Source organism: Pipistrellus hanaki, assembly GCF_964339955.1.
Source record: "Pipistrellus hanaki genome assembly, chromosome: 5".
NCBI classification, from domain to species: Eukaryota; Metazoa; Chordata; class Mammalia; order Chiroptera; family Vespertilionidae; genus Pipistrellus; species Pipistrellus hanaki.
Genome location: NC_140507.1, coordinates 89,281,116 through 89,569,473, shown reverse-complemented (window position 1 = coordinate 89,569,473; position 288,358 = coordinate 89,281,116). Strand labels below are relative to the sequence as shown.

The window sequence follows — 288,358 nt, the reverse complement described above, 5'->3', positions numbered from 1 at the left end:
CCTAAGTACCCAAGCAAGGAGATATTAATATTGAAGTGCTGGCTCTTCCCCTTCCCCTTATTACAGAGGCTGAGTGGGTAGACCAGGGTGTCCTCCTGGACACCCACTTCTATAACTGCTCACACCCAAACAGCCCCATGTCCTGTTCATATTACCTCTCAGATCTCAAATCCATCTTTGTCCTCCTCTTTACTGTGACCTTCTAGGTCAAGTCATCCTTCTCTCTCTTGGACTCTGCATTGGCCTCTGTCTCACCCTCTGTATCCTCTTGAGTCTGTTTTCCACTCAGCAGTGAGCACAGTTAGCATTTGTGTTGTGGAGGAATAGAGCTGTCTCCGTGTCCCAACAGGACCCAGTGGATGAGCTTTGCTTCTAAAGGCAGATTTCATGATGCTGGATGGTGGAGATTATTGCTGCTATTTTTGGCTTCCTGGTGTCAAAAATAATAATAAACAGAGCTATTTTAACATGAAGTCAGAGCTGCCATACCAGAGAGCTGCCTTTCACTTCTTATACCTCACATTTTTGGCAACAGAACCTTTGGATCTGTGTCCCAAAAACTGTTTGCAAGGATAACAAGAAAGCAGATATTATGACTATGACTGCATGACTGGAAATTAAAAATATTGTTTTGCCTGGCTGGTGTGGCTCAGCGGTTGAGCCTAGACCCAGGAACCAAAAGGTCACAAGTTCTATTCCCAGACAGGACACATGCCTGGGTTGCAGGCTCAATCCCCAGGAGGGAGTGTGCAGGAGGCAGTCAATCTATGATTGTTTATCGATGTTTCTATTTCTTTCTTTCTGAAAAAAATCAATAAAAATTTTATTAAAAAACAGAAAACATTGTTTAGAATTAACATCACTGTTATGTTATCTACATCAATAGAAACGCCTTCCTTCTGTTCCTGAAACTGCTCCCCTTTCGGTTCTCATAAATAGCTCTTGCCTTTGTCTCCTAATCAGAACACTATTTGGGCTTCTGACTGAGTCCCTGCATCCCAAGTAGTTATCCTTTGATCTCAAATAAATGCTTTTGCCTCTCACTTTAAAAGACCTTTTATTTCTAGGTTAACTCTGGGGGGATAAACAACATCTTCTTGTTATTTAAACCAGGTAGGAGTTACTGGCTCGTCAGAGAAGGGGGAATCCACACGAGAACACCAGTGTGTCACCCACAGGGAGGCCAAACGTGTAGTCCATGGTTAGAATTACCTCTGCATGTGTCTTGTCCTGTACCTTTCTTTTAACTTTTAATTTTTAAATAATCACAGGAGGTTGCAAAAATTATACATTAATATCAAAGAGTGCCTTGTAGGCTTGCCCAGCTTCCCCCAGTGCTGGCATCTTATGTAACTACAGTACAACATCAAGGCTAGGAACCTGACATTGGTATACACTGTTCAATAGACCTCAGACCTTATTCAGTTTCCACCATGTTTAAACTTGCAATCGTGTGTGTGTGTGTGTGTGTGTGTGTGTGTGTGAAGCTCTATACAATTTTGTGTTGTGTATAGATCCAGTAATCACTACCATAATCTAGACGTAGAACTGGACCTGGCTGAGTAGCTCAGTTGGTTAGAGCATGATCCCTATATACCAGATTATGAGTTCGATCTACAATCAGAGCACTTACAAGAATCAATCACTGAATGTATAAATAAATAGAACACAAATGTTTTTCTCTCTTTCTTTTTCTAAAATCAACAAATAACTTTTAAAAAGACAGAGCTGTGAGATGCCAGTGGCTGTATTCGTGGGCACACAAAAAATTCTTGGTATTAACAATGACTAGAAATAACCACAAGCTACACAATTTATGCAAAATGAGACTAGTTCCTGTGGAAGATGATCCATTATTAAAATAACTAGAGGTCTAGTACACGAGGTCCCCGGGGATCAGGCCTAAATCCCTCTCTCAGTTGGGTTCCCCTCTCTCCTTACTGTCTGCCTGCAGCAGAGGTGGGAAAGGCTCCCACCACCACCTCTGCACTCGTCAGCTGTGAGCCCAGCTTCTGGCTGAGCGGCACTCCCCCTATGGGAGCCCACTGACCACCAGGGAGCAGCTCCTGCATTGAGCGTCTGCCCCCTGGTGGTCAGTGCATGTCATAGTGACTGGTCATTCCACAGTTAGGTCCATTTGTATATTATGCTTTTGTTATATAGGATGGCCAGGTTTGCCTAAAAATGAAATATTCAATTTTCATGTTGTTTTTTTAGATTATATATTTAACTTAAGTCATTTAATGTATTATGTGTGTATGAAAAACAAAAATACATAAAAATAGCTTTGTTGTAATTATTGTGGGGGAGAATACTCTATAAGATAAATAATAATACCAAATACCTAGTAGTGTTTACCACGTGTTCAGGAATAGCAAAGCTTAAAATACAATCCATCCCCTCCCTGTGTCTGTCCCCTAGCAACTACTGATCTGTCTTCCAGCCCTGAAGTTCTGTCATTTTGAGACTGTTATATAAATGGAATCATATAATATGTACTCTTTGAGACTGGCTTTTTTCCCACTTGGCATAATTCTCGTGGATTGCATCAGATTGTTGACTGTATCAATAGCTTATTCCTTTTCATTGCTGAACATTGTTCACTGCATGGATATACCAGTTCGTTCAGCCATTACAAATAAATATTCTACAAATATTTTATGTACAGGTTTTCGTGAGGGAATCAGTTTTCATTTCCCTGGGATAAGTGTCCAAGTTTGAGGGCTGGGCTGTGTGCTAAGTGCATGTTTAATTTTCCAGAGTGGCTGTACCATTTTACATTTTCCCCAGCAATGGAGGAGAGATCCAATTTCTCTGCATTCTTGCTAGCATTTGGTGTTATCACTATTTTTTGTTATACTTGTTTTAATACATGTGTACCTTATTCTGGTTTTAATTTGTCCTTCCTAATGGTGCTGAACACTATTTCATGGGCTATCTTAGGTGAAATATCTGCTCGTGTCTTTTGCCTATTTTATAATTATTCTTTTTAATGTTCAGATTTTTTTTAATTGTAGTAGAATATACATAACAAGAGCCACTAACCTTTTCCTTTTCTTTGATGTATTTTGCAGTGGTAGAAGTTCATACATGTCCAGAAATCTGTGTAACATGCCACCATACCAGGTAAAAGGGTAAGTACTGAAAGCTACTATAACAATTCCAAATTCACAGTAAACATTTATTTTGGGCTCACACAAACCCAGAAGTGGGTTGGGTGGTTCTTTTCAGCAGCTTTTGCCAAGGAGTGGCTATGGAACCTGGAAACCTTCTGTCCAGAGGCATAGCCTCCAAAGTAGCTGTGGCTAGAAAGAGGCAGAGAGGAAAACACAGGAGCTTTTTTATTATAACCAGTTCTAGAAGTGGTGCACATTCTCTTTGCCCACATGTTATTGCCCAAAATTTAGTCACGTGGCCAAAACCCAATTCCAAGAGAGACGGGAGCGTGGTTTTCCTGTGTATCCGGGAAGAGGTAGTAGATTGGGTGAGCAGCGACCACATTTCTGTCCTTATGAGGAATGAGATGGAGCACACCTTACTTATTAAAGTGTTGCCTCGCTATAAGCCTAGGTGTCTGGGGCATCAACTTTGGGCAAAGGGGTTATTTTCATTGCATCTACTGCAGGCCACACTGGTCTCAAGGGGAGATGCTGGGCCCTGAGAAGGGCCTTTATTTAGACCAAGTAAAGAGTTGTGACAGATGGTAATTGATATGTGTTTCCTTCCTTCCTTCCTTTCCTTTCTCCTTCCTGCCTCTGCATCCAATAAGAGATGCTTAAAAATTGAGCTTGTTCCTAAGAACAAATCCTATCTAATAAAGAGGTAATATGCAAATTGACTGTCACTCCAACATAAAGATGGCCACCACCAGGTGGACACAAGATGGCCATCTCCATGTGGACACAGATGACTGCCACAAGATGGCCAGCAGAGGAGGGCAGTTAGGGGTGACCAGGTTAGCAGAGGAGGGTAGTTGTGGGCAATCAGGCCTGCAGGGGAGGAAAGTTAGGGGGGACCAGGCCTGCAGAGGGGGGCAGTTAGGGGCAACCAGGCCTGCAGGGGAGGGCAGTTAGTGGCAATCATGCTGGCCAGGGAGCAGTTAGGCATTGATCAGGCTGGCACGGGAGTGGTGAGGGGGTGATCAGACTGGCATGCAGAAACGGTTAGGGGCAATCAGGCAGGCAGGCAGGTGAGCAATTAGCAGCCAATAGTGCTGGATTGTGAGAGGGATCCCAGATTGGAGAGGGTGCAGGCTGGGCTGAGGGACACACACTCGCCCCCTGTGCACAAATTTTATGAACCAGGCCTCTAGTCCTATATAATAAAATCTTAATATGTTAAGTGTCCAGTCATCTGGTCATCCGTTCAACCAATCAAAGCATAATATACTAATTATATGTTAAGGTCGCTCAACTGTTCACTATAATGTGCACTGACCACTAGGGGCAGTGTCTCTGACTGGTAGGTTAGCTTGCTGCTGCGGTGCAGCAGATCAGGACTGAGCGAGACAGGCTGGACATTGCCTCCTGCAATCCCTCCTTGGCTGGCCAACCTCCATATCTCTCCCAACTCCAATCATGCACCAGTGGGGTCTCTCAGCCTGGCGTGTGCCCTCTTGAAATCTGGGACCCCTCAAGGGATGTTAGAGAGTCAGTTTTGGCCCAACCCCACAGGCCAGGTCGAGGGACCCCTCTGGAGCATGCATCTGTGCACCGGGCTTCTAGTAATGCAATAATGAGCCACATGTATGAAGTCAAAGGGTTGGGGAAGGCTGGTTCTTATACCATTTGATTCTCTAACTCAGTTTGCAAACTGGTAACACATGCATTATTTGGCCTGTATGGTATTTCTAAAAAATAAAATGTATTTAGGTATAATTATAATTGTACAGTTCAACAAATGTATGTATATATGTCAAAAACCAAGACATTGCAAAATTAAAACCACCAAAAAATAGTATTATACTTAAGAGTTTATTGTGCATATAAGAGCAGTTTGCAAACTGGGAGCTCTCAGAGCAAGAGTGGAATGAGGCTCAGAGGAGTATTGTGATTTCACAGCTTATACAGTGAAAACGCAGAGCTGTTTATTCTTCACAGTGACTGGTTAGAGCATTAGAATCTTCCCAGGGACAGGGGATTGTTTAAAGGTGGTTACCTCATGCCAATGGGGAGCAGCTTGCATTTTGTTTATCATTTTCAGAGAAATTTTCAAGAATTGGTATAAGTTAAGTTTTGCTTATTTTGCAAAATAAGCTAAATTGTTTCATTGATGTGGCTCAAATGGTTTTGTTTGCTTACGCAATTTTTAAGTTGGTCTCCATTTTGCATTTTACTTTAACAGTATATATAAATGTAAATACACACACGTAATCACTACCTCACTCAAGACAGAGCATTTTTAAAATATATATTTTCATTGATTTTTTTTACAGAAAAAGATAGTTAGAAACATCGATGAGAGAGAAACATCAATCAGCTGCCTCCTGCACACTCCCTACTGGGTATGTGCCCGCAATTAAGGTACATACCCTTGACCGGAATCGAACCTGGGACCCTTAAGTCCACTGACTGATGCTCTATCCACTGAGCCAAACCGGTTAGGACAAAACAGAACATTTCTATCATCCCAGGAAGTTTCCTGGCACCACTGCCCAGATAAATCCAGATAAACCCCCATGGTTCTGATCTCTACCACAAACTAGCTTTGCTGTCCCAGAGCTTCCCATCAGTGAATTGTGAAATACTCTTATGCACCTGCCTTCTCTCACTCAGCACCCATTTAGTGCATGTATAATGCCAGTGTGTTTCATATTGTATGACTACACTACAATTTATCTATTTACTTGATGGTGGACATTTGAATTGTTCTCGGTTTTTGGCTATTATGAATAAGGCTGGCATAAAAATTCTTATGCAAGACACACATTTTTGTTTTGTTTTGTGAAATACCTGGGATAAAATGCTGGGTGACAGGGAAAGTGCAAGTTCAATTTCCTGAGAAACTGTCAAACTGTTTCTCCAAGTGGTTGTACCAACTTTCCATTCTCATCAGAAATGTATGTCAGTCCCAATTATTTTATACATCCCTCCCAATATTTGAAATTGTCACTGTTTTTGGATTTAGCCATTCTAGTGAGTGTGTACTAACATTTCATTGTTATTTTATTTTGCATTTCATTGATGAGAATATTGAGCAATCTTGTAATGTGCTTATTGGCAATTCATGTATGTTCTTTCATGGAATGTCCATTCAAATATTTTTCCCTTTTAAAAACTGGCAACCCTTGCAGTTGTTTGTGTGTATGTGTGTGTCTCTCATTATTAAGTTGCAAGAGTTCTGTGTATATGCTGGATACAAGACCTTTGTCAAGTATATGTATTGCAAATACTTTCTCCTTATCTGTGGCTTTCCTTTATATTTTATTAATAGTCTTATTTGGAAAGGTTGTTTCTAATTTTTATAAATCAATTAAAATTTTTTATTTTTAGTGCTTATTGTTTTCTATCTAGGAAATCTTTATATTAAAGTCATGAAGATTCCTACCATTTTTTCAAGATGTTTTGTAGTTTCATTTTTCTTAATTGACAGGATTAAAAATTAATAATAGTTTAATTTAAAATTTTTTAAATATAGTACTACTAATAAAAAAATGAAATTTTATTTTTGGGGGGTAATATTTTCACTTAATTTGGGTTTAAAGTTATGTTCTTCATCATCAAAATCCTGAAAATGCTGAAGTAATGATATTTTATGTATTGTATTTTTTAACATGTCTTCTGACACACATAGGTATTGCCAAATACTGGTACAATTTACAAACACATGGTTTTTTCCCATTTAATTTTTATTGATATACTAAATTTAGCCATTGTAGTGAGTGTGTACTAACATTTCATTGTTATTTTATTTTGCATTTCATTGCAAAATAATTGATATAAAAATTCGTGCACTCAGGAGGGTCTCTTAGCCCAGCCTGCACCCTTCTTGCAGGGGTCTTGGATCTAAGCTGGCAGTCAGATATCCCTCTCTCAGTCCAGGAACCCTCAGGGGATGTCCACCTGCCAGCTTAGGCCCACTCTCCCAGGGGATTGGGCCGAAGCTGGAAGCTAGACATTCCTTTGGCAGTCTGGGAGCCTTCGGGGAATGTCCAGCTAAAGGCTCAGGCCCGCTCCCTGGGCCTAAGCCATTGGTCAGACATCCTTAGCACTGCTGCGAGGTAGGAGAGGCTCCCACCACCACCGCTGCTGCACTGGCAGCCGTGAGCCAGCTTCTGGCTGAGCAGCGCTCGCCCCCCCTGTGGAGGGGCAGCTCCCGCATTGAGCATTTACCCCTGGTGGTTAGTGTGCATCATAGGGATGGGTCAATTTGCATATTACCCTTTTATTATATAGGATAATTCACATAACATAAAGCTCACTATTTTAAAGTATACAAGACAGCAGTTTTTAGTACATTCACTATGCTATACCACTCTCCCCACCATTTAATTCTGGAATGCTTCCATCACCCCCAAAGAGAAACCCTATTCTCATTGCCAGTCCATTCCAATTTCCCCCTGTTCATCCCTTGGCAACCACTAATCCACTTTCTTTTTCTATGGATTTGCCCATTCTTAACATTTAATATGAATGAAATCATACAGTGTGTGGCTTCTTATGTCTGCCTTTTTTTCACTTAGGATAATGTTTTCAAAGTTCATCCCCTTGTAGCATATAAGAATACTTAATTCTGTTTTATGGATATACCATGTCCCATGCATCTGTTGCTGGATATTTGATTTGTTTTCATTTTTGTCTATTAATAATTGTGTTGTTATGAACATTCATATGCAGATGTTTGTGTAAACATGTTTTTAATTTCCATTAGTATACTCCTAAGAATGGAATGACTGAGTCAAGTGGCAACTCTGTGCTTAACTGAGGAACTATCATACTGTTTTTCCACAACAGCTGGATCATTTTATAACCTCACCAGCAATGTACATGGTTCCAATGTTTCTACATCCTCCCCAAACATTTGCTTTTTTTTTTTTCCTTCTTTTCTTCTTTCCTTTCTTCCTCCCTCTCTTTCTTCCTTTTAGTTTTTTTTTCATAGCCATGTTAGTGGCTGTGAGATTGTATCTTGGTGGTTTGATTTGCATTTTCCTAATCACTAATGACGTTAAGCAACTTTTCTTGGTTTTAATCAATCATTTATATCTCTTTTATAGTTTAATGTTTACATTTATTATCTATTTCATTAATCTTTTGTGTTTTATATGAAGTAAGAGTTCAGATTCTTTCCCCCCACTCATATGTCTATTTGATATAGTACCATTTACTGAAAAGACTTCTTAAGTTGTTTCCTGGGGTAAGCAGAATAAGGGCATCTTAATGCAAGGAACCTTGAATATCACATTATATGGTAAAGAGGAGTTGAGGTAGCAGATGGAATTATGGTTGCTGAAAACTCCAGGCCAGTTAACTTAGGAACAACAAAATGATTGTTATTTTGTTATTCTAAGTCAGTAAGTTTGGGGATTGGTTATAAAACAATAGGATACTGAAAAGAAGGGCTATTCACATTATTTTTTCTGTGTCACTTTTGGTAAATTGTGCATTTCAAAATTTGTCCATTTCATTTCAGCTGTTGAGTTTATTATCATAAAATTGTTTATAGTACTCCTTATTCTTTTTATTGATTTCAGAGAGGAAGAGAGAAGGAGTGAAAGATAGAAACATTAATGATGAAAGAGAATCATTGCTTGCCTCTTGCATGCCCTTCCTGGGGATCAAGCCCACAATCCAGGCATATGCCCTTGACCAGAATCAATCCTGGACCCTTCAGTCTGCAGGCCAATTCTCTATCTACTGAGCCAAACTGGCTGGGCACGCCTTATTCTTTTAATAGCTGTAGGATCTGCAGTAATAGCTTCCCTTTTAGTTCAGATATTTCATAATTTGTTCTTTATTTTCTGATCAGTCTTCTTTGATTTTTTGATTGATTAATCTTCAAACAGCTATCTTTTCGCTTTGTTATTTTTCTCTGTTTATATTTTTGTTTTTATATTTTATTGATTTGCCTCTTTGCTACTTCTTTTGTTCTACTTACTGTGGAATTAGTATTTTCTGTTTTAGATTGCTGAAATGTAAATTTGAGCCATTGAATTTTTAATCTGTTTTTTTTTTTCTGTTATAGACATTCACAATTATAAATTTTCTTCTAGACACTTCTTTAACTGTATTTCATAAAATTTGTTATTTTTTGTTTTTATTATCATCCAGTTACAATATTTTCTAAATTCCCTACTGATTTCTTCTTTGTCATGTGAATTATTTAAAGGACATTGATTTACAAATGTTTGGGGAGGATTTTCTAGTTATCTTATTGTTCGTGGTTTTTAACCCAATTCCATTGTGCTCAGGAAACATGCTCTATAATAATTTAGTTTTATGCAATTTATTGAGACTTACTATATGACCCTGGCATATGTTCTATTTTAAGCAAAATGTATGGTTTGAAGTTATTTAGTGAGATAGTGTTGTTCAGATCTTTATATCCTTACTAATTTGTTGTCTTTTTGTTCTGTAAGTTACTAAGATAGAGGTGTTAAAATCTGCAGATATGATCAAAGAATTGTCTGTTTTTTTCTTTCCTCTAGTCAGTTTTTGCTTTATGAATTTTAAAGCTCAGTTATTAGGTGCAAAGAAAGTTACAATTTTTATGAATACCTGTTGAGTTAACCCTTTTGTCCTTATGAAATATATTCTATTATCTGTAAAAACACTCTTGTTTGAAATCTACTTTGTCTTAACTACACCAGCTTTCTTTTTTTAAATTATTTTTATATTTTTTCATCCTTTTACTTCCAACTTATCTATGTCTTTATATTTCACTTCCACATAGTTAGGCATTGCTATTTTAAAAAATCTATTCTGACAATCATTTACTTTTAATAAGAGTATTTAACTCATTTATAATCAGTTATTAATATAGTAGGTTTTAGGTAAAATATCTAATTATTATTTTATATCTTTCCTATCTGCTTTGTGTTCCTGTTCTTCTTTTGTAGCCTTTTGCTTATTAATTGAATTTTTAAAATTTCCTTTATTGGCATCTAAGCTATTCCTTGTTTTATTTTTATGAGTTGTCTTAGTAACTATACACAGTATGTGTTCTTAATGTATCCCAATCTATTTATAATTAATATTCATGTTTAAAATTTAAAAAAAAAATCTGAGAGAAGGAAGCACATCAGATGAGTCCTATTTGCCCTCTGGCTCTTGACCTACTATGATTTCCTGACCGCACAAAAATGGTTCCAAAGTACACAGCAGAGAGAGCACAGATGCTAACTTGAGACATAGATTAGAGTTTGAGGTTGTTGAAGGACCTAAAATGTAAAGGGTTAGATAGCATAGAGGAGGGAATTTTATGAATCTGTTTCTAGTTCATTGGCTTTTTTGCTTGTATCTTAAATTTGCTTGTAAACCAATCTGGTAAAATTTTTATTACTGGTATTTTCTTTTCAGTTATATAATTTCCATTTGTTTCTTTATAATAATTTCTATTTCCTGATGACATTTCTACTCTGTTCATTCATTAGGACGCATTTTTCTTTAAATTCTTAAACCTATTTCTAACAGCTCTTTAAAAGTCTTTGTATGCTGATTCTAGCATCTGGGTCATCTCAGGGTCTGTTTTTGTCTACTTCTCTTTTTCTTGAATATGAGTCATATATATATATATATATATATATATATATATATTGCTTCTTTGCATGCCCAGTAATTTTTTACTGTACCCTAAATATTGTAAATTATAAATTTTAAGGAATCTGGCTTATTTTTTCTTCTAAAAAGTTTTGTCCTGATAGATCATAAATTTATTGGCAGCTCTCTTTAATTCTGTCAAGATTTGGGTTTAGGCTTTGCTAGGGCGGTATTGTAGTTATCAACTGCTGTGTAACAAGTTACTTCAAAACTTAGCACTTTAAAAGGACAAAATTTATTTTCATACCATTTTTGAGGATCAGGGTTCTGGGAATGACTTGGCTTGGTAGTCTGGACTAGGTTCTTTCATGAGGCTGCAGTCAAGCTGTCATTTGGAGATATATTTATCTAAGGCTACACTTGGCTGCAAAATATGCTTTCAGTTCCACTCATGTACTTGTTGGCAGACCTATGCTCAACACTGGCTATGACAGAGACCTCTATCTCTCTTCACTGGGGCTTCTCCTTGTGGGGACTGTACAGGGGTATGAACAGGTGAAGATCACTGAGGACTAGAAGGTTGGCTTCCAGCTGCTGCAGGGTGTCTAGAGTAGCATGTACTCCAGGGAGGGGTTTCTCAACTATGACACTATTAACATTTTGGGCTGGAAATTCTTTGTTATAGGAAACTTGTGTATTATATGATATTTAACAGCATCTCTAATCTCTACCCACTAGATGGCAGTAGTAGTTCCTGTCATGACAACAAAAAGGTCTTTAAATTTTGACAATTTGGGGGGTGGGTTTGGGGGAATGGGCAAAATTACCCTTCCCTTCCAATTAAGAACCACTTCTCTAGAATGCGGTTTTCACTCATGACATGTAGGATATATATATATATTGTGTCTCTGATGAATATATCTTAATGAGGTCTCCTTTATTCTGGTTGGGCCAGAATTCCAATGACTCCAGCACTGTGTGACCTTTAACATCTTTCAACTGTGTGTCATGTGCTTTCAGGTAGAGAAAGGCCTTGCAACCCAGCTCTTAGCCAGAAATCTGCAGTACTCCTCTACACAGTTCCCTCCTCTATGCTACCTAGCTCTACATTTCAGGTGCTTCAACAGCCCCAAACTCTAATGTATGTCTCAAGATAGCATTTGTGCTCTTTCTGCTGGGTATGCTGGGACCATTTTTTATTTTGATCAGAAAACCGTGCTAGGTCAAGAACTTGTGCTTCCTTCTCTCAGGAGTTGCAATCCTGTTCTGGCTGTTGTCCAGTGCCTGACATTTGCCTGATGTATTTTGTCTCATTATATCTGTTTAAGGCAGAAGAGCCAGTATGATGCCAATTACTCCATCATAGCTGCAAGTAGACATTTCTAACATAGTGAGGTGTGTTTTTCTTGTTGTTGTCGATTGCTTTGGTTTTTTTAAGGAACCGACATAAAAAAAAAAAATCAGATGATTTCACTTAAAAACTAATCTGTCCACTACTCTTGAAAATCATATCTGTCAACCTGGGTTGACAAACAGAAGTATTTGTCCAGACTAATAGATGCCACTCATCTTCACACTTAAACTGTTGTTTTTCTCATTCCTATGAATCCAAATCTTACAAAAATAGAAGATAAACTGAGTCGACAGTTTGGTCTTTATCACACATGTCCAACCTCACATGTTTTTGTCAATTTCAGTTGGTGACACTTTTCCAACTAAAATTTAGGGGCCTTGGGAGCAGAGGAGACTCAGAGAAAAGAAATGTCTCGGTGTCCTCTGTCTTGTCCATAAATAAAGGCTGTTTGATCTGAATCAGCACATCTCCTGAAAAAGCACTGAGCAGCATCAGCCACACAGCGATGACCAGGCAATTAAATGACCAGGCTCCCTGAGGGCTGTCTCTGAGGTGATTCCCTGAGCCCAATCAGATGCTGTTCACTTTTCCAAAGGCTCTGGTAGGAAGACCCTTCAGTAGCAAGTCACTGAAAGAAAACTCCAAGAGGAGCGGGACCCTTCTTCACACACATCAGAGACATCACCTGATTCAGCTCCCACATCACCCTGTCTAGGGGTTCTGAAAGAGAATGAATGTCCTCTATCCTAAATAGAGATCATGTGACTTATCCTCCAGGGGATCCCATGCACAAAATCAGACCAACCATTATTGGATCCATAAAGGCATAAAAAGTGGCATTTGCACACTCATATGCCCAGAGGGGCCAGATAATATAATAAATGAATCAGACCAGATATTGAGTAAAAGGGAGCAAAAGGGGGTAGCTACTAGCAACCACATTCCCTGGTTGGGAAAGTGGTTTCCAGGCATCTAAGACATTGAGCTGGTCAAACAAAGCCACATTTGGGTTGGCCTGTGGACAGCCGCATACATATTCTGCATATTCTGGCTGGAGGTCTTTATGAGTTCAGTGAAAGACATCATTGGCAGCTTTCCTGTGGGGTGCATCAGTTATCTTGTCACAATGTGCACAGTGTGAAGGGGCCTAGTCTCTGTCGCTTAGACATTCCTGGACAAAGAGCTCAGTGTAAGCTCTATGGTGTTGACTTGATGGCAGCTCTGAACTGCCTCCTGCTTCTGCCCCTGCTCTCATGGACTGCCTGTATCCCCCAACCTATAGACTGTGCTCTTCTGAGAGCTTTTCTCCTTTTATTGGGAGTTGTCTGGTGCTCAGTGAATGCAGGGACTGTGGTGGGGAATGAAGGAAGTCCCAGGGTCACCTCTCAGCACTGACCTGTCTCTTCCCACATCCCTGCAGGGGGTACACAGAGCTGCTGCAATCCTGGGTTTGAACAGGCAGAGATGGGGACAGGCAATGGTCCCGCTGAGCCCATGGTGCGAAGAAAAAAGATCACACTGAATCCCTACTTCAGTCGTTGACCACAATACACAGCCCTCCCCCACCCTGGCAGCTGTGTGCCTTCATTGTGCAGCCAGAGACACCCTCTCTTTCCTGCAGTCTTCATTTACTTCTTCACATTCAGACGCTTCTCACTTCACAATGGGTGCCCAATGGGGCTGGGGAGGAGCCAGCGGCCCAGGGGGTTCCTCTTCCTCCTCACCTGACTGTTGACCTTGCAGCGTCCTTTTGATTTCCTTAGGTTTTTCTAAGTGTTCACGAGAAAAATTTGGAGGCTTGGTTTTTAAACATTATATTTTTAAGAATGCTGATTTTAATTCTCTTACTAGATTCAGGAAAACGCAGTCCAGTGCTTACACAGGATTTTGTTTTAACTATAAAAAAACTAGGAATAGACAGAAACTTCCTTAGCTTTGTAACTACTATATTTGAATAACCTGCAGCAAGCAGGATACCAGGTGAAGATGTCTTGGACATCTCACTGCGAGCAGGACTGGGCAATCAGGCCCATGCCATCCCACTGTTAACATCATATTGGGGTTTCAGGCAATGCTCTAAGGCAGTAGTCGGCAAACTCATTAGTCAACAGAGCCAAATATCAACAGTACAACAATTGAAATTTCTTTTGAGAGCCAAATTTTTTAAACTTAAACTTCTTTTAATGCCACTTCTTCAAAATAGACTCGCCCAGGCTGTGGTATTTTGTGGAAGAGCCATACTCAAGGGGTCAAAGAGCTACATGTGGCTCTCGAGCCGCAGTTTGCCGACCACAGCTCTAAGAAATGCAAATAGCACCAGGCCTGTCAGGATTAGAAAGAAAAGGATTATATGCTCAGTATATGCCAATGTTAACACATTTGTTAAACTCAAACTACTCAACAGAGAAAGGAACAAAACTACCAAGGAGCTGAAGCAGGTTTCTGTATTCATGATACAGCTTAACCTCCCCCTAGATCAGCAACAGCCAACTGGAAAACCAGCCACGGAGCTCCGTGAAAGTGTTAGGCAGGGGTGCTCCACAGAGGAAGTTCTTCGTCCTTTCCCACACCTTGCCTCATGCATCCCCTTCATTCAGCTGCTCCTGAGTTGTCCTTTATAAGAAGCCAGTAAACAGAGTAAAGACCAAGCCTCTAAATACCTTTCTTTAAAAAAAAAAAATGGAGCTTTTTAAATTGATTCAATTGTAGAGTATAAAATACAGAAGACTCTTTGTCATACATGGTTTTGTAAGAGAAGTAATACTACTTGAAATTCAAAATGTTGAAGCAACAGCAGAATCATCCTTGGACTACAAATGTACAATGCTTTCTTTTAACAATTCAAATACAGCTGGCTAATATTCAAATCCTTTCTTGGTCTTATCAAATGATGAGGCATTGACCACCAAATAAATTAGCTTTCCTAGAAAATAAAATGAAGGACCATATATGTAGGAAATGTACTGTGAAAATGTTAAAATGTTGACATTCAAAAGTACCATAAAATGCTTTTTAAGAACAAATTATTTATGAAAAGTGACAAAGAAATTGAAGAAGAAAAAAAGGTCACCATTTACAATAGCAAAAAAGCACACTCAAGTCAATCGAACCAATAATGCAAAAAACCATCTGTAGAAAAATGAAACTTTAGTAAAAGACATAAAGGAAGACATTGCTAAGTGGGAAGATTACGTGTGCATGGATAGATATCTTAATGTTACAAATCCCCTAGTCTCCCAGATTCATATGGTATTAACATGGCAATCTGGATCAGTATTTCAGTAGGTGTTGGAAATCACCATGCTCATTGTGAAATTTCAGTGTGATGTGTCCTATTCCCAGTCCCTATGTACACTAGGTCTGTTTTGAGCTTTCCGTTACATGCTGTTGATATGTTAGTCTGCCCCTCCACCAAGACCACAGCCTCTACTATGCCCTGACATCTGGTCCAGACTCAGCTAGTTGGAGTGTGGATAAGGCCAGCCATTCTGAGATGAACTGCACAACTTTTGAGTGCATGCACCCCTTGCCCCAGGAATGCTGGAGAAACTTTCACAGGGATACCTGAGGGGATCTGCATTCTTCTGCTGGCGCTGCTCTGACTGCAGAATGCTGGAGACAGGCTTTGGGGTCACTGCCACAGGAACGTTACAGCTTCCACAGGGCAGCTGCACATGGCAGCACATATGATGTAGCAGGAAGACTACCTGAGTGAGTTGTGCCTGCAGACAGAGCTCAGACAGTGTAAAGAGAGGAACATGGGTACAGAAGAGTCTGTAGCCCAACACCACTTATGTGAGGCAACAATCATGCACAGCACAGCCCGCACGCCTCACAGGGAAACGTGCAAGTCTGAGGCTGGACTGGTCATGTTAGAGAATGTGCCCATTGAGGGAGGCCGTGAGGGTGAGGAGATGGAAAGAAGGGAACAGTTAGGCAGAGAAAATAAGCCATGCATCTGTGCTAACAAAGCTGTGATCTGAAGAGCATGGCTTTAGCACAAATCTCTACAGCTGAGGTCCAAGTAAACAAAGAAGTGGATAGCCAAGCAAAGTCCAGGCTCTAAAATAAATTCACAAAATCATTTGTTCCTATACAGAGGAACCATGAAATAAATGTAGATAGTAAAATTGGATTTTAATCTAAGGAAAGAAAATCTTACTCCAATTATATCTCACACATCATAATGAATTCCTCATAATTTAAAATACTGTCTAATTTTTAAAAGCAAAAATGAGTCCTGGACAGTGATGCTCATTGGGTAGAGTGTCAGCCTGTGCACTGACAAGTCACAGGTTTAATTCCTGGTCAGGTACCTGGGTTGAAGGTCCATCGGCCCCTGTCAGGATGTGTGTGGGATGCAACCAATCATGTGTCTCTCTCACATTGATGTCTCTCTCTCTCTCTCTCTCTCTCTCTCTCTCTCTCTCTCTCTCTCTCTCTCTCTCTCTCTCTCCCTCCCTCACTTCCACGCTCTCTAAAATGAATGAAAAAAATATACTTGGGAGAGGATTAGTAACAACAACAACAAAAAAAGCAAAGTGGGAAAGTTGTTGTTGTCTGAACTCTGGAAGAAAGTGACTGATAATAATATAGAAGTATAATTTTTATGTGTTAGGAGCTAGATACTGTGTAATAAAGTTTACGTAGGTGATTCTCCTTACTGCTCATGGCCATCAGCAACTCTCCATTTTACAGGTGATGCTCTTGACCAGGGAGGTCAGGACCTTGTCAGAAATAGTGGGAGCAAGATGGTGTGGAATTCAGGCTGTCTGCCTGCGAATGTGTGCCTTAACCCAGGGGTATGACAAAGGTCAAGAAGCAGCAAAACACGGTGTCTTCATAAAATGAAATGGGATGCAACCAAAGACAAAAAGTAGCCACAGATAGGAAATAATGGGCTTTATAAAGATGAATTTTTTAAAAGAGAGAGAGAAAGAACTCATTGACAAGGAACACGAAGTGGTGATTACAGAGGGGGAAAGGGAGGAGAGCAGGGGATGGGTGGAAGAGAATATAGGAGGATAAATGAAAATGGGGAAAAAATAAGAAAAACTATTATAGAGAAAATTAATATAAATATGAGGGCTTAAAACAACTCTAATTCCAGAACAAGGTGTCTAAAGCAAGTGAAAAGGGACTTTATTTAAAAGGGAACCACCTTTAACCAGTTTGGCTCAGTGGAAAGAGCCTCAGTCTGCAGACTGAAGGGTCCCAGGTTCAATTCCGGTCAAGGGCATGTACCTTGGTTGCGGGCATATCCCCATTGGAGGGGGGAGAGGGTGCAGGAGGCAGCTGATCAATATTTCTCTCTCATTAATGTTTCTAACTTTCTATCCCTCTCCTTTCCTCTCTGTAAAAAAAAAATCAATAAAATATACTTTTAAAATAAATAAATAAATAGGAACCAAAGCAATAAACCAATGTCTTAAGAAGTGTTTCACTTTGAAAGTCATTAAAGAAATGCCAACCAGTATTACATTTTCACCTGACATAGTTAAGTTATATTTTTAAAATGTGCGTAAAACTCCATGTGAATGAGAGTGTAGGGGAGAGAGACACTCATGCAAAGTGGGTGTTGTTGTTTCTCTCATGTAGGCTGTTTGATGGTTCTGGAGTCCTGGTAGGTTTCCTGTTAGCGTCTTGTCAGACTTTGTGACCTTGGGTTCCTGGAATAAGAAGTCGGTGCATGGATGCCTTAGTAAGAGGTAGTGCTCTTCTCCTAGGGGGGCTTGTGTGTATGTGTGTGTGTATGGTTGAGGGGGGGGGTGCGGTCAGTCCTGCTGCAGGTGTTCAGCAGGTGAACCACACCCTCTTCCTGGACACCCCCTCCTGGTGTCCTCAGCTTCTGGTTAACTGCAGGTTCATTGCATGAAGGCACCCCGCGAGCCCCTCATCCTCTAGGGATAGGGGTTCAAGGCTCACCACATGTGGTTCCCAATGGCATCCTTAGCTCTGGGGAACTTGGGGAGATAGGCCAATTACAGTGTAGCACCTTCCTCTCAATCACTTTCACAACCATGATTCGGCTGGCACTGGCTCCCAAAGGGAGATTAGACCTCATTCTCAGTGTCCAAAGCCTCCAAGTTGCCCCTGAAAATGCCATCACTAAACTAGAGGTGAAGGAGATAGCTCCTCACTCATAGCATAGCAATGGCTCTTTTCCAATAAGTTTACCCCAAGTCTCCCTTCTTCAAAGTCCTCTCTCAGCACCTTTATGTTCTCCTAGTTGGTAAGGGGCTCAGTAGGAACTGACATGCAGGATGATTTTTGAGGAGTTCACCTACTTTAGAATTCTGTCTGGGAGTGACAGGATTAATTTGGCATATACATTTGAGCACTAGAGTGTGCTGAACACACCACAGGAAGGTTCTGAGTATGCAAAGGTGCCCCTGATATGGCCTCTGTCTTGAGCATTCAAGGAAGCAGTCAGAATGGCAGGGTGGGGTGGAATAAGGTGGCAAAGAAGGCATCTGCCCAATGACTCCAGAATAAGAATCATGCAGTAGGTGCCCATGACATCATGGGTTTCAGGCCCATGCCCAGGGATGGGCTACAGGGCCCACTAGGAATCTGCATTCTTTCTTTAAAAAGATTTTTTATTGATTTTAGAGAGGAGAAGGAGAGAGAGATAGAAACATCAATGATGAAAGAGAATCATTGATAGGCTGCCTCCTGCACACCCCCAACAGGGGATCGAGCATGTAACCCAGACATGTGCCCTGACTGGGAATTGAACTGTCACCTCCTGGTTCATAGGTTGACACTCAACCACTGAGCCACCGCAGCAAGGGAGAATCTACAATCTAAGTGGCAGGAAATTCCACTTACACTGACTTGAACTCTAAAGGGAATTTATCAGCTCATGTCTAGAGATTTCAGGTTTCAGGTGAGACTTGAGCCAACCATTCCATGGTGTTACTGAAAAACAGCTTGTCTTCTGGGATTATCTTGACTCTGCTACTCCGCATGCCAATTCTTCCTTAGCTTAGCTCCCACCATTGAAGTAAAGAGCTGAAGAAGCTCCAAACCACCCACCTTATCACCTCATTCTCCTGGAGGAGAGCACTATTTCTTCCCGAGGTATCCATGGGATAGAGGGACTTTCCAACCTAGAAACCCTGAGGCACATTCTGATTTGACCCACTAACAACACTGGGCTAACAACACTGGGGCCAGAGGTACGCAATGTGTTGGCCATCTTAGGTCCCAGTTCCTGCTTTGTTCTGGTGGAGGGATATGGGGGAAGGTGACCAGCAATGTGAAGAGCAAAGAAAGCAGTGGGAATCTCACCCATGCTGCAGAAGTGTGATTTTATTCAGCATCACATCACCTCCCCATTCTACAGGCAGGGAGGTAACTGCTTTGCTTAAGTTCGTACCAGGAGTTCGTGGATAGAGATCCATGTCTGAAGAACCTGCCACTCTACTGTTCCCTAATGGTTACTCGATGGCCCAGTCACCTCCCAGGGACACAAAGGTCAGCAGACCATGGCACAACTGTTCTAAGCTTGTAAACAGGAGGGCATGTGGAGATGGGGTTGGTGGTGCTCATAGGAAGGATGGTCCAGGCTAGATAACAGGCCTTGAAGGTCAGGGTAAGTTGCTCTTTATCTCGTAGGACATGGGGAATGGTTAGCAGGTTTTCTTTCTTGTGTGTGTGCATTTTCTCTCTTTTTGAAAATTTCTTTATTGATTAAGAGGTATCATATTTGTCTCATCCCCCCATTCCCATCCCAAGCCCCTCCCCACCCATGCCTCCACCCCCCTGTTGTCTGTGACTATTAGGCTTATATGCATGCATGGTTGATCTCTCCCTCTTCCCCCAACCCTCCTCTACCTTCCCTCTGAGGATTGACAGTTTGATCAATGCTTCCCTGTCTCTGGATCTGTTTTTATTTATCAGTTTATGTTGTTCATTATTTTCCCTAGATGAGTGAAATCAGAACTGTTAGCCCAGAAAGAAATGGTTAGCAGGTTTTCAACAAGGAAGTGAAGGAATCAGTTCCAGGTTTTGGAGAGAACATCAGGGCTCTGGGGGTTGGGGAGGTGGGTGGATAAGAGAAGGTGGGTGCTAAAGGTGCCAAGTAGGAAGATGATGGTGGCACCTGGGTGTATATAGCCAGCTCTCTTATGACCAGTGTCTCCAGTTTGCCTGAACTTGTTATGGAGGAAGAGCCTTTGCCCAGCAGGACTCAACATTGAGCTCTGTGGGCACATTCACATTTAGTCCGACATTTCACATGCTATCATACTTGAAGCGATACATGTCCTCTGTTCCAGATTGGGAGGCATCCTGTGTCTGTTTCATGTCCTATGTCCTGGTCCTGCATCCTATATCCTGCGAACTGTTGTCAGTCTCTTCTATACACTGCTCACTAGCCTGATAAGTGGATGAGAATTTTTTCCCAAACAGTCATGTGGGGTCTAGTGTGTCCTTCCCTGGAACAATGGAGAACTTTGGTCAAATTCAGGACATTCAATCCTTCTCCTGAATTCCCGACAAAATCCTCCAGATTGGCATTCAAACATTTTAGATTGGCTGAGCCCTTCCCCACCAGCTTCACAGGCAAGTCTCTTGCTCTGTGTTGAAGGTCCCCCTCACTTATGTCAATGGGAGGGAGATGTTCTCAAGGTTCTGGTACAGGACAATGCACACAGAGTTTCTGAGTGACTTTAGAGCCACTGGCCCTTCGTGGTCACAGTTGATCTTTGGAGAGAAAAGGAGTGTTGTGTTAAATGGGTATGAAGAGGGACTCTTCCCTCTTCCATTGCGGCTGCTTCTAGAAGACCCTCTACAGCTTGAGAGGAGGCTCGTCTGGGAGCTCTGGTCTGGCCCCAGTTGGCTTTGCCTGAGTGAGCAGTTCCTCCTTCCCTGCAACCACAGGGAAGTGATGGTGAGTGCTGAACTCAAATCCTCTTGCTGGAGAGTGAGGCACAGGTGTTCCACCACCCACACCTCTGCTGAGCTTTTGGGTAGGACCTGATAGTGTGGCTGTGACTAGGATGGCTAGTAGCCATCCTCAAGCAGCAAAGGTGAAGGAGGGTTGTCTTTCTGCAAGGACTACCCTCACCCTCTCCTCAGCTTGCCCACCAACCCAGTCCCCAGGGCTGAGAGTCTCCCTTTTCTCCCCTGATCCAGCTGGGTTTCTCCTCTCCCTCCTTCCCTACCCAGCTGGACTCCTTCTCTTTTTCTTCCCCTGGACCTCACAGCACACTAAGAGGGGCTTATAGTCTCCGACGTGGGGCCGGGACTTCTGGACCTGACCTGCATGCTGAGTGTAAAGGGCCTCAGTGTGGAGGAACACCACGGACACTGTGTGAATGGGCCTTTTATATCCACAGATGCTCCCTCCTCAGTGAAGCCCTCCCAGAGCTCCAACCATCCTTTATAGCAGCCAGAAGCTTCTTTCAGATTCCAAAGAGCTGGGATAAAATACCAAAGTGGGACTGTGCTTGCTCTGGGAGCATGCCTATTGGTTGTGGGCCTGTGCCTGCCATTCCCAGGTTCTCCAGGCCAACCCAGTTGCTCTTCTCCCATCCTGGGCTGGATTAGGCTTACCTGGCCCATCTCCGTGGCCTCTCCACTGATTTTTCACGTCAGCTCCTGGCACTGTGTACTGCCCTATTCATATGGGAGCCAAAATGTCATTTTAAAAGTGTGAATCAGATTAGTTCACTGTCCTGCTGAAGACCCTCCAATGGTTTTGCAGGACCCCTCAGAATAAACCCCAAACACCTCACCATGTCCTACAGTGCCCTCTCCTGTGGCTCAATTCTCACCATTTTTTTTTTTTTTTTTTTTTTTTAGAAAAATCCTCACCCATGGATTCCCTACCCCTACCCCATTGATATTCAGAATAGAAAGGGGAAAGGTATGGAGGGGGGAGAGAGAGAAAGAGAGGGAGAGAAACTTTGATGTGAGAGAGAAGCATCCCTCCTGAAGCCAGGGATGAGCCTGCAATCCAGGTAAATGTCCTTGACCAGGAGTTAAACCCACGACCCTTCAGTGCATGGGCTTGACACTCTAACCCACATGTGTCAAACACAAGGCCCGCGGGCCAAATCCAGCCCGCCAGGCCTTGCAATGTGGCCCGCACCGCGCTGTCATCACTGCACTCCGCTGTCAGTTTATGACATTGTCAGTTTATGACTGTTCAGTAAACCATTCGGCCCGCGATTTAGGCTGGATTTTAGATTTTGGCCCCTTCTCTGATTGAGTTCGACACCCCTACTCTAACCACTTAGCCATGCCTGCCAGGGCTCCATCCTCCCCTTCTGACTCACTCCCTACACTCGCTTGTATGCAAACAGCCTTATCAGGAGGCCCCCTCTCAATATGCCTTTCAATCATTCACTGAACAAATGATTAGGAATCTCCTCTAGGTCCCAGATACTGTGCACACAGCAGTGAAAAGATGCAAGTCTGGCCTGCAGAAAATATGCATTCTGGTGGTGCAGATGGACAACAGGCAAACACACAAATAAGTACACTGTCAGGTGGTGCATGGGCTAAGAAGACATAGGCAGAGGGGAGTTGGTTCTGCACTTACAGTGAGACAGAAAGTGGTAATTTTTGTGTGGGATGGCCAGGCAAGGACTCACTTAAAAGGTCACAATTGAATTAATAACTGGAAAAGGGAGGAAGCGATCATCTGGGTTTCTAATCGGAGAAGGTTTCAGGCAGAGAAGATGAGATGGGCAAGGCCTATTCAAGAAAGAGCAGAAAAACCAGAGGAGCAGCAGTGTGGACTAGGAGGATGGCAGGGGTCAGAGAGGCTCCAAAGGCAGCTGCTGGTTAGGTAGGGTTGGACACTGCTGGAAAAACTTTGGCTTTTACTCAGAGTGAGACGGCGGGTCTTGAGCAGACGACTGAGGATATCAGGCCTACATTTTAGCAGTTTTATTCTGGCTGCTGGGCTGCACTAAGGCAATGCGGGTGGGGGGCGGGTATTGCTTCAACCCAGCAAGCGGTAGTGGTAACTACCTGCATCAGTGTAGAGCAGTGCACATGGGAGAGATGATCAGGGTCTAGATCTATTTTCAAGGTGGGGCTAACAAGCTTTGCTTAGTGGAATGGATGTCGGTGTGAGAGAGAGGGAGAGGGGATGACTTCAGGGCTACTCACTGCCACGTGGTGTCACAGCGGAGGGTCTGGGTCATGAGGACATCATGTGTGGAGGAAAAGCCCTGTGAAGAGGTGGCTGCCTTCTAAAGAATGCACATAGGTTGACTCCCCAGCTAATTCCAGCTCGAATAGCAAGCTGGCAACCTGTGGGGCAGGGGGACAGAACAGTGATAAGGCCCTGGGCTGGGATCAGAACCTACAGGGAGGGGCCACTGTGACACTTAGCTGTCCTCTGGGCAACTGGCCATGGGCTGCTCCTGAGGTGATGTGGCATGAGGAAGGCAAGGCTCTGGCACCCTAATCCAGGACAGAGTCCTGGAGCTGCTGCCTGGCCCTGCCACACTCCATTTCCCAGGATGCCTCCCTCTCCCTGCAGCTGAGGGCCCTGCCCATTACCCCTGATTCAGATCAAAGAGGAACATGACTCTCTCAGAGGGAATCTGCCGTTAGAAGCTGCCAAGCCTCCATCCTGGTAATCTGCTCAACTTGCCATGACTGTCCTCTGTGGTGATTTGAAGAGGATTCCAACAGCCTCTGTGACTTCTGCCCTGCTAATAAGGCTGCCTGCTTTGAGAGTGATTGGTCAGTTGAATGAGATGATGGCATTTCTGAACTGGGCAAAGAATCCCCTGATGGACTTGCTGCAGTCCTGGGCCTGCATTGTCTCCTTCCTCCTTACCTCATGCTGACCTCCAGCCATCTTCCTGACTGGGCTTCTTCCTCTACTTCCCAACCCTCTGCCTCTGCCCTCTCTCTTGGGGGTTGGTCAGGGCTTGCTGTGAGGAAGGCCCCTCCCCTAGTCATGAGGCTGATGATCTGATTGGGCACAGCTCTGGAAACCGCCCTCCCCTCCCCCAACCACACTCCTGCCATGTTCCTGGCTCTCATTTTCTGGGGCTGAGACTCAGATGCTGTCCCTACTCAGGCCTGTGGCCCCTCCTCCTGGGACCATCTGTCAGGTGTCCCCCTGTGCTCCAAAGGAGCCTGCCTGGTGAGGGGTGTGGAAACCACCCAGGGCTTCAGCCCATGAGCCAGTTCATAAAAGGTGCTCTGCTAGAGAAAGAAGCCACTGTACCTGGGGGGTAAGTTCACCAATGTGGCCCCTGGAGGGCCCCCAGAGTCTTCCTGAAGTGGGCAAGGGGCTTAGGTTATGGGGCTTCATCTTTGGGGACCAAAAGAGATGTAGGTTTTGAGTTAAGATTCTTAGTTGCAAGTGTCAGAAGGCAGATCAAACAAGTTCAAAGGCTTTTAGAACTAAACTGGACTTTGGTCCTAGGATCAGCATGTGGTACCCTTCCCTCTCTGCCTTTGGGGGCTCTCCCAGCTCAACTTCTTCCCCTGTAAGCTCCTGACACCTGCAGTTATGTTTTACCACATCTCCACGAGGGAGAAATAGCCTTGGCCTTGCATCCAGTTAAAAAGCACTGGGGAAGGATTCTGATTGGTCCATGCCTGCAGCGAGGGGTGTGGTGCTGTGTTTGACTAACATCTCCCCTCCCAACCAGAGCAGAGCAGTGTCCCAGAAGGCAAGAAGTGGGCTGTGCTGTCCCTAACACCTGTGTCCAAATTTCTCAGCTTGTGTCTGGGACCACCCTCACAGCTTCCACAGATCCTATAACTGAAGGACACAAAAGAATCCCAGACTCCTGATGTCAGTTTAACCTCCACTGGGAATGATTGGGTACCACAGCAGGCAGGCTCTGGGCCAGGTGATTTAAATTAGATAGTTGTCATTCTCATGATAACTCTTCACAGGTTTGAATCTTCCCATATGTATGACTATTGCCTTTTTTCACATGAAAAAAACAAAACAAACAAACAACAACAACAAAAAAAAACACAGAGGCTCCAAGACCTGAAGTGGCCCTAAGAGGCCAGGTAACCAGCCTCACCAGAGTTACACCTAAGTCAGGGTCCACCAGGCTCTTTCCCCACAGACACTGCTGGCCTCGGAAGAGGCCATATTGAAAAGATTCTTGGAATTCAAACACTAAATTATACTAAAAGAATAGGAAAGCAAATGAGCCTAATGAGAGTAGTTAACGGCTTCCAAAAGGCTGAGATAAAACAGGAAAAGAACAATTAGGATTTTTTAAAGTTAAAAGTACAAAAGTAAACAGCGTTAGCTAGTGGAACAAACAAGACAGAAAAAAATTGTATAACGGTAATTAAAAATATGTGACTCAGGATGGGCAGGACGGCAAGGTTTGGATGAACTCAGGATGAACAAGGAGCTCTGGCTGCACACCTCCTCCCGCAGGGGCTGGTAGCCCCACCTGGCAGAGTGCCAAAGGAAGGCCTCACTGCTGGCCAGGCTCCTTGTGTTCTGGAATAGGGTTGCCGACCACACAAGCTGATGCCTCGCAGTAGCTGTGATTAGACAGGGCAGGGACTATCCGGAATCTCCAGTGGGTCTGGGTGATCTCTCAGGTCTGTAGCTGATCTCTAGGCAGGAGGATAATAGCTTTCTGATTCAAGTAGCTGCATATTCATAAAGCATCCTGCTCATGCATCTATTTGCAGGCTCCTGTCAAATCTTAGCAGCTCATATTTCACACAGGCCTCCCTGCCATTTGCCCTGATCTTAGGAATTAACTGCCAAAAAACAGGGCCTTACCTGGTCAGGGCTCATGACCTGACTACCTTTCTCAGTCCCTCCCCTGGGTGAGGTGGGGTGGGTCTCCAGCTCAGGAGGTGAGTTCATAGAAGCCCCCACTGGAGGCAGTGAGCTCTGTAGCTTGAGCAAGGGATGGCTGGGCTCTGGGTCTGAGAGCAGCATCTTCTCAGGAGCCTGCAGTTGAGGGGATGCACGTGTTGTTGCTGGGATACGGTGGAGCCCTGTGAAACAAGGCCCAGCTGCTTGCCAGCCATCACATTGATTTTTACCAAAGGGCTTTGCAGGCCCGTGTGTCTGGGCAGGCCTGGGGCCAAGCGAGCTGAGGCTGGATGCCAGGGGGCTCAGCTCCAAGCCAAGCTTTGAAAGAAAAGCACCTTGGGGGCTGCAGTTCTTGAAGGGCAAGGGCCACATTACCGGAACATGCCCTCCTCTCTGGTCAGTACTTCCTCATCCAGCACCTTCTCTGTGCCAGGCATCAGGGAGGGAGCAATCCACTCCTGCTTTAGCGGGGTGACAGGCACACACATAGTGCAGGTGCTGAGAGGAGAAGCGGCTGCAGGGATGGGAGGCTGATAGCATGGTATGCTGGGTGACCTTGGAGAATTGTCCTAACCTCTCTGGGCCTCTGTTTTCTTATCTGTAACATGAAGATGATAAAACAAACAAACAAACAAACAAAAAACAAAAACAAAACAGTGTTCACCTCAGAGAGCAGTTGAGATAATTAAATGAGATAATGCAAGTGTTAACTATTGTTATCTCCACGCCCCCGACATACAGCCAAGGCCACACAGCAGACACAGGGAATTTGTGGTTGAAATCCTCAGAAGTAGATAACCCTATAAAGTGAGGCTTGAAGCAAGAGTGAACAGCACCCCAGCCAATGAGCCAAGGGCCTCTGTGTTGAGAGATTGGTGGGTTCCAAAGGGTGTGGCCATGGAGCTGGGCCATGGATGAGGAGGAGCAGAAAGAGGAGTTGGAGAAGAAGGAGGGAAATTAGTGAGAGGAGGAGAAGGAGGGGAACAGAAGAAAGAAGAGGAGCATGAGGAGGAGGAGGAACAGAAGAAGGAGAAGAAACTAGAAGAGGAGGAAAAACAGGAAGAGGAGAAACAGGAAAAGGTGGAGGAGCAGAAGGAGGGTCAGGAGGAAGATCAGGAGCAGGAAAAGGAGGCAGAGCAGTAGAAGGAGCAGGAGGTGGAGGAAGAAAAGAAAGAAAAGACAAAGAGGGAGGGGGAGCAGAAGCTATGAGATGAGGAGATAGGGAAGGAGGGGGGAGAGTAAGAGGAAGAGGAGGAGGAGGGAGAGGAGTGTGCTTTTGTTGTTATTGTCTATTAACGGCATCACATGTTTATAGCTCTGCCACTGGCATCCCTCACAGGGCAGCCCTCGCTGATTAATACAGCCATTAAAATGGACACTCTAAGTTATAAAAATTAACTTCTTTTGTGACTTAACAGGCATACTCTCAGTCAGAATTGTTAGAGTGGTCTATGGGACACTTACTGGTCTGTGGCCACTCATACCTCTCCACAGTGGGTCATGTAGTTGGGAGTGAAGCTGACCCAGCCCTGGATGGATCACATGGCTCCTCAGTGAATTTCATCATGGGTTGGGTTCAGGGGTGGGCCCATCAGATACCTAGGACTCAATCTAAGCTCTTGAGGACAGTAGTCTATTTCCCCCAGGGGCTTAAGGTTGTGAGAATGTGAAGTTGGAGCTGTAGCAGCCCCCTTTGCACCATGAAGAGACTTCTTGTCTAAGAAGGGAGTGAACCAAAGGAAGGCAGGAAAGAAAGTTGGAGGGAAAGAAACAGTTCTGGGGACATCATTGCAGATGTCCAAGGCCAATGTTTAATTTTGAGAAACAATAAATTCCTCTTTGCCTAATTTAGCCCAAATTGGTTTCTGCCACCTGCCATATAGTCATGATTGATCCACCCATTCTTTTCAACCTTTGAGCCTTCATGTGTTTGGGCAAGTCCTCTCCCCTGTCCTGGGACAGGGTCTGATACAGGTGGGCATGCCACTTGTCTAGAGAATAGTTCTGGTCCCCCACGTGTCTTCCTGACTTCCAGCCCCAGAGCTGAAATGGGCCTGCAGGCAACAATTGCATCCAATCTCCAAGATGCCTGTTTGGGGGGGGGGGGGGAGGTTAAGAACATTCCCCTCAAGAAAGGCAGCCTGAGCATTGAGTCTCCATGGCCCAACATTAATTTAACTGACAATTTAAAAATAAAAACATATACATTAGGGAAAAGTGGTGCCTAGGTTCAGAGAACAGAAAGGAAATGCTTGCACTCTTGAGGGATCCCTCCTGGTCCCTGAGGAGGCAATAGAGATGACGCCTGGAGTAGTTTATTGAACATACCATGCATGCTCATGCCTCTCACCTGTGTTCATGCTGCTGTCTGTGTCCCTACATGCCTTCCCTCTGCGTTTGGCAAGCAAGACCCCAATCTTACTGGCTTGTATCTAACCTATTCTGGATGTGGTCTTGGCTACTCCCATGTGTTTGCCAGGAATGGTTGGTGGGTTGGTTGGTTGGTTGCAAAAATGTAAATTCGACCTGATTTGCAAAAGGTATGAGTAAATTTTCCTGGTTTATCTGAGTGGACCTTAAATGCGACCACAGGGATCCTTATAAGAGGGAGACAGAAGGAGATCTGACACAAACAAACACAGAAGAAAAGGGGACAATGAGACCATGGAGGCAGAGACTGGAGGGATGTGACCACAAGCCAAGGGACACTGGCAGCTTCCAGGAGTGGGGAGAGGATGTAGCAATGGGGAATTGTAACCCACTCCCACCATTCTTTTGACATTGTTTCTGTAAATGATGACTCCAGCTGATGTGTGACTATAGATAGCCAGCATGTGTGTATAAGGTTTCTAGCAACTAACTTCAAAATATACAGACTCTGACCTTCAGTCATCCAAGCTCTGGGAGATTTGCTCACCTTCAACTCTAAAATCAGGATGACAAAAACCAGGACGATGCCCACTAGGCCATCACAACGAGTTTTTAGGTCCTTATTGGAATGGACTGTTCTGGTCTGCACAGGAAGGACTTTTCAACCACTTCCTGTTGATCTCTTTGTTCTGCTTTCCCTCTCCTTCCTTATAAAAACCTCTGCCTGTACTGAGATGTTGAGATGAGCTTTGGAATGAGAGTCTCCCATCTTCCCAGGTTGCCATAGCTTGAATAAAACACGTTTCTTCTCATCAGCACCTGTCTCATGAGTTTGCCTTTGTTGTTGCAGGCAGCCAAACCTGAGTTTTGCTTGTAAGAGTGGAAAAAACACTCTGTGTCCTACATGTGGAAAGCAGGATCAGCTGGGAGCTCCCCCTTCCCTGGACATTCTCTGCTCCATTCTCTCATTCCACAAAGACAAGTGGGAGGTTCTAAATGAAGGGATACTTGCTTTTTCTTGCCTTGCAGTGTCCAGGTAGAATTTGCAGGCTTGAGTGGGTTCCTGATGCCTGCATTTCATGAAGAATTATAAAGAAGAAGCCCAGCCTGCATGGCTCAGTGGTGGAGCATCAACCTATGAACCAGGAGGTCACAGTTTGATTCCCAGTCAGAGCACATGCCCTGGTTGAGGGTTTGGTCCCCAGTGTGAAGTTATGAAGGAGGCAGCCGATCAATGATTCTCTCTCATTATTGATGTTTCTATCTCTCTCTCCTTCTCCCTTCCTCTCTGAAATCAATAAAAACATATTTTAAAAAACAATTATAAAGAGGAGATAGCTCAGGGACAACATAGCCAGATATCAGAAAGAATTGAGAGAAAAGGGAGAAAGCACAGAAAATCTGGAGCTTGCTGGGTTGAAAAATAAAACAATTTCTAACCTCCAGACTTTCCATTCAATAAAAGATTCTCAAATTAAGATGTAGCCTGAGAGAAAAGTCAAATCATGGGCATGGCTATAAAGATGTAGCTTAGGAGCATAGAGCTAATCAGAGACATAGCTCTCACACCCCTCTGAAGGTCTCTGGAAGAATTAAATGGTGTGTAGTAGTTACCAGAAAGATCGATGATCCTGCAATAGCCTAAGCTGCCTACAGTACCTGTAATTAAGTTCAAGATAGGTATGTCTTAAAATGAATTGTAAATACAGATTTTGGCACAGGCAATCAAATATATAAGAAACCCACAATTTTTGAGAAAGCCGTATTGGAAAAGCCCACAATATTGACTAATAGAGACTGAGGCTATTCACGATGGAAAAAAGTCTCTGGACCACTAATTTTTTATGGGCAAAATGCAAGCTGAGAAAATCTTCAGCTGCTATAAAGGGCATAATTTCCAGTGCCCTTCTCTGAAGTGACCAAGGAGAATAGTGTGATGATGGGCAGGGTCTCCTAAAGATTAGACCCCAAAGCCACTGACAATGAAGGACCGAGAGTCCAGTCCCCAGTAGTGGACTAGAGCCTAATCATAGCATTCCTACCCCAGGGTAGCAGTTCGTGGCAATGTTTCTCCAGTGACTTAAGAATTGCTGTGGACCAGAGGCTAGTTGGGCCTTCTGTTCTCCTGAATGGCAGTGTTTCTTAAGTGATCCTGTTCCTGCTCTACATGTGGGGAAGGAGTGTGATGAGGGGAGATGTACAGACAGTTCCTGCTTTGTTCATAGGTCTCCAGAGCAAGAAGAGCTGCATCCAGATTTGCCATAGAGTACGAGATTTGTCGCTTGATGCCCTAATTGGGTGTCTAGACTTGTTGCTTGATGCCCTAATTGGGTGTCTAGAGCAGGGGCGAGTGTATTTTGCAAGTAGAAAAGTCTTCCATAATTGTGTCCAAGAAGGGCAATCTGTGATAGACTGTATCATTATGCCCAATTCCTTATCCATCGTATGATACCCTGTTTCTCTGAAAATAAGACAGTATCTTATATTAATTTTTTCTCCCAAAGTTGCGCTAGGTCTTATTTTCAGGGGATGTCTTATCTTTCCATGCACTAGGTCTTATTTTCAGAGGATGTCTTATTTTCAGGGAAACACGGGTAGTTTCCTAGGATTGTCAGTAGCAAATTACCACAAACTTGGATGACTTAAAACAACAGAAATTTCTTGTTTATGGTTCTGGAGACCACAAATACAAGATCAAGGTGTTGGCAAGATTAGTTTTCTCCCTGAGTGAGAGTCTGTTTTCTGCCTCTCTCCTAGCTTCTAGTAGTTGTCTGCAATCCTTGGCACTTCTTGACTTGTAAGTAAGTACACCCACTCTCTGCTTCCATTGTCGTGTGTTGCTCTCCCTGTGTGTCTCTGTTTCTGTGTCTCCACTTCTCTACCTGTAAGGACACCAGTCACATTGGATTTGAGGCCCACGCTAATTCCATATCACCTCATCTTAACTAACTACATCTGCAAAGACCCCATTTTCAAATAAGATCCCTTTCTGAGGTTCTAGGCATCCTTCATTTGGGGGAGAACACTATTCAATCCATGTCCCTGTATCTACACCTTGTGTGTCTGCCGTTTCTCTGCCCCTTCATGTGGGCTGGGATATATATCTCTTCTGACCAAGGGAAGTTGGCTGGAAGAGACAATGTGCCAGTTTGGAGCCCAGGTCTCAGAGGCATTCTGCTTTCATGCTCACCTTCTAGAAGTTTCTGACTTCTTCCATGAGATGAGCTTCCTTCTGGGAGCTGGTGCTCCTTCACCTGGGAGATGTGGGGAGAGAGGGCGGCGGGCAATGTCAGCCAATGTGGAGCAGAGCTGCTCCAGCCACCCCACACCTGCCCTGTCAGGAGAACTGCATAGACCAATCTGCAGAGCTGTGTGACTGGAGATAACTCTCATCTTACTCAACTAGGTTTTAGGGTGGTTCATGATGCAAAAAATTAACTATATGAGTGAGGAAGGGACAGAAATCATGGGGACAGCCTCTTATAAGTTCTGCTCCAGCTGCCATGCTGGATATGAATGGACCCAGTGTTGCCAAGGTATTTTATTTTACCAAAAGGAACCCAAAATCTAGATATATAATCCAAAATCTTCCAATTGTATATATATGATTCTGCCTGCAAGCCCCTAGCTTATGGCCTGAGGTAAAGACTGGCTGGTCTGGAAGGTCCCTCAGATGCTTCCAGTCACAGGTGCCATCCTGGGAAGATTCTGGTTCCACAAAGAGAGGGTCCTCCTTATGAGAAAAAAAAAAAAAGAAAAGAAAAGAAAAAAAAAGCCTTCTTTTTCTTTGCTGTGGCTTTCCATAATTTATGAGAAGTACCTGCTAATTAAGCCCCAATATTGTTGGCTCCTCCAATTCAAATTGTTGGTGCCTCTGTTCAAACTGCAAGACAAGATAAGCTACTCTCAAGGTTACATTCTTGCATCCCCCTTCTCCCATTTTTACAGCTCAGGGATAATTCGCACCAAGGAGTCTCTATTAATAGAAAGTTTCCTTTTCCTTTTCCCTTCAACAGGCCTCTTTTGAATGCTTCATAACTTTTGCTGTACTCATGTGTTATAGGCTTGGGGACAATACCAACAAGACACCTTTCTAATACATCTGCCTGGACTGTCTTCTGAAAAACAAACTACTTCAGCCCCAAATCTTCCTCCCTTCCATGTCACCTAGCAACAGCATCCATTACCCTTTAAAAGGGGAAGCCACCTTTTGTTTCTTGTGCCTGTATTGATTAGCAATGTACCTGCCCTTTACTCCCTTGGAAAGTAAAATAAACTCCCTCCTTCTCTGCACCCATCTCTTCTCTCAGCTCTGGATTCTTTCACAGCCCTGTCACCAGCAAAATCCAGAACACTCCTGTGAAACAAAGAACCCAGGCATGCTATCCAGGATTCCCATTGGGAGGAAGTGCAGATGGTCCACACACAGGAAGAAGCAATGTGGGGGATTTGCCATCTCCATGCCTTTCTGCCCCTTACAAGGGCATCTTGGTTTATGCTGTTAAATTACTTGGTAAGCCCTTGCTGGTTTGGCTCAGTGGATAGAACATTGGTCCGCGGACTGAAAGGTCTTGAGTTTGATTCCAGTCAAGGGCACATGCCTGGGTTGTGGGCTTGATGCCAGTAGGGGACGTGCAAGAGGCAGCTGATCAATAATTCTCTCATCATTGATGTTTCTATCTTTCTCTCCCTCTCCCTTCCTCTTTGAAATCAATAAATATATATTTAGAAATATTTGGCAAGAAAATGCCTATAGAATTTCTTCTTCTTCTTCTTCTTCTTCTTCTTCTTCTTCTTCTTCTTCTTCTTCTTCTTCTTCTTCTTCTTCCTCTTCTTCTTCTTTAGTGGTGGGGTTTTAGGGATTGTTCTTTAAGGAAAAAAAAATTGGAAAAAAGTCCAAACACCACAAGTTGAAATTGATTTTACAGGACAAACACCTCACTTTAAATTTAAATTGAGTCCAATTTCATTTCATTTCCCTGAGTTCTAGAAGTGTAAACATTCAGTATGTTTACACTTGTTTCATCTGGGGTTTTTTTTTTTTTCTAAGTTCTGGTCTCCCACCTCCTTTCCTTTACTTCTATTTGTCATTTCATACATATGCTCAATTTTGTATTTACATATGTCTAACATTTATAGATGGCCACTGAAATATGCCAGATGAAGGATGAAACAGTCCTGAAAACAGCTGGAAAATTATGCAACAGTGGAGAAGTTGGGCACATGTACATTCTGCACTGTGAGAATAGACCAAGTTTGTTATATGTGAGGCTGGAGGGTTGCCCCCACACCCTGAAGGATGACAGCTTATTGGGCATAGCTGGCATCCTGCAGAAGGCATGCCCTCAGGGACCCTCTGAGATAGGGAGGGCCAGGCTGGCACAGAGACTACAGCCAGGGGAGGAGGGCCCTGTTGAAGGGACAAGAGCCACACCCACAGTCCTGTGAGGCCATGGCTGGGGCTCCAGTGAGGCTGAAGTCCAGTGTCTAGCAAGGTGGAGGCCAGGGTCTGATAAAGCCAAGACCCAGTTTCTAGTGAAAGAAGGTCAATCATTTGGAGGCATCCATTTCCCTGCAATCCTGTGTTGGGAGGTCCTGGCAGATAGCTTCTGATAGACCTGAGCTATGTTGTCCCCATTACCTGCTTCTCTCAGAGATCAGGATCTTTGTGTATGTCCAGGACTACTCTAACTCTGAAATTCTTGTGTATCTCTTGTGCTCTTGGAAGATTTAGGAGAATAGTAACTGGACCTCCAGACCAGGCTGGGTCATCCATTGACCCTGCTCTCCCTCAGCTGTTCATCTCATTGTATAATAGATTAGAAACAATAAAAGAAAACTGTGAAACCTGTAATCACATTCGAAATCTCCATTTTCAATTTCAGGGATGGGGGAAGGCTTTATTATCTATACTAATAAAAGGGTAATATGCTAATTAGACCGGACATCTTCTAAGCATCCTTCCGGACAAAGCCGCGAGGCAGGGCCTACGCAGAGATGTTTAGGGGCAATCAGGGTGGCAAGGGAGAGCAGTTAGGGGGATCTGGCCAGCAGGGGAGAGCAGTTAGGGGTGATCAGGCAGGCAGGCAGAGTGGTTAGGGGCGATCAGGCAGGTTGGCAGGTATGTGGTTAGGAGCCAGCTGTCCTGGATTGTGAGAGGGATTCCAGATTGGAGAGGGTGAAGGCTGGGCTGAGGGACTCCCCTCACCCATGCACAAATTTCATGCACCATGCCTCTAGTATTGCTATTAAAAAAAAAAATCTGATGGTCTCAGTTGACCTCAGGTATAACGATATAACAGGGTGGCTGATAATGCAATTTGCCTGCTCAAAAAAAAAAAAAAAGAAAACATTCTAGAAAACTGTAATCTTCCATCAGAGCTCTGTCAAAGATGCCATGTGGAATAGAGAGCCTGGATCCACAACAGAGGGTCTGCAGTATGGGTCAGGGGGAAGATGGACACCATAGCACAGACCTATGGGGGAGAGATCCTATAGAAAGCTGCTGCCCAGCCTTTGGCATAGTATTCCAGGATGCTTGGAGGCATGGGGAAGGACCCCTGGGCTCAATAATGATGGCAAAAAGCTGGTATCCTGTGTGTTCCATGAAAACTTGTTGGAAGAGAGTTATCTCCACTGCTCCTACCTTTACTGTGACCCTCCTACCTTGACTGTAACCACCCCCTAACCCCCAACATGAGCCTGCTGCTCCTGTCCACAGCCTTCATGGCCAGGGAAGATGAGGACATGGCAGAGCCCACAGGTCAGCCAGACCAGGTCAAGCTCAGCTTGGACCTTGATGGGGATTGCTAAGGAGTCTGGAGCTCAGTCGAGAACTCAGGTTGCTCATTGCCTTGGCTGCTCACATGGGACATGGGAAATGGTCATGGGGAATAACCATCACCTAAGTGTCATTTGATTTCCTCATTCTCATTTTCAGAAATGCAATTAGAGAGGCATTGCATGGGCACTGGGGCGTTTCGGTGTGTCTGGGTCTGTGGGTGTTCGTGGGCTGGGTCAGCTGTGGGACCTGGTGTGTGTATGAGCATGCATGTGCAAATGAGTCCCCTTGCCTTCCACCTCCCAGCACAGCTTTTTGTCAGGTGCCCTGAATTGCTTCCTGCTTTCCACCCATGTGAACTTGGTGGCAAGCCCCCTGACCTTGACATGGCAGTTCTCTTGTGGCATCCCCTCTCCCGCACCTTACATCCCCTCCACAGGATTCCCAGTTGCCTGTGATTTCAGGCTCATGTTTGGAGGGCCCTGGAGCTGTGAGGGCCATGAAAGGGAGCATTTGGAAAGTTCAAACTATCTGAGGCCATGATAGAGGTCTTGTGTGAGAGAGCAGAGAAAACTGGGGTTGAGGACGAGAACAAAGGCAGGTTATGGCTGGAGAGTTGCCCCCTTTCCTGGATGCTGGTGCCTCACTCACTATGCAGGGGCCACCTGAGGGCAGAGGCCTGAGTCCCAGCCTCCCCATCTGAAGAAGGCACCTGGGAGAGGACAGTGAGGGTTGGGACAGCATCTGCAGGCCATGTTGCTCCTCTGTTGCAATTTGTGTCCTCCCCAGTGTGGCCAGGTGATGTGCTCTTCCATCCCTCCTCCCCTTGGCCAAGAGAAGCCTATTCCCCAAAGACATGCATATTTTCATGGGAAATCTTTATATTTTTAAAAATCTTAGCAAGTAATTTGCGTTCAAAAATAAAACCCTGTGGGCTATCAATTGGCAGCCCCTCATGTATCAGTTACCGTACTTGAGTTTATAAGCAATGACTCTGTAACTTTTGGCAAAGAGTAGGAATTCTTCTAGAAGGCCAGGGTCTTAGAGGAACATTTGTGGACAGTGAGTGCTTAGGTTCTAGAGAGGCAGCTGGTGGGGACTCACCTGGCCCCAGCCCTCTGGGGACCACCATCCCAATGCACAAGCTTCAGCTTTTTCCTCGGATGTCATGAGGACCAAGTGTTAGATACACAAGGCTCCCAAGGTCTGAGCAGTTCTAAATGGTATTACCAAATGGTATCCTTGCTAAATGTTAAAATGTATTTTGTAGACCAGTTGTAACAGGATGAGCTTGACAAACTCAAAGGATAAATGTAAGCAATGGCAAAGACAAAATCGAAGTGTAATTGACCATGAGATTTGAAGAGGGTGGCAGAGGTAAATGCCTGAACTGGCCACTTCCCACAACCACATCAAAATTATAACTAAAATACAGAACAACCATCATTCAGAACCACTGGAAATCTGGCTGAATGGAAGTCCCACAACTAGAGAAGTAAAGAAGAAAGCACACTGAGGCTGGTAAGAAGTAATAAGCATGGAACGGGCTAGTCCAGCACCCACTTGTGCCACTTTTTTAATTGGGAGGGAGATCTCCTCTGCGGAGGTTGCCCAGAGGAGCAAGGGGTCCCAGCCCCACACCAAATGCCCAGTCCAGGATCCCCAGAGCTGGGAAAAGTAGTCCCTATGGGCAGTGAGAACTATGGGCTGTAAAAACCAGTGCAGATTGGAGCTGAGTGACACAGAGGCTGCTCTTAAAAAGGCCTTCACCAGGAAGGTTCCACTTTCTCTGAGTTCCAGCACCAGGGCAAGGCACATATAAGGAGGAACTGGATTGTCTGGCACTGGGGCAGGAACTCTGGGGCGGCTTTCTCCTAGGCAGAGGTGCTCGCAGGGATCATTGTTCCTATGCTGGGACTTCTCCAGTTGCACAGCTGACTGGCAGCCATTTCTGTTTGTCCTGTTTCATCCAATTTACAACCCCACCCAAGCTGTGTGCAGTGGAATTTGCATTTGAATGGCCTGATCTTCCTCAGGTTAAAATCTCTCAAATAAGCTGACTCCTTTGGGTCAAGGAGTCCCAAACCTATCAATAAAGGGCAAAAGGCCCAAGACCTGGCACCAGCACCAGTCTGCTGTGCTTCATAGCTGGGCCTCATCTGGGCACTTCCAAACCTGATACAAAAAGGAGGAATCTGAAGATCTCTCTGTAGCTCCTTCTAGGTGGTCTCAGGCAATGGCTGACTTTGCACCTCCCTGGTGACTCAAGAGCCAATGTACCCAATGGTCTGTGTCAGACCATACCAGATTACAACTAGAAAAACATCCGTAAGAGACACACTCAAGGGTCCGACTCAATGAGCACCAAAGCCCCACTGAAGCAAGTTCTGCTACATAGGGGTATCTCCTGCACAACAACTCTTTCACTGTAGTCACAGCTGGTTTTCACAGCCAATTGGCCTGAAGGTTGCTATGTCTCCTTGAGTTGGTAGAGTGGCCTTGTGTAGTAGGTGTCCTATAGGGCCCAGTGGCTCAGCCTCCCCAGTCATCCAAGTTGGGCACTTTAGGTACACCCCTTTGTGGGCTGTGAGTACAGACTTGTTGTAATTGAGACTTGATTGCTGTTGGTGTCACTAGGAGGAATTAGCTCTACCAAATACATAGAAACAAACACAGGGAAGCAGCCAAAATAAAGAGATAAAGAAACATGTCACAAATGAAAGAAATTAAAGAGAGCAAACTACTGGATATAGAGTTTAAAACCATGGTTACAAGGTTACTCATGAGCCTTCTGGATACTTCAAAAAAAAAAAAAAAAAAAGAAATGGAAAAGGACCAGTCAGAAATTAAGCATACACTGACTGAAATAAAGAATAATATACAGGGATTAAACAATAAAATAGAAGATTCTGAGAATCAAATCAATGATTTGAAATATGAAAAAGCAAAAAACACCCAACCAGAAGAGCAAAAATAATCCAAAAATGTGTAGATAATGCAAGAAGCCTTTGGGACAACTTCAAGTATACCAATATTAACATTATGGTGGTACCAGAAGAAGAGAGAGATCAAAATATTAAAAACATAATTTAAGAAATAATTACAGAAAGTTTCCCCTACCTGGTGAAAGAAATAAACTACAATTCCAGGAAGCACAGAGAATTAAAAAAACAAAACAAAAAAACAAAACAAAAAAAACACAGAACCTAAAGAGGACCACACCAAGGTATATCATAATTAAAATGCCAATGGCTAAAGACAAATAGAGAATCTTAAAAACAGCAAGAGAAAAACAGTTAATTACCTACAAGGGAATGCCATTAGACTGTCACTGATTTCTCAACAGATATTACACAAGCAAGAAGGGAGTGGCAAGAAATAGTCCAAGTGATGAATAGCAAAGACCTACAACCAAGATTACTTTACCCAGCAAAGTTATCATTTAGAATTGAAGATCAGATAAAGACTTCACAGACAAGAAAAAGCTAAAGGAGTTCATCACCACCAAACCAATATTATAGGAAATATTGAAGGATATTCCTTAAGAAGATGAAGAAGAGAAATTAGAAATAAAAAAATAAAAAATACGAACAACAAAATAGCAACAAATACTTAGCTATCAACAATTAAATATAAAAATAAACTAATAAGAAATCTAATGAACAGAATAAATTGGTGAATAAAATAAAATCAGAGGCATGAAAATGGAACAGACTCATGATTCCCAGAGGGAAGACAGGGGGCAGGAATAAATTAAACAAAGATCTTATATGCATACATGCATTACTTATGGACACAAGCAATAGGGTGGTGAAGGCCTGGGGCATGTTGGGAAAGGGGTGGAGGGGAGTAATGGGGAAGAAAAAGAGGGACATCTGTAATAATCACAACAAAAATGGTTTTTTTTTTTAAAAGTATAATTGACCAAATGGTGTTGACAAGCAATGTCTAAGCCTCTCTTTGAGGAAAGAGCTTTGAATGTGAATCTTGTCTCCTTTACTTGCTTCAAATAAATAAACCTACTTTGTGCCAACCGAAAAATTGTGTCTCATTCTTGAATACAGCACCCCAAGAGGCAAACACCTTGAGTTTGCTAACACAAGGAAGATGATTTAACTAAGATCTTTGCTAATTCATGAGCAGAGCTGCCCCTGTGTCACAATGTGCCCAGTGTTTTACCATATCTTTCCACTCCAGGGCCTCAGCCAGGCCAGTCACCAGGGCACATGGGACTGTCATAGGACATAGATGTGTATGATATTTCTCCTGAGAAGGGATCTTGGAAATTCCTGATTAGTGTCCCAGTGGAGGCTCTCAGTTCCCAGAGCTGAACACAGTCTTTCTTCACTCTCTTATTTAAATTCTTCACTTGGAACAAAATGCAAGCACTGGGCCGAGGTCAGCAATGATCCCCTGCCTCATCTATGATCCCCTGTTGCCTCTCTACCGCATCTTCCTTCCCTTCCTGCTTTACCACCCTATGGCTTTGCTGCTCTTCTTTCCCTGGAGCAGAGAAAAGGCTCTCCTAACCCAAGGCCTCGGCACCTACTGGCCTTTTGCTTGAGATGCTCACCTTAAGTGGTGACTGCCCATTCCTGGTAAGTTCTTTCCTATCAACCATTAGCCTAAACCCTCTCTCATCTCCCCTCCTCATCCCATGCATTGTTAATCACTTGTTTCTTTTTATTTTCTTTTCTTTTTTAAATTATCATCTGAGTATATGTTAATTGACGTTAGAGAGAAAGGAAGTGGCAGAGAAAGAGAGAGAGAGAAATATCAACTTGAGAGAGAAACATCCATCCATTGCCTCTGAAAGTGCTCTGACCAGGGATCAAACCTTCAACCTAGGTATGTGCCCTGACCAGAACTTGAACTTGCAACCTTTTGGTGTACATGACAATGCTCCAACCAAACGTGCAACCTAGCCAGGGCTCCTTTTATTTTTTTATAGAATTTATTTTTGGTAGTTATATTGTTGATTCATTTGGCAAATTTTATAAAACACACACACACACACACACACACACACACATATATATATATATTTCAGAGAAGAAGGGTAAGGGAGAAAGAGATAGAAACATCAATGGTGAGAATTACTTATTGGCTGTCTCCTGCACTCCTCCTGCTGGGGATGGAGCCCACAACCCAGGCATGTGCTCTTGACTGGAATCAAACTCAGGACCTTTCAGTCTGCATGCTGATGCTCTATCCACTGAGCCAAACCAGCTAGGGCACAAATATTTTTTGAGCACCTACTATGTGCTAGGCTATGTTTTGTTAATCACAATATTTATTTATTTATTGTAACCTTTTAGCAAGTTTATCAGGCCAAAATCCACTCTGGTATGATACCACCAGTCCTGCAATACAGCTGGGTTTGATTCTAAAGTCAGTGAAAAAAAAGCATGTGGTCAGAATACTCTAGAAATTTTCCAGTGAACACAATTTTGTGTCTACAGCCCAATATTGTACAATGTGTAGCTGGGTAAAGGCGGTGATGGAGAACAGTACTAGCTAAGATGTCTAGTTTTGAGCTTTCCTATTTGTTAAATCATTTAATTCTCAAAACCACCCTATGAAGTAGGTGATGTTGTTATGCCCATTATACAGTTTAAAAAAATTGAGGCACGGGTGTTACTGGATGGGACTGGGCCCAGAGCAGGTCTGCCTTGGGCCAACCAGTAGTGTGTGGGTTCTTGACTTCATGCAGGAAAGATTTCACACACAAGTCCAGATTATTTTAAGAGTGTTTATTATTGAAACATACAGTGAAACAAGAAAGGGCCTAGGATGGAAGAAGCAACAGGAGAGAGCCTAGGCAGGGCTGCTTGGGCTCACTGAAAAATGAAAGTCACAGTAAAAGAAGTTGTAAGGATGGGAAAAAGGTTTTTCTTTTTCTTTGCTGTGGCCTTGCACAATTTATGAGAAGCACCTGATAACTAACCCCCAAGGTTGTTAGCTCCTCTGATTCAAACAGCCCCTCTGTTCAAACTACAAGACAAGATAAGTTACTCTCAAGGCTACATTCTTCCATTCTCCCTCCTTCCTGCTGTTTTTAGAACTCAGGGATAATTCACACCAAGGAGTCTAGTTAGTAGAAAATCCTTCCCCTCTCCCCTTCAAACAAGCTTCTTTTGAACTCTTCATAAATTTTTCTCTGCTCTAAGACATCTGCCAAACTGTCTCCTAGAAAGCAAACTGTAACTTTTCAAGATAGCGTTCCCCTCTCCCCCCCCCCCCCCATATCTGCTCAACTTGAACACAACACAAACTCTTCCCTTCCTTGTCACCTAGCAACACCAGCCATTACTCTTCAAAAGTGGAAGCCATATTTTGTTCCCTGCCCTGTATTGATTGGCACTAATTGGCCCTTTCCCTTCATGGAAAGTGGAATAAACTTCCTCTCCGCATCTCTTTTAATTGTGAATCCTTTCACAGTCCACACCACCAGCCAAAGAAGTGAGCCAAGGTGGGGCTGCTGTTTGCTCACTGGAAGGTCAGAGAAAAAGGAAGCCTTGGAGACAGGTTCATGGAGTAAACTCAGGACAAGCTGCGGCTGCCCACTGTTCCCCTGGTTTCAAGTCTTGAGGAGGCTTAGAGTTTAGGAGAAAGAGAGCAGAGATACAGGCCTAAGAGTTATAAGACATGGGCATGCTCTAGCAAGAGAAGATCCTCAGTCCCCTGTCTGGAGGCTTTTTATCTTTCTTTAGCCTGAGGGAATCCTAGGAGAGGTTTTAGGAGAGGGTCTCAGCAGAAGATTCATTAGCATTCCAGAGGTGTTCTTTCAATATGCTGGTTTACCAAAATGTACGTGTAGAGGTATTAGCATTATTTTCCGGTTAGTTTCATATTTAAAGAACGTCATTGAAGAGAGACCAAACAGAGGCCAGTCTGCTCCCAGACAGTCTGGAATGTGTAAACCATTTGCTCCTAAATGTCTTTGGTTAGGGGAGATAAAATTTTGTGATTCATTAGTTGGTTGGCTGTAAATTGCTCAAATTGTTTGGCCTTGTTTAATTATTTCATCTAGGTTTCTCTTATTCCACTTGTCAAGGCATTTCCCTAGCTTCTTACTGTCCTGCCTCACAGGAAGGTTATGTTTCCCAAAATCACAAGACTGGAAGTGGTTGACAGAGCCCAAGCAGCCTGTGTCAGAGTTGCCCCAGGGACTTCACCCCTATCCTTCCACCCACTGCCCAGTGTGGGAAAAGTAGTCAGGCATGCTGCCCAACAGCAGATGAGGACATGGGGTCCAGACAGGCTGAGCCCTGTATGCAAGTCACTGTGTACAGAGTGCTGGAGACATCTCATCACTCTAGCAAGTGAGTCAGTGGGCTCAATTTCAGGCATCCTGTGCCCAGTTGGGAATGCCATGTGGGAACGGTGACCAAGCCTGGGCTAGAGTGAATGGCATGGGAAGGGGGCAGATTCCAGAGCTAATGAGAAAGTAAATAAAGCTGGTGACCCCTTTGACGTGGGGGTAAGGAAAGGGAGGTGGCAAGTGCCCCAGGGTCCCTGGTAGGAAAGGAGATGCCAGGTAAGAAACCAGGAGGACTTGACTGGGCCTGGGGTGAGGTGGAGATTGGGCCATGAGTGGCTGGGGCTCTGAGACACCTTGATGGTGACACCTGGGCATTATTAAATTTTACACGGTGGAATGGACCTGGTTGAGGTTATGGGTTGGCAGATTCTTGAACCTGTGGTAAAGGATGAGGTTGCCAAGGAAAGGAGAGGCCAGGGACATAGCTGGGGGAGGGGGTCCCTCACGTAGGATGGCATCCATTGGATGGCACTGAGGAGCATATAGTGTAAAGGCCTTGAGCATATAGTGTGAAGAGAAAAGTCTTCTCTTGAGGGGCTTCCTGGAACCAGATCTGTTCCAGGAACAAAAACTTTAAAACATGGCACAAAAGATGCAGGTATATCTTGCTCTGGTTGGGTAGCTCAGATGGTTAGAGCATTGTCCCAATATGCCAAAGTTTCAGATTTGGTCCCCAGTTGGGGCAAGTACAGGATTCAACCTATGAATGCATCAATAAGTGGAACAACAAATCAACGTTTCTCTCTCATACACATTCCCTTCTTCTCTCTCTCAAATCAATTTTAAAAAGGTAAAGGTATATCGTTTTTCTTCTTTTTTTGCTGGAACGATGATAAGGGAACACTATTTTGCAGAGGTGACCAGATTCTCTATGAATTCCATATTACATGTCCTGGGGACTTCATATCAGATCTTGGTATTACTACACAGGAGGAGGTACCACATGGAGCTGCTGGATGGGAGCCAGCCAAAAAGCACCCTCCTACTGGTGATGAGGCCTGGGATGAAGGAGAGGCCTCCTGGCACCCCAGGAAGGAGCAGTGAGGTCCCAGGGAGTCCCCAGTGGCTGCAGTGATGGCCAAAGGTGTTCAACTCTGCATCCAGAGTTTCTTCCCATTCTGTCTCAGCCCTCATAATCCCATGGTTGGTGCCACTGCCAGACCCAGCCAGAAACACTGGCCATTTTAAGACCCACACTTAGATGCTGTGAACTGAATTTCCTGCCTGCACTGTGTTTCTGTCATCTGAGCCAGCCCTTATGAAGGACTTCCTAGAATCCTGTATCAACCTATAGGACTGAGGCTTTCCCCACCCAATTGAAACTGCACAGCTCTGACCAACCAGAGAGGCTCTATTCTGACTAATCAAGGCAAGTGCCTTTTGGACCAATCAAACTGTGAGGATTTGGAGTCCTTACTTGCATGAGGACAGACTAAACAGGGACCAGAGACAGCGACTTCTGTCCATATAAGCCAGATCCCCTCAGGTTCTGAGAGTGCACCTTCCCTCCCCACCAAAGGCATCTCACCTGAGAAGGCCAGCACAGGCTGGCACAGGACAGAGCTGGACAGGGGCCTGATCCCAGGCTGCATGGCCCCAGGGCTGCCTCATAACTATGCTCTTTTATGTGACAATTGAGATGTTTTGCACTGAATGAAGTTTCCTTCTTCACTGCACAGCCCCCAAACTGGGGGTTTCTGTCAGCCTTGAACTGGTGCTGAAAACCATTGACTGACAGCAAGAACATGACAGGAAGGGAGGGTGATCTAAAAAGAAGAAAGCCCTGGAGGCCAAGGATCCTGAGGTCTAGCAAGGCCTAGGCCAGGGTCAGCAATGGGTTATAAGTGACGAACTATCCAGTCAGGCTTACAAAGGATTTGAACACAAAACCCCACAATGCAATAGGATTGTGCCCGTCATAAACTATGTGCAGGATTTATATGTAAAGAAATCAATTCTCCATGCTCTATGGATGATATCGTCTGGGGATGGGAGGTAAACAGAAAATCATGTGAGGACCAGGCAGGGGTAATCTGGGACTGTGATACACTCTCATTTGGAAATAGAGGCAAATGAGGTGCTGGAGACTGGGGCCATGGGGCTGAACCCTAACATGCATTGTATCCCAGAGAGTTAATCCAGGTAACAGCCCGCCCCTAGTTAGCAGCTGGTTCAGCAATGGTCAAATGACCCAACCTTGGCCCACAGACCAGAGGGAGCCAGCCAGCTCTTCTAGCAGAAAGCCTGCATGTGGTCTGGCTATTCTTCTACCTCAAGTATGTCAAACTCTCGGTCAGTGGGCCTCATGCCTCGTTTATTTAAATGAGGCACACAGCCTACGGGCCGTGAGTTTGACATGCTGGTCTAGTCAGGGACACAGACCTAGGTGGCAGATTGAGCTCTGGAGTTGTCATACTTGCAGACCTGGTACATGACATCATGCATTTTCTTACATTTAAGCTGGCTGTGTTACTAGCAGCCAAGGTTATCTTGAGAGGCCCACAGGCCTTTCTCAGATGGGTGAGGCATACCAAATGGCCCTCCTGACTTCTGTGAGAGGTTAGGCACAGGTGGACCCAGGGCCTAGATCCAGATACAAGTGGGCCCAGGACAGTACTCCCTGCTGCCACACCCAGACAACCCCTTGAAAATCTGTGAGCCTCTGCCTCTCTGCTAAGCTGAGCTTAGGTGCAAATGGACAGGTACTTACAAACCGCACTGAGATTTCAGCCTCCCCCAGGTCATTAAGGGTATATTTAATGGGACCTATAGCTTGTGTTGAATGATCCTGGATCCCTAAGCCTCCACACTGTAAGTACTTTGTCTTCCACTTCCAGGCAGAACTGACTCCAATGGAGGTAGGACAACTCTGTGTGAAACTTGGCAATGAAAAAAAAAGGCCACCTAGAAACACCTACTTTTTTCCTGTTTTGCCTGACACAGCTCTTTGTCAGGGTGTGTGAGTGCGTAGAGGGATGCTCAAAAAACAGCAAGAACCCCCCGAAGACCATCTGGCTGCCATGTTCTGTTCAATCAGCATTCCCCTGATATATTGCTTACCAAGGCCACTCCTGGCCAGGATTCTGTCAGTGCATCTGAGGAGGCCACTGTGACAGCTGTTTGCCAACAGTGGAGGAGGACAGAGCTGCTGTCTTTATAGGTCCCTTGGCAAGGTCACTAAGACCTTACAGCTTCTTACGCTCTGAATCCAGGTCCCCAGTGGGGCTGGAAGAGTCTAGGTCCATCCCCCAACTGCTCCCAGCTTGCTTGTCTAGAGGGAGGACAGTGAAACCTCACCGCCTCCAGCTGGTCTGCTTCTAGCATGCAGGGAGGCGAGGACTGCCAAAGAGTGTGACCTCGTCAAAGGGCAGAAAGAGCTCTGGTTTCTGTGTGGCCACCAGGGGCAGGGATGGCTCTGGTGAAGTCTGTGGTGGCACATGTGGCCTGGAAGCCAGAGGTGGAGCAGAGAGCCCTTCCCCTCCCTCAGAATACGGCAGAGCATCATTCCCAGTGAGAGCTGGGGAGGACACAGAGGAAGACATTGTTTTTTCTTAATGTCCCTGCTCTTGGGCATGCATGGTGATTTTTGACACCCACGATGACCATGGTAGATCCCCATCTCTTTCTGTACCTCACATCCTTGGGAACCCTAACCCTAACCCTAACCCTAGGGGGAAGAGGGCTCAAGCTCATCCTGAATTGTCCTCATCCCTCCCCCTCAACATGCAGCTGTTCTAGATTCAAATTCGTAACTCCAGGCCTTCAGGGACCATGCTGGTAACAAACTTGAGCAATAGGCAGATGGAGGACAATATGAGTGGTGGGGACTCTATCAAGCAAGAGAGTAGAAGCCAGCCCTAAAGATATTCAAGTTCAACTCAAAGCAGACACACGTCAAACACACTAAGCAAGTGTTGGAGCTGAGTTGGCCTGTAGTCTTTGGTCTATGTCTTTGGGGTCTAGAATGAATAAACAGATGAGCAAGAAATGTGGGATTTCTGTGCCCCATTTCAACTGAAGGAAGAGGAGGGTGATCTGAGGGAGATGCAAATACCAGAGGCTGGAGCAGCATTTCCTAGAAAAGGAAGAGGAGAGACATGAGCCATGGAGGTATGAAGAAGTAGATATCTGTTTTTTTTGTTTGTGGGTTTTTCTGTTTTTTGTTTTTTGGTTTTTGGTTTTTGTTTTTGTAGTTGAGGATAAGCCCGTAAGGACCCCCTGCATGGAGGATTCAGCCATAGATTTTGATGGTTATTTGTCCAATTCATCCACTCTTCCACGCAGAGTGTCGTTTTGGGGCTAAAAGATGGGTTGGTCAAGAGCGGTGGTTTGCTTCCCACTCGTGGGGAATCTCTATCTGGGTGGAGTCCCAGAACCTGGGGGTGATGTGGACAGGACCAGGTGCCGGGTGAGGCAGGGGTGTCAGGGAGACAAAAATCACACTCTTTACAAAAAATGTCTTAGGACAGGCATTCCCAAGTATGTAGATAATAACATACATGGACCTATTGAACAACTCATGTATCACCAAGTGAGTGTCACTCCTCACCTTTCCTTTTGCCCCTCTCATTGCACCAAAGGGAAGGTCCCTGCTCTTGCTCATCTGTCTCATTACTTTCCAAACGCTTGCTAATCAGTTTCAGCATCAGTGCCTTTTGCAGCGAATAGTATCTAGAATTTGACATAAATTTTTTCCCCATTTTATTTACTTTTGACAGGTACTTTTGATTTATGGAGAAGTGTTGGCTTTTCATTCAGAGATTTAAAGTATCCTTTAAACATTTACGTTCAGGATGAAGTACTGAATAAAGAAATAATAATGGCAGTGGGAAGAGGATGAGGAAGTGCCATCAGCCTGGCCAGGAAGTGTGTGAGGTTATAGAACATGACCCTTGAAGATGGTGAGGCTGCTATTGGGTGTCATTCATTCTTCGAGGAGCACGAAAGCACAACCACCACAACAGGGATGAGTGGAAGAATGCCATAGGTTCTAAAACATCGCAGGACTCAACGCTGGGCTGCCCGACTCCCTCAGCCTTCAGGATTCAACCCATGCTGCTTCTTACAGGAAGTCCTCCAGGATGGCTGGCTCTGGAGTGATCTCTTTTTCCATGCACTGATCACCATCCACCTTTCTCTGAAACCAGCTGTGTTTGCAGAGGTATCAATAGTAGATGCTTCCTGGGGATAAGGGAAGGGACCTACACAAGCTGCAGGGCATGTGTCCCATTGAAGGGTTAATAGCAGAAATGTGGGCCCAGTGTGACCCCACGTTCCAATTTCTCAAGAAAAGTCAGCTATCTCAGTTCTTATGTGAAATTTCACCATTGTTAATGTTCACCATAAATGCTCACCGTGCCTGCCTCAGCACCCGCAGGTGACACAGAGGGAAGCTTGCAGGTGAAGATGGCCACCAAGGTGCAGTGCCCTCAAGTGCAGGTCCTAAAAATGATGGAACTGAGGAGACGAAATCACAGCTAAAGCAGGTTGTAAAAGTCACGTGTTTCCCTATAAGACCCGGCCCTCCTGGCTGGCAAGGGGGCCCTGCCAGACCAGAGCCAGCCCCAAAGTCCTGGGTACACGGGCCTGGAGCACTGTGAAAGAGAAGATCCAGAGAGACAGGAATGGGGCAAAAATATGGGATCACATAGCAGAGATGTTCCAATAGGCACAGCCTGAGAGGACTGGGGAAGAAAGGTCCCTGTGTTGTGGGCAGCAGGCCTGGTAGGAGGGTGACTCCAGGCTCCAAATCTTGCTGGAGAAGAGATTCCAACTGGCAAAGGGCTCTGACGGCAAACCTGGTCCAGGATGGAGAGGTATGCCTGGTATTCTGAATTGGAAAAGGTGAGTAGAGTAGAAAGGCTATTTTAAGTGGGGGAGGGGGAAACTGGAGAAGAGGAGAGTCCAGGAGGCTAGATACCCACGTGGGGTTCCGGACAGGTGAGGGCTGGTCCGCTGCCAGTGCTCTAGGAAGGAGTGCCAGATCTGGCTGGAGGAGGCTGTGTTCCCAGCTCGCAAAGGAGGGTTGGGAGACAGATGGAGGGGGACAGGGACTTCAGGCAGAAAGAAGGTGGGGATGGCGGGTATCTTGCCTCTCTCTGGAAGGGTAAGAGTTGATCTTAGGATACCCCCTTGTGCAGTGAGTGCTCCCTTCTGTAAAAGCATCTTCTGGCCTGAGGTCTCCATCTCAGGCCTTCCCCACCCTCTTCCTGAGCCCTGTCCTGCCCCAGGGCGCAAACGTAGGGCCAGTCTGTCTCTTAAGCTCCAGGGCTGACTGGTGGGCCCCAAGGAGGATTCTCTGAATGGGGATGCTGGGGCGGGTCTCCTTCCAGGCGGTGTGCCACGGGGGCGCGGGGCAAGCCCAGGGTGGCCAGCGGCGGGGATCCCACGCGCTACTCCGCCGCCGCCTCAGGGTGTCTCTGCTTCGCTGTGAGCGGGCGGTGGCGGCCCCGCCGCGAAGCGCCGGGTCACCGCAGGCTGAGCGCCCGCCGTCCCCGCCCTCCCTGCGCCCTCCTTCTCCCGCCCGCCCGCCTCCCTCCACGCTCCTTCCCTCTCCCCGCCTCTCCTCGAGCTCCCCGCCCTCCCTCCCCGGCGCGCCTCGCTCCTCCGCCCCGCGCCCTGCGGTGCTGCAGCTGCGGCGGCTCCAGCGGCCCCAGATGTGGGCTGGGCGGCGCGCGGGGAACTTTCGCGCCGGCTGCGAGTGCGGGGCCCGGCTGCGGTCCGGCTGCCATGGATCCGTCAGCTGGCGCCGTGCGCCGCCTGCTCTGCCTCTCTCCGATCCCGCTGCTGCTGCTGCTGCTGCCGCCGCCGCCGCCCGCCGCCGCCCGGCTCGCCGCGGCCGCCGACCCCCCAGGTGGGTGCAGCCCGCCCCCACCCCCGCGACCCCCATTGGCCCGCCCCGCCCCGCGCGCATCCCCCTCCCCCTCCCCGTCCCGGTGCACCCGGAGCGTCCTGCCGGACTTGGGCAAACTCCGAGCGCCCCGTCAGGGGCCAAGTTGGCCAACTTCGGGCCAGATCGGTGGCGCAGGGGGCGCCCCTCGCGGCGCACCCGGACTCCTCGGGCCGCGGGAAGCCTGGAGCCCCGCGGCTCTCGGGGCGCGGAGCCGAGCGCGGCGGCGGAGGGCCGGGGATGCCCCGCGGCGGAGCTCCCAGCGCCTGCCCCAGCGGGTCCCGGGGAGCCAGGGCCCGGCTGCTCCTGGGCTGGCGTCTGGGGATGCTCCCCAGGAGCCCGGTGCCTACCTCGCCTGGGGCCCTGGGGATCCAGGGAGCCTCAGAGGGGATCCCCGAAGATCCGAGGGACCCTGCTCCACCCCTCCGGGGACGGGATGCTGTGGTCAGCGGCCGCCTGTGCCGGGGGGAGCCGAACCCTCACCGCCCCAGGGGCCACTGGAGTGTGGAGGCTCCCGGGGGGGTGAGAGGGGCACCGGGACTGGCTTCGGAGGGGTCCACGTCCTGCAAAGGACGATAGGTCCCCGGTGGCGGGGCTGCTCCCCTGGGGACCTGTGAGGAGCCCGCGGAGCCCCAACCCCGATGGGGCAGGAGGTCCCAGAGCGGGACCCCGGGCGGCAGTGTAACTGCTCTTCCCGCTGGCAGATCCAGGGAGGTGCCCGGAGGAGTGTCCTTCCCTTCGCTTTGGGAGCTTGGGGGCGGGACTGGGGTGCTGCGGGCTCAACCGGGCTGGGGAGCTCCTGCCGGCGGCTCCACGCTCCTTCCCGTTGCAGGCGGACCCCCGGGGCGCGGAGCCCAGCGCATCCTGGCGGTGCCTGTGCGCACTGACGCCCAGGGCCGCCTGGTGTCCCACGTGGTGTCGGTGACGACCGCCCAGGCCGGGGTTCGGGCCCGCAGGGCTGCCCCCGCCCGGACCCCGGGCTCCTCTGGAGGTGGTGAGGACCCCGACCGCCGCCTCTTCTACAACATCACCGTCTTCAGCCGAGACCTGCACCTGCGGCTGCGGCCCAACGCCCGCCTCGTGGCGCCTGGGGCCACGATGGAGTGGCAGGGCGAGGCGGGCACCACCCGCGTGGAGCCCCTGCTCGGGACCTGCCTCTACACTGGAGACGTGGCTGGCGTGAGTGAGGCCTCCTCCGTGGCGCTCAGCACCTGCGATGGGCTGGTGAGCAGGCGCTTCGCCACCCCTTTCTGTCCATGGCTCTTGCCTGAGCTTCGGGAGCCTGGTACCTGGGTGTCCCCTGGGAGGGCCAGGCCTGCACTGAGGACCTTCTCTGCTGAGGGACCACAGGGCATACACTGAGGGGGTGGCTGGAAGGCAAGGTATTGTGATTGACAGGAGAGGGGTCCGGGGTCTCCAAAGGGCTGGGCAAGTAGCTATGTGTCTCTGCTAGGCTTGCAGGCAGAGGTCTTGGCTTGGCATCAAGATGTGCGTATATGTCTGTGAGTATGTGCACATGTGTTTGGAATGTTAATGTGTACACGTGTCTGGGCACCTGCGTGAACACATGAATGTGCCCTTATGTGTCTTGTGCACATGTGTATCTGTAGGTTTCTGCTCATTTGTGTGCCAGTTGAGTGTGTACCCTGTGCATTAGAGTATGTGTCATATGTGTGGACAGCACATGTACTGGCAGTCAGTCTCCTTGTCTCTGTGTGTGCGGGTGGTCCCAGTCCCAGGGGCAGCAGTGATACTGAAATGCCCAGTTATCTGTCCCCTGGCTGACTGTGATCCACTGATTTTGACTGTGGGTTCCTGTGAAGTTCAGCTGGCTATTTGAAAAGTCGGTTTCTCTCTGTTTTGAACCCAGGGGGACGTTGGGAAATGCAGGCTCTGGGGCCCTTGGGCAGCCCCTGGAGGACAGGAGAGAGGCTGGGGGAGGCCCCCTCCTGGGCTGCCTGGGGGTTCCTGGAGCCTGCGAAGTTCTCCTATTCCGGGGGCCCAGAGGGACCGTGGCTTGACATAAGAGCCGGGAGGAAGCCTGGATCAATGCTCGAGGAGGAGGCTGACATTGGCGGTGTTCTGTCCCGCCGCCCAGGGCCCTGGCACACAGCAGAAGCCACTGCAGCTTTCTATTTTGGAGAGGATGTGTGGTGGTCAGGCCGGCTGTGCGAGCAAGTCATCTAGACCGCCCACCAAGGGTTCCGTTCTAATTGCAGCTCGGAAGACTCCTGCTCCGAGGGCGTGGCCGCTCTCCCAGCCCTGCAGCCCTGTCCTCAGGCTCACCCTGTGAGCTACAGAGCCAGCAATTACCCCAGAGCCCCACAACCGCTGCTATTCTTTTTATGGAGACACAGGAAAAGTCACTTGTTGCTTCAGAAAATCACTGCCTTTGGTTAGAAGCTGGGCGTATTGCAGACAACTGTCCGTGCCCTTGGAGGAGTTGGGCTAACATGGTGTGGCCCTCTATGCCCAGTTGTCTCTGAGGGTGTCTGGGGGCTCACTGGTGTACCTCATTTTATTCTGGAGGTGAATCACCTTAATTAGAGGAAATAGGTCCTGGGGACTTCAGGACGGGGTGGGTGGGTTAGGGAGAGGTGACATGGATGCATCTGTTGGTGGACCAACTTCTGTGTACTGGTTAATTCCCAATGGAACGCACTTTACAGATACTTTTTCATTGTATCATTCATTCATTCTGGGCAGTGATTCATCTGTTCAACCAGCACCTCTTGTGTGTTTGTTCGCTGCGCTGGTCAGAAATAGGGCAGGCCTGGTGCCCCTCTGCGTCTCACACGCTCAGGGCAGTTGATAGGCTGAGGAGCACTCTTGCTGGGACCTGAAAACGTACTCCTGGGGGCTACCTGAATGCTTTGTCAGTGGGCAGCCGCACAGGTTGGCAGTCCCAGCAGAGGGAAGAGGTACCAGTGTGCCTTGGCCCAGTCAGGATAGGCAGAGGTCCCGGACATGCTTCCAGGGCTGAGAAGAAGGCTGGAGTCGGAAGAGGGGCTGGCGCCTCCCAGAATGGCCTTGAGCCGTCGGTGAAATGGCCCGGAGATAGTGGGGCAGCATCATGACTTCTTTTTCTCTCTTTGCTGTGTGCATCTGTTCTGACTTGATACCAATTAATTTCCTAACCTTTAAGGTCCCTCTGTGCATCAGTGATGGGGTCATATGCTAAGGGCTTCATGCATCATCGTCAGGTCCTCAACAGTGACCCTGCAGGAAAGGGTCTTCACGCCTGCTTTGCTGGCAGGTTAGGCTCAGCCCTTGATGGCAGGAGTCTGGTTGGTTCTCTCCAGCTCTTCTTCCATGGTGCTCCCAAGTCTGATGGGTGAAAGGCACTGATATATGACCCGAGGTGTACTTCCTGTGTACGCCCCTCATTGGGTCTTCCACAGCCAAGCGCACAGCATCCTCTCAGCAGCTCTGGCTCTAAACCAACATGCCTCATGTGGCCCCTTCCTGGCAGCTCTTGCTCTTACTTCATTGGTAGTGAAACACTCCCAAGCAAGTGTGGTGCAGGTCCCCGAGGCTCTTGTTAAAATACAGATTCTGATTCAGCACCTATGCACCCTCCCTACCTTCCCTCTTTCCCCCCACCTCCCAGGTTCTGAGTTTCTCATGAGCTCCCTGGCTGATGCTCCTGGGCCTCAGACTATACTTTCAGAAGCAAAGCTCTACAGCCCTAATTCTGCAAGGGAGCTCTGTGGGTTTATACCTTAAGTTGCTCTGAGCAAATAGGGTTCCGTGGACTACCAGCATGGGAAATGCTGGGCCTTGGTTCAGCCTGGGAGATTCAAGGGGCCCATCGGGGCTCTTGGAGAATTTCTGTAATAAAGCAATATTTTGAACTCTGTGAATCCAGCACTTCTCACACAGATGGGACTAGGGAACCCTGCTCTGCAGAACGTGTGGAACTAGCTTTCCTAGAAGACATGGGAAAACCATGGAGCAAGGCTCAGCAAGCAGCTGTGGTCTCACAGTTTAAGTTTAGATACTCAGAGGAGCCACAGAAATTAATATATATATATATATATATATATATATATATATATATATATATATAATTGATTTTTTTTTTTACAGAGAGGAAGAGAGAGGGATAGAGAGTTAGAAACATCAATGAGAGAGAAACATCCATCAACTGCCTTCTGCACACCTCCTACTGGGGATGTGTCCGCAACCAAGGTTGACTGGAATTGAACCCGGGACCTTTCAGTCCGCAGGCCGATGCTCTATCCCCTGAGCCAAACCGGTTAGAGCTCACAGAAATTTTTAGGCCTTTTGTCCTGCCCCTGGATTGGGACACACATCTACTTGCCTGTCCCCCTGAGTTTGTTTCTCTCATTTAAAAGAAGGCAGTATTTGCTTTGCTTATCACAGGCAGCAGTCTCCTAGTTTATTTCGTACAAAGGGATTCTTATGTCACTGTATAGGTCAGGATCCTCTTAGTTACAAGTGACAGAAAACTCAAGTCAGATTTGTTTAAACAGAAATGGGACGTTATTAGCTCACAGAATGGTAAGGCTTCAGGCATGGCTGGATCCAGGTGCTCCCATCAGGTCATGAAGACCCTTGCTGTCTCTTGCCTCCACATTCCTATGTGTTTGTTAGCTTTGTTCTCAGGTGGAATCCTTCTGTGGCAAGTCAAGGGGCTTCAGCAGTCCAGGCTGACATCTTTCTCTGATTATTTCAGCTGAGTCCTGAATGTCACTCTGGCCAACCTGGCATCAGATGCTCCCGTGAGAATCAGGACATGGCGTTTGCAGAACCCCATAGATGGAGAGTGTAAGAGGTGTTGCTCTCCCAAATGATATGAAGTTGGGACCCTGGGCCTACCAATATGTAAATTCAATTGGAGTCAGGTAGAGATGGAGACTCAAGAAATGCCAGATGGCCCAGCCGGTGTGGCTCAGTGCTTGTTCATCGACCCAGAACCAGAGGTCACGGTTTGATTCATGGTCAGGACACATGCCTTGGTTGCAGGCTTGATCCCCCGGTAGTGGGTGTGCAGGAGGCAACCTATCAGTAATTCACTTTCATCACTGATGTTTCTATCTCTTTCTGAAATCAATAAAAACATTGTTTTTAAAGAGAAATGCCAGATGAAGATCGCTTCATAAGACATCGTGCCCTTTATTTTCAGAGAGGCTGAGAAATGGAAAGTGCCCAGGCTCTTTCATAGCCACTGGTCAGACGTTCATAATATTTACAGGAAAAGGTTAAAGTTTGCCTTCTCATGATGCCTGAGGAAATACTGCTTAACACAGGGCTCCTGCACATCGTGCTGCTAGGGAAGACTTTTCTGGCACTTCTTGGGCCACAGGACAGGTGTGCTGATCTCACATCATCCTAATATGCTCATGAAACACCCCATGAAAAGGCTGTTGGCATAAAAAGTAATAATAGCGTATCACAGGTCACATGCCCCAACTCTGCGCCATGCTCCCTGCTGAGCACCGTATGCAGTCTAATCCTCAGCGCCCTGCTGCTAGTGTCTGATATTATGTCCATTCTACAGATGAATAAGCTGAGACCCCAAAGCCAACACAGCTTGCTTCAAGCTTCGCAGCCACTGTTTGGATGCTTGTCTGTCTGACTCCCAGACCATGTTCCCCACGTTTTATTACCTTTGTTTGCATGCCAACAAAAAGGATACAAATGAGAGATGCATTTCTTTGGAACATTCCTACCCTCTTTTTTGACTCCTGGAGGCCTTCTGAGTCAGGGGTGTTGACCGTTGTCAGTGAGTGAGTGGGAGCTGGGAGCAGGCCTCGTGGTCAAGTGGCCTACTGAGGAGCTACGGACCTGCTCTGCACTCCCTTCAGGCAGCCTGAGTCCTCATGGCTCAGTAACGGCAGTGGGGACACCAGTAGAATAGAAGCACCCTGTCCTCCCTCTGTCCCCTGTCAGTGCAGCTCTGGGGACCACTCCAGCCTGGCATCTCTCACCAGTCAGGCCCAGTGACGGAAGCCTCCAAGGGTTGGGCAGTGGGAAGGGTATAACCTTTGAATCCTTTTCCCATTCTGGAGCCTGAGGAGGGCGGTGTACACCCCGGTGATTCAGTGATGCACTGTCCCCTTGTATAGCTGAGATTCAGAGAGGCTGCTGCCTTGTGGGCTGGGACTACCCTGCTGGGCTGCCATCCTTGCCAGGCACCCTCTCTGTTTAGTCTTGCTGGACATTAAGAGGCACTAAAGGCTACAGGGAGAAGTCATTCGCTGGCCTAAGAGACCAAGGTGAGTTTTATTTTTCATAACAAGGCTGCTGCCTTTGTGACCACATACTCCAGCTGGTTCAGATGCTGGAGTGGGGCTGACAGGTGTGGCAGGCTTAGGCTGTGGGTCTGGGTTTGCAAAGTGTCTGGGACTTGCAGGGCTTTCCTTCTCCATCCTCCCTTGGCACTAGTGGGAGGGCAGTGAGAGGGCCGCAGGCACACCAAAGAAGGGCTGTGGGAACTTCCTGGTTCCCTGGGTGTTGGAATTCCTCAGGTCAGAGGAGCAGAGGCACCTGCTTAGTCCCTTGCTCTTGGCAATCCACACAGTTGCCCAGGGTAGTCACAGTTTCCTCCATGGCTTATTACATTCCTTTTTAAATGTAATGAGTTTTTAAACTTAAACTCATTCTATTTAAGTGACAGAAAATCAGCTTACAATGGATGAAACAAGCAAGGGACATTATAGGCCCAGCTGTTCTTGGGATCCTAAGGAGGGCCAGCTTCAGGCATGGTTGGATCCAGGGACTCAAAGATGGTTTCAGAACATGCTCTCCCTGCCTTTCAGGTCTGGCCCTCTTTATGTAGGGGCACCAGCAGTCCTGGCTTAATTTGTTTTCTGTGGTAGCAATCTCTCAGAAATGGAGAGCTCTCCTTTGTGGATGGTTCCTGCTAGAGGCCTGGCAAGTGCTCTGATGGATTTTGTTTAGGGTACAGGCCCAACTTTGAACCAATCACTGTGATGTGGGCCTGATCCAAGTCTCTTGCTCACCTTTGGGGTTGAGAATTTTGGAATTGGTTGGGGTTTTATCATAAAAGCAAGAAGAAGGACAGTATGCCAGGCAGATGAAAATGGTTGTTGCCACACTTCACCTGGGCTCCAGTCCCCATGTCTGGCCCAGATCTCCTCCAGACTTGTCTACCCAGCTGTCTCTAAGGCTTCTTCCCTCGGTGACCCTATGCTTCTGCAACGGAATGTGGGTCCCTCCCCTTTCCTCCAGATCTTACCATTTACTTGGACTGGAGTCCTAGGATCCTAGATGTCTCTGGACTTTATCCTAGACCCCACCTCTCTCCCATGCCGGACCCCAAGTCCTGTCTTTAGCTTCTGTATTCCTCAGCTTTTCAAAACTGGCCTTTCCCCAGCTACTCTTTTGCCACACGACAGCCAGACGGATTTTTATAAACCACACATTAAATCATGTCACTCCTTTGCTTAATACTTTTCAATGTTTTTTATTGCCCTTAAACACACACACACACACACACACACACACACACACACACACACACACACATACACACACACACACGGTCTCCAGCCATATTTGTCACTATGCACCCCTCATGCCTGTGCTACAGTCACACTGTACACTCCAGCTCAGGACCGGTGCAGGGGCTGTGCCCTCACCTGGATCACTCTCATCCTTCTCTCTTGGCCTGGCTCACTGTAGGTTTCAGCTAAATGGCACTTCATCCAGGAAGCCTCCCGGACATTCACATGCCATGTTGCACTCTGTGGTTCTTGGAAATGTGTGTGCTATGGAAACTTGTACCTGGCTAAGTCCACAAGACCCAGCTCCAGCGTGGCCAAAGCTCAGCTGGGAGCCATGAATGTGAGTGCCTGGGAGGCAGGGCCAGAAGCCAGTGCAAGGACTGGTAGGAGAATCACCAGGAGACTCTGTGTCCCCAGTGCCTAGGGCTGGCCCACTTCTCCCTGTCTGCTCTGCAGCGGACCCCAGAATGTCCATATTCAGTGGGCAGGCCCCCTTGGAAAATGGCCAAAAGTCCTGTCCCCTTTTCCATAGGAAAGCACTTGTGTACACATGTGGTCTTACATGTTTTTTTGTCTTCCTCATCCCTTTGGGGTCTCTGAAACTCAAGCTGAAAACACCTGTTTTAAATCAAACTAAATAAGGGAGGGAAGCACCCCTGGGCCTGAATGGAGAAGTGTTGGGTTGGGGTGAGGAGACCTTGGACTCAGCTCTGGCAAGTTACCATGTAACCCTGGGCAAATACTACCATCAACCTCAGTTTGTCCAGGTGGAAAGTGGAGACTGGAGCCAACCATTTCTAGGACCTTCCCAGGCAATTCCAGGTGTCTTAGGGGATAGATGGGGAGCAGACACAAGTGAAGGGACACCATTGGCAGAGGGAACTCTGGTGAGTCCATGTCCTGAGTTTCTTTTTTTCTTCTTCTTTTCTTAATCATCATCCAAGGACATGTTTATACTGATTTTAGAGAAGGAAGGGGAGGAGAGAGAGAAGAGAGAAAAGAGAGAGAGAGAAAGAGAGAGAGAGAGAGAGAGAGAGAGAGAAACATTGATCAGTTACATACATAACCCAACTGGGGACCTAATTGCCCTGAGTGGGAATTGAACCTGCAAGCTTTTCGTGCAAGGGACAATGCTCCAACTGGCTGAGCTACCCAGTCAGGGCTGCCCTGCCTTTCTTGGTAGATTGTTGTCCCTAAGGAGTGTGGGCTCCTTGCTGTCTCCAATGTTTCTTCAGAGAAGCTGCATTTCTGAGTCTGTTGACATGTGAAGACCCTGAATGTGCTTTGAGGTCTCCTGAAGGGGCCTCTGCAGGTCGATGTGGAATTATTGGGAGCTGTGCTGATAGCAGGATGGTTAGGTGGGCCATGCAGTCAGGGACTGTACTGGTGGAATGTCAACTGAAGGCTGTGGTCACCAATTCAATGCCAACGGGGTCCCTGATTTGGGGTGCAGCAAGGTGGGGGAGACTGTTTGGTGAAAACAGCTCAGTTGTGAAACATCAGTTGTGATGTTTCAGTTAAAGCGACCCAGGTGAAGCGACTCAGGCAAAGTGGTTCCCATATCACAGGTAAACATAGTCTTTAATGGCAACTGAAAGTGTACTCTGTTGAGGCAGAGGTGAAACTGGCTTATAGAGAAGAATGCCCACCTCCATTCCCAGATTGGCCTATTTCTATGCAAATAAAGAAATCCACATCAGCACAGTTTGATTGGCTCAAATGGCACTGTCCTGATTGACCAGAATGAAGCTGCTTTGATTGAGCAATAAAGATGCAAATGAGGCTATAGCTGTGAAGCCCTGATTGGCCAAGGTAGGTCTTTAGCCCAGTGGTTGATTTAGGACCCTAGGAGCTCCTTTGTAAAGGTGGGCTCAGATGGTAGGAACACAGGGCAGGAGGCAGACTGCTCAGTGCAGCTTTTCACTGAAGCACAGGGAGCAATGATTGTTAGACTCTGTTTATAAATTTGAGCCCAATTAACCATCAGGAGTCCTTAACAGGCACATTCATTCTTAGGGGTGACAGGAACTTGCTGAGAATCCAGCCTTCATCATGGCCACCCCATGCACCTGGCCCAGGGTGTTCACATCCTCCTGGCTGGCCTCACCATCCCTCCTTCTAATCTAGGGGGTGACTTGGTGGAAGGGAAGGGGCTTTCCAGGCACTCTTCCCTGTGGGGCAGGAAAAGGACGCGCACTGGCCAGTGGTTGCCATGACGGAGGTTGACTTGTTAGAGGTTTGTGCTCCAGGTGGCAGAGCAGCAGCCTGTAGCCCCTACCTGTCTCATGGCAGCCATTCAGAATGGTGTAAGTGCATTCGTGGTCTAAAACCCAGACTCATCTCTTCAGTGAGAAAAGTCAAAAATCATAGAGATAAGCAGTAGAGTAGTGAGTGCAGGGGTCTGGGAATGGGGAATTAGTGTTTAATGGGCATAGTTTCAATTTTCCAAGGAGAAAAGAGTTCTAGAGATGGATGTGGCAATGATTACACTATATTATAAATATCTTATCTAATAAATAGAAATATGCTAATTGACCAAAATACCCTCACAAAGATGGTGACACCCACAGCCAATAAAGAGGGAATATGCTAATTTCTGCCACGCCCTCACAAGATGGCAGCATCCTGTCCCCTCAGCCCTGCCTCATCCAGCTGGAGTCTCCTAGTTTCCTTAGCCCTGCAGGGGAGGGCAGTTAGGCATCAATCAGGTTGACAGGGGAGCAGTTAGGGGGCTATCAGGCTGGCAGGCAGAGTGGTTAAGGACAATCAGGAAGGTAGGCAGGCGAGTGGTTAGGAGATAGCAGTCCCAGATTGTGAGAGGGATGTCCCAGATTGGAAAGGGTACAGGCTGGGCTGAGGGACAACCCTCCCCCTTAAAAAGGCATCTGAGGATTCCTGGGATTGAGTAAGTGATTAAGGGATGGGATGGTGTCCCTTGAACCTTGCTGGCCAGGATAACCTTCTCCTTTGAGTGATCAGTGCCTGTGGTGACTTCATACCACTCTTGCCATTAGCCTGGTGGCAATTGGAAGCAGTCTATAATTTGGAGGTGCCTGCCATATTTCTGAGCTTCACTCTGATTGGACAGGCATAAGTCACGGAACTTTTCCATAGCCACTCACTGTGCTGTGATGTCCTGGTTGGTTATGACTTGAGTCACATGCTCCATCTCTACCCAGGAAAGAGACGTTTTGGCTCTTCACCTCCAGGCTGCTCTGCCAGTGAGGGTCCACTAGAGAGGTGCGTGAGGACTCATGGAAGCCACTGCTGATCCTCCAGAGGAGGCCATCAAAGGGTCATTGTGTGCACTTTCTACCTTTGCTCTCAACGTGTGTCCTGTTATCTCCCTACCCCCCCCCCCCCATTTTACAGATGAGGGAACACAGGGCTCCCAGTTACTCAAATCTATAAGACTTTCACTGTGTGGGGTCATCTTCCCCTTGGAATCCTCTAGGGGAGAGCATAGTGGAGTATGACTTGGCTTCCCTCTCAGGAAGGCTGTCATTGTTGGTTGCTGGTGTCCAAGACTGACCCCAGGGCAGCCACCTCTCCAGAGGCCATCCCCTGTCACCTGTTGCCCTCTACTCTGATTCCATTATGGCGCCCTATGTTTCTGGCACTGACTGCTGAGTGTAATGAAGCTGCTCATTCAGATGTTGGCAGGTTCCAAGTTCCTCCTGCCCGATGGCCAGCCTTTGCTGCCCACATCCCAGTGTCCCTGGCACTGAGCAGGTGAAGACCCTCACCCACAGTTATCTGGGAGGTGGGGAAGGCCGGGTCCCACCCAGTCGTGCTGTGAGGACTGAAGTACATCAGGTAAACATTACAGCAAAGGAGTCATTGAGGGGCTCATTTGACCTGAGCAACTGGGACACTCAGCATGGAGGCCGTGTGCATAATGGTCTTAGCTGTGGCTGGGGTCTCCTACTCTGGTCTTGAGATCTACAGGGGCAGTTACATGTGTGGGACCTCTCCTAGGTTGCTGGGTCTGTACTGGCAGACAGACTGTCATTATCTCCACTGCCCTCCTCTGCTCAGTCAGCTGGGGATGGGGAGGTTTCTGTGCTGCTGTCAGAGCATACGAGGCTGCAGGACACATGCAAACACATGTCCATGTTTGTGCATCTATACATGGGAGCGCATATGTGTATGTGAAAATGTGTGCACGCAGGTGAATGCGTACACATAAATGTGAATGTACTTGCATATCTATATGTGGAACATGTGAGCCTGTGCACATGTGTATGTCTTGTGTAGGTGTTTATATATGTGCATTTGAGTGAGCCTGTACATTCTTGTGTGAGTGTGCATGTGTGTGTTCTTGGCAGGGTTTTCCTGCAGGGGTGGGGATGGAGGTGGAGTGGAGGTGCTGAGAGAAGAGGAAGACCTCAGTCCTCTGAATTTTGGTACCACCTTAGACTACTCATGGCAGGCGCTCTGGAATGAGGGCTCAGTTAGGAGCCCCTGGCTTTGCCGTATATGCTTCATATTAAATGCCAGCTGTCCATGGGTCTGTGGTGCTGTCATTAATATGGAAAAGTTATTACTGAGCCTGGAGCCAGCTCCTTGGGCTCATCCATGAATTTCAATTATGCTGCACGTCTACTGCAGGGCCTGTGGACTGAGGAACTTTTGCTTGGAGGCAGAGAAAACTCTGGCATCCAGGACTCCAGCCCCCGGCAGTGCCAACAGACCAGGAAGGCTTGGTGCTGCCCACCTGGCCCTGCACACTTCAGTGATTAGCAGTGGACTTAATGTGGGCTGGAGGCTGGAATGTCACACTGTCAGCTCTGCCCCTGCAGCTGGGTGACCTGGGCAAGGGCAGCATCTCCCACTGAACAGAAAGCAAAGAGGCGTCCACCCACACCCACCTCTTGGGGTGTTTGCAAGGATGAGTGTGTGACAAGCCCTTAGCCAAGGCCAGGGTTTGGGAAATGTTGGCCGTTTCTGTATTTTGGGGGTCTAAGGTGCCATCGGGGATTGAATATACCAAGAGAGAGGGGATACACCCAGTGCCTTAGCCACAGTCCCACCAGGTGTTGGCACTAGCCATGCTGTGCAGGTCAATTGAAAAAATTCCATAGACCCACTTCATATGTTGCCAGGTTAAAAAAAAAATCTATGTTGTTCAAGAATCAACTGCATATATAAAATGTATTATGCCACATATCATCTCTAGTCGGTTACAAAGGAAACCTCTGGTTAAGTGGTATCACACATAACTGCTTTGAAGTTGCTAGAAGCTGTGGTTTGTTTCTCCCACCTCATTCTCTTTGCTTACTGAGTGTGTGCCTGGCTTCATCCATTTCTGGGCGTCTTCCGCTCTCTAGTAAAGTAGGGGGTCACCAGGGACAGTCCTCGCCAAAACCACACACGCTGCTATCCCTGTGCCTTCCTACGCATGCCTTTTTCTATCCAGTGTGGCCTTTTAAAGACATCTGAGTGGTAAGGGTCTCAACACAAGAAGTGCTGACCCCATATATGACTCAGGTGCGGGATGGCAGTACGAAATGCCATGGCCAATTTAATTGCCTGCCAGCCAGTGCCAGCCAGCATATGTGGCTGCTGGCAGAGATAAGACTCACTGCTTTTATTCCAAGTTCAGATGATAAATATGGCATGTGTGTGTCCTAGGATCCTGAACATTCAGTTTGATGATGATGAGGATGATGATGATGATGATGATACCAATGACTTTGGGGCTGAGAGTTGACATAAAACTCCCCAGGCTGGGGAAACAGGGCAGTGGCAGAAGCCAGCCATTCACACCGAAGGAGTGAGCCCTTGCCCACTGTGGGAGCAGCACATTCAAGCATTCATTTCGAACCAGGGCATTTCTCCTTTGATAGCAGGGGTTGAGACCACATGGCAAATAAGATGTATTTCTGTTTCATGCAAGGTTGGTCTAAGGCTCAGTAGTGGCCAGTCCGACTGGGACAGAGCTTCTGAAGGTCTGAGAAAAAGTGGTTCAAAGCTGTGAACAATAGGAATATACAGTTGTCTCTTTTTTAAAAAATTTATTGATTTTTAGGAAGAGAGGAAGGAAGAGACAGAGCATCGATTTGTTGTTCCACTTATTTATGTATTAATTGGTTGATGGAACCACAGCCTGCGTGTATCGGGACAATGCTCTAACCAACTGAATTGCCCAGCCAGGACCTACAGTTGACTCTTGAACACCTGGTGATTGGGATGCCCACTGCCCAGGCACTGGAAAATCTTTGTATGCCTTAAGTTGGCTCTCCACATGCACAGATTTCCAGCCACCGGTTCACTTTGAATTGTGCAGGTCTGAACTGTGCAGGTCAATTGAAAAAATTCCATGGGCCCACTTCATATGTTGCCAGGTTAAAAAAAAAATCCATGTTGTACAAGAATCAATTGTATATATAAAATGTATTATGCCACATATCATCTCTAGTCAGTTGCAAAGGAAACCTCAGGTTAAGTGATATCACATATAAGCTTTATTTTTCTATCTGCCTGTTCTTGTACCCGCTTTGAAGCTCTCATATGTTCATCATGAGTGGCTCATCTAAGCTGAGAGGTACTCTGAGTATAAAATACACAACAGATTTCAAGGAGTCAGTACAAAAAAAAGGATATCAAATATTTCATTGGTCATTTTACAGTGTTGATTACAGGCTAAAATCATAATACTTTGGACATATTGGGTTAAATAAGATATATTGCTGAAATAATTTCACCTGTTTTTTTTTTTTTTGTGTGTGTGTGTGTGTGTGTTTTTTAACCTGACAACATATGAAATTCACATTCCATTTCTGTGGGGCAGAGCTGCTTTGAAACATCTGGCTGACTACGCCCCTTTTGCTCTTATTTTTATTTTTTGCAAAATTCTGTTGGATGGTCACATCTGTTTATTCTTCCATTTGAATTTTAGAATTGTCCTGTCAGCTTAAAAAGATCCCTAGTGAATTTGATTGGCACTGAATTAAACTTAGAAACCAATTAAAGTGGGTATTGACATAATTTACAATATTTGCCAGGAACATGGTGTTTTTCAATTTTGTTCTGAAGCTGCTCAGTGAAGTACTGTGCACTTTTCATACAGGTTACCCGTTGTTTTTAATCAGGGTCATTTCAAGGATATTTTTTTTTTCTTTTTGCCATTGTGAATTGAATCGTTTCCATCTATTGCTGGTATGCAGGAAGGCTATTGATTTTTATATAATTATTTTTTATCAAGCGGCTTGATTGAACTCATTAATTCCAATATGTCTTTGTGGATTCCGCTGGGGTTTCTAGGTACACAGTGGCACTGTCTGAGACAACGGTAATTTTGGAGCCTTGTTTCCAATCCACTGGAACCTGCAGGGTAATGTTAAGTAACGGTAGTGGCTTTGCATGTCTGCATCTGCACCTGACTCTGGTAGGAACACCCTGGCGTTTCTCTGTTCAATAAAATGCTTGCTTGTGGACTAAAATGCGTTTCGAGTTGGTAATATCCTTTGAACGCTAGTTTCCTAAGATCTCATTTTTATTTGCAAAGGAGGTGAAATCTAATAGGCCTAACACCCCACACCAACATCACTGTCCCCCAAAAGCCAAAGACCTTGTAATTCCCAGGGGCTGTCTCCTGCTGACCTGAGCCTCAGAATCCCTCACTTGACTGCTTGCTGGCCCCCAAATGCAAGCCAGCCCCCCCGTGTGCAGCTGTTGGACCCCCCTAACAGGAAGCATTTGTGGGGGGTGGGGGTGGGCGTGGGGAGCTTTGTTTAGGAAAGTGGAGGAGGCTGCCCTGGCAGCTGTTTAGCTGGCTTCCGTAGAACGGGGTCTGACCTGAGAGGACACTGGCATTTTGATGAGCCAAGTTCAGGAGGCACATGAATCCCCTCCTGAATCTCTCAAAGACTGTGTCCCCTCCTTGAGGCCTAGGACATGTCCACACAGTATTCCACTGCTACCTTTACTTCCACAGGCTTCCAGAAGGTCTTTCCCCAAACAAAGACCATGGCTGCCTTAAAGGAAATCTGTGGCCCGTCCTGCAGCAGCTCTGTCTGCCAATAGACGGGCATGGGATTGGGCAGTTTTGAATAATGCCTGTGCCTAGGCCTTGCCACATGAGAATCTGATTTCTCAGACCTAGTGGGACATGGTGGTGGACTGTATTTTTCAAGAGCCACATAGGAGACTATTACACATGGCAGATGGACACGCACTGACCTAGAGAAAGGTCATGAGGCATGAGGTCAGACAGAACCAGGTTCAGGGCCTGGCTCCCCTCTTGCTGGCCTGTGACCCTCGGTTTCCCTCACTGTAATACTGCCTGCCTCAAAGGGTGTGTCCTTGAGGGAGTGGAGAAGAATAAAGCTGGCTGGTCTCGATCCAAAAGAATATCATGGGAGGATGAGAGTGGAATTAGATGCTGGCCCAGAGGAATGGTCAGGCCTCCAGGCTACCTGGGACCAGGGAAACTACCACTGACCCTCTCTGCCCTCTAATTCCTCACCTGCCTGCAAATTCAGACCTGGCCGAGGGAGGGCAACCCCCTTGTATTGTCATCCCTGAGGCTGGCTATTCACAAAGCAGGTGCTGGAACTCAGTGGGCATGTGCATTGATTCTGTAGACCCTGTCCGGCAGGGTAGGGGCAGGGGCCACATCCTCCTGGGTGCTCCTTGGTGCCCCCAGCCAGATTCCAGGCATTGTTTTGGGCTTACCAGTACTAGCCCTGAGCAGAGGCCCATGCTCCTGGGTGTATGGACCCATACACATCAAACACTCAGGGTGAGAGGTTCCCAGCCAGGGCTCAGCTCAGCTGAGTAGCCCCCAAATGCAGGGGAGGTTCTGAGCAGCCCCCAAATGCAGCTCCAGGGACAACTGTCACAGGGAGAGCTGGGAGGTTGTTGGGGGTAGAGCTGGATCCTGGCTTAGAGCCCTCCCTTTGTTTCCCTCTGATGGCCTTCCTTCTTTTTCTCTCTCTTCCTTCCTCCCTGCCTCCCTTCTTCTCTCTCTCCCTTGCACTCTCCTTTTCTTTTCTTTCCTCTCCTCTCCCTCTCCTCCTCTTTCCTCTTTTCTTCTCTCTCTTCTCCCTCCTCCTTTTTCTTTTTCTTTTTCTTTTTCTCCTTCCTTCCCCCTGTCGGTCCTCCCTTCTTTCCTAGTATAAGTGGATCCCCACCTCTTTGTCCAGCAAGACTCTTCAGCGATCCTTCCTAGGCAGTTGGCTCTTCATTGCTGGCCACACACTCTGCCGTTGTGCCTGCATGTCCCTATTGACACACCACTTCCTGTGACACATACAAGCCCCCACTGCACTCTGGGAATAAGTGGCATCATCCCGCAGTATGGGAGGAAATCTGGGCTGGGAGAGGGGGTTCGACCTACCCCGGTCGCACAGAGCTCAGATCCTTCCACTGCAGCTTGAGCTCCCCACGAAACCTTTGCTGTCCCCAGTGGTGCACATCAGCCCCCACTCACATTGGCAGGGTTAGTTACTACAGGGGAAGGGGGGTTTCTCCTCTCCTCCGGGACTGAGTTCTTGCTGCACTTCCCAGCCATCAAGGCCAAGGCTTGCACCACTGTCTTACCAGAGTAGTCTCCACCTCAGATAGGTAGCCCGGCCTTTGGGTGCCGTTTTTGATGTTGGGGTGTCTAGGTCCTCTTGGCTATCCTTACTGGGAAGGCAGGTAGGACCAGGATGTGCGGTGCCATGGGGGGTTATACAGGTGGTATCCTGCACAAGGGCACCTGGGCAGCGGGTGAATGAGGCCAGCCTCTGTTCCATGTCTGGGAGTGGATGGAGTAGAGGGCAGAGTGGGGCCAAAGTTGGGTGGATGGATACAGGAGGGCGTGAAGGGTGTGCCAGGCATTTGCTCCACCATCAAGATCACGTTGCTGCATTCATTCCTTTGAGGAACCTCCTGGGTCCTCAGGACTTGCAGCACAAGAACAAAAGTCAAGGGCAGCTACAGGGAAGCTGCTGGTTGTGGAGGGCGGCTCTGGTGGCCTGTGTGAATATATTGGGACCGGGCATGATCAGGGAGGGCAGACAGTAGTCTGGCTCTGTCCTAGTGTTGGCCTGTCCTGATTGACCCCTGGGGCCCAGGGCCCTTGTAGCCCTCTCCTAGGGGCCTGCAAGGTCCCCTGGTTCCTGTGGACCTGGCTCCCAAAAGTGCAGAAGGCTGCTTCAGCTGGTCTGGCACGAAGTCCTCATCATGACATTCACTTTGGGCTGATGATACGGGGAGGGTACAATCCTATTGCTGCTGAAGCTCAATCCCACCAAGTTTCTGTGATAACTGGTGGTTGCTACCTCCATCCCTTACCCCAGATGACAGGTCCTCCATGGGCCTAGACCTTAACCCTTTGTTAGCTGGGGTGGGTTTATATTCTGAGTTCCCATTGCAGTTGCCTTGCTGCCAGGCCTCTCATGTGGGTTCCTTCTGTCTGCTTAGGCTCTACGAAATGACGAGCCTTTCAAAGTACTTCATTAGATGTTTTAATTTTTTTTCATATTTGACTTTTTAAAATATTTAACTCCTTTAATTCAAGTGAAGTGTGTTACCTGTACTGTGTAAGATGTTGGTGTTAAGTATTTACCTTTTTCTAAATTGCTACTCTGTTGTGTCAGCACCATTCATTTACTAATTCACCCTTTCCTTGAGACTTTGGGACAAGTAATTCCCTCATCTATGGAGTTCGTGGAGGTGATCTGGTTTCTTTTTACCCTTTCTGTAGTTGTTTCGTGTTTTGTTTTTTACACCAACAGTAGGGTTTTTAATTTTTGTTGCTTAATGATATGGCAACTATCACATTGGGACTTAAATGTTTTGGCTATTTTTGCCCATTTTTCAAATGGATTTGGGGTTTGTTTTCTTATTATCTTAAACAAAACCATAAAAGGAATGATATGAATGTTTTGAATGATATGAATGGCCCACTGGTGTCCAGGATGCAGCAGACCTCAGCAAATCTTTGCTGAACAAGAGAATGACAGCTTCCTGATATTCAATTTTCTCAGGGAAATAAGAACATTGGTTTAAATGTTTCAAAATAGATTCCAGTAGGCTTATTACTAAGAACTTTAGAATTTCATTGCCATTACAAATAGGACCTTTTCCATTATGCTATTAGAAATATGTAGGACCACTTAATCTAAATAGTTTTCTAAATTGATTTTAGAGAGAGGAAGGAGGAGGGATATAGAGATAGAAACATCAATGATGAGAGAGAATCATTGATCAGTTGCCTCCTGCACACCCTCTACTGGGAACTGAGGCTGCAACCTGGGCATGTTCCCTGATGGGAAATTGAACCTCGACCTCCTGGTTCATGGACGGATGCTCAACCCACCTAGCCACACCAGCCAGGCAATACTTAATTTAGATACAGTAGGTGACCATTTACTCAGAATGCCTTCAACCCACTTAGTCCAGATTTACAATCTACTCAGAGTTTAGGTTCTTTCATTCCCAAAGGGCCAGAGGGCAAAAAACAGCATGTTAGTACCATTTATATATGCACCCGTACAACTCCAGGCAAACATTGACAACCAGCATTGACCCAGCGAGCCGAGCCCCACCCAGGCTCCACCTATTTCTCATTCTTTGCTCTCAGTGATACCCATCCTCCTCTTTGCTTCAGCAGAATCTGTTATCACAGTGGCATGCATGCAAACCATGGATGATTGCAAAAAATCCTTCTAAAATAAATCTCTCACTTGGATGTTTCCCATGTTTGCATTCCCAGATATGCCAGTTTCTATATTTATTTGCATCTAGGCATTTCATGAACTTCCTTATTATTTTTCCTTTTATTATGGATTTTTTTTTTGGGGGGGGGGGCGATTTTTGGAATATGCAATTGTCCTTTGCAATTCCTAATATTTGTGTATCTTCCTTTTCAGTGTTTGTTTATTTTGTGTCATTACATTGGTGACAGTGTAAAATCGAATTTTAGTGACTTTGTGTGGGAGCCGTATTCCAAGCATCTGGACCACATCCATGGAAGGGAAATGAGAACCAGGTCCTGCTTCTCTCTCTGCGAATGGTGCTGGCAGACAAGTCTTGGCAACGGTGGCTCTCTGGACTTCACTCACCCACGTGTGGCAGCTTTTTTCCCCCTTCTCTGTTGCATCAGGTGGAGCTGACACCGGGCAGCTGTGGTGTTTTGTAGGGAGTGGGTAGCAGTGACGGGCAGGCATCCATTGGGTCAGGGACCTTATTCATCCCTGTGGCCTGCTAGGCATTCCCTGTCTCAGGAGAGCAGTGTACCTGGCCACCAGGTCCTCTGAAGACCACCCTGAGTTTCAGCAGGAAGGTAGTCCAATGAGACACTTGCAGGAGGAGGCGGGCGGGCAGCCGGATCCATTGTATAACATGAAGCCCTGACTGAAGCTGTATTGGAGAGACCCACTGGAGCTACCCAGCCCTGCCCCTTACCAGTGAAATCATTTCTGGATGTGTGTTCTCCTTGTGCAGGGTGGAGTCTGCAAACTGGTGGGCTGGGTGCCACATCCACCCACACATGAGTTTTGTTTGGCCATCCAGTGTTTGACAAATTTCTCACGAAGGTCCAGAGGTTTCCCTTGAGAACCTGGGAGAGCCGCGAAGCCTGTCCCCTCGGCAGGGACAGAACACCCCAGACATCTCCCACTCTTCCTGTGATCACCCTGGCCTGCCTCATGAGCTCTCATTTTCTGTGTGGCCCCTGTGTCCCTCCCTCAGACTTGCTCTCACGCTGAGGTGGGTGCCTCTTGTGTATCATCTGTGAAAGGTGAAAGTGGATGGCTAGTGACTACACTGGCGGGTTGGTGGGTTTTGGTTAGGATTACATGAAGGCTCGTGGCTGGTACTTGGTAGCAAATAGCCCTTCTTAAGAGGTAATATTTCCCTCATGTTTCTGCTAGGAGGAGACAAAGTGTGTGAGTCACTGGAGACATATGAAGTGCTTTACAGATATGAATTACTGTGGGCTGCTCCCCAGGCTGGGCTGGGGATAGGGCTGGGGTTGGAACGGGAGTAGGGAGGCAGGACTGGGGGCAGCCGGCCCTGAGGAGCCTGTAACCGACCTGGGATGGATTGCCAGAGGAGGCTGTGACTGTTCTGAAATGGAATGCCTGGGTCAGAATAAGGAGAACAGATGTTGACGAGATGAAGCCAAGAGTTGCTGACATCACTGGGAGCTGGTCAGGACACAGGGGGCTGAGGCCGAGGGTCCTCTGTCCTTTCCTCTGAGGCAGCATTCCTGGGGCAGACTCAATGGCTGGGAATGTGCACACACACACACACAGAGCACACACATGCACATGTATATGCAGATGCTGTTTCTGCCACCAGGTTCCCCCACCTGAACATAATTAGCCAGGATGTAGAAAAGATTTGCAGCCTGGAAGGAGGGAAGAGAGTTTTGTTGCCAGGCAGGCCAGGGAAGAGAGATGCAGACCTGGATGGCGAGTGGACTCTGCAAGGCAGAGGAGCAGCTTTGATGGAGAGCTGTCCGGAGCTGCTGGCCAGGGAAGGGGAAGCACAGCGCCCTTCCTCCATCATCTGTGGGTGGGGAGCCTGTACCCTAATTTCTCCCTTGACTGTGAATCTGGAAGGTACAACCAAGAGGCTGTGTATTCGGTGCCTGCTGCCCTGTCCCTCCTGGGATTCTGTCCCTATGTCCAGATTCCCGCCACTGTGAAGGATCGGAAACCCAGTGCAAACTGGCTTGAGTCAAAAGGGGATTCTCAGGCCTCCCGCACTGTTCCATCACTGCCCCTCTCCCCCGGGCCTGGCGTCCGAAGGTTCTTCCCTGAGAGGACACAGGCTCACCTGCACAAACTACCGGCCCAGCTTCAAGACCTTCCTTTTTTCTTGGGGTTCAGCCAAGTCTCAGAGCTGGTTCTCATTGGCTCAGGCTGGGTCACTGTCAATCTTTGAGTGAATCACTGAAGCCCGGGCAGCAAGCAGGACTTCTATGAACCAGGCCTGGTCACATGACCTCTAGCACCAGGGGGAGAGTCTGTGGTCTGAAATGAGGGGACCCAGAGGAGGATGGATGGGGGCCCAGTGGAAAGCCAGGCTTCTGTGTCAGGGGAGCAGTGGGCACCGCTGCCTTCTAGACCGCTGCTGCCTTCTTCCTCCCCCCTGGCCCGCCTGTCCTGCCCCCTTCCCAAGTGCTTCCACTTCCTGATAAGCTCAGACCTTGAGACCAGCATTCAAGGCCCCTCATGACCAGTCAGCCTTTCTGGCTTCTTCTTCACACCTTATTCTCCCTGCCCCTTTATCCTGTGGGCCCGGGGAAGGAGCTCTGAAAGACCTCAAGTTCCTGTCCAGTGTCAGCTCTGCCTACGTTGAAGGACTAGGAGGGGCCTGGTTGTTTTAGCTGCAGCTGAACCTAAAACCTCTCTGGGGATGTGAGTGCACCAGGGCCTAAAACAGTGACAGGTGTGACAAGGGAGCTTGTAGGAGCAGCACAGATGACTGGGGCTTGCTTGGGGCCTCTGGGGCTTTGTCTGAAGTGCTGGGAACCCCTGGCTACCTACCGTCACCATCCTCTTCTAGGAAACCCTTTCTGTCCTCCTCAAGGCACATAACACAGCTGCACTGCAGCACCCACCTGCTGGTCCGCCTCCTCCTCACCCCTTCTGGGGCATGAACCCTCTGGGCAGTCTGGTGAGGCCCATGGACCCCTTATCACAATAATGTGTCTGATGATTAATATAAAATATATAAAGGACACAAATGCTGTTTACATGAAGCTATCCACACTGAAAAAAAATTATAGTACAACAATACATGTGGTTTTTAATTTTTTATACTCATCTATGCCTTTTTGTTTGGTGACAGCTTAATTGAGATATAATTGACATACCATATATTTTACCCATTTAAAATGCAAAATTCAGTGGCTTTAGTATATTTACAGAGTTGTACAACCATCACCCAGTCAGTTTGAGAATAGGTTCACCCTCAAAAGGTACCCCATACCCATTGGCTGTCATTACCCATTGCCCAGCCTTTGACAACAACTAATCTGCTATTCTCTGTCTCTAAAGATGAACCCATTTGGGACATTTTATGTAAATGGAATCACACAATATTTTCCCTTGTGTGTCTATTTTTCAGTTAATGTGATGATTTTGAGGTTTCTCTAGGTTGCCAGTATGTGTCAGAACATTACATGTTGTGGGCAAATAATATTCCATTACATGGATATACCACAATTTTAAAAATCCATTTCTCGGGCGATGAATATTTGGGTGTTTTTCACATTTTGGCTCTTATAAATAATGCCACTAGGAACACTTGTGTACCAGTTTTTTGTGTGTTTTTCCATTAATGTGTGAAATAGCAGGACCTAGCAGCACATGTCACAACCTCTGGCATTTCAGTCATGCTGAGTGTCAATGCCACTTGGTCTCATCTGGGCCAGAGACAGTGAAAGATGCCAGTCCCTGTCATGTCTGTGTGACGGGCACGGGAGCTGATCATCTGCCAGGCTGGATGTTTCCATCTAGCTTGGAAAAAAATGCCAGGTGATTTCTCTCCTAAGTCATAGAGGCCCCTGTGAGGTGTCGTGAGGGCGGTGGCAGGCTCTTTGCTCTGGGTGCCCAAGAGATCCTAGGGAGAGCTGTGGTGGGATGATGTGGTCGGCAAACTCATTAGTCAACAGAGCCAAGTAGCAACAGTACAATGACTCAAATTTCTTTTGAGAGCCAAATTTTTTTAACTTAAACTTCTTCTAATGCCACTTCTTCAAAATAGCCTTGCCCAGGCCGTGGTATTTTGTGGAAGAGCCACACTCCAGGGACCAAAGAGCCGCATGCAACTTGAGAGCCGTGGTGTGCCTACCACTGGTCTAGAGTAAAGTGGTGGCTGGCCTGCTCTGTTCTCAGCCACATGTGCTGCCCATTTGGAGGGTGGTATTCTCCCTTTTGCTCTCCCAGCCATCTGTGCTGTAGTTTGAGGGTGTGGGCCCCCCACTGGACTGCTAGGGCCCCCTCTCCACAGTGTTTCCCTCTTGCCAGGCCATTTCCCTTCACAGCTACTTAGAAGGGAATACGGCCAAAGGCCTGTATGCAGGGACCACCATGGACTACACTTCAGACACAGACCTGGCCCCCTGCCACCAGCTGGCTCCGTGCTGGCCTGGGGTGGCACCGGGTCCCTGTCACTTACCGTGCAGCCCCTGCCAGCTCAGGGCTGAGGAGGGGCTCCCTGGTTGTGTAGAGGCTGGGTTTCTGGCTCCATTATGGTCTTGCCCGGGGAGGCTTGGTCTTCCTGCCTGCTGCCCATCTCTGTTTAGGGGCAGGATCCAATCCTCCTGGCCCCCTGTGGGCACTTGGGAGAGAGAGAGAGCACCCACAGCCGGCTCATGCCTTGACAGGTACCCTTCTGTGAGGATACCTGCAGTTAAGGGCTGAGCTTCAACCTGTGAGTGAGAGACCCAGTCTCCCTGGAGTTCCCTCCGAGGCCCCCACTGGGAGTGGCCGCAGCCTTTCCAGCTCTTTTACTGGCTGCACTTGGGTTATTGTTGTATGGCCTGGGCCCTATTGCCTGTGAAGCTGCCAGAGTCCTTGTAGGGTGCCCTCCCCGAGGGGCCTCTTGTCTTGCTTCTTGTATTTCAGAGGCAGCCAGAGGCTGTCCTGACTTTGTGGCTGGCAGTGGCTTTGCCAAGCCATCTATAATTGGCTACTGGCCTGCTACTGGCCTCCTCCTGCCTCTGGGGAGTCTTATATGACAATGCAGCTCATTTCAGGGCCTGCCGGAGCACTCAGGGTTGTTCCAGGGTTGCCCTGAGTCGAGGGGAGGATCACAGCCTGTGGTGGGGACCTGGGCGATGGAGGGGGAATGGACTTGGTGTTCCTCCTCAGTGACCTTGGGCAATTACTGCACTGCTCAGAGCCTCCAGGGCCTCAGCGTGAGGTTTCCAGTAGGGACCAACCTGAGGAAGGAATGGGGCGCGGGCACAGTTGCGGGTCATCTCTCCAGTTCTGGATCCTGTCAGATCCTGGGTTGCCTGGCACCAACAGTCCTGGAGTAGTTTACCTGCTTTACAGTGTTTTTGTTTGTTTGTTTGTTTGTTTGTTTGTTTGTTTTTTATGGTTTTCTAAATCCAAGACTGCCCATGTAGCCAAATGCAGAAATAAACCAAAGGAAGGAGATTGCAATCCCCTATAGTCTCACCAACATTCTAGTGCATGTCTTCCACATATGTGCATATGTACATAAACACACTTCAAAAGACGAACCATACCATACTTTCTCTTTGTTTGCTGTGTATATAACACATATTTCTGGATCATTTAATGTTCTACCTAATGTCTTTGACCAGGGGCAGCAGGAGCAACTTAGGAAATGTGAAGAGACCAGGATGACTGGCCACTAGGTGTCCATGGGCCTGGGAACAAGGGTGCCAGCACCGACTCTTCCCAAACACCCAAGTCAGAGGCCTAGGGTGTTCTTCCTTGGCCTCACTCTTACAGGCCCATGGAGATAGGTGTGTCACTGGGAAGTCTCTAGGAGGGGTCCCAAGGCAGGTTGTGTGTGCAGGAACAGGGTCTAGGTGGAGCTCAAATTGGGGGATTGTGTGTGCCTTCACCTGGAGAGGAGGACTAGTGAGGTGAGTGGCCAAGGGAAGAGATAGGCAGAGGGAAACATGCTCACTGGTCCCCTACCACGTAGAAGACCGGTGAAGACCTGACCGGAGCTGCTCCTGTGCTAATGGATAAGAGACTGAGGGGGTGACAGTGTGTGGGGGGCCATGTCAGAGAGGGAGCTCTGCCACTGTCAGGCCCAGGGCTCTGGGGAGTGGGTGTGCACTGGATTAATGAGGTGAGTGGCCAGTGAGAAACAAGGACATGGAGGAAAGAAGGTGCATCATGGAACAGACCCTGGAGCAGGGTCAGATCCCTGGTTAAAGAGGACTTTTCATCCTGGGGAGATTTGAGTGAACACACATGCGTGTAGTATTTATGTGTGCAGATATGTAGATGTGTGTTTGAGCTCTGCTTCTTTGCACAGAGTGTTTTCGGTGACTCAAGTATGTTCACAGACTGAAGACAAGGATCTAGGGGAGAGGCAAAGTTGGAGATATGTAAGAGACAATGTATTAATCAGGAGCTATTCTGCAAGTATCAGAAACCAAAATGAAACTAGTTTAACCCAAAATGAATTTATCTATTATAAAAGTGTAATATGCTAATTAGACTGGACAGTCGAACAACCTTCCAGATGACCTTCTGGATGGAGCTGGAGCTGTATCCACTGAAGCAAGCCACCACAGCTACAAGGACTGAGGCAAGCCACAGCGGCTGCAAGGGCCAAGCCCTTTGCACAATTTTTGTGCATCAAGCCTCTAGTTGTTTATAAACCTAAAAACAAACAAACCATGCTATCAAGAATTCCCATGGCTGCCTTGGGAATCCTCAGGCTGTAGGAGTGGCCTGAAAGCAGACACGCAAATGTGGGCAGGCAGGGCAGTCCTCCTACCTCTGGAGCCAACCAGAGGTGCAGCACATGGGGCAGTACCATTCTGGCCAGCAGAGAGCCAGGTGAGAGCGCCAGGGAGCCACTCTGCCCAGGAGATGCTTATGGTAGCTGAATCCAGCTTCAGGTATGGCTCCATGCAGATGCAAATATATTTTCAGTCTCTGTTTTACTTTCTCTGTCTCTTGGCTCCACTCTCCTATGTGTTGATTTTACTCATGCTCTTCCCACAAGAAGGAAAATGGCAGCCCATGGATGCCACCTCACATCCTCAGTTTAGAAGCCACAAGAGAAACAGCATTTCTTTCCTAGTGGTTCCAGCTATAATTTCTGGATTTAACCTGATGAACTAAGTTGTAGGAAATCCTTGTCCATGAATTGTATTCACTGTGATCAAGTTGGTCTGGTCTCTGTCATGTACCCCTTCCCCCAATGTGATCCAAGGTAGATGGGTGTGTGCTGAGGAACACAGAGGGTGTCTTGGACCAGGCAGGCCCCATGTCCTGGGGAAGAGGGCAGGCAAGTATTAGGAGCTCTGGATGGCAGGAGGAGGCAATGCTGTCCTGTAAGACAGAAGTAATCGGGATAAATGTAGAGGCAGATAGGAGGCAGGGCAGGATGGAGTTCCCTCTGTGGTGTCTCCAGCTCACTAGTAGGTCAGAGATCCTGAGATTGCTGAGCAGCCTCTGTAGTTCTCCTGGGAGTTGGCTTCCCCTGAAAGGAAAGCATCAGCCTGATGGAGGTTGACTGACCACTGGCTGCCTTGGGAATCCTCAGGCTGTAGGAGTGGCCTGAAAGCAGACACACAAATGTGGGCCAGGCAGGGCAGTCCTTCTACCTCCGGAGCCAACCAGAGGTGCAGCGCATAGGACAGGACCATGCTGGCCAGCAGAGAGCCAGGTGAGAGCGCCAGGGAGCCACTCTGCCCAGAAGACAGTTATGGTAGCTGAATCCAGCCAGTGGACATGCTTTGCGTAGTCTGCAAATATGTGTGGCCTCTGTTGAAAAGAAGGTCAACCCTGCTTAGCAGAAGGTGGGAGTTCTGTTCTACAGGATGCAGGTGGGTAGGGTGGGATGGGGAGGTGGAACAAAACATTTCAGACAGTTGTAAGAATCGTGAAAGTAAGTAAACAGACAACAAGGCCAAAAACAGCTCACAGGTGAGTATGCCTGACACATGTATGAACAGCATGCACATGTGTGGGTACACTGGCGCATGCTGGTGTGTGCACACGTGTAAATGTGCATGTGGGTGCACAAGATGGATCTGCACAAGTGATGCATTGCATACAATGTATGTGTGTAAGTGTATGCCTGGTGCATGTGGGTGCATTTATGGTGCATATGGAGTACACATGAGTGTGCACGTGTGTGCAAGTGCTTGTGTGAGTGCATGCCTGTGGTGAACATGGCACATGTGTATGACAAGGGCAAAGCTGCTAGAAACAACCCGTCATTTTTCACAAGCCCTCACATCTAGAGGAAAACAGAAGAAATAATATGCATGAGAAAAGCAAAGTCAATATGGTAATCGGTGCCCCTGTCCTTCAATGCCTAGTTGAAGAGCAGCTGGCCCTGTCTGTGACCTGAGATTTCAGTTGGGGGTCTGACCCCCTGGATGGGCCCTTCAGACTTTACTCCTAAGAGGCCAGGCTTCCCCATCTCAGGGCCAAAGAGAGTCACCTCAGCAATCTCACCTTGGGCCACGGTGGGTTTTGGTTCTGCCCCACCTGGGCCCAGGGCTGGAGCTGTCCTGTGCCACACAGGGATTAACGGCAGCTGCTGGCCTGTGCCCTTGTCTTTCACCATCAAGATTTCAAAAAGAGGAGGCCCAGCATCAGTGGAGCCCTAACTGTGGGGGTTTGGTCTGCTCCCACTTTCCACCCTTGTTGACAAAAGGCTTGAAGCAGCTGGAGCATGCAGTCTCCAAATGCCGTTTGCAGCAAGGCTGGTCACCCCGACAGGACCACCTTGGCCCTCCCTCCTGCTCCTTTGTCTCACCCACCTGCTCATCCCCTTCTCTCCCCATCTCATGTCTGGCTCCCACTCCGCCTCTCCTCCTGCTTGCTTCAGTCTCATCTGATTTAATGAGGGCTTGGCCTCCTGTGAGCACTGCTCAGCAGCACTGCATTTAATTAATAATCTCACACCGTGGTTCCTCAGAGTCGATGCTGCCATTCTATTCCTTACTAATTGGAAGAGGCTAGTTAAGTTCTGAGATGAATGGCCCTTTCTGCTGGTGACGTCTTGGCCCCAGGTCTCTGTTAGGATCTTTGTGTTGGGCCGGGTGCTGGGCTGGAAAGGCAGAAGGGCCGGCCTGCCTTCACCTCGGCTGGGGAGGGCCCATTTGTTGGTAGCAGGGCAGCTGTCTGTCCCAGGCTCATTCTGTCCTGACTGGGAGAGTTTGAAGTGAGGAACCAGCTGAGGGGAGGGCCTTGGACTCACCATTGCCTATTGCTCAAATCTCAGCTCTGTGCCAGTGCTGGGTTGGGCCCCCAGGGAGTCTAGAACCTTCCCTCAGCCCAGACCACATCTGCCTCCTCGACTCAGGTAGCCCAGCCTCATCTCCACCCTGATGCCTGCACCACTCTCCTCACCTGCCAGGTGCTCTGACAAATCCTAACCACACAGTGGGTTTTTCCTGCCTGTATTCCGGTTTCCTGATGACCAGAGTCACCGCCTCCCTGGACCCCCACATGTTTGTGTCTCTTTAGCTCTATGAGAAGCTGTGCTGAAGGCTCTGGGCTCTTCATGCTCCTTCCCTATTGTGCTGGTGACAGAATTGGGGTCTGAAGTGCTCCAGCCAAGCGAGCTGGCCTCCCAGCTGCTCTGTCAGCTGAGCCAGTCTTCCGGGACAAGGGCTACTCTAGGCAGGGTTCAAGCACAGATTCCTGAGGCATTACCAGGAAGCCATCAGGATAAAGATACCAACGTGCTGGGAGAAAGGGATGCCCTGAGGAGTTGGCCCTGCTGCGGGCTTTGGACTGACTCCAGGGTCCACAAGTGCCCTGGGCAGAGCTGGCTGAGGCCATGGGGTCACAGCCGCCACAGGGCTGGGGCTGTGCCTGTGTCCCAGAATTCCAGCACTGCATGTGCCTAGAATTAGCTGAAATGTCTTTCTTCTCTTCCTTTCTTGGTTTCTTCCTTCCATCTTTCCTTCTCGCTTTTCTTCCCTCCCTTATTCTTTCTCCCTTCTTTTTCTTTCCTTTCTTTGTCCTCAGTCCTTCATTTAATGACATTTTTCTATCCTTCCTCTGCCTAGGCCAGTGGTCGGCAAACTCATTAGTCAACAGAGCCAAATATCAACAGTACAACGATTGAAATTTCTTTTGAGGGCCAATTTATTTAAACTTAAACTATATAGGTAGGTACATTGTTATTAACTTAATTAGGGTACTCCTAAGCTGGCATTTGCTAAAAACTCAAGGAGCCAAAGAGCCACATGTAGCTCGCAAACCACAGTTTGCCGACCACTGACACAGGGCATGTAGAGATACAGACAAGCACATGGCTTCCTGGAGAGATACACCAGGAGAGTTTCAGATGCCATCCAGAGAGAAAGGGGTACCATCTGGGGTGGGGAGCCCCTGAAGGACTAGGCAGGAGCCTGATATTCCCACAATGGTATGACCTCACAGGCCCTCTACCCCAGCTGTGTAAGGGCCCCCCAAGGTGCTGCCCAGCCGAGTTGCTGAGTTCCTCCTGTTCTGGTGTGGCCCCCACTGCTGACAACCTTCTTTGGGTGGTCAGATGTCCTCTGCTGTCAGCTACTGTCACTCTGCCTTAGGAAAAGGGCAGTCTTCTCATCCCCTCCCACCCCCTTTTCTAGAATTCTTTGCAATTATGACTTCCCGGTGCTGTTGTCTTTTGTCTGTTGTTCTGGCGCTGTTTCCTGACCCTGGAGTTAGATGGCCATTTGAGTTTTCTTTGTAGTGATCTGCTCACTCTCTCTGTCTGGGATCTGTCAGAGCTTTCTCTTCATTTTTTATTGCTCTTAGGTTTCATGATATGTGTCTAGGGGAGGGGCTTTTTCTTAAATATATTTTGATCAGCTCTCTATGAATCAATTTTTTTGTTAGTCCTCACCTGAGAACATTTTCCCATTGATTTTTAGAGAGAGTGGAAGGGTGGGGGAGAAACAGAGAGGGAGAAACATTGCTGTGAGAGAGACACATTGATTGGTTGCCTTCCAACTGGGGCTGATGATTGAGCCTGCAACTGAGGTATGTGTCCTTGACCCGAATCAAACCACAACCCCTCAGTCCAAGGACCAAGGCTGTATCCACTGAGCCAATTGATTCATAGGGCTGTATGAATCAAATTTTAAATTAATTTTAGAGGAAGAAAGAGAAGAGAAGAGAAGAGAAGAGAAGAGAAGAGAAGAGAAGAGAAGAGAAGAGAAGAGAAGAGAAGAGAAGAGAAGAGAGACAGGTTGCCTCCCTTATGCACCGTGACCAGGGTTCGAACCCACAACTAGGGTATGTGCCCTGACCGGGAATTGAACCCAGCACCTCTTAGTGCATGGAATGATACTCCAACCAACTGAGCCACAAGGCGAGGGTTCTCTGAATCAATTTAAGCTGAAATCTTCCATCTAATTTTGGGAAATTCTTGGCCATTATTTCCTTTCTCCCCACCCTCTTTTCTATTTCTGGGCTTTGCTTTTCACTCATGCCTTCTCTGCATCCCTGGGCAGCCGGAGTGAGAGCTCCACCCAAATCTCTCAGCATCTGTGTTGGTTGTTTGTCTGTTCTGTTCTGCTCTTCAGTTCAGCAGCTGCGTCCTTTCCCCAGTGACAAGTGCTCGTCCTAAGCAGTTCTGGTTTGTGGCTGTTCATTCCTGCTCCCAGTCCCAATGCTTTCTTTACCTCTCTGAGAATATATATTATGGTTACTTCAGCTCTCCCTCCTCTGCAATCGGCTGTTCTGGGTGTGCTCTTTTTTTATAGCACAAGTGCCGCTCAGATGTGAGCTCTTATTCCCCAGGGAGTGTAAGTGGCTGTGGCCAGTTATGTGGGGTGAGTGGCTCAGGACAAGGAGGATGGGGAGGAAAGTCTTGGAGCTGGCTTTCCTCTGACCCCTCTATGCATCTATTAACCCATCTCCCATTTCCTGACCCAGGATTCTGCCTCCCTGAGTTAATGATGGTGGGAAACACATGTGCATTGGAGATACCCCGACTTCTCCAATAGGGGTGCAGGTGACTGGCCCCAGGACTTTGACACGACCCTCAGACAGTGATCTCCTCTCAGTGCATCCCAGAAGGCAGGGTATTTAGTCTTGTTCCTGGTCTTCTTGGGGTGCATGTCTTAGGAAAAGCTCCCTGGGTTGGGGTAAGGCTGTGCTAGGGGGGAGGGTCTGCGTTGGGGCCCCGGGAAGAATAGAAGAGAGAGATGTGAAGCCTGTGCCAAGTCAGGGATAGGGGAGGGGGTGAGATATAATTAGGAAGTGGGAGGCCAAGGTTTGGGGAGGTTGATGGAAGGAGGAGAAAGCCAGGATGACTTCCAGGCTCCTGGCCTGCATGACCAGGAAGAGGTGTGTGGCTGCCTCTGATTAGGCTCCTGGAAGAGAAGGCCAGGGAGGAGCAGAAGGAGTTCTGCATGGAGCTGCTGGGCTCGAGACTCCCAGGGCAGTGCTGAAGGGGCATTTCTGTGTCCCTGCAGCTCTTGACAGTGATTCAGAAAGATGTGGTGACCCCTGGCCATGGCATTGAGGGTGAGGGAAATTCTTGGCCATTATTTCAGGACACATCTGGGTGCATGGAGACCATGAGGGCTGGAGGAAAAGGGCTACCCCCCAAACCAAGAGGTTTGTGTTCTGGCTGGGACCACCCCTGATGGGACTTGTCACTGGGGAAAGGACACAATAGCAGATGCATTGGTCTCTGCTAGCCTCGTTTCCCTCCTATGTGAAATAGGAGCACAGTCCAGTGGGGATGTGGCAGTGTACATGCCCAGTGGAGGAAGAACATGGCCCAAGGCTGCAGAAGGGTGAACAGGCAGGAGTGGGGGGCAGTGGGCTCTGAACAAAGCATCATGCATGTATTATTCTTGTATCAAAAGCTGTGGGCTATTTACACAGTGGAATACAATGGAGCTATAAAAAAAAGAGGGATCTCTTACCCTATGGGACAGCATGGATGGACCTGGAGAATATTATGCTAAGTGAAATAAGCCAAACTGAGAAAGACAAATATCACATGACCTCACTTATTTCTGGAATTTAATGAACAAAATGAATTCACCAACAAAATAAGACCCAAAGCAGGGAGGCATGGATAGATGACATACCTCGATGTGGGGTTGGGGGACTGAGAGGAGATAAACCAAAGAACTTATGTAGTAATACGCATACTCCATAGACCTGGGCAAGTGTGGTGGTGAAGAATTGGGGTGGAAGGGTGGCGGGTAGCTAGAGACTGGGGAACAGGGACAAAGAGGGGTAAACAGGAGACATCTGTAATACTATCAACAGTAAAATATACTGTATATATGTTTAAAAAAAAAAAAGAAGAAGAAGGAAAGGGGAAAACAGCATCTGTTCTGGCCATGCACGGTGTGGGTGGGGAAGAGCCCTGTCCCTATTCGACTCCTTGTACCCTCTTCCACTCCCTCCCTGCACTCACTTAGCTCAGAGCTGGCATCTGCCCTACTCTTAAGGTGATGTGGCAGCAGGAGGGGGAGCCCAGCCAAGCCCCAAAGGGCTGGTGGAGGTGCTTCCCCCGGGGAGGAGAGCAAGACAAGGACAGGGGCCAACCTGGTGAGGAGGGTACAGGAAGTGCACTCTCTCTGCCCAGTCTCTGCTTTAAGACTTCATCTCATCAGAGGCCTCTGAGTGGGTGAAGGAACATGAGGCTTGAATTGTGGGCCACAGGGTCGGTGTATGTGTGGAGTGTGGGAACCCCCCATCAGGTTCTGGCTGGGAATCCCTGGTCCCGAAGCTGACACTGAATTTGGCCAGATGCCCCCTGCTCTCTCCCTCTGATTACATGTGAGTGTGTACATGTGCATGAGTGTTGGGGGCGGTGTGTGAATATGGATGTGAGGATACATGTAAGTGTGAGAATGCATTTTGAATGTATGACTATGATAGTATGCATGTATGTGAATTTGAAAGTGCTCAGTAAACTCATATGAGTGCTTGAGAGTGTATTTGTATATGTCTGAGTGTATGTGAGAGTGTGTGCATGTGTGTGAGTGTGTATGAGAGTATGTGCATGTTTGTGAATGCAAATGTGGGTGTGAGTGTGCATAAATATGTGGATGTACACCAGTATAAGCATGTGAGTAAGTGTGAACATGTATGTAAATTTCTTTGTGAGAAGTTCATGCGTGAGTGTGTGAATGTGGTGATGCACATAAATGTGTGTATGAGTGTGTGAGAGTGTGCACACACGTGACTGTGCATGTATGTGGGAATGTTTGTGCATGTGCGAGTGAGAGCATGTGTGTGTATGAATATGTGTGTGAGTGTGCACATACATCCATCTTGGCCATTGGTTTCTGGCAGTTTCCATTTCATCCTCAAATACTGTCTGTCCTAGCTCCGCTTCTTGATGTGCCAGGTTTTGACATTATCTTTTCACTTCCTGCGAGGGAAGGTGAGGATGTAGCTCCCTAATGCCCTCCCTGCCCCAGTCTCCTGGAATAGCTCTGTCACTGCTCTAGTCCATATTGTGGTTCCTATCTTATCAATCTCCTGTGGCTGTCATAAAAACTTACCACAAACTTACTGGCTTCAATGACAGAAACATTCGCTCCTGGTTGGTTCTGGAGGCAGAAGTCAAGGTGTCACAGGGCCACACTCCCTCAGAGGTTCCAGGGGAGAATAATGTCCTCGCCTCTGCCAGCTTGTGGCTGCTGCTGGTGTGCCTGGGCTTGTGGCTGCATCTCTCTGGTCTTCAAAGCTCCATCTTCACTCTGCCTGCCGTCTCTGTCTGCTTTTCTCTGTCTGTCTAACGTCTCTGCCTCTCTCTTACAAGGACATGGACATGTGATTGTGTTAAGGCCCAGCCTGATAATTCAGGACCACCTGCCATCTCTGGACCCTTCATCTCTTCTACAAGCTTCCTTTTCTTTCTTTTTTTAAACAATAAAAATCACATTTGCAGATTCCAGTGATTAGAACCAGGACATATCTCTGAAGGCCACATTTTAGCTGACTACACCCCATGGACCTTTAAATATCATATTTTCACATTGTCTGCTCCTGCCATGGGCCCAGAATTGGGTATGTAGACCTGCCTATTTGTGGTGAGGTCCCAGTGTCCCTACTCCCCGCTCCCCATTTTCATCACCTCTACTCTCCCTTCTGCATGGCGGAGTGTCTGCTGTTCACATTCTTAGCTGTGGCTGACCTGGGCCATCAGATTTCCTTTACTCTGGTTCTTTGGGTGTTGCTCACAGCTAGCAGACGGTGGCCAATCCCTGCGTCTCTGAGCTTCATTGTCCTGCACAAAGACATCAGAGAGCACACAGGAGGTGCTGGCAGCTCTGCACAGCTCGGAAAGCCAGGCTTTCCTCTTAGACGGCTGGGAAGGACCTGTATCCGAGCAAACATCTGTTGAACATGTGCATCTTTCTGTCTTATAATCTAGTTTGGAAAGTGGTTTGGAAAAAGTATTTCATGTTGTCGCTGAGATGTTGTAGATGGCAAGCCTTGGTCCTTCCCTCAGGAGTCCTCGGCCTATCCTGAGGTGGCAGAGAAGGGCTGAGGACTCGGAGGAATGAGCCTGTAAGTGGGAGGCTGCACCATCCTGTGCTGTGCAGTGGAGTGGGCAGTCTGACTGGTCAGGGTCTCCCTGACTTTACAGTGAGACTACAGTGTTGTGTGATGGCCTTCTCACTGTCACTGGGGGGCGAGGAGGAGGGGCAGGGGGGCTACCAAGGCCCTGGAGGCTCTGTTCCCCAAAGGCTTCCAGCCTTCTGGTCTTGTTCCTCCCAATGCCTTTGACAAACTGAGGTATTTCTCCTGTTTTATAGCTCAGAGAGTGAGGAGGCTTGGCTAGCAGGAAGAGCTTACCCAAGCCACACAGTGTGGGTAGCAGCTGACCTCTCAGTCCCTTTCCCCAGCTGTCAGGCACTGATCACCTGATGGCAAACAAGGAACTGGGGGTGGGTAGCAGCAGGGGGCTGGGCCGGCTGCAGAAGCTGGGGAGATGGCTCTGATCACAGGCCAGGCCTAGGGATCGTACCCATACATGGATTTCATGTGCTGGGCCTCTAGTATATCTACACTAATAAAAGAGTAATATGCAAATTGACTCTCACTTCACAATGCCCACCAGCCAATCAGGTGTGGGTATGCAAATTAACCCGATAAATAGGATGGGTTAATTTGCATATTCAGATGCCGAGCAGCCAGGCTTGGGGCAGGAATGTCGCTGTGGTCACTTGCACGCACACTGGCAGCAAGCGGCCTGCATCCCAGCAACAGGCATACTCAGGAGCCAGGCTGCCACTCCAGCCCTATGCCTGCAGGCACCAAGCAGCCAGGTGCAGGGCGAAAACATTTCCAGGACCCAGGCACACCGAGCCATCACGCATGCAAGGGTGGCCAATAACTTCCCCTGCAGTGAGCGAGCAGACAGCAGGGCCCTGCTTGCCCCTAGTCATGGCAGCAAGGGGCAAGCAGGTCCCCACAGAGAGCAGACACCAGGGCCTGCAGTGGAATCAAGCAGGCAGGTCCGCAGAGAGCAGAGAACCACAGGGAGAAGGCCTAAGCTATCAGTAGGACATCCCCTCAGGGCTCCCAAATTGGAGAGGGTGCAGGTTGCACTGAGGGGACCCCCCATGAACACAAATTTCATACACTGGGTCCTTAGTGTGTGTGTGTGTGTGTGTGTGTGTGTGTGTGTGTGTGTGTGTATTTTATCCTCACTCGAGGATATTTTTCCCATTGATTTTTAGAGAGAGGGAAAGACAGAGAAAAACATTGATGTGAGAGAAACAATTGATTGGTTGTCTCCTGCTCATTGCCCTGACCAGAGACTGGGCCAGGGAGGAGCCTGCAACCAAGGTACATGTCCTTGACTGAAATTGAACCTGGGACCCTTTGGTCAGCAGGCCAAAACTATTGTATATCCACTAGGCCAAACCAGGTTTGGCTCAGTGGATACAGCTTTGGCCTGCTTTCACTCTATTTTAGCCACTGAAGTCAGTTGAATATGTTCTTGTAAAATCTGAAGCCCTGTGGAATCGGCAAGAGGCCTGTTTGTCCCTGCCCTGGCTCTCTTTGCTGCTACCCCTCTGAAGTAATGGAATCTTGGGAAAAATACTCTTCTAGATCTTTCTCTATGTGTTTGAATGTACCTAGATGTACTACGAGAAAATATATAGAAATGTTTATGTATTTTTTCTTCCTTTAAAAAATATCACATATATATTTAAAACACATTATATAATTGCCATTCTATAATTTGCATTTTTTACTCAAAAATACATAATGGGGACCCAGCCATATTGATGTGCTCAGATTGCGCTCTTTTTATAACCCCTTGACCAGCATTATATCACATGGATATCTCACAGAATATTTAATGGCTGCTTTGATTGGCTACTTGGCTTACTGGGTACTTCTCAGGCTTATTCCAAATCAGTTAGCACCACCCTCCTGGTGCCACACCTTTCACTATCAGCTGCACCACTTTGGGGGTTGTGCTTCATTCAGGCTGAGGTACCCGGTTGGAGTTTTCTGGGGATACAAATCTAAGCCCTGGCCATATTTGCTGTCTGCAGAGCCCTCACCACCTTAGTTACGTTGGTCTATGTGTTTATCCTTTAGCCAGCACCTCACTGTCTTGATTGCTATAGCTTATATTGGGCTTCGATATTGGGCAGAGTGATGGCATCCACTTTATGCTTCTTTTTCAAAAATTTCACAGCTAATTCTAGTTTCTTTGCCTTTTTATATAAATGTTAGAATAACCTTGTCTATATCTATGAAAATTCCTGCACAAAATTTGAATGGGATTTCCTTAAAGCTATGGATCCATTGATGGAGGATTGACATATTTACTGTGTTTAGTTTTTCAATCCATGGACATAATATATCTCTTCATTTATTTGGGCCTTTAAAAATTACTTTGTCTCAGCATTTCTTAGTTTTCAGGATACAAATCTTGCATATGTTTTCAAGATTTAAAAGGTATATCTAAGTATTTGCTTTTGTTTAAGTGTTGTAAATTATTTGCTTTTAAATTTTTTTGTTTGTTTCTAAGAGTTTATTGCCAGAATATGATTGGCTTATTGTGTTTTGACCTTGTATCTTGTGACCTTACTAAACTCATTTATTATTTTGGGAAGTTTATTTTATAGATTCCTGGGAAATTTTCACATAGACCATCATGTTGTCTGGACAGTGTATTTCTTCCTTCCAATCTGTATGCCTTGCATTTATGTTTCTTGCCTATTGCACTGTCTCAGACATTCACTATATATTGAATAGGAGTAGTAAGAATGTGCCCTTAGGTGGGGGAACATTCAGTCTTTCATAATTATCGAGTTATTTTTAGGTTTCTTGTAGATGATCTATATTGAGTTAAGAAAGTTCCTTCCAATATTAGTTAGCTTAGAGTTTTTATTTTTTTACTCATAAATATGTCTTGAATTTTATTGAATGCTTATTCTGCATCATTTGATATGATCATATTTTTTTTTCTTTAGTCTGTTAATATGGTAAGTTACATTGGCTTTTAAATATTGTGCCAGTCTTCATTCCAGAATAAGTTCCATTTGTTTGTAGTGTATTAAACTTTTTATGCATTGCTGGATCACGTTCACCAATATTTGGTTGAGGATTTGTGTATCTGTGTTCTATTATATTATTATATAATATTTTTCCTTTGAAATATCTTTGTCTAGTTTTAGTACCAGGGTAATGTCAGTTTTATAAATGAGTTAAAAATGTGTTACTTCCTCTTATATTTTCTAAAACAGAGTGCTTGGAATTGGTGTCATTTCTTCTATAAATATTTGGTAGAATTTTCCAGTAAAACAATATGGGTCTGGAAATTTCTTTTTTAAACAGTGAATTAAATGTCTTCCATAGTTACAGGACTTTTCAGGCTATCTCCCTCATCTTGGGGTGAGTTTGTGGTTTTCGAGGAAAGCATGCATTTCTTCAAAGTTGAACTTATGTTCATAGAGTTGTTTGTAGTATTCTTTAGTTGTTTGTAAATTCCTTAGTGATATTTTTTTAAATTTCTAATATTATTAATTATTATTTTCTTTTTTAAATGTCAGTCTTGACAGAGATTTAGCAATTTTATTGATCTTTGTAAAGAACCAGCTTTTGGGTTAAGTTATTTCTCGATTATGTTTTTGTATTCAGGTTCATTGATTTTTATTCTGTTTCTTTCTTTTTTTTTAATTTATTCCTTCTGCTTCCTATGGGTTTATTTTGCTCTTGTATTTTAAACTTTTGAATATTTTTTAGTATCTAATTTTCTTTTTTAGTTAATCCTCACGGAAGGATTTTTTTTTTCATTGATTTTTAGAGAGAGTGGGAGGGAGGGAGAGAGAGAGAAACATCAATATGAGAGAGACACATGATTGGTTGCCTTCTGTATGCACCCCATGGAGTGGGGCTGGGAGCTGGGGCTTGGAATTGAACCTGTGACCCTTTTGTCAAGGCCAACATTCTAATTACTGAGCCAAACTGGCCAGGGCTAGTATCTAATTTTTTTAAATAAACCTTTATTGTTCATATTATTACAAAAGTTCCTCATTTTTTCCCCCTCCACCAGGTTCCTACCCCACCCTCTGCCCTTCCCCCCCCCCACATTGTCCTCATCCATAGGTGCAGAGTTTATGTTCAGTCTCTTCCCGCACCTTCCACTCCTCTTTTCCCTGAGAATTATTAGTTCACTCCCCTTCTATTATATTATATTATATTATATTATGATTCTATTATATTCAACAGTTAATATTGTTCATCAGGTTTTTTAATTCCCTTGTTGTTGTTTTTTTGTTTGTTTTTTGTTTTTTTATTGGCTTCCAAAGGGGAGTTTAAGGTCAAAAGGAATTTCGGGTGTGCCCAGATCCTATTCATCAAAATCTGGGTATGCTCCTTATTTTTTGGTACAAGATTTAGCATATGGAGACCTGGGTGAGTCAAGGTCCTATTTGTTCCTCATTCCAAGCACATGGATTAAGAAATCAATACTGATAAGAGGATTCTGCCAATGTCCTTGGGCTCAGCTGGTAAGAATTAAAAGAATGTCCATGTGCCTTCTCAGGTGGCTCTCTACATCTCACCCTTTTTTACTAATTAAAATAAAATTTAAACATCAATAATAGGGCTCTAAAATTAAAAACAATTGCAAACAATGCCAATGCAAAAACTAAACCACATACATGTTATTTTCAAAACTTGAATTCAAGAGCAAAACTCTGGCTATTAAATAATAACAACAATGCCAATGCAAAACAACAAAATGAGAAATCAGAATTATGGACATATTAATATTTTTAGCTACGAAATGAGTCTCTTTTGTTGCTGGTGTAGATTTACTCAGAGTCCTTGGATTTGCTGCACAAGACTTTGCAGAAGACTGGAAGCTAACAGATGCTAGCATGAGCAGGAACATGATTAAAGAAGTAGCTTCCACTTCAGTCTTTAATTTCTTCAGATGATTCCATGTTGGCACCTCAGTCCCTTGCGTAGCCTTCTGTTTTCTTCTCCCACTTTGCTGTCGTCTGTGCAACTCTCAGTCCTTTTGGGTGAAGGGACACGGGAGCTTCTCTGAGTCCATTGTGATGACGGACATAACACTCTGGTACCCGAATTGGCTGCATTGCTCCTTCTTTCCTTTCATTTTGAACCCAGGGTTCGACCCCACAACACTACGAGCCTGGTTGCTCCGGGCCTGGATGCTGCTCTGGGCCTGGCTGCTCCGGGCCTGGCTGCTTTGGGCCTGGCTGCTCTGGGCCTGGCTGCTGCTGCTCCGGGCCTGGCTCATATCTAATTTTAATTTATCTGGGTGTTCCTCCAGGGATTACAATAATCATATCTTGCTTTTCACTGTATACTTAGAATTAACATTTTTACAACCCAATTTGAATCATTTAAGTTTCTTTATAATTTACAAAGTGATCCCGGATAAGTCTGTACCCACCTGGCACCATAAATAGTAATTACAGTACTATTGACAATATTCCCATGCTTTACTTTACATCCCCCTAACTATTTTGAAACTGCTGATTTGTACTTCTTAATCCCTTTACTGTTTTTTACCCAGCCCTCCAACTCCCTTCCCATCTGGTAACTATTAGTTTGTTCTCTGTATCAATAAGCTTGTTTCTGCTTTGTTTGTTCTTTATTTTGTTTTCAGATGAGTGAAATCATATTGTATCTGTCTTTCTCTGTCTGACTTATTTGATTAAGCATAATACCTTCTAGATTCATCCAAGTTGTCACAATTGGTAAGATTTTATTCTTTTTTAAAAATATATATTTTATTGATTTTTTACAGAGAGGAGGAGAGAGGGATAGAGAGCTAGAAATGTCGATGAGAGAGAAACATCGACCAGCTGCCTCCTGCACACCCCCTACCAGGGATGTGCCCACAACCAATGTACATTCCCTTGACCGGAATCGAACCCGGGACCTTTCAGTCCGCAGATGGATGCTCTATCCACTGAGCCAAACCGGTTTCGGCAGATTTTATTCTTTTTATGACCAAGCAATATTCCATTATATATATGTATCATATATTCTTTATCCAGTTGTCTGTTAATGTGCACTTAGGTTGTCTTAGCTATTGTAAATAATGCTGCAATGAACATAATGATGCATATATCTTTTTTTAATTAGTGTTTTGGATATCTTTGGATAAATGTCTGAAAATGGGATTAGTAGGTCATATGGGAATTCTATTTACAGATTTTATGTTTTGAGAAACATCCTTACTGTTTTCCATAGTGGTTGTACCAATTTGCAATCCTACCAACAATACAGAAGAGTTACCTTTTCTTTACATCCTAGCCAAGATTTGTTGTTTGTTGATTTGATGATAACCACTCTGGCATGTGTAAAGTGATATCTCATTGTGGTTTTGATTTGTCTCTGATGACTAGTGACATTGAGCATCTTCTCATATGTCTATTAGTCATCTGTATGTCCTATTTGGAGAAATATCTATTCAGGTCCTCTGCTCATTTTTTTTAATTGGATTGTTTGTCTTTTTGGTGTGAAGTTCTATGAGTTCCTATGTATTTTAGATAATAACCACTCAACGGATATTGTCATTTGCAAAATATGTTCACCCATTCGGTAGGCTGTCATTTTGTTTTGTTAATGGTTTCCTTTGCTATGCAAAAACTTCTTAGTTTGGTGTAGTCCCATTTGTTTATTTTTTCTAATTTCCCTTGCCTAAACATCCCAAAAAAAACATTACTAAGACCAATGTCAGAGAGTTAGTGCCCATGTTTTTTTCTAAGAGTTTTATAGTTCCAGGTCTTATATTTTAGTCTTTAATCTATTTTACATTTATTCTTGTATAGGATGTGAGAAGGTGATCTAGTTTCAATTTTTCCCACATATCTATCCAGTTTTCCCAACACTATTTATTGAAGAGACTATCTATATGTCTTTTTTATGCTACTAACATGCTGCTTTGATTACTAAAGTCTTGTCATATAGTTTGATATCAGAACTTTGTTCTTCTTCCTCAAGATTGTTGCAATTATGTGGAGTTGTTGTGGTTTTATATAAATGTTAGTATTATTTGTCCAAGTTCTGTGAAAACTGGCAATTGGTAATTTAAATTCCTTAATGTTAAAAGTATTACATATGTCTCCTTTCCCCCCACCCCCATTGACCTCTCCCCAGCCACTCCCACTCCCTAGTACATGCCCTCACCCCCTACTGTCTGTGTTCATTGGTTATGCTGATATGCATGCATACAGGTCCTTTGGTTGATCTCTTCCTTCCTTCCCTCTGAGGTTGGACAGTCTGTCTGTCCAATCTTCTATGTCTCTGGATCTATTTTTGTCCATCAGTTTATGTTGTTCATTATATTCCACAAATGAGTGAGATCATATGATATTTATCTTTCTCCAACTGGCTTATTTTGCTTAGCATAATACTCTCCAGATCCATCCATGCTGTTGCGAATGGTAAAAGTCCCTTCTTTTTTACAGCAGCATAGTATTCCCATTGTGTAGATGGACATATTTTATTTATCCACTCAGTTGCTGATAGGCACTTAGGCTGTTTCCAAATCTTAGCTATTGTAAATTGTGCTGCTATGAACCTAGAGGTGCATACATCCTTTCTGATTGTTATTTCTGGTTTCTTGAGATATATTCCCAGAAGTGGGATTACTGGGTCAAATGGGAGTTCCATTTTTAGTTTTTTGAGGAAACTCCATACTGTCTTCCAAAGTGGTTCACTAGTCTGCATTGGAGGAGGGTTCCTTTTTCTTCACATCATCACCAACACTTGTCAATTTATTGATTTGTTAATGAAAGCCATTCTAACAGGTGTGAGATGGTACCACATTGTCATTGATTTTGATTATTTGGGTCCTCTCTCTTTGTTTCTTGGTGAATCTGGCTAGAGGTTCTTCAATCTTGTTTATCCTTTCAAAGAACCAGCTCTTGGTTTAAGTAATCTTTTATATTGTTTTTGTTTGTTTGTTGTTGTTGTTGTTGTTGTTTTTGGTCTCTGTGTCATTCATTTCCACTCTGATCTTTATTATTTCCTTCCTTCTGCTTACCCTGGGCTTTTCTTGTTGATCTCTTTCTAATTATTTAAGTTGTTGATCTCTTTCTAATTATTTAAGTTGACAATTTACTACAGCTTTTCTTATTTGTTTTGTTTTGAGGTAGGCCTGTAATGCTATGAACTCTCAGGACTGCTTTTACTGTGTCCCATAGATTTTGGATTATTGCCTTTTCATTTTCATTTGTTTCCAGGATGCTTTTTATTTCTTCTTTGATCTCTTTGGTAACCTAATTATTGTTTAATAACATGCTATTTAGCCTCCAAGTATTTGTTTTTAATTGTTTTTATTGTTGTTGATTTCTAATTTTATGCCATTGTGATCTGAGAAGATGCTTGATTATTTGCATAATTATTTTTACCTGCAATATTATTTTTATCTTCTTGAATTTGAAGAGACAGCCTGTGTCCTAATATGTGGTCTGTCTTTGAAAATGTCCCATGTGCACTCAAGAAGAATGTATATTCTGTTGTGTTTGGGTGAAATGTTCTCAAGATGTCAATTAGTTCCATCTGATCTAGTGAGTCATTTAGGATTGCTGTTTCTGTTGATTGTTTGTCTAGAAGATTTATCCAGTGATGTCATGGGGTATTAAAGTCCCCTACTATTATTGTATTGCTGTTGATCTCTCCCTTTATATCTTACAGAAGTTCTTCTATATATTTGTGTGCTCCTGGATTGGGTGCATATATTTTTACCAGAATTATAACCTCTTGTTGTATTGATACCTTTAGTGTTATGAAGTATCCTTCTTTATCTCTTATTCTGGTCTTTACACTGAGGTTTATTTTGTCAGATAAAGTAATACCACCCCAGCATTTTTTTTTTTTTTCATTTCTGTTTACCTGCATTTTTTTTTTTCATCCCTACACTTCCAGTCTGTGTGAGTCCTTTGTTCTGAGGTGGATCTCTTGTAGAGAATATATATATGGATCGTATTTTCTTATTCATTCAGCCACCTTATGTCTTTTGATTGGGGCATTTAATACAATTTACATTTAAGATTATTATTGATAGGTACTTGTTTGTTGCTATTTTTATTTTTTATGCTTGTGTTCCTTATTCTCTTTCTATTCCTTCTTTTTTACAACAGTCTCTTTAGCATTTCTTGCATTGCTGACTTGGTTGTAATAAACTTCCCTAGCCATTTTTTTGCCTGCAAAACTACTGCCTCTTCTAGTCTACTCTTTAAACTTTCATTGTGGGTTGTTGTTTTTTCTGCAGCTATATAATTCTTCATTTCCTCTTGATTCTCACATATGTTGTTGATTTTCTCATCAAGCTGGTTTAGGAACTTTATGATCCTTACTATCAATCAAATTTGATTGATAGCCTTGCTGGATAGAGTATTCTTGGGTTTAGTCCCTTGATTTGCATCTCTTTGTTTACTTCATTCCATTTCTTTCTGGCCTAATGTGTTTCTGTTGAGAAATCATTTGATAGTCTAATGGGAAATCCCTTGAAGATAACTCTCTGCCTTTCTTGCAGCCCTTAAGATTCTCTTTTTGTCTTTAGTTTTTGCCATTATAATTATGACATGCCTTGGTGTAGGTCTTTTTTGGTTCATCTTGTTTGGGACTCTTTCTGCTTGTGTGATGTTTTTCTTCCCCAAGGTGGAAAGTTTTCTGTAATTATTTCTTCAAATAAGTTTTCTATTCCTTGCTCCTCTTCTTGACCCTCTGGTACCCCTATTATGTGAATGTTGAAACAAAGCTCCTTTAAACTCTTGTTGAAACAAAGCTCCTTTAAACTCTTCTCCTGCTTTTTAATTTTTATTTTTCAATTACTGTTTAGATTGGTTGTTTATTTCTACCCTATCTTCTAACTTGTTGATCAGTCCTATGCTTCTTTGAGTCTACTTTAAACCTTTCATTGTGTGTTGTTGTTTTTTCTGCAGCTAAATCATTCTTCATTTCCTTTTGATTCTCACATATGTTGTTGATTTTCTCATCTAGCTGGTTTAGGAACTTTATGACCCTTACTCTGAATTCTTTCTCTGATTTATTGCTTGCCTCCATTTCATTTGGTTCCTTTTCTGGCAATCCCTCCTTTTCTTTCCTTTGGTGGTGGTTTCTTTGTCTCCCCATTTTTCTGTCTCTTTCTGGCCTTGGGCACCCTGCTTAAGTTTTTAAGAGGTGATCAGTCCAGTGATCTGGAAGTCATTAGCCCAGAGGCTGTGTCTGCCTTGAGTCCCACACCTTTACTGTATGTGCTCTGAGTTGTGCCCCCTGCTTCTAAAGATCTGGTCCCTCAGTTGTGTGCTTCAGATGCCTGGGGTGGCAGGAGCACGTGCTCAGTTCCTCTGGTGTGTGACTCCCTGTGAGGACTCAGAGCCCTCCTGCACACAAATTGCTGAGCAGCCCCGGCACCCTTTGCAGGGTGGAACCCTAGATCCCTCTGGCAGCACACTTATAGCATGGTCCTGTGACCCCTGGCTGGGCATACCAGATTGCTCCAATTTGCCCCAGCAATGCTATCCTGTGGCTCAGAGTGGGGAGCACACTGGGTTGCTACAGGTTGCCCTGGCAGCAAGTCTCTGGGCTTGGGGTGGAGTGGGCATGGGCTGTTCTGGATTGTACAGTCCTTGCTTTCCTGTGGCCCAAAGTGGGGTGCACACTGAGTTTCTTTGGGTCATCCCAGCAATAGGTCCGAGCGCTCAGAGTGGAGCAGGCACCAAGTGGCTCTGAGTCAGGCTGGTTGCATGGTTCTAGAGCCTGGGGTGGGGGTAGAGCACAGGGGCCTCCCTGGCTTGCAATCACTTCAGGGTCCTAGGGCCAGATCCTATGGGCTGGTGAGGAGGCCTGGTCAGGGATGCCATTCTGAGAAGCACCCACTGTAGCCATCTGGGAGCCTTCCAGGAGGTACTGTACCACTCACTGCCAGAGTACATTGGTGGTTCCATGCAGGTTATTGCTAGAAGGTGGTGTTCTCTAGGTGTACTCTGTCCTTACTTATTGAAAATTGTCTCCTCAGCTGTGTCTAAGTTGTTAATTCTGGTGGATGTTCTCTGAGTTAGTTGTTTTTCTGGCCTGGCCCCAAGAGGAGGTACATGACACTTCTGCCTATTCAGCTACCTTTTTCTTCCCCCTTGGCATTGATATTTTTATAGGATTTGCATTGAATCTACTTTGGGTAGTATGGACATTTAACTATGTTAATTTTCCTAATCTATGAGCATGGTATATGCTTCCATTTATTTGTATTTTCTTCAATTTCTTATTTTTCACTTTCCTTTTTTAATGTATTTTTTAATTGATTAAGGTATTACAAATGTGTCCTTATTTTCCCAATGTTCCCTCATCCCCCCAGTCCTGCCCTCACCCTCACCCTCACCCCCTGTTGTCTGGTACAGGTCTTTTACCTCCTGGTTAAATTTATTCCTAGGCATCTTATTTTTTGATGCAATTGTAAATTGAATTGTTAATTATTTCTCATAGTTTGTTATTGGTATATAAAAATGCAACTGATATTGATTATTAATTTTGCATCCTGCTACTCTTCTGAATTTAGAGTAGAGTTTCAAGCAGCTCTCTATCTCATCTGGACAACATCTGTGTTGACTTTCACAGCCAGATGTTGTAGGGAGTTTTCTTTCTGGCACTGGTACGGCAGGCTGGGAAGCCCGATGTGTGCCTGAGATCCTTCACTCTTCTTGGGGGACTTCTGAAACCGAGCTATTCCTCCCAATTCTCAACTGCCATATGGATGTGGAGCCAGCTTATTTCCCATCTCCTTTCCTTCTATCAGTCTTGATGTTTCTTCTTCTTTATATCCTTAATTGTAGAATTTATATTTAGCTAGATATCAAGTGGTTCTCAAGGATGATTGCTCTATAATTTAGTTGTAATTTTGATGTGGTCATGGGAGAAGGCAAGCACAGTATTTATCTTTTTTAATAATTATTAAAGAATATTTTTGCTGAAAATAAAATTCTAGATTGGGCCCTGGCAAGTAGCTCATTTGATTGGAGCATTGTTTCTATACACCAAGGTTGCAAGTTCAAGACCCAGTCAGTGCAAATACAGGAAGCAACAAATTAATGCATAAATAAGTGGAACAACAATGGAACAGCAAGTTGATGTTTCTCTTCCTCTTTCTTCCTCTTGTTCTCTAAAAAAAGCCAATCATTTAAAAATAAATCTTGGTTGGTATTTCTTTTCTTTGAGCATATTAAAAATATGCTCACTTCTTTTGAAAGCCATAATTTTGGTGAGAAATCTGTAGTCATTCGATTCATTTTTCCCCTTAGAAGTAATGCACCATTCTTTTCTTGCTGCTTTAATTATTTTACTTTTGTCTGAAGATTTCAGCAGTTTGATTACAACAAGTGTGGGAATAGATTTTTTTAAATTTAATTTGTTTGAGATTTCCTTTGCTTTTAATTTATAGGTTTGTATCTTTCACCAAATTTGGCAAATTTTTAGCCATTATTTCTTCGTTATTTTTTCATTATTGCACTCTTTTCCTCTCCTGGAACAGCGATGACATCAATGTTACATCTTTTGGTATTTTCCCATTGGTCTCTAAGGCTCTTATTATTATTAATTTTTTTCTCTCTGCTTTTCAAATTGAATAATTTTTATGGATCTATCTTCACATTCACTGACTAACTCCTCCGTTATCTTAATTCTGTCATTGGGCGTATTTAATAATTGTATTTTGTTTTTTGTTTTTTAGTTATCATATTTTTCAGTTCTAAAGTTTCGGTTTGGTACTTTTTTAATATTTTTCTATTTATTGCTACCACTATCATTCCATTAATTGCAAGAGTTTTTGCCCTTTGTGGAGCATTTTTATAATAATTGCTTTAAAATCCTGTCAAATAATTCCAACATATGTTTCATCTTACTTTTTGTATTTGTTGATTGTATTTTCCCACGGGAGTTGAGATTTTTATGGTTTTTCCCCATAGGCCAAGTAATTTTGAATTGCATCCTGGACATTTTGATACTACGCTATGAGACTTTGGGTCTTCTTTAAATGCTTATTTAAATAGTATGGACAAGATTGACATTTTTATTTTTTTTAGATAATCGCCCCAGTTGAGTTCAAGTTACAAGTTGCAACCTGCCTTCTACAGATTTTGGTTTTAATGTCAGGTTCACTTTCAAAGCCTTTGCATTGCTTTACAGATCAGTCCTTTTTATGCACCCCCAATGGCACCAGGGCATTAGTCTGTCTCATCATTTCATTCTCACAGTTTATGCATGCACAGCACGGGGCTGAGCCCAGGAGATTATAAACAAATGTATGACATCAGTTTCCCAAGCTTCACTGTGTCCATTATCTCTCAAGTATTTTCCAGTTCTGCGTCTCCATAATACTCTCTGGCCAGAAAGTTGGAGCTCTGTTTATCGTGCTCTGTTGCATCCTTCCTGCAACTGCATGAAAGGGCACCGAGAAAAAAGCAACAGGGTTTTGCTCCAGCTTCCCAGGATCACTGCTCTTCCAATCGTAGAGTAAGGCTCTCTTCCCTCAAAGTTTGAGGTGCCTGTGAGCTGCCATAGACTGGAGTGTGAGAGGATGGAGAAAAGAAAAGAGAAAATAAATAGAAATGGGGTTTCCCCCTATTCTCTCTGTGTTAGAACATTCTTTCTTTGTCTGCAATCTAGTGCCTCCTTCTGGGGTTTGAATTGCCTGGTGTCCAGGCTGAGGGATACTGGAAGATAAAAATTAGTAAACCTACTGCTGGTTTGGTGGTACTTCAAATTCAGGTCTCCTTCCCTCCGAGGGTATTCAGGGATGGTGTGGCCAGGTTGGGTCCCTGTGCTCTCTGAGGTTTCTTCGTAGTGTGCAGGGGTAGGTGCATGTGAGGCTCCTCAGAGCCACAGCCCAGCTCACAGGGGGGCGTTCTTGCAGTGGGACCAGCTTGTGCTTTTTGGCCAGGGTGAGCACCCAAAGCAGGTCTCAACCAGTGTTCAGGGCTTGTGCTTTGTGGGGCCTCCCTGGCTTTTAGCATCTCTCTCTGGCTTTGTACAGAGGAAGGCTTTTTTCTTTTTTTCTTTTTCTAGAGTTGGAGCATTAATGCTGTATCTTTCTGCTGGCTGGCCTTTCCCAGATCATTCTTGAGTTAAGTTTTATGTATGAGGACTTTTCAGTCATATCTTGTGTTTATTTGGATTTTGGCTTGAAAGTACATTTTTGAGTGTTCACATCATTCCCCCAGACCAAGGAAGTTTGAGAAACATTAGTTTCAGCCTGCTGTGCTAACAGGCATGTGCTCAGTGCTAGGGACACAGAAAGGAAAGGGTCCTGTCCTGTGGGCACAGTCAGGGGAGGAAGACAAAAGACTGGTTAAAAATGGTATTACAACATCAGTGGGGCCTGCTACTCTTTTTAATTCTTTTTTGGTTTTCTGTTACGTTTACAATTAAAATTTATTTTTTTAGCATATAAAACATGTGTAAACCACAACATCCAATGGTGCCGAAAAGTATAAGGAAGAAAACGAAAACTGTGAAAATCTACCACCCTCACCCAGCCACTGCGAGAGACAAAAACCTGGCCTCCAAAGAGTCCTCGTTCAAATTCCCAGGGTCTGTGGACACACTCTGTTGCTTGGCAAGGGGGAATTAAAGTTGCAGGTAGAAGTAAGGTTCTAGTCAGCTGAGTTTACCACACGGAGACTACCCTGGATTATCCAGTGCCCCAGATAGAAGAGGAGATCAGAGGGAAGTTTGAAGGTGTTACCCTGCAGGCTTTAGGGATGGAGGAAGGGGCCCAGGCCAGTGTTGCTCAGTAGTTAGAGCCTTGGCCTGTACACCAGAGTTGTGGGGTTGATTTCTAGTCCAGGGCATGTACCTAGGTTGCATATCTGATCCCTGTGCCAAAGTCGGGGCATTTGTGGGAGGGAAGCAGTCGATATGCCTCTGTACCATTGATGTTTCTCTCTTCTCCTCCTCCCTTCTTTCACATTATCTAAAAAATCAATAGAAAAAATACCCTCAGTTCTTGCGTGATAAATAAATAAATAAATAAATAAATAAAGATGGAAGAAGGGGTTACAAGTCAGGAAATGCAGTGCCTCTAGAAGCAGGAGGAGACGAGGAAACACATGCTCCCCTAAAGCTTCTGGAAGGATCTTAGCCCTGCTAACACTCAGAATTTAGCCCAGTGAGAGCAATATTGGACCTCTGGAACAGTAAAACACTGTGCCTGCAGTAACTGGTTACACTAGTCATAAAATCAAAGCGGTCACCCCTGACACATTGGGGACTATTTTTCATTTTTGTAACTACAGTACATGTATTGTTTCATTAATGGGACCATACTGTACACACTATTTTTATTATTTAATTTAGGTTCACTTTTGGGGGGCTTTCTCCTGCCATCTTCAGTGCTCATTTTATTTTCATTCTGTTGTGTAATTATGGAGCATGTGAGGCTGTGAATTTGCTTCTGCTGGCGGCTTTGGTCTCAACATACAAAAGTCTTAATGCATGAATTCTCATTGTCATTTAAAAAGTGTTTATGCTTTTTACTCCAATAACCTGGCTTATTTAGAGGAAAATTTAAAATGTTTTAGAGTGGTTGGGTGTTAGGTTGTTCCTTTGGTGTTAATTCCTAGAACAACCCAAAGATTTTCAGCAGGGTTAAATCACCCACACCTCTAATCACCCCAGACTTAGTTTTCTGCAAGACCTGCTTTGCCCTCCTTCACTCCCACCCCCTCAAACATTTCCTGGCATCTCCAGTTCTCTCAGTGACAGAGAGCCCATCTGTACCCTCTTGTCAGGTATGTCTTCTGGGCATCCATCAACTCCCGCCCAGTCCCCTGGGGCTCTACAGAGCTTCAGACGCTTTCCACAGTTGTCAGGTGGAAGGAGAAAAGCAGTCTCCATGGAGACTTGGTAGAGATGTCAGGTCCAGGCCAGACATTGAGTTGTAAATATGACAGACGACCTGGATGCTCTGAGCCTTTGGGAATTTTTGAAATTGCTTTTGCCTTCAGATGTTTGCTCAGCTTTGTAATTGTTAAGGAGACTTTTTGAAGGGAATGAGTGTTCTGTGTCAATAAGGCCAATGAAATATGAGCCTCTGGTGCCATGGAAACCAGAGTCGGCCAGAGTGAAGCTGAAAGGGGATGGTGTGAAGGTCCCTGGTGGCTCAGAGGAAGTGGGGTTGGGGCCTTGGTGCTGGGTGCCAAGGACAGGAAACATAGGTAGAGGGCCAGTGCAAGCCAACCTGATGGAAGAGGTAGGTGTAAAGGGGAACAGAGGTTTTTGTGGTAAATGGAAGGTCTTCTTGCTTAGAATTGTAAAGAGACCCAGGTGTGATGCTAGGCCGAGAAAAAGAAGCCCTGGAAAGGAAGTAACTGAAGATGTAGATGGGGGAAAGGACAAGGGACACAAAGAGATTCTAGAGTAAATGTTGGGGTGGGGGAGTGGAGAAATGTGAATTGGAGCTTTTCTTCATCTTAAATTGTAGGAAAGGGGATGAGGGAGTCACATCACCAGCAGTATCAGTTAAAATATGGAGGGTTGGCATGATGTCCCCTTGATGCTGGAGCCTAGTTGAAGCCAAGGGTCTTGAGGTGCGGGGGGGGGGGGGGGCGCGAGAGTTTCTAGCAGACCATCCATGCTCTAAATGTTGGAGTCTGGGTGTGAGGAGAGCATAGTCAAGAGACAGACATGGAAGGCCAGAGAATGTGGGCAGGGCAGGGTCTGGTGGGGACTCTCCCTCCCCCACATACCTCTTAAGAAGCAGTATCTGGTAGGGGTCTGGAGTGTGGTTCTGCTGGTAAGGGGCAGAAGGCTGAGAGTGAGGGGCTTAAGGGACCAGGGAGACAGATCGGGCATTCAGGCTGGGCTGGCAGGAGAGGCCAAGATTAATGTTCCGTTGTGTTTTCAGTTATCAGCTGTCACGTCCACCCATAAATCAGCCCTGCTTGTTTCATTATGAAAACAACCTCCGCCCTAGTGCTCAAATCAGGAGACCTGCTGTCAGCTGCAAGAGGCCTGGAAAGTCTCCCTCCAACGCTGCCTTTTTGTCACTCTCTCCCCTTGTTTCTGTAACAGTGGCAGATGCTGTGTTACTGGGTTTGCAAACTCTGTGACTACATATTTCCACAATGACTTGTCAGTAAACAGGGTCTCTTATAGTCCTTTTATGCTTTTGATCTTAATTTCCTTCTTATGATATTAAAGACCTTCTGTTTTTTGCAAGTGCATTTTGGGGGGCACTTTAGCTAATCTTTAAAACAGCATGACATTTATTCTTTTAAACTCAAACTGGATTTCATTACAAGAAAAAAACCTGTTTTTGTATCAATATGAGGTGATGGGTGTTAAGTTATTATGGGAATAGTTTTGTAATATGTCAGTCAAGTCAGGATACTTTACTCCTTAAACTTCTTGATGCTGCACTTCAATTATCCTATCTAATAGAAGAGTAATATGCAAATTGACCATCACTCCAACACACAAGATGGCTGCCCCATGTGGGCACAAGGTGGCTGCCACAAGATGGCAGTCAGGGGAGGGCAGTTGTGGGTGAACAGGCTGGATTCTTATCGCTTGTTATTATTACTATCTTTTTTAAAATGTGTGTGTGTTTGTTTTTTTTCAGGAGCTGACTTTGATTTTTCTATTAAGTTTCATAACCATGTTCAGGATGACTTAGACCTAACTGGTCCAGGGCAGCTGTTTGCTGTCCTAAGTAAGACTTTGCTCTGGCCTGAGACTTCCTTGTCTATATACTTCTCATTCTCTTTCCTCCCCCAGCTGGTAGGGGACTTCTAGGGGTGAGGTATCAACTTGCATAGCAAGGCCAGCAACCTTCTCTGCCTGGTATGATACCCTAGGCAGGAGGGGGCCTTGCTAGGCCTGTGGTACACATGCATATGGTAATCCCTAAACTGGCCCAGAGGGCATCCCTCTCAGATGGGATTTCCTGAATTGGAGGGTCTTACCCCCTTCATGGCAGCCTGTTTCCAAGGCCTGTGGCCTACATATCCCCTCATTCCCATCATAGACCAATAGACTTGTTTCAGTTGGAAGGGAAGTTAGGGTGTATCTCAATTAGCTATTTCTAAATGCCTACTGTCTACATTGACTCTTTCCTCCTGTCCAGGGTGGCCCACAACATCAGCAAGAGGAGCTTGTGTACCTGGCTCAGAATGTTCTAGGCAGGTCTTGGATTTTGTCTGCGAGAGTGGTGGTTGCAGAGAGCAAGCTAACCCTGTGGGCTAAGAGCAAGAATTAGGCTTGAGTGTGGAGGTCTCGTCCTCCAGGACCTAACAGATGGGATCATCATCCGGGACCATGAAATTGGGCACTGACAACCCCCCATCAGTCAGGGACCTGGAGAACCCAGGGTTCATTTGGATATTCCATGGGAAGGGAATGGAATGAAGGCATGTCTTATTAATATGCAAGCAGGATAAGGGAACCCACAGGGGTGGGTGGGACTTGGGGACAATCCCTAGAAAAGCCTCTCTCTCTGCAGCCTCTGACTTCCTGTTGGCACCTCCCTTTACTGAGAGCCAGGGAGCGGCTGCCAGTCCATCCAGCCTCTGGTGCAGGGCAGGTCAGAGGTGAAGGGGACTGGAAAGCAACCAGCACTGAGTATCATTCGGAAGGGAGAGAGCAGAGGCTACAATCTTCTCTGTGTCTTTTCAAAGCCAGTGTTCCTTCCCAATGCTGAGCCTATTTATTCAGCTCTTGTACATGCCAGGCCTTGTGCTGGGTCCTGTCAAATTGTGATGGTGACTCAACCAGCAACCTCCAGGAAGGTGCTAGGGGCCTGGTTATAGAGCAGAAACCAATGGGCTGTGTAGCAGGAGTCTTCCAGGCTGCCCACTCCTGCCCCACTTGCTCAGGAGGCAACAGTGATAGGAAGATAGAAAGTTTCTCAGCATTGATGTTTGCATGCGGACATATTGTTTTTCCTTCTTTAGACCACCTAGCTGGGCCTCCACATTTGGTGTGGAAAAGAGTTATTGTATTAGATGTCCACAAAACCCACAGCTACTCGACTTGATAGAGAAATGAGGGATTTTCAGGCATAATCTTGACATTTCCTGCAGACTCTAGAAGCTTTCCCACTTGGCCCTGGAGCTGGAATTTTGTGCAGAGGCCATGCTGAGGGTTTGGTGGAATCCTGCAGCAATGCTTTGTGTGTGGATGGGGCCAGGGTCTGGGGAAGCCTGCCACTTCCCAGAGCATGTGGTACTGAAGGTGGGGATCTCAAGGTCATCACTCTTGGCTCCACAGCTGCACACCCAAGATCATGCTGAGACTGTGCCTGATAAATTAAACTACCTGGGGCTGCTTGGCACCAGGGGCTCAGCACCAGGCATGGGCCTGCTGAGGCAGCACTCAGGACCCAGACGGAGCATCTAACCACAGGCTCATGTCAGCTCTGTTTATGGGATCGAATTGCTAAGGAAAGGTCATCACTTCAAATTAATTGGCTGTTAGCTCTGGCTGCAGGCTACCAGGTCCCAGGCATTAACCTGAGAGCTCAGGATGCACCAAAAACAATAAGACAAAACAAAGACCATTTTGGAAGGCCAATTCCAGAGCATGTCCTGGCCTGGGTCCTATCAGGTCACGAGTGCCTTCTGGTTTACAGCCATGGAACATGGATGTCCCTTGTGTCCTGAGCTGTGGTCCTGCCAGACACCGGTGGTGAAGGAAAGCAGTTGTCCACGTATATCTTAGTCCAGGGACCTGAATCGTTGTAGTTAAAGGGGAAACCACTCTTCACATTGAGATGTTAGTTTTAGCTTCAAGTCTAATTTCTGACATGTAAACAAAACCTGAGTTAGCACACTGGTAAGCCACAAGAATTTTTAAAACATGAAATACCTTACTATTTAGTCAGGGTCACTGACTTCTTTCCCTGTAGATTGTAAAAAATGACAACAGCCAGCATAACACTAGCCGACTGCTATGAATGAATCAAAATTATACATTTTTTTTTTATCAGATCAGCAATACACAGAGAGAGAGAGAGAGAGAGAGAGAGAGAGAGAGAGAGAGGGGGGGGGGAGAGAGATATTGGTGTGCTGCAGAATTTTAAGAATTAGTTTATTTGTGCTTTAAGATGAAAAAGGTTGAAAATCACTGACTTAGGGGAAGGAATACATAGCATCCAGCCTCTTTTGTAAAGATTGGAACTTTTTGAAAAAGCATGAGTCTTACGGGACAAAGCAACACAATGTGTGCCCCTTATTCTGGGAGAGCAGAGGGATGAAGGTTCAGACTGCCTCTCTGCATCCAATCCCTGTAAACAAGGAGGGAGGCTGTGATGAACACATAACTCTGAGTGTGAGTCAGAAGGCCCCTCACCTGTAAGGATGAGGTCCTAGTGCCTGGAACTTCAGGAAGGACAGCCCCGGAGACCCTATAGATGGAGCTCCTATCAACCTCTAGGAAGACAGGGACAGAGGTCAGTGTGGGGGCCGATGTGACTCATTTAGACAGGGGAATTAAAGGCAAGCTGTGGGGGACTGGGGATGGAGACTTGGAAGTGGGCACCTTGGAGGACCTGGCCGGAGCCTTAGGAGGCTGAGTGGGCAGGGGTCTGGGCTCTGGGTCAGGATGGGGGCCCAGGTCAGCCATGTTGTTGTTCTGTCCCAGATGGGCATTCCAGGAAGAGAATGTCACAGTGGGTGGCTGATCCCCCTCTTCCCAACATGGGCTCCTTAATAACAATCCTAGACTATTCCCAGAGGCAGGGCTGTCCCTGGGTGTGCAGAGCTCCTGTTTGTATAAACAATCTGATTAATAAAGTATTACAAGATCCGTGAGCCCATGTGGGATATCATGGCACCGGCTTACAAGAATGGGGAAATAAACCCATTTGTTTACCATCCATCGGATCAGCACATGCAAAGATTCTTCTTAGCGTGCCTGCCCTGTCTTTTCCTGTTCAGATCCAGGATCAGCTCTTCATGTTCTTTATTGTGACGTGTGCTAATTCTGGCTAATTTTATATTTATATCCCCCCCAATAGGGAAAAGATAGCAATGCAGTTATGGCTCTCTGGAACCCATTTATGTAGAGATGCTGTAGAGCAGGGGTCTTCAAACTTTTTAAAGTGAGGGCCAGATCACGGTCCCTCAGAGAGCTGGAGGGCCGGACTATATGAACTACTAATCCCTACTGTAACACCTTGGCTGCGCTCACTGCCCAAAAAACCTGGCGGGCCGGATCAGACTCCCCTGGGGGCTGCATGTGGCCCGAGGGCCGTAGTTTGAAGACGCCTGCTGTAGACCTCCTGCCCTGCATTGCTGAATCTTACGTATTTAGTGCTGGTTATGGTGTATCTCCTGCCTCAGCTTTATCCATCTGTCAGGAATGCTTGTTCCATGATTCTCTCAAAAGCTGTGCCCGCGCTTTCTTGATGATGACCATGAGATTATGCAGATCTGTATGCAGAAAACTGTGAGCCACAGTTCATCTCTAGTCATGTTAGGTTGACTGTTTAGAACTATTTGGTGTTAGTGAAGAATCACACACCTTCCAGCTATATTTCTTTGCATTTCTTAGACTGTACTCCCAGGACACAATCTCGACCTGCCTTCACGCTACCATGGGCAAGAAGATGAGAGGAGTGGCTGCATTTGTGCCATCTCTCAGCAGATCAGCTGGAGAAATATGACATTTAGCATTGCTTGGAGGCAAAGAGAACAGAGCAATATTTCTGAGAGAACCTTCAGAGCTGAAGGGTACCCTTTGGTGGCCAGGAGTCTTGAGGGTATGGGTGGGGCCACTGCCCTGGGTGCATAGGACAAAGGAGTCCTGCTCTCGTCCGCCCAGCACCAAGTGCTCTAGTCAGGGTGGCACTGCACTTGGAGCATGGGAGAACACGAGCTAACTCACAGGCATACATATGCCCATCAAGCTCAAGACCCAACTATGGGCATCAGAGCCCAGGGCTCTGTGTTGGATGTGAGTGAGTCTCCAAAACCAAGGTGTCACCATAGCTTTGGTGGCTTAGTTCCATGCACGACCACAGAAAAAATCCCTTCAGCCAGCGGGAGCGGCTTGCTTGCCCAGGTCCATGGAACAACCTCATAGCATGAGTCCTGGAGCCCTAGGGCATCTATTGGGCAGCAGTGCAGTGTGGAGGGTTGGAGAATGTCCAGAAGGCAGCAAAAGGGCCCACATGGTCTGGTCAGGCCTGGCCTCTACCTGAGTGGGCTGCCTTGGACACACTGCTTTCTTTGGTGTTTCTGGAATTTTCTGGGCTCCCTTCCTCCTCTGGCCTTCGTACTTGTTGTGTCCCCTAGAACTCCTGTTCATTCAGGGCTGACCCTAGACGTGGGCATGCCCTCGAGAAACCCTGTTATTGTGCTTGTTTTGGGAGGAGACACCCAACACGTGCCCAGCAGGGAACTAGTGCACAGTGAAGAATAAACCGGCCAGAGGGTGCCAAGAGCAGCCTCAGGTGCAGTTTTAATCTTACATGTTTAAACTTTTTAACTTGAAAAAACTTTAGGCCTAGAGAAAAGTTGTAAGAACAGCATAGAGATTTCCTGTAAGCCCCTCACTCAGCTTCTGACGGTGTAAACATCCTGTGTGACTTGGAGCAAGGATTGACACCAGGAGAGTCACCTTAGACTCCAGACTGCATCTAAATTTTGCCCATTTTCCAACTCATGTCTTTTCTGATTCAGGATCCCATGCCAGCTCCGACATGGCATTTAATTGTTGTGTCTATTCGGTGTCTTCCAGTCAGAGAGAGATTCTCAGTCTGTCTTTCCAGGCATATTTTTTGTAGAATGGCTTCCATGTATTTGCTCAGGCCAGGTGGGGGCTGTGTTGTGGGGCAGGCGTATCACAGAAGTGGTGTGCGCCCCACAGCAGGCCATGGTGAGGCTTTTGATGTGGAATTATCCTGCTCTTGGCCATGATCCTCATCACTTTGAGAGCCTCCCCTCATCTTTCGGGGTTCTTCCGTGTAAACCTTCTGTTTTTTCCCTTTCATAAATATGTCTTGGGAAGACACTTTCAGATTATGCAATTCTGTTTAAGCAAATTCAGATTAAGCATTCTGTTTCTTGTCATACTTTTGCCCACTGATTTTACATTCCAGGGATGAGCCTTAACTGCAACAATTCTTACTGTGATATTTATCTTGGCTGTTTTCCCTCTGCATCATTTCTTCTACACTTATCAACTGAAACCCACCTTGAGCTGTTCCTACTGCCCCATTTATTATTCTACTAGAGGCCCAATGCACGAAATTCATGCAAAAATAGGCCTTCCTTCCCCTGGCTCCTGGCACCGGCTTCCTCAGGCACCCAAGACCCCGGCTTCCCAGGCTTCCCTCACAGCCCTGTGACTTTGTCCACAAGGTCATCTGGATGAGCATATTGCATATTATTAGCATATTATGCTTTTATTATTATAGTTTATGTATTTATACCAGTGAACATTCTATATATTTATTTAATCTATGGGTTATAATCCTTTATTGTCATTATTTATTATTTTGTTCAAATTATCCCAGATTTGGCAAGCAAGGTTACGTTCAAGTTAAATGCCTTGCTTGAATGTTTATTAAAAGTTTATCTTTTATTGTGGTAAATATATTTTACATAAAATTTACCATCTTAACCATTTCTGAGCAAACAGTTCAGTGGTATTAAATACATTCACACTGTTGTTCAACCATCACCAGCATCCATCTCCAGAACTCCTTTCATCTTGTGAAGCGGACACTCTGTACCCATTAAACACCAACTTCCCCTCCAACTCCCCCAGTCTCTGGGAACCTCCATTATACTTTCTGTCTTTATGAATTTGACTACTCTAGTGACCTCATGTAAGTGGAATTATATAGTATTTCTCCTTTTGTGACTGACTTATTACCCTTAGCATAATGTCCTCAAGGCTCATCCATGTTGTAGCATAGTGCAGAATTTTCCTTCTTTTTAAAGCTGAGTGATATTCCATTACGTGATAGACCACATTTTGCTCATCCATTTATTTACTGATAGACACTTGGGTTACTTCCATGCTATTGTGAATAATGCTACTGTGAACATGAGTGTACAAATATCTCTCTGAGACCCTGCTTTCAGTTCCTTTGGGTATATACCCAGAAATGGAATTGCTGGGTCATATAGGAGTTCTATTTTTAATTTTTGAGAAACCTCCACAGTGTTTTTCCAGAATGGCAGCTCCATTTCACATGGGGTGGTAAGGTAAGCTGCCTCGGGGGAGGAGTCCTAGAGGAGAGAGGCAGCCCATGGTGGTGAGAGCCAGCGTAGAAACAGCCACTCTCAGGGGTAGTCTGGGTGCATGGGGCTGGCAGCTGCCTGGCTTCCAGCCTCGGCACTCTTGGTGAGTGAACTGGGTTGCCATGCACGGATGCCATGCTGTGCCTTGGATGTCTGTGGGGGCATTTGGTGTATGGAAGTGTGATGGACATCTGTCTGATGTCACTTTTCTCACCCTGGGACTCTGGCACTGTCTCCCAGTGTGATGCCTGGTGACCCAGTCTCTTGTAGGAAGCCAGATTTGAAGATCCCCAGCAGGGGGGGGAGGGGAGACACCAGAATTCCCTGCAGTGTCCAGGGACTATGGACCCACTGAGCCTACATTTATTCTGTGCTTTCAGTTATTGCTGCCTTGCTGCTTGGGCTCCCTGTCTGGGCTCTGTGGGTTGCCATCCCAGCTCTGGAATTAATAACCATTCCAAGGTCATCGGCCCTGGGCCCAGCCCCTCACCCTGGATCAATGCTAGACAAGTGAGGACACAGCAGGGACAGTGTCTGAAGGCTTGTGGAGCAGCCTGGCCAAGGCCCAGAGAACCTGGCCCTTAGTGCTCTCTCTTCCCAAAAATAAACTAGACGAGATCCTTTGTCAGATGGTGTGGCCTGATTTTTGTTTAGGAAATCTGGATAAGAAGGGGCAGCAGAAGGCCTCAGGCCCTGGCACGGCTGCCTGCTGGGCAGAGGACAATCGGCGGTCAGCCTGCCCCGGATACTACAGAGGGCCCCAGAGATCCGAGCAAGAAAAGAAGCCAGTTTTGAAAGAAACCAAAGTAAGGCAGGGCCGCTTAAGCCTGAGCTGCCGAGAGTGGGAACCCAGCGCGGTGAAGCCCATGGTAAGAGGTGAAAGCCAGGATCCTTTGCCTGGAAACTTCCAGACCTGAGCCCAGTACATGCTGACATGAAGCACCCTCCCCACTCCCCACCCCCGCCCATACTCCCCAAGTCTTAACCTCCCAATAAGTCATTCTGCCTTTGGTGAAAAAGGCTTAGGGAGAGGAAGGCTGAGCCAGTGCCGCATGGAGAATCACAGGATTTGCACGGGCATGGCCTGCACTTACCCCATCAGGATGTTTGCTTCTGCCATGCTTCCGAGGGACACATCCACTGGACAGCACACCTTCCCTTCACAGCTGTCAGCGTGGCCTGGCATCCCCATTTTTAAAAATATATTTTTATTTATTTCAGAGACGGGAGAGGAAGAGAGAGATGGAAACATCAATGATGAGAGAGAACATCAATTGACTGCCTCCTGCACACCCCCTGCAACCCAGGCATGTGCCCTTGACTGGAATCAAATCAGGGACCCTTCTGTCCACAGACCAATGCTCTATCTACTGAGCCAAACCATCCAGGGCTCCAATGTCACTTTTCTCACCAGGGGCCCGATGTCACTTCCTGCTGTTGCCTTGTTTGCCCTTGCCCTGATCCTATATTAACAGGCCTGGGTTAAGGGTGTTCCAGGTCAAGTTGCTCCTCAGCTCCCTGGGTAGCAATCCTGCCCACCTGCCAGGCAACTGGGCCCTGTTGAGCTGGTGTCTCCCTTCTGGCCTTCCGTTCTTTCCTGGAGGAACATCCCACTTGGGGAGCAGGACATGGCCTCCTGGGCATCCGGACCAGGCTTTGTTTCTGGACAGGGCACAGTACCCTGTTTCAGATGTGCTGCCTCATGTAGAATTGCAACTCCTGTTTTCCAGCAGCTGCAGAGGCTCAGCCTTAGGATCCCCAGATAATTCTAGGATGCTGTGGGCACGTGGGGATCCTTTGGCAAGGGCCCTAGCTGATCTCGATTATGTATCCAGTCTCTCCCCAGGAGGGAAGAAATAACATGAGCCTGGAGCAGCCACTCATGGGGCTCTGGAGCGGGGCCCCATTGGTCCCCAGACAGGGGTTTTGGTTGGAAGGCAGGTCCTCATGCCTGCTCCTCATTGGCTGGCTGTGCAGCATTCTTACCTCCTGCACTCACTACTGTCATGGGAGTGGGGATGCCCACTGCAGAAGGAGGGAGCATGGACAGTCCCACCTGCCAGCCCTGATATGATCCACTATTGGAGTCTCAACCTTCCTCCTGCCTAATTCCTGCCTGCTAAGGTACCCCTCCTTCCTCTTGCCCAGAGATGCTCTCTCCACAGTAGCCGTACCCAGTTCTACCATCCTGGGCCCAGGGATCACCTGGCACTCTGGTGTAGGCAGCTCCAAATCCAGGTGATGTGGACGCACAGTGGCTGTTCTGGCCTGATCTATGCCTTCTCCATTTATATGTCCAAATCCTGTCTCTTAGTAGCTCCAAATAGGACTGTATTTGGAGGTGGATCTTCCCAGATGTTAGCTTAAAATGAGGTCATATGAGTGAGACTCTGGTCCAATGTGACTAGTGTCCTTATAAGAAGAGATTAAAACTTGAACATGTAAGAGGGGTGGACCATGTGAGGACACAGAAGGTGACCATTCGGAGCCAAGGAGAGAGGCTTCAGCAGGGACCGACTCTATCAATGGATCTCGAACCTCCGGCCTCCAGGACTGCAAGGAAATAACTGTGTATTGCTGAAGTCCCCAGTCTGTGGCACATTGTTATGATGACTGAGTGCACTAGGACAGGCCTGGAGAAGGCGCTGGCCCAGCATCGTGTGGGTGGATGTGTTGGCAGCTTCCTCTCGAAGCATCAGAGTCAGCAGAAGAGGGGTAAAGCTGTGTGGATGCTGAGGGAAGGCGTGGAGTCTCCAGGCCTGTGGGCCTCGCAGCAGGACTAGGGACTTTGTCACTAGTTTGAGTCTCCTGGGGCTCTGGGGTGGCTAGGTGGCAGTGTCTATGAGACCTGGAGCTTTGTGGGTGCAGGTGACTAAAGAGACCTTGAACCAAGGGCCCTGACACAATGACATTGGTTATGAGGGAATTAGCCCCTTCATAATTGTCCTCAGCACTCCAAATAACACACCTCTAGGGGAAAAGAATACACTGGCATGCCTAGATTAGTGCCCCTGCCACACCAGCCTCCTGACCACATTATACAGGTTCTGTCTGGACAGGCTAGTGTGTGGAGCTCAGACACGCTGGCCTAGCCACATCAGATGATGGGAGGAAGGGCGGGGTGTGCATGGCCTCTGGCAGGCAGGGTGGCCTGCTGGGAATAGAGCACAGAGGTTTTGGGTTCCAGCTGGTGTGTGTGCTCTGCCGGCTGGGCTGCCCCAGGGCTGAGTGCCAGCCCAGGGAAGGGGCTGTCAGTAAGACCTTGAATGAGGAACCTGGACTTTATCCTCTGAGCTCCCCTCTACCTCACACCTCAAGGCCACGGTGTGCTGGCGCCCAGGTAGGGAGATACAGGAGCTCAGAAAGAAAAATTCCATTTTTTGCTATTTTGGCAAATGTGCCTGCAATCAGAGTCATTTTTCTTCTTTAGTGGAGAGCGCCCTGTTATTTATGTGAATGTTAATTTGTGACTGGGGACATGCACCAGCGCAGTCTTTGTGCTGAGCAAGCCCTGGAAAATGTCAGCAGGCACATGTGATAGGAGTGAGTGTGAGTTTTGGTGACAGATGAGCAGGCTCGTGATGCCCCCAGGGTCTGGGCCTGACCTGCTGACCCCTGTGTCCTGGCTGAGAGGCTAGCTGTATTTCCTGGAGGGCCTCCCAGGGCTCCGGTGCTCAGGGCTGAGCATAGGACAGTCTGGCCTCAGGCTGAAGAGGCTGACTCCTGCAAGAGCCACCCGGGTGCTGCCTGACTTAGCCCAGCCCGTACATAACCCGCAAGGCACACTTGTGGGAATCTGGTTGATTACATTTTCCTCTCTTTATTCTTCTTTCTTCCCCTAATCCCTTTTCTCCAAATTGTCTGTTTTGATATATTGCCCTTTGCAAAAATCTCAAACATACAGAACACACTAATAGCGCAAAACTCGCCTAAACGTTACCTCTATTACCTCTTTCTTATTGAAGTTATTGGGGTGGCATAGTTTAATAAGATTATACAGGTTTCAGGTGTACAATTCTACAGCACACCATCTGTATATTGTATTGTGTGTTTACCACCCCAAGTCAAGTCTCCTTCCGTCACTATTTATCCCCCTTTACCATCTTCCACCTCCTTCCCTGCAACCTCCCTCTGGCAATTTGTCCAGGAGTCTTTCTTTTTTTAATTTGCTTAATCCCTTCACCCTTCTTACCCAGCTCCCAAACCTCCCCACCACTCTGCCCCAATAGCCATCAGTCTATTCTCTGTGTTTATGAGTCTGGCTCCACTTTGATTATTAGTTTATTTTGTTCATTACATTATACATATGAGTGAAATTATATGGTCTTTGTCTTTCTCTGACTGGTTCATTTAACATAATACTCTCCAGGTGGATAGCCATACTGTCACAAAAGGTAAGATTTCCTTATTTTTTACGACCATATAGTATTCCATTGTGTAAATGTACCACCACTTTTTTATCTACTCATCTACTGATGGGCACTAGGGTTGCTTCCAGATCTTGCTTATTATAAATAACACTGCAATGAACATAGGGGTGCATATATTCTTTAGAATTAGTGTTTCAGGTTTCTTTAGATATATTCCTAGAAGTGGGTTTGCTGGGTCAAATGGCAGTTCCATTTGTAATTTTTTGAGGTAACTCCATACTGCTTTCCACAGTGGCTGCACCAGTCTGCATTCCCACCAGCAGTGTACTAGGGTTCCCTTTTTCCCACATTCTCGCCAGCACTTGTTTGTTGATTTATTGGTGGTAGCCATTCTGAAAGGTGTGAGGTAATATCTCACTTTGGTTTTAACTTGCTTTGCTCTGATCATTAGTGAGGATGAGTATCTTTTCGTATGTCTATTGGCCATCTGTATGTCCTCTTTGGAGAAGTATCTATTCAGGTCCTTTATCCATTTCTTAATTGGATTGTTTGTTTTTTTATATTGAGTTTTATAAGTTACTTATATATTTTAGATATTCACCCCTTATCAGATGTATCATTGGCGAATATGTTCCCCCATTCAGTGAATTGTCTTTTCACTTTGTTGATTGTTTCCTTTGCTCTGCAAAAACTTTTTAGTTTGATGAAGTCCCATTTTGTTTATTTTTTCTTTGTTTTTCTTGCTCGAGTAGATATATCAGAGAAAAAAAAATATTGCTATAAGAGTCTGGCTAGCATGGCTCAGTGGTTAAGCATCGATCTATGAACCAGGAGGTTATGGTTCCATTCCCAATGAGAGCATATGCCAGGATTGTGGGCTTGATCCCCAATGTGGGCCATGCAGGAGGCAGCCAATCAATTATTCTCTCATCATTGATGCTTCTATCTCTCTCTCCCTCTCCCTTCCTCTCTGAAATCAATAAAAAAAAATAAAAAAAAAGGAATGTCCGAGCTTTTACTGCTTATGTTTTCTTCTAGGATTTTTATGGTTTCAAGTTTAACATTTAAGTCTTTAATCCATTTTTAGTCTTTCTATATGGTGTAAGAAGGTGCTATAGTTTATGCCGAAACCGTTTTGGCTCAGCAGTAGAGCGTCGGTCTGCGGAATGAAAGGTCCCAGGTTCGATTCAGGTCAAGGGCATGTACATTGGTTGCGGGCACATCCCCTTGGGGGGTGGGGGGGTGCAAGAGACAGCTGGTCAATGTTTCTCTCTCATCGGCATTTCTAACTCTCTATCTCTCTCCCTTCCTCTCTGTAAAAATTAATAAAATATATTTTTTTAAAGAAAGAAAGCATCTAAACCAGAAAAACTTGAAAATATATATATATATTTTAAAAGTAACTAGTTAGTGATAATTTTAAAAAAAAAGTGCTATAGTTTAATTATTTTACACATAGCTGTCCAATATTCTCAACACCATTTATTGAAGAGACTGTCTTTTTCTCATTATATATTTTTGTCTCCTTTGTCAATATTAATTAACTGTAAAGACATTGGTTTGTTTCTGGGCTCTCTACTCTGTTCTGTTGATCTATAAGTCTGTTTTTATGCCATTGCCATGCTGTTTTGATTACTGTGGCCTTGTAGTGTAGTTTGATATCAGGTAGCTTGATTCCTCCAACTTTGTTCTTCTTTCTCAAGATCACTGTTGCTATTCCAGATCTTTTGTGATTTCATAGAAATATTTGGAACATTTGTTCTAATTCTGTGAAATACTCCATTAGTATTTTAATAGGAATTACATCGAATCTATAGATTTCTGTGGGTAGTATTGAAATTTTAACAATATCCATTCTTCCCATTCATGAGCATGGTCTATGCTTCCATTTATTTGTATCTTCAATTTCTTATAATTTTCCAAGTACAGGTGTTTTACATCCTTGGTTAATTTACTCCCAGGTATTTTATTCTTTTTGAAACAATTGTGAATAGGAATGTTTTCTTATTTTCCCTTTGTGGTAGTTTATTATTGGCATATAAAAATGCAACTGATTTCTGGATATTTATTTTGTATCCTGCTACTTTACTGAATTCATTTATCAGTTCTAGTAGTAGCTTTTTGGTGGAATCTTTAGGGTTCTCTCTATATAGTATCATATGATCTGAAAATAAAAACAGTTTTACATATTTAATTCCAACTTGGATGCCTTTTATTTCTTCTTGTCTGATTGCTGTGACTAGAACTTCCAGTACAATGTTGAATAAGAGTGGTGAAAGTGGATATCCCTGTATTGTTTCTGATCTTATAGATGGGCTTATAGATTTTGCCCATTGAGTATGATGTTGGCTGTTGGCTTCTCTATTGTCTTTATTACATTAAGGTGTGTCCTCTCTATTCCCACATTGTTGACAGTTTTTATCATAAATGGGTATTGGATTTTATCAAATGTTTTTTCTGCTTTATTGATATGAACATGTGGTTTTGATCCTCCACTTTGTTTATGTTGTGTATCATGTTTACCTGTGAATATTGCACCAACCTTGAATGCCCAGAATAAAAATCACTTGATCCTGGTGTGTGATATTTGTAATATATTGCTGGATCTGGTTTGTAAATATTGTGTTGAGAATTTTAGCATTAATGTTCATCAGGGATATAGGCTACAATTTTCTTTCCTTATAGTGTCTTTATCTGGTTTTGGATTTATGATAATGCTGGTCTTATAAAATGAGCTTGGGATTCTTCTGTCCTCTTGAATTTTTTGTAATAGTTTGAGAAGGATAGGTGCTTGTTCTTTTTGAATGCTTGGTATAATTTACTTGTGAAGCCATCTGGCCCGGGATTTTTGTTTGTGGGAGTTTTTTAATTATTATTATTATTGTTTCAATTTTATTACATAATAAATCTATTCAAGTTTTCTGATTCTTCCTGATTCAGTTTCCTAACATCCTAAGTTTCTAGGAATTTATTTATTTATTTTGTCCAATTTGTTAGCATATTGTTTTTTGTAGTATTTTCTTGCAATCCTTTGTATTTCTTTAATGTCAGTTGTTACTTCTCTTTCATTTATGATTTCATTTATTTGTATCTTCTCTCTCTTTTTTCTTGACAAATCTGGTTAAAGGTGTTTGTCATCTTTATCGTTTCAAAGAACCAGCTCTTGGTTTTATTGATCTTTTGAGTGTGTTTTTAGACTCTTTTTCATTTATTTCTGCTCTGGTCTTTATTATATTGTTTCTCATTCTTTTTCCAGTTTCTTTTTTTTTTTTTTTAATATATTTTATTGATTTTGTACAGAGAGGAAGGGAGAGAGATAGAGAGTCAGAAACATCGATGAGAGAGAGTCATCAATCAGCTGCCTCTTGCACACCCCCTACTGGGGATATGCCCGCAACCAAGGTACATGCCCTTGACCGGAATCGAACCTGGGACCTTTCAGTCCCCAAGCTGACGCTCTATCCATTGAGCCAAACCAGTCCCGGCTTTTTCCAGTTTCTTTAAGTGTAAAGTTATATTGTTTTTTTTATATTTTTCTTGTTTCATGAGATAGGCCTGTAATACTATGAAATTCCCTTTTAGGACTGCTTTCACTGTATCCCATACGTTTTAGTTTGTTTTTTTCTAATTTTCATTTGTTTCAAAGTATCTTGTGATTTCTTTCTAATATCAGTGTTAATCCATTCATTGTTTAGTAACATGTTATTTACCCTCCATATCTTTGTGATTTTTTTTCTGTTTTGCTCTTGTTACTGAGTTCTAGTTTCATATCATTAGAGTCAGAAAAGATGCTTGTTATAATTTCAATCTTCTAAAATTTATTGAGACTTGATTGTGGTCAAACCTAGAAAATGTTTTATATGCAATTGAAAGGAATGTATATTTGGTTGCTTTGGGGTAAAATGCTCTGAAGATATCAATTAAATCCATTTGATCTAGTGTGTCATTTAAAGCCACCATTTCCTTATAAACTTTCTGTCTGGAAGATATATTTACTGATGTCAGTGGGGTGTTAATATCCTCTACTGTAACTGTATTACTATCAATCTCTCCCTTTATGTGCCCACAAGGGTTATATTTTCTTGTTGGCTCTCTTCCTTTATCATTATGTAGTGTCCTTTGTCTCCTACAATAGCCTTTGTTTTAAAGTTACTTTTACCTGATATAAACATTGCTTCCACCTTTTCTTAAAATTTCCATTTGTATGAAATATTTTTTTGCAGCCCAATCTGAGGTAGATCACTTGTAGACAGCATATCTTTGCATATTGTTTTCTTATCCATTCAGCTACCCTATGTCTTTTGATTGGAATATTTAAGCCATTCACATTTAAAATGATTGTTGATAGGTACACATTTACTGCCATTTTATAATTTTAGTGATGTTCCTACTTTTTCCCCCCTTATACTTCTTAAAGCAGGCCTTTAATAGTTCTTGTCTGGGAAGCTGCTTATTTCTCCTTCAATTTTTTGAATGATAGCTTTGCTGGGTAAAGTTGTCTTGTTTGTAGGTCCCTGCTTTTCATCACTTTGAATATTTCATGCCATTCCCTTCTGCCTGAAATGTTTCTGTTGAGAAATGAGCTGACAGTTTTATGGAAGCTCCCACATAGGTAATTAACTGCTCTTCCCTTACTGCTTTTAAGAGTCTCTCTTTGTCTTTAAACTTCTCCATTTTAATTATGTTGTGTCTTTGTGTTAGCCTTTTTGGGTTCATCTTGTTTTGGGATTCTCTGCACTTTTTGGATTTGCGTGTATATTTCCTTTAGCAGGTTAGGGAAGTTTTCGGCCACTATTTCTTCAAATAGTTTCTTGAATCCTTGCCCTCTCTCTCTCTTCTCCTTCTGGTACCCCTATAATGCAGTTATTGTTATACTTCAGGTTATCCCAAAGTTCCCTTAAAGTATCCTCATTCTTTATAGTTCTTTTTTCTTTCTGCTGTTCTCTCTCTGTGTGTGTGTGTGTGTGTGTGTTTTTTACCTTGTCTTCAAAATCACTGATTCCATCCCCTGCTTCATGCAATGTACTTTAAATTCCTTCCAGTGTATTCTCCTTTTTTGGTTAATCCTCACCTGAGGATATTTTTCACATTGATTTTTCTGAGACTGTGGAAGGAAATAAATGAGGGATGGAAAGAAAGAGAGAGAAGAAAGAAATGTGAGAGACACACATTGATTGGATTGATTGGTTGCCTCCCACATGCACCCCAATCAGGAGCAGGAAGGGAACCTGCAACTCAGATATGTGCCCTTGACCAGGAATCAAACCCTTTGGTGCATGGGCTGACACTCTAACCATGGAACAAAACCAGCCAGGGCCCTTCCAGTGTATTCTTGGTGTCTAATATGGTATTCTTATTTATGACTAGTTTATTGTTATGGTTTTTGTCTCCTTTTTCATTTTATTTCACTAAGTTCCTTGAACACCATTATAATCATTACTTTTAATTCTATATCTGATAAATTGATTATCTTCATTTCCTTTAGCTATTTTCTGGAAATTTCTCCTATCTTCATTTGGGCCTGTTTCTTTGTCTCCTCATTTTGGCTGCTTCTTTGTGTTTGTTTCTATGTATTAAATAGATTGGCTCTGACTCCTACTCTTTGTGAGATGGCCTTATGTAGTAGGTGTCCTATGGTACCCATTGGCACAGTCTCCTTGATCACCTGAGCTGAGTGCTCTGGGAATGCCCTTTGTGTGGGTTATGTGGGCCCTCCTGTTGTGAGTCTCGATTTCTATTGGCCTGTTCATGCATGGGATCAACCTTCAGGCTGACTGTGAGGCTCAACTCTGACCACAGAATGCTAGCTACTATGCAGATGCTGACACATGAAGCAGAATTCCCTTCAGCAGGCTTTAGTGCCTGCTGAGATTTCCCTTTGTGTATGCTGTTTGTGAAACTTATTGCACCCTGCTCTGATGTTATCTGAACCTGGCCAGTGGGTGCATTGGCTCTCAGTCTCTTGGGAGGGATTCTAGTGCAGCCCAATGTCAGATACTCTCTGTGTCTGGCCCTTGGCAACTTGTGTGGAGCTACAAATGATCCACTGTTTGTGGCTGCCTCTGCTATGCTTGGGGTGTACCTGGGCAGACCCAAGCTGCACACAAAGGCCAGCTTTAATTATCCCTGGGCCTGGATACAGGTCAGCAAAAGCCCAAGGCACCTTGGAATCTGTCTCTGCCTGCAAGCTATCGGTGAGGCTCAGTCCCTAAAAGAGCCTCTAACAAAGTTGGGGTGATGGGGCTAGTGGATCTTCTGTGAGGGAGAGGTGCTGTTTAGGCCAGGTGTGTCCCTGCCACAGAACCACACAACTCAGACTGTCATGGTCTTTCCCCTGTTTGGCAGGGCCTCCGGGGCCTGGAGGTTGGGTCTTTTGGAAGCCTGGGGGCATTGTTCTATCAGATCTCCTTTGAGGGGGAAGTGCCAGTCAGGTTCACTAGAAAGTGGGGTAAATGGTCCCTGCCCCAAAGCCAAACATCTTAGTCATTGGCACATCTTGAGTTTTTCTAGATCTATATGCCCTGTCCTAGTCATCTGATGCCTCAGCATGACATAAGCTCCCCAAGGTGATGCAAGAATGTGGGGCAATTGCTTCCCTCGTGCAGCTGCCATATGGAGTGGAGTGTTCCACCCAATAAAAATGGCAACTGCAATATCAGAGAATGACTCAGCACAGGGATCCTCGTGGCTGTCCTACCATCTTCCTCCCCAGATCCACAACCCCAGTCTCTCCTCACGCAATCCTAGTTCACTCCATCCTTCTTTCATCAGAGCCCAGGGTGAGTGACTGTGAATGAAATTTTGTGTGTTGGTCCTTTAAGAGGGTGCCCTTGACCCCAGCGGACTCCATCTCTCCATGGAGGATAGAATGCTTTTCACAAATGAATGTTCTGTGGGCATCTCTTCCCAGCTCTGGACTGGGGATCCTGGCTTGGGGTTTAGGCCCCACGCTTCTCAGGGGAAACCTCCCACAGCTGAGATATCTGTCCAGAATCTCAGCCACCACTTGTGGGAGCAGGGCCAGCCCTTTGCATCCCCTCACTTTTTCCAGTCTTAATGTGGCTTCTGTAAATCCTTGGTTATAAGACTCCTCTTCAACTAGTCTTCAGTTGTTTATTCAGCATGATTGTTCCTTAATTTGGTTGTAATTCCAGGTGAGGGTAGCTTTCTCCTACTCTGCCTCCGTCCTGAAACCCTCTGTTAAAACTGTGTATTACAGATGTTTCTAGATAAGCCACATTTTATGTTACTAATAATGTTACTGATAATAACGACTTAGTTTATTAGGCATGATTCCAAGTGCTTGAACATGTTTAAACCTCACAATAACTATACACTTGCTGTTCTCATCCTCACTCAACTGTGAATCTCATAGTGAGAAAATGATTTTCCTTTTGATTCTATTTTAAACTTTCTGACTGAGTCAAGACTGAAAGGAGTCTCAATTTGGTGCTAATAGGTCTTTAATACCTATGTAATTTCTTGTAACAGAGAGGTTAGGAATCAGGCGCAGGGTCTTAGCAGTCAGAGTATCCAGCTAGAATTTACCAAAACTGCATAAGGCAAAATTGTGATGGAGAAGTGCTGGATCTCCTGGGGGCCGGTGTCGGGAGTTACGGGGGTTGGGCAAGACTACATTCCTAAGCCTTCTCCCGTCTGCTGAAAAATCTGAGCTGTCAGCTTAACTTCTTTGTGCCTTAGAGTCTGGAGATGGAGAATTCTGCCATGTGGAATTTTGAGGGAATTTGAAGTCCCCACACCTAGCTAACAACAGGGACTCAAACCTGGGGCTTCCTCAGGTGCCACCAAGTTCTTATGAATGAAGTCCAGAGGCTATAGGATGGTGTGCAAAGGGAGCTGGATGCGGAGAGTGGGCTGCTGTGGCCCCCAGGAGACCTTGACCTTTATTTTGCAGGCAGAAGTGATGGTCTAAGACAGTGGTCGGCAAACTCATTAGTCAACAGAGCCAAATATCAACAGTACAGTGACTGAAATTTCTTTTGAGAGCCAAATTTTTAAAACTTAAACTTCTTCTAACGCCACTTCTTCAAAATAGACTCACTCAGGTCGTGGTATTTTGTGGAAGAGCCACATTCAAGGAGCCAAAGAGCTACATGTGGCTCGCGAGCTGCGGTTTGCCGACCACTGGTCTAGGAAAGTAGCAGGTTTTATGCCTGTAGTTTGCTCTTGTTGATCCTATTGGAATTATAGAAGGCTTACTGATACCTAATTCACAAGTCACCTGCCTAACTCCTCACTTTGGAGGCGAGGGAATTGGGGGCTGCAACGGGAACAGGACTGGCCCAAGACCAGAATTTGAAACCAGACCTTTTGGCTCTTCATCAAAGCTTGTTCCCTCTGAGGTCTCTTTCTCCACCTTGCTCATCAAAGTGGGGTCCAGCTTTCTTTACCACATGGCTGGGCATGGAACTCAGCACTAGGGGCACATGTCCATTGGGGCATCGTGGTTTCAAGCCTCAGAAACTGACTAGACAGCTTAGGGCAAAAGGGGGACTTTTTGAAGCAAAAGACCTGGAAAGCCTGAAACCAGGCCCAAGTAGGGGCAGGGCCTGAGAGGTGGACTCATGGGGGCCCTATGGTGCTCAGGGGAAACCCTGTCTGTGGTCCCTCAGTTCTGGCCACAGCCTCCTCTCTGGTCTGGAAGGACAAGCTTTGCATACCAGTGGGAGAGGCAGCTCCCCAAGAAAAAGGACGGGTGTGGATGGCACATAGAAATAACCTGTGTCCACCTGAATGAGGCAGAGATCGGAGACAGGAACTCTGCCATAAGGTGTCCACAGAGAGACCCTCCAGAAGAGAGTGTTCTGGAGAGCAAGGAGCAGAAACGGATAGAGATGCAGGGGAGAGAATAGATGCTTCCTAACCCACAAGATTGTTCATTTGCTGGCGGCCAGTTTCCTCACTGAAGGTTGATGTTCCTTTTAGAAAAGTGGGAAAAGCAACATGCCAAACATCCTCTGTGCTGTGAAGGAGCCCTGCTGGTTAGGACAGAAGGCTTCAATCTGGAGACACTTCAGTTCCTACACCTGTGACTTAAGTAGTTGGGTCAGGACCCTCCTTATAAAACTTCCAGGGTTGCCTTGGTCTCCGCAGGCAGTTGGGAGATGCTTTTAAGTGGCAGACCTGGTTTTGGCAATGCACCCACTAAACTAGCAGTCACCAACCTCTCAGACCTCACAGACCACCAGTGGTCTGCGGACCACCAATTGGCGACCACTGTACTAGACCATCATTAGACCAGGCCAGGGCAGGCTGATGCCTTTGCCCTGTAGTCCAAAGGAATCTTGTGGATCCTTTTCTAAAAGAAAGAAGGGATGGCTTTCTCTTCTGATCCCAGGCACTTCAGAAGCTTTGGTGCAGACATGGCCAAGTCCAAGAACCTCACCACACACAACTAGTCCCAAAAATGGCACAGAAATGACACCAAAAAAAAAAAAAAAAATCCAGATCACAAAGATACAAATTTCTTAAGGGGGTAGACCCCAAGTTCCTGAGAAACACAACAAGAAAGGCCTAAAGAAGGTGCTGGCCAACAACGCCAAGGCCCTGAGAGCATGTGCTAAGGCTATTCAAGGCCCATGCAGAGCCCAAAGAGGTCAAGCCCAATATCCCAAGGGTGGCAGCCACAAGCTTGACCAACTTCCCTACAACACTCACTTCAAGCTTGGGAAATGTGCTAATGCCCACGTTGCCAAAAATGTGCAGGACCAAGTCTAAGGCCCAGGCTGCACTGCAGCTCCAGGTCTCGGGCTACACCTCAGGCTCAGGCTCCCAAAGGTGCCCAGGCATCCATGAAGGCTCTAGAGTAGAGGCCTTTATCTGCTGATGTGAGGACGGAAGGACTGGTGTGACCCTGGGCTGCTGTCTGCATGGGGCTGGTGTCCTCCTGTGCTATTTGTACAAATAAACCTGAGGCAGGATCTGTAAAAGAAAAAAGGAAGGGATAGATTGCTCTCAGAGCGAAATAGCTTGAGGAACTGGAATTTTATCAGATGCCAGCATGTTTGGGGGTTCCTGTGGCAAGTGCATGTGTGTGTTTCCGAGCAAGGTCAAGTTTGGAGACAGTGAGCTAATGCAGATGCATGCTGCTGTCTTCTGTCAAAGTCTGGATCCTTCTGTTTTTGGATCTGCTTCCTGTTTTTCTTTTTATTCTGATTGTTATCACCGCTACCTTGACAGGCACCTCACAGTCTCAGTGCCAGAGGTTGCAGAAATGACAGCTCTGAGTGACAGATCTGGTGCGGGTTATGAACCAGTGGGAGGCTGCCACATGCTGCAGCCTGTGGCTTCCATGGAAGGAACCCGTGAGCTCAGCAAACTGGCACCCACAGATGGGGACAGAACGCTCACTTGCTTTCCTGTGACACCCCAATTCTGAGTTATACTTTGGAATTCAAAGTAACAGAGAATAGCTGTTAAGCCTTTGGGTTTTTAAATACATTTTTTAACGTTTTATTTCCACTTCTAGTGACTATTTCGTCCTAAACCAAACAGCAAAAGGACAGGGCACCACAGAAGAGAGGTAGATGGGTATCTTATAATTCACCAAGGTCTGAACCTGGTGATTTGGTCTGATGACCAGAGAACTAACTAGCAGGTTCTGAGCTCTTGCAGTGGTATCTGAAGATCAGGAACAACCTCTCTGTCCTCCCTGAGCCTCTCTGCTTGTGGGGCTGAGCAGACAGTCAGAGTCCTCCTCCACCGAGCACCAGGCTGTTCAACATGCTTGACTGAATCCCTTTAGAACAGTGTACTTCAGGGATTTCTTTAATATTTATAGAGTTGGGAGAGGAAACTGGTTCTCATTAATAAAAATTATATGCACAACCAGATACACATGCCCCCGGCAGCAGGAAAATAAGATTTCTAGGGGGGAAAAAAATCAGCAAAACATAGCCCACAATCTATGCCTTGTTTTCTTGTCAAAAATTTTTTTTCAGATTTTTTAGACAGATTATTCCTGGGATGCTTACTAAAATAATTGAAAAGCAGGAAACAAAATGAACCCCACTTTCCTTGTAGAGAGCTCCTCACCACGCACAGCTCTGGTCCTTTTAAAGCTCCTGAGTGAGGTTACCAAGTTTGCAGAGTAGAAGAACCTGTCCCTCAGCAAGGACCAACAATTAGGCAGCTACCCATGAACAAGAAGAGCTCTGGAGAGCTCAGGAGTCCAGCAATGCAGCGGAACAGAATACCTGAGAACAACCTCACAAACAGGGAGGAAGAGCAACTCCATTTGGCCAGCATCATCCCAACCCCAGACGGATGCTGCTTATCATCAAGAGGGAGCTCCTGTCCAAACCAGTTTAGCTCAGTGGACAGAGCATCGTCCTGTGGACTGAAAGGTCCCAGGTTCGATTCCGGTCAAGGGCATGTACCTTGGTTGTGGGCACATCCCAGTGGGAGGTGTGCAGGAGGCAGCTGATCAATGTTTCTCTCTCATCGATGTTTCTGACTCTCTATCCCTCTCCCTTCCTCGCTGTAAAAAATCAATAAAATAATATTTTTTTTTAAAGAAAGAAAGAAAAAGAGGGAGTTCCCTGTCCAGAAAGAGTTCTCCTCACTGAGTAAGGAGGAGAGTGGGGTGAGTTACCAGCTTTCCCAGACTTTCGGGGCACCACACAAAAGACCTACTTCAGTTTCACTCCACTCAGGAATAGGCAAAGCTGAGATGTATAGAGATGGTTGGGAACAAGGGAATGGGCCACCAGTATCAGACACACAGAGAGTACAACTGTGGTTTCCCATGATCTGCTCTACAGAGGAGCCCAGCAGCTTTCACTGCTAACGACCCCAATGACCATCACAGCCACCACAATCCTAAAGATTTCATTGCTGAGGTTTTCTCCTCATAGATTTTCATATTCACGGACACCAGGTGCCTGAATTCCTCTCCCTCCATCCCTTGTCCTCACTTCCTGGCCTCTGTGATTGTGTGAGTACATAATACTAGCTTAGACCCCTGCAGCTGAACCCTACCACTCTGCACGTGCTATGAGCTAGCTTCTCCAGCTGTGCACAGGTGCCACCATCCTGACTCCTGTCATCAGCCTCCATTGCCATGTGCATGCCTGTTGTGAGACCTTGCCCTCCTGGGAGTAAGTACACACTGACAGCCACAGCCCTATGACCACTTGTGTACCCACAGTTGGTCCGAGATCTGACTGCTGACCCTGTTCCTCCTCACTACATCAATATCAGCAACCAGTCCCTGCCACTACAAAGCCACCTGCAGCAAGTGTGGTACACCACTAGGTCTGGCCACCACTACTGCTTGCCTAGGAACCTAGCCATTGGATCTGGAGAAACCACTAAAGGCCCAAACAGCCCTTGTAGCCACTGTGGAACTCCTATAGCAACCTACAAGGACCATGGAGTTATTAATAGCATAGGCCCTACCAGCCTGAGACAATGAACCATTATGTTTCTCCTCAACCCAGACCCAGAGTGCCACCCCACACACACACTTGGTAGATCCAGGTCACAGCATGCACTCCATCGGCAGGTGAGGGTCTTTTCTTACTGAGGGTAGGAAATGTGCAGACATCTACACAAGTCTACCAGGATCATGAAGAATCAGGGGAACATGACACCACTAAAGGAACACAGTAAACTTCCAGAACAACTCCAAAGAAGTGGAAATACATTAATTGCCTGACAATAAATTCAAAATAATTATTCCAATGATGCCAAGAGAGCTACAATTTAACAAAATCAGGAAAAGTATAAAATGCTCAACAGAGATAGAAAATAAAAAAGAACCAAACAAAATTTGGAGCTAAGTATATGGTCAAATTCAGAATATTCGAATATTATAACATACTGTGTTAACCACTTAACTCTAGTATACAAGTTAAAGACAAAAATATAAAAATAGGTATTGCTGCAATAATATGTTAATGGCTACACAAAATAAAATGATGTGATTGTGCCCGGCCAGTGTGGCTCAGTGGTTGAGTATCAACCTAGGAACCAAGAGGTCACTGTTTGATTCCTGGTCAGGGTACATGCCCAGGTTGTGGGCTCAATCCCCAGTGGGGGATATGCAGAAGGTATCTGATCGATGATGTTTTTTTCTCATTGATGTTTCTCTCTATCCCTCTCTCTTCCTCTCTCTCTAAGTCAACAAAAACATATTTTTAAAAAAGATATGATTGTGACATCAAAAACATAAAATGTGTGAGAATAAAAGGAAAGAGTATTTGTATGAGATCATAGTTAAGTTGTTATCAACATAAAACAAGTTGTTGTATCCATAATATATTTCAAGTTAGTCTCAAGTTACCACAAAACAAAAGTCTATAGTAGATACGTACAAGATAAAGAGAAGGGGATTTTATTATGCCACTGTAGAAAATCATCAAGAGAAAAATAAAGCAACAAAGGAACTATCAAGTAGTCATAGAACAACACAAGTAAGTCCATACCAATGCAATTGCTTTAAATGTAAATAGGTTAAGTTTTCAGTTGAAGGTGTAGAATGACTGAATGAATAAAAACACAAGCTCTAACTATATGCTGCATATAAGAGATTCGCTGCATATAAGGATACAAATTGACTCAAAGTGAAGAGATGGAAAAAGTATTCCACCTGAATGGGAATCAAAAGAGAATAAGGGTAGCTAAACTTATGTCAGACAAAATTAACTTCAAAATCTGTAGCAAGAAACCATCAAGTCATTATGCAATCATAAAGAGGTCAATTAATAAAGAGAATAATAATAATTGTAAATATATATGCACCCAACATCAGAGCACCTAAATACATTAATCAAATACTTACAGATCTGAAGAGAGAAACAAATAAGAACACAATAACAGTGAGAGACTTCAGTGTCCCACTTTTAACAATAGATAGATCATTCAGACAGATAATCAATAAGGAAACATTGGATTTGAACTGAGCGTTAGTCCAAATTACCCTAAAAGAGTATTCCATCCAATAGCAGCAGAATACACATTCTCCTCAAGTATATATGGAAAGTAAAAAAAAAAAAAAAATAGTAGCAAATGTAAGAATAAAATCACACCAGTTATCATCTTTTACTACAATGGTATGAAATTAGAAATCAATAGCAGAAGGAAAACCAAAAAATTCACAAATCTGTGGAAATTAACATACTCCTGAACAACCTATGAGTCAAAAAAGAAATCAAAAGGTAAATAAAAAATATCTTAAAACAAACTAAAATTGAAACAGTACACCAAAACTTATGTGATACTGAAAAAGCAATTCTAACAAGGAAATTTATAGCAATAAATGTCTACAATAAAAAAGAGACGTTTCAAATAAGCAATATATATATATATATATATATATATATATATATATATATATATATATGTCTAGTAATAATTAATGTCGTTTTCTAATACCTTTTTTTTAAATCGAATTTATTTAAACAATACAACAAAATTTAATCAACAATATAGTTGCCGTTGTTTTCTACTACTTGTGCCCAACGCTCAGGAAGCATTTTAATCCCTCTGTTGTAAAATTCTTGTGATTTTGATGCAAAAAATTCGGTCAATGCATTTTTGAGGCATTCTTCATTATTAAATTTTTTTCCAAGAAGAAAGTTTTGCAAAGAACGAAACAAATGGTAATCGGAAGGGGCAATATCAGGAGAATATGCAGGTTGAGGGAGAACTTCCCATTCCAACTGGCGCAGTTTTTCAGCAGTGATTCTTGCAGTATGCGGTCGTGCGTTATCGTGGTGAAGAATTACGCCCTTCCGATTAATCAGCGCGGGTTCTTTTTCTCTTAAAGCTTGGGCTAACCTTTCCAATTGGGCACTATACACTGCACTTGTAATGGTTTGGTTAGATGGTAAAAGTTCATAATGAAGAATTCCTTTAAAATTCCACCAAACACACAACATCACTTTTTTCCCATGCAAGTCAGGTTTTGGTGTGGGCTGCGGAGCCTCATTTTTGTCCAACCATTGAGGCCACCTTTTCAAATTAAGATACAGCACCCATTCTTCATCTCCGGTAACAATTTGCTCTAAAAACGGCAAACGGTTTTGACGAGAGAGGAGCGAACTGCAAAGTGTGACTCTTTGATTACGGTTGTTGTCGGTCAACTCATGAGGAACGCATTTTTCAAACTTTTGGACTTTGCCAAGTGCACGCAATTGATTGGAAATTGTTTTTTGTGAACAATTTAAAGTTGTCGCAAGCTCTTGTTGGGTAATTTGAGGATTTTGCACCAAAAGAGCTTGAAGAGCTTCTTGATCAAAATTGGACACACGGCCTCGACCACTCTTGTCATCTAACGAAAAATTTCCCTCGCGAAATTTCTCAAACCAACGCTGGCATTTTCTGGCGCTAACTGCATCTTGACCAAGAGCACTACAGATGGTTTTTGCAGCCTCACTTGCTTTTCTTCCTAATTGAAACTCGTAAAGCATGCAGTGCCGAATATGCTCTTCATCCGCCATCTTCTTAGCCCTAGTTTTGCAACAAAAACCAAACCAAACACAAACTTTTTCAAGCAAAACTTGTTAATTGCATTTCACACGTTCTGAGATACCATGTGTTTGAAGGTTATGTCAATACAAGTCAACGCCAAGCAAGATTTTAAACGAATGTTTAAAAACGACATTAATTATTACTAGATATAAAGAAGCTAGAAAAAGAATAGATTATGTGCAGAATTAGAAGATAGAGGGAGTTAACAAAGATCAGAGCAGAAATAAATGAAATAGAAACCAAAAATACAAAAGATCAATGAAATTAAGAGCTGGTTATTCTTTTTTAATTTTATAAATCTTTATTGTTCAGATTATTACAATTGTCCCTCTTTTTCCCCCCATAGCTCCCTTCCACCAAGTTCCTATCCCACTCTGCTCCCCCACCCCCACTGTCCTCATCCATAGGTGTACTCTTTTTGTTCAGTCTCTTTCCGCACCCCCACTTCCCTTTTCCCTCTAGAATTGTCAGTCCACTCCCTTTCTATGCCCCTGATTCTATTATATTCACAAGTTAATACTGTTCATCAGATTTTTTATTTCCTTGGTTTTTAGATTCGCTTGTTGATAGTTATGTATTTGTTGTTCATATTTTTTATCTTTATCTTTTTCTTCTTCCTTTTCTTAAAGAATACCTTTCAGCATTTCATATAATTCTGTTTTGGCAGTGCTGAACTCCTTTTGCTTTTTCTTATCTGTGAAGCTCTTTATCTGACCTTCAATTCTGAATGATAGCTTTTCTGGGTAGAGTAATCTTGGTTATAGTTTCTTGCTATTCATCATTTTGAATATTTCTTACCATTCCCATCAGGCCTGCATAGTTTCTGTTGAGAAATCACCTGACAATTGTATGGGTGCTCCCTTATAGGTAACTAACTGTTTTTCTCTTGCTGCTTTTAATATTTTCTCTTTGTCTTTGCTCTTGGAATTTTAATTATGATGTGTCTTGGTGTGGTCCTCTTAGGATTCCTTTTGTTTGGAGTTCTGTGTGCTTCCTGGACTTGTAAGTCTATTTCTTTCACCAGGTGGGGGAAGTTTTCTGTCACTATTTCTTCAAATAGGTTTTCAGTATCTTGCTCTCTCTCTTCTTCTGGGACCCCCATAATTCTGATGTTGGTATGCTTGAAGTTGTCCCAGAGGTTTCTTACACTATCTTCAACATTTTGGATTCTTTTTGATTTTTTGGAGGAGTGTTTTTTGATTTTTGGTATTCCAAATCTTTGACTTGATTCTTGCAATCCTCTAGTCTACCTTTAGGTCTCTGTATAATTTTTTTTTTCAGTCAGTATATGCTTAATTTCTAGTTGATCCTTTTTTATATCCTCAAGGGTCTCATTAAATTTATCAGCCTTTTCTAGGAAATTCTTGAAAAACCTTATAACCGTGGTTTTGAACTCTATATCCAGTCTTTTGATTTCCTACATTTCCTTAGATTGTGGCATGCCTCTTTGTCTCCACATTTTAGCTGCTTCCCTGAGTTGATGGAGTTGCTTTAGTGCTAGGTGTCTTAGCAGGGCCCAGTAGCTCAGCTTCCCCAGTTACCTGAGGTGGACACTCTTGGTGAAGCCCTTTGTGGGCTGTATGTGCAGTCTTGTTGTAGTTAAGCCTTGATTGTTGTTGGTATCACAGTGGGGAGTTGACCTCCAAGCTAATTGGCTGTGATGAGCAGCAGTGTTTCTGCTGGGAGGGCTTCTGTGCTCAGCTTGGATGGGGAGGAGTCTCAGGGTGGAGCAGACAAGCCTTGTTTTCCCATCAGCCCCACTCCAAGAGGACCCTGTTCTCAGGGCCCTGTGACAATAGCTGCATGCACCTCTGAGAGAAGGCTGCTCTTGAGTTTCGCCCACTTCCAGACATTCCAGTTTCTCCCCGAGTGAGTCTGGTACCGAAAGTCTCACCTGGAGCTGGATTTCAGTGTAGTCGAGAGGTTTTGTTTTTCTCCCAAACAAGAAAGTTAGCCACTGGGAGGGCTTCTGTGCTCAGCTTAGGTGGGGCGGAGTCTCAGGTTGGAACAGACAAGTCTTGGTTTCCTGTTAGCCCCACCCTAAGAGGGTCCTGTGGCAATGGCTGCATGCACCTCTGAGAGAAGGCTGTTCTCAAGTTTCACTTACTGCCAGACAGTCCAATTTCTCCCTGAATTAGTCTGGTACTGAAAGTCTCACCTGGAGCTGGATTTCAGTGCAGTGGAGGTTTCACTTTCCTCCCAAACGAGAAAGCCCACGCCTTTGCTGCCAGCCCTCTCATGCAGTGACACCAACAACTGCATGCTGCAAGTAAGCCTGGCCTGCACCCTCTTGCAATCCAGGACCCCTCAGGATGTCAGAGAACAGGTTTCGGCCTGATTCCGCAGGCCAGGCCGAGGGACCCCACTGGTGCACAAATTCATGCACTGGGCCTCTAGTATATATATATAATATAAAACAGTCAAACTCATAGAAGCAGAGTAGAATGGTGATTGCCAGAGGCTGGGGGAGGGGGACATGGGAAGTAATGGTCAAAGTGTATAAAATTTCAGTTATGCAAGATAGATAAGTTCTGGAAATCCACTGCACAGCATAATGCCCATAGCTAACAACACTCTGTCGTATGCTTAAAATCAACTGCAAGAATTAATTTTATGTTCTGTTAGTAACATAAAAAAATGGCCCTGGTCAGTATTGCTCAGTGGTTAGAATGTTGGCCCTCACAGCAAAAGGTCGAAGGTTTGATTCCTGCTTAAGGGCTTGCAGGTTTGATCCCCCAATCCTGCTTAGGGTGTGTGCATGAGGCAACCAATCTCTCTCTTTCTCTCTCTCTCTCTCTTTCTCTCTCTCTCTCTTTCTCGTTCTCGCTTTCGCTCTTGCTCTCGCTGTCTTTCTCCCTGCCTTCCTTCCACTCTCTAAAAACCAATGGAAAAAATATCCCTGAGTGAAGAATTTTTTTATGGTAATAATAAAGGGGATGGGAGGAAACTTTGAGAGGTAATGGATATGCTTATGGTCTTGATTGTGGTGATGGTTTCACAAGTGTATACTGATTCCCAAACTCATGGAGTTACATACATTAAACATGCGCAGCTTTTCACATGTTGATAATACCTCAGTAAAGTAGTTTTTAAACAGCAAAGCACACCCCAGAATGAGTATTAATTATGTGATCTAAAGGAAATATACTTGCAGGTTGACACAGTGGGGGACCCCATGTGAAACCACTGGTTTATAGATACTGGACCAAAAATATCAAAGTGTGGAAGCTGGACGATGGGGCTGTGACCAAGCATGGTCAAGGGGAGGGCAGGGCCATATGGAGGTGGTGGTTGGGGGGGTTCTGAGTCAGTTATTAGGGGGAGAATCAGAGTTTACCTGATGGCCAAGCTGAGGGCTAGATCCATTCAGGGGCAGGAAGGCATGTCTATGTAGGAAGGCCAAGCTGTCCCCAAGTCTGGTGTGGCATGTGAGAGCTGGGGCAGGGAAGGCAGGCAGAGAGCCTTGGATGTTGGATTGCAGTGCAGCCTGAATCCTGATGGAGACGGGTCCAGAAAGAAGCACCAGCAGTTCGGTTGCTGTAGAGTCTGGGCTGGTGACCGATGTGGATAAAGGGATATACAGTGAGGTGCAGGGATACATGGTACCCCCAGCCAGGCAAGGGGAAGCCCACTGTGGTTTGAGCCTGCATTTTCCAAGGAAAGCTGGAATTCCAATTTTGAAACATGAAATCTGATCATTTCGAGTATTGGGTTCACAACTTTGAAAACACTGTTTGGGGTAAACTGTGGGCAGAGTCAGCCCTGGCTGACAGTTTTTATCTTTACCTTGGACTTGGGGCTCCTGAGGGTGAGGTGGCACTGGTCCATATTTGGTGCATCTTGGTGTTCCCCTAGGGCTACACAGAGGCTCATGGTGTACTTCAGTTCCTTCAGGCTATTTTCAACAGTTTAGGCTAACAAGCCCCAGGTTGGAAGATGGGGATGGGAATGACATAGGTGGAGTCCCTTCCCCAGCCAGGGCTCAGCATGGTCCAGCAGCTCTGGCCTTAGTGACTAGAAGTGAAGACTCTGGTTAATGGTGCCCTGAAGGCCCATCCATGACCTTCCCAGCCCAGCCCAGCACCTCGCTCTGTCAGGTGGGAGATTCTGCACTCTGGGACCCTCCTCGCTGCTCCCCAACCTTGTCTGTCTTGCTCTGGGAATCTGAACCATCTCGTCTTTGCCCTGCAGGCTGGCCTGATCCGAATGGAGGAGGAGGAGTTCTTTATCGAGCCCCTGGAGAAGGGGCTGGCAGCGAAGGAGGCTGAGCAGGGTCGTGTGCATGTGATATATCGCCGGCCATCCAACCCCAGGCTCCCTTCTCTCGGGGTACCTCAGGCCCTGGACACAGGTAAGGCTGCTGCAGGTGGGCAGGCTGTGTGGTAAGCCCTGGATGTCCACTCAGGCTGAGCCCTGCGAGGGGGAAGAGGGGGAACAGGAACAGAGCCCTCTGTTCTGGGTGTATGTGGGCCACCACCTTCAGGTCTGAGCCTCCATAGAGGACAGCAAAAGCTGCCTCAGGTCCTCCTTTTTCTGCCCAAGGGCTTGCCTGGGTCAGGAAGCAAAGGAGGCCCACATCCTGAGCCCATGTCTGTGACCCTGTGTCTGCTGCCCCAAACATCCTCTGTCCCCCCTCCTGTTTGCTGTCCACTTTCCCTGCCAGGGTGGCTGCTCCTCCTGGCTGGTTTCAGAGAAATGTGGGATTGCAAGGAGAGGGAAGTGCACCATGAAGGCCCGGGATTTCTCCCAGCAGCCTCAGTGCAGATTTACATGGTTTTGTCTTTTTCAACTTAGAACCTTCTGGGCCCAGGAGTGTGGAAGGAGCTGTGGGGCAGGCATAATGACAGCCCCTCCGAGCCCTTCAGGAGGCCAGACTCACTGACCAGCCCAAACCTTTCCAGCATTTTCAGGATCTCAGGTCATGGATTACAGTGAGGCCAGGCCTGAGCCAGAGGTCCTAGATCCCTGGCCAGTGGCAGGTGGCAGGTGGCAGCAGGCACAGAGGCCTGGGTCTTGGGTCAGGCACATCGCATGTTAAAGTGAGCCCCAGAGGCCCCGCCGGGCTAGCCCGCCTGGGCTGCGATTTGCAGAGACTCTCCTCACCCCCTAGCAGTCCTGGCTCATTTATCTTAGGTCTGTGACTTCCCAGCTTGACAGATAAATTGGGTGCAGCCCAGCAGAGCACCGTTCTAATTCCAAGAAGTGGTGTCAACATATCTTTGCAAAGGAATTGCTCCCTCGGGAAGCCTAGCACTGTCTGGAGCCGATCAATACTCCGGTGGTCCCCGGGTCCCGGTGATAAATCGCTCTCTGCTGGGCTGTGAACAGCAGTGCCCGACTGTCCCACTTCCCCCAGCCTCAGCCCCTCCTGCCTCCTTCCCGCCCTTGAGCTTCTCTGCAGGGAGAGGAATGAAGAAGGACCCCGTAGAGTGTGGCTGGGAGGGATAATGGGGCCCAGGAGGTACCTCAGACCAGGGACCACCAAGACCCTGGCCTTGCTCCTTGACGGCCTTCTGCTCCCGGGCAAGTTTGGGCCTCTGTCTTCCCATCTGTCCCATGGGGCTAGAAGAGCCTGGATCTCAAAGAGCTGAGGGCCTGGAGCTTTGTGCTTTGAACCTGGGCTTCTGGGCACTGGTGCTGGGTGAGGGGCTGCCAGGTGCCTTGGGTGAGTTTCCAATCCCACATTCCATGTGGTGCTTGTCGTCCTGAACATGACAGCCCTCCCCCGTGGCCTGGCTGGCCTTGCATTATAGGCTGTGCTTCTGTTGGTCTTTGGGCATCTTCTGTTGTGTCTTCCCCTTTCCCTCCCCCCTATCCACCTACTTTGGTGAGAGCTTGGAATGCAGAACTTAAGAAACTTCAAACTCAAAATAAGCCCAGAAACCACTGGCTTTGAAGATGCTGGCCGGGAAAGGCCAATTGCCCCATTTGAAGGGTGAGGCTGTGCTGGAAGGGGACAGGGGGAGCCTGTCTCAGGCTGAGCTCTGGGCCTCAGCCCTGGGTTATGGGTGTGTAGGCTGTAGGCCACAGGTCTAGGGCAACTCCCCTTTCCTTTATGTCCCTGCCCAATGTCAGCATGACCTTGTGTGGGTGACTTGGTGGACAGAAAGCATATTTCTCCCTGAATGTGCTTAATCGTTCACACTTGGCCTAGAGCTGAGGCTTATTCACTGGCTGGAGGGTGTCAGATGCACGTTATGTTGGGCTGGGCTAAGGGTAACATCAGATGGTTTGGACCCGCTCCCCATCAGCCTGGGCCCAGTTAGGGCCCACAAGGTACAGCTGGGACAAATGGAAACCAGTGTCTTTGGCTAGGTACATTTGCTCCTTCCCCTATCCTGCAAGAGAACATGGAGCCCAGAACCTCTGTGTACGTGCCCGGTAGGGGATCCTTTCTCCTGGTGAATTGTGGTGGGGACCCTGACACCAGTGTAGCTCTGCCTAAAGCAGGCAGGAAGCTTCCAACCCCCGCGCCCCATTCCCCTCAGCTACTCCTGGAAGCACATTTGAACCCTAACCCCAGCCATTTATCTATGGGCAGGGGGTGTGATGAGTCCCTGGGCCTGCTGGTCTGGCTGGAGGTGGGGCGGGGTGGGTATGTTTCCCATGGCTTCTCCAGCATGCCAAGATGCATTGCCCTGATTTCCCTGAAGAGCCAGCAGGCTTCCTGGGGTGTCTCAAGGCCTTAGTAATAATCTCCATCCCCTGAGGTTGGTTGCCCACAGAAACAGGTGGGAAATGAAGGTCTTAACATGTCTTCAAGGACCCGGCCAACGCGGAGTGTGCATGTCACAGCTTAGTGCCACCAGGGTCATTCTTGGGTCCTGAAAGGGAGGGGCTAGGCGAACAGGGGGCTGAGGAAAGGGGAGAGGACTCCTCCCTCCTCACTGGCCTTGCAGGTGTGGCAAAAGCTGCTCTGCTGCACTCCACTGAGTCCCAGCGCCTAGCCAGGGCAGGAGGGCAGAACTATAGGCCAGGGAGCCTTTAGGGGAGGGGCCTTTCTCAGCACCAGAAGTCCCATTCTCTGTCTCCCCCAGAGCCAGCCCTGTGCCCCAGGGCAGTATGTTGGGGTTAGGGGGTGCTGTATAACATTGGCATCTCTGGTGTGTGTGTGTGTGTGTGTGTGCCTGCCCATATACTTGCTCAGGGGTCCACTCCGAGTTCTGCGCTCCTGCCTGAGCCCTGCCCCAGTTGCCACCTGTCAACCCCTTGTTTGGGGTTATTGAGGGGAAGCCATGGGCTGGGAGGTGGGGAGAGAAGCCCTCGCCTGTTGATCTAGCATATCACTGCCCTCCTAGGCTCAGGCTACTTCAACATGCCACCACCAACCGGGTGGTTTCAAACAGCAGCAGTTTATTCTCTCGCAGCTCTGAAGGGCAGAAGTTTGAAATGAATGTTACTGGGCTGAAATCAAGATGTTGGCAGAGCCTCACTCCTTCCAGGGGCCCTGTGGAGGAATCCATGCCTCATCATTCCCAGCTTCTGGTGGTTGCTGGCATCCGTGGGCTTGTGGCCACATCTCTGTCTCTGTGGCCACATTGTCTCCTCCTCTTCTGTGTGTGTGTGTGAGAGTCTCCCTGCTGTCAGAATGCATGTGATTGCATCCACCCAGACCATACAGGGCGATATCCATAATCTAACTATATCTACAAAGTCCTTTTTTGTCATATATGGTAGCATTCATAGGTCCCAAGAATAGGGGCCTTATATCTTGGAGGGCCACCATTCAGCTTACACAGGGAGTGAATCAGTACTCCCCTGTAGGGTGGCCATGCAGTGAAGGGGTGCACATCTGTCAGGAGTGATGCTTGAGGCCTCGCTCACTTCTCAGGATAATGCTCAGGCATAGCCCAGGCAGGCTGCTTGGCCTTCCGCCTCTGCTGGACCCTCATCCAGGCTGTGGGGCCCAGAGAGGCTGGGCTGGGCTGTGCTGTGATTGGGTTGTGCTGTGGTTAGGCTGATCCCAAGGCCATGTGCACAGAGTAGACTGTTGCCTCCAAATGCCTGGCTGTCATGCGGGAGGGACTTTGAACTTGGGGAGGGAAAGATCCCTGGGTTCTGTGTTGGGCACGGGGTCTCTCTGTCAGGCACACAGTGACTTTTCAGAAAGCCCTGCCATCCCAAGACATGGACTTTAGGTTCAGAAGCCTGCAGGGCCCACAGGCAGTGCCAATGAGGATGGCCCAGGGGCCAAAAAAAAATTTCACCACCCTTGGCCTGGCTTTTGTTTCCCTGCTTTTGACATAGATGTGCACAGAGTCTGTCTTTGCTAAAAGAAGAGCAGCAAGGAGAATGCAGCAGCACATGGCCTCTGCCTGGCCTCACCAGGGGGCAGGGCAGAGCAGAGACCTTTACCTGGCTTCTCATGGTGACCTGGTGGGAGTGTGGGCTTGGGGCAGTGATCCTCTTACTGCCGAGAGAATCTAGACATTAAATTTTTTTTGTGAACTCTGCAGATTTCCAAATGTTGATTCAAATTTCTGAAAGGCACCCTATGGGCCCGCTAAAAACAGCCCCCATTGGCCACCTGTGCTTGTGAGGTTCAGCAGCAAAGTGTCCTCTGGGTCCCTATAACTGCCTCTGGGCCACTGTGCCCTCCCACTCCACCTTACCCTGAGCCCTGGCTGAAGGAAGAGCAGTCAGGCAGCTCAGTGCCCGTGGCCTTGGCTGAGTCCTCCTGGAAGCAGCCAGTGCCAAGCCTCTGCCCACTGTGGCATCCTCCCCGGTAGGCAGAGTGGAATGTCACCTGCCCTGCGGAGTGCCTTCCCTGCCACTGCCAAGGAGAGCCTGAGAGAGAGAGAGAGAGAGAGAGAGAGAGAGAGAGGGAGAGAGAGAGAGAGAGAGAGGGAGAGAGGGAGAGAGAGAGAGAGAGAGAGAGAGAGAGAGAGAGAGAGAGAGAGAGGAGAGAGGGAGAGAGGGAGAGAGGGAGAGAGAGAGAGAGAGAGAGAGAGAGAGAGAGAGAGAGAGAGAGAGGGAGAGAGGGAGAGAGAGAGAGAGAGAGAGAGAGAGAGAGAGAGAGAGAGAGAGAGAGAGAGAGAGAGAGGGAGAGGGAGAGAGGGAGAGAGAGAGAGAGAGAGAGAGAGAGAGAGAGAGAGGGAGAGAGAGAGAGAGAGAGAGAGAGAGAGAGAGAGAGAGGGAGAGAGAGAGAGGGAGAGAGAGAGAGAGAGATAACAGCGTTAGTGCTGCAGTCTTCATCCAGTGGCCCCCAGTTCTTCCTCTCCAGCTCACCTGCTGCAGGTTTTCCAGGTTTCTGAGATGCTGTCTTGGGAGTGAAGCTTGTGGTAGGTGAGCAAGGCCAGGAACCAGATGACTGGAGCTACTGCTGGTGACTCCCAGGGGCTTCCTCCTCGAATGTTAGAGCCAAGGCAGGACGGCCTCCTGCAGGCAGTGGGCAGCCTCCAAGAGAAAGGGGCCTGGCGGCTAGTGCTGCATGACAGCCAGCTGCTCTGGTCTGGCCTGGAGGTAGGGAGGCAGGGAGGCAGAGGCCAGAGCAGGGGGGAAGAGGGGGAGAATGGAGCCCTGTAAGGACAGACAGATCATCAGGCTTCCGAGATGCAGTGATGTAATGGGTGACGGAGAGGGCCCTGCCAAGGCCTGGTAGGGGTGAGGGGTCAATCATGAGGTAGGTGGGGAGCAGGCCAGGTCAGAGAGGCTCTTGGCCATGAAGCAGTTAATGTCAGTTTGTTGGCCCCTGTAACAAGTTGCCACAAACTTAGTGGCTTTACACAACTCAGGTTTGTTCCTTTAGAATTCTGGAGGTTGGAAATCCATGGATCTTAAGGGGCTAAGCTTAAGGTATCAGCAGGGCTGGGTTTCTCCTGGAGGTTCAAGGGAGGAATCCCTTCCTCACCTCTCTCAGCTTCTGGTGGCTGCCCGAGTCCCTTGGCTCATGGCCACGTCACTCTGACCTCTGCTTTGTGTTCACATGACTCCTCTTCCTTCCCAGTCCAGCCTCCTTTTGGCTCCTTCTTATGAGGATCCTTATGATTACATTTTCCCTTCTGGGATAATCAGCGTAATTTTCCATCCCAGCATTCTTAACTTACTCACTTTTGCCTTTTAAGATAACACAGGTCCTGGGGATGAGGCTGTGGACATTCTGGGGCCATGAATCAGCCTGCCCCTTATCTAATAGTTGAAGCCTGAGGTCCTGGAGGAGGGGAGAGAGAAGCCTTTGGCTGCCTTTGCATGCAGAGCCCCAGGCCTGGCCAGCGTCTCAGAGCAGGGACGTCTCTCTGTGTCCTTAACCCAGGCATTTCCGAGCCTCGCTGTGGAGCCCTGGGGCCTGGCCTGGCCCATCAGGTGGTGGCTGGGGCTCTTGCACCAGATTTGGCCAGTGTCCTGCCCTGCTCAGCCCAGCTGGCAACTGCCAGCTTACTGAGTTTCAGCTAAAGGCCTGGGTGCCTCAGGGTTTGATTCCCTGGGCCCTCTCAGCTCCTCCTCCTCCTCATTTTGCCTGGTGCCTGCAGCCTGGGACCAGAGGAATCCCACGGAGAAGCACTGGTGAAACCCGAGGCTGCTGGCTGGCTCCGGAGGCGTGTTTCACACTGTGCGCACCCTTGGCAGGGGCCCCGGTGCTCCATCGCTCTTTGGCGGGCCACCTAGCCAGTGGTTGGAGATGCCAGTGCGGTGACGTGGGCTCATTTGGGAGGCCATTCTCTGAGGCCCAGCGTTATCGAGTCAGACTTGGCGTGGCTCTCTCTTCTACAGACAGTTAACTAATGCTCTGTCTTCTCTTCCCTTGGACTTGTGCTGGGAATGTCCCCCAAGGAGCAGTACCCACACTTGTCTTCAGGTTACATGTGGTACTTTGGTGCTTCCAGTGTTTAATGAGCAGGAGCAGTGTGCCTGGTTGCCTTGTTGGCCATGGGCTCCAAGTACTGCGCCTTGGGGGTCCCCAGCACAACAGACTGAGATGTTTCTGGGTGAGATATGTAACTTACCACATCTGTGGCATTTGTGCTTCACATGTGTCAGCTAGCCTGTCAGGACAGGAGCAGCTGGGCCTGCATTATTCATGGGGATCCCATGAACCCTGCCTCCACACCCCAGGCACTCTCCTGCATGCTGTGTCTACATGATAGACCAGAAGGACAGGTGTCCCACAGCCGGTCCCCACACAGAGGCCTCCTGGGGATGCAGAGGGTCCTGATGGTAGGTGAGAAATGCAGGGTCCCAGCCTCTGAGGGATGGATCTGCAGAGACAGCTCAGAGGACGTCTGAAAGGGACAAAGGGCTCTTCTTCAGAAGCAGAAACTGGATTCAGGCCTGAGGCTCAGACACTGCCAATTTGCACTAGGTAGAGGCCCCATCTCTTCTCCGAATCTTCTGCAGGTCAGCAAACACTTCAGCTAGATCCAAGCCTGGAGCGTTTTCTATGAAAATTTCCAATTTTCCTTGACCCATTTTTCTTTGAAATTAATACCAAGCAGCTCTGTGCACTTGGCCCTGCAGGAACGCTCAGCTGGGTAAAGGTGCCACATTAAGTGGAAATGTTGGTGTCTGCTCCCTTTTTCTCTGGCTCTCAGGCTTTTTCTCTCCCTCTGTTTCTCTCTCTCTCCTCTCTCTCTCTCTCTCTCTCTCTCTCTCTCTCTCTCTCTCTCTCTCTCTCAAACACACACACACACACACACACACACACACACACACACACACGAGCATTCGCACATTCTGAGTTGGTGTCTCTCTCAGAGCTCTGGACGTGTCCACATTGGCCTGGGCTCAATCCTGGACTGCAGGTTGGCCCTGGGCAAAGCCTCAGGGAATGTGCCTGGATTTGATGAGAGAACCTGGCATTGGGGTCCAGATAGAATGCCTCTCAATAGATGTCCCAGCAGGGAGACGGTGCACTTGAGACCAGATCGGGGCTCAGGGGAGAGCTTGCAGGACAGCAGGGATCTGTGGAGTCTGGAGCTGGGGCTTGGCGAAGGAGGTGGCCTGGGAGCTGGTCCTGTGTAGGGTGGGGGATGGCGTTGATCTGGGCTGGAAGGGACCAGGTGCCTGGTGATGCGCCCCAATAATGGGGGAGTAATACAAATAACAACCTTATGCTGAGATGGGACACAGGCTCAGACTGAGAACCTTTCTTCTCTCATTCATTCAGTCCATCATTCATTTATTCAATACATTCCTACTACATGTCCACCTTTGCCTTCGGCTGGATTGGGTTGGGGATACAACAGGGAATGAGCCAGATGGAGTCTTTCAGAGCTCACTGGCACCTGGGGGAGACGCATGAGCAGATGCTACAGAGCGGGCTAAATACATGAACAAAGCAAAGCCTGGGAAAAGGGTGAAGAGAGAAATCAGGTAAAGGGGGAGCTGCTTCCTGTTGGAAATGGCACGAATCTAGCTGGTGGGAAGGCCCAGCCCTGGGAAATGTGCTCCAGATCGAGGGGACAGCCGCTGGGCCAGAGAGGTGGGAGACTCCAGTTCACATGGAGTTGTTGTGTGAGGCAGGGTCTTCTCCCAGCAGTGGGAGGACTCTCGGTGGAAGGAGAAGAAGCAGGGAGGCCATGAAGGACCCTATGGATTCATATGTATTAAGAGATGGAGCTCACAGGACATGGGTATGAGGGAAGGAATCAAGGATGGCTCCTGGCTTTTGAAAGGCCTGAGCAGCTGGGAAGATGGTGGATGGCTGTGACGAAGACTGAGGGGAGGATGCAGGTGGAGGCCTGAGCAAGTACAGAAGCCAGAATTGGGGTCTTTCTTCTGGCTTCAGAGCTCAGCCCCTCCCCTGCTCCTTGCTGCCCTGGCTCAGAGAACCGGGTTTCCCAGGAGAGATTGTGTCGGCCACAGCAAGCCCATGTGTCTTCCAGACTCTTGGGATGGAGGGCACAGACTTCAGGCATGGCCTCCCAGGTGAGCAGGCTCTGGGGTGCACTGCAGTTCCTCTCGCCCTGAGAGACAGAGGCCCTGCTCTGTGAGTCAGAGTCTCCGGGGACAGAAAGAAGTGCAATGTGATACCCAGGGTCCCTGCAGACGTGCATGTGTCCCAGCCTCTCTGACAGGCCAGGTCCTCCTTCCCCAATCCACACTGTGGGAAGGGGCCCAAACCTGGTAGAGTGGATGAAAACTTGTGATAGCGTGCAGGGTGTGGGTTGTCCACCTCGAGTGCAGCCTTTCTTGGAATTTGGGTTTGGGGACCCCCTGGCAGGAGGCCTTGGGTTCTTCTTCTGGTGTTGAGCCGGCCCAGCTGGAGCCTCATGTTTGAGCAGGGCAAGGGAGCACTTCCTGAGAGAATAGGAGAGTGGTGGGATCCTGAGAGAATAGGAGTGGTGGGATCCCAGCGCAGGACAAACAGTTCCAGGCCAGAGCCAGACCAGCTTTGCACTGGAGCTCCCAGAGTCTTCAAATCCCCACCCAGTAAGGGTGTTTGCTGGCTGATATTTGGCTGTTCCTGCAGTCTAGCATTGCTGCTTTTTGCTTTAATTTGTGCTTCTTTGATTGCTGAGGAGAATAGATGATCTGCCAGCATTTGATTATTTTATATATCTTCTCTCCCCATTTAAGTCCTTTGCCCATTCATCTCCTGGTGTCTCATATATTGAGATAAGCCCTTTATCTGCTTTAGATATTGGCTTTCTGTCACGTTTCATACCTGCCTTTCCCCAGGCTATCGTTCCCCTTTCCTTTTCAGTTTTGTTCATTTTTGTTGCATAAAAGCCAGCCTTTCTGTAGCCCAGTCTGTGGATGATTCTTTTCCTGCCTCCGGAGCTGCGCAGGGACAGCATGTTTACTGAGGGTCTACACAAGGATGGTACTCTGTCTCCATGCATCCTTTAATCAGCCTGCAGGGAATGTTGGCTGGACTGACGAGGCTAGCAGTCTTGGACCCTCCTATAGGGTACTGGTCCTTAGAACACATGGGGCCTCCTTAGCATCAAGGTTCTGCTTAGTAGATTCAGAAACTGAGGCCCAGCAAGGGTGTGAGGAAGATTTTAAGTCACTCAGCACATCAGCTGTGGAGAAAATCTTTTGCTATGGAATTGCCAGCATTGGTGCAGTGCCTGGCCACAGCTAGTAGTTACTAGTAAGTATCCATGAAAAGAAAAAATGAATGCTGCTTACCCAGGAAGCATAGCCAGATGGACCTCCTTCCTGGAGAAGCAATTGTTTCTGGTAGGTGTTGGAGGGCTTACCATCGAAGCCCACTTCTATTGTTGCAACAGCTCCTACACTGCTGGCTGCAATTCTTGGGTTTCATGCAGGAGGGACACATGATGTTGCTGGGGCCTTTACAGCTGAAGTAGGGGAATAGTCTTGTCCTCTTAGCTCTTATTTTACCAGATCCTTCACCAGATGTTCACCGATTGCCTACACAGGTTCCTGCACGGGGCCAAGCTCTGTGATCCTGGAAACAATACAGAGATAGCACCCAACCTTGTATAGCTCATGGTAACTGTAGGCCCACAAGCACCTGCAGTTAGAATGGTGAAAAATGCTACTAAATAAGCACAGTAACTGGAGGTCGAAGTTAAGATCTGAACTATGGATTGCAGTTCATTTGGAGAGAGGACGAGCTGGGAGCAGCAGGAGGGAGAATCCTAAGGGGAATAGGCTTGGTCTGTTTTGGGGTCGAGCAGGAGGGGTCCAAGGGGCAGATCGAAATGGGTGCAGTGGGCTCGTCTTAGGACTGGGCCAGCACCCTGCTGTAAGAGGAGAAGCAGCAGTGTGGCCTGGTTTTCGTGGAGGAGGTGGAGAGACCAGGTGGCCATCTGCAGATTCTTAGCAGAGAAAAATGCTACCTGTTCTTGGAGCCTTTGAACAACTTCGGGGGCTCTGGGGTGTGTCACAGAGGCTGGTATTCTCAGTACTTAGACAGTTAATGAGCCAGGGCTGGGCTGGGATGGCCAAACTTGTGGGACAAGTGGGCTAAGCAGGTGATTGAGTCATCTTAGCCGAACAGAGTTGGGGCACCAGGCCAGTCTGATCAGGTGATGTCCAACAAGGTGAAGCACCAAGGGCCACCTAAGATCCCAAGACCACAGGCTCGAGCACACAGTGGGCTGTAGGGGGTGGGACCCAGGGGGCTGAGTGACCAAAGTTCAGGACAGGTAGTTTGATTTGAGAATTCCAGGGGACAAAGGCAATGATGGCCTGATTGACCTTGCCCACCCAACCCAGACCCACAGTTGTGGTGGCCCCAGGCTGGAGGGTGTGCATAAGCAGGCCTGTGCCCAGTGTCCAGGCTCAGGAGGGGCTCCCGATGGGTTAGAGCCCCCAAAGATGGGAGTTTGTATCCGTGTAACCCTGGCCAGAGCCTGATGGTCAGGTATCCATGGAGGGCAGTGAGGGGCACATCTCTGCAAGGTGTCTGATGCCAACATCTGTGGGATGCAGGCCAACATGGGGTCAGTGGCAGGAAGGCTTCTGATTTCTCAAGAGAAACTGGAAATTGTTATTTTTAAGTAAAACCTCTTTATTTTCAAATGTTGGTAGCTAATTTCAATTTTTTTCAAAAACCACACATGGGCCACGCAGACCCTGGGTGGCAATGGAGTGAGAGGGTCACAGGTGGCTCCATGGCCCAGGAGGAACACAATGGCCAGACAGGCCTCTGGATGTGGCCAGCACTGCCCAGAGTGGAAATGTACTTCAGAGGAATTTTTATTTTCATTTCGGGAATATCACAGAGAGCTTCCCAGCAGCTTCGTTTTTGTGAGGAGAGATCTGTGGTCATCGTGTTTTTCTTGGAAGCCGGTGGGGAAGCGCATCTGCAGAGCATTAGCAGGACGGGGTGAGAGGAGGCTCTTTCCAGAGCTCCACACACAGCCTGGGTGGGGTGGCTTTTTGGGTGGGATTAGCCCCTAGGCCCCTGGAAATGGCCCCCTGCCCACAAACCACTGGGATGGCCCCACCTCATTGGCCAGGCCGGACAGGCTGAGTTGCGCAGAGCCTGTGGCTGTTGCGTCTGGCACCAGGAGCCAGGGCCTTGAGGCTCTGCTTCCCTGGCATGCTCTGCCATGTTCAGAGTCCCTGCGGCTTAGGAAGCAAGTGATCAAACTGTAGGGGCAAGAGGAGCTGGTCAGATGGCTGAGCTCCTTTTTCTCAGTGATCCCTCAGGAGCTACTTACATTCTTGGCCTTCATCGTGAGTAGGACAGGATGGGGCACGTCTTGTTCTGAGACATGGGCTGAGAGGGGTACAGGGACTCCACATGCTGAGAAGAGGCCAGCCCTGCAGGACCCCTCTGGATCCACTTCAGAGAACTCCGTTTGGGCATTTAGTGATAGACTCCAGGGCTCCCATCTCCCTCTCTTGGGGTCCTTGGTGCCTGGAAAGTGTGGGTGCTTCCTAAGGACTAGGTGGCCCAGGAAAGGGCAAGGGAGCTGGGTTCTCTGCATGAGCCTGGCTTTGCTGGTCCCTGCTCTGGTCTCAGTTTCCCCATTTGTAAAAGGGAGAGTGTTGCACTAAAGCCAGGCCTCACCTGGTGGCTCCCAGGCTGTGTCCCCACAACCACGCCACACATGTTTTCTTTGAATTGCACCATGTATTCCAAAACTGTGAATTTACAATTAAGAATCCCAAGGTTTCACATTAAAATTTCCATTTTCAGTTTCTCAGAAATATCAGAAGGCCCAGCAGCTCTGGGCCTGTTCCTGCAAGCTGTATTTGGTGGGAGATACCACGCCTCTTCGAGATGGGCATCCACAGGCCCTCTCCTCCCTGTTTCTCTGCGGCCACTCACTCACTCTGCTCCTGCTGGCCCCGCTTGGCCATGGAAGGAGACTCTGGGCCAAAAAAGACCTCCAGGAGATAGTTACTAACATTCTCTGCCTCTGTTTCTGTCACACGTGTTCACACATGTACACATGCATATGTGTGTACAGAGCAGGCATATTAACATCTTTCTGGAATGAGCTGTGGGATCCTGAGGCATTTCCCCTAGCTGAGCAAAGCTCTGAACAGGCCTTTGATAAGTCCTGCCTCTGGGCCTTGGTTCACAGACCTTCTGACACTGGTCTTTATCAGTAGGTCCCAGGACCCTTCCCCTTTGGGAACCTGTTGTCCAAATGAGGGGCCACAAGACCAGACACTTGGGACCTGGGTGAGAATCACTTGGGCTCCCACCTGCAGGGGTCTCAGGGCCACAGTGCTCTGGGGAAGAAGACAGTTTCAGAGAGCACTCACCATGATGGGTACAGACCACACTGCAGAGGAGGCTGGGGGACAGTGGGGAGAAAAACTGGTGGACACCTTGCCAAAGCCCAGGTGCAGGGTAGAGGCAGCATCCAGAACCCAGACTGACTGATGGAATAGGAACCAGTTCCCAGACGTGCTGCATCCGTGCAAAGGGGCTCAGGGGGCTGGTGCCTGGCAGGTGGGAAATGAGTGTGCTCGTTCATTCCACGGCTGCACTCTGCACCCAGGCCCTGGCAGCCTGGCCCCACATCTACTCCCACAGAACCCTACAGCTGCCGATGACAGGACCAATGGGGCCTGGCCTCTAATGTAATCAGCGTTTGTATCAAGTGTGTCTCCAGCAGTGGCTGAGGACCAATCCTGGGGGAACATGGTGGTTTCCTACCTGCTGCCCCTCAAAAGGGGTAAGCTCCAGTGCCAAAGTCTTGGGAGTTGGCCGTCCTTTGGGCCTTGCTGATTCATCTTTGAGCCAGGCATTAAGTGGCTCTCATGAAATAAAACAGACATTGTGGGGATCCAGAGGCTGAATGGTGGGAAGGGTCTGACCTCACTGGTGAAGGGACAGATGGAAGATGTGGCTAAGATTGCCATAAATCCAGTCCATTGCCCTGCCCTGTTCCCTCGTTCCCTCCCCACCCCCCAGCTTCAGTCCCACTCCTTGACACCCTCTTGGAGGCTTTCGCAGGTATCAGGAGTACTCTAACCTTGGGTCAGACACCCCAAGCTCAATCCAAGCCCTGATTCTGAGCCATTGAGTCTCCTGCTCCCTCCTCGGGCTGTGGTAGTGGCCTGCTTTGCTGCTCTGAGTTGCTGTGGATTCCAAATTCAGGGAGAGAGGGGTCTGCAGGGTTGGTATAGAGTGGGTACCAACCAGCTGAATTCAAGCTTTAATCCCCTTACAGATAAGCTTCTGTCCTGCTTCAGTGATGGCCTTAGTTTTATGATCCCTGAAGGGAAGTGTCTGGCACAGAGACCTGGGGTGTTACGTTCAGCTCCTCCTTCACTCTCTCAAGCTGGTCTGTGGACAAGTCTGGCCCATCTACCCCTAAGTTACCTAGAGAAGGCATTATCACCATCCTCGTCCCTGACTTTGTTGCCTGGCTCAGTTGCCATCTACATTCACTGTCCAGTGTCAAGGTCCATTCATTAATTCATTCATTGTTTCATTCATTCATCCATCCATCCATCCATCCATCCATCCATCCATCCATCCATCCAAGTGTTTGCAAGGCTTGTGCTGGGTGTTGAGCATGCACATTGTGGTCTCTGCCACTGAGGAATCATGGCTGCAGGGAGGTACAGATAAGGGGATGGATAGTGACACATGCTGTTTAACATCCTAGAGAGGACTGAGGCAGCTGACACTGCCCTGGTCAGGATGAGCTCCAGAAGGCTCATCAGAGTGGGGCTGCCAGATGCCAAGGCTGAGTGGCCGTGGGGGGGACTCCAGGGACAAGGCCAGAGTGTCCTGGCTCCAAGCACACATTCTGAAGTCCTGGCTTCTCCCTCATTCTTTGTGCTTCTGTTTCGTCATCAGAAAAATTTGAGGTAAGGAATTTTCACCTGGTAGGGTTGTGGGGAGGATTAGGCCTCATCAGACTTATGAAGAGCCCACTGTGGGCCGGCGTGTGCTAAGTAACACAGTGGTGTCCTGAGCACAAGTGTGGAAAGCCCACCTTTAGCCACTGCTACTAGGCAGTCAGGCTCCTTCCCACAGGTTGCTGCCCACACCACTCTTCTTCAACAGATGTTCGTGGGGCTACTGTTGGTGCCCAGCTCAGATGGTCTCAGGGTTGGGCAGTTGTGGACCAGACTAGTGTGCCCTCCTGCCTTGTCAGGTCCAGTGTGGGGAACAAGTACAGCATGGGTGATAGGGCCTGAGGTAGCGGGGTAGTAAGGACCTGGGGGAACCTTGGGGATCACCAAGACAGACATCCTGGAAAGAGTGGTACTGGGTGGTCCTGAGAGACAGGGGTGCAGAGCCACCTCTCAGAGCCTACCATGTACTGGGACTTGCATGAGCAGAGTGGAAGATCCGAACTGCTAGCCAGAGGCTTTGTCAGACACCATGATAGGTTGCTTTTCCACACACTATTGCAGAACAAACTGAGCTAATACCTAAGAGGACTTATAGCTCTGTGAGAAATCAGAACCACTGGTAGCTCTCCCTTAGGGCCTCCTTGGGTAGATGCCAAGGGCCCTTGGGTAGGGGCCATGCATTCCTTCCCAGTCCCACCATCTCCACTGACCCCCCCAGCCTGAGATCCTTCATTGTTATGCTCTGCTGTCTTTCTTTCAGCTGGAATATATTTTTCTGTGTTCTTGACGCTATCATCAGCTGATACAGGACAGGCAGGCAGAGAGGGCCTTTGAGAGGGAGAATGTGCATGACCTGGTGGCATAGAGTATTCTTAGTGTTTAATTTGCAACCCCTCACTGGCATCACTCATTTGTCTCCCATAAGCATTTAAGTTGCTACCTTTGGCCTTTTTTTTTTTTTTTCATATAGTTCATTTAAAATAAGATTTGCCATTTTGACCATTTAAAAATGTATTCACAATGCTGTTGCAACCAACAGTACATTTTAGTCCTGGAACACTTTCATCCTTTCAAACAGAAATTTTGTACCTTTAGCAGTCACTCCCATCCTCCCGCCCCAGCCTCTGGCAGCCACTAATCTACTTCCTGTCTTCATGGATCTGCCTGTTCTGGATATTTAAAAGAAATGGAAACTTACAGTATGTGGTCTTCTGGATCTGGCTTTACCCCTGATCTTGTAAAGTAATCTTTCTTGCTAGTTGTGCAGGCTCATGGTTCCCCATACAGTTCCCCCATGCCCATGCCACCCCATCTTGTCTACTGAGACTCTCTCCTATGCTCTCACTCTTGGGGCTCTGGCCATTCTTCAGACTCATGGCAGGGGCCACGGGCTGGCCTTCTGGCCTCCTCTTCTGACTTGTCTATGACGATGGCCACTTCTCTACTGGCTTTAGGTCCCCCCCCCCCCAGAAACAGGGATGAAGGGGCTTTCATTCATGTCTTCATCTCACATGCTTAAATGAGGCAGCAACGTGCTTTTGTAAGCCCAGGGTATAACACAATAGGGAGCAGTGGGGACTGTGCTACAAAACATCCGGCACATTCTCCCACCAAAGGGTCACTCTTCACTCCTGAAATGAGCTCAGTGTTGACTGAGGTGGCACCCAGGTGACATGCTAGCCTGGGTGTTGACCAACTCTGGAGGAGCTCTGAACTCAAAATGTGGAATAATGAGAAGTAACACATGTCTCCACCTTACCCCCACTCCAAAGAGGAAAAAGCAAAACCATGAGAACCACCTACAGAAACTGACCTAGTGCTTATGTGCAGATCTGGAACTGGTGTGGCCATGCATGTCTGTGTGAGCACATGGGTGCATGTGTCCAATGGCAATGGCTGGCCAGCAAAGCCATGAGAAGATGTGTTAGGGAAAAGCAGATGCCATTGTTTATAAGAAAAGTCAGAAAGAGAACAGTGAACCCAACATTGAGATAATGGAGTAAGATGGGAGAGACAAATCCAGCTCTGTGCTATCTCCTGATATACAACCAAAGTGTAAAGACAAGAGAAGGTTGAAAGGAAAAGTGTGGAAACGGAAATACCAGGCAGCCAAAGGCAGCCGCTGTTTGTATCAGTCTCAAACTCAATAGACTCCAGGTCTTGCCAGGGAAAGATGGATCACCATCTAATGAGAGCAGGTCATTTTCCCAGATGACAGAGCAGTTCCAAAGAGTTCCATTCACTCAATAAAGCAGCCTCCATGTGTTTGATGTAAACTTTGTTAGAAATAGAGAAACTGGCAAATCTATCATCATTTTGGGAAGATTTCAGCTATTCTTTTTCAATTACCGTAGGATTGAGGAGACAAAAAAATTCAGCAACAAAGGGAAATTCAGAATAACATAAATAACAGGCTTGATGTAATAGATGTAGAAAAATTTTGTGTTTTACAGTTAGAGTTCCCTCATTCTTCTCAAGCACGTATGTGACGCTCATGAAAAAAAAAAATGTATCAATTTTGTGCAAGCTTCACAAAAATTAAAAGAATAGTTGTGATGCAGATCCTATTCCTGCACCATCATGTCTTTAAGTTAGAAATTAATAATACCCAAAATAAATATCCCCATTTTTTGGAAATTAAAAAAAAAACACAGTTTTAAGTAATTTATAAAATGAAACTTTAAAAATATTTAAAAGTGAAGGATAATAAAATCACTTAATACCAAAAATTGGGTGGAAATTTATATTAGAAAAGAAAAAGACTGCGTCGTAAAGAAATAAATTTCTAGTTTAAGAAGTCAGAGAAAGCAAAATTCCCCAAAGGCTGTAAAAGAAAAAAGATAATAAAAATAAGATCAGAAATCAATGAAACTAAAAACCTCTCAGTTCTGATCACTGTTACTCTTAAGATTTTCAAGAGAAGTCAGAAATTTGTAATTCCACAAAGAATTTTTGCATGAAAAAACAAATTATGTGGTAAACAATGTGTGTCGGCTGAATCTGGCCTGTGCTTGTCTTTAACGAGCTATGCCTTCTCCTAACAGCCGAGGAGTGCTCACCTCCCACGTAACTGGGGTGACAGGAGGGAAATGGCTGCTTTGCTCCCCTGCCGCCTCAGCGAGGCGACTTCTCTCTGAGCACCCGCATGTGTTTCTGTGTGGACATGTGTTTTCATTACTCTGGCGTATGCAGCTAGAATTGCTGGGTCACATGTAACTCTATGTTTACCCTTTTGAAGAAGTAACACACTGTCCTGAGCCTGGTGTCCACTACCCCTGGCTGGTTACCATCACAGAACAGTCCCAGGTCTGTGACTGTCTGTGTGCAGCGCGCTGTGAGTTCTCACACTCCATCCTCAGAAGCCTGCTGCTTGTCGTCATGAGCAAGAGCCAGCCTCTTGCTGTGTGTGTGGCGGGGTGGGGGAGAGTCCTGATGGTTTCTGTCTCTCAGCTGAGGACTCCCATGTTCTTAGGCCCCTGCCTTTGGTGTTATCCAGAAAGTGAAGAGGTAGTGAAAGGGAGGTTGAGCTCTGCTTCTTCTGACTAGAGAATCATCTCCACATGAGCTCTTTGCTGGAGTGCATCCCTCCTTGACAGAAATACAATTTCTGTGGCTTTTCCGAGGTCTTTGCTCCTGCCCCTGGGGGAACAGTCATCCAGGACCTGGCTGGCAGAGGCTACCTCGGAGGGCAGAATGGAAGGCGCTCAGGGGCGATTTTTGTGGCTGTTGGCCACAATAGAGTTAGTGGGGCAAGGATGAGTACACTTGTCGCTCAGCAGGGGATCCACTCCCCTTCTTTGTGAGAACACCGCTAACCCAGGGGCCTCCCAGGGCCCAGCACTCTGCAACACAGGCAGCCACAAAGCAGGACCAAGAGGCCCTGTTAACTGGTGCTTAAAGTGTGGCGTTCCTGTGGGTTACTGCCCAGAGTCACCTGGGAACTGGCCTGACTTGGAATGGCTCTGAGAAGTCTGAGGTCAAGGTCAGGTCATTCTTTTTTATTTTTCCTTTATAATAGATTGGCTAAGATGTCAGTCATATGCTCTAATTTACCCATACAAGTGCACAATTCTAGTTTTAAAATATAGTCACAAAGTTGGGCAACCATCATCTGAACATTTTCATTGGCCCAAAGAGAAACCTCGTGCTTATGAGCACTCACTTCTCATTCCCCTCAAGAGATTTACTGCTTCCTTTCCAGTTTGATGCCTTTTATTTCCTTCCCATGCCTAATTGCTCTGGCTAGAAATTCCAGTGTTATGTTGAACAGCACTGGCAAAAGCAGGCTTCTTTGTCTTATGCTGATCTTGGAGGAAAAGCTTTCTGTATGAAAAGCTTTTGAGTATGACATGATTGGGGGTTTTCAGAAAAACCTTTTATCATGTTGAGGAAGTTTCCTTCTATTCCTAGTCTATTGAGAGTTTTTATCATGAGGGTGTTGGATTTTGCCAACTGCTTTTTCTCTATCAGTTGAGATGATCACGTGGTTTATTTTCCTTCATTCTGTTAATGTAGTGTATTGTATTGATTGATTTTCAAAGGTTGGCCCATCTGGAATACATCTTACTGTTCATTGTGTATAGGCTTTTAATCTGCATTTGAATTTGGCTTGCTAGTATATTGTTGAGAATTTTTGTGTTTACATTCATAAGCAGTATTGATCTATAGTTTTCTTAATGTGCCTGTGTCTAGCTTTGGTATCAGGGTAATGTTAGCCTCATAGAATGAGCTGAGAAGTGTCCTCTCTTCTTTACATTTTTGGAAGAGTTTGAGAAGAATAGATACGGTTGGTAGAATTTACTAGTGAAGGCATCTAGTCCTTGGTTTTTCTTTATTTGGAGATTTTGATTACTGATTTAGTCTCTTTACTTGTTATAGGTCTGTTCAAATGTACTATTAATCCTTGACTAAATATTGGAAGTTTATCTGTTTCCATTTTTTTTCTTTTCATCCAAATGATCTAATTTGTTAGCATCCAACTGTTCATAGTATTATCTTATAGTCCTTTTTTATTTCTGTAAACTCAATCCTAATTTCTCCATTTTTGTTTCTGATTTTAGTAATTTGAGCCTTCTTTCTTTTTATCTTGGTCAGTCCAGCTCAGTGTTTGTCCATTTTAATGATCTTATAAAGAACCAACTTTTGGTTTTGTTGACTCTCTCTGTTTTCTTTTCTCTATTTTGTTTATCTGCTCTGAACTCTATTATATCCTTTCTTCTGCTAGCTTTGGGTATTATTTCGCTTCTTCTATATTACAAATATATAAGTTGGGTTGTTGATTTGAGAGCTTTCTTCTTTTAATGTAGGGGTTAATAGCTATAATTTTTTCTTTGAGTCCTGCTTTTGCTACATCCCATAGCTTTGGGTGTGCTGTGTTTTAGCTTTCATTTCTTTCAAGAAATTTTCTTATTTTCTTTGTAATTTCTTCTTTGACCTATTGATTATTTAAGGCTATATTGTTTAGTGTTCACAAATTCACATATGAATTTCCTACATTCCACCAAAAACTACTAGAACTGATCAAATAGCAAGATACCAAATAAATATCCAGAAATCAGTTGCATTTATATACACCAATAATGAACCACCAGAAAGTATAAGACAACAATTTAATTTACAATGCATCAAAAATAAATAAATAAAATACTAATCTGGCTAGTGTTGCTCAATGGCTAGAGTGTTGGCCCATGCACTGAAGGGTCACAGGTCCAATTCCTGGTAAAGGGCACCTACCTGGGTTGCAAGTTTGATCCCAGGCCCCAGTCAGATTGCAAGCTGAAGGCAGCCAGTTGATGTGTCTCTCTCATATTGATGTCTCTCTTCTCTCCCCGCCCACCCCCCGCCCAACCCAATCCCCTGCCCTCTCTCCCACTGCCTCTAAAAATCATTGGGGAAAAATATCCTCAGGTCAGGATTAACGAAAAAATAAATATATGGATAAATTTAACCAAAGAGATAAAAGACCTGCACTCAGAAAATGATAGAATATTAAAGAAAGAAATGATAGAAAATACAAATAAATGAAATTATATATCGTGCTCATAGGTATGAAGAATTAACATTGTTAAAAATGTCCAACTTACCCAAAGCAATCTATAGATTCAATGCAATTTCTATCAAAATAGCAATGGCATACTTCACAGAACTAAAACAAATAATCCAAAAATTTATATGGAATCACAAAAGACCCCAAATAGCCACAGAAATCTTTAGAAAGAATAACAAAATTGGAAATATGACACTACCTAATATCAAACTATACTATTATACAAGGCTCTAGCAATAAAAATAAATAAAAAAGCATGGTATTGGCATAAAAGTGGACATATAGGTCAGTGGAACAGAATAGAAAGCCCAGAATAAATCCACAGGACATAATCAATTAATATTTGATAAAGGAAGCAAAAATATACAATTGGGTAAAAACAGTCTATAAATGGTGTTACAATAATTGGACAGACACCTATAATAAAATAAAACTAGACCACATTTTTACACCATATACCAGAATAAACTCAAAATGGTTTAAAGACTTAAATGTAAGACTCAAAACCAGCCGAGACTGGTTTGGCTCAATGGATAGAGCGTCGGCTTGGGGACTGAAGAGTCCCGGGTTCGATTCCGGTCAAGGGCATGTACCTTGGTTGCGGGCATATCCCCAGTAGGAGGTGTGCAAGAGGCAGCGCAGCTGATCGATGACTCTCTCTCATCGATGTTTCTAACTCTCTATCTCTCTCCTTTCCTTTCTGTACAAAATCAATAAAATATATTTTTTTTAAAAAGACTCAAAACCATAAAAATCATAGAAGAAATAATAGGCAGTAAAATCTCAGACATTTCTCTTAGTAATATATTTTTCTGACTTATCTTCTTGGGCAAGGGAAACAAAGGAAAAATTAAACAAACGAGACTGCATCAAACTAAAAATGTTTTTGCAAAGCAAAGGAAACCACCAACAAGACAAAAAGATAATCTAAATGGGAGAACATATTCACTAATGATATATTTGATAAGGGATTAATATCCAAAATTTATAAAGAACTCATAAAACTCAACACCAAAAAACACAAAAATCAAAATTAAAAATGGACAAAGGACCTGAATAAACACTTCTTCAAAGAAAACATACAGATGGCCAATAGATATGTGAGAAGTTGCTCAACATCACTGAATATCAGAGAAATGGAAAGCAAACCACAATGAGATATCAACTCATACCCATCAGAATGGCTATCATCAATAAATCAACAAACAACCAGTGTTGGCGAGGATGTGGAGAAAAGGGAACCATCATGTACTCTTGGTATGAATGCATATTGGTGCAGCCACTGTGGAAAACATTATGAGGTACCTCAAAAAAATTAAAAAATGGCCTTGGCTGGAGTGGTTAAGTGGTTAGAGCATCAGCCAGCACACTGAAGGGTCCCGGGTTCAATTTCTGGTCAAGGGCACGTACCTATCATAGATTGCAGGTTCAATCCGAGGCCCCAGATGGGGTTCATGCAGGAGGCAACCAATTGATGTCTCATATTGATGTTTCTCTCTTTCTCTTCCCCTCCCTTTCTCCCTCCACTCTCTCTTTTAAAAAAAAGAAAAGAAAATCAATGAGAAAAAATATCCTTCAGTGAGGATTAACAAACAAAACAAAGTAAAAATGCAACTACCTTATTACCCAGTGATTTCACTTCAATGTATATAACTGAAGGAACCATTAACACTAACTCAAAAGAATATATGCACCTCTGTTTTCATCGTAGCATTACTTACAATAGCCAAGATACAGAAGCAATCCAAGTGCCCATCAACAGAAGAATGGATAAAGTTGTAGTGCACATATGCAGTGGAATATTACTTGGTCATGAAAATGAAAGTAATCTCACCATTGTGTCAGGGTGGATGAACCTAGAGGGTATTATGCCAAGTGAAAGAAGTCCATCAGAGAAAGACAACTACCATATGATTTCACTTATTTGTGGAATCTAAAGAATAATATAAGTGAACAAAAGAAACAGAAACAACTTCATAGATAGAGAACAGACTGATGGTTGCCATAGGAGAGGGGGGTTAGTGGATTGGGTGAAAAAGGTGAAAGTATTAAGAAGTACAGATTGATAGTTACAAAATCGCCATGGTGATGTAAAAGTGTAGCCAATAAATATTGTAATAACTATGTATGGTTCCAGGTGGCTACAGGAAATGGGTGGGGGTGAGTGTTGATCACTTTGTAAAGCATGTGATTGTCTAACCACTATGCTATACTCCTGAAACTGATACAAAATAATATTGAATGGAAAACTGTAATTGAAAAAAAAAAAATTTAAGACTGTCATTTAGTTTCCACATATTTATAAATATTCCAGTTTTTTTCTGATATTGATTTCTAGTTTTAGTCTATTGTGATTAGAGAAGATACTTCTTTTAATTTCAGTCTTTTGGACTTTATTGAGACTTGTTTCTAGCCTAATATATGGTCTATCTTGGAGAGTGTTCCATTGCACAGGAGCGAAATGTACATTCTGTTGTTTTGGGGTGGCATGTCCTATATATATCTGTTAAATCTAGTTACTTTAGAGTGGAATTCAAGTTCTCTGTTTCCTTATTGATTTCTTGGCTGGTTAATCTATCTGTTATTGAAAGTGGAATATTGAAGTTTTCCACTATTATTTTAGAACTCTATTTCTCCCTTCAATTCTGTATTTGCTTTATATATTTTGGGACTCTCTCATAGGTGCATATATGTTTATAATTGTTATATCTTCTTAATGACCCTTCAATGTATAATGTTCCTCTTTGTTATACTTTTTTTTAGTTAAATTCTCTTTTGTCTTATATTAGTATAACTATTACAGATCTCTTTTTGCTTACTCTTTGCACAGAATTTTTTTTTACATCCTTTTAGCTTTCAACCCAGTTGTGTTTGGGGATCTAAATTGGATCTCTTATAGACCGTATAGAGTTGGATCATGTGTTTTTGAAAAATCCATTCTGTCAATCTCTGCTTTTCAATTTAATCCATTTACATTTAAAGTAATTATTGATAAGAAAGAACTTATTTCTGCCACTTGCTATTTGTTTTCTATGTCATATCTTTTTTTCCTCAATTCCTCCAATACTGCCTTCTTTTGTGTTTGGTTTTTTCCTAATGTATTGTTTTGATTATTTTCTTATCTCTTTATCTGTACATTTTAACTCATTAAGTCTTACCTCTTCTGGTGGTCTTGTCAGGAAAGGGGCACAGGACTAGGAGTTGGACTCTCCTGGCAAAGCTGGATGAACCTCCCAGAGGACAACCTTGATGAGCTCAGCCCATCAGGAGAGGTTCTCGGGGTCGGTAAGAGAGGAGGGAACCCAACTCTCGGGAAAATTCAATAGAAGGCATTGGCTTGAGTCTTGATTTCACTGATGGGTTTAGCCTCATGGATGAGGTAAACCCAGGCCCTTTGTGGAAGCTGGTGGAGAACAGTGGGTCCGTTGGCTGAGAAAAACTGCAGTGTGAGAAGAGAGGAGTGAACTTTCCAGAGCCGAGGCCAGGCCCCTGCAGGCAAGGCTGAGCAATGAAGTCACGTCTCTGGGTCAGCCAAGACAGTGTGCAAACACCTGGAAACCAGCAGGACAGGTGGACACTGCCCTGTCCTTTCTATGCGACCCTGATCTGAGGTGGGTAGGGATGTCTGTGCAGCCCCCATGCATAGGGCAGAGGCTGTACCCAGGTGCAGCCAAGTCAGATAGGGAAGGAGAGATAGCTGCATCTGTACCAAATATTTCCTTTTAAAAATATATATATATATATTTTATTGATTTTTTACAGAGAGGAAGAGAGAGGGATAGAGAGTTAGAAACATCGATGAGAGAGAATCATCGATCAGCTGCCTCTTGCACACCCCCTACTGAAGATGTGCCCGCAACCAAGGTACATGCCCTTGACCAGAATTGAACCTGGGACCTTTCAGTCCACAGGCCGACACCCTATCCACTGAGCAAAGCCTGTTTCGGCCAAATATTTCCCTTTTTTGGCTTAAATAGATTTGTGTCTCCATCTCTTATAATTTGAAGTAACCTAACAGATACAGGGTCCTCTACCTTTGTCACTGCTATGGCCCTACAGTAAGTTTTAAAATTTCCTGCTCCTGCCTGGCCAGAGTAGCTTGGTTGTTTGATCATCATCCTATGTACCAAAAGGTTGCCAGTTTGATTCTGGATCAAGGGCACATGCCATGGGTTGTGGGTTCAATCCCCAGTCAGGAAGCATATGTAAGGCAACTGATTGCTGTTTCTCTAAGTTCTCTCTCTCTCTCTCTCTCTCTCTCTCTCTCTCTCTCTCTCTCTCTCTCTCCCTCCCTCCCTCCCTCCCTCCCTCCCTCCCTCCCTCCCTCTCTAAGCATGTAAGCATGTCCTCAGATGAGGATTAAAAAATTAAAAAATAAATAAAATGACCTGCCCCAAGAGTTTCACTTCTAGAATGGTGGCATGAGGAACCCCATGGGCCCATTCTCCAGCAAAACAGCCATAACTAGCGAGAGTAATTAAGAGAAAACCAACAATAATAATTCAGTCTCCGGAATTTGTCCTAAGGGCATACAGCAAATTAAGAAGCATGATTTATTAAAAAATAAAATCTACTAAATCTTGGCTTTAAAAAAAGTAAGATCAACAACAGTTTGAGGCACTTAAACCATAACTTGCTCCCCCACCCCCACCCCACTCCTAGCAGTTCAAAGAGAGGTGGGTGTGGCCAAGAAAATTGGGCCTCCCTCTCCAATCCAGGACACAGGATTCTCTGGGAAAGGCTTATTGCCAGCACAGATCCTCTCCAAGGTGCAGAGGGGAAACTCCTGATGGCTGAGAAGTCCGTGGCCCCTTCCTCCACCCAGCCCCAACGCATAGGGCAGAGGCTCCACCCCCAGTGCAACCCGTGCAGCAAGGTGAAACTATGGGGGTCCCCATATCACGCTCACTCCAGCCTATTTACAGAAAAGGGCTTCCATGCTAGGAAAGGCAAGCCAAAAAAATCAAAGGCTCCTGTCCCTGCCCAGGCCTTACCGCAGTGGCTCAGAGATTTTTCCTATGGAGAGAAGCAATCCCTAAGAACAGAGAATGATGAAACATTTCCCAAAAGACTGATTTTTTTGTCAGGATGTGGACAAGTTCAAGCCTGAGCATGCTCTCAAAACCAATAAAGGTTTCGATGGTAAGCATTTACCAAGAGGCTGGTGGCTCTGTGAGAACAAGCTAAAGCTAGGCCAGCTGGTTTATTAGACAGAGCCAGGAAAATAGAGTTAGGAAGTGTCCTCCTCTGGGCAAACAGATCTCAGACTGGCCTCAAAAATTATCGTTGCAGGAATTCAGTTGGATCAGACTACATAGCAAGGTATGCTCCATGGCATTGTTAAAAATAACAGAGCTATCAGTTGTGAATTAGTAGAGTTTTAATGGCTGGGTGTGATACCAAAGAAGCAGACAGCTAACAGAGCAGGGTGACTGTGCACATGGCCAAGGCTGTGCCCTCTGAAGATGAGTATCAGAGGCTTCATACTGCTGGGGAAATCAGCCTCACAGTAGTGGTTTAGCCAAGATGGCAGTGGCTCAGGCTCTTCCATGTGCATAGCCAAGGGCTTGAGTTACCACTGTCTCCTCTCTTTCTCTCAGACTGCATGCAGACTGTCAGAGTATTTGCCGGCTTCACATTCAAAACCCACCAGAACCTGACCAACGTTCACCACTTGCATTGGTTCTGCCTTGGGCCAAGCTCCCTCCTCTGCTTGGATGGCTGCAGTAGCCTTTCAGGATCTCCCTGCACTTCAATCTAGCCTCGGTGCAGCAGCAGGGACAGCTTACTTGAAACTGAATTCACACGTCATACAATTCACCCTTTAAGTGTGCAATTCAGTGGCTTTTGGAATATTTTAAGTGGCTTTGAAATATCCACCGAGTTGCAACTATGAGCGCCATCAATTTAGAATACTCCATCATACCCAGAAGACCCCACACTCCTTAAGTGTCAACCTCATTCCTCCTTCTCCCATGCCTAGGCAACAGCCAGTTTTCTCCTGTCTGTGCGTTTGCCCATTCTGAGCATGTTGTGTCAATGGAATCTGGCACTGTGTGGTCCTCATTCATGATTCTTTAATATCTTTGGTGAAATCATGTCTATCCTCTGCTCAGAACCCCACAGTGGACACCACTGCACTCAGCCTAAGAGGCAGCATCCCCACAGCCTGAAGACCCTGCCTGGCCCCTTACCTGCTGCTTGCTGTTTCTTCCTAATCACTCAGGCCTCCTGGCTCTGCCTGGGCCCCTTCTGCTACCTGATGCTCTCTCCTCCTCTGCTCTCTCCAGGACCCCCTTCCCCATCTCATTCACATCTTTGCTCGAATGTTTCCTTTCAGCAAGATCTTCAGGGGGCGGGGGGAGGATGGCCCCATGCATAGGAGCAGGTAAAAGCCAGGACTTGGCTCCCAAAAGAAGTGCCAGCTGTTGACCTGCTGCTTGTTTAGAGAACAGCGGCACTCCCCTCTGCTGCAGAAGGTGCCTCCCTGCCCCAGAGACGATGAAACTGCTTGTGTCTTCCAAGCCACTGAGCAGCTTGGTTGTTTCCAGAACCCACAGCTTCGCCAAGGACTGTCTGTCTGTTGTAGGATGTTCAAGGCTTTCATTGGGAAGCAGTTCCAAGTTTTGGTTAAGTAACCATCTTTGGTCATGACAGCAGCCACCTGTGTCAACCCCTTGCAGGATGAGGTGCACTGGGCTCTTGTGTCCCAGTGCATTCAGGTATGAGGCCAAACCAGGGGGCACTCCTGCTCTGAGATGCCTCCTTTCCTTGACATTTTGCAGATCAAACCAGACCCACAGGACAGAGGGAGAGGCCCAGAAGCCCCTTATCAGGTTCCATCTTCTTCGAGTCCATCAGCAGGACATGCATGCAACTCAGATGCTCTAATGGAGTGGCTTGTGATCGTCCATCGCTGGGCCTCACACAGCAGCACCCACACTGCCCTACTCTTGTGAGGCAACACTTCACTGACATAACTGGGTACAGATGTAGAAAGACTTTCTCCAAGGTAACTGATGGATCTCAAGAAGGGAAAGCCTTTTTTGCAAAGCCTTTTGTCAGAGGTCTTTGAAGTCCCTTCTATTGTTCCCACTGACACCTCATGCTTTGTCTCTGTATTTCTTGTTGGGGTCACAGGGCCTAGAAGTTGGTTTTGGTTAGACCCTCTTTTTGTCCCTGAGGGCCAGCTGGACCCATCAGGCATGGCGTCCCTCTTCTCTGAGTCCAATGAAATAATGTTTGCTCTTCCTGTGCTCAGAGGGGCAGCATGTGTGGTTCCTGTGTGTGGAGTCCAGGGTGTGGAGGGAGGGATGACTGATGAGTGTCAGAGGCTCTGGACCCACACAAAGAGGCAGCCCCTCCCTACCAGGGGCTCCACAACAGTGGGCAGAAGGCTGGGTAGGATGCAGTCACCTATCAGGTCAACATCTTTCAGCAAGCAGGGCTGTGGCAGGGGACTGTGTAGCCGAGCCCTGTTTCAGGGCTAGGACAGCTCAAACAGAAGGACATCTGTGGCCAAGACTAAGCCGAGTGAACACAGGGGTGCCAGATAGGGGCAACCTATGCCCTGGAGTTAGGGCAGGGCTGTTGGAGCAACCCTGGTCAAAGGTTGCCCCTGAGACCCACTAAGAGCTCTGTGTTGTGCTCATGTGGAGGCCTCCCAACAGAGAGGACCAAATTGGGGGTGTCTATGTAGGATACTATCTTTGGTCTGGAAAGAGGCTCTCTCCTTCCCACCTGCCACCTCACTCCCTTTCCTCTCCCATGAATCCTTTCTCTGGCCCCATCCAGATGCCTGGGGCCAGAGTGGGAACAAGGCCCTCTCCCCATTATCTAGAACTTTTCTGTAGCACCATTTGTCTCCTAGAACCTGAGACAAATGGAACATGTGAGGTTTTTTTTGTTTTTATCTGTGCCTGAAAATATATTTTACTGGTTTTAGAGAAAGGGGAAGGGAAAGTGAGAGAGAAACGGCGATGTATGGGAGAAAAATTGATCAGTTGCCTCCCTTACATGCCCCCACTGGGGATAGAACCCACAACCGAGGTATGTGCCCTGACAGAATGGTACCAGCAACCTATTTGTGCATAGAATGATGCTCCAACCAACTGAGCCATACCGGCCAGGCCTTTAAACCTCCCCAGCTTACTCTCTTTGGGGGTCCACCTGATTTCTGCTTCATCTGGCCTGTTGAAGTTAGCAGAACTCAGACTCACATGGATAAATGGGCATGTGGTTCCAAAGGTGCAAAGGACGCCATCTGAGCATTTTATGGTATCCCTGGACAGAGAGTTGGCTTGCTCTTTGGTTATTCCTTCCTCCCATCATCGTAAGCCGTCACTGAAATCCTCCTCTCTGCAAGGTCTATAGATGAATCCAAAACATGATTTTCCTTTGGAAACTTGTGTATTTACAATCCTATAAAATGTATTTTAACAGAAGAAGGTACAAGGTGCTATGAAAGTCACACCTAACGATCTAACAGGGCATCCAGAATTTCTGCAGAATAAGGGTCAAGCCCTGCAGTGCCTGGGCCTGGGATGGTGATGTCCCTGAGTGCCTGGGATGGTGGGGGGACAGGGGGATTACCCTGTGTCAGGGAGGTCCTCTGCTAGTCGATAGCATGAGTGGAGTCTGGCTACCCTACACCAGGGCTAGGAGAGTAGGACTTCCACAGAACTTGGGGGAAGTCAGTGGCCAGTCTGGGGAAGGACCTGGAAGCCAGATCTCTGAAGGTTCTGGCAACAGGAAGGGCTAGACAGTTGTGAATGGGTATTGGTGATCCCACAGCCTTTCCCTCTCCTGACTGCCTGGCTCAAGACTGGAGTTTGGTGAGGGAGGGGCTGATTGGCTAGAGGAGGGAGGGCTGTGTGGACATCTATCTTTGGGGTCCCTACAGGAGCCTTAGGCCCAACTTGCCTCAACATGCCCCACTGCCCTCCTCTCCCCCTGGGGATCACAACCAAGGTCCCCTTATAGCAAGGAGCTTCCTGAGTACAGGGTGGCCCAGCTCAGCTTCCGCTCCCTGCATCACATCACAACTATGACGCTGCTTGTCAGCCCTCTGTGCTTGGCACTTGCTGCATTGGGCCCACCTTTCACCCCATCCCACCTCCTCAAAGAAACTGGGGCTGCTGGAGGGACACACTAGGCCAGGCTGTTGTCACATCCTCAGGCTGAGACCCGGCCTCTTCACAGAGTCTGGTATCTAATGGCTCTTTCCTTCCGCCCTCTTCAGAGCTCCTCATCACACCCTGCTTATATCACTCACCACACCCAGAGAGACTTCTACCCACACGTGCCCTGACCAGTACATTTTCATGTTTATCACCTAATTCAGGTATTTCTTTTACTAAGGGGGGAAACGAGCATCTTTTCATATATTAGTTGTTTGATTTTTCTTTTCTGAGAACTGTCCATTATACCAGGTGCCCACTTTTCTTCCTGATTCCTGGGTTGTTTCTTGTGATTTGAAGGAGGATTTGCATATTGACGGCGTCAACCAGCTGTGTAACTGCACAGATGTTGGGAGAGAGAGCCCTTGGCAGCGTGTGGGGCTGAGCAGAGACTCCTGAGAGAGAGAAGCCTGGAGCACACTGAATGGTGGAGTGGATAACCAGCAGCCATTCACTGAGGTCTCATGGGAGTCGGTACACAGTGGTCATGAGCCACAGCCAGGAAAGGTTCAGCCATTGTGGGGCTGCAGGCTACGAGGCAGCTCCCCCTTATTCCTGAGAACCTGCCGTTCCACAGGCTCCCCCACAGGTCGGAGGAGGGTGTTGGGACACTGGGCAGACAGGGTGTGGCACTGAGGCAGACTGACCCAGGAGCTCACCTTTGGCTCATTCCCTAGGGAAGCACTGTGCTTACATTATTTAAAAGTTGCTTTCTGATCTCTAACGATCAGAGACCTCACATACAATCCAGATTTCAGACTTCCTTCCAAAGATAAGGCCCTGCCACATGGGCCTGTCCACCCTCCATGTCACTGCTGCCCACATTAGGCTCCAGCTCTCCCTCGTGGCTACTAGGACCCAACACACTTCAATACGACTTCTCTTATGGAGCAAACTAAAAAATAAAAGATAAGCCAAGAGGAGCCCGTGTTTCAAGGGAAAATGAGAGAGCATATTTCTTTTTGAAAATGCAGACCATTTTTCTGTGTTCAAGAGTAAACAAGGTGTGTTTGGATCAAAGAAAGAAAGGGGGTCATCATGAGACAGAGCCTGTCTAACCACACACCATCCCTGCAGGCACTGAATCCTGTGGTTGGCAATGCAGGGAACCCAAGGATCAGGGATACCCCCATGCGGGTCACTTTAGCATAATGCATAGCCTGTGGCTTGGGCCAGCAGCAGCACGTTGTCAGGCGGTATCTGCAGATTGCCAGGATGTGCTGGGAGCCATGGCAACGGCTCTCCCAGGAGGAGGGAGAAGGTCAGTAGCAGAAAGAAGCACCTATCACATGCCAGGCTGGCACGAATGTGCAATATGCACCTCACAGCCACCTGGGCTTGTCTGCCCCCTCCTCCACCCTCGAGACAATGGTCTGGAAGGAAGCGCATGGACCTTCACACGCTGCCCAGGACTGTTTGTGCCCAGCAAGTGTTCACTGTGGCTGCTTCCACACCTGCAGCCGCTCCCGCCCAGCCTCGGTTTGCTCATAAGCACCATGTGGGTAACAGCGGTGTCCATACATCCCGGGGGCGGTGTAGGCCCCAGTTTACTGATTTATTTCACCCAGGCCCACAAAGGTGTCTCAGGCACCTGAAGAGGCTTAAAAGGGGGCTCTGTCTTTCATTAATTCACTGCAGAGTGTGTGTGTGAATAAGCATGCATGCGTGTATATGAGCATGTGTTTGAGTGGGGGAACTTGTGTGTGTGTGAGTGTAAGCACGTGTGTGCTTGTACATGTATGTTTGTGCATGCACGTGGGAGTGTGTGGGGGTGGGGGGTAACAAATGAGAGCAAATCAGCAAATGTGACGGTGCTATACTGGAGATTGTGCATTATGGGCTGTGGCAGAGAGTAGGTGCTGGACAATTTGACTAAGGGAAGAACAAAGGAAGTGATGGTTTTGGGAGCCCAGGAAGGAGTCAAACCCTGGCCTGGTGAAGGTCTGGGGGAGGCAGGTGGTCAGGAGGAAGGTTGGACTAAACCTTAAAGGAGGAGCAGAGTTTGCCAGGCAGACAGCAGTGGCCAGGCCGGGCACCCCGAGTAGGGTGTTCCTGCCTCGGGGAGCTGCCTGTGTGAGCGTCAGGGGTGGGACGTGTCAGCGGGCAAGGTGGGCAGTGAGCGAGGCCGGGGTGTGCAGGCCTTCCCGCCCCGCTTGGCGCTGCGGGAGCTGGAGCAGCAGTCCCCGCAGTCCTCGAGGTGCCTCTGAGTGAGTTCTGCCGTCTGATCCACAATGCTCATCGCGCTGCGGGCCCGGCACCCTTTCAGGGCCAGGCAGGAGCACTGTAGTCCAGGAGCTGATGAGCAGAGACCTGCCCAGGGTGTATCTGCTTCTAACCAGGAATGAAACCCAGGCCTTTGCCGGGAGAGTATGATGTGAAGCTTCTAGTCTCTGCCCACTCAGCTATCCATCCTGTCCCCTGGAGCCCTCGCAGTGTCCAGGGCAGCCAGAGGCCTGGGGACCTGGCCCTGCACCATCCTTTCTGCAAGGGCTGCCCTTGGTGGCCAAGGGATCCAGGTGTGGGGTGCATTTCTCACCCCAACCACCCCATCCTGATAGGAAAAGCCCAGTGTGATGTGGCCTCATGGATTAAATTTATAAGAATTCAACATTTGCTCTGATTTTTCATTTCCTCCCTTCTCAAAATGGAGCTGATCCAATTAAACCCCAGCAGCACCAAGGTCTGACAGGAGGAAGTCTCTCGGGAGCAGGGGGTTCCCTCACTTCCTCCTCAGTGACTGCAGGCGTGGTCTTCCTAAGGCAGAAAACATCACGGGAAGGGATTGTGAGGCTAATCAGTGCTCCCCGCCCTCCCTCCTCCCTCTCCCCCCAGCTTCTGAAGCCTCTGAGCTCACACCAGAAGATAAGCCGTGCCTTCAGGACTGGAGGCTATAGCCATGGCCTCCCAGCTCTGCCCCCATCTGCACCGTGGCTTTACCCCTGGGAGAGGTGGGTCTGAGAGGAGAGGCTCAGCACACACTCCTGTGCCTGACAGGAAGGACGCGGGAGGGTCAGCGTGTTTCTGACACTTGCCAGGTTCCTGGGCCGGCAGGACTCGGGTGAGAGGCCCTGGGAAGGGATAAGCATGTGGAGCTGTTCTCTGGGCTCATCTAAGGTTCCTGTCCCTCCAGATGTCTCCCCAGAGGCAGTGGGGCATAGGAGAGTCCCATGGGTGTCCCCAGCTGTCAGTCAAAAGACTCCAGTGCCCCAGGGTCACCCCTCTGCCCTTCTGACCCCGGGTATGGAGGATAGGAACAGTCCTGGTCACTTCTGCTCCTTGGTCTGGCTCTGGACAGGGATAGACACAAAGAACAGTAGGCAATGGGCCATCTGTCCTGTCAGAGCTCTCTGCCCCTCAGACCTTTGTGACCTTCCTATCCTCCTGCAAGGTGCACAGCACGGTTTGAGGTAAAAGGGCCCATGCATGTGTACCCCCAGAGCGCACATGTACTTGCAGAGGCCATGTGAAGTCACCCCATCCCTGGAGCTATGCAGGGCACCGTGGTGCACAGTGGCCCTGAAAATGGACCCCGGGGGACCCCTCCTATAGTGCAGCACACACGCCATTTAGAGCATCTGAAAAGTCCACTTCATAGCAAGCCACCAACAATATAGGTCAAGAGGCCCTTCAGGTGCCAAGCAGCTCAGGCTTCTTAATGCTGCCACGACCTCTCCCTGCTTCTCCTCTCCGCCCTTGCCCTGGCTTGTCGGAGACTCAGGGGCTCAGGTGCATTAGGCAGAGCTGGGTTCCAGAGACAGCACCTTACTGTTGCTGGGAGGTCCTGGGCAGAGCATGACCTTCTGGGGAGCGGCTTTCCATCTGCATAAGAGGGTCCATACTCCCTACGCCCCACGTTGCCAAGGTCATCTTTACTGTCAACAGAGGGTGTGTTTTCCTCTCTTGCTGATAATGAGGAGGTCTAGAATTCTCCCTCCAGGGGAGGTGGGTTGGTGGGACAGTGTGGCCCATGCTACAGTGCCACTCTGAGTCCCAGCATCAGCCCAGAGGAGCCATGTGTCCTGGCTCCTGCACCTCTGTGTGTCCAGGCTCTGGGAGGGGTCAGGAAGGATGTAGAGTTTGGGAAGAACTGTGGACAGTCCAGCTCTAGGCTGGGGTTGGGAGCACAGGCAGGCTGCTGAGCACTGTGCATCTCTGTATGGCCTGGCAGGGAGGGCCTGGTGCAGGCCTGGGCAGCATCCCATACCTCCTGCACTTGTTAGCATCGGGTTCCCCCAAAAGCACAGGACCCATATCCTGCAGCGCCCTTGCCCACGTGGTATCCTGCACTGATCAACATCTGAGAACATGAAGGGCCAATAGGGGAAACTGAGGCTGGCAACTAGAGAGAAATACCTTGGACTGTGGATTCATAGGATCTGGTTCCGGTGGAGCTTGATCTAGGGCAAAGGCAGAGAGGTTGGGGGCCAGGTTCAGAGACCCTTATGGTGAGAGCCACAGACTTTGTGGCTGGGGGAAAAGCAGGCCCTGCTCCTGGGGTGGGCCTGCATGGACAGATGCAGGGCCCAAAGATGGATGGTACCGCTGTAGGTTTAGGCTTGAGCAGAGGAGACATTCAGTCCTTAATTCTGCCTGAGGGCCTTCCACATCAACTCAGTGGGGATCAATGCCCAGGCGGCTGCTGGGTGCCCAAATCTAGGGCTCCAGTGTGTGTTCAGGGTTGGTGATGGGGATCCCGGCCTAGCATGCAGGTACCCGCTGTGCATGAATGTTGGCTTTCATCACCCAGCGGCAGCTTCCCACGTCTCCCACCTCCAAAATGAAATCCTAGGGAGTCCTGCCTTCTGTTGGGACCGTTAGGTGTCTGTGTTTTGTTCTGAAGTTCACCGTAAATATTTGCATCAAACAATCTGCCAGTCTCACATTGTATCCAGCCATCTGGCTGCTGCAAGCTGGGGAGCAGCAGTGAGGAGGTAACTGGGGACCAGCACTCCTTCCCTGCCGATGGCCACAGAGGTGCCTTGGAGGCTGCCTGGCCTCGGTGACCTGCCCTGCATTAGCTAGGAGTTTGGCTGGGCCAGACTCACCTGTGCACTCTGCTCTGCCCTCCCCAACCCCAAGGGACCTGGTTGCTGAAGGCGCTCTTCCTGGGGGAAGGTGGTCTTCAGAAGCCAGTGGAGGGGGGTATAGAGGGTCGAGGAGAGTGGACAGGTGGGGAGGAGACTAGGCCATGTGGCTACTGTCAGAGGGCAGGGCAGCAGGGGACGGTGTTGGGATGCTGTGTAAGGGCTGCAGACTACGGACTCCAAGCCCTGTTGCATTGAGCCCAGGAGGGGCCATGAGACCTCTGGTGCGTAGGGCCCAATGTCAGTGGCCTCAACACCTGCTGGGCCACAGCGGCACCACATAGTTCCCAGAACTTCCCAGGGATGTGTCTGGGGTGGGGAGGACATCAGAGCCTGAAGTGCTGGCAAGATAAGCTGGCTTGGGAATCAAGGTAATAATGGCCTTCCAGCTCTTGTCTGAGGTTCAGTACAACCGTTACACACTGGAGCCCTCTCCCCCCCGCCCCTCACTCCACCCCCGCACTGGATGAGCTATGTCTGCCTGCGCTGAAAAAAAAGTAATTCAAATTCTATAATAAAGTTATAAAGGGCTAAATGAAATAAACCTAATGAGCTTCTTTTAATAAAGCTCACCAAAGGGGCCTGTGGTGATGGCCCCCGCGGGGCCGAGTCTGCTTTCTGTTTCCCAGAGCCTAAGAGCCTGCCTGCCTCCAAAAAGGGTGTCTGCCGTGTCCTGATTATGCTTTTACATAAACATATTTTATCTTAATGATCATCTTTAGGGGAATTTGCAGTCACAGAGGGATTGTCTCCTGGTCGTTAACAAATGGAGGGATGGCGTTCCTCCAGATCACCTCCCCAGGCTGGGGGTTCAGCATGCTCCACGAGGCTTCTGGCGCCCACGACTTAAGTCTCCCTGGAGCGTCTGTTAAACGGACGATACCCCTCAGGCTTGGCCTGCTGCTTTGCAGGGGCCTGCAGAGGTTGTGGGAGAGCTTGGCTGGTACTCTATCCTCATGGCCTCAGCCTAGTTCCCTAAGCCTCACACTCCCTTCTGCACAGGGAGGTTGTAGGGATTAAGCTGTTGGGTCTGAGCAGGGGGGAAGGGAGAGCTATGTGTGGTCATCCACATGATTGATGGCAGGGCCACAGCAGATCACAGGTCTTGCAGAATGACACACTGGCAGGGAGTAGTTACCGGGGCTTGTAGGGGCAGAAGGTGCACTGACCTTGGAGTCCAAAGAGTGCCCAATACAAAGATCCTAAAAAAGCACTTATGTGATTTCATTTTCATCATCCCAGGCCTCCAGTGCACTAGAATTTGTTTTTGCTTAAGATGTGAGACAGGATTTGATCATTCCCTTCTCCATCTAAGCAGTTGACCAACACCATTAAAAGAAGAAACCACTTGCCATGGCCAGGGTGGCTCAGTTGGTTGGATAATCACCCTGTGCATCAAAGAGTCATGAGTTCGATTCCCACTCAGGGCACATACCCAGGTTGGGGGTTCCAATCCCAGTAGATCCCTAATTGGGGCATTTATGAAAGGAAACTGATTGATGTTTCTCTCTTAAATGGATGTTTCTCTCTCCCTCTCCCTTCCCCCCCCCCTCTCTCCCTCTAAAATCAATAAAAACATAACCTTGGGTGAATATTAAAAATAATAAGAAAAAGCCACTTAATCTCTACCACCCACTTTCTCTCCTCCCCTTTCTCCTGCAGTGAATAACCATTTTGAGGTCCAAGTATATCCTTTTGTCAGTGTGCATTTTTGCAAAACCAGTGTTGCTTCTTGAGTGTGTACGTTTTTAATTCACATAACCTGTCCCCCATTTTATATCTCATTATGTTTCTTACTTTTTGCACTCCACATTTTGTTTTTAAAGATCCATTCATCTATGTGTGGGTCACCCTTCTAACCTCTTCCTTGCACTGGGTGGCATGCACCCACCGAATTTAGCCTCTCTGCTCCCCTACTGATGACACAAAGGTTACCTCCAGCTCCCTCAATCTATCCAAGCCATGCTACACCAGCAGCCACTGCTTAGAGGCCTGTGAGAGCATGCCCATCTGCACACCCCATCCAGAGGAGAGGAAATGGCTCACAAAGCAAGGTCGGTTTGAGGAGGGGACTAGGAGAGCATATAGACACCCTGTGTCTTTAGGACCTCGATCCAAACGTGGAAATGCTGGGCTATCATGTGCTCTTGCACATAATTAAATACTGTCAGCTCACCCCACTGTCCATACCCGCTCCACTTCTACTATTTGCCAAATCACCCGGTTTTAAATTGCTACCTTATCATTTACCAACTTTATTTATTATTTTATTATTTGATCAGCTATTTAAAATTTACATATAAATTAACATCAGAGGATGTTCATATTAAAACAGAGGGCAAGCATACACCAGCAGTGCAAGGAGAGGGCAGCGCTGTCCCCACTGAACAGAGGGTACAGGAGGAGGTGAGCGGAGTTGTGGTCTGCTTCCACTTCTCTGGGAGGAGACAAGCTTCTGGGGGAGTCATGAACAAGGTCATGAGTGAGTTTTGGGGAACACGTTTCTCCACCATCGGGCACGTCACCTCATGGACCAGGCACTTGACATGCAGCAGGAGGGTGGTCAGAGGGAGTGGGCTGTTCTGTACTCCCTGCTCCTGCACCTACCCTGGCCCATCTCCAGCTCCCAGGGAGAACTGAGAGCTTTTGTGAGTGACATGTGTGTCCTCAGCACAGCACAAGGAGAGAGACTCTCATCAGTACGTGGTCACAAGCCAAGTACTGCTGGGAATCTGGGCCAGGTTCTCCTGGGCATCTGTCCGCAGGCTCAGAAGCTGACCCGATGGACGTGGGGGTGGTGGCTGTGATAGTCTGTCTCTGGGGTGACCCTGCTGCAGTGCAGTCAGTTGCCCTCCAATCTGGTGCAGGGCTGAAATCCTGGGTTCACCTTTTATCCTCTGCCAAGGGATCCTCCTCCACTCCTGTTGGTCTCTTGCTTTCTGCCTCTCTGCTCTTCTACTTTCTTGGTTGCCTCTTTTGTTTTGAAGGAGCACATCCTTTAGTAGCTTCTTCAGAAGCAGTGCTAGACAGGTAAAACTTTTGAGAACTTACATGTCTGGCAATGTCTTTATTCCACTTTCATACTTGACTGAGACTTTGTTTGGATATAGCATTCCAGTTGAGAAGTTTTCCTTGAGAATGTTGAGGTCTTGGCTCTATTGTTTCGCTGCTTTGGGGAGTCTGAAGCATGCTGACTCTAATCCAGGGGTCCTCAAACTTTTTAAAGTGGGGGCCAGATCACAGTCCCTCAGAGAGCTGGAGGGCCGGACTATATGAACTACTAATCCCTGCTGTAACACCTTGGCTGCGCTCACTGCCCAAAAAACCTGGCGGGCAGGATCAGACTCCCCTGGGGGCTGCATGTGGCCCGCGGGCCGTAGTTTGAAGACCCCTGCTCCTTTGTGACCTGGTCAGTAACTGCCTCCCTCCGCCCCATCTTATTCTCTGTGAAAGTATAGAATCGTCTCTGTGTTTTGCAATTTCAAGACGATATGCCAGGTGTGAGTCTGTTTTTATTGACTGTGTAAGGTACTAGCTGGGCTCTTTCAGTCTAGGAACACTTTCCAATTGTGTGAAACTTTTCTGAATTATTTTATTAACTCCTTTCTATTTTTTTCTTCCTGTCTTTATGGAGCTTCTATTAAATGGATGATACACCTCGATCTGATCTTCTAATTTTCTTACCTTCTTTCCTGATTGTTCAGGTCTTTGTCTTACTTTTTACTTTCTGGTGTTTTTGTTTGTTTATTTTTTCAGTTTTATCATTCCAGTCCTTCCACTGAGTTTACCATTTTTGCTGAAGCCCTTTTAGTTTCCAAGAAGCCTTTTAATTGTCCTCATCCTATTCTTGCTTAATGGATGTAATACTTTCAGAGCTTACTAATGACAGGTTTCCCCACCTTCCTGTGCACTCTATTTCTTCCGTTTTCCTCTTTTTGGCTATTTTGCTTTAACTTGCTCTCCATCTGCCAAGCCTGGGGCTCCCCCCTGAAAGTGGCTAATGCTTGATGGGCTGCTCGTGCGTAATGTTGGGCAGCAGAAGAGGTGCCTCTTGTAGGATGGGGGAACCGTGGACACTGATACTGCCTTTCGGTCTTTGCTTAGTAAGATTCACTAGACAAGACCCTTCCCACTGTCCTGTCTGAGGGGGAAAGGCCTGAGGACCAGCATTGCGGGGGTCGAATGGTGGAAGCAGGCTGGTGACTCGGCCTTCTTTCAGTCCTCCTGTTTGTAGCATTGTACCTATGCTCTCAACTACACCTGGTGCCTGCAGCCCAGAGACTCCCCCCTCCCACCTTTTCAAGAGAAAAATGAGCTTCCAGAACAATGCAGTGTTATTATTGTGGCTGTCATAGGGGGTTGACAGGGGAGGCGGGAAGAGAACGGGGGGGGGGGGGGGGGGTGTTGTGGAGAGATAGCTATCAATTAGTCCTACTAATGCCAATCTGCCCTTCACTCCTACTTGCAGAACTTTGTGCTTTTTTGAGGATTCTACTGTGTAGAGTCCTGGCTCTCTTCATGGCCAGGTTGGGGTCCAACTCTCTCAGATATATGAAGTCTATGACCACACGGTCATGTGCTGTCCAACCTCTAACAGTTCTGTCATTTTCTTCTCTTGCTTTCTGTGTCCCTGTAGGCTTGTGATTTTTTTTTTTTAATCTCTTTACTAAAGGTGTCCTGGGGTGCCAAGAGGGAGCTGAATTGGATGTCTGTGTTCAATCTGCCATTTGTACTCAGAAGCGTCTCTTATGCTTACACGTTGTTTTTGGACTTTGCGTTCAGTTCCATTGCCCTGTCTTCCATGGCATGGTGCCACTAGTTTCTAATCAATGTTATTTTGTAATATGTTCTGTTTGCAAGGTAAGTACCCCTTCATCACTGTCCTTTTTTTTTTTTTTTTCAATAAATCTCTGGCTATTGTATTAAATGTCGCCCTCCTGTTGAATTTTGGAATGATTTTGTTAGATTTCAGCAAGTCTTTGATGAAGATTATGTTAAATGTATAGATTAATTTGAAGGAGAATCCATTTGTGATCCAGCAGAGTGTGTGTGTGTCTCCATGTGTGTGTTTTGGAGTTTTAGCCTGTGCTATGTTATGCTTTGTGTGGTCTTTGTACTTTCATTCTTTTTGTTTCTTTCTAGATATTTTGTGGGCTTTGTTGCTATAATTGATAAGCCCTGTTTTCCATTCTGTTTCCTAGATGGTTATTGCTATATATGTGGAAGGTATTGTACCAGGAAATGTTGGGCGTACGATGAGAAATGTCGATTCCTTGTGGCTTTAATAAAACTCTCTCATAAAACCTGGGTTTGGTTTTTGTTGGGGTTTTTTTTTTTTACCACTTTTGCAATTTCTTCTGAGATTTATTCAGGTTTTGTACTTGAGCCAATGATTAGAATTTGTATTTTCTATTTATTTAGTCTAGGCTTGTTAGAAGTCTGTTTTTAATTTTTGTTGTTTAGGGTTTGAGGGCCTTCCTCTTTTTCTCTGATTTTGTCCTGATGGTGACTGAAGTCACAATTCTTACGTTTTCTTTTCGTCCTAATGTGCAAAAGAACTTGGGGCTTTTTTCCATGTGCACTTGAAAAGGGCACGTTTTCTGGTTGTTGGGTTTAGACATTAATTCATTTTAGTAATTCAAATCCTCTCAAGCCCCACCTCGCCTTTCATCTAATTGATCCGTTGTTTACTGGAATAGATGCATTAAAATGCACATAAAACTCTGGCATGTCTATTTCTCCTTGTATCAGACTGACGCTTTACCAGGTGCATTGTTTGGTACCGTTTACATCTTCTCAATGAATTATTTATCAGCTGGTCTCTTTAATACCTTGGATTATATTTTATCTCATAAATGTTGTTACACCTGGTTTCTTTTTATTGGCAGTTACATATTACCTCTCATTACACCATTTGTGTTAACTCCTCCTTCATTTTCTTTTAGTTATGTCTGTGAGTGACTTTTTAAAAATCTATATTTATTGATTTCAGAGAGGAAAGGAGAGGGAGAGAGAGATAGAAACACTAATGATGAGAGAGCATGTGGATAGGCTGTCTCCTGCATACCCCCCAATGGGGATCAAGCCCACAATGGGGCATGTGCCCCTGACTTGAATCAAACCCAGGACTCTTCAGTTCATAAGCCTACACTCTATCCACTGAGCCAAGCCAGCCAGGGCTTTAATTATGTCTGTGAGAGACTTACAGCTGGCTTTTGTGCCAGCTTCTGCTCCTCTGCCAGTCACCTCAGGTTAGCTTCTGCTCCCCTACCCAGTGGCTCTGCTCACCTACCTCTCCTTCCAGCCCAGCTCTCAGCTCCCAAGGAGACAGCCTGACTCTCCCTGCTGGATCCTGTGTTTCCTTCTATTGCTTCTTTGCCTGGCTCCTCACAGCCCTGCAGTTAATTACCTGTGGGGCACTGGGGAAATTGAGGCACATAAGACCCCATCCAAAGGGGGAAAGACAGCCTGGGGAGTGTTGCTCAGTGGTTAAGCATCAACCTATGAACCAGGAAGTCATAGTTCAATTCCTGGTCATGGCACATGTCCGGGTTGCAGGCTCAATCCCTAGTGGGGTATGTGCAGGAGGCAAATGATCAATAATTCTCTCTCATCACTCATGTTTCTATCCTTCTCTCCCTCTCCCTTCCTGTCTGAAATCAATTTAAAAATATAGTTTTTAAAAAGAAACAGGGACTGCCTCCTGAGACATGAGGAAAGTAGTCCCAGCTGCCTTCCAGGAAGGTCTCTCAAAACAGGGAATGCCAGGAAATTAAATCCCTACGGATGCCCACTGGCAAGGTAGGGGAGCCTCTGCTCAGGGCAAGTCTTCTCCATCTGCCACGAATGGCTGGAAGGAGGACTGGTGGCTTCTCCCCGTGGCTGGGGGCTATGCACAGGGACAGCAGGAGACGGGTCAGCTTGTTGTCGGCCTGGGCCTGGGCCTGGGCCTGGGCCAGTAATGAGGGCTGGAGCCAAAGGGCTGGGTGAGCGCATGCTACCTGTTTAGCAGGCTGCCTGTGAGCTGCAGGGGCTCCGGGGAGGAGGGGAGAGTGGGTGAGGGCCCTCCCCGGGCCTCCAGGGACCAGGAGGAGCAGAGGCCTTTAGGCCAGGTAGGCTATCAGTACAGGAAGGCAGCTTCGAAGGACGAAGCTGGTGTCAGGGAATCCCGTGGTCTTCCACCCAGGGCTGGAACTCAGCTTGAGGGACAGGCCTCCTAGGATTGGGCTGTGGTTGGGTCTCTGCATGGCTTAGTCTTCAGGATCAATCCCACTATAAGGAAACTGAAGAGGCATCCAAGATTGACAGCTGACGGCTTCCATCAGTGCTCACGTGGCCAGACGCTTGGCAGACACTAATCACCTTGGGGCTGCTCCCTATACCCTTCCAGGCCTGCACACCACAGGGCTGGGTGGCAGCGGCGGGGGTGGGGAGTAGGTGGGGGGAGTTGTCACTTGCCAGGAGGCCTGAGGGGCCCAGTCTTTCTCTCCTGGTCTGTGCCTTGACCTCCACTTTGGGGCATCTCTACAGGGGCTGGGCCTTTGGGGATTGGGGTGTTCTAGAACATTCGGTTCAATTTTACCCCCAAAATAATCATGACTAAAATAATAATTATAACATCTAATGAATATTTAGAAAGCATTGTTTTTGATGGACCTGTAACATAATTAAAAACTGTGCTTGTTTGGCAAAAGCAGCTATAAGGTCTGGCCCAGAGAGCTCTGCCCCAATGGCAGCCCCATTGCACTCCACCCCCTGCTCCCACCCCAGCAGTCACTGGCCTGTATGTGACTCCTTGGGTTCGGGGGCCAGGAGGCAGCAGGCCAGGTGTCCTGGAGACATGGTCCTGTGTGTCCTGTCTCCAGGTGTGATCATCGCCCACAGCCTAGTGTTGCCATGATAACCACCCACCTGTCTCATGATCCCATTTTGTAATTCCCCAGAGAAACTGGTTATTCTAGATTTTGTTTAACAATAAATTTCCCAATTTTCAAATACTGTCAACCAAGTAAGGTATTTTTAAAATACCGCGAGGCCCTAACGAGTGCCTTCCTGGGCTGGTTCTGCCCAGGGACCACCCGTCAGTGACCCCTGGCTCCACAGGGGCAGACAACACCCAGCCTCTTCCTCAAGGGAGCACTGCATGGATTACTACTATTTCTGTGCTTCCCAAGGTGGTTCTGAAGGTGAGCTGTCCCTGCTTGTTAGAAATGCAAAGAAATAAATGTGTAAAAATAGAATAGCAATTCCTCAAAGCCCCGTCAGATTTAAGTCACCGATCTGTCCTCTGGGAGCAGCAAGGATGTTCCTGAATCGTCTCCAAGAAGCCCAGCGGGGCCCTGGCTCTGCAGGGGATGCTGCACGCCTGCCTCCCCAGCGCTGCCCCGGCCACGTGCATGTGTGTGTGCATGGACCAGTGCGCAGGGGACTGCAGAGCGGGGAGGGGACACAAGAACCCCAGGACAAACAGGAATGCAAGATGCTACTCAGTTCTGACCCGACTGACTCCTCTTCTCTGTTGCTCCACACGCTGCTGCTCCTGTACCTCCTGTCCTGCATCCCACTTTTTCTCAGAGCGCCATGGAGTCCACTCTCTCTACTTGGTTTCTGTGCTGTGACCTAGTTGCAGGTTTGTGCCTCAAAGCTAACAGACAGCAGGTGTAAAGGAGAAAGCTCCTGGCTGAGAGTCAGCCATGCAGGGGGTTCCATCAGCCCTCCTGTCTATAAAATGGGGACAGTTATGCACCCCAAAAATGCCTGTTGCCTGTACTGAGTGAGTGATGTCTGTGCAGGGCTGAGTGCTGGAGCAGGACCCTCCCAGCAGCAGGACACCCGACCTGTCCATGAGCGGCCATACTCAGAAGGCCTGTCACACAGCACTCTGACGTGCGGGGAGTCCTGCCCCACATGGAGGAGGCAGCAGACAAAAGGCTTTGGGGCCAAGTGAGAAGACTTTTCTGGAAGACTCTTAAGAGGGGTGCTATTCAGGGGTACTGAAAGCTGAGCTGGGCTCTCAGCACCACCTTCACTTCAGGGGCTACAGGACCTGGACACCACCCCCTTGGTTGGTGCTGTCATGATGACCTGAGGTCCAAGGTCCCTCCAAAGGCAGGAGTCTCTGAAAACCCTTCCCTCACACTCAGGGAATGCCAAGGAGAAGCAGGACCTGGGGTCAGGGAACAGTCCAGGAAGGACCCGAGCCCAGTGGGAAAGGCGAAGAGAACTGAGCTGGCAGCTATTGCTATTCAGATGCTGTAATAGGCCCTACTCCCCCAGCCCGGGCCAGGTGTCACACCTGCGGGGGCTGGAGGCAAGACCCTGGCCCAGAAGACTGTGATGGAGCTGTCATGAGAAAGTCTTGTCCTGGTTCCTGCACAGTTCATTCAGGCAACCACCCATCTCCTTGGCTTGGGACCAGCCATAACACTGTCCGCCTGGGGAAGGGTGCTTATGGGAGGTGGTGACCATGGAGTGGGATGGGTGGACCTGGCCCAGAGTGAGGGGCCTTGCTTCAGTGAGGACTGAGCAGGCAGTTCTGAAAGGGAGGCCTGAGAAGACACTGTGGGACAAACACCACCTGGGCTGGACCTCAGTTTCTCCAGGGGTGGCCTTGCCCAGCCAGTGTGGCTCAGTGGTTGAGGTTTAGCCCATGAACCAGGTGGTCAGTAGTTCAATTCTCGGTTGGGCACATGCCCGGTTGTGGGCTCAATCCCTAGTAGGAATTGGTAAAGTTGTTTACACACTAAGACCATACACAGGAGGCAGCTCATCAATGAATCTCTCATCATTGATGTTCCTAGCTCTCTCGTTCTCATCTTCCTCTCTCTGAAATCAATAAAAACTTATTAAAAAAAAATAACAAGTGTGGCCACACTTGGGAGACCAGTCCTTTGGCACCTGGGCAACCCTTCTCAAGTGTTGAGTGTGTGAAGGGTGAAAGAATCTGCTCTGCCACCCTGAACCTACTCCCGGCTGGGCAGCCCAGCTTCCTGGCCTCTCTGTGTGTCACCCAGGGCTCTGCAATGGCCGAGGAGTTGATCTGTGTGTTGCTGGGTTTGAGCTGACTTGGCACATCATATTGCCATCTCTGAGACTCAGTTTGTAGTTTTGTAAGATGGGACAAGAATGTAAGTTTGCAACAAGGTGATGGCCATGCTGGTGCTGGGCAGATGCCGAGTTTGTTCTGCTGCTGCTGTGTTCCCGGTGAGCCCGGCCGCAGCTGCGCACTGTGCCCTCTGTCTTTCCAGGGGCCTCTCTTGGCAGCCTGGACAGCCTCAGCCGTACCCTGGGCGTCCTGGAGGAACGGATCAACAGCTCGAGGCGCAGGGCACGCAGACACACCGCCGATGACGACTACAACATCGAGGTCCTGCTGGGTGTGGATGACTCTGTGGTCCAGTTCCACGGGAAGGAGCACGTGCAGAAGTACCTGCTCACACTCATGAACATTGTAAGTGGGGCGGGGGGAGGGAGGTGCAGGTGGGCACCTGTGCTTTCTGTGCTTTCCTAGTGGATCTAGGGATGGGTGATGTGGCTTCAGGGAAGCGCTCTGGGTCTGCAGGTGAGAAAGTGTAACCTTCCCATCAGCCATGCTGAACCTGAGTTTTCTCATCTGCCATTGCGGCATATTCTGACGTGGCTAGGCTGTTTACACACTGAGGCCATTTCCCCAAACGCCAGACATTTGTCTCCGTTTTCTTTATTTTTACCACACTGCCCTGGACTGTGTATTTTCCTATAAATGAACTGACTTTTTAAAACTTAAAATTATTTACAAAGGAAACAACCTCACTTTACATAAAGGTAACTAAAAGTAAAACATAAAGCAATAAAGAAGGGATATCGGTGTGTGCCCCCCAAGGGGACAGACAGACTAGCACCCATCCAGGCTTCTCCGGGAGTAGGCAGAGGAATGGAAGCTTGAAGAGGGATCCATTTCTCCCTGCGAAGCTGTGCTGTGTAATAGGGTGTTTGTGTGCCACTTGTGCCTTCTGGGCATGATGAGGCACTTGCCCCTTGTCTGCCCAATATAGAGAGATTAAGGTGTCGCCCCCTTGTTTACCCAACAGGAGAGATTAAGGAGTTGCCCCCACATGACAGTCCCCACCCCCCACCCCAGGAGGCACGGGGTTGCTGCCTAACTGGCCAGCAGAGGGCACAGCCCTGCCTCTTCCCTGTCTGGTATGGGAGAGCCTTCCCCTCATTGCTTGATGCTTGGTCAGGGTCACCATGAGGATGTGAGGCTTCCCTTCTCCAAGTGCAAGCCCTAGGGGCAGCGTTCAGCTCAGCTGAGCCAAGTCGGGAGAGCTAGGGTGGGAGGGAGGAGCAGGGTTCATCCTGTGTGTGGGATCTTGGTGGGAAAGACAGATCTGTGGAAGGAGCAGGCGCTTGCAAGGGGCCGGAGGTGGGCAGGGAAGCCCAAAGCTGGGGAATTGGAAAGTAGTGGGGCTGTGTATTATGAGCCTTGGTTTTCTCATCTTTAAAATGGATTAATAATTTGCATTTCGGGATAAAGATTAAATAAGATAATGGGAGGTGAACAGTCCAGATACTAAATAAAATGTGGTTTTGCTATCATGATGGTAACAGTACTTAATTCATCAACAGCACATCTAGAATTATCCTTGAGGAGTATGCCACGGGGTCCCAGATTGCAAGAAGGCACAGGCTAGGCCAAGGGACCCCACCAGTGCAAGATCAGGGCCAGGGAGGGACCACGGCATGTCTGGCACATCTAGCCCAAGGCATGTCTGGCACATCTAGCCCAATCCCCTTTGGCTGAACCCCAGCAGCAAACTAACCTACCGGTCAGAGCATCTGCCCTCTGGTGGTCAGTGCAAGTCATAGTGACTGGTCGAATGGTCAGACCCTTAGCATATTAAGCTTTTACTAGTATTGTATAGGATAGGTTAACTTTTTGTCTGTTGCCTGGGTGGGAAATAGTCTTCCCAGTTTTGTGGTTTGCCATTGTTTTGTTTTGTGTGGGATTGTTTTTTGATAGCTCACATGTTTGTGTGTAGTCGTGTTCTGAGGCCTTGGGCTCCCCAGTTTTACATTGGGTGCCGTGTTTGGCACTCCATGCCTCCCTGGAAGTCAATCTTCTGGGACTTCACTCTGGTCGCCTCAGCAGTGACTTCTCTGGCCTATTGTCAGCAGCATCATTCCCCAAACCTCACCCTCACAGACCACCTGGCCATTCCTGTCACACTGGCCAGCCCCAGCAGACTCACACCCAGAAGGTCTCCTGGCACAAAACTTTGGGGCCAAAATGAGAATGTGGTTCTCTTGTTCAAAAAGCAGGGAAAAGTACCATAAAAGGACCTATTAAATCATTTTTTCTTTCTCCTATAGTCTCTCTCTCAACTTGTCAGGATTTTAAGGTTTTCTCTTTATTGACTGTAACTAAAGAACAGTTAGAATGTTTTATTATTAGCGTGAATTTTACCACTTATATTTACATTGTACAAAGTCTGTTTTAAATGCACATATTCGAGTATTTAACTTGTATGGAGAATCATCAGAGTATTTTGTGGTTAATGGCAGAGGGTGCCTCAAGGTTCCCAGAAGTTCAGGCAAAGCACAAGCCAGACTCGGGAAGTAGAAGAAAGAAGATAGGAGCCCCAGAGACAAAGCTCATGGAGAAAGTGCCCCCCTAGGCACAGATTTCCGCATGGGCCATGGGCAGTTCTGGGCCCCTGGGACCTGACAGCTGTTCTGTCCAGGCTGACAGGCACCACTGGAGAAACCCATGGCTCTGTGCCCTGCCCAGACAGTCTGGGGAGAGTGAACCTGGCAGCTCCCCTTCCCATGGGCCCAGTGCTTCAACCCAGGGCTGATGGCCAAGTCTCTTCACACCTCAGCACCTGGATCGCACCTCCTCTGAGATTAGTGTGGGGTTGCCTGCCCAGGGTGGGATGGCCACAGCCATACCCCCACTTGAGATGCTATTTGGCACATGCACCCACCTTGACCCTTTAGGCAACTGCATCCAGGCCCCTGCCAGGGGCAGAGGTCAGCAGTGGTTACAGGGTAGAGAACGGGTAGCCAAGAACCTGTTCTAGGCACATGAGCCAAGGCTTTCCTGTCCCATCCAACTTGACTTACCTCAAAGTGTAAAAAGAAGAATTTCAAGACTGGCAAGTGCCCAGCATTAAGCCCTGAGGGTAGGGTCCTTCAGAGCACAGACTGGCTGATTGCCCATAAACCCAGGACCATCGGTCCTGCATTAGACCATGCCAGCCAACTTCGGCACCCCATTCCCTACACTACCTGCCTAGGGCCCATCCTCCAGGGCTCTTTCCCATCCTTGCCCATCCAGACACTCATCTCAAAGCTGCCTCCACTCTCAGCTTCTGCCAAAATGAAGAAAGTTGTGCCTGAGAGTGCTGAGCCTCAGCCTCGCCCTCCGACACCCTTGCACTAATTTTTAGCATATACTTGCTGAAGATAAGGTTGCTGGCAAACTCAGGCTGAGGCCTGGTCCCCTTGGTCCAGGGTCCCTTAGCCTGCTGAAGAGGCTAGGATGCCAGGGAAAGGCTGCAGAGAGCCTCAGATACCTGTTTGATGTGTAGTCCATCCAGCCCTGCTGACTCTCCAGGCCTGGCCCCCCACACTTGTGCTGGGCTTCTCGTAGGCTCCCTGCTCCCGCATGGCTCTGCACAGCCAGCCTCCGTCTGCTGTCACCCTGCTCCTCTCCTCCAACCTTCCACATTCTCTTCTGGTCTCCACCAGGCCCAGCCCTAAGGACCAGGAGCTCACCTCTGCCTGGCTCCTCTGTGTGCTGGGAGCACTGTCCCATTTCACCTTTCCTCCTTGGAAAAATTTCACCGTTCCTCCTTGGAAGAATGCTCCTGCTGTGTATGGTCTTCCTAGGCTGGGATGCAGCCAACACTCCTGAACACGCCTACTGCTGACCCATGCTTAGGGAATTACCATTTTTCATACTTGCTCTGCCAGGACCTGAGCTGCCTTCTGCTCGCAAGCTCTCTGCAGTGGTAGCTTCCAAGAAGCCTGGCTGAGATGCAGCCCCTGTGCTCGTGGCATCTCTGGTTACCTTGGATGATAAGGCACAGACAGTGGCTCTTCTCCCCCGGCTCAGATGCCTCTGAAGCCAGGGATGGATACATGCTCTGGAGGAAACCAGAGCAATTTTTTAAATTTTTAATTGTTTAAAGTATTACATATGCCTCCTTTTTCCCCCCCATTGCCCTCTCTTCAGCCACTCCAACCTTCCACTATATGCCCTCCCCTCTCCTCGCTACACACTGTCTGTGTCCATTGGTTATGCTGATGTGCAGGCATACAAATCCATTGGTTGATCTCTTACCCTCACTCCTACCCTCTCATGCCTTCCCTCTGAGGTTGGATGGTCTGTTCAATGATTCTCTGTCTCTGGATCTATTTTTATTCATCAGTTTATCTTGTTCATTATATTGTACAAATAAGTGAGATCGTGTGCTATTTATCTTTCTCCGACTGGCTTATTTCTCTTAGCATAATATTCTCCAGATCCATCAATGCTGTTGTGAATGGTAAGAGTTCCTTCTTTTTTATAGCAGTATAGTATTCTATTGTGTAGATGTACCACAGGTTTTTAATTCATTCATCTGTTGATGGGCACTTAGGCTGTTTCCAAATCTTAGCTATGGTGCATTGTGCTGCTATGAACATAGGGGTACATATATCCTTTCTGATTAGTGTTTCTGATTTCTTGGGATCTATTTCTAGAAGTGGGATTACTGGGTAAAATGGGAGTTTCATTTTTAATTTTTTGAGTAAACTCCTTACTGTTTTCCACAGTGGCATTCCCACCAGCAGTGCAAGAGGGTTCCTTTTCTCTACATCCTCACCAGCACTTGTCGTTTGTTGAATTGTTGATGATAGACATTCTGACAGGTGTGAGATGGTACCGAATTGTTGTTTTGATTTGCATCTCGCAGATGATTAGTGACTTTTAGCATGTTTTCATGTCTCTTGGCCTTCTGTATGTCTACTTTTGAAAAGTACCTATAAAGGATCTTTACACATTTTTTATTGGATTGTTTAACTTCCTTTTGTTAAGTTGTATGAGATCCCTGTAAATTTTTTATATTAAACCCTTATCAGAGATAACATTGGCAAATATGTTCTCCCATGCAGTGGGCTCCCTTATTGTTTTGCTGATGGTTTATTTTGCTTTGAAAAAGCTTTTCATTTTGATGTAGTTCCATTTGTTTGTTGTCTCCTTGGTTTCTATTGTCCTAGGAACTATATTGGTAAAGATACTGCTATGACATAGGTCTGATATTTTGCTGCCTAAGGATTCTTCTAAGATTTTTATGGTTTCCCATCTTACATTTAAGTCCTTTATCCATTTTGAGTTTATTTTTGGGATGGTCTAGTTTTAATTTTTTTTGCAGGTATCCATCCAATTTTCTCAACACCATTATTAAAGAGACTTGTCTTGACTGCATTGTATGCTCTTGCCTCCTTTGTCAAATATTAATTGAACATAATGGCTTGGGTTGATTTCTGGGATCTCTGTTCTGTTCCATTTGTCTATATGCCTGTTCTTGTGCCAGTACCAGGCAGTTTTGAGAAAAGCGGTTTTGTAATATAGCTTGATATCTGGTATCATGATCTCCTGCAATTTTGTTCTCCCTCAGGATTGCTGCAGCTATTCAGGGTCTTTTTTTTATTCCATACTAGAGGCCCACTGCATGAATTTGTGCACCTTAGAAGGAACTCTGGGCTGCGAGGCTACAGTGGGTACAGAGGCAGATCTCAGTTTATCCTCTGTGCTCTCACCTGGACCCTCCTGCCATGGCCTCTGGCCCCCTGTCTGCTGGCAGACCCACTTCCACCACTGTTGCTCCCATACGCTGACCCCGCTCACATCTTCTGATGGCATGGAGCAATTGGGGATGGTGCCAGCAGCAGGTGGGAGCGGGCTGGCACTGTCTGCGGGTATGAGTGGCAGCTGCTTCCCCAGTCTTCCCTCAGGAGCAGGCAGAGGTAGAGAAGCCCTCAAGAGCAATCGGGGCCAGCAGCCGCTGCTCTCGATGGTGATGGTGCCGAGCAATCGGGACTGATGCTGAGTGCCAGCAGCAGGTGCGAGTGAGGGCTCTGGTGCCAGCTGCGGCTGCAAGCGGGCAGCAGGTGTAAGAGGTGGCTGCCAACCCTGATTGCCCCTCAGGAGCAGGGGGAGGTGGAAAAGCTCTCAGGGGCAAACAGAGCCAGTGCCGGTAGCAAGTGCGAGCGCTGGGCAAGTCTGCGGCACACGGGAGCAAAGAATTTTCAGTAACTACCAGAGGCTTAACCCGATGACAGCAACTGGCTCCCTGCTCACCTGCTCCACCATTCCACCTGTCATGTTTTGCGCTCTGTCGCCTGCTGTTGACATCCGCTATGACCCCTGCATGTCCCCTGGTGGTGAACACACACTATAGCATCCAGTTGTTCAGTTGTTTGGTTGTTCTGCCATTTGGTCTATTTGCATATTAACCTTTTATTATATAGGATGAATTTTTTTAAAGAGTTTGTTCTAGGTCTGTGAAATATGCCACTGGTATTTCAATGGGATTGCATTGAATATATAAATTGCTTTGGGGAGTATTGACATTTTAATGAAGTTGATTCTACCAATCCATGAGCACATTATATTCTTCCATTTGTTTATGTCTTCCTCTATCTCTTTTTTCAACATCCTGTAGTTTTCCAAGTATAGGTCTTTACCTCCTTAGTTAAGTTTATTCCTAGGTATCTTAATTTTTTGTTGCAATGGTAAATGGGATTTTTTTTTTCTTTTTTAGTTTCTCTTTCTGTGAGTTTATTATTGATGAATAAAAAAGCCATAGATTTCTGAGTGTTAATTTTATATCCTGCTACATTGCCAAATTCATTTATTAAGTCTAGTAGTTTTTTTATGGAATCTTTAGGGTTTTCTATGCATCTTGAAAGGAACTCTGGGCTGCAATGACTCATGTCATCTGTGAATAATAACAGTTTTACTTTTTTGTTTCTAATTTGGATGCCTTTTACTTCTTTTTCTTGTCTGATCACTATGGCTAGCTTTTCCAGTACTATGTCAAACAGGAGTGGTGGAAGTGAGCATCCCTCTCTTGTTTCTGTTCTTAGGGAAAATGGTTTTAGTTTTTGCCCATTGAGTATGATGTTGGCTATAAATGTGCTATATATGGCTTTTACCATGTTGAGGTATAATCCCTCTGTTCCCACTTTGCTGAGAGTTGTTATTAAGAAAGGGTGTTGGATTTTGTCAAATGCTTTTTCTGCATCAATTTATAGTGTTTGATTTTTTTTATTGTTTTTATTGTAGTTGATTTCTAATTTTATGCCATTGTGATCTGAGAAGATGCTTCATATGATTTCTATCTTCCTGAATTTATATGATTGTGTGATGTTTTTCTCTCAATTAGTTTATGTGATGTATCTTATTTATTAATTTGCAAACATTATACTAGCCTTGCATCCCTGGAATAAATTCCACTTGGTCATGGTGTAAGATCTTTCTAATGTAATGCTGGATCCTATTTGTTAATATTTTGTTGAGGATTTTAGCATCTATGTTCATCAGGGATATTGGCCTGTAATTCTCTTTCTTTGAAGTGCCTTTATCTGGTTTGGGGATTAAGGTAATGCTGGCTTCATAGAAAGAGCTTTGAAGTGTTCCTTCCTTTTGTATTTTTTGGAATAGTCTGAGGAGAGTAGGTTTTAATTCTTTTTTGAATGTTTGATAAAACTCTCCTGTGAAGCCATCCAGTGCAGAGCTCTGTTTACTAGAAATTTTTTATTACTGCATCAATTTGCTCCATAGTTATTGACCTATTCAGATTTTTTTATTCTTCCTGATTGAGTTTTGGAAGATTGTATTTTTCTAGGAATATGTCCTGTTTGTTTGAATGGAGTTGTTCATAGTAAATTTTTTACAATCTTTTGTATGTTCATGGTGTCAGTTGTTACTTCACCTCTTTCATTTCTAATTTTGTTTATTTGGGTCCTCTCTCTTTGATTCTTGGTGAGTCTGGCTAGAGGTTCATCAATCTGTTTAACTTTTCAAAGTACCAGCTCTTGATTTTATTGATCTTTTGTACTGTTTTCTTTTTTGGTTTCTATGTTATTTATTTCTGCTCTAATCTTTACTATTTCCTTCTTTCTGCTTTCTCTGGGCTTTTCTTATTGCTTTCCTTCTAATTTTTAAGTTGTAAGGTTAGATAATTTATTACCAGTTTTTCTTGGGGTTTGTTTTTTTAGGTATGGCTATAATGCTATGAACTTCCCTCTCAGGACGGCTTTCACTGTGTCCCATAGATTTGGGATTGTTGTGTTTTTATTGTCATTCGTTTCCAGGATGTTTTTTATTTCTTCTTTGATCTCTTTGGTAACACAATCATTGTTTAATAAGCATGCTATTTAGCCTCCAAGTGTTTGATTTTTTTTATTGTAGTTGATTTCTAATTTTATGCCATTGTGATCTGAGAAGATGCTTCATATGATTTCTATCTTCCTGAATTTGAAGAGACTTTGCCTGTGTCCTAATATGTGGTCTATCTTTGAAAATATCCCATGTGCACTTGAGAAGAATGTACATTCCGTAACTTTGGGGTGAAATGTTCTGAAGATGTCAATTAATTCCATCTGATCTAGTGAGTCATTTAGGAATGCTATTTCTTTGTTGATTTTTTTGTCTAGAGGGTTTATCCAATGATGTCAATGGGGTAATAAAGTCCCCTACTATAATTTATTGCTGTTGATCTCTCCCTTGATATCTTCCAGAAGGTTTTTATGTATTTGGGTGCTCTTGCACTTGATACATATATGTTTACCAGAGTTATATCCTCTTGTTGTATTGACCCCTTTATAATTATGAAGTGGCCTTCCTTATCTCTTGTTATAGCCTTCACTTTGAGGTCTATTTTGTCAGAAATAAATATTGCAACCCCAGCTTTTTTTTTCATTTTCATTTACCAAAAAAAATACATTTTTTTTATCCTTTCACTTTCAATCTCTTTGAGTTCCTTGTTCTGAGGTGGGTCTCTTGAAGACAGCATATATATGAGTCATGTTTTCTTATCCATTCAGCCACCCTATGTCTTTTGATTGGACCATTTAATCCATTTATGATTAAGGTTTTATTGTTTGTATCTATTTTTATTCTTTAAGCCTGTGTTCCTTCTTCCCTTTATATTTCTTCTTTTTATTACAGTCCCTTTAGCATTTCTTGCATTACTGGCTTGGTAGCAGTAAACCCCTTAGCCTTTTTTTGTCTGTGAAATTCCTGATTTCCCTTCAATTTTGAATGATAGTCTTGCTGGACAGAGTATTCTTGGACTCAGTCCCTTGCTTTGCATACCTTTGTATACTTCATTTCATTGCATTCTCTTCTGGCTTGATGTGTTTCTGTTGAGAAATCATTTGATAATCTAATGGGAGATCCTTGTAGGTAACTCTCTGTCTCTCTCTTGCAGCCTTTAACATTCTCTCTTTGTCGTTAATGTTTGCCATTGTTATTACAACATGTCTTGTTGTGTATCTTTTGGGTTCATCTTGTTAGGGACTCTATGCTTGTGTGACTTTTTTCTTCCCCAAGGCAGGGAAGTTTTCTGTCATTATTTCTTCTATTAGGTTTTCTAATCTTTGCTCCTCTTCTTGTCCTTCTGGCACCCCTATTATACAGATATTGCTTTGTTTCATGTCCCAAAGCTCCCTTGAGCTCTCCTACTGCTTTCTAATTTTTCTCAATTGCTGTTCAGATTAGGTGTGTTTTTCTACCCTGTCTTCTAACTTGCTGATTCAGTCCTCTGCTTCTTCTAGTCTATTGTTGAAACCTTCCATTGTGTTTTTTTTATTGTAGCTATATCATTCTTCAATTACTCTTGCTTCTTATATATGTTGGTAAATTTCTCATCCAGATGGTTTAAGAACTGTATGACCTTTACTCTGAATTCTTTGTTATATATTGCTTGTCTCTATTTCATTTAGTCCCTTTTCTGGAGATTCTTCATTTTCTTTCTTTTGGGGTTTGTTTCTTTGTCTCCCTATTTTTATTGTCTCTTTCTGACCCTGGGCTCCCTGCTTGGGATCCAAGGAGTTGAAGCCCCTAGCAGTTCAATGATCCAGGATTCACTAAACAGAATGCTGGCTCTGCCTTGAGTTCCACTTTTATTGTCTTTTATATGAGTTTTACCCCTTCTCTCATGGTTCTGGTCCTTCAGTTGTCCACTTCAGTTTCTGAGAGTTGGCATAGGAGACTCTCTGTGAGGGCCTAGAGCCCTCAAGCATTCAATTCACTGTGTATTTCTGGCACCCAAAGCAGGATGGTGCCCTAGTACTCTCTGGCAGCACACAAGCAGCATAATCCTGTGACCTTGGCTGGGCACACCAAGTTGCACCAGTAGCTCTGGCCAGTGCCAGGGGTTAGGGTGCATGCTGGGTGATAGCTCTGTCTGTGCTGGAAGCAGATCCTGTGCCAGCCCAAAGGCCCTCTTGGTGCTGGGGGTGGGAGCCCTCATCAGCTAGAAGTCTATGCTGAGGGGCAGAGTACACACTGGTCTGTGGCTCTGTACTGGGATGGTCAAGAGTGAGTGAGATACCCCTGGCTTGCACTCACAGTGCAGCGGCTTGTAATGTGGTATCTTGGGTTGCTGGGTTTTGTCTCTGGCAAGGAGGTGCAGTTTGGGATGTCTCTCTGGGTGCACTCACTGCAGCTGTCTGGGAACCATGGTTTGGTACCATTCTGCTCACCGCTGGGGCATGGTGGTGGTTCCATACGGGTTATGGCTACAAGCAGCTCCCTGCAAAGGTCTGGGGATGATGTCTGAGGTCAATCTGGGTGTTGCTGTAGCTGCACTTCTGACCTCTGTTACTGCCCTCTACAAGATGGCTTGGGTTCCACGCTAATACTGTGCCATCCTTGGAGTGCCTACAGTGGTAGCAGGGGCTCCCTGTCTAGAAGAGTCCAATCTGCCAGTCCCCAGAACTACTGTGATGTTGTCTACCTGTCCCTCACTCCCTCCCACACACACTACACATGTCCACACATACCTCTCTCTCCTTTGCTCATTCATACTCTCCCTCTCTGCTATCCTGTCAGCCGCCATGTTTGAATCTTTCTCTGGAGCAATTATTAAAGTAACATTTGCATGTATATATTTTTTAAAGTAAATTTTCTTTGCACTAAGATTTCAAGAAGTATAAACTTTGGGCCCAAATCAGTGACTTATACGTGGCTTTATAGCATTTAACTTGAAGCACTAATTTCAATCCTACTCTTCCCTGAGAAACTAGAGGGTTGGGTGTGTTGCTTGGGATCTCACTGTCCATTGAGACCCCCCAAGCTGCCAGGATGAGCTGATGGCAAGCAGTGCTTGTAGAAAGAAGCCCACCCCTGAAGGTGGCCTGTGATTGTCCTTTGATCCTTGGATCTCATACTCTCAGGAGGCCTGCTGCAGGCTACTGAGGTCAGAGAACAGAGGTGATGTGTCTTCCTCAAAGTGCCACTTCTTTTGGAAAGCAAGCATTTTAAAACATCAATGTTATATTAAAGTAAACTTGGACATGTCACTATTCACATGTATTTTTCAAGACACACTAGAGATTCTAAACAGGGCTGCCAAAACTACAGCCCAAGGGCCAATTTTGGGCCACCACCCATTTGCATAAATAAACTTTTATTGGCACGTAGCCACACCCACTCATTCATGTCTTAGCTCATTCATGTGGTGGTAAAATGGAATAGCTGGGACAGAAACAATGTGGCCAATAAAGCTAAAAGTAGTCACTACCTGATGTTAAAGAAATATTTGCTATCAGGCTCTGGAGACATCTACTTGTTTAGTGTCCTCCTTGAGCCGTGTCCCCAGCCCTCCAGAAATTGCATTTTCATCCCATTGCATCAGTGCCCTTGGGTGTCCATGTTAAGAGAGTACTTGGCATAGCTTGAGGATCAGCTTTGAAGTCAGAACCAGCTGAATTCTAATCCTGGCTTTTACCCACCTGGCAAAGTTCCTGCCTTGCCCTAAACTTGGCTTCCTCAATTTTAAACCTCCCAAACACTTTAAGGGTCCATAAAGGCTGGCAAGAGGTGATCCCAGGAGATCAGCTTCCTTTTTGCCCTCTGCAGCTCCTCCAAGTCCCTGCAGCTGGAGCAGCCCTTTCCTCAAGGCCATTGCAGAGACCTTGCACTTAAGCCAAACTCCACATTCTCCCTGCTCAGACCCCAGCCCAACCCACTTCCACCTTAGCCTTGCCAACTTAGTGCACCTGTGAGGTCACTTTGAAGATTCTTTACAAAGCCATTGAATGAGCTGATCTTAATATCCATTTTTAAACAATGAAACAGGAGAAGCAGATTTCTGGGCAGGAGAGCTCTCTCTCCCAGCTGTGTTAACCCACGATTCCCCAAGGCATTTCTCCTGCCTAGGGTAGATGCTCCTTAGGCTCACAAAGAACATGGGATCCCAAGAGCCTGAGCTTTCAGAGCTGAGGCTATACCCTCAGACTCCTCTGAGCATGGAAACAGTCCTCTGTACAGTATGTTCTTAAACAATGTTTGTTGAATGAATGGTTTCTCTCTTTGCCAGGATTCAGATTTTTCCCCCCCTCTTTTCTTTTCTAATTTAATCCAGTAGTTGGCCTGGGTTTACCAAAGCTTTGCCAGGGTTTGCAAACAATCAGAGGCATATGGGTTTCATTTCTCACCAGCTTCCAGGAATGTTGGGGCCATGTGGTGATGGTGGAGAGCAGCCCGGGCAGGGATGAGGGGCAGGAATGTTTTCTGCTCGTCCTGGGGAGGGGCGTAACTTGGAAACTGGCCACAGAGCTCCAACCCAGCCAGAGGGAGGCACAATCCCAAGTCCTATTCACGTGTCTCTGGCTCTGGTTCCTGGTAAACAGAAAAACATCTCTGAATCTGGACACTCACCCTTGGTTCCCTTAAGTTGAAGAGAATCAGACAGAGCTCCTGGACAAGGGGACACACTTGAGTTTGGGCCTGGCCATGGCACAGGAGGAGAGGACAGGGAGCAGAAGTTCCATTGCCACACACAGCACCACAGGTCCTGTATCATGGGCCCCAACAAGTTGTGCCAGCACGGTCCCTGCTCCTTCTGCCTGTCCCTGTGTGCCACTATGAGATAGGGCTGGCAGGGCCAGCGTGTGTGGTTGCTGCAATGTTTATAAAAGGACAGCACTCTCAGGTGTTGGTGGGAGCCAGGCAGGAGGCATAGTTAGGGGCCAGGGTGGCATTGAGCAATACGGAGTGGTGGGAATTGGGGTGACTGACTGAAGACACTATGTCTGGAGATCCCTTCCTGTGTCACACTGACTTATGTAGGAATAAGCAGGCCCCATGTTGCTAGCTCCTTTTTCCAGGAGAGGCTGGAAATCCAACTTTTATAGAAAATCTAATTATTTGTTAATGTCAGCAAATTGAAATCAAGACCTCACACAAGTGAATCAGAACACAACTGTGGGCAAGTCTGGCCAGTCAGTGAGTGGATTGTTCCTTCTGGCTTAGAAGAAATGAGGCCATTGCCTGCCTAGCTGTGTCCTGTGATGGGGCAGTTATGTACCTTCCAGGGCTGTTGTGAGCATGACTCAAGTTAAACACCAGAAAAAATGCTTACCAGAATGCTGGGCGTATGGAGAGTGTCCCACAAATGTGGGCCATCCCTGCTCACATATTAGTTCATGAACGCACTCTGAATGCCTGATCTAAATTGGCCCTGTTCGGGACTCTGGGTACAGGATTGAACAGTCATGTCCTTGTGCTCAGAGCTTGGAGCATGGGAGGATTGGGGAGCAGGGAAAGGAATGAGTAATTATACCCTAGTTGACACATATACTAATCACAAAAATTATAAGGCACTACGGGGTGTCAGGGAAGAATGCTCCTAACACAGAGGCAGGGGCTAGCTGGGGAAAGAGTTTGGAGTGTGTTGGTGTTGCTGCAGGTGGAAGAACGTCACGTGCTAACGCCCAGTGGCATCACTACATCACTGGGCATGTTTGACCCCCTTTTGAGTGTAGGGTGCTGGAAGAAAGGCAGGACATGAGGTCGCAAAGCCTTCTATGCCTGGCTAAGGGGCCTGGGATCCACGGCAATATTACTACAAGGGAGTGATAAGGTTGGTTTTGCGACTTAGAAGAGAAACATCTGCCTTCATGAGTTTGGGTTTATGCCTTCTATTATTAGAAATGCCTCTGCCCAGGGCCTGAGGAGCCTGGGTTCGCAAATGCTGGCCATGCGCAAGGAGGCACTTGTGTGATGTCTCTATGTTGTCACAGTGGCCCTGCAAAATTCCCTTCCCTGGACAAGATCATGGGGGCCCAGAGAGGGTGGTGGCATGACTCAGGCATGGATTTCTGTCCCTGTGGAGAGGCAGGTCCTCCTCAGGACCTGGCCCAGGTGACATCCTCCCCACACTGGTCCAGCCTGAAGAACAAGCAGCCCTGAATCCCTGCGGAAGCCTCCTCTAAAGTGTGTCTTCACCTTCGCCTCTCTGACCTCCCAACAGCATTTGATGACACTGGCCCACATGCCAGTTTCCTTTCTACCTGGTTCTGTCACTCTCCTGGTTTTCTCCTTGGCTTATCCACCCATGCTATCTTCCTGGTCTGAGTTTCAGTCATCCGCTCTGTCCCTTGTTCATTCAGCATATGTCTATAGAGCACCTACTACGTGCCAGACTGTCTATAGGTGCTGGAAATGTGCTGAGCGAGCACAGGGTCCTGCCTGCATGGAGTCCATTCCAGTGGTGATAGGGTCAACCATCTCCCCCCATTGATGACAACAAAGATGGAGAAGGTCCTGAGGGGGGTGCCAGGGCTGTGCTTGCCTCTGCCTCTACCTCCCTCCACGCTCCCCACCTCCTTGCCCCCTGGGGGAGGCCTCCTGATAAGGAAGCCTCAGAGCAGCCTGTCCTTGGCTTCCCTGGGAGAGCTGTTGGTTGTCAAAGTGGGTGTTAGAGTCCCCGTAGATCAGGAGGGCAAGATGTCCACACTCTTCAGTGACAGCTTGAGGTACCTCTGAAGCTTGTCTCATGCAGACTCCAGCAAGGCGGTGACAGCTGGTCCAGAAAAGCTGGGTCTGTGTCACAGCCTTGGGCTGTAGTCTGGGCTGGTATGGGCTGTCACTCCTCCTGCACTCAGTGCTGAGGTGCAACCCAGCGATCCTGGGGTCCTGCTCCCCTGCTGGGAGGGGGAGAGGGGTTTGCCAGTGTGTATCTTGGAAAGGATAGGGGTTCACACAAGGAGCCCCAAGTTTAATGTAAGGTTCTAGGAGTCCACTTAGCTGATTTGCATGTTCACTACCTGGCCAAAGGCCCAGCACATAGTAGGTGCTGATTGAACATCTTTTGAATGAATAAGTGAGTACATGAATTCCCGTAAAATGATTATGGCCCCAGAGACTGCCGTGAAAAAATAGACTCCACCTGCCCATGGGAAAGCAGACCCAATAGCCTGAGTGTCCTTTTCCTTTCTTTCTTATGCCCAAGGCTTCTCTGCATCACAGAAGCTGGACGTTTGAAAAGCTGAGTCACCGGGGCAAATGACTAATCGCAGTTGGTTTCCCAAGTTGCCTTCCAAAGCCTTTGTCCTGATTTCCACTCACATTCATATGAGCAAGTTTCTCAGTTTTTCTAAGTCATGTTTCCTCACTGGTGAAACAGGTGTCATAATGCTCCCCGGCAGCGTGTCAGAGGCGACAGTTAACGACACGGGGAGGTGCCTGGCACAGGTCTGGCAAGGTCAGAGCTGACTAGTGATGTGCTACAGTCATTCCTTTGTGTCTGTGACATTTGCCCAGATAGCCAGCTCTTGGACCGAGACTCATGGCTCTCATGGGGACACACTTGCCTGCCTTAGGACAGCAATGAGGATAAGGGCTGTGGTAGCCCCGTGGCCAGTGCCTATGCCGGGCAGGGGAGCAGGTGACAGTGGAGGCGAGTCCAAGCTGGTTTTGACAACAGACTTGGTGCCATTCCATGCAGAGCTGTCACACCCTCAGCGGGTCCCTGGAGTGGGAGGCCTGGAGTGTGGCAGGCTCAGGGATTTGGGACAGGGAGACCTCTGAGGCACCGGGCTGACCAGATGGGGTGAGTGGATGGGGAGCTTTGGGGACCAGCCAGAACCTCGGCACTGAGGGTGCAGAAAGGCCCCCGTTCACAGGAGCACAGATGTAGTGGAAGGAGGGGCAGGTAACAATCTAACAAATGAGAAGACTTGAGACTGGCTGGCATGGCAGAGGGATGGCCAGGAGGGAGCAGCATCTGTGTTAGCATAGTGAGTCCCCGACAATGTCCCTACACGCAGCACACAGCAGCCTGGTTCTGACAAGGCCCATGGGCTCCCCATGGCCTTCCATACCCAGAAATGACCTGCGGGAGTCTTTGCCTCCATGAGCTCAGCCCCTCTCCCTTTGGTCTGGGCGCCCTTTGCAGCTGTGTGCTCACCCATCTCCTCTTCCTTGGTCCCTTTGCTCCACACTTCAGATGCCTGTTCCAAGCTGGCCTTGTGGCTGGTCTGGAAGGACCAATCCATGATCTGCTGTGCCCACTACACGCTTTCACCCCCGAAGGGATGTGCTCACAGCAGAGTTTGGGGCAGTGAGCTGGACAGCTGCAAGGAGGGCTGCACAGAGGCTTCTGAATTATGCTGGGAGCCCCGAATTGAGCCTCCTGCCTGTGTGAGGGCACCGGTGACCATCTGAACTGTCATGGTTTCCTCATTCTTTTCTAGACATGCACCTGCTGGGCAGGGTCTCCTCATCACTTCGGGACCCCTGGGGGCCTGGTGGCAGTGGGTGGCTGGCCTGAATCCTCGCCATTTTTGCTAGGGGTGGAGGTGAGCAGGTCTAGCTTCCGCTCTTTGCCTGGGCTGCTCAGGTGTGCTGGCTGGTCCCAGTTCAGGTCTACTGCCATGGCTATCTGTCCACAGCCTCTCCCCGTGCCAGGCCAGCATCCTCCACCCCCACCCAGAACCACTGGTAGCTTCCGGGCCTGGAAGCCAGGCTGCTACTGGGTCTGTTCACTGACAGCCCATCCCTTTCTCACCTGCATGAAGTGTGCCACATGGGGAGTGGACTCTGCTCTTGCTGTGTGGTCTTATCTAGGTCCAAGTGGGAAGCAGGGCCCACAGCCCTTGGGGTCTGTTTGACTCTAAAGGTGCGTGGGGAGCAGGCCATAACTCGGGTCTAACTTCCTGCCTCTGCTCTGCACCTCCTCAGACCTCCTTGGTCAACCAGGATGCTTTCTCTATCCCTATTCCCGTCCCAGAGAACTTCCCATGAGCCATGGCTCCTGCCCTCATGAGGTCATTGCCTGTCTCTCTCTCCTTGGGTGGAAATGGTGGTAGGACAGCAGAAAAATAAGAATTCCAGGAGGAATGAAAAATCATTGCTTTCAATGACATTGTTGTGTCCTGTTGGGCACAGGTGACAGAGATCATCTCTCAGGGCTGGAGATCATGCCCATGGGCTCTGAGACTGGGGGGGAGAAGGCGGAGGGAGCGGGGAGAGGGAGAATGTCTGTGGTCTCCCTGTGAGGGGCCCTCCCTCCACGCTGGGTCCAGAGCTCTGGTCAGGGAGCCAGGGCAGACAGCTGCCCAGGGTAGAACTCTTCCACAAAGTGGGCAAACTTTCACATTGTCATGCAGAGCCAGTGTTGCCTTATTGCTTATTCCAGAACAGAAACTTGGCTGTGTCTTTCAATAAGCAAAAGGTGCATTACAATGTATTTTCCCCAACAAGGGAGTCTTTGGGCTCTCTCCATGCAGAGAAAGGCTGCTGCTTTGAGCGTTTCCCCCAAGGTTTAAAGATTCCTGGATCAATTCTTCAGGCAGGCCTCAAGGACGCGTTCCAGCCTCCCTGCCCCTGCGCTCTGGGCTGAGGAGAACCTAGCACAGAGGCCTCAGGGAAGGCAGGTGGGGGTGGGCTCGTGGGCATCCTGGGCTCACTGCTGTCACACATCTTACCCATCTCCTATCAGTCTACATTCTCTGACGTTATCTACTCATCCATTCACTTAACACTCTTCGCTGCCCACCCACTATGTGCTTGACACTGCTGGTGATACAGCAGTGAGCAGGGAAGAAAGGTGCCTCCTGTCTCAAATAACAGTCAAGACTGGGAGCATTAGCGGGTGCTTTAGGGGCTTGCTGTGAGCAGGGACGGTTAATGCTGGGGAAGGAACGTGAACAGCCAGAGGGCTCAGCAAGAGCCAGGGCTCTGATGTGGGGAAGAGCTTCCCATTGCCAGACGGAGCCAATCTGGGAAGAGGCAGCAGCCTTTGACTTCATTCCAGTGGCAATGGGAGGGCCTTGGGGTGGGGGTATGAGGTTAAACAGGGAAGTAACTGCCCCGCTCCTTGGGAATGCATTTATTACTTTGACTTTGTTTCTTTAAATGCTCTTCAGGTATTTCAAGAATTCGGGGGCTGGAGGAGAGGGGAAGGAATTCCAGGACCAAGCCTTTGCGCAAGCAGCAGGAGAGGCAGCCAGGCTTCAAGAAGGCAGAGCTATTGGGACTGAGAGTTGTTGGAACAAGGTAGCTGACATGGATCAGGAAGAAGCCAGCCAGGCCAGCCTAGCAGGGTCCCTCAAGAGCCTGTTCCTAGAGGCACTGGAGAGCCCTTGAGGGTTTCAGGCAGAGGAAGGAGGTAAAATCTGCTCTAAATGGTGACTGAGTGGTGAAGAATGGCCGTGTGAGCAGGACAGGAGGTGAGAAGGCACTCCAGAGCCCTGCCACCTGCCAACCTACTTGGAGGTTAGATGGGGGTACAGGGAGGAGGAAGATGTGAGGAGCTGTTTGAAGACCAACCCATCTGCAGTCTCTCCTTTTGCCATCTCTATCAGCTCTTTGCTCAGCAGAAATGTTGTGGCTGTGCCCTTGTTAAGGATGTGAGTGTTTTACTGAGGATTTTACACGTTATTCCCAGTGGTTTACATGCCCACGTGGGCACCACAAGCTTCCTGCTTCACAACAGCATCTGAGCAGCATCCTGCGGGGAGAGGGAGGCAGCTGGCCATCTCACAGCCCCCTAGAAAGTTGGCATGGCTCTGGGGGTCAGGGCAGAGCCACGCCTCAGGCCACTGGAGGACAAGGGTGGTGGGCCCTCTACTTAGCACAGCGTGGGGACTGGGAGTCAGCACTAAAGGGGAACCTCTTTGCCAGTTTGGGGTGTCTGTCACATCACACCAATGAGCAAGAACTCTGCCCAGGTCACCATGGGGGTCCCACCCTCTGGGAGGGGGCTGCTGGGGCCTGACCTCAGGGGCCACATGGATATCAGGTTGGGGGTCAGCAGCCACTGGGGGTGTCACAGAGTGAGGACAAGGCACAGCCGGCTGGGTCCCCGTGTGGAAGAGGCAGGCTTCCTATGGCAGAAATCAATGAAAGGAGCCCTGCCATGCAGGGCTGAGGGGGTCTTGAGAGCAGATGTGGCTGCCAGCCTGACCTGGGTCTGGCCTCCCAGGCTTTCTGCTGGACACTCTGGATGTGCCCTGTCTAGCTCCTCAGCAGCCCAGGAGGCCCAATTCATCTCCAAGGTCAGAGTCAGGGCACCCTGCTCAGCTGATGGGAACTGGCAACTGATGGGCAGCCCTAATGACAGAGCCTCCCAGGACGGACCCTCACTAAGCAGCCTGACTGCTTGGGCTCTGGTGACCTTGCCCCCACCCCCAGCTGGATGTGGGTCTCTGCCCTAGGAGCTTTAAACTGAACAAGGGGGTTCCTGGGGTTCTGGTTACCTCCAGCTCTGAGTCAGGAGTCAGGGTCAGGCATGCCCAGTGTCCAAGAAGGACAAGAGATGAGACTGGCCACCCTAAGGCTCGGTGTCAGGGCCAGGAGAATGGGAGGATCCTAGGCCTTGACGGGCAGGGTCTGTCTGGAAACTATAAGGTCCAGCCCTGCGTCTCCTCCCTCCCTGTGGGGACCAGCCTCAGCTTCTCCGTCGCTCAAGTGGGCTGACCACCTCTGCCTCTGGCCTCGAAGGGCTGTTGAGAGCATCTTATCTAATAAAGAGGGAATATGCTAATTGACCATCACTCCATCACAAAGATGGCTGCACTCAGCTGAGGCCAAATTCCCATAAGGAGCCTTAACCAGCAATCAGCAGGGACCTGAGGCTACACCCTCCCCTGCCCCCATGGGGCTTGTCAGGGGACCTTAGGCTGCATCCCTCATCCTGCAGGGCTTGACAGGGGACCTCAAGGTGTGCTTCCCATCCTGGTGCTGGGCTAGGGGACCTTAGGCTGCTCCCCCGACCCCAGTGCCAGGCCAGGGGACCTCAGGCCACACTCCCCTGCTGGTGGGGCTTGATGGGGAACCTGAGGCTGTGCCCCCCTCCTGATGCTGGATGGGGGGACCTGAGACTGCACCCCCTCCCCCTGTCTGGAGGGGCTTGACGGGGGACCTCAGGCTGTGTCCCCCACCTGAAAGGACTTTATGGCAGACCTCAAGGCATGCCCCCCACCATGGTCTGGGCTGGGGGACCTCTGGCCATGCCCCCTGCCTAGCAGGGCTTGACAAGGGTGGGACTGACCAGGTCTGGATCTAGCCCAATGGGGGGTTAAGGAGGCGGAACCAGCAGGGTCTGGGTCTTACACGATTTTGAGGTGCATGTGGGTGGGCAGGGACTTGATTCTGGGTCCCATGGTGTGCCCCAGACTCTGACAGGAGGAATATTTTCATATACATTTTACTAATTTTCTTTCATCTCTGACACTTCTATTATACAGAAAGGGCAAATAGCAATATTAAATTATTTCCTCTAATTAATCTCCTTTTAATGTGCATGAATTTCGTGCACCAGGTCACTAATAAAATGAGATAGTTTCAGACACTCAGCCCTGGATTCCTTCCAGATAACAAAGCAGGCTTTCTGTCTTCCAGAGGGATTGTGAACATGGGCTCAGACCCTCATCCTGCACACCAGGGGCAGGAGCCCTCAAGGTTCACCTCAGATTAATTCTGATAAGTGCAGCCAAAGCATGGGCCTCAGAGAGCTGTCAGGGGGTTGGGGAGCCCCAAGGCCCTCATTTCCTGGGAGGCTCTGAGCAATAACACCAGGACCTTTCTCCCTCCCCCACTCCATGCAAAACAAAGGCGGACTACCTCGCTTTTTCAGTGAGATGGCAGGGCTGAGTGCACCCTGAGTATCACAGGGCTAGGGGGGAGGTGCCCCCCCAATTCCAATCCACGTTACTCCTATGTCTGTCCCTTCTCTCCACTCATCCCAAATCCAACCCCCACTCCTACATCTCAAGTGTGGCAATGGGCACTTCAAACTGCTTTCCATAAAGGAGCCAGAGTAATCTTTGTAAAATGCATTGTCCAGGCCCTGGTATTGTCCATTGCTCCTTGGGTAGAGTTGGAAACCTTCTGAATGGCCTCAGGAGCCTTCTCCCACCTTCTCTCCTGGGTCTCTCCCCCTACTAGTCCCCTCTGTTAGCAACACTTTCACTGCTTCTGACCCCAGGACATTTGCACATACTGCTCCCTCTGGCAGGAGCACCATCCCTGCTTTGCTTACTCTTTTATTTCTCAGCTCTGAGATAAAATGCCACATACTCAGAAGGCCCACAAATCTCACGCACAGGGCAGATTCCCCATTAATATGCCTTCTTGTTCCCCACCTTTTCCTTGTAGCCCTCATTAATGTCATCATGCTCCTGGAGCTGGTTTTGTTACTTTCACGTCTTCCTTTCCACCTCCTGACAGAGGGCCATGCTGGCTCACTGCTGAATCCTCCGTGGTCACACTGTGCCAGGCACGCAGTAGGGCAAACAGCTCTCTGCCTGCCAAGGACTGTGGAGAAGGGGAGGCCAGGCCATGCATTCTGGACCCCAGTGCATAGGCTCTGAGAGAGACACCAGGCTTATGTCTGAGACTTCCACTAAGAACCTAGGACAGGCCTGTCATTGGGCTGGAGGGGGTTATGTACATGGTAGGGATGGACATTTACCCACTAAAGCTCAGACATGGGGGGAAAGCAACTTTCTTTAGTTCCTATGACTGATGCTGCCCTCATCATAGGAGAGAAAGAAAAGTGTAACCTGGCCCATGGGAGATGGCTTAGGCTTTTCCCATTTAAAAGCTGTTCGGGGTATGACTCAGATCAGAAATTAAGGTTCCACTCTGTGCTTGTCATAGTCAGCTCTGACCACTGTAACAAAATACCAGGGACTGAATGGCTTAACCAGCCCCAGTTACATCATACAGTTTGGAGGCTGGAAGCCAGCTAATTCAGTTCCTGGTGAGAACTCTCCTCCTGGCTTGCAAACATTGCAGAAAGAGAGGGAAAAAAAGGAAGAGAGACAGCTTTCTAGCATCTCTTCTTATCATGGCACTAATCCTGTTAGCGTAGGTAATTAAATATTAATAAAGGAAGGAAGCAAAGGGAATCCGACATTGTTAAGCCTAATAAACTGGAGAGCTAAGTGGGATACTGACCCTGCTTGCTCCACCAGGAAACTACAGCTTCACAGACTTCTCAGGGGACCTCTATGTCCCAGATTACCAAGGAAGGAAGGAAAAACAGCAGGAGAAATTCCTCTGCTGGACACATGCCCAGTAGAAGTCAAGATGGCACAGAGGGAGGTGCTTCTACTATGAGGCATGTGTGTGGTACCGTAGAAACCAAGATGACGACCATAACGGCCTATCAGTCTAGCCTGGGAAAGGGATCAAATTGGACAAGGGACGCAGAACCTTGGAAGGTCTGGGAAATGGATTTGTTAGAGGGAAGGCCCAGCGCAAGCCTGCAAAAGCTTGGCAAGCTGATTGGATATTTTTAAGAAGGGATTGGTCCTACCCAGGTCTGAGATGATATAATCAGCCTAATGAAGAATGATATTCTCTCTCTCTCTCTCTCTCTCTCTCTCTCTCTCTCTCTCTCTCTCTCTCTCTCTCTCTCTCTTTTCTCCCTCTCTCTCTCTCTCTCTCTCTCAATACATGTGTGCCCCATTCATTAGCATCTTCTTTCTGCATAGCACCATGAGGCCCTAGCAGCCGCCTGAGGCCTGTGGCCCCATTGGGGGGCTCACAACCGAAAGCAGACTATCCTAGCCCAATGGGGACAGACATGCACTGAACAAATGGCACAAAAGTCTCTGGGCACTGGCCCTATTTAAGGGGCTGACGAAGACAAGATTGGACTTTTTCCCTGGCGGGCAGACGGGGATGGGACATTGGGAACCCAGGGGCAGTCCTTTGATTTTGCTTCTACAATAAGTCTCCCCACGAAGCCTCAACCTCCTAGACGTGGTTCTCCCGGAGTGCTTTCCCTGAAAACCCGTGAAAGAGCCCCATTTCCACTGCCAAAGTCCCATCATAGGCATCCCCCCTCATGGCCTCATTTAATCCTAGTCACCTCCCAAAGGCCCCACTTCCTCACGCCATTACATTGGGGGTTGGGGTTTCAACCTATGAGTTCGTCACTTGTCTCTCCTCCCTCTGGGCAGGTGTGTGTGCATGGCACAGCTGCCCTGCATCTGCACACATCTGTCCCAGCATGCTCTGCTCTGGGCAGTGGCCTTCCAGGCCTCACACCTCAAGGTTTATTTCTTTCTGCAAGGAGGTCTATCCTCCACTCCTGCAGGCCAGCAGCCTGGGCTCTCTCTGAGGCCTACCTGTGTCCCCCAGCTGTCCTGCTCACTGTCCCTGAATCCTCAAACATATCTGGGAGCTTGGCTGCCCTTGCAGGCTTCTTGCCGCTGAAGTGGCTCATGACTCCATTTCTGCTCTCTGAAGCCACCCCAAAATTTGAACCCGTCCCCCAGATTCCAGCCAGCAGGCAGGGACGGGGTTTAAGCTCTTCCTCCTATCATTTCCTCAAGTATCAAGGCTGTTTTTATGCCATCCTGGCCTCTCCCCACCCCTGCCCCTTCCTATCCCTCCAGCTGCAGAGGGACCTCCCTGTGTCACTGCCTTCTATATTTTTACACCACGCCTCTCAGTCTAACTCCAGGAGCCAAATTGGCCAATTTTGCTGGTGATGGATAAAGCAACTGCTTTAAAGAAGAAAAACCACTTCCTCTCTTAAAAAAAAAAAAAAAAAAAAAAAAAAAGACTTGGTTAGAGCTCTTGTCTTTCTGTGAACTGAAATTCATATCTAGTTTGGCCCTCGAAGCTGGGCAAGGATGTCTGTGTTTCAGGGCTGTGCACTCTGCCCCTGAACGGCGGGAGTCCTGCCGCGCAATATGAGCTACCGGCAGTGACAAATACAGCCGTTTTCCATTTTCACCATCATTTCTTCTCTCGAGTGTGGGAATGTAGTCCTCAGAAGCTCTGGGAGGAAGGGACTTTTACCCCAGTTTTACAGAGGTGATGGCAAAGTGTGGATGAGTTGGCAGAGCCTCCGGGGCTCCACCTACCAAGCCACCCTCTCCAGACTCATGTGCTGGTGACATATAGTCTCCTGCAGGTCTATCGGCTGCCCTTTCCCTAAAGGAAAGTATTTGATCCACTAGTATTTGATTTTCCTTGTTAACTCTCAGATTTCCCAAAGGGTTTTTCTACTCTTACAGGTAGCAATTGTCATTGTTCAGATAGAGACTGTAAAAGTTGGAGTTCGGAGCCTGTACAGTGCTGGCCTCAGATGGGGAGCGGCTCTGCCCTCACAGAGCGCCATCAGCAGCCCCTGGGCTTGGCGTCACACAGGGAGGGGTGTTCGGCCAGGACATGCTCTTCCACTAAGTGACGGCCTGAGGGGATCGACTCCTTCAGGGTTCTGAGCACCTGCTGCATGCTGCTGGGGACGTGCAGGAGGAATAAAGGTTCCTTGCCGCTCACAGCTGCGGGGGACACAGAGTTCGAGAAGTCATGGACACGGGGGCTTGCTGAAGGGCAGATCAGACCTGGGGAGGCCCTTCCGGGAGCAAGTGACCAGAGGTTGGGCTGCCAGGAGGAGAGGGTTTGCTCGGCCAGCAAGAGGTGGCAGTGAGGGGCTAATTCAGGCAGAATATAGAGAGGGTGGGGTGGGACCAAAGGAAGGAAGGCTCTGTCAGCTCTGAACCTGGGGTAACCTGACCAGCATTTTCAGAAGGCCGTACTCGCTGTGCAGTGGGGAGTGAGGTCCCCTCACCTTTCTTGCGCCATCTGGTGAAGCCCATGGGTGCCTGTTTGGAATAATGTTTTTGAATGCAAAAGATAAAACACGTATTTAAACCAGTGATAAAATACAAAGGAAGCCAATGATATGAGCCATTGGTATCAAAACAGAGCAGGAAAGTGGTGGTGGGAATCAGGCTCTCCCCCGGATCGCGAGAAAAGCATTGCAAGGATCCATGCACAGGCGATTGCGGTGTGGCTGGGTTTATTGGTGATGCAAACCAAAGGAGTCCCCTTCCTGGTGTTAACAGAAGAAACATTCAAACCTGTGAAGAATTTTTGTAAGTTTATTTGAGCCATACTGCCCACCAATTGCTGGGAAACAGACCCTTGACGGATTGAAATAATGCTCCTGAGAATGGCAGTTTTGCACCTTGGTTTATACATACAATCAAAAGAGAAGACATAAGTGGGTTAAATGAAATTCCTTGGCGAAAACAAAGTGGGAAAACCCCTAGACTTGGATAAAAAGTAAAATTATAGACACATGTTTTTTCACTTAGGTGGGTGCAGAATAGTTAACAGTCAGCGGTTCCCTCAGTGACAATGAGGGAATGGGTGGTCTCTGCAGAGCGGTGCTTGTGCTTTGAAGGTTCTAGAAAGAGGAAAATGACTTTGACATTCCAAGGATAAGTTATCATAGATGCAAAAAGGCAATAGACAGGCTCAGTAAAGGTAAAGACTGACCTTTGTCAGGGAAGATGCCAGCCTAGGATGTGACTACACACCATAAACTACTTTTAGTTAATGTTTTAATTTCAGACCATCCTTTGTGGTGACTTTAGGTCTCTGAGTTTGCAAGGCTGCCACGCAGGCCTTCCCTGAGCTAGTCAGGCTAGCATGTGGCCCCATTTCGTCCACTGGATTTTCAATATCCCATCCCCCTCTGCTCCAATCTCATCTTCAGCAAGGCAAAGGCCAGTGTTTCTGCTTCATGCTCCTCCGGAGCCTGCGCAGTCTTCTATGGGTCCCAAGTGGCCACTAGAACTGCATGGTTGCATGTTCCTGGAGGGAGAGAATGAATGAAAGGGGCAAAGTGTGAGTCGTAAAGAGTGAGAGGAAGGAAGGGAGGGAGAGAGAGATTCTTCACCGGAGAGTATATATTCACAGAAGCAGGAGCTTTTTCAAAATAACCAATCAACTTCCCAAGCTTTCTCAGACTTCTGATGGGTCTACCCCCAAGTCAATGAGCCCTTTCCCAGGTTAGACTGACAATCCTCTGGGTTAGGTTCCTCCCCCTGCGCCTTCTGACTTCTCTTGCAAATGTCCTTATCTCCTTTTGCTTCCCAGACAATCCAGTACTAATACCAGGAGAGGGAAAGGGGGGTGATAATCCTTGGGGGGCAATGCTGGGATCCCCTGCTTCCTGGTGAAGCAGACAGGCTCCGTGTCCCCTGCTGACTGTTCTTAACAGTGGCTGACTTCCCTTGCTCTCTTTAGCTAACTGTGGCCATAAAGCTCCTTTGTTCTTTAGCAACACCTTAACTAAGATCAGGGGGTGGTCTACACTGACCCCCTTCCAAATAGTGATGAACACGGAGAACTTCATAACTGGCACCAGCCACTGTGGAGCGATTTCTACTGGTGACAGTCCTGGCACTGTCCACGCCCCTGGAGTTTGTAGCCTGTGGTCACCCTTGAAGGAAAGGCCACATGCAGTTAGAGGCTAGTGCGAATAGAGGGGCCCGTGCCCAAGTTCAGGCTCCAGGTGGAGAATGCCCGTGCTGGCAGGAGGGAGCACTGAGGAGGGGGTGGCCACAATCCAGGTAGGGACAGTGGCTGCAAGGCAGGTGGCACAGAAGGAAGGAAGGTTTGGATTTAAGGTTGAGGTGATGCTGGGGTATAAACTGGGGGGTTCACATGTTCTGGCCTGGGGGCTGATGGGTGGTGATGTCATTTGCAATGCCAGGACTTGTCCTTGGGCCTAAGATTCCTGCTGTCGACATCTCCCTGGTTGTCTTTCAGGTCAATGAAATCTACCATGACGAGTCCTTGGGGGCCCACATCAACGTGGTCCTGGTGCGGATCATCCTGCTCAGCTACGGGAAGGTGAGTGAGCACCCAGGCCAGCGCCCCGTGAGCTGGGGGATGGTGGGCCCCCCAGTGAGACACGGGCTTCTCTAAAAGTGTCTATGTCTGCCCAACAAGTCTGCCTCTCCTGGCTGCCCTGGACTTTCTGTAAGACACAAGGAGTTTGTGAGCCATCCCATTGTCCTGCTCCCCTTTCCCCCTCACCCCTCATTTTCAAATGTAGGTTTAGTTATTATTCTGGTGTGGTGACTGCCATGGAAAAGATGGTTTATTGTCCACAGACCCCGCCACACAGGGCCACACAGGGAAGCACCTGGGTCGGTCCAGAGGTAGATGAGAGAGGGGAAAATGATAGCCTTCACTGGTTTCTGCAGGAAGGAATGGGTGAGGCACAGTAAGTAGGGGCGGGATTGACATGTGGATCATTTCAGCAGGTTTAGGGCTGTTTCTAATTGTGTGGTGTCTGGGATAGTGGCCCAGAGTGAGACTCTGAGGAGGAGGTGCTTGGGCTGTACTCTGGATTGCTTGCTTGGTTTGCATTTGAGAAGCATGCTCCATAGTGAGTCCTTGACTATCTCTAGGACCGTTCCTCCAGGGTCAGCAAGGCTCCAGATATCAGGGCATCAGGAACACAGTTAACACGCCGTTCATGTTGACACCTGCCCACATCTTCAACGTGTGCCCTCCTCTTCTCATACTGCTCACCCTCTGCCCAACAGGGCTGTCCTGCCCTCCCTACCTCCTCTCACGTAAAACTTGGATCTACCTTTTTCAGCAACATGCATTGGTCTATGCATGTTTTGTGCATTGGAAGAGAGAGCCCGCCCCAGATAGCTGAGATGGAAGATAAAAAGAGATGTGAGGAAAGAATGCCAGTAGAGCCTGCCAGCTGGAACTGAGCAAGAGCCTGCACCAGGCAGCTTAGAAGCACTTTCTATACATTAACCCAATGCCAGGACAGATGGGAGGGGGAGCTGTGGTGGTCCCCATTTCACAGAGAAGCACACTGAGGCTCAATGCAGTACAGTGATGTGACGGCAAGTGGCCAAAGGCATTGGACTCCTGGGAAGTTGGGCTTCCGACTCTGGCAACTGAATTCTGGAGTCCCTAGCCAACCTTACTCAGTGTGCTAAAAATCAAACTGTGGTAAGATCAAACCCCTCAGGCGTAGTCATTGGGTAAAGGGTTGTTAACTCCTCCACTTGAAAACAGTCTCTGCCTTAAAAATAAAATTCCACTGCACACAACTTACAAGGTGTGCAGTATCAAAATGACAATGAAGGGCTCATTTGGCACAGTGAAATCTAGAAATAAGGCACTGGAACCCACCCTCCTTACCCTGGGAAGCATGTTTCTCTAAAATGAGGGAAGTAGCCACAGTAAGGGCACCAGCCACAGACACACAGAGAGCATAGAATCTGCCAGAGCATCCATCGAAACAAGGAGATTGGTGAAAACCTACCTGCAGTCATCTCTCATGCCTTATCAGGACCTTTAATGCATTACATTTTAATAAGCATAAAAATTTCAAGTGATATAATGAATTAAGTTAAATTCGTAGTTATATAATTTTCCCTTGCCCTACACTTTCAAGACCCACAGGTTGAGAACGGCTGCTGTAGAGTAGGGGTGTCGAATTCAATCAGAGAAGGGGCCAAAATCTAAAATCCAGCCTAAATCGCGGGCCGAATGGTTTACTGAACAGTCATAAACTGACAATGTCATAAACTGACAGCGGAGTGCAGTGATGACAGCGCGGTGCGGGCCACATTGCAAGGCCTGGCGGGCTGGATTTGGCCCGCGGGCCTTGTGTTTGACACATGTGCTGTAGAGCCTAAGACCATCGGAAAACACAGATGTTTACATTATGATTCATAACAGTAGCAAAATTACAGTTATGAAGTAGCAACGAAAATAATTTTATGGTTGAGGGTCACCACAACATGAGGAACTATATTAAAGGGTCAAGGCATTAGAAAGGTTGAGAACCATTGCCGTACAGAAAGAAGCTGTGCTTTCTTTTTGAGGGATGATAGAACACTTAAAAATTACAATAGCATTTATGTCATAAAAAAAAATTCAGCAACTTTTATACAGCAAAAAACTGCCCAGCCTCTGACTCAGTGCCCCAAAATGAGGAAGAAGAAGGGTGCATAAATGGAAGATCCAACTACTTTGAAAACCAAAACCAGGTCTTAGGAAGAAGAATGAGAGCATTTGGAGAAAGAAGGCGAACAGTGCACTGCAGATCGCAGGCCGCTGCGTAGGTGCTTTCCAAGGTGAACAGGAGAGAAGGAATGCGAGGTTAGTTTGAACACATGTGAACAATCCAAACCACATCCTAAAGAAAGCAAAACCAAAGACATCATTCAGAAAAAGCAGATATCAATAAATTAGAAACAGAAAGAAGTGATAGAATCAATCAGAAACAAGCCTTGTAAAAGGCAAACCTAGAAACAAAAGAGAGGAAGCCAAGCTAAGCGGGTGTGTTACCATGTAACCTGCACCTGGGTGCTTCTGTGGGCAGAAGAGGAAGCACAGGAGCTGTGGGGACGGGCAGCTCTGGGAGAGCTCCACCTGGCCCTTCTCCCACCTGGTCACTATGAAGCCCAGAGGGACTAGTTGGGGGCGTTGTACACACCTTCCTTCACCAACTGACTGGCCAGGGGAGCTGTGAGAGGTACTCGGCCTGGTATGCAGGCTGATGGCCGTGCATCCTAGACACACTCTGGTCTCAGGGAAGGGAAGCCTGGGGAGGCCCATGCCTGGCAGTCCCGCCCAGCCTCCATTCTCAGGCAGGGGTCTTTGGAATGTCCTTCTGGACTCTCCCTTGTCCCTAGTGGAGTAGCCATCAACATGTTCCCTCTTCCCCCGGTTCCTTCCTCTCCCCAGATCTGGTCCTTCCATCCCTTCCAGCCCCAGCCTGGGGCCCCTCCCCAAGGACCCTCCGGTGTCTGAGGAATTCTCAGGCTTTTAGAATGGGCACAGTTCTATCCACTCCCTGTCTCTTTCTAACACTGGAGACAATGGGACACTTGGGGTCCTGGGAGTAGAAAGGGAAGAAGAAGCATTCATTGGTGTGGGCACCGGTGGCAGGTGGTGTTTCCCAGGTGGCTCCCATATTGATTTAAAAGAGAACCTGGGAATTGGGCAAGGCTCCTTGCTTACCATGCTGGCATCGTGTTGGCTCTTATTCGGCTTGATAAGTGTCTGAGTCCTTCACAGTATTGGTCACTCAACTGAACAAAGCCTCGCTATTTTAACTTCTCCCTTCTGGTAACCTCCCTTTGGTCTCTGTATGAGTCTCTTTTTGTTTGGTTTGGGTTTTTGTTGTTTTTTATATTCCATACAGTGTCCTTCCCTGTCTGACTTATCTCACTTAATATAATATGGTGAGGATGTGGAGAAAAGGAGCCCCTGTGCACTGTTGTAGGACTGCAGACTGGTGCAACCACTGTGGAAAACAGGAGGGAAATTCCTCAAAAAACTAAAAAATAGAATTACCATATGACTCCGCAGTCCCACTTCTGCGTATTTATTGGCGGGGAAAAGGGGGGGGGCTGAGGGGAGACAAAAACCACTAATTTGTAAAAATATATGCACCCTGATTTGCATTTCTCCTGTGTTCAGAATGGGCAGGTGGGGGGCTGTGGCTTAGGAGAGTATGGGCACCGTTGAAGGGAGGACTGTGGCGGGCTGTGCTGGGGCCATGGCCACAGGGATGGAGAAAGGAGGGCAGACTAAAGAGAACTTGAGGGGGAAAACCAGGAAAGTGTGGGTGCTAAGTGGATGAAAGTGGAGAGGCTCTGAGTCTCTGCCTTGGGCCACCAGGTAGATGGCGATGCAGACCATGAGAAACAGGGTGTGGGGAAGAAGGCGATGAGTCCAGTGGCGATGGCTTGGGAGAGGCTGGCAGAGGGGTCCACAGCCCTGTGTCAGAGGGGAGCGCGGTTTTCGAAGGCATTGGAGCAGTGCAGGGAAGCATGCCAAGTTGGAGGAGTCTGAGAAAGCCCTGGGCACAGAAGGCACCGGCAGAGCAAAGGGCCTGAATGCTCCATAGGAGCTGAGAAGGTATCTCTTGATTTTTTAAAAATCTGAAAACTAGTCACTAGGAAGCCCATTAGGGGAGGTTGTGCACAGATGGGAACAGATGGGAACATGACAACCAGCATGTTTAAAGGTAGAAAAAGAATCAAATTTCTCTGAAAGTGTCTGCATAGCTCATTCTTAAGATGTTCACAGGTATTAACACAGGAAATCAAGGGGTTCCATGATCAATTGCTTACGTCTGAAAAAATGTTTGCAAAACAAAGTAAAACAGGTATTCCTGACAGCAAAATTCCTCAGAGACTTCACTATGGAAATGTGCACAGTGAAGCTCCACGAGCTGGATCAGCACACAGTTTCTCAAACCTATTTCTCAACAGAACCCTTTCTCTCATTTAATCAGCTTTCTACACAACTTGCTTTGAGAAACGCCGTCCTTGAAGCAGTCACAGTAAAATTGGCAGCAATAAAGAGATACATAACTTTGTTCCTGATGTTCTAGAAATTCTAGACAATGTCAGAATACATGAAACCAACGTTGGAAAAGAGCAGATAAAATTACAATTATTTGCTGATAAATTATGTGCCTGAAAAACCCAAAGGAATCCAATGTAAAGTTTTTAGAGTTAATAAAGGATTTTCATGGCATGGCCAAATATAACACAATTATACAAAAATTAGTAATTTCTGTCTGAGCCCACAATGCCCTGGTAGAAGGGATAATAGGGAAAGAAAAGTTCCCTTTACCAAAATATAAAATATAAAATACCTAGAATTGACCTAATAAGATAGACACAGGGCCCCTGGGAAGAAAGTTGCACATTGTTGACGGGGAAAAAATAAAAGTAAAGGAAGAGACATCTGCTGTTCCTTTGGAAAGACTGGCAACATAGAGATGTGGGTTTTTTCCAGGTTAATAATTGGAAATTTGATGAAATAATTCCAAGGTTCATCTAGAAGCAGTCAAGAATGGCTGAGAAAGCCTTGAAAGCCAATCAAATAAAAAGGGATTTACTTCAAAAGCTTTGTAAAGTGAAAATATTTAAAAGCATACTGTGAAGGCTTGCCTGGGGTGGGAATGGCTGGGGGGAGGGGTCAATTGGGAGAATAGGAGACATATGTAAGACTTTAGACAATAAAAATATTTTAAACAATTAAATAAAAGCATACTGTATTTGGATAAGTATTAACAGATCAATTGAATAAAATATATAGCTCTCAAAACACCCCTCATATAAATAACTAAACGTGTGGTAAATATAAGTAGTACATTTAAGGTTTATAAATAAATATATCAATATAAAGTTCACATATAGTGAATTAAATATGTCATATAAATATAGGCTAAGAAAAAACAACAACTATTTAAATCATACAAACCAAGAAAGAAGTATTGGTTATCAATGGCTTCTTAAGCATAAATGGGAATTTTAAAGGGAAGATAGCTATATTTAAGTACTTAAAATAGTACTTAAAATACAACTTCTGTCAAAAAACACAATGGAAAGACAAACTTAAGGAGGAAAAATATTTGCAATTTGGTGAAAATATCTTACTATATGAAAAGCTCTTCTAGATTATAGGAAAACATAGCTGGCAATGGAAATAAACAGGTAGCAGAAGAAAAAATACAAGTGGCCTTAAAAGGGAAAAATACTTAACTTTACTACTAATCAAGGAAATAAGACAATTGACCATTTGAAAAGTGTTAACTGTGTTAAGATTAAGGGAGAATCTTAACTGTGTTAAGATTAAGAAGCTGTTTGGTGAATGAGGCAGTATGCTCTTTGGATAAATGTGTACACATTTCTAGAAGGAACTGTGATAGCAATATTCATCACTGTCCTCCAAGGTCCTTCATCATTTCATTCATTTCTTCGCCTCTAACCCAAAGCAGTTATCTGAGCTGTTGTTGAGTTTTAGCACCAAATCAGTAGTCACGTTGATTGATGGTAAAGTATAAACAACTGGGCCCTAGTTGGTTTGGCTCAGTAGATAGAGCATCAGCCTGCGGACTGAAGGGTCCCAGGTTCGATTCCAGTCAAGGGAACATGCTGGGGTGGTGGGCTTGATCCCCCAGTGGGAGACATGCAGGAAGCAGCCGATCAATGATTCTCTCTCATCATTGATGTTTCTATCTCTCTCCACCTTCCTTGCTCTCTGAAATCAATAAAAATATATTTTGAGAAAGTAAAAATAAAGTATAAACTATTGGAAATGATCCAAATTGGTCTATGGTGGAGTCTATGATCCAGATTGGCTCTTACTCGGCTTGAAAAGTTAGGTCAGTACAGTGCATCTGTGGGAGTCTAGGTGGCCTTTTGGTCCCATTTCAAAATATGTTAAAGGGCCCTGGGAAAGGGTTACAGCATATGGCAAATGAGTTTGTTCATGGCTATTGTTGTGTTGTTGTTTTTTTTAAAATAAAAAAAAGGATACACATTACAGTGTGATCTTAAGTTTACATACAAATATATTTATAGAGGGACTGGAATAAAATAAAACAGTAGGCCATTGATTTTTAATTTCTTATTTGTTCTTTATTTACTTTCCATAATTTATCATGGTAAGCATGTTTCTTTTATAACAAAACAGTGTATTTTTAATTATGAAAAATAGTTTACATTAAAAAAAAAATACTTTTTAAATGGTGGAGTTCAAGTAATGCTTTTTAACTGAATGACAGCACCAGAAGAGGGTCTCCAGTGGCAGGCCACTGGCTCTGTCATGGCCAACATTTTATTGCTCACTTGAAGGAGGACACAGAAGGGACTTCATGCTTACTCCTGGCACCTCATCTCTGTGGAAGTTTGGGAACGGATGGGGAGGGGTTCTTCTGCCCAGTAGGCACCGTCTCACCTTTCCTGTGTCCCAGCCTGGAGACTCTGGCACCTGCATGCCTGGGAACATTTGATCAATGAGGCCGCATCACCCAGGTGTGCAGGCACATCCCTCACAACCATGGCTATGGTACTGCGCGGATGTGCTCTTCATGGGGAAGGGTTGTGCTTTCCGTGGGCCCCATTGGTACCCTGCCCCAAGTTACCTGTAGAGAGTGGGGAGGAGGGGCGTGAGCATGAACCGTTTTGTCACAGTACAGCCTACTCCCCTCGAAGTTGGGGACAGTATGGGGACCTGCACAACCATGGGGCTGCCTGGAGCCCACAGCCAGCAGGCAGGTGGCCAAGGGCACTTGGAAAATGGGATAGCTTCAGTGAGAGCAGGACCAGATCAGTGAGAACTGACTGGGAAGAAAGGGACTAATGTCCTCCTCACCTCTCTGTCTTCCCTCTGGGAGAGATTTGGAAATCCATGATGGTGAGGAGACTGGAGGGAAAACAGGTTAGATGCATGCTTCCAGAACTAAATCCAGACAGGGCCCACTGCACAGAGCTGGTGAGGGTGACCCAGATGGAGCGGGTCACCCAGACAGGTACAGCCCAGCCGGGCTCTGAGGGGCTGGAGGCACAGCAATGGAGGACTGTGAAGATGTTTTCTGTTCAGAGGAGATGCCTCCATCCCGGGAGCATTTAAACTTGGCAAAGCCAAGGAGGCTGTAGCCAGGACCCCAGTGAGGAGAGGTGCCTGCTCTGCATCCTCCCAAGGCCCATGCTGTGAGGCTGAGACCCAGACTTGGAGCAGAAAGTGACCAGGTGTTCAGACTATCCTGTTATTCATTCCAGTTCGTACCAGAAACAGACCATCTCCCCCAGGCCTCTCCCCAGCCCAGTCCCCACTCACCCCACCCGCTCTGGCTCCAGTGGGGATACAAGTGGTAGCACTTTTGTCTAAGATGTGTTTGTCTTCCAGCTTATGAGAAGCTTATGCATTCTCTCAAATTTTTCCTAAAACAACATTTTTCTTCATTTCCTTAAAAAAAATAATAAAATAAAAAAACAGCAGAAGAAGAAAAACATAAGCTTATTTTATACACTATGCCATCAGCCAGGGAGCAGAACAGCCACACTTGAGGTTGCATAGCAACTGCTTTCCAATTGATTTTTTTTGAGAAGTCACCAAAGTACTGAACTGTTCTCACTCTAAATATTTCCTAGGATGATGAGAATCAAAGCAAATGGGAACTAGAGGCGTGGGGACAATCCGAGAAGAACAACAGGTTTCCTGCCATGAAAGCCAGGTCAAGACGAACACTCGTAGGAATGTTTCAGCATTGGAGAGGAAAGGCTGGGAAAATTCCGAGTCTCTTGGTGGAAGGCAAGAGAAGAGAGTTCTGGGGGTGAGGACTCGGCATGCCCAGAGCCGCGGTGCCCAAGGGATCAGTGCACTGTCCTCATACTGTGTGTCCTGGCTACCATCCACCTGCTCTGGACCTCTGCTTCTTTACCTGTGTGAGCGGTAGTATAGGATTTCAGAGCAACCCCAGAATAGCCCCCAGTTCTCCCCAGAGTCTGGGTCCAACCCCCAACCTGCTGGTGGCCAGCCCCTGGTCTTGCCAGTCCATGGTGAGCTGGACCTGTCAGCGTGCAGAGAAGGATGAGGGCATGTTGTGCTGGACCTTACTCTGGGAGGCCAGCTGTGGCTAAGCCTGGGAAGGGTCTTGCTGAGACCCCTGTGCTTGGCTGTCTCTGGCAATAGGCTTCCAGCCCTGGGGAAGGAGGGTTTCTAGAACATGCCCTAGTGACATGGAGTCCCGGCAGAGAAATGAAGAGCTCACCTTCTGGTGTCACTTGATATCTGAGCTCCCCGAGGCTGGAGCTGCAGGGAGAAGACCCCCAGCCTCAGGGGAGCCCACGCTGCCCAGGCAGGGATGCAATGTGAATTCTGCCCATGTTGATCCTCAGCAGGTTACCTACCACCACTGAGTGTACTAGCAACTACAGCAGCGAGGAGGAGGCTCATGTGAGTTGCTGTCTGCAGTGCCCCCTTGGGGGAAGGCCCTGTCTGTCACCCCTTAGGTGACTTCATTTCCCAACACAGCAGCTCTATGGGACATCATCCGGCCCACCTGACAGTGAGACTCTGGTACCAAGAGGCAGAGGGACCTGCCAGAGTCACCCACTAGCAAGCCACTTGGCTCTGGGAAGATGGATCAGACATGGTTACTCCCAAGTCTGGGGAGAGTGAGCTCCAGGCTGCTTGTGCCTTGTTCCCCTCAAGAGTTCCTGCATGAAGCCGAAACCGGTTTGGCTCAATGGATAGAGCATCGGTCTGCATACTGAAGGGTCCCAGGTTCGATTCCGGTCAAGAGCATGTACCTTGGTTGTGGGCACATCCCCAGTAGGGGGTGTGCAGGAGGCAGCTGGTGGATGTTTCTTTCTCATCAATGTTTCTAGCCCTCTATCCCTTTTCCTTCCTCTCTGTACAAAAATCAATTATATATATATATATATATATATATATATATATATATATATATATATATATATATATTTTTTTTTTTTTTTTTTTTTTTTTAAGCGTTCCTGCATGCTAGTGCTCTCCACAGAGGGCAGCTTTGCTACCCCCCAAGGGGAATGCTAATGGCATCGGATAGGTAGAGGCTGGAATGCTATTTCACACCCTAGAATGCAAAGGATAGTCCCCCCAGCAGAGAGGTCCTGGCCCAGCTGCCAGCAGGGTAGAGGTGGGGTAGTGTGCTCTGCTTTCCTGAACTCGGTGAGCCGTGCCCCTTAGCAGGCCTGGGCTCTGGGCAAGCTGTCTCGTTTCCTGTGTATTTTGGAGAGTAGGGCCAAGACAGTTAGAAGGCTTTGGCAGACTGAAGCCAACCCTCTAGGGCATGAGCCCCCAAAGCTTCGGGCGACCCCTTTGGGTACACTGGGTCCCCCAGGGACTAGAGTCACACCTCCATCTTTATCATCATTGTCATGACAGTGACAGGACAAGGCACATTTGTAGGCGTTGACGGTTATGGTCAGAAGCCACTATACCCCTGCCTCTGCACGGGTTGTACCCATTTTTCAGACTGGAAGCTCAGGACAGTGAGGTAACTTGTCTAAGAACATGAAGCAGATAAGAGATGAGCAAGTCACATCCCAGTGCTCTCATGCTACCCAGATGAGCCCCACTTGTCACCTGCGGGTGCCCTGGTGAACGCTGAACGGGCGTAGGGACCCTTGGGCAGAGCTGCCCCTGGCCGGGAGCAGGTGGGGGCGGAGACTGCAGGTTTGTCTCCCTCTCCTGGACTGAAGGAGGGAAGAGCTGAAATAACTCAGCTCAGTCTGGAGCAAACAATGGAAATGTCAGAGAGCATTTAGGGCGGGTCTTCGTTGACTTTTCCAGTGTGGGACCCCGGAGACTGTCTCCAGCTTCTGAAGTCCCCACTGCTGGGTGCCAACCAGGCTCAGAGCTGCAGCCCAAGCCTGGGCCTCCGCTGCCAGCCCAGCTGGCCTTGCAATCTTAGGCAGCAGCGCCACCTTGTGACCGCCTCAGGGCTGCCCTGCCTCTCCCGTGCCCACCTCTACCCCTTTCTAGTGGTTGGACTGGGGCTAGTTACTTCAATTGTCTGAGACGTGGTTCCTCATCCTGAAGACAGGAAAACGGCAGCACCTATATATCAGGGCAGTTGTATGGTTTAAATAGATGGTGCATGGAAACTTGGAGCCCGGGAATCAGCTCATAGGGGCCTTGTACAGGACCTCTCAGCGGCCACCCAGCCCAGGATGCAGACATCCCATCCACTGGACAGCTGTGCCTTGGCTCCCTCTGGGGGAGGGCTGGTGGTCTGTGAGTTCCATAATAATCCTTAAGCCACCCCCTTGCTGAGCTCACACCTGGTCCCCAGCCCAACACAAATGGGAATGGGCTCAGTCTCACAGAGAAGCTTTCTTGGAGCCCATGTAGGATAGAGAGGAGCAGGCGGCCAGAAGACAGGCCTTTGGGCAGCAAGAAGTGCAGCCGCCACAAGCAGACCCCTCGGCCTCTCCCTGTCATTTCTGAAGGAGAAATAGATGAGTCCTATCCTGGCTCAGAGAAGAGCCACTGCTCAGATGCTGTGATACCTGGCAAGGGCATGGAATGGCAGGACCTGAGGTAGCCCAGAGAGGGTGCCCATCTGAGGGCTGCATGGGTGCCAGCAGGTCACAGAAGAATAGGTCAGGTGGGGGCACCACAGCCCAAGTGACCCACGTAGTTTAGACCTCCCTCCTGGGCCCCAGGCCTGCCCGCTGCCCCCTGACTCTGGACACCTCTATAAGGAGCCTTTGAGGCGTGTGAGAAGAGCAGGAGGCAGTGTTCAGAAAGTGGGACAAGTAGGTCAAAGAAAGGGAGGGCCTGGGCTGCAGGAGGCAGGAGCTCCTGGGTTTTGTTCTGGGGCTGCCACCAGCGAGGCAAAGCGGCTGGAGCCTTTGGAAGCTCTGCTCCACTGACCTAGCTTGAGTCTCAGGAGGCTCTGAGGAGGGGCGGGCAGAGCACCTGGACTGGTCACCCCTGAGCTGCTTCCTGAGAAGTGGGAGGACTCCACAAAACACTTCCAAGCTCCTCCTGAGCGAGCAAGCTGGGCCCAAAAAGACCACCCCATGACTGTGCCCCTCGGCAGTGCAGAGCCCACACCTACCCAGCGAGTTTTCGGTTCTCCCCCCAGGCCTCCTGCATAGGCCCCACTCCGGTCTGTGACTTACTTCACTAGGACCCAGTATAGCTTTTTATAACAGTCTCATCTCCCAGCGCATTTGGCTCTGTGCATGGGGCCTGGGAACTGTTCTGCCATCTTTAAGTCATTGACTTAGATGACACATGAGACTCCTGGCAATGACCAGCCCTTCCCTGACTTGGGATTATTCTTTCTTCTGTGAAACATCCTGGCTTACCCGCAACAACCTATACCTCACCCACACAAGGAGAGGTGTGTGGCTATGCTTGATGGACATATTCATGAGAGAAAAGATACTTTACAGACATATGTATTTAAAGAGGGATGAGCCCTAACAAGTTTGACTCAGTGGATAGAGTGTCAGCCTGTGGACTCAAGGGTCCCAAGTTCAATTCTGGTCAAGGGCATGTACTTTGGTTGAGGGCACATCCCCAGTGGGGAGTGTGCAGGAGGCAGCTGATAGATGTTTCTCTCTCATCGATGTTTCTAGCTCTCTATCCCTCTCCTTTCCTCTCTGGAAAAAAAAAATCAATAAAATGTATTTTTTAAAATAAAATAAAGAGGGATGAAGCAGCCCTGGTCAAATGGTTCAGTTGGTTAGAGCTTTGTCCCAGGAGGCCAAGGGTTTGCTTTATGGCCAGCACACATATAAGAAGCAACCAATGAATGCATAAATAAGTGAAACAACAAACCAATGTTTCTCACTCTTCCTCTCTCTCTCTCTTTCTCTCTCTCAAGTCAATAAACAAATTCCTTTTTAAAAAGAAGAGGAAAAATCATGCCCAGGACTCTTATGTTGGCGGGAGGCACTGTGGTGACGCGAGTGTGTGGTGAAAGCAGAAGCGGAGATGCCATGAGACTGAGAACAGGCAGCATGCTGCCTGGAGTAGCCTCCCTTCTGAGAGGCCATGCTGCCTGTTTCCCAGGGAAGCAGTCTAGGCTTCCTGGGTTAAGACCTCAACTCTGTTTTCTATCGATAGCTTTGTGACCTGAGGGAAGTTACTTGACCTCTCCCAGCCTCAGTTTCCTCTTCTCAGGCTGATTGTGAAGCCTGAATGGCAATGCCACTTGGGGACCCAAGATGGAACCAAGTGGAAGCAAGTCCTGAGAAGACTGGGAAGGGCCACTCTGCCACCTGGACCAGGCCCCCAATGGATGGGGTCTGTCAACACCATTTGGATGCGGTCTGTCAACACCAATTTCAACATTGCTCAGACCCCCAGCTAGTCCACAAGACACTAACCCCTCTTCTCTCTCTCCTTCCCTGCAGTCCATGAGCCTTATTGAGATTGGGAACCCTTCTCAAAGCCTGGAGAATGTCTGCCGGTGGGCTTACCTCCAGCAGAAGCCGGACACAGACCACGATGAATACCATGATCACGCTATCTTCCTCACACGGCAAGACTTTGGGCCTTCAGGCATGCAAGGTGAGCTTGCTCCTACAAGAGTTCAGAAAGGAAGGGGGCTGAGTATGAGCCACTGGCCCTACAGGGGTCCTGGAAGCCTTGGCCCAGGCCAGGGAAGGGTGTCAGGGCAGGGGTGCTGTGGCCACTCAGCCCTGGAAGAGCGTGGGTCAGGGCTAATGAGTCCCGGCTCTCAAATGCCATCAAGGCCTCTGCTATTTCCCCCAGGAAACCTTGTGCCCAGGGCAAACAGTGAAGATCAGAGGTGGTGAAGTGGGCAGTCTAGGGCTGGCACCTGAGACATGTATTAGATAGGATCTCAGGCTGAGTTTCAGAGTTGTTGGTTGCCCCCATTGAAAAAAAATAAAGTAAAAACAAATTTGAATAAGATTTCAACCATTGAAATTTTACAGATTTTACTTTAAAATTCAAACTATGTAGAACTGACATCTAAAAGAAGAAATTGACAAGTCTACCATCATAGTCAAAGATTTTACTGTATTTTATTTAGAAATAGAAAACACAACAGATAGGAAAATTACTAAGGATGGAGAAGATTTGAATTTAAAAAGTGGACCTAGTTGATATATATAGAATACTGCACCAAATTACTTGAGAATACCCAATCTTTATGAGCACACATGAAAACAGACCCAAACAGGCTATGCTGGGTCATAGGGCAGTCTCAACAAAATGCAAAAGATCAAAATCACACAGAATATATTCCTTAACAAGACTGGAAAAGAAAGATAACTTGAAAATGTATGTATGGCCGAAGCCGGTTTGGCTCAGTGGATAGAGCGTCGGCCTGCGGACTCAAGGGTCCCGGGTTCGATTCCAGTCAAGGGCATGTACCTTGGTTGTGGGCACATCCCCAGTAGGGGGTGTGCAGGAGGAAGCTGATCGATGGTTCTCTCTCATCGATGTTTCTGACTATCCCTCTCTCTTCCTCTCTGTAAAAAATCAATAAAATATATTTTTTTAAAAGAAAGAAAATGTATGTATGTCTGGAAATTAAATAATATACTCATAAATAATTCATGGTTCAAAGAAAAAGTAATGGTAGAAATTAGAATATATTTTTAAACTGAATGGTAATGACAATCTGACATGAAAACTTGTGGATGTAACTAATTCAATTATTAGATTGATATTTGTAGCCTTAAGGAATTTATTAAAAGAAAAAGGCTGAAGAAATTAATCATAGAAACATCTATATCAAGAAATTAAAAAAAAAAGGACATCAAGCTAAACTCTATAAATATAGAAGGAAGGAAATTATAAAGATAAGAGTTAAAATTAAAAAAACAATAGTGCAGTATAGAAAATAAATAAAACCAAAATTTGCTTCTTTGAAAAACATGAATTAAAATATAAGAACCCTTATCAATACTAATTTTTAAAAAGAAAAAATTCAAATTTACTAAAAGGACATCATTATAAATTTTACTTTAAAAAGGTAATGAGATAATGAGAAGGTATTTTGAACAGCTTTGAATCAATAAATTTATCAATTTAGATAAAAGGTACAAATTACTTGACAAAATAAAATATTAAAAAATAGAAAATATGAATACTCATGTCAATTAAGGATGTTAACTCCTGGATTTGATAGCTTGACCCAAGAATTCTTTGTAAGTTCTAACAAAGAATCATACCAATCATATACAAACTCCCCCCACAATGAAAAAATAAGGTACACTTTTCCAATTTCTAGGAGGCCTGCTAAACATTGAAACCAAAATCTAAGGACATTATAAGAACAAAAGTATAGGCCAGTCTCTCTCATGAATCTAGATACAAAATCTCAAACAAAATATTAGCAAATCTAATTTGGTGCTATATTTTTAAAAAGATTTTATGTCACAATAAATTTCAGTGTATTCTAGAAATGTAATGCTGGTTTAACATTTGAAAATCAATCATTGTAATTTATCACATTAACAGAATAAAGGAAAAAAACTTATATCATCACTCAATTGATCCAGAAAAAAGTATTTGACAAAAATAAAGATCCATTTATGATCAAATATCCCATTGAATTAGGACTAGAAGAACTTTCTTAATGTGGTAATGGATATCCTCCCCCCCCCCCAAAATAAAAAAAACCACACTATAATAAGAGTCATATACAATGGTGACATGTTGAAAGCATTTCTCCTAGATTGAGAAAGGTCAAGAATGCCTCCTATCACCACTTTTCTTCAGTGTTGTAGTTGAAAGATGAAACAGAAGCTGGGGGGGGGGGGGGGGGGGAGACCTGGATGCCAGGACACAGGCTTTATTGAAGGAGAGTACCTCTGCTGGCTGCCTTCCCAAAGGAAGAGAGAGAGGGCCGGGGTGCAGGTACCTTTTAAGGGGAGGAAACAAAGGGGACCGGGCTTAGGGCACTCAGCACATGCTGATTGGTGGTTTCATGTAAAGCATATGATCAGGGACCTAGGGACTTAGGAATCAGGGGCACAGGGTATTTGGCAGGTGCTGATTGGTGGTTCAATGCTCAGGAATGTCCGGCTGCAGGTGGAGTTTACGTCAGTTGGAGGAAGGGATGATCTATCAATAGTGGAGGTCCAGCTGAAGCCGGTTTGGATCAGTGGTAGAGCGTCGGTCTGCAGACTGAAGGGTCCCAGGTTTGATTCCAGTCAAGGGCATGTACATTGGTTGCGGGCACATCCCCGGTAGTTGGTGTGCAGGAGGCAGCTGGTCGATGTTTCTCTCTCATCGACGTTTCTAGCTCTCTATCTCTCTCCCTTCCTCTCTGTAAAAAATCAATAAAATATATTTTAAAAAGTGGAGGTCCAAGGCAGTGAAATAAGACAATGAAAAAAATAAAAATATCAGTCAGAAAGAGAAAAAAAAATCACAGACTCTCATTTGAAAATGATATACTTGTGTGCATAGAAAATCCAAAAGAATGTACAAATAAATTATTAAAATTATTAAGTAATTTTTATATCATGTCACTATACAAAAATCAATTGAATTTCTGTATTCTAACAACAAACAAATTAAAAGTTAGTGCCACTTACAATAGAATAAAAAGCAGCAAATACCTAGGATTGTGTCTTAAGAAAAAATGTCCAAGACCTAGACCAGAAAACTATAAGACATATTGACAGATATTATAAGAGATTAAACCAATAAAGGGGTATACAATGCTTATGGATGGGGAGACTCACTATTGTACAGATACCAATTTCTCCAAGTTGCTCTATAGGTTGATACTGCTGTGTTCAATTCCAGCAAGATATCTTGGGGGTATTGAAAAGTTGATTCTTATGTTCATACAGAAATGCAGTGGGCCAAGAATAATTGAAGAAGATGATCAAAGTACTCAATACTTATAAGAACAAAGTAGTTAGAGTATAAGTTTGATGCAAGGATTGACAAACATTTCATTAGAACAGAACACAAGTGAGAGTTGAACTTAGGCACAAACATTTGCTTTATTGCAAAGGTGGCACTGCAAGGTAGAGGAGAATGATGGTCTTTTAACAAATGATGTGGGTCAATTGACTATCCAAATTGGAGGAAAAATTATACCTTCCTTATACAGTCATCATATTTGTGGATATTCTAGCTCTTACCTAGGAATAAACTTAACTAAGGAGGTAAAAGACTTGTACTCAGAAAATTACAGGGCATTAAAAAAAGAGAGAGAGAGAGAGAGAGAGAGAGAGAGAGAGAGAGAGAGAGAGAGAGAGAGAGAGAGAAAGAGAGAGAGAGAGAGAGAGAGAGAGAGAGAGAGAGAGAGAGAGAGAGAGAGAGGGAGAAAGACATAAACAAATGGAAGAATATACCGTGTTCATGGATTGGTAGAATTAATATCATTAAAATGTCCATACTACCCAAAGCAATCTATAGATTCAATGCAATCCCCATTAAGCTTTATTACAAAGCCACTGTTCTCAATACTGCCTTGTACTGGCACAAGAACAGACATATAATATAGACCAATGGAACAGGACAGAGAACCCAGAAATTGACCCAAGCCATCATGCTCAATTAATACTTAACAAAGGAGGCAAGAGCATACAAGAGAATCAAGACAGTCTCTTCAATAAATGGTGTTGGGAAAATGGGACAGATATATGCAAAAAAATGAAACTAGACCACCAACTTACACCATACACAAAAATAAACTCAAAATGGAGAAAGAACTTAAATGTAAGATGAGAAACCATAAAAATCTTAGGAGAATCCATAGGCAGTGAAATATCAGACATATGTCATAGCAATATCTTTACCAATACAGCTCCTAGGGCAATGGAAACTAAGAAGAAAATAAACAAATGGGACTACATCAAAATAAAAAGCTTCTGCACAGCAAAAGAAACCATCAACAAAACAATAAGAAAGTCCATTACATGGGAGAACAAGGACCTAATCTCCAAAATTTATAGGGAACTCATACATCTTAACAAAAAGAAGATAAACAATCCAATCAAAAAATGGGCAAAGGACTTAAATAGACACCTTGCAAAAGTGCAGCCACTGTGGAAAACAGTATGGAGTTTCCTCAAAAAGTTAAAAATGGAACTCCCATTTGACCCAGTAATCCCACTTCTAGGAATATATTCCAAGAAACCAGAAACACTAATCAGAAAGAATATATGCACTCCTATGTTCATAGCAGCACAATTCACAATAGCTACGATTTGAAAACAACCTAAGTGCCCATCAGTAGATGAGTGGATTAAAAACCTGTGGTATCTACGCAATGGAATACTACACTGCTGTAAAAAAAGAAAGAACTCTTTCCATTCCCAACAGCATGGATGGACCTGGAGAGCATTATGCTAAGTGAAATAAACCAGTCAGAGAAAGATAACTATCACATGATTTCATTCATTTGTGTAATATAATGAACATCATAAACTGATGAACAAAAATAGATACAGGGACAGAGAAGCATCGAACAGACTGTCAAACTACAGTGAGAAGGTGGGGCAGGAGTTTAGAGATTAACCAAAGGACTTGTATGCAAGCATATAAGCATAACCAAAGGACACAGACACTAGGGAGGTGAGGGCATGTGCTGGGGGTTGAGGGTAGATGGGGGGAAGTCAATGCAGGGAGAAAAAGAGACATGTTATATTATATGTAATTCTTTAAACAATAAAATAATAATAATAAAAATTTAAAAACCTACTACACAAGCGATCTATGGGGTGCTTCTGTTGCCCAAAGAAACCCTGGCAGTCTATGGCTCGCACCACTCCATGGCGCCTTTTCCAGCCACGACCATAAAGGTTGCCTGTGAGAGGAGTGACCTCAAGGCTCTGGCAGCACCCCAGTCCTATGCAGGCAGCCACCAGGCTGCTGGGTGAGCTGCTCACGTGCTCATGCACCTGGCCACTGGAAGATCACAGTCCCTGCTACAAGCAGACTCTCTCTCTACTTTGCCCTTGGTCATTGACTTTCTGTCTTTGTCCTCCCTTCCCCTGCTGGCAAGAAAGTTATGAATGGAATGTACGAATTCCAGGCTATGTGTATGCTCAAATATAAATAAATAAATAAATAAATAAAGTTAAAAATAAATAAATAAAATACAAATGAATCTCTACATTTAAAAAAATGGCATCATTAATCCATTGAGGGAAAATATTCATAATACATATCCTGTATCTAATAATGAACTTATATCTGAAATATATGAACTCTGACAAATCAATAAGACAATGTCAATGATAATAATAATCAAACAACCTAGTGGAACATTGGCAAGAGACTTTCTCAGGCTCTTAACAAAACATAAATATATGATTCATAAATATATGAAAAGATGTTCAACCTCAGTTAACATTAGGGAAATGCAATCAAAACCACAATCAAAATCCAGAACATGCCTAATAGAATGGCTAAAATAAAAAAGACAGAAAACCCCTCATCTTGGTGAGAATAGGGATTTGTATTTTCATACTCCTCTGGTAGGAATATAAATTGATGCAACTACTTTTGAAAATTGTCCAGCAGTATTGTTTAAAGCTGAACAAAAAAACCCACCCAGCAGTGACACTCCCAGATGTGCTCCCATCAGAAGTGCACGCACGTGTGCACCGAAAGATGATGCAGGGCAGCATTATTTACAATTACTCTTAAACACAGAGTAACTTAAATCTGTCAACTGGGAGCAGATGAAAATATAGTCACACGGTCATCAGAACTACAGCTACTTGCCACATTGGAGATGAATCTCATACATGGAAGCTGAGTGAAAAGCTTGACAGAGAAGAATATGTACTTAGGATTCCATTTACTTCAGCTTTGGAAGTGGGCAAAACTGATCTGTGTTGTTGGAAGTTAGGGGAGGATGGAGGAGGGGGCGAGTCCCAAGAAGGGGCTTCTGCCGAGTGAGTACAGTTTTATTTCATGACCAGGTGTGATCCCTTTGCAATAATTCTCTAGTTGTATCCTTATTACTTGTGCATTTTTATGGACATATGTTGCACTTCAAAAGAAAGCTTGAGCAATCTATATAGGAACTAGGCCCAGTGCACAAATTCATGCATCAGTGGGATCCTTGGCCTGGCCTGCAGGATCAGGCCGAACTGGCTCTCAGACATCCCCTGAGGGTCCCAGATTTCTAGAGGGTGCAGGCCAGGTGAATCCCACTGATGCATGGCTGGGGCCAGGAAGGGATGCAGGAGGTTAGCCAGCCAGGGAGGGTGTGGGAGAGGGCTGTCTGGCTCCTCTTGCTTAGTCCCAATCAGCCAGACCCCAGCAGCAAGCTAACCTACTAGTCAGAGCATCTGCTCCCAAGTGGTCAGTGCATGTTATAGCAACTGGTCGACCAGTCAACAGTTTGGCCGCTGGTGGTCAGTGCAAATCATAGCAAGTGGTTGAGCAGCCTTAGCATATCATTAGCATATTACACTTTGACCAGGTGACCAGACACTTGGCATATTAAGCTTTTATTGCATAGGATAATTATTCAGAGGAGTGGACTCATTTCACCCACCTCAACCTCTATGGATAGGCATTTTTATTAGTTTCTGGTTGATCATTCCAGTAATCCTTTTTATAAGCACAAGCATATTTATACTTATTCCTCTCACCACTTTCTTCCCTGAATTATTATATGCACTTCTCTGCTTCTCACTCCATTCTCTGTGCTGTCCTCTTGCCCATATTTGCATTACTAGGGAGACTTCTCCAGTGATGCTGGTCGGGCTAAGATTCATTTCTGTTAATAAACGATCTCTGACACTAGCTCCCTTTCAACACCACAATGGGACGCAGGTGGGATCAGGGAATGTGACTCCAGCCCACTGAGTGCAGATCAAGGAATTGCTCTCACCCCTTCAAGGTCTGCAGCTGAGTATCAGAGCACTCGGTCAGTCCTGTCATCCAGGCAAGAGCGCTAATGGGCAGCAGAGCTGTTCCACGGGAGCTGAGACTGTCCCAGAGGAGAGGAAGCTTTCATATTAAGTGACCTCATCCTTCATTTAAAATGTGAAAGAAGCCCTAACTGGTTTCGCTCAGTGGATAGAGTGTCGACCTGAGGACTGAAGAGTCCCGGGTTTGATTTCAGTCAAAATCAGTTGCAATCTCCCGGCCCTGGTAGGGGACATGCAGGAGGCAACCAATTGATGTGTCTCTCTCACATCATTGTTTCTCTTTGTCTCTCCCTTTCTCTTCCACTCTTTCTAAAAATCAATGGGGAAAATATCCTTGGATGAGGATTTTTTTTTTAAAAAGTGAAAGGAGCCCAGCTGGTGTTGCTCAGTGGTTGAGCATCAACCTATTAAGAAAGTCACAGTTAGATTCCTGGTCAGGGCACATGCGTGTTGTGGACTTGATCTCCCTCTCCCTTTCTCTCTGAAATCAATAAAAATATATTTTAAAAATAAAATAAAGATGTGAAAGGATCAACAGATTGGAGTGACTAAAGGAAGTGGAGGGTCAGTTTGTCTCAATGACATCTGAGAAGCACACCAAGGATTTACAAGCAGGCTGGTCTTAACAAAGCAAACCTTTTCCTTCTCTTCCCTTCACCCTCCACGGGAAGCCATAAACATCTGTGGCCAGCACCCCTCTACCCCCCAGAAGAGATTCTATATGTGTGTGTTTGTTTTCATTTGTTTAAAAAAATTATCATACAATAAAATTAATCCCCCCCAAAAAAATAAATAATAAATAGGTAATAATAAATAAAAACGTGAAAAGACAGCCAAGGATTACTAGACATTAAAAAAAAAAAAAAATTGGACCACATAGAAAAACAAAATCAGAAAACTGACTCCAGAGGAAACAGATAATTTAGAAAATGAAAAAGAAATTTTTAAAAAGCAATATTCCAAGAATGTTGGAAAAATATGCCTATAAACCCAGAGCAGGTTGCTAAGAAGAATTAGAGAATGAAGAAGAGTTTTTATGAAATTAAAGATGTGATGGATAAAATAGAAAATTTAAAAGCTGAAGTAAAAAAGTCAAAGGCATCCAAAAATATTAAAATATGAGAGAAAAGTTAGGAGATACAGACAATTTGGGAGGTACAATATGCATCTAAGATTTCCAGAAAACGAACAGAGCTAAGTAAAATAAGAGGGAAGAATATAAAGATAAAGACACTTTTTCAAATCTTCAGATTATACAGGCTCACATAATGCCAAACAGGGAAAATGAGAAATACTTTCACAGGCACATTCATAGGCAAGGTTTCTATACCATGGACAGAGGGGAGATCTCCCGAGTTTTGCTCTGGCACTCTGAGTCAGAAACAATCATCTCAGCATCCACAGAACAAAAAATACTGAAGATACAGACTTCCGTGTTCATTCCAAGGGGAAAGATTTCTGTACATGTACAGACACATTTAAAATCGCACCTTCTTCCCTTCTTCTCAACTTTTCTCTTTGGACAAACTGTCCTGGGATCTCCCCATGGGGGAGGAGAGGAGTGAGACTAGGTCAGGGCTCAGAGCTGGGGCCCTGGCTCTGTGGGCCTCTCAAACCCCCTCTTCCAGGTGTCATAGCAGAGGCCCCGCTGGCCCAGGCAGCTCTGTAAGCACTTCTGTATCTTGCCCAGGGCCCAAAGGCAGGCCCCATTTTCAGGTTTTGCTGTTTTAGATGGGGTAGCATCCTACCCACTCCTCCCTGTCAGAGGTTGTGCAGTTGGTTCTGGAGGCTTCCCTGGGAATTCCGAAAAAATACAGAGACTAGGCTCAACCCGGCAGGGCTCAGTCCCCTCCGCAGGCTTTTTCATCCTCCGGGTCCCTCGGCCCTGCCTTGATCCTGTGGGGCTCCACGGGGCCACACAGCGTGGATGGACTGGCAAAATGCACTGTATCTCCTCCCTGTTGTCTGTGAATTTGTGTCTTTCAAAGCCGCTTGACTGGTTGGGGTGGCTGGAGGGTCACTGTCATCAATGTCAGGGCTGATGTGCCCTGCTACCACCACCCCTCCCACTCTCTGCCCTCCGTCTCTGGACATACCTTTTCCTTAGACTCCTCATGGAGGGGGCCCTTTGATAGGAATGTGGCTCAGAGTCTTCTCAGCCAAAGCTCAGAGCTACAGTTACAGCTGCGGCACTCGGTCTGCCTGGCTCATCCCCTCTGTGGCCAGCAGGGCAGGGCGGCCCATGAGCATGCTTTGCCTGGCTCTGCCTCTGAGCAGCTTTGAGGACCACCTCGCTGCAGCCCTCTGTGTCTGAAGGAAGTGGGTCTAGCTGGGGTCTTCCAGGTCCCCCAGCAGAGTTGGAGGTGGGAGGTTGTGTGCAAGAGAATGGCAAGTGGGAGGTGCCCAGGTGGCAGAACGTTCTCCCAGGAGAGATCTGGGCTTGGGAATCTGAGGGGCAGAACTGAGGCCTGCTGCCCGGGGTGCGAGTCTTCTGAGCTGTGCCAGCCTGGCACAGCCACCTCTGCTCATCTGGGGCTGGTGAGGTCACTGGGAGCTGGAGCCACCCTTTGTCTCCTCCCAGGCTATGCTCCTGTCACCGGGATGTGCCACCCCGTTCGCAGTTGCACCCTGAACCATGAGGACGGCTTCTCCTCGGCGTTTGTGGTGGCCCACGAGACCGGCCACGTGTAAGTGGCCCACAGTCCTGGTTGTCTGGGGAAGGTTGGGGCTTGAGGGGCCCCACTTCTCTGAGCCCTGAGAGGCACAGAGCCCTATGAAAAGCACTAGGACATGAAGGCCTGTCCTCCCAGCACTGCACAGGGCAGGCCCAAGGTTCCTTTCTGTTGAGGAAACACATCAAAGAAAGGGGCGATGGGTGCTGGGGATCTTCCCTGGATTACCCCACTTTGCAGATGAATAACGGAGGCTTTGAGGGAGGCTGGCCTGGACCAGAGAGCCAGAGGTGGGTGTGCATGCCCCCGGCACCACCTAAATCTCCAGGCTGGACAGATACTGATGGGAAGCGCCACGGGGCCGCCGGGCCTGTGTGGGGAGTGTGCCGAGAAGGTGCCTGGAGAGCTGGCTCCACTGCAATCTCATGTCACAGCCCCCTGTCGTGGGGACAGGACACTGAGGGGCATGCTGCTGGATGCCATCTCCCCAGAGTGCCCCTGGCTTTCAGATTCTACCTATGGGACCTCGGTATCACCTGGCTGAGGGCAGACCAAAACAGCAAAGGTCCAGGAGGGCCCAGTGGAGGGAAGTTGGGGGCACACCCAGCGTTTGGGTGGGGGAGAGCTGACAGGTCAGTGCAGCCAGGTGAGGGTGCATGAGGCTCCCTTGGCTCCCCGAACAGGCTAGGCATGGAACACGATGGGCAGGGCAACCGCTGCGGCGATGAGGTGCGTCTGGGCAGCATCATGGCTCCCCTGGTGCAGGCAGCCTTCCACCGCTTCCACTGGTCCCGCTGCAGCCAGCAGGAGCTGAGCCGCTACCTGCAGTGAGTACCCCCCGTGTGCCCCGAGGACAACCTGAACCCCTGGGGTGCGTGTCCCAGGGCTTCTGGGCCCAGTGCAAACCCCCAGACCTTGGGTCCTCCAATCTGAGGTGCAGGGGAGGTGAGAGGGAAAGCGCAGGGCAGGTCAGTGTGGGGGATCCCACTGTTGGGAAGCACCTTTAAAGGACACTTGGGACCTGGGCAAACCAGGTCCTGGGTAGTCACACCAAGAAGCAGAGATGCAGCAGGGAAACTGAGGCAGCTCAGCAGAAAGGCCCATCATCACAGCTCCAGAAGGGGCCTCAGCAGCCCCCACAGACTGGATGGCCAGTCCGGCTGAAGGCAGCTTGCAGTGCCCACGTGTCCCCTCACAGCTCCTATGACTGCCTGCGGGATGACCCCTTCGCCCACGACTGGCCGGCGCTGCCCCAGCTTCCCGGGCTGCACTACTCCATGAACGAGCAGTGCCGCTTCGACTTCGGCCTGGGCTACATGATGTGCACCGCGGTGAGTGTCGGAGCCGGCACCCTGGGGGCAGCGTCTCCCTCTGCACCCAGTCACACACAGTGCCCACCCTGCCTGTCCAGACTTGGTCCTGGGCAGGGAGCACACAGCTGACAAGGGCTACTGACAAGTGACCTGGGGAGCATCGAGGGATGGTGGGGGCCTGGTGTGGCCCCTGCGTGGTTGGCAGAATTCAAGAGGGCTCCCCTAGGAAGAAGCAAGGTGTAAAGGTTGAATGGGAGGACAGGGCATTCCAGAAGGCAGAAATCACATGCACAAAGGCCTGGAGGTGCAGGAACATAGCATGCTGAGGAGCAATAGTTGTTCCCCAGGGTTGAGTGCCAAGGCAAAGCCATTAGCGTCAACACAGGTCATCAAAATTGAGTGTATCTGAGGATCGAGGCCCACCAGGTGTGAGACAGTATGGCAAGAGCAGCAGTGTGTATCAGTGCTCATCCCATCTCCATGTAGGAAGTAAGCCAAGTTTTCCACTTTGCAGATGAGGAAATTGAGGCCCGGAGAGGTTAGGTAAACTGCCTAAGGCCACACTGTGAGCAGGTGATGGATCTGGGTACTGAAGAGGCTGTCTAATCTCTTGCAAGTCGGTCTAAGGAAGGTGGTGGGCAATGGGGAGCTCTGTGAAAGTTTGAAGAGGCGAGTGGCATGGCTAGGTCTGAGTTTCAGCCGTATCCCTCAGGGATGTCCTGGAGGAAGGGCTCTCAGGATAGGAGGCAGAAAGGTCAGGAAAGAAGTAACTGTGAGATCCAGAGGTCAAGGCTGGAGCAAAGACAGGAACAGAGGCGAGGGCTTCGGTAGAAACTCAAGAGGTGGAGTGTTCAGATCAGGGGGGGCAGGAGGGGCCTTAGGGCCTTGTAGTGACAAATCCTGGGCCAGAGAGATGCCCACCCAGCCCCCATGCCAGGCTCACTGGCTCCCCAGTCTGTCCAGGCTCCATGGGGGCTGCAGCCATCAAGGGTTGAATGGCCTTCACTACCCCACAGGGGAGGCCACTACCCCACAGGGACTTGAATTAGAGGCTGCACACTCGAGATTCTCATGGCCTCAGAATCACATGGAATTCGGGGCACCCACTGGTCACACAGGCCATCACAGGCAGTCAGGCTGTGCCAGTTGCACACTGTCCAAGAGGCCTCTGGGGAATAGGGTCCCCGCAGTGGGAAGCACCCTGACCAGTGGCTGGTGTTCTCTTCCAGTTCCGGACCTTTGATCCCTGCAAGCAGCTGTGGTGCAGCCACCCTGACAACCCCTACTTTTGCAAGACCAAGAAGGGCCCCCCACTGGATGGGACCATGTGTGCACCTGGCAAGGTGAGTCTGGGCAGACGGCAGACCCTGTGACATGCTCAGATCTCCAGGGACAGTCCCTTCAGCACCCTTGGGGTGGAGCTGGGGGCTTTTCCTGTCTCCTTTCTAATAATCCCCACATGACTCACGCTCCAGCCCTTGTGCTTCCCACACACTATTTTCTCAGAGCAAACCTGATGTCTCAGAGCACCTCTCTGTGCTTCAGCCCTCTTCCTAGAGAGCTCCCTCCTCTGAGGAGCAGTTTGGGGATTCCAGCAGCCTCAGTCCCCCCTGCACACTGTGTGGCTGGGTCACTTCACCTTGAGGCCAGCACTGGAGTCAGGTGGCTGCTGGGTCCCCAAGCCTAGCTTAGAGGGCCAACTTGTCCCTCGAGATTGCTCAGTAGTCACCCACCATCACCTGCCATCCTCCCAGGCCCACTTCTCACCTCCAGCAAATTGCCAGGAAAAAAAAAAAAAAAAAAAAAAAAAAAAGGCTTTTCTCTCCCAGGACTTTGTCTCCTAAATCCCAGCCTGATTCTCATTGGCTCCGATGAAGCCTCATATCTACTTCTCAGCCAGTCACTTGCAACGATGAGCCTAAGCCTAATGCTGTGTATACTTACTCTGTGGGGGAGGGGCGTGGACTCCAGTGCAGGTCCCCCAGCCCGGGCCCGAAAAGCCCCCAGATAGGTTGGACCTGAGATTTTTCCGGGTCTTAAATTCTGCTTCATTTTATTTTGTTTGTGGTGGAGCTTCTTAAATCTACAGATTCCCAGGCCCACCCCTGCAGATTGTGGTTTGCAATAAGGATCGGGAATTGATTTTTGCTATTTTTTAAGTTATGGTGAAATCTAAGTAACATAAAACATGCTATTTTAACCACTTTAAAGTATACGATTCAGAGGTGTTTAGTTACATCACTATGTATAGTTCCAGAACGTTTTCACCACCCCAAAAGAAGACCCCATTAAGTATTGAGTCTCCATTCCCTTCCTCTCTCCAGCCCCTGGCAACCACTGATAGACTCTCAGTCTCTGTGTATTTGCCTATGCTGGAATTTGTTATAACAGGAATCATATATTTTGTGGCCTTTTATATCTGTCATCTTTCACTCAGCATAACATCTCCAAGGTTCCATATTGTGGTCTGTGTTAGTGCTCCATACTTTTCTGTGGCTGAGTAATGTCCCACTGTCTGGATAAACCACATTTTGTGGATCTGTTTGTCCATCAGTGGGCACTTGAGTTGACTCCACCTTTTGATATTTGTGAATGAGCTGCTGTGAACATTCAATGAGCATATTTTGTTTGAAAACCTAGGACTTGGTATTTTTAAGAGGTGCCCAGGTGATTTGGTTGTGCCCCCAGACTTAATGAACTCTTAGAAGTTGGAGGTGGGATATCTTATATAATAAAAGCCTAATATGCTAAGTGTCCAGTCAGCCAGTGGGCCATTCAACCAATCAAAGCATAATATGCTAATGATATGCTAAGATCACTCAACCACTCGCTATGATGTGCACTGACCACCAGAGGCCAGATAGGCGACCAGTTGACCAGTCGCTATGACATGCACTGACCTCCAGGGGGCAGACACTCTGACCAGTAGTGGCCAATTGAAACTGAGTGATACAGGCTGAACATGCTCTGGAGCCCTCCCGCTGCCCCTGCTCTGCTGGCCAACCTCCCGCATCCCTCCCCAGGCCCGATCGTGCACCAGTGGAGCCCTCAGCCTGGCCTGCACCCTCTTGAAGTCTGGGACCCCTCAGGGGATGCCAGAGAGCTGGTTTCGACCCGATCCTGCAGAGCAAGCTGAGGGATCCCACTGTTGCATGAATTTGTGCACAGGGCCTCTAGTTGGTAATAAATGCCAGGAACCTAATAATATCAGTACTAACCACATAGCCCTCTAACCCCACAGAAGCTTGATGAAGGGAATAGGGCCCAGAAGCATAACTCCAGTGGGAGCCTCAGTACACTCTGAGCTGGAGGATGAGACTAGGTGGACAGAGCAGGAGGCAGGCCCTGCACAGGTGTGCTCACCTGAAGTGTGTGGCTAGTCTTCATCCACAGTCACCTGGCCCCTGGGAGAATGTGGGTCAAAGGATGCTTATACCCCCAACTGATTGGCTCCCTCCTCCTGTGGGATGGTGGGATCTGGTGAGGAAGATGGGCAGATATGGCCAAAAAGCCCCATGAAGTGTGTGGCTAGTCTTCATCCACAGTCACCTGGCCCCTGGGAGAATGTGGGTCAAAGGATGCTTATACCCCCAACTGATTGGCTCCCTCCTCCTGTGGGATGGTGGGATCTGGTGAGGAAGATGGGCAGATATGGCCAAAAACAACTGACCCAGCCATGGCCCTTCACTCAATTTGGTGGTAGGACCCTTTGTTAATTTAGCCCAGTAAATAAAATTGCCATTTTTGTATTAAAAACAAACAAACACAGAGCTATGCTGATTGAGGGGCCACAGTTGGGGCTTAACTCAGCCTGCATGGTTCACAAGAGCACAGTTTGAAATCTGACCTAAACCAGGGATTCTTGTTGTGTGGGGTGAGGCTGGAGAGGCAAAGGGAGAGAGGAGGAGGGTGGGCACCTCCAGGGGCCTATCAGAATCTTCCACCTGTGTGCAGTTATAAGTTCAATACTTTACTTATTATTGCAATGTAATTTTATATTCGGAAGTTAGTAATTTCTTACCTGCCTCTTTCCTTCAAGAAAAGCTACCAGCGCAAGAAGAGAGGGCATGGGGAGGAAGCAGGGGTGAAGTTTGGCCAGGATGGAGAAATAGCAGATCATCTTAGGCTGTGCTAAGCTCAGCTGTTCCTCTTTGTTCCACTCTTCCCTCAAGCTCCTCAGCAAGGGTCACCCAGCACTCAGGCTCTGGTCACAGCCTGGGATGGAATCCTCAATTGTCCACACTCCCCAGTGGGCCATCCCAAGTACATTCTCCCTTCTCAGCCTTCACTGTTACATTATACCCCTGCTCACACAGTTCTGGGTATTCACCATTTCTAAGAAACAGAACGCTCTCTGTTCTCTACATAAATTTGATCTGTAGAGAAGCAGCAGTTAAGCCTTTAGTGTCATGGTCCATTCATTGTTTGCCCCGAGTTGCACACTGTGGTGGTTCAGAACCATTTGCTTAGGCAGGGTGAGGCTGAAAGGGTCAGGTGCTTAGGAACCAGGGCCATGGGTGTGCAGCTTCCTCATGGGTGGGCAGGTGTGGATGAGAAGGGAGATATGAACATGTTGCCCTTGGACAGGGAAGTGAACAATGCACCTGAGGATTAAGCTGAAGAAGCTGGACATCCCTTAGCTCCATATACACCCATCTATTCATTCATTCATTCGCTCATTCATTCCATGTATCAGGTCTCTTCACCTCCGTGGGACCTGTTGTCTGTGGGCATCGGCCATGAATGTGAAGAGGCAGTGGTGACATGATAGTGAGGACAGGGATGGGGAGTGGCCTGTCAGGGAGGCTCCCGGTCAGTGACCCCCGCTGAAGCCCAAGGGTGGAGAGAAGTGGGAGCAGCACCCCAGGCAGAGAGCGTGTGATGAGTGGACTGTGCTGAGAAGAGCATGGCAGATGAGAGGAACATGGTATTTGAAAGTCAGTGTATGAATAGAAAATTCCAGGTAGAGTAAAGTCAACAGGAGATGATTGTCATTGAAAAGGGATTTTGTTCCTCACAGATCTCAAAAGGAGGGTCCCACTCCCACCCCCTAACATGCCACAGGGGAGAGGGGGAAGACACCAGAAAGCAGCAAGGTGGGTCAGGAGGCAGAGGGACATGGAAACTGTAGTTTCCACAGGAAGAAACAGTGGACACTGAGGCCGGGTGAGTGGGTTTAGGATTGGCTAGTGTGTACATTTCAGTGGGTGCTGGGGCATAGGAGCTGCCCGAGGTCCTCTGGTACTTGTCTCTGGGTGATAAGGACAAGTGGTCCAGAGGGTGAGAGCCTGCAGAGGAGGTGGTTAGGGTGGGGGCTCTGGATTAGGTGGTTTGCATATGAAGGCATGTTCTCAGGTTAATAGTTCACTATCTCCAGGAACTAGCCAACCCCGAGAGGGGCAGCCCCTCCAGAGTCAGCAAGGCCCCCGATGTCACAGTATCAGAATCCAGAAAATGAAAGGCATGGTTAACACACGTGGCTCCCAGGAAGGTTGGACGATGGTGGGAGAGAGGGAAGGACTAACTGACCTAGGTGTTTCCTGTGCCTGCTTGGTGTCCTGCATTGCCCAGCGTGCTGGGGACCTGGCTCAGATCTGCTCTGTGATGGGCTTGCCCTTCAGCCACGAAGCCTATATGCATATACTGTGGAGGCAGGGCCAGGCCAAATACAAAGGGTCCTCCCAGGTGGATATGCCCCGCAGGCCAGGCTGGTGGGCTCACCTTGCCCTCCCTGCCGGAGCCAGGGTCAAGGCAGCAGGAGGAAGGCAGGCCCAGTCTGGTGCTTCTGCCTTGGTGTGTCTCGGCAGGAAAGGGTCCTCCCTCTATGTGCTCTTGTGTCCAGATGAAGCACCTTGGGGAAGGATCAGCCACCCTAGTTTTCACAAACTTCTGAGGACTGTTTCAGAGATACACGCCTGATGCAAAGGCCTCATGATGCTCCTGTGTTATGCTCATGTTTCCTGTATAGCTGAGAATTGTCAGGCAGGCATAGTGACAGGGATACCCAGCATTCAAGCCCTGGGTCCCTCCTTCCTCACCATGTGACCTGGGGCCATTCTTTCCTGGGGAAAGTCAGCTACTTGCCCTACTTGCTTATCCTCACATCCCAAGCTCCTGGCACATGGTATCCACTGGGGACATGCTGATGGATGGAGAATGGAGACCCAAGGCCTCAGCAGTTCAGAAATGCTACATGCTCCCTTCCTGAAACAGAAAGTCTGCCATTCAGGCTTCCAGACCCACCAGGCAGTATTCCTAGCCTGCTAGGTATGTCAGTGCTGTCCCGAGTACCCAGCCCATGACACAGCCTGGTCAGGTTGTCCCAGGGTTCCGTGATGGGCTCCAGATTCACTCAGGACACGTGAAATTGTGTTTTTAAATATTTAACTACCTCTACTGGATGAAATATTTGTGAGCATTTAAACATGTTATATAGCCTTTTAATAGCATTAAACTGTTTCTCCCATAATAGCACTGAGCTATCAAAGTAGAAACGCGTTCATTCAGGGTAACTTCCCTCTGCTCAGTACTCATGGTCGTCCAGAAGGAAATAAACCAAAAGTGTAGAGGAGCAGGTTCTGTGTGGTGGGGTCATGGTGTTTTCCTTTCTTTCTGTTTTGCTGAGTTGTCATTTTCTGCCTGATGCTCCTGCATTGCTTCTAGGCATTTGGATCATTGAACTATGGGCCTGGGTGGTATCCTGAGTTGTGTGGGGCCCAGGTCCCCATTTACATATGGGCACCAATTTGTCCAGTGAGAACAAGGGGACAACTGTGTGGCTTCTTCCATTGTCTTGGCCCTTGGTTCCCATGGCCACCAGTAACTTAGCGGCCCAACCACAGTCACAGCCTTCGGAGGTACCAGGAGTCCTCCCTCACTTCCTCTGCGTTGGCTTGGGCTATTGTAACAAAAATGCTGGGGTTTGAAACAACATATATCTCCTCACAGTTCTGGAGGCTTGAAGCCTGGCATCAGGGTGCCCACATAGTCCGGTTCTGGTGAGGGTTGCAGGCTGCCTTTGTTTCTCTGTCTTCTCACATTCTGAAAAGAAAAGTCATCTCTCTCATGTCTTATTAAAAAGGCATTAATGCCATTCCTGAGGGCTTCACCCTCATGCATTAATCACCTTCTGAAGGCCCACATTCTAATATAATCCCCATGGGAATCAGTATTCAACATATGCATTATGGGATGATACAAATATTCAGTTCACAGCCTTCCCGTACCTGGGCTCTCTTTCTTGCCTGCCAGCTTCACCCTGCTCCCTCAACTGAGGAGGACACCAGCCAGGATTTCTGTGGGGTCTTCCTTTCCCTTCTGTGGCTGAGTAAGGGGCACGTTGGAGTGAGAGATGAGGTCCCCATGGCTCAGGAAGAACATGTCCCAAACACTGGTGGCCTGCTGTCAAGTCTACCTGACCCCCGATCGTTTGTGACTATGCTTGGTGGCCATGTGCCCAGATGGAGCCCTTGAGCACTTATCTGGAGCCTGGGGAGGAGAAACCAGAGAATGGCAGCTTCTGCGGGGCCTTCCATGGGCTCAGCCTGTAAGGCAGGCCTGGCAGTGCTACTGTGTCAGGAAGGAAGAGGAGAGTTGGCCTCCATGCAGACATGTGCTCAAAAGTAGGGAGTCAAGGAAGGACCTGCCTGAGAGATGAGAACCAGGAGGGATGCCTGGGGATGACTTGGGCATGGAGAAGGCAGCACAGCTCTCCTGGAAATCAACTCTGAGACAGAGATCTACAGGCAGGGACTTTCCTGGGGAGAATGTGAATCAACACCTGCAGGAGACTGAGACATCGAGCAGCCATATGGTCATAACATGGGGCTCAGCCAACACCAGGAGCCCTGAGCTGGGCTGGGCTGGCCTTTTAGAATTGTTCCCAAAGTTGATGAATCATTGGCCATGACTGTCCCCAGGGAAGGGACATGAACCTGGGCTAGACAGCCCTCTGATGAGGGCATGTCCAGAAGAGTGATGATTCAACCTCCATCCACCAGCGACCAACATTTGGCCGCTGGGGGAGAAAGAGCCTTGATCTGTGCAAGATCTCATCACAGCATCCACTTCAGCAAAGGTGGAGGAAGAAGTGGAGCTCAGGATGTCTCCTGAGGAAAGGCCCTCAAGAGAGAGGGGGAAAGAAATGGCAGTCTGTCAGTGCATGGCATGGTGGTGGGAGGTGGAGCAAGTCATGCAGAGCCTTTACCTAAAATCAATGAAGAAAAGCTGCCTCTTTCCAGGCAAATGGAAATGAAAAAAAAGCTGGGGTAGCAATACTTATATCTGACGAATTAGATCTCAGAGTGAAGGACATAATATTATAAGAGATAATGAAGGCCACTTCATAATACTAAAGGGAACAATCCAACAAGAAGAAATAACCCTGGTAAATATATATGCACCCAATACAGGAGCAACCAAATACATAAAAAAAAAAAAACTGCTGGAGGACATTAAGAGAGAGATTAATAGCAATACAATCATAGTAGGAGATTTTAATACCCCACTGTCACCCTTCGACAAATCATCTAAACAAAAAATCAGCAAAGAAATATCAATCCTAAATGACTCACTAGACCAGATGGAATTAATTGACATCTTCAGAACACTCCACCCCAAAGCCACAGAATATACATTCTTCTCAAGTGCACATGGGACATTCTCAAAGATAGACCACATTTTGGGACATAGGCAAAGTCTCTTCAAATTCAAGAAGATAGAAATCATATCAAGTATCTACTCAGACCATAATGGCATAAAACTGGAAATTAACTACAATAAAAATAATCCAAAGAAATCAAACACATGGAGACTAAACAGCATGCTATTAAACAAGGACTGGGTTACCAGAGAAATCAAGGAAGAAATTAAAAACATCCTGGCAACAAATGACAATGAAAACACAACAATCCAAAATCTATGGGACACAGCAAAAGCAGTTTTGAGAGGGAAGTTCATATCCTTACAAGCCTATTGCAAAAAACTAGAAAAAAGGGTAACAGATGATCTAACTCTACAACTCAAAGAGTTAGAAAAGGAGCAACAAGAAAAGCCCAGTGTAAGCAGAAGGAAGCAAATAACAAAAATCAGAGCACAGATAAACAACATAGAGACCAAAAGAACAATACATAAGATCAACAAAACCAAGAGCTGGTTCTTTGAAAGAATAAACAAGATAGATGAACCTCTAACCAGGCTAACTAAGAAACAAAGAGAGAGGATACAAATAAACAAAATCAGAAATGAAAGAGGTGAAATAACAACAGACCCCACCGAAATACAACGATTGTTACAAAATACTACGAACAACTCTATTCCAACAAACTGAACAACCTGGAGGAAATGGACATATTCCTAGAAAAATACAAACTTCCAAAACTCGATCAGGAAGAATCTAAAAATCTCAATAGACCAGTGACTTGGGAAGAAATTGAAACAGTCATCAGAAAGCTTCCAGCAAACAAAAGCCCAGGGCCAGATGGCTTCACAGGAGAGTTTTACCAAACATTCAAGGAAGAACTAAAACCTATCCTCCTCAGACTTTTCCAAAAATTCAAGAGGAAGGAACACTTCCAAACTCCTTCTATGAAGCCAGCATCACCCTAATACCAAAACCAGATAAAGACAACTCAATGAAAGAGAATTACAGGCCAATATCCCTCATAAACATAGATGCCAAAATCCTCAACAAAATTCTAGCAAATAGGCTCCAGCAGAGCATCACAAAGATCATACACCATGACCAAGTAGGATTTATTCCAGGAATGCAAGGTTGGTACAATATCCACAAATCAATAAACGTGATACATCACATAAACAAATTGAAAGATAAAAATCATATAGTCATATCAATTGATGCAGAAAAAGCATTTGATAAAATCCAACACCCTTTCCTGATAAAAACTCTTAACAAGGTGGGAGTACAAGGATCATACCTCAACATAATAAATGCTATATATGATAAACCCACAACCAACATTATACTCAATGGGCAAAAACTAAAACCATTCCCTCTAAGAACAGGAACAAGACAGGGATGCCCACTCTCGCCACTCCTGTTTGACATAGTACTGGAAGTACTAGCCATTGCAATTAGACAAGAGGAGGAAATAAAAGGCATCCAAATTGGAAAAGAAGAAGTAAAGTTATCCTTATTTGCAGATGACATGATATTGTACATAAAAAACCCAAAAGACTCCATTAAAAAACTAATTGACTTAATAAATGAATTTGGCAATGTAGCAGGATACAAAATTAATGCCAAGAAATCCATGGCATTTCTATACACCAACAGTGAAACTACAGAAACAGAGACTAAAAAAGCAATTCCATTTACCATCGCACCAAAAAAATTAAGATACCTAGGAATAAATTTAACTAAGGAAGTAAAGGACCTATTTGCGGAAAACTACACGACACTGAAAAAAGAGATAGAGGAAGATGGAAGGAGATGGAAGAACATACCATGTTCATGGATTGGTAGAATCAACATCATCAAAATGTCCATACTTCCTAAAGCAATCTTTAGGTTCAATGCACTCCCCATTAAAATACCAACGGCATATTTCACTGACCTGGAAAGAACTCTCCAAAAGTTCATTTGGAACAATAAAAGATCCCGAATAGCCACAGCAATCCTGAGAAAGAAGGGTAAAGTAGGAGGGATCTCAATACCAGACTTCAAACTGTATTACAAAGCCACTGTTCTCAAAACAGCCTGGTACTGGCACAAGAACAGACATATAGATCAATGGAATAGAATCGAGAACCCAGATATCAATCCAAATCAATATGCTCAATTAATATTTGACAAAGGAGGCATGAATATACAATGGAGTCAAGACAGTTTCTTCAATAAATGGTGTTGGGAAAATTGGGCAGACACATGCAAAAGAATGAAACTAGATCCCCAACTTACACCATACACAAAAATAAACTCAAAATCGATACAGGACTTAAACATCAGACGGGAAACCATAAAAATACTAGAAGCATCCACAGGCAGCAAAATCTCAGATGTATGCCAAAAGAACTTCTTCACTGATACTGCCCCTAGGGCAATGGAAGCTAAAGAGAAAATAAACAAATGGGACTACATCAAAATAAAAAGCTTTTTTACAGCAAAAGAAACCATCAACAAAACAACAAGAAAGCCCACGGTGTGGGAGAACATATTTGCAAATAACACCACTGATAAAGGTTTAATCTCCAACATCTACAGACAGCTGATACAACTAAATAAAAGGAAGATGAATGATCCAATTAAGAAATGGGCAATGGACCTAAATAGAATATTTTCAAAAGAAGACAGAAGGAAGGCCAAAAGGCACATGAAAACATGCTCAAAGTCACTAATTATACGAGAGATGCAAATCAAAACAACAATGCAGTACCATCTCACACCTGTCAGAATGGCCAACATCAACAAATCAACAAACGACAAGTGTTGGCGAGGTTGCGGAGAAAAAGGAACCCTCGTACACTGCTGGTGGGAATGCAGACTGGTGCAGCCACTGTGGAGAACAGTGTGGAGGTTCCTCAAAAAACTGAAAATGGAACTCCCATTTGACCCAGTAATCCCACTCCTAGGAATATATCCCAAGAAACTAAAAACACCAATCAGAAAGGATATATGCACCCCTATGTTCATAGCAGCACAATCTACAATAGCCAGAATTTGGAAACAGCCTAGGTTCCCGTCAGCAGATGATTGGATCCAAAAACTATGGTACATCTACACAATGGAATACTATGCTGCCATAAAAAAGAAGGAATTCTCATCATTTGCAGCAACCTGGATGAAATTGGAGAACATCATGCTGAGTGAAATAAGCCAATCAATGAAAGAGAAACACCACATGACCCCACTCATTTGTGGATAATAAAGATCATTATAAACTGATAAACCAAAAGATAGATATAGAGACAGTAAAGCAACAAGCAGATTGTCAAATTACAGCGGGGAGGGGAGGAGGATCTGGGGCAGATAATAGATCAACCGAAGGACTTGTATACATGCATAAGTACAACCAATGGACATAAAACTCTGGGGAGGGATTGGATGTGTGGGAGGGAGGAAAGAAAAGCTGCCTCAACTGTACCTGAAGTTGTGACTGCTTCTATATTTGCAACAATTTATGTTTACTTTGGGAGTTTGGGACATTTTAAACACAGACCCTACTTGGGTATTTCTTTAGAAAGGCTGTGTAACAAGATGCTGCGCCTGTCTCAAAGCTGTCAAACCTTCATACCTGTTACAAAAAATAAAAAATAAGGGAAACCTGAATGCATGTAAAATATAAAAAGTTTATTCAAAATGTTAATAAAGCTTTAACACACTAGTTTAACTACCATTTTGAAAGTTGTTTCGGAATGCTATAATAAAGTAAAGAATAAAATTACAGACTTCTAAAATATATATATATATATATATATATATATATATATATATATATATACACACACACACACACACTCTTTTAACATTTTTTAATTTGTGTATTAAAATTTTCAGATAAAATTTAAGGGAAATTTTAAAAAGGTAAAAAAATGTGTAAAGAAGTCAATAGAAATATCTGACTTAACAAATTTAATTATAACAGAAAAAGGTTTCAGATAAAAAGCAGTCATTCATAGGAGGAAGATGAGGTAAATATGGGAGGGAAGTAACAGACTCTTAAAACACTTGACAATCCAGTTATTGAAGAGGAGTAAATCTGATGATCACATTGGAAAAGCGTTTAAATGTCTTAACTGAAATGTTGACATCAGTAGATTAAAAATAGCAGCCGAGTGAGTGGAAGCTCACAGATATGCTCCCAGGACCAAACTGAAACTATAACTAAAATACAAAACAGCCGAAACCAGTGGATAGAGCATCGGCCTGTGGACTGAAAGGTCCCAGGTTCGATTCCGGGCAAGGGCATGTAATTTGGTTACGGGCACATCCCCAGTAGGGGGTGTGCAGGAGACAGCTGATCAATGTTTCTCTCTCATCGATGTTTCTGACTCTCTGTCCCTCTCTCTTCCTCTCTGTAAAAAATAAATAAATAATAAAGAAAAAATAAATAAAAAATACAAAACAACCACCCTGAATAATTAACTGAAGACTAGCTACAGAGAACCCTAATAACCAATGACAGAAATTGGAGACTGCATAGAGATTGGTAGGAAGGACGGAGGCACAAAAGGGCTGGCCAAGCTCCCACAAATAGCAGCTGAAGTACTAGAGGGATATCTCAGCTCTGAAGGATGGGAGGTTCCCATTGAAAACTCTGGGGTCTAGTTCCTAAGCTAGGCTCCAGAAGAGAGCACCAGAACTGAGAAAGGTGCCCACATAACATCTGGCTATGAAGAGACTAAGAGACAAGGTTGCTGTCTGCCAGGGAGAGATGGCTAGAAATGCAGTCACCCTCTTCAAGAACCAATGCACAAAATTTCAAGTGTGGGCACTCACCTTGGGCTCTGGCAAAGGGAGTGCAGAGTAGACTGGAGTTGTGTAAGCATAAGCCAGGGTTGAGGGGATCTGATATCTGTGCTGAGTCATTCCCTCACATTGTGGAGGTCATCTTTCTCAGGCAAATCTTTGCTACCCAGGATTTGCCTGGAAGAAAGATAGTTGACCCAACCTATTGGAAAAGCCCTTAACCCACCCTGTGGAGTTTCTAAGGCCCATTAAGAGATTAGAATAGTAGCCTCTAGGCAGAAGCAATTTCCCCACTCTGTTAGAAAACCTCTCACCCCACTTCTGGATGACTGCTTGAGACTATTCCAGACTAAATCCAATCAGCCTGCAGGCAGAAGTGGGTCTCTGGAGGCTTTGGGTCTTTGCCTGCTCTAATTAGTCAGAAACAGCAGTTTGGCCTCCATCACAAATACCATCCTGGACTGCTCAGCAAGGAAAAGCCAGCAGGACCCCAAATACCTACAGATGACATCTGCAGACCATCTCTGTATGGGAAGTAGTACAGCTCAGAACAGGGACAATCAAAGTGTGAAACTCAAAGTAGACCCAGCCTCTGGGCTAAGAAGTTCCTGACCACTGGACTACTAGGGGATTCAATGTCTTGCACCTCAATCAGGTTTCTCAAGGCCAGAAAAGGACAGTGACCTACACTAGAAAAGCTTCCAGGAGGGCCGAAACCCGTTTGGCTCAGTGGTAGAGCTTCAGTCTGCGGACTGAAAGGTCCCAGGTTCGATTCCGGTCAGGGGCATGTACATTGGTTGTGGGCACATCCCCAGTAGGGGGTGTGCAAGAGGCAGCTGGTCAGTGTTTCTCTCATCGATGTTTCTAGCTCTCTATCTCTCTCCCTTCCTCTCTGTAAAAAATCAATAAAAATATATTTAAAAAAAAAAAAGAAAGAAAAGAAAATCTTCCAGGAGGCTCAGGATAGACACACCAAGGTACAAGATTCTACAACATCATAGCAAAACCCACTAAGCCCCACTAATAGCAGACCCAAAGCACCTGTATAACAGCTGGCATAACATCATTGAGGTTAAACCTCGCTGGCAGCAAATTGGAGGGGAAATCCCTTCCACAAACAGGACATCAACAAGCAAGTTCCAATTACAACAGGAGAGCCCAAACAATGCACACAAGGGACATTTCTAGATCATCCAGCTCAAGTGAACAAAGAGGCTACACCACTGGACCCCTTCTACAAAAGGCCATCCCACAAAGACTAATATAATACATAGAAGTATATACAAAGAGAAAGCTAAAATGGGGAGATAAAGAAACAACCCCCAAATGAGAGAAAAGAAGGAATCTCCAGGAAAATAACTAAATAAGATGGAAGCAAGCAACCTATCAGACGAGTTCAAATCAATGGTTATAAAGATGTTTAAGGAACTTTATGAAAATTACAACAGCATGAAAAGAGAAATAGAAGCCATGAGTAAGAACCAGACAGAAATGAAGAATGATGTGTCTGACATCAAGAACACAATGGGGGGGGGGGGAAGGAGAAAAAAAAAAAAAGAACACACTGGAAGATATTAAAAATAAATTGAATGCAAAGAGGATCAAATCAGTGATTTGGAAAACAAGATAAAAATAAGTAACCAATTAAAGCAGCAAATAGAAAAAAATAATTAAAAATCAGGCCCTAGCTGGTTCAGCTCAGTGGATAGAGCATCAGCCTGCAGACTGAAAGATCCCAGATTCAATTCCAGTCAAGGGCATGTACCTTGGTTGCAGGCACATCCCCAGTAGGGGGTGTGCAGGAGGCAGCTGATCAGTGTTTCTAACTCTTTATCCCTCTCCCTTTCTCTCTAAAAAATCAATAAAATATATGTTGCTTTAAAAATCAGAAAGATAGCTTAAGGGAACTCTGGGACAACATAAACATAACAACATCTGCATTACATAAATACCAGAAGGGGAAGAAGGTGAACAAGTAACCAAGAAACCGTTTAAAGAAATAGTGACAGAAAACTTCTTCATCCTGGTTAAGGAAAATGTCACACAAGTGCAGGAGGCACAGAGGTCTCAATCAAGAGGAACACAAAGACACCCACACCTAGATACATCATAATTAAAATGGCAAATGCTAAAGACAACAAAAGAATCTTAAAGGCAGCAGGAGAGAAATAGAAAATTACCTACAAAGGAGTTCCCATTAGAATGTCAGCTGACTTCTCAATAAAATTACTTTAGGCCAGAAGGAAGTGGCATGAAGTACTTGAAGTAATGAAAAGCAAGGGCCTAAATCCAAGACTACTATATCCAGCAAAGCTATCTTTAAAATTGAAAGTGAAATAAAAAGCTTTCAAGAAAAAAAAAAAAAGGTTAAAGGAGTTCATTACCACCAAACCAGCAATGCAAGAAATCCAAACCTGCAATGCAAGAAATGTTAAAGGAACTGCTTTAATAAGAAAAGGAGAGGAGGAACCAAGATGGTGGTGTAGGTAAACACCAGTACTCACAGCCTCCCATAACCAAATCAAAATTACAGCTAAAATACAGAAAACCAACATTCAGACCTGCCTTAAAGCTGGCTGAATGGAAGTCAGAAACTATAGAAGTAAAGAAGAAAGCACATTGAGACTGGTAGAAGGGGCAGAGGTGCAGAATGGGCTGCTAGCACCCACATATACCGTTTTTTTAATCAGGAGGGAGATAGTACCTGCAGATGCTGCCAATTTGGAAAAAGGGGTCCCAGCCCCACACCAGACACCCAGCCAGGGTCCCAGAGCTGGAAAGAGAAACCCCCATAACTATGGGCTTTAAAAACCAGGATGCAAGGCTGGTACAATATTTGTAAATCAATAAATGTGATGCATCGCATAAACAAATTGAAGGATAAAAACTACACGATAATATCAATTGATGCAGAAAAATCATTTGACAAAATTCAGCACCCTTTTTTTGATAAAATCTCTCAGTAAAGCAGAATAGAGGTATCATACTTCAACATAATAAAGGCCATATATGACAAACCTACAGCCAACATAATACGCAATGGGCTCATCAGTCAGACAAGAAGAAGAGATAAAAGGCATCTAAATTGAAAAGGAGGAAGTAAAACTGTCAATTGCAGATGACATGATTTTGTACATAGAAAACCACCAGGAAATTATTAGACTTAAGTGAATTCGGCAAGGTAGCAGAATACAAAATCAACATCCACAAATTTTTATACACCAATAATGAACTCTCAGAAACAGAAACTTAAAAAAAAATCCCATTTACCATTGCAACAACAACAAAAATAGGGTAACTAGAAATAAACTTAACCAAGGAGGTATAAGACCTGTACTTGGAAAACTATAGGACATTGAAAAAAGAAATAAAGGAAGATACAAACAAATGGAAATATATCTCATGAGCATGGATTGGAAGAAGGAACATCATTAAAATGTCTACACTACCCAAAGCAATCTACAGATTCAAGGCAATCCCTATTAAAATAGCAATGGCATACTTCACAGAGCTAGAACAAATACTCCAAAAATGTATATGGAACTATAAAAGACCCTGAATAGCTGCAGCAATCTTGAGAGAAAACAAAGTAGGAGGGATCACAATACTGGATAGCAAACTATACTACAAACTATACTATAACCAAAACACCCTGGTACTGGCACAAAATAGGCATATAGACCAATGATTCAGAACAGAGATCCCAGAAATTGAACCACATCATTATGGTCAATTAATATTCGACAAAGGAGGCAAGAACATACAATGGAATAAAGACAATCTCTCCCATAAATGGTGCTGGGGAAACTGGACAGACACATGCAAAAAGATGAAACTAGACTACCAACTTACACTATATACAAGAATAAACTCAAGGTGGATAAAAGACTTAAATGTAAGTCATAAAACTATAAAAATCTTAGAGGAAAACATATGTAGTAAAATCTCAGGCATCTCAAGTAGCAATATGTTTATGGATACATCTCCTAGGAAAAAGGAAGCTAAGGAGAAAATAAGCACATAAATTACATCAAAATAAACAAACTATATTAAAATGAAAAGCTTCTGCCCAGCAAGAGAAACCACCCTCATAATGAAAAGAAAACCCACTGTATGGGAGGATATATTAGTTAATGATACATCTGATAAGAGGTTATTATCCTAAATATATAAAGTACTCATACAACTCAACTAAGTAAGACAAACAATCCTATTAAAAATGGACAGAAGACCTGAGTAGACATTTCTCCAAAGAGGATATACAAATGGCCAAGAGACACATGAATAAATGCTCAAAGTCAGTAATCATCAGAGAAATGCAAATTAAAACCACAATGAGCTATCACCTCACACCTGTCAGAATGACTGTCATCAAAAAATTAACAAACAAGTGCTGGTGAGGGTGTGGACAAAAGGGAGCACTAGTTCACTGCTGGTGGGAATGCAGATTGGTGCAGCCACTATGGAAAACAGTATGGCATTTCCTCAAAAAATTAAAAATGGAACTTCCATTTGATCCAGCAATCCCACTTTTGTGAATATATCCTTTAAAAATCCAAACATCAATCAGAAAGAATATATGTACCCCTCTGTTCATAGCAGCATTATTTACAATAGCTAAGATTTGGAAGAAGCCCAAGTGCCTATCAATAGATGAATAGATAAAAAAGCTGTGGGACATTTACACTATGGAATACTATGCAGCTAAAAAAAAAAAGAAAAAAAAAAGGATCTCTTAGCCTTTGGGACAGCATAGATGGACATGGAAAATATTATGCTAAGTGAAATATCACAAGATGGCACTTATTTGTAGAATCTAATAGTATCCTGCTATTTTACTGAGCTCATTTATCATTTCTAACAGTTGTTTGGTGAATTCTTTAAGGTTCTCTCTATATAAAATTATGTCATCTGCAAGTGTTGACAATTTTACTTCTTCCTTTCTAACCTGGATAACTTTAATTTCCTTTTCCTATCTGATTGTTGTGACTAGGACTTCGGTAAAAGTAAACAACCTTGACTTATTCCTGATTTTAAGAAAATGCTTTTAGCTGTTTTCCATTAATTATGACAGTTGCTGTGTTATGTTGAGGTATATACCCTCTATTCTCATTTTGTTGAGAGTTTTTATCATTATGCTGGATTTTGTCACATGCTTCTTCTGTATCTATCAATATTACCTCATGTTTTTTATCCTTCGTTTTGTTTATGTGGTATAACATGTTAATTGATTTGCAGATATTGAACTAACCTTCAATAGGAATCCTAGGAATAAATCCCACTTGATCATGGTGTATGATCTTTTTCAGGAATGGCTGAATTTTGGTTTGCTAATGTTTTGTTGAGGATAGTTGCATCTATATTAATCATGGATATTCGCCTATAATTTTCTTTTTCATAATATATTTGTCTGGTTTTGGAATCAGCATTATGCTGGTCTCATAAAATGAGCTTGGGAGCCTTCCCTCCTCTTGAATTTTTTGGAATAATTTGAGAAGGATAAGTGTTATTTCTTCTTATAATACTTAGTTAAATTTACCTGTGAAGCTATCCGATCCAGGACACTTACTGATTCGATTTCACTGGCAGTAATTGGTCTGAACCAATTTTCTGTTTCTTCTTGATTTGGTCTTAAAAGATTGTTCCTAGGAATTTATCCATTTCTTCCAGATTGCCCAATTCGCTGAAATAGAATTGTTTGATATATTTTCTCATCATCCTTTGTATTCCTATAGTCAGTTGTCACTTCTCTTTCATTTCTGACTTTCTTTATTTGGGTCCTCTCGTTTTTTTCCTGATGAGTCTAGTTAACATTTTTACCTTTTCAAAGAGTGCTTGGTTTCTTTGATCTTTTGCATTTTTCTTAGATTGTATCTTATTTACTTCTGCTCTGATCTTTATTATTTCCATCTTTCTACTCACTTTCGGTTATTGGTAGTGTTAGTCCGTTTTTAAATTTTTAATTTTTTGTGATGTATTTTCTTATTCTAATTTAATATTTCATTTTATACTTAATTTAGTATTTTTAATTTTGAAATGTTCTCCTTAAAATGGGCCCCTGAATTGTGTAAGCTTCCTCCCATGGGCGGAGGTGGGATAGTGTGATAAGACTCAAGTTCCCTGCTTGCCAGTGTTTCCTAACTATATTCATAGATTTATCACATCAGCATACTGCCTGACCTGCTTCCATATTTTCTTGAAATTGGCTTTTTTTTTAATGTAAACAGTAGATCTTACATGTATCTGGAACCCCTGTCTTGGTGAGTTCCTTGCATTTTTTAGTGTTCCCTGTGTGAGCATGCCAGTGGCTTCACCCTAGGGAAGTGGTGTGGGACAGGCTGTGGCTGGCCAAGGCGCTGAGGAAGGTAGGAGGGCAGGGCAGGGCAGTAGTGGGGAAGCTGGGTGGGCCAACATCTCACTAGGTCTCCTGAGGGGCTTAGAGCTTCCAGAAGTGAGTAGGTCTGTCTCCCCATTTGGCTCCAGGGCCAGGCAGTCCTCACGGACACAGCAAGTTGAAGGGAGGGCAGGAGGCCATGGGTCAAGGGGATGACCTGTCTTTCAGCACTGCTTTAAAGGACACTGCATCTGGCTGACGCCTGACATCCTCAAACGAGATGGCAACTGGGGCTCTTGGAGTCCATTCGGCTCCTGCTCGCGCACCTGTGGCACAGGCGTTAAGTTCAGGACCCGCCAGTGCGACAACCCACAGTAAGTTGGCCCTGGTGTTTCCCAGCTCTCCTGGGTGGCAGCTGTGGCTCCTGAGGCCCCTTCCTATCCTCAGGGTCCCTATTGCTGCATGCCAGTTCTGGAGAGGGTGCAAGGGCCGGCATCCTGTTCCCTGGGAGGAAGGTGAGACTCGGAGAGGGAAGCCTGATGGCCCTGGTTGCACAGCCTGCTGGGAGCAGAGCCGGCCCTGGAGCCCTGAAAACCTGGTCTCCTGGCCTGCTATCCATCCCCCACAGGCTCTGTACCCTCCTCCAGACACTGGCTGGCTCTGTCCTTCCTGGCCAAGCGTATCAAGGACATAAGGTGGGACAGAGAACAGGAATCAGGAATAAGAAGGAGGAGGGCGCTCTTGGTTCCAAGATGCCAGGAACCTGAGCAGGGGGAGCAACTGTTTGTCGTCAGGCAAGGGGCAGGGCCAGCAACATGCTGCCTGAACCCAGCTACCCAGGAGAGAGAGAACCTGGAGAGGCTGCCCCCATGCCCACTGGACTCCTATTGCCAACCATGCTCCCCTTCTTGCTTCCCAAGTTTGGGGCCTGCTGTGCTGTCCTCCCGAGCTCCTCCCTGTCCCTCTCATCCCCCCCACACACTCCATCTTTCTGATGCATGCCCCCTCCTCGGCCCACAGCCACTCTTCCTGCCTGTACCCTTAGCCTGGGCCTCCGCTAGGGCAGTGCCCATGGAGAGGGGCACGTGGAGTCAGAATGCCAGGGTCCCAGGCCCCTGCAGCCCTGTGTAAGTCAGGGAGGGTCACTTAGGCCCCTCCCCCCAGGCCTCAGGCAGCCTGCCCCTGGAGTGATTGTGGGTGCACGTACAGTAATGTGAGCAGGACCTGGGTGCAGGAAAACTCCCACAGATGTCAGCTCACTGGCCTTCCACCTGCCCATCCGCAGCCCTGGGCTCCCGGGAGACATATGGCTTTTGTCTTTCTCTCTTAGGCCAGAGTTTTAAAGATTTTCATTTCCATGAAAATGTTAAAAATCTGGAATTTCACATAAGGAAAACAAATTTCTAGCCTTCAGATTGGGCACCATAGCAATACAGGCTGCCCCCACCCCCAGCCATCTTCACTCACCTCCTCTGCCGGCCTCAACCCCTAGATATTGGGTTGGGGTCCTAAGACCCTAAGCCTCCATCCTGGGATCATCACCCTTCTTTGGACCCTGCCGTGGCCTCATCCGAAATTGTATTATGACTTTCTGTGCATGAACATTTTTGGGGGGAGCAGGTCTCTAGCTTCACATCACCTTCTCAGAGGAATGTGCCCCCAAATTTAAGCCCACCCCGGTCTCTGTGCCCATCTAGACTGCTGGCTCTGCCTCTGCAGCAGCTTCCCTGCTCTACTCAGCCGGGCTGCTGCATTTCTCTGACCATGCCCTGAAATGGCCACCAGGGAGCCAGAGGGGCTCAGCAGTCATAGCTCTGGGGAGAGGGGTCAAGTCCATGTTGGTCAGGAAGGGATTGGCGTCCTGTGCTGCAGCAGTGGGAGAGCCTGCCCCTCAAGGTCACTTGTGCCTCCTGCTGGCCACCCCAGCTCCTGGGCAGCCTTCTCCTCCCATTTCTGACTACCTCCTGCCCCGGGGCTCTAGGCTTCCATCCTGACTATGAGCAGAGGCAGGAAGACTAGGAGCAGAGGCAGGAACCAAAGTACCCTGCCTGACTCCCCTCAGGCACCCTGGGGATGATTGCCTCAAGATGAGACTGATCAGACAGGAAGTTAGAATTGCAGAGGCCATAGGATTCTGGGTAAGGACTGTGGGAATGCAGCAAGCACTCGATAAATGTCTCAGCTGCCCCCTTCACGTGCTGATGGAGTAACTTAGACTCCCGAGAGAGCAAGTTCGGCCTGACTTCCCTGCCCTCCATGGGCATCCGATTCCTCCTGCCTGATGCTGGGTTCCCGGGTTCCAGCAGACTCACCCCCTGGCCCGGTTCAGTAGAGAAGAGGTACACATTCTGACCTTTTTCACCCGCACACTCTAGGGATTTACCCCTCGGCTTTGCCCAGACTCCTTGATGGCAGCAGAGGTCAAGGGCAAGTGATGAGAGCAAAGCTGTCAGTACAGCCTGTGAGCCCATCTGGTCCTGAAAGCCATCCGTCCCAGAGAATAGCCATGCCCTGCCCAAGGCCAGCATCCCTGTCAGACCGCATGCAGCTGTGCCGGCTGTCCTTTCACGCCGGCCTCACTCACATCTGGGGAGATGGTCGCAGCGGCAGCCCAGAACATTTCTGAGCTCAGAGCTCCACACAACCTCTATGTCAGCAATGTAAGGCAGGCCTCCCCTTCATTCGTTGTCCAGTGATAACTGCGGGACTTCGTGCTGCCCATTTTAGGGTTACCCTCCCTGTGCTAGTCCCCAGCTCTTCCTATGACGCTGGGACCACTGTGAAGATGCCGGTGCAGCTCTAGCTAGACCTGCTTGCAGGACTGAGTTCCCACTGTGTTCGCTGCCCAGACCCTAGTGGTCGTAAAACTGCAAACAATCCAGTCCCTGGTGTTTCGCTTGCTCTTCCCCCTCCCAAACTCTCCAGCTCCCTCTGTTTTGGAGTCCACGTGGATTTCAGTTCCAATCACTGTGCCTCCTGCCTGGGCTGGCCAGGGATTCTAGCAACAGCAGACCCTTCCTGCTTCCCCCACGGCGGCTGCTGCTGCCCTGGCCCCCCTCGCCTGCAGCCAGGCCTGCACCCCCTTCTCCTGGTGACACCCTTGTTGGTATTGTCATTGGTCTAGGACAGTGGTCGGCAAACTCATTAGCCAACAGAGCCAAATATCAATTTCTTTTGAGAGACAAATTTTTTAAACTTAAACTTCTTCTAATGCCACTTCTTCAAAATAGACTCACCCAGGCTGTGGTATTTTGTGGGAGAGCCACCCTCAAGGGGCCAAAGAGCCGCATGAGGCTCACGATTCGCAGTTTGCTGACCACAGGTCTATGGTATTATCAATGACCCTGGCGTCAATCTCAGAGTTATCCTTTCTTCCGATCTCCTATCAAACACTGAGGCGCCTTGGTTCTTCTTCCACACACTTTTCTGACCATTATTCCCCCCAACCCCCTGGGGAACACAGTGCCTTGGGAGGGGCCTCACAGAGGCATCTCCTTTCTCGTCCACTCTGCTGTGCTGCACGCAGTCCCCCTTCTTGTTGCATGCAGAGCGTGACTTGCTCAAGTCTCAGGTGAGGCCTTGGGTTCTGTCTGGCTCTGCCACGATTGGCATATGGCAGCACTGTCGCCCCCAGCTCCTCCCAGGTTCTGGCCTGCCGGGCCCATCCTTCACCCTGCAGATGCACCCGCCAGCCAGAACCCCGGTGCCTTTTCTGCGGGGCTAGTGCGCTGTGGATCGTTCTCAGGGAAGTGAGGGGATTGCAGAAACAGCCCAATTCGCTGGGGTGGAGAAAGGTGGGGGGAGTGTCCATCGTGTGCCCCACACTTGGGAAGAGCCTGGGCAGTGGGCCTCTGCTATTTCAGAATTGCTCTTTGAATGCCCACCCTGTGGCAGGTGCAAGCACAGAGCTCCATGGAGAGGAGACACGGGGCCCGGGGAGGATCACCAGCCCCCGGTACCTGATGCTCTGGGGCCTGGGAGGCTGCGGTGCTGCCCTGGTCTTGCCTGGCTCCCTTCGGTCAGCAGAGCTGACCCGGCACCTGAGACTCCAGCATCCCCCAATTTGTACAAGTGGAGTGCGAGTGCTGGCGTCTTCCTCTGGCACCGAGCTGCAAGTCCTTTGCTTTCTCCTCCAGCCCGGCCAACGGGGGCCGCCCCTGTGCAGGCCTTGGCTACGATTTCCAGCTCTGCAACTCCCAGGACTGTCCCGACTCACTGGCCGACTTCCGCGAGGAACAGTGCCGGCAGTGGGACCTGTACTTCGAGCATGGTGATGCCCAGCACCACTGGCTGCCCCATGAGCACCGGGACGGTGAGGCTCTGAGTGGAGGCAGAGTGAGGCTCAGGACAGGGCAGGGTGGGTGGACTGGGGCTCATGCTTCCTGTGAGTCTGTGTGAGCAAGGCAGTCAGCCGCAGGGCTGCTGGGGCCCACTCCACGATGGAGGCTGGGGCTTGAGGCAGGACGACAGTCCCAAAGGGGCCAGGATGCTGGACCTGGGCCAGGATGCGGGGAGAGGACCAGGAGGCTCAGCCAGGGCCAGGCTCTGCTGCCTCCCTCTGCTGGAGGAGGCTGTGGGTGTGTTACTAAACCCGCTCAGGGGGTGGAGGTGGGGACGGAGCTGAGTGGACCCGGCCAAGGAGCCAGGCTACCTCCAGCCTTCTCATATCTCAGATGACAGTCGGGACTCAGTTGAGTGTCAGAAAAGATAACATGAACTACTTTGTGTGCTCAACAGTATTTATTGGCCCCTAGGAACTGAAAGGCCTGGCAGCTTCAGGCACAATCCAGTTTATATTCTGCTTGGTTCCCCTCCCTCCTGGTGGGATTTTAAACATGCGAGTTTGTTCCCTCCAGGCACGGGGCAGGGGCAGGATGCCAGGGTGGGCCCGTCACCATCACCCTGCGTGTGATATACCAGCAGAGCGCCCTGCAGGCAGGGGAGCCAGCACAGACACAGCCCCCCCTGGAGGTGGGCTGCAGCCTGGTGGGCAGGGTGGATAGCCATCAAATAACCCAGCGTTTCAGTGACTTCTGAGAGAAATACTGAGAAGGGAAGATGCCAGGGAACCAAGACTGAATCAAGCGGCATCTTATTTGGGGTTTTAGAGAAGGTTGTCCTCAGTAGAAAAGCTGGCAAACAGCCATTTGCCTTCCCCTGGGTGTCAGGGGCCGAGGGGCCTGAGACCTGGGCTGCTCCAACAGCATTCTGGCTCCTGGGAAAAGCTCTTCCCAAGAAAACTCAAAGGGGAATTTTCAGTTCCTAGGGGCCAATAAATACTGTTGAGCACACAAAGTAGTTCATGTTATCTTTTCTGTCACTGTTTGTGTCGACAGGACTGCAGTCTCCTGGCCCCTTTCCTTTTCCTGCCCCAGGACAGGTGTGGGAGTGGGGGGGGTGAGAGGAGAGTGTGGGAGGGGAGTAAGTCGTAAGACCCTCGTGGGAATTTCTCATGAGTGGACTTGGGAAAGAAGGTGAGCAGAGTAGCCCCCACTTTCCCCTAACAGCCCTCTTCCCTTCCAGCCAAGGAGAGGTGCCACCTCTACTGCGAGTCCAAGGAGACCGGGGAGGTGGTGTCCATGAAGCGCATGGTGCACGACGGGACCCGATGCTCCTACAAGGATGCCTTCAGCCTCTGCGTGCGAGGGGACTGCAGGGTGAGTGCTCTGGTGCCAGGGTGGGAGCTCAGGGTCTCCACTTCAGGCGTTTTGAGGGGACTCATGCAGAGTGTTGGACACGGCCCTTGGAGCAGGGCAGACCCCCGGGGAATGTCAGCCTGCCCCGCCTCTGTGCTGGAGGCTGGAGGCATTGAGTATGCCTCGGAGCACCATGGGGAACTTGAGGCTCCTCCTGAGAGATTCTAATTCCTAGGTTGAGGCTGGGACCCAAAGGCAGGATTTTTATGAGCCTCCCAGTGATTTCAACACATGGGGTCCTCGGTGACCCTGCCACATCCTGGCACTCTGATGGCCACTGGGCAGCTCACTCTTGCCCAAGATGGCCCACCAGGGGTCTCATTGCTTGGTTCTTTGTAGAAATGCCTGCTGTGTTTCCGGTTTTCATTAGGGTGTCTTTGGCTTCCATCTTAGGCTGACACAGGAAACCACCGCGGGGTAACCTCAGCATACCGTAGTGATCGAGCTCAGACTTGCCTCCTGCCAGATTCCCTGAAACAACTGGGAGACTCTGTAGTTTGTGTCGACAGGACTGCGTGTATGTGCCATGCGGACTGACTCTCCTAAGGAGTCTCTGGCAGAGAACCTGGCACAGTGGTCGGCAAACTCATTAGTCAACAGAGACAAATATCAACAGAACAATGATTGAAATTTCTTTTGAGAGCCAAAATTTTTAAACTTAAACTTCTTCTAACGCCACTTCTTCAAAATAGACTCACCCAGGCCATGATATTTTGTGCAAGAGCCACACTCAAGGGGACAAAGAGCCGCATTTGGCTCCGGAGCCCCAGTTTGCCGACCACTGACCTGGCAGAATGCAGTCACCCCTGCAGGAGGGAGTGAGGCTGGAAGCACAAGGAGGTGGGGTGTCGGTCAGCCCCTCCTGTACACTCACGTAGGACCCCGGCCTGAGCTGAAGGAGGCTCCTCTAGGACACAGGACGGGGGGGCAGGCATAGGAGGAGGCTGGCTGAGTCTGACCCTTGCAGGGAGGCCAGGTCACACGGTCTGCTCGGACAGTAGACCAAATCCTTAGAGATGAAGGCAGCAGTGTTTCCTCTGTACCCACGGGGCTTTGATTTATGGAGGTGACAGGGAGGACACAGAAAGGCGACTGCCATTGAGAGAAGAATTCATTACTTACATTTCCCCAGAGAAGGGCGTGCCATGGGGAAGCACCAGGTTTGCTGGGGGCAGAAGCCTAGGCCAGAGCTCTCACTGGGGACCCTGGCGGGAAAAGGAGCGGGGCAGGGAAACGGGTTAGGATTGGCCAGTTTGAGGAACTCTGGCAGGCTTCATTCAGCTCTAGGGCTGGTCTCCAGTTGCCTGCTGCCTGGCCCTGGGACAATTGGGGGCACGGGAAATGGTGTTCTGATAGGTGAGAGAGAAGGCAGGTTTGCATCTTAAAGGTGTGCTCCCAAGCTAGCCCTTTGCCATCTCTAAGAATGGCTAGTCCTGGGACATCATAAGACACCTAAAATTAAAAACATATATATGTGACCGATACAGGCAATGAGCATGGGAAACATTTAGTAGAAGAAGCTTTGAATGGCAGCTTCTAAATGCTTGCAAAAGTAGCAGAGAAATCAGAGCATTAATTTACCGTCTTAGTGGGAGCAGCCAGCTTCACTCCTGGCATTGACAATTTAAGAAGAGATTAAGTGTTTCATTAACTAATGATGTTTTGAATAGTAACAGCAAGCTGATAATTTTTACATAATTAGAACAAACAGATACTTACATTTATATATGCTCATATTGCAAAATTTAGAAAGCAGAGGAGGCAGAAAGGAAAGATGGAAAACACAAAAGACATGGGGTAGTAGTAAGATAAACTATGTAACTCCTAACACTACAAGTGAATGTGAGATTCTTATTTTAAAAGAATCTAATTCTAGATCAAAAAATAATATCCAATGAATGTTGTCAATATCAAAACACAATGACTCGGGAAGCTTAAAAGTGAAATGACATTAACTAGAGAATGAAAGCTAGGGCACCTGTAAAATACATACACCGCAAGGAATCTAAAGAGAACCAATAATATGAATCTCACAGGGGCATTTGGTTTTGATGAAAGGCGCCATCCACTCCCTTGATAAAGTAATAACATGTGCCCTAGCAGGTTTGGCTCAGTGGATAGAGTGTCAGGCCTGCGGACTCAAGGGTCCCAGGCTCGATTCTGGTCAAGGGCATGTACCTTGGTTGTGGGCACAGTGGGGAGTGTGCAGGAGGCAGCTGATAAATGTTTCTAACTCTCTCTCCCTCTCCCTTCCTCTCTGTAAAAAAAATCAGTAAAATATATATTTTTAAAAATAATAACATGCTATCAAATATATCACTTAAAAACTGCTATAAGCCGAAACCAGTTTGGCCCAGTGGTAGAGCGTCGGTCTGCGGACTGAAAGGTCCCAGGTTCGATTCCGGTCAAGGGCATGTACATTGGTTGCGGGCACATCCCCAGTAGGGGGTGTGCAAGAGGCAGCTGGTCGATGTTTCTCTCTCATCAACGTTTCTAGCTCTCTATCTCTCTCCCTTCCTCTCTGTAAAAAAATCAATAAAATATATTTTAAAAAAACTGCTATGAAATAAGCTGGCAATATTTGATATGATGGCTCACTGATAGGACTTCCTAACAGATGGGAAGGCAGGAAAGCAGCTCCTCTGAACTTCGTGCCCTTTGCCATGTGACAGACGTCCACGATCACTACCAGCCGCTCCCACTTTGGCTGGAACCAAAATGGAATCAAGCTGTGAGCCTCCCCTGGTCACAGCAGCCACGCGGAGCAAATCGGGGACACGTGGCCATCCCCATCCTGAGCTATCATTGGCCCATTAAACCTTTAAAATCTAAAGTGAGATTTCAGGCCAGGAGAAGGACCTGTGCTTTGCTGGCCTCTTGTACTTGGTTAAAGTCATTTCCACCTAGTTCAGTTCAGACCACTGTGCCTCCCGAAGGTCTGTAGACACCTGCCTGCGCCTGGATGGTCACACCACCTGAGGTGCGCTGGCCAGCAGCTGCCCAGACAAGAATCTACTGAGTCAAACAGTCTTCGCAGGCAGGACCTTTCGACTGTGATTGTTAGACATCCTGATTTCAGAAACAATAAAAGGTGAAATGAAATGTGTCTTAGAACGGAGGAGAAATTATGGCAGGCTATTTTAATATCTCTTAAAGCTGTTCATTCACTCTGGGGATTTTTTGTTCATCATCTGTGATTCACAGAACAAAAGCTCAGAGTAGCTGTTCTCAAACATTATGCTGCCTCATTTTCTCTTGTCCGGACATCCTTCTTCTCATCCACCCAGGTGGGACTTCCACATACTGTCTTTGGTTGTACTCGGGCTGCAAGAGTTTTTGGAGGGAACACGGGAGTCCATGGAGAACTCCTAAGGGCTGCTCTCACCGAAGGCATGCGATCTCTGTGGGTGGCTCCTGTAAGACAGGTTTCAAAGTCCGAGATGGAGCCACCTGATGCCAAGTCCTTCACTGGTACCTGTGCACAGCTGGTTAGCATCCACCTGCCTCTGCCTTCTAGTTGTTTCTTAGGAAACCTAAGCATTGATCCCCCTCCGATGAGAGGCTGGAGCAGCCCTTCCAGGAAATACACTGCTAACGTTCTGCACCCAATCCCAGTGTAAGGGCTTTTCCCTATACCAGCAAACAATTCTATGACACCAGAGGGAGTCCTACAGTTCAACTCAGTTCTGACACTGTCTACCTGAAGATAATGTCAGATCCCACAGGTTAAGGGCTCAGTCTTACAATACCGGCCCCACCCCTTCCGACTGCCACCCAAAGTTCAGTTGTCACCTGTGCTTTGACCAACTGGCTATAGATTGGAGATTCCCACAACCCCCTCCTTGGGTTTGATTAATTTGGTAGAGTGCCTCACAGAACTCAGAGAATTGTTTCACTTACTTGATCACCGGTTTATTATAAGAAGATAAAACTCAGGAACAGCCAAGTGGAAGAGAAACACAGGGCCAGGTATGGGGAAGGGGCAGGGAGCTTCCACGCCCTCTCCAGGTGCACCACTCTCCGAACTTCACCTGTTCACCAACCCAGGAACTCTCCAAACCTCACCCGTTGGTGTTGTTGTGGAGATTGCATTACGTAGGTAATGTTAACCTAAAGATAAAATGCCTTTCAAAGTGAGAGGCAACAAGCATTTATTTGAGATCAAAGCATAACTATTCGGGAATCACTGATTCAGACAGAAACCCAAATAGTGTTCTGACAAAGGCCAGAGGTATTTATGAGAAGGGGAAAGGGAGGAATTACATCCATAGAAGGAAGGCATTTCTATTGATGCCGGTGACATAACATAGTGATGTTAATTCTAAACAATTTTTTAATTTGCAGTCCAGTAGTCCTAATAACTGCTTTCTTACTGTCTTTGCAAACAGTTCTGCAGGGCACAGGGTTGCTCTAGGCTCAGTTCCAAGGTGATTCTGCCCTGCTTTAGCATTCCAAGGTTTGAGGCATAAGATGTGCAAGGCAGTTCCTGTGGGATAGCAGCGCCAGCTGCATTTTAAAGTGGCTCCTTATTTTTTGTTACATTTTTCCCCTTTTGACGAATATTATTCCTTAAAAACATCACTGATCAATTATCAGAAAGCAGCGCTGATACATTATTAAAAGCAATGGTCCTCCATTTTCAGGAAGTTTTGTTTTCCTGCCATTGCCAGTCCCTTGTCGCCAGGAAGGCTCATTCCCAATATGTCTGTCCCACGTAGGAGGGTTTCTTTGACCTAAAGGAACACTGGGCCATATTTGAGCAACAAGAGCACCAGAACAGCGGAAGGCTTTCCCTCTATGGATGAATTCCTCCCTTTCCCCTCTGCGTTGATGTGGGACAACTCATTGTTCAACATGAGAAGGAGGCGGAGCTGGAGCCACTGGTCTTTGCCAAGCAGCTCTCGGTGAAACTGTGCTGCCAGCTCTGCCTCAGTGTGTTTAAGGACCCTGTCATCACCATGTGTGGGCATACATTCTGTCGAAGATGTGCCTTGAAGTCGGAGAAGTATCCTGTGGACAATGCCAAGCTGACGGTGGCGAACAACATTGCCGTGGCCGAGCAGACCAGGAAGCTCTCCATCCACGGCAAGCATGCTGTCAGGCAGCAGGGGTCAGGAAACCCACTGTCATTGAGGTGGACCCCCGAGGGTGCCCCTTCATTATTAAGCTCAGTGCCTGAAAGGACCACAACATCAACTGTGACTATAGGCCGGTGCGGTGTCCAACAACCCTAACTGCCTGCTCCTTCTCAAGATGAATCTGGAGGCCCACCTCAAGGAGTGTGAGCACATCAAGTGTCCCCACTCTAAGTACAGATGCACATTCAGTGGGAACCAGAACACATATGAGACCCATCTGGAGACCTGCTGCTTTGAGGGCCTGAAGGAGTTCCTCCAGCAGATGGATGACTACTTCCTTGAGATGCACGTGGCACAGGCCCAGAAGGATCAGGAGGCCACCTTCCTGTGCTCCATGCTGGGCAAGCTCCCAGAGAAGATTTACCAGCTGAAGAAGAGCCTGGAGCTCAAATTCAATGTCCTAGATAAAAACCAGAGCAAGCTGAGCGAGGACCTCATGGAGTTCCAGAGGGATGCATCCATGTTGAACAATGAGTTGTCCCACATCAACGCATGGCTGAATATGGGCATCCTAGGATCCTATGACCCACAGCAGATCTTCAAGTACAAAGGAACCTTTGGTAACACCAGGGCCCCATCTGGTGTCTCTGTGTCTACTCCATGGGGGACCTGCTCTTTAGTGGCTTCTCTGAGAAGAACATCAAGGTATGGAACAAGTGTACTGCCTACAAGTGCCAGAGACACTGGAGGGCCTTGATGGGATTATGCTGGCACTCTGCCTCCAGGAATTCAAGCTCTACAGCAGCTCAGCAGACTACACCATCATTGTGTGGGATATCCAGTACCTGGCAAAGATGAACACAATCTGGGCCCATGACAACCATGTGCACACTGGTCCCCTCACACAACATGCCCTTCAGTGGCTCCCTGAAGGCCATCAAGGTCTGGGACATTATGGGCACTGATCTGAAGTTGAAAAAGGAGCTAGCAGGCCTAAACCACTGGGTGTGGGCCCTGGTGGCTGCCCAGAGCTACCTGTACATTGGTTCCTACCAGACACTCAAGATCTGGGATATCCAGACTCTCGACTGCATCCATGTCCTATAGACATCTGGTGGCAGTGTGTACTCTATCGCGGTGACGAATCACCACATTGTCTGTGGTGCCTACAAGAACTTCATCCACATGTGAGACATTGAATCCAAGGAGCAGGTGCGGATCCTGACAGGCCATGTTGGCACTTTGCATGCCCTAGTGGTCATCTCAACACCAGACCAGACCAGTCTCCAGTGCATCCTATGATCAGTCTCCCAGGGTCTGGAGTATGGACAACATGATCTGCACACAGTATAACTGCACTGGCTGTGCCCCGGGGCCGGCTCTTCTCAGGGGCTATGGACAGCACTGTGAAGGTTTGGACTTGACAAAATCCAGGCCATGTCTTGGCTTCTTCGGGGCCCATCGCAGGCCTGTCCAAACCGGGCTAGTCTCAGGGTCTTTGCCTGCCCTTTTGGGGATAGGTGGGCAGGCTCGCCAGGCCAGGCAGGGTCCTCCTGATCCTGTATCCAGCAAGTCTCTCTCTGTCTGTCTCTGTCATCATTGCTGCCAGGATAGTGCCCAGACTCTCTCTCTGCACTCCAGGTATAATGCTCGCCTGCTCCATCCTCTACCCCTGTACCTGAAGGACACTCTAATGACTGAATGATCCTGGCAGGGCCAATCATTTGTATATTTTAACTTAACTGCATAGAAATGTAAAGTTTTAAGTTACAAAAAGATTTTGGATAACAATTTTTAAATACATATACCATAAAGTAATTATTAAAAAGTTTTACCAAAAAAAACTTTTATTTTATTTACATCTATTTAATTTACTAAATTTAAATAATTACATTTAGATTAGTCAAACATTTTATGAGACATTAGATACATTTAATTATTATTCCAAACTATTTTCCTGTTGACAAACCCTATAACAGAGATAGCATGAATTTATTTTTAGTAAACCCAGATAAAATATAATTTTATATTAAACATTGCTAACTTTAATAACATTGCTGTTTTAATTAAACCAGCAAATGTAAATCTACTTTGTTATTAAATCTTTTCCCAAAGCACATGATCCTGAAAAGCTTTGTGTTAGTTCCTGTTATATTTAATTTAGATAAGTGGTTAAGTTCTTTAAGCTAATTAAACAGAGCTTTTTATATAAACCAATTTTTATTAATGTCCTCTACATACACATACATACATAGACATAATCAGAGATCTGATTACTTCATTTAATAAAAGTTTTTAACCATTAGTCAGGTATAGTAAAAATGTGATATGCAAATTAACCATCACATGGTCACAAGATGGCTGAGCCCACAGTGGAGGTGGGTTTCCCATAACATAAGATGGTTGCACTCACAGCAGAGGCAGGGCTCCCATAATGCAATCAGGGACCTGAGGCTGCATGGAGCTGGGTGGGGCAGGAGACTTGAGGCTGTGCGCCCCCCCACACACCCCCCAGTGGAACTTGACTGGGGACCTCAGGCCACATCCCCTGTCCCGGCACCAAGCCAGGGGACATCAGGCCATGCCCCCCCTCCAGCGGGCCTTGATGGGGGACCTCAGGCCACGCCACCTCAAGGTGACCTCAAGGCATGCTCACTGCCCTGGTGCCAACACGGGGTACCTGAGGCCATGCCCCCATCCGACAGGGCTTGATGGGAACCTCAAGGTGCACCCCATACCCTAGGGCCAGGCAGTGGGACCTCATCCCACAACCCCCACTTCGGTGCCAGCCCAGGGAACCTGAGGCTGCGTCCCTGCCTGGTGTGTGCTGGGGCTTAATGGGAGACCTGAGGCTGAGCCCCCACCTGGAAGGGCAAGACGGGGCACCTGAAGCTGCACCCCCCACCCAGCGGGGCTTGACAGGGATGGGGCCAGTCGGGTCTGGATCTCACCCAATGAGGGTGGGCCGGCCGGAGCCGGGTCTCACACAATTTCGAGGCATGTGTGAGGGGGCGGGGACTTAACTCTGGGTCAAGGAGAAAGATTTTCATATACATTTTACTAATTTTATTTCACCTCTGACACTTCCATTATAGAGAAAGGGCAAATAGCAATATTAAAATATTTCCTCTAATTAATTTTCTTTTAATGTGCACAAATTTTGTGCATCAGACCACTAATTTATATATATGCCTAAGCAACCATTACAACCAAATAACCTGAATGACTAAAACCACTGGTCAACCAGTCAACCAGTCGCACCACCATGGGATAGATGCTCAATGCAGGAGCTGCTTCCTGGTGGTCAGTGTACTCCCACAACTTCCCGCGGCCAGCCAACTGCCCCTGGTCCCTCCCCCTGGCCAGCCAGCCAACTTGGCCCCTGGTGCTAAACCATTCCTAGATGATCTGCTTCTGGGTAGGAGTTTCATACACAGTAGAGCAGTTCCCTCGCTGCAATCTATTGAAAGTCAGCCCTTGACACAAGGGCTTGTCTCAGTTCCATCCTCTCCCTTCCCCAGGGGCTGCCTGCCCACTGCGGTGATGGCGCAGTGGCGAGGGAAGGAGGGGGGGAGGCAAGGAACCGCGTGGTGGCAGGGCACCAACAGCAGCATCAGCATCCAGCGTCTGTCCCTTCCATGTCCAGCCTGGCAACTGTCGCCTTCTCTCCCAACCTCACTGAGCCCATGGGTGGCAGCACATGTGGCCCCTTTCTCAGGGAGTCCAAGGTCCCACTCCCTCCTCGGGGCCAGCAGCCAACCTCCTGTGGTCCCTCCCCATTCCCCTCTCCCAGGCCAGCAGGCCCTGATCAATCTGGCCCTAATTGCTGGCCAGTCCTAGAGACCCACCCATGCACAAATTCATGCACTGGGCCTCTAGTTAATTTATAATAGTTGGAATAAGTTGTAATTTAAGTGGCTAAAGCTTTAAGATTTGATAAACAGTTTTTAAGGAATGGGGCTGCTTAGCAAAGGAGCCCATACAGCTACTTATGGGATTTTTTATTGTTGACAGTGTTACAGATGTCTCCCATTTTCCTACCTTTTACCACCCTCCACCCAGCCCCTGCCCCAACCCAAGCCTTCCCCATACTATTGCCTGTGTCCATGGATTATGTATTTATATATATATACATATCCCTAATATGCAAATAGAACGAACAGTGGAACAACTGAACAACTGGTTGCTGTGACATGCACTGACCACCAGGAGTCGGGCATGGGACAAAAAGATTTGCCATGTGGGACATAGCAGGCATCAGCAGCAGGCAGCAGAGCATGGAACATGGTGGGCATCGGCCACATTGGGATGGTGGAGCAGGTGAGGGAGGATACCAGTCACTGTCATTGGAGCAAACCTCCAAAGATCTTAGGAAGAAGACCTACAAGGCAGTATCCATGGAGTGGCAGCTCTAGCTCCATTTTAAAATAGCTCCATTTATTATATTTTTAAAATATGGTTGATTATATCATTGGCCATTTGGTGATTGGTTCAATCTCCAGCCCCTTCCTGCACATCAGGAGGGGGACTGAAACTTCCATCCCCCATCACATGATTGGTTCTCTGGGTAGCGGGCTTCCCATCCTCATATGAGCCAAAAATCACCTCATTAACGTAACAAAAGGCACCTTTGAAGGCACCTCTCAGCACAAGGAATTCCTAGCAGTTTAGCTTTGTGCCAGAAATGGCTAAAGACCAAATATGTGTTTATTATAAATCACAATGTCACAACTGCCCTGGCCTGGACAGGGCTTTTCTCCCATCCTCCTCCTCTCCATTGTCCCCCTCAGCATCACCTCCATACCTCACTGAGGTCATACTATGGGCCAGACAGCATATGACTGTTTACAAGGACACCTCTTCTCTCCCTGACAATATCCCTGACAGGGTGGGCTGCTCTGACTCCATGCCACCAATGTGGAAAGAAACTCAGAGTTCCTCTAAGACGGCATGGCCAGGAAGTGGCAGATCTAATGCTTTCAGCTCAGACTTCTATGCCTTAAAAGATCCATTTCCCCCCAGTTTATCCTGTTCCCTTCCTTTGTTAAATTTCCCCCTACATAAATCATTAAAATTGAAATAAACATGTTCATTTTATTGATTTGTTTTCACCCTGCTGACTTCCAAAATTAATTCAAAAAGGCTTATGATCATATAAATCAATAAAACCAAAACTTGTTAACTTCTAATCACAGATACAAAAATGATGCATGAACCACTGCTCTGTAGCCCTTTTATGGGTTAGAGTCCCTGTCCTCAAAGGTCCTTTTTGAGATACAAGTCAGAAATGGAAGACCAGAGCGGGAGGAAGAGGTGATGGTAGGGAGGCTCCGAGCTTCCTGGCAACCAGGACGAAGAGGAAAGCAGGCAATGCTACAGCACACTCTAGGTGGCGGTCCCTGCTAAGCTGGGAAAGCTGTGGATGTGGATATCGGTATGAAAATGGTGTCAGGCCGTGAACATGCAAGGGCTGCTCCCTTTCTAGCTTCTGTGGTCCTGGGACTGGTGTGCTGCCAGGGCTTTAGAGAGAAAAGAACCTGAATGTATTACTGCCTCTACCAGGAGCCCCTGAGAAAAGGAAGGTCCCCACTCAGTGCGAAATAATTTTTGCCACTGAATATTTTGTTGAGAGTTTTGTTGAGAGAGTTACCAGATGAGGTCTGGCCTGGAGCAGGTCTGCCTCAAGCCTGCTGGAAGTGAATGGGTTCTTCACTTCATGTGGGAAAGATTTCACAACATGAGTCCAGGTGGGGTTTTTTGTTTTGTTTTGTTTTTATTATTATTATTAAATTGTTGTCTGTGTACATATCTTACCATTCCCCCCATCCCATACATACTCTCCCTCCCCAGAGTTTTGTGTCCATTGGTTGTACTTATATACATGTATACAAGTCCTTCGGTTGATCTATTATCTCCCCCAGATCTCCCTACCGTCCCCTCTGTAATTTGACAGTCTGCTTGTTGCTTTACTGTCTCTATATCTTTTGGTTCATCAGTTTATAATGTTCTTTATTATCCATAAATGAGTGAGGTCATGTGGTGTTTCTCTTTCATTGATTGGCTTATTTCACTCAGCATGATGTTCTCCAATTCCATCCAGGTTGCTGATGAGAATTCCCTTTTTTTATGGCAGCATAGTATTCCATTGTGTAGATGTACCATAGTTTTTTTTATCCAATCATCTGCTGACAGCCACCTAGGCTGTTTCCAAATTCTAGCTGTTGTAGATTGTGCTGCTATGAACATAGGGGTGCATATATCCTTTCTGATTGTGATTCTAGTTTCTTGGGATATATTCCTAGGAGTGAGATTACTGGGTCAAATGGGCATTCCATTTTTAGTTTTTTGAGGAGACTCCATACTATTCTCCACAGTGGTTGCACCAGTCTGCATTCCCACCAGCAGTGCACGAGGGTTCATTTTTCTCCACAACCTCACCAAAAGTAGGTTTATTAAAACTGGGGGCAATGAAACAAAGGCTTAAGGTAGGAGAAGCAATAGGAGAAAGTCAGTGAAAAGGGGGGCCTTGGAGATAGATTCAGGGGATAAGCCTGGGATGAGCTGCTGCTGCCCACAGCTACCCTGGTTGCAAGTCCCAGGAGGTCCCTTAGAGTTTAGGAGAAAAGGAACAGCGGTACAAGATGTGGATGTACTCTGATTCCTTTCTCTTGAGACTTCTTATCTTCCTTTACAGTTGGCTGTAATCCTAGGGGAGGGTCTTAACAGAATATTCATTAGCTTTTCAGATATGTCCTTCTAGGTGTTGATTCATCACAATGTGTGCATAGAGGGATCAGGGTTATCTGGTTAGTTTTAAAGACCAGAATTGAAGGGGGTCCGGGACTAAGGCTGTTCTGTCCAAGGATTGTCTAGAATGTGTAAACCACTATTCCTAAGTGTCTTTGATTAGGAAAGATAAAACCTTGTGATTCATTTAAATTGCTCAAATCATTTGGCCTTATTTAATTATTTTGTCTCAATTTCCCTTATTCTACTTGCCATGGAATGTCCCTAGCTTCTTACTCTCCTACCAACTTTTGTCACCGCCTGTCTAGACACCTGAAGATAGACTAAGGAGAGCATTGTGTTCCTGAAGATAGACTAAGGAGAGCATTGTGTTCCTGAAGATAGACTAAGGAGAGCATTGTGTTCCTGAAGATAGACTAAGGAGAGCATTGTGTTCCTGTGGGCAATGTGAAGGCTGGGGCACCCAGGCCTAGGCTATGGTGGGCACCCTGGAGAGGCTGCTGGAGGGGCCTTGCTGCATGGCCCTGGGTGGGGGACAGAGATCATCGGGTCTGAGTTATAGCCCTCAGGACAGGAATGTTCATTTCGAGGCCAGCTTGCCCAACTAGGAGTCTCAGGATGTGGCCCTGTGTAGGCTGTGCTGAGCCCTCTGAAGCCATACTGTCTAGATGAGTGAATGCGTGAGGGACGTGACTTCCTCAGGTATGCACATGGGGTCTGTCTTTCTCCAAAGCCCTGTCTCCTTCCCCTGCATGGAAACTGCTAAAAAGGGATGCCCAGGGACAGGTGCTAATGCCCTGGGGGCACAGTCAGGCCAGCGCCCACGTGGGGAGGGTCTTGGTGTTCACTGCAACCCCCTTCCCCCTTCGCAGAAGGTGGGCTGTGATGGCGTGATCGGCTCCAACAAGCAAGAAGACAAGTGTGGTGTGTGTGGAGGGGACAACAGCCACTGCAAAGTAGTCAAAGGCGTGTTCACTCGCACACCTAAGAAGCTGGGTGAGTGAGCCCCTCCCGCTGGCCCTGAAGCCTGACTGTCTACAGCTTGTGCTTGGGGCTCTGTCTGGGTTCATGACTCTTCATAAGGGTGAGGTGGTGGGAGAACCTGAATCAGGCAGCTTGAGCCAGGCTCCAGGGTGGGTGAGGTACAGGGCGAGTACGGGCCCAGGCGAGGGTTCAGGTCAGAAGATGCCAGAATATGGGTACACAGGGTGGGTCTCAGATGTCTATTTGAGGGCAGGGGCTTGCTGAGGCCACCCCTCCCCTGCCTTTTAGGGCTGTGGGCCAGCTGGGGTACCTTGTTCCCTGTCCCTTCGCTGCCTTTCTGGGCGGGAAGTCGAGACCCACGAAACACTGGGGCCTCTGTAGCTGTCGTTGAGGGCAAGGCTCTCCATGCCTTGTCAGCACCCCAGTGACTCCTCTCCTCTCATTTGTCTTTGTCTCCCTGAATCCCAACAAGGTTATGTGAAGATGTTTGAGATCCCCGCAGGAGCCAGACACCTGCTCATCCAGGAGGCGGACACTACCAGCCATCACCTGGGTGAGTCCCACAGCCCAGGAAGGTGGTCGTCCTACCGCTGGCTCTACCGGGTATGGGCAGCGCCCCGGGGTGGGAGGCCTGATTGGAGGGACTCCGGTTCCTGGCTCAGCCCATGCCGTGGACCTTTTCTGGATTCACCTTTTGGTGGAAGAGCCGTGCGTTTGGATCAGAGGGCTCCGGGCAGCAGCTGTGGCGGGATATGTGCCCCACCCCACCCACCCCCAGCCCACAAGAATGACTCCCCACCTACGGCTAACGGGAACTGCCCCTCACCCACTGGGAGGCAGGCAAGTCTGCAAGCAGGAGAGTCCTGAGTAGCCTCCCCACACACCCTGACCAGAGCGCCTGCGTAGAAGGTGGCCTCAGGCAGTGTATTTGCATATTTTCCATTCGTGAACTTCTGCATTCCTGAGATTCTGTCTAGCGTAGAGATCTCTGACTGCTCTTGAAATGTGGAATGTTCCAGCAGCTCTGGATGCCCCTTCCCACATGGCAACCCCCAGCCGGAGGGACTGAAGCTGCCTGTGGCCCATCCTCACCCACTCCCCAAAAAGGCGTCTGGGCCCAACCTTCTGGGTAGTCACAGGGCCCAGAAGTGATGCAGGGGGCTACCGGGAGATCCTGATCAAGTCCCTTCCCCCAGTTTGGGGCCCACCTTCTTCCGGGTCCCGCGGGACTCAGATTGGTTCAGGACCTCACCAACTGGCATCCCTGCTGAGACGTGACAGAGCACATTTTCCTTTAATTGTCATTTTTCTTCTGTTGTTACTTTAAGAAGAAACTTTATATTGCTACCCAAAATGCAAAACTAGTACCACTTGCCTTAAACAGAAAGCAAGTATAAAAGTCAGTGCCCCCCGGGGAAAAAAAAAAAAAAGACAACCAAAGACTCTAGGTCCCAGGTCCCGTCTCTGCAGGAGAGGAGAGAGAGCTGGTGACACGTGAGGACCCATGACACCTACTGAGGCTCACTGTGTGCTGTAGACAGAGAGTTACAGGAGGCTTGTGTGCAGTTACCTCCTCACTCTGTGCCCTGTCCGCTCCCCAGGGCCCCCTCCACACATGGGACGCGTGAGGCTTCCTGACCAGCGGGGTCCTCAGCTCCCAGGCATTCTGTGCAATGGCCTGAGCGGCCCCCAGTCGGGGCAAGCCTCTCCAGGAGGTATGGGGAACTGGTGCGGCCCCAGGCCGGGCCCCTGTTACAGATGGGCTGGGGAGACCCTGATTTTCAGCTGGACATATGCTCACGCCATGGCAGGAAGCTGCCCCAACATTGTGCCCTCGTGTCCAGCAGACACCCTGCACGTGGGGGGTTGAGGCGGCAGGCAGCGGCCCTGAGTGCCTGCTGAGTGTTCCAAATAGACTGCAGAGAGGAAGCCTTGATAGCTGTTTCTACTTCTGGGCAGAGCCCCTGCTCCTCCAAAATCTGTGGGGGCAGGTCTGAGAAAAGACCCTGGGGCCCTAACAGGTTTGGCTCTGTGGATAGAGTGTCGGCCTGCGGACTAAAAGGTCCCGAGTTCGATTCCGGTCAAGGGCATGTACCGTGGTTGTGGGCACGCACATCCCCAGTAGGAGGTGTGCAGGAGGCAGCTGATCAATGTTTCTCTCTCTTACCAATGTTTCTAACTCTCTATTCCTCTCCCTTCCTCTCTGTAAAAAATCAATAAAATATATTTTAAAAAAAGACCGTGGGCCTGGCAGAAAGGCACGAGTTCTGGCCAAGTGGCAAAGGAGGAGCCCGGCTCTCAGGTGATTTGGACTGTCTGGCAAGGACACTCCCTGCACCTGTCCAAAACAGTGTGCGCCCCCCCTTTCTCCCCCCACCCCCCACCCCCCCGCCGCCATCCTGGCCTCCCTCCAGCGTGCCTGGATCTTGCCCCTGGTAATCGTGGTGGGGGCTCCCTTTTGCTGTTTTCAGCCGTCAAGAACTTAGAGACAGGCAAGTTCATTTTAAACGAAGAGAACGACATAGACCCCAATTCCAAGTCCTTCATCGCCATGGGCGTGGAGTGGGAGTACCGGGATGAAGATGGCCGGGAGACGCTGCAGACCATGGGCCCCCTTCATGGCACCATCGCTGTGCTGGTAAGGCCCCAGGCCGGGGGCAAGTGGCCACTGGGGAAGGATGGAGCCTCCTGCATCCTTCAGGCCATGCTTGGAACAGCCTCTCTGGCCCGTCCATCCTGTGTCAGAGAGGGGGACAGGCAGTTGGGGCTCTGGGCCCTCCATCGCTCCCAGTGACCTCAGGCACTCTCCCTATAAGGGTTCTGGTTTCCCTGCTGAGTGACACCTGTAGCACCTTTCATCATGCTCCCTCATGTCTGCCATCCAATCCCAGTAGTATCACACTCTGGAGTAACGGACAGGGTTCAGGATGCTAGACCACCAGCCCCCTGGGCTTGTCCCTGAGCAGGCCTGGACCCCAGGTCTTCGACTTCATGAGCACGGACTGCTCCTGGTTAGGGGAGTACCGAGGGGGACTTGATTTTCTAATCACTTTTTTAAAATCAATTTTAATTACATAATATATTTTATCTGTTAAAAAAAAAAATCAAACCGCTAGAGATAAAACTAAGGTGAGTTCACTGTGGTGGGGGGACCTCACCCCTGGGCACGCGCTCCGATTGCTTCCCCTGCAGGGACAGGTAGGCCTCGGGGCCTGCAGGTTCTGCATTGGTAAATTCACCTACTTGCAAAAACGTATCTGTAATCCCCAAATAAAAACTCAGCGTGCTCTCCACAGACAAACGCAGAGCAGAGGCATGCATGCTCCAGCTGAGGGGGAGCCAGGGACCCTCTGCTGCTTGTCTTAGCTCCTACTATAAACCAGTGTCCTTTTCACAGGTATTTAGTGCCACATTTCTCACATGTTTGTGCTCTAATGGGATGGTTTCACTGTTTAAAATGGCCCCAGACATAGTGCTGAAAGGCTCCGTGTGGTTCCCCATGGTGAGCAGCTGTGGGGTGCCCCCTGGAGCCCGTGCAGAGTCGGGGAGCTCCTTGCAGGCTGCGTTACAGGGCCTGGCCCGGAGTCAGATGGCAGGGAACTAGCACCATGTATTAAGTAATGGTCCTTACACAGAAAACGTGTAAAAGATAAGGTTACATGTTGACAGTAGATGAGAATGCCATGGCCGGAATCTCGCAGGACCCTAACACCCTGTGAGCAGTGGGTCAGTGTTGGGGACTTTGTAGAACATGATGACCTACAGCGAATACCCAGACTGGGCTGTACGTTACCTCGACTGACACTTCTGAACTGGCTTCGAGGAGGCGGAGGTGGGGCAGACGCATTCACGGCCGTGTGGGGGCGCAGGTCATCCCGCAGGGAGACACCCGGGTCTCGCTGACGTACAAGTACATGATCCATGAGGACTCGCTCAACGTGGATGACAACCAGGTCCTGGAGGATGACTCCGTGGGCTATGAGTGGGCCCTGAAGAAGTGGTCCCTGTGCTCCAAGCCCTGCGGTGGAGGTGAGAGGCTCCTCAGGGCGGGAAGGGGCTTCTAGGGGAGGGGCTTCTGGAGCCCCCAGGGCCCTGCTGACTGCCCGGCCAAAGGCACATCCCAGGCATGAGAAGACGGCCCCCAGGGAGGTTGAGGCAGTGATCTGTGTCTGGGTGACAAGGGCCTAGCCCTGCCTGGGAGGGAGCAGAGTGTGAGCAGGAGGGAGGTGTTCAGGGCAGCAGGCCTAAAGCAGCCAGAGGGCATGTGTGGGGTCTGGTCGATGCCAACATGAACCTAAATCAGTGCAGGAGGCAGGAGCTGGCCTGGCGGGAGTTGCTGTGAGAGTGGGTTGGATGGGTTACCATGGCATCACGAGGCAGGGCACAGGGAAAACGTAGGCTGGCTGGAAATGGGTGGGTTCATTCAGAAAAGCCTCCCAGACCTTCCCGGGCAGCGCTGGGTGCAGAGGGGTCCCTCCTGCCCACACCTCAAGAAGCCCACAGGTGGGCGGGACATGGAGGCATACAGGAAGCTCTGATTTGCCCAGAGTGGTCCCTGCTTCTGCAGGGTGAACAAGATCAGAGGCAGAGATGACGGCTCAGCCTGCAGGAGCAGGGGCCAGCACAGACCTCCCTCAGGTGCCAAAAGGGGTTCGCTGAGGGGCTGGTCACCCACTCCCTGGCACTGGCAGAAAAAGGCTTTTCTCTCCAATACTTGCACCTGGTAATGGTGTCCCCAACTCCTGTTGAGCCTCCCCAACCCCTGTACATTTCCTCTGCGTGTCCTGCTGATTCTTGCTTCTACATATCTCTTGGACCCACCTGCTATTACCATCTTCCAAGCCCTGTCACCCCTTCGCTCTCTCCCTGGCCCTGTGTGTCCACTCACCCCCAGAGTGACCTAGTAAAGAGGCAGATCAGACCATATCCCTCCTGGTGCCGTAACCTTCAGCAGCTCCCTCTGCTCTGAGAATACAAACAATTCTCCTCATGGCCCCCGATGTCCAGGCAGCTTGCTAACCTCTCCACTGCTCACCCTGGCTTTAGATGCTTCTCCTGGGCCTGCCATGCTCCTGCCTCAGGCTGTCTTCTCCCCTGGAGGCTCCTCCCCTGCCTTCCCCCTCTCCTTCCTGTGATGCATCCAGATGCCCAGACTGAATCAGGCTGCCCCACCATATTCCCCCATGTCTCGCTCACTAAGCTGCGGTGCTGTGGCAGCTGGCAGTGGCACTGTGACCTGGTCTCTGTAATTCTTAGTGGGGAGGGCTGTCCTATGCATTGTAGGATGCTGAGTAACACTCCCCCAGTTGTAACAACTAAGTGTTCCAGACATTTCCAGATGTCCTCATGTGCAAAGTCATCCCCATTTGGGAACTGCTGCCCTAGACTGGTGGGAGGAGACTCACGGGACATGTTCCCATGGTTAGCCAACTCCTGGGTCATGCCAGGTCCTCGGTGCATGTTAGTGTAAGGTGGAGCAGATGGCTAAGCAACAGGAGAGGAAATGAATCCTTCCCTCTGTCCCAGGATAGCCACGGGGCAGGGAGCAGGTGGTTGCTCTCCCTGCCTCTCACCCTCACTTCCCTAGGGTGCTGGGAGGACACAGGCTAGACACCGCCAAGGCCTGGCACACTACCCCACCCCACCAGAAAGTTGGGAAGAACGGCCGAAGCTGCAGGTGAATCTGCCCCTTTGCACCCCGTAGAGGGGCCACACTGCCCCAGTGAGCCTCCTCGAGCTCTCATCTTCAGGGTCCCAGTTCACCAAGTATGGCTGCCGCCGGAGGCTGGACCTCAAGATGGTGCACCGCAGCTTCTGCGACGCCTTCCCGAAGCCCAAAGCCATCCGCCGGGCTTGCAACCCGCAGGAGTGCTCCCAGCCCGAGTGAGTGCCTGGGGCTGCCCAGCTGCCTGGCTCCAGCCTCTGGGGCCCACTAGAGAGAGGAGAGGGCAGACCCCCTCCCGGGGCCGCAGTGGAGGGAGGTCTGGGATCTGGGTCCACGGGGGCGGGGGTGGTCTGGGCCTCATATTCCCTGAGATGGGTGATGGGTTCATTGTCACTCACCATGTTTTGTGGAGTCTAAGAGGCTGTGTGCATCTGAGGGACAGCAAGTGGGTAATGCTCAGGTGAGGGAAACTGAGGCTCGGGGTATAGGGCTAGCTTCTGATCCTGTGGAAGATGTTTCCAAGACAGCCCATTATTTGCAGGACCTTGGGCAAGGGTGCAGCAAGCTTATGGGGCACCTTTGTGAGACGAGGGAAGGTTGTGCCTGAGAGAGCAGGAGGCCCTCCCTCCATTCACCGTGGTCACAGGGGACTGACCATGTGCCTCTCTGCCCCGGCAGATGGATCATGGGCGAATGGGAGCCGTGCAGTCAGAGCTGTGGGCGGACAGGCACGCAGGTCCGCTCCGTGCGCTGCGTTCAGACCCTGCACAACAACACCACTCGCACCGTGCACACCAAGCACTGCAACGACGCACGACCCGAGAGCCGCCGGGCCTGCAACCGTGAGCTCTGTCCTGGACGGTGGCGGGCCGGACCCTGGTCCCAGGTAAGTGGGCCCCCTGGCCCTGTCCTATGTTCTCAATCCCCAAACCGAGCTTGGGCAGGACTGAGGTGGCTGGGACATCCCACCTTTGCTGGACTCAGTTCATGCCCTGGGCCCCCTCCCAGAGGTCTCAGGGCACCAGTGGTGCCAGGTAATCAGTGCTCTGTTCAGAAACCCAGTGGAAAGTGTCCTCAGGGCAGCCTGGGCTCCCGGGAGGCTGAGGGCAGCCTGGGCTCCCGGTTCTTTTCTCTGAAGGTGGCTGTGTGGTCTAGAAGGTCAGCTAAGCTGGCAGGAGGGGACACGAACCAATGAGGGCTTAGACTTGGGCTGGAAGGAGTAATAAGTCTTGGGGACTGAGGAGAGAGCTGAGCTGATGTAAGCACTGACATCTAGCTCTCAGCCAAGACCAGCCTCAGGGTCCATAATTCACTGGGAGGATCGCAGGGCTCAGAGGTCGGTGCACTCGTGTTTATGGGTTATCACAAGGAATGCTCAGAGCACAGTTAGGGAAGGGAAGAAGGCCATGGCCAAAGCCAGAGGAAACCGGCACCTGCTTCCAGGTGTTCCTTCCGGTGGATTCACCATGGATGCACCTAATTCTCCCGGCAGTGGGTGCAGCAACACACACCAAGTGCTGCCAATCAGGCAGCCCACCCATGCCTGGATGCCCAGGGTTTTCACTGGGGAGTAGTCACGTAGGCAACGGACTAAGGGACAAAGACTGACAGGGTGCTTCAGGCCTGGGCTATCCATGGCCACCCGCACCCGAGGATATCAGTTACCGAAGCTCTAGACCCCAGCAGGAAAGAGGGTGCTCAGCAGAAATCACATTGCTGGTGCAGAGCAACCCAAGCATGAAGAACACTCACCAGACAGAGCATTCCATGGACTTGGCTCCCTGGAGCTGCCCACGGGCCAGTCCTGCAGACGGCCTTTTTGCAGGGTTTAAGCAACCATGTCTGCTGTGTAGGGTTTAAGCAACCATGTCTGCTGAGTCAACCCTTTCTCACACACAGGGCAAGGACTTGAGAATTATCCTTGCTCACGGCTGGGCCAGCTGTGAGCCGAGCCAGGAGTCTGGGTGTGACTGCTCCTGCCAGCCCCTCCCCATGGAGAAGGCAGAGGGGAACAGGGGCTGGAGGGGCCATTGAGGGTGCTGGTAGGGGGATGGTCATCTGCCAAAGCCTCTGGGACTCCGCGCTTTCCCAGTGATCCCCTGTGCATAGCAGGTTTTTCTGGGTCTTGGGTAGCGCATAGCCAGAGCACTCAGAAATGCCGGGCCCTGCATAGTCGCTCTCTCTAACTCACAATCACTCTGAGACATAGGTATGTGTGTCCCCTCTTAAGAGCCCAACAAGACAAGACTGAGGCAGCCACCGAGGCTGGGGTGAGGCCGGGCCAGCCTGCAGTCCACACTCTCTCCGTGCTCCTCACCACCTCAAACGAGTTATGGGATCACATGCGTGAGGGACCCACAGAATGGGAGGTGGCCCCTGACTGGTGACTCTCCTCCTGCAGTGCTCTGTGACCTGTGGCAATGGCACCCAGGAGCGGCCGGTTCTCTGCCGCACCGCGAACGACCACTTTGGGATCTGCCGGGAGGAGCAACCTGAGAGAGCAAGGATCTGTAGGCTGGACCCCTGCCCAGGTAAGCCCTCTGCTGCCCTGTTGCCTGGGCCCCAGTATGCAAGCCCCAAGGCCAGGGCGTTGGTCCAGGCAAACACTCGTCCCACAAGTGGCCTGTACTCAGCGTCCTTGGCCTTGAAATAGAAGTGGAGGCCTCCAGGCAAGGGCTGGGCCCTTCCCATGGTGGGCAATATAAGGAACAGCTCATCTTCAGGCAGGCCAGGCCCTGATGAAGGATGGGGTGGACTCAGCCCGCCCCTGCCTCCCTGACATTCCCTGTTGGTCTGGGAACTAGAACCAGACTCACAGCGACCACACAACAGGGCTCAGATAAGACACATGCCCTGTACCTTGCACAGACAACAGCCAGAATACTGGCTACTTAGACACCTTGGCAAATGCTAGACCTGTGACCTCTTTTGGTCCCTGATACAGCTAAAGATGTAGACCCCACACAAGTTCTGTCTACAGAGAAGGGAGCTCAGGGGGGTCAGGTGTGCCCACCCCAGCTTGGGGCAGGGTTGGTAGATCCCAGTCCACTGGGTCCCTGCATTCCTAGAGCAGGCAGTCTGTGCTCAGCTGGGGAGCAGGCCTGGGTGTGGAGGAACAGTACATGGGTCAGGAGGCCAGCAGCGCCTGTGTGGTAGCTACTCCATAGCTGAGACCAGGATGCAAGGGTGCAGGAGAGAGAGACACAGGCCCATCTGTCATAAGGGAGAGCCTGGAAGGCCCTCATTGCCCTTCCCAAGGATGCCAGGGTCTATGGAGCAGGGGGCAGGGGAGGCCTGGCTGGTGCCCCAGCGGCCGCAGTCCCTTTCTCTTCCCTCTAGGAAACATCTCCGACCCCTCTAAGAAGAGCTATGTGGTTCAGTGGCTGTCCCGACCAGACCCCGACTCGCAGGTCCAGAAGACTTCGTCAAGTAACCGGCCCGTTTATAACTCTGCCTCTGCCCTCCAGTGCATGCCCTGCGCCTTGTGGAGCTTGCCATGGGCTCCCCTCCTCTCTTTCTATGGAAAACTCCCTTGACTCTTGCTGAGTGCTCTCGGTTGAATCTGTTTTCTCCTGGGCCTCTGTGCTCGACCATCTCCTTCGGAGCTGCTGGCCACCTGGCCGGGAGGGCCAGCCTTCCAGAGGCAAGGCCCCGGCACTGGCCTCTTGTGGGGGGTCCGGGACCTGGTTGGTGATGGCTTGTAAAGGGTCAAAGATCTGTCATGGTGCTGGTAGGGCCAGCAGCCAAAGTGAGAATGTGACCACTTGGTGACCGCCCCGCAGGGCCACATCCCTCCAAGCTGGAGCTGTAGGTTGGAAGTCAAGGGGAAACCTGCCCATCCCCTTTCAAATGCACCCACCACCCAGAGACTGGGGCTCTCGAGGCCTGCAGTTTGTGTGCTGCCATGCTGGGCAGCCCGGCCCTAAGGGTCCAGCGTTTTATTGGGGGCTTCCCGGCTGCCTCTTCTGCTGCTGCTGCTGCTGCTGCTGCTGCTGACCCTGTGCTGAGTGTGTCCTCCTGACTCATGTGACTGTGGCCTGTTTCCTGTGGCCTTTGTGTCCAACTCACACAGCCCTTGCCCCCAAGCCCTGTCTCCGCAGGCAGGTTCAGGTCTAGCGGAGGAGGCCTGGTATGTGTCCCTCCGGTGGGACAAAGGGACACACTGCCACTCCCATTCTTTGTCCATCAGCTCCAATGGCCTTTCCTTGTCATGCACACATGGCCCCATCCACAGGGGTGAGAGCGTGAGAGAGTGAGAGACTGATGCGGATGCGGCCACCTGCCAGTGTGAACAACTACAGAATTACCTCAATTTTTATTGCTTTTTTGCTTAGACAAAACTATGTAGAAAATGCCTTAAAGTTGAAAGGTAACAGAATTGGCTGCTAACTCCAGCTTCAGAGCGGGATGTGATCCAGGTGGGAGGCAGAACCAGGGGGGGAATGGTCTAAGTTATCCACCTTTGGCCAAGAGTAAGGTTTCTCAATCAGGTGGCCTGGCTCCCTGCGCCCCTTGGCCTGTGCAGGGACCCGCGCACTCTCCGGCCACCTGTGTAGGAAGGACCCCCACTGGCCAGTGGCGCTGACTGTTGCTGGAGCCCTTGTGGGCGCTCCCACAGCTCTGCCTTACTCCAGAGGGCAACATTCTGGCCCTTCCAGTGACCCGTGTAGCGCTCCCGCCGTCACTCCCACCGCACACCCCAGCGCTGTCCACCCGTGAATATGATAGCATCCCCACCAACACCAGCCTCCTGGCACTGATTACTGTTACGTAAATACTCGGTGTGTACTAATTCTCACGACTGTTAACTTCCAACTTTGACTAGGCCACGCGAGTGACACGAGTGACTCTGGGAAGGTGCCGTACACTCCTGGGCATTGTTCTCTCTGTCTACATGCACTTTGGTTTATCAGGGATATTTTACTAGTGTTTTGTATGTATTTATGGCATATTATATAGGTTCCATTGTCGTTGCTTTCCAGTGTTGTTTTTTTTTTAATGTGACCATGTGAGTGTGTGCCAAAGTGACTGTGAAAACAACCTTTTATTCTTATTAACGCTGGAAGGACTTCCTGTCATGCAGCCCACAAATAAACTCAATAAAAGTTCAGTGAAACTGAGTGCTTGGGTTCGGCACACTGTTGGCTTGCTCCTTCTCGTCCTCTCTATGGCTGATGGCACATGGAGCTGCGGGTGCCCTTCTGTCCATTAGTTCCTTGGTTTCTGATTCAATGCACTTTACTGGCCTTTCTCTTGCTAAAGGAGATGTTTAAGGTCCCTCTGCTGTGGAAACACGCCCCACCCCTCCTGTGAAGACACACCATTGTGACTTTGAGTTCTGAGTCACTCATGCTAAACAAGCATCTCCAAGGACACCTATGTTCTCCTCCTGGTTGGTGCTCTTGCAGTCCCCTGCCTCAGAGGAGATCTGAGCCATGCAGTGGAAATGTGAGGTCAGGATCCAAGACTGTGCTGGTCCACCATAAGGCCACCACCTTGGCACCAGGCAGCTCTCAGCTCTCTGTTCAGGAAAGGAGAATCTGAGTCAGGAGAAGGGTAAGGCAGTGGTGGCTCTAGATGTCTGGCCTATAATAGTCACAACTGTGTGTGCTCAGCCACGCCTGCCCTTAGAAGCCACGGGGCCTGTGCATTCATTCAGCTTGCTAACAAGGACCAGACAGAAGGGTAGGGTCTCACGGGGACCTCACATCTGGGGCCCGAGTGCTGCCCTGCCAGTGGGTAGGTATCTCTCTTCTCCATTTCCTAGGAAGAGTCCCAGGCAGGGAGGAGGAAAACAAGGAGATAGTTTGACATGAGGTTACCATAAGTCATGGACATGGGCTTCGGGGCACAGTGCCAAGCCCCAGGTATCAGTTTGCAGGGTAGGGGATCCTGGTAGTTGTGGCTGGGTCCTGGCTGCCCAGGGTTCTGGCCATGGAAAGGAATTCCAGCTCAAGAGAGACAAGGAGACCGAGGCAACTCTGTCTAACAGAACTGCGTTCACTCAGTCTCCTTTCTGGAAAATCAGGAGAAACCCCCAGAGTGCTGTGTGCTTGGGGACAGCCAAGGTGATGGAGATGTGGGCAGACGGGGGATGCCTGCCACTTCTTTAACTTGTCTCACAATCTTTTGAAAGGTGAAACGGTGCAGAGAAAACAAAGCTCTCTCCACCCCAGGCTTTTCCGGCGTGGGGTGGACAAAGGTGATTCAGGTTGCCTGTAAATGTGGCCTGAGTCCACGCAGCAGCGGGTCCCCGTCCTCATGGTCCCTCATGGCCACCTCGGGAGAAAGTGGAACTCACACAGGTCTCAGCGTCTCTCACGCTTGCTCATTTCTTTCCAACTCAGGCCACACAGCAACGCCCTCTCCTGGCCCCTGAGCCTTTGCCTTCACTCATAACAGGGTTGGTGAGTCTCTCCCTGGAATTTGAGGAAAATTGGACTTATAAATTGACTTAAGAAGACATAAAACTTCTCTTTGTACCTTATTTGCCACAATAGTTTGACATGAAGAGTAGTGTGAAATTTTCTTCTAAAATAAAATACAGTAAGTCAAAAAAGGAGTTAACTTAAAGGAGGAAAATACTAAGCAAATAATCACACAGGTTATTAACGCAGATACAGCCAAGACTGTGGGAATGGCACACAGACTTCAACTGGTGACAGTGGGTTTCTCTCACCAGCTTGTTCACTGGAAGGCAGTAGGTCTTGCTGGGAATAGCTGAGGATGGAGGGTTGGAAAACTGAGTTGTCAGCCCGGGCCAGTCAGTGCCTCAGTGCATGTCTCTCCGCCTTGGGTGGTATAATTTCCTCTTCTTCATCTCAGCGCTCAGAAATGCTTCTTAAAAACCCACAACCATTCATATCCTTTAAAGGGTGATAGGTAATGATTCTTTTTAAATTAATCGAGGCTGATATTAGCAGAGCCAAGCTTTTGGCCAGTAGCTTTCTCAATTATTTATACATTCACTAAATTTTAATTTTTAAAAACTTAAAGCACTGCAGCCCAGTATTCAAAGGAAATCAGGCCCAGAAGACTATACGTAAGCCGGGGAGCAGGGAGGCACCCTGGGGGGAGCCTGTTTGTGTCAGGGAAATGGACGGCTCATCCCAATGTGTCGATTCACTCAGCGGCAGTTGCCGAGTGCTTTCTGTGTCAAGCTCTGACCCGGGCACTGAGGACACTACCAAGTACCTGAGCAGAAGTCAGCAAACTTTTACTCTAAACGGCCAGATAACACTGGGGGACATGTGGTCTCCCCCACAACTACTCAACTCTGCCTTGGAAGTGAAAAAGCAGCTGTAGATAATAAATGAACGGCATGCCTGTACCAGTAAAACCTCATTTGCCAAACCAATTGGAGGGACTGGCTTGGCCCGAGGACATGGTTAGCCCACCCCTGGCTTAGACTGATGTGATGTCTGCTTCTCAGGATTCCAGCCTAGTGGGAGGCAGGAGAGGGAAGATGCTTAATACCAACCTTGCTAGGAGTGAAGAAAAGGCTCCGGTGACAGGAGAGTGCATGCTGTGTGGCAGGAGTGGCCCCACTCCCAGCAGCGCTGCCAGGCCAGGCCCCCTGCTCATCCTGTGCCTCTGCCCCTCCCCAGGCCCCAGCTGACCACTGGGTCTCCCTCAGGTCTGTGGCCAGTGCTTTTGACACAGCTCACCTGCCAAAAAGGGGCAGTGGCCAGGGAGGGGGAAGGGAGAGAGAGGGACTCTGACCCCCTCCCACCCCATGGGTTTCAAACAAGACTACTCTAATTTCATCTGTCGCATATTTTGGACATCTGTGTACGATTCCATCTATCAGTTTTAAAACCCTGAAAATAACATCTCTGGGTCTTCTAATTTGATTTCTGGAATCAACCCTCGGCCCTCAACCACCTGTCTGTCTTTCTCCCTTCACATTGTGAGCCTGTTACTCAATCTCAAGGTGAGGAAGACCAGGGCTGCTCCTGACCAGCAGATCTGTGTTTATCCCTTCACATTGTGGGTCCTGAAGCCAGCCATGCTTCCTCCCTGGTTTGGCCACTTAGGTGCTCAGAACCCAAACTGATCCCACCTCTGGTTGGTCGGTGCCTCTATGTGTTCTTGCCTGTAACGCTGCTATTGTATAATGCATAAATGTCCTGTTCTGGACTTCCTCCGTTATTCACATTTATATTGCTTACATTTGTACCTTTACCGGTTCTTTCATTCACTCTTCTAGGCTCTGGGGATTGAGGGGGCATTCAACTATAGCTTGGGCCTCTGCCATTTGGTGCTTACAGGATAATGAACAAGTCACACATTAGTCACTTTACCTGACAATTAAATGTGAGCTTACCAACCAGGATGAAGTGCTGGGAAGGGGAGATTCGTGGCACGAGGGGACCGCACACCGGTGGGGTTTAACCTCCTAAGGGAGGTAGGCGATGCTTGTCTGAGGAAGATGTGTTTCATCTGAGCCTAGAGGAGAAGAGAGCAGCTGGAGGCGAGAGGCTCAGCATGTGCAAAGGCTTTGTGGCCAGAAGGAGCCCCACAGAGCAGCAGGTCCAAGGCCTGAGGGAAACCAGAGAGGGTTGGGGACAGCTCTTCACTCGGAAAACAAAGGGCAAAGCAGGGGCTTCACTCAGGACAATGACAGGGTCACATTTCCAGTTGAAAACCATTCTGATTGTAGACAAGTAGGCAGAAAGGTGGCTCTTACCACAGTGTGCCACAGTGTGTGGGGGTGAGAGGGAGGGGAGCGTGCACATATCCGAGAGGGTGGAGGAGGAGATGCTGATGGACTTGGAAATGGCTGGATGGGGTGTGCACCTGAAAGGCATTCTCGGAGGCAGATGGTACCAGCAGAGGCTGTGGGCTTGGGCTGCATGTGTGAATTCTCAGGCAGCTTAGGGACTGTTGGGGTTATGGGGTGTCTAGTAGGAAGTTGTGCCCATGAATCTAAACCTTGGGGAGTTTGGGGTTGGTACCCAACTAAGTGGTCGCCAGCCTATAGGAAAAATTACAGGTTTGAGCAGTTGCCACGCAGCAGGTGAATATCAGAACCAGGGGTCCTGAATGGAGGGGCCTGCCTGGCTGCTGTGGCAGAAAGTTTTGATGGGCAGGCAGAGCTGCAGATGGAGGCGTAGATAATCTGTAGGTTGGTGAATCCATATATGTGGTTCCCATCCCATGGCTGCCCTTCCTCCCCTCTCCCCTCCCCCTCAGTAGGAGCTGAGGTCAACTGAGGAGAGTGAGGGAAGGGAGGTCACAGCACAGGTTTGTGTGGGAAAGGCTGGGAGCCTCTCTGTGGAAAGCAGAGTGAGCAGAGAAACAAGTAGGCAGAGTGGGGCCCATTGAGGTTAGTCATCAAGAATTTATAAGATCAAATGCCCCCTGTGATAGTACTCATTCCTTCATATTGAATGAATTTTGTAAATCATCTCAATATGTGTGTTGCATGTGAAATGCGGTGGTGGGGGAAATGGAATTTGGAAAGAACAGAGTGAAGGGGAGTGAAAACAAGAGGAGTTGGATGGGTTGGCTCAATCTAGCTGCAGACAGAGGTGGAGCTAGGCTAGGGAGAAGGCAGCTGCGTGGGGAAAGAGAGACAATGTGGCCTCCAAGGAAAGTGTCAGGCTCCCCATGCAAGCTGGACCGTGGGTGACCAGTGTCCTGGCAGGAAGGACAGGGAAGGATGTGCTGGGCAGAAGGATTTGCCTATGTGAAGGCTATCAAGTTATGGAGCCGTTGGCTTGAGAAATAGCTGGAAGCTCAGTGAAACAGGGCAATGGGGTGGGTGGGGCAGGACACAAAGCTCTCAGGTAAGTTGAAACAAATGGAAGAAAATCCATATTTTAAATTTCCCTTTAGGCACTTTTCAGAAACAATGATTGTCTGGGAGTTTGCTGAGGATTGGAACAAATGTGAGGAGTGTGGCGAGGCCATAGCCAAGGCTCTGGGTTTGCTCTATCAGGTTTTAGGAATTGGTTCTTTGGGGTTTGATTTTGTTATAGTTACTGATTATAGATTATTGTAGAGTCAATCATTACCACAGGGATGTCACTTGTAAAGATATGGCAAAGTCCCACTCTTTAAAATGAGTTGGAACCACTCCCCCATGTCCGTCTCCCCACCCACCCCCCTCCCCCCCCAAGAACAGACAGGTCTCATTTCTGCCTCAAACTCTGAGGGATAGTGAAAAATCTAGACTCAGCTGGGGCCTGCGTGGAGGAGGGACCATTGCTCACAGTGTGGCTGCACTCCAGGGCAGGCCTGGCACTCCTCTGACATGGAAACCACACAGACTTTCCGTGTGAGCTCGCTTGCCTGTGCACTGTCTCCGGGCTCTTTCAAATGCCTCCTGCAGCAAGCTGCCCCCTAACGGACACAACATTTCCCTTATCTCGTCCTTCGGTTATTGGTCCCGCTTTTCTCTTTCAGAGGGCCGCTGCCAAGGCGACAAGTCAATGTTCTGCAGGATGGAAGTCCTGTCTCGCTATTGCTCCATCCCAGGCTACAACAAGCTGTGCTGCAAGTCCTGTAACCTGCATGACAACCTCACCGACGTGGATGACAGGGCACGGCCACCGCCCGGGAAGCATAATGACATTGAGGAGCTCATGCCCACCCTCCCAATCCCCACTCTAGTCATGGAGGTGCAGCCTGCGCCAGGCCCGCCCCTGGAGGTGCCTCTCAATGCCTCCAGCACCAATGCTACTAAGGAGCACCCGGAAACCAATGCAGTTGACGTGCCCTACAAAATCAATGGCCTGAACAATGAAGTGCAGCCACCCAACCTAATCCCTCGACGGCCAAGCCCATCTGAGAGAACCAGAAACCAAAGGATCCAAGAGCTCATGGATGAGATGAGGAAGAAAGAGATCCTCGGATAGTTCTAATAAAGTGAAAGGTAGCATCAATAGCATTTTTTTTTCCTTGCTTATAGAGATATTCCATGGGATGCCATCCTGTGTCATGGTGATTAAGTCAAAGTTCCCGAGTCCCAAAAGTTTTGAGGGAACAGAGGGAGAATCACATGAAAATGGATATGTGTGTATTATACAGATGGCTGTGAGAAAATGTGGCCAACAAGGAGAACACATGGGTGTCCCAGCCCCAGAATGTTCTAAACCCTGAACTGGGCTTGGGTCTGGGGTAGAGAGCAATGTGGAGGTTCTATAGCCTTTATCAGTGAGGGAGGGCAAGAGGACTAGCTTGGAGAAAGAAGACATTTGCCTCAAGTTTCTGAGCAGTAACCAGTGGTGACAACACAAGCATTTCCTTCTAATCCCCAGGCCTGGACACGAGCCCCAGGGGGACTCAGGAAACAATGATTTAGTCACTAACTTCCCTGTCACTAAGCTGAACGCACTGAGGTAGAGGCCGTGGACTCCGGTGCCTTCAATGCCAGGCAGGTGGTGAGGACAAGTGTGGTGGCTCCAACATTACTGCCTCTATGAGAACTGGCCTGCTGCCAGAGAACATGCTTTTTCACTACAAGTCTAGATTCCGTGTGAAAATTCTGTCTTTAAAGATCAGTCCAAAATACTCGGAGGAGGCCGGGAGTCTGTTAAGGTGCAGGGCCGCCAGGCTGCAGCCTCTGGTCTCAGGCATGACCTGACACAGCCTGGCCAATCAAGGACTTAGGGAAGCCATCTGATGCATTTGGTGCTCACCAGCTGTGCTGTCTCGGCCATGTCTGACTGTGACGCTGGCCATTTCTTCCTGGGAAAGTCCCTGGAATCCTATAACTTTGGCTTGAGGATTGATCTAAACAGGGGGTCATGTTTTCTGCAAGATGAGAATTCAGTGGGGTGCACTCCCAGGTCTCTCTCCTCTCCATGATCCCTGACCTTCCTTGTCCCCTCTGGCCAGCCTGGCCTTGGCCCTGCAGCTCCCCAGAGGGGCTCTCTCCTTCCACAAGCGCATGGGAAGGCTAACAGGCGTGTGCTGTGCTGGGAAGTCCAGTGAGTGGTCAAGGCTGACTCTCCCAGAGGGGCAGGAGTGCTGCCACCAGGATGGTCATGCCTCAGGGACCCACAATGGACTTTTTAGGCTTGGGTATGCTTGTGGGGGATAGGCCTGCCCTATTGGAGCCTTCCAGCCCCCAGCCCTGCCCCCACTGTCATCCCTTAAAAGTTTCAATAGGGAACTGCCAGATCTGTCCTCTGATGGGAGGCACTGGGTGGGATGTGGGGAGAGCCTCTTTTGCTCTTTCCAAACAGTAACAGTTTCTATTTCAGCAGAATGGTGCTTTGTGAGCAAGATGTGAATGAGAGAGAAATAAGAAGGGAGTGGGTGGAGATGAGTGGGAGAACAATGGCTAATTTTTACCTCTCCCTGCATTGATATTAACATGCAGCTTCAATTTCCCAAAATTGTAAGACCTGGGGGGCATATTAGCTCCTTAGCTGGGCCTCCCTTAACATTATTGGGCTTTTCATACCCACAGAGTTCCAGAACCTTTTTATTCTTGCCAGTCAGATCTTAAAGAACTCTTTCTTGTTTAAGTCCCCATTATATAGGCAAAAATACTGAGGCTCAGGAAAGTACCATGCCAGCAATTTTATACTGAGTTTTGCAGTCTTTGTGTGTGAATCTGTGCGTGTGTGTGTGTGTGTGTGTGTAGCCTAAGGGACAAAGAAAGGGTATAGGACATAGTGAGGACCATTCTAGGGTAATGCTTAACTGTCCAACCGGATGATGACCAGCCTTCCCGTCCCCTGGTATAGCCGCCCTCTCTTTCTGCCACCATGCCCCTCACATGCTCAGACACTGTGCAATGTCTAAAGGAGCTTGCTGACTCCTAAGAACTAAACTGGAGAAACGTTTTGAACATCTCTCATAGTATCGCTTCTTCTTTAGTAAGGTGTGGTATACAGTGCTTTCACAATCCTGTCATTATAATTAGGAAATGGGTCCCTCTGCTGGTATTGGTTACGACCTGAAAGACTGGGCAGTTCGTGCTTGGGTCTGTCTTGGAATGTAAAGGAAGTTTGGGATGACTAACCCTGGCCTGGGGTCCTCAGAATCAGAACGATCCACTCCCAGATCCTAGCAAAGTGGGGCTGCATATCTTGGGGCCAGAAATCTTTGGAGAGAGGCCCTCAGTGGGACATTGCCAGGGGTACCTGTCTTTGGCTAGTGGGAGAGAGATGTGCTCCAGAAGCTGTAGGCCAGCAAGGCCATGACCTCACATGCCATATTCAGTGCCTTGGACCATATATCCAGAGTGCTCCAGACGTAAGCAGTCCTCAGAGGTCTCTCCCCAAGGAATGCAGTGTTCATGCAGCTCTGAGACACTGAAAGTCGCTGAGCTTGGGACGGTTGGAGAGCAGGCTGAGCAACAGTGCTGAGCTTCCAGGATCAGCCCTGTGTTCAAAGCTCCTGCCATGTGTGTAGAGAAGGCCACGCAGCTATTCTAGCTGAGTTTCATAACACCATGTGTGACTCAGGTGTCCTCTGTCCACAGTTAAAAAAAAAAAAAAAAAAAAAAAAAAAAGCTGAGGGACTCGAGGATCACTTTATGTTCACAGGGAGAATTGTGCTAGCATTTTGGCACCTGGCTCTTGATATATTGCCTTTGGAAAACCCATGGAATTTCACATATAAGCATTTCATTTGTATTTCAAGTTGGTTTGTCTTTTTGCTTGTTCGTTCCTTGGTTTGGAGTGTATAAATGGTGCTCAATAGTCAACGTCTATCAGGTGACTGTGTACTCCTGTGTGACAGGCAGCCAGCACACACAAAATCATCATGGTGCTGAACTCCAACCACATTTATCTTACTGATCACAGCAAACAATACATCTCTCTTCTGTATAGTAAAATTTGGTTCCTTGATTTTGTAACTTATTAAAGTCACAATGTCTGTGTTTTTGCACATCGTGCTTGTGTTGTTTCTTACCTCAATGGCACTTGTCCACATGCCCAGCTTGGACTTGAGCAGATGGAAGGATGTGCTGCCCTCAAAAAGCCAAGAGGTGAGGAGGAGACCAGTACAGGGTGAGAGGCAGCCAGAGGGACTTATCCCTCGCCCAGCTGCCCATGGAGTTAGCTTGCCAGGTGTCTGGAGTAAGCCCACAGCTCCAAAGGAAACCTTTAGTTCAGAGAGACGAAGATGCTCCAAACACCTCCTCTTCCCCGATTCTATCTCTGCTGTAGTTAGGCCTTCCTGGAAAAATACCCGAGGTTGTGTTAAACTTGAATTTCAGAGAATAACAAATAATAATTAATGTATGTTCCATTTTTATACTAAAAACTTTTGTTGTTTCTCTGAAATTCAAATTTAACTGAGAATCCTGTGTTTTATTTTGGTAACCCTGCTTATAAAAGACAAGTTCATTTGCTCTGGCCCTCTTTGATACAGGTGTTGGGGAAAAGGAACACTGAAGGGTGCAAAATTCCCCAGCCAAGAAGGAGGCCAACAACATGTACCAAGAAATCATTCTAGTTTGGAAGGGGCCTGCAGGTGGCTTTGGGATGCACAAGATTTCTCCTCTTGTTCACTGTAATTTGTTTGGACTCTGTTTTCATAGTAGAGTTGTCCTTTAGAACAGGGAACAGGCAGTGTGTGTTTAGAGTAGGGGAGGAAGGTCAGTTGACGAAGCAGAACTGGCTGAGATGAAATGTTTGAAAAGGTTATTCATAACCAGATAGCTCAGTGAGGTTCTTTTAGAAAACAGGTCTGGGTTACCCAGGAAGCAGTAAGGAAAACCCAGCCTGTGCTTTCTGAAGATGTGGACAGATGGCTAAGAGGAGCTAATTGCAGAGGTTCTGGCCACAACCCCTCCTCTGTGCACTGTGTAAGTCTCTGTCTCACAGGCACAGACTAGCCAAGCCATGGTCACACCCTGCTGTAGAGGCCACGTGGCCAGTAACTTACCCTCTATACCTCATGGTTCCACAGAGTTGTATCTTCAGTCTTGTGATATTACTCATAATCCATACTCCCATGATTTTATACCCCAACATTTGTATGCACACCCCAAATTATACATGTCCTGGACCAGTGGTTGGCAAACTATGCGTCGCAAGCCACATGCAGCTCTTTGGTCCCTTGAGTGTGGCTCTTCCACAAAATATTGATACCAAGGCCTGGACGAGTCTATTTTGAAGAAGTGGCGTTAGAAGAAGTTTAAGTTTTAAAAAATTGGCTCTCAAAGGAAATTTCAATCATTGTACTGTTGATATTTGGCTTTGTTGATTAATGAGTTTGCCAACCACTGCCCTAGAGCAAAGGAAACTATGGAGAAAAGTAAACAAATGAGACTATATCAAAATCAAAAGCATATGCACAGCAAAATGAAACCATCAACAAAATGAAAAGACAGCCCACTGCATGGGAGAACATATCTGCCAATTATTCATCTGATAAGGGGTTAATTTTCTAAGTACTATAATATATAGGGAACTCATGCAACTTAACAAAAGGGAGACTAACAATTCAATTAAAATATGGGCAAATGACCTAAATAGACACTCTCCAAAGTGCATATATTAAAAAGAGACATCTGAAAAAGTGCTCAAAGTCACTAGTCATCCAAGACATGAAAATTAAAACTACAATGAGGTATCACCTCACACTTGTCAGAGTGGCTATCATCAACAAATGACAAGTGTTGGCGAAGATGCGGAGGAAAGGGAATTCTAATACACTGCTTGCAGTAATGCAAACTGGTGCAGCCTGTGGAAAACAGTATGGAGTTTCCTCAAAAAATTAAAAACGGAATTTCAATTTGACCCAGTAATCCCACTCCTGGGAATATATTCTAAGAATCCTAAAAAAACAATCAGAAAGAATATATGCACCCCTATTTTCACAGTAGTACAATTTGCAATAACTAAGATTTGGAAACAGACCAAATGCCCATCAGCAGATGAGCGGATTAAAAAGCTGTAGTACATTTACACAATGGGATACTATGCAGCTATGGAAAAGAAAAAATTCCATTTACAACACCATCGATGGGCCTGGAGAATATTAAGCTAAGCAAAATAAGCCAATCAGAGAAAGATAAGTATCACATGATCTCACTCATAAGTGGAATCTACTGAACAAAATAAACTGATGAACAAAATAGATCCAGAGGCAAAA

General features: G+C 47.4%; 1 protein-coding gene and 1 pseudogene across 3 annotated transcripts; both read left to right on the top strand.

Annotated features, from left to right (window-relative positions):
* Positions 1-48,883: 48,883 nt before the first annotated feature.
* On the top strand, positions 48,884-286,144 carry ADAMTS2 (ADAM metallopeptidase with thrombospondin type 1 motif 2). Of its 2 annotated transcripts, none has more exons than XM_084885158.1 (22): positions 48,884-49,159; positions 50,028-50,419; positions 132,100-132,259; positions 177,152-177,354; positions 203,974-204,057; positions 216,906-217,062; positions 226,960-227,065; positions 227,734-227,877; positions 228,249-228,381; positions 229,593-229,706; positions 248,352-248,497; positions 252,260-252,435; positions 253,647-253,780; positions 266,517-266,640; positions 267,101-267,181; positions 269,100-269,266; positions 270,498-270,657; positions 272,379-272,511; positions 272,972-273,179; positions 274,695-274,824; positions 275,633-275,722; positions 282,704-286,144. In XM_084885158.1, the coding sequence occupies exons 1-22, from the start codon at positions 49,036-49,038 to the stop codon at positions 283,153-283,155; spliced, it is 3,618 nt and encodes a 1,205-aa protein (XP_084741284.1). In that variant the 5' UTR covers positions 48,884-49,035; the 3' UTR covers positions 283,156-286,144. The 2 variants fall into 2 exon arrangements, with proteins under 2 accessions (XP_084741284.1, XP_084741285.1); XM_084885159.1 differs by having other exon boundaries at positions 275,633-275,703; positions 282,704-283,046.
* On the top strand, positions 258,658-260,321 carry LOC311622625 (E3 ubiquitin-protein ligase TRAF7-like; annotated as a pseudogene). Its single transcript has one exon. The product of its transcript is annotated as an E3 ubiquitin-protein ligase TRAF7-like (transcript).
* Positions 286,145-288,358: the final 2,214 nt, after the last annotated feature.

Coding starts and splice junctions, on each gene's coding strand:
- ADAMTS2 (XM_084885158.1), top strand. CDS start 49,036: ATGGATCCGTCAGCTGGCGCCGTGCGCCGCCTGCTCTGCCTCTCTCCG. Junction 50,420..132,099: donor TCAGCACCTGCGATGGGCTG/GTGAGCAGGCGC, acceptor TTTGCCCTGCAG/GCTGGCCTGATCCGAATGGA. Junction 273,180..274,694: donor GGGCCGGACCCTGGTCCCAG/GTAAGTGGGCCC, acceptor CTCCTCCTGCAG/TGCTCTGTGACCTGTGGCAA.